Genomic DNA, 261471 nt, shown 5'->3' with positions numbered 1-261471 from the left:
TATTCAAAATCTCCAGTCCCTTTTCATCATAATGACCATGAAGGATAATGCTTGAGGAATACAGCTGTTCTGTGGAGTGCTTTTTCTGTGCCCATACCCCCATTGAAAAACGTTCTTTTCACAATGCTGTTGTTGAACCCAGACATCTGTCTTTCATCATAAACAATGTAGCCTTATTTTTTTTTTTACACAGATAGTATGTCATTACAGGATGGAAATTAGGCAGCTGTAGCATTTTTATTGTCTTTCCTGTAATCTTTCTATTGTAATTTGAAACATTTTTGTCACAAACCTCAGTGAGTGTGAATTAATTTTTTTTTTTTGCATAAAATGTGATTTTTGACACCACTCCAGTTAAGCTGAATTTCAAATCTCCTCGGTGGAGAAACATCTCTTTTGATTCCACAGAGCTCCACTTCACTTCACTTTCAGTTGTGCAGATGTTTTAGTTGACAATAAGGTTCTTGAGGAGTGCTGTTTTTTTTTTCTTCTCTTCAGACTACAGTACTAAAACATTCATGGATGTTGTTCTGGGACTTCTGAACTGAACTTGCCAAAATATTCAAGTTTTAAAAAACACTTCATAATTACTGTGTAGAAAGGTACATTGCCGTTTTGTAACTACCCACTAATATTCCTTGACCTGTGTACAGTTCCCTACTGCAGTATTCCACTATTTCATCTCCTGTCAAGAAGCCATCATTCTGTCAGTTAGGACTGCCTTAAATGTTGAGTAACCATGTGTATAATAGGTATATTCAGTTTAGTCTTGCAAGCTTCTACAAAATCTGTTTAAATTTACCAAGATTAGGTAAAGTTCCTGAGGGGGAAAACGGGGGAGTGTCTCTTTTATATTTGTAAACCTAAAATGAGTAAAAGCCAAATAGCTTGTTTCATGAGTTTCCTTTCCCCCCACCATTGTGCATTGCCCTTTTCTAGTGTGCATTGTTTACTACAGAATTCATAATATGTAAATTTTGATGTTTTAATTACAAGAAGTGTAAAAATAGCCTGTTCATTGATGTTGTTTTGATGCAATTATCTTTACCTCAACTGATTTAAAATATTGGACCAATAAAAAAGAATGGATTTCACTCATGTCAGGCCTTTGCAGATGTTTTCTTTTGTTACATTTTTTTATTTTTGTTTCAGCAATTTATGGGGTCTGTTTAACAATCTTGCTTTACAAGCTGTCCATAACTTTGACCAATTAACTTCTGAAAGCACTTTCTTGCTTTTTCCATTCAGTGTTTACTGGTGAAAGTGATAATTTCATGTTGTGAATGGTGAAAGCCAGGAAAAGAATTGGTACTGTTCAAGTTCTGCAACTAAACTGGTGAATCCCATGGTATGTGGGTTCCTTGTAGTCACAGACCTTGCAGAGCTTCAGTTCTTTTCCCTCAGCTTCAGGTTTGATTGACTCTTGTAATTATACATTTCATTATACATATGTATTATAGTCTTACTGAGGGGAAAAAATGGCATATCAGTGAGACCAAAAAATGTGCTACAACACTTAAATATTGTATATTCATTTATTTTTCTGTAAGAATTTAGTGGTCCAAAAAAGTGTGACATACAAAGGTACAATGTATCCAAATCTAGTTCACTTTATTTCAAACCAGTACAAAAACAGAGTCCCATACGAAAATAGACAATTCTCTGAAAGATAATTTTCATAGACAAAATGCCACCCAGAATATACTGTACATGTACCATAAAACGTACATGTCCGCAAGCCAAGCACATGTATTTGATTCTTTTCTGTTAAATGTCTGCCCAGCACCTTTAAAAAATGCGTGTAACTCCTGTGTAGCATGCTACAGGGATCAATCAATGCCCATTTCAGACAGAATATATATTAAATACCATCTGCCAGCAAACATACAGGTCTGTATGTACTCATATACATATCACAGGTTAAATCTGTGTGGATCCCCTAATTGTTTATGCATTTAATGATTATACAGGACTTGGTCATTTAGTTTGGTCCTGTAGAAAAATTCACCAGCACATTTTTGATACACAAAACATTTGATTTTACCTGTTAAAATCTCCAACTGAAAATGTGGGTGATACTGCATACATTGTGCTGTTTTGTTTAAAAAGAAATCTTGGTCTTTTGTGGCATCGTCATTTAAAAAAAAAAAAAAAAAAACATTTGTCTTGTTTGTCTTGGCTTGTTTGGCAATATTCATATATTGTTGCTTTTTTGGTAGCATTCACATGTATAGGGTGAATATACATTCACAAAAATACTGGATGCATCATACAGAGTAAAATTATTTTAGGCGTGTATGCATGTCTGAATGTCATGCTACCCATAAGAAACAGCGTGGAGGGATAATGAGTTAACTTTATAACAAGGTATTGATCTCAGCTATACTCCACTGCTTAGGAATTGTCCATAAACATTAAATGAAAGTAAACAATACATATTTATACATCAAACATCTCTGTCAGACATGTTATTCATTTACCCTTCAATAATATTACATGAAAAAAAAATCAATATTGTCAGGGTTTTCCCTACCATAGAAACGCTTAGGCGCTGCGCCTAAGTGTTTTTGCGGAGCGCCTTAAGCCGAATGAAAACGTAAAAATGCAGTTAGGCGACATACCGGAATGAAGATATAATGTAGCCTATTTACTAAAGAAAGTGCTAACCTAGCCAACTTGCATAGATATTCATGTATTGTTACTGAAGTACGTTAGTTAGCGAAGCTAGTTAGTTGGCGTTACATAAAGATACCTCGACTAAACATTAGTATCTAACGTGGCTTGGTAGCTAAACAAAGTTAGGCTGTTTTCACACGTAACGTCTTTGTCTGATGAAAACCGCTGGTCAAAGCGTTTTTTCATATAAATAAAAACGCTGTTTTTTTTTAAAATAACTTAAAATTTCCTTTGAATAATTTCAAACCCCCCAACCACCACCAACCCAAAACCCAGACAGCACCTAAGCCCTCTGAAAACCTAGAGAAAACCCTGATTGTACCTGACCACATTTCATAATCTTGATATCTGTAGATTAAAAATGTTTTTAAATTACAGTGAGTGAACATATATATAAAATAATATAGAGAAGTAAAATATAGAGGTAAAACAACATTACAAATGGCCCTGTTCTCTCATTTACAAATATACAATAAAACCAAAACCCTGCATTTCAGAATGTAAATATTCAAGTACGGTATAGCGATTATTTTACTGGAAAAATAAATCTACCAGAAAGTGAGGTTCCTGGAGGAAATGCTTCACTGTGAGATTCTTCACCAGCCTGTACTCACACATCTGTTTGACACTCACAGAGATGGAGCTAGCGAAACATGGTATAGATTCAGGATCAGCAATGATGTCAGATGTCAGTTGCCCTGAATCCTCTCGTAGCCCTCCTGTCTGGCAGTCCTACAGCCCACAATGCTTTGCAAAAAAAAAGACACACAACAAATTTTAAGGACCTTTAGAGCTTTATATGGACTGAGTGTATTGAATACAAACCGCATCAGTAGGCTTTTAAATTAGGTTTCACCATTATTAGTAAGTCTGAAAAGGGCTTGTGGTGTTTAGATATTGCTATATGATAAATAATACTGTGAAAGAAACATAACTCAAACAACTGGTATCCATAACTCAATCTTCACTACTCACTGTCTAATGGTACTGTAAGTACCATTACTGATGGTAAGTGAAACAAAACACGAAAGTACTGTCCAAATTGCAATAACCGCAAAAAAAAAAAGGTTCAAACATCAATAGGATATGAGCCATTTTTTATCTGTAACAGTGTAACTACTTTAATGAGAATTAGACTCCCATTTACCTTATTGGTATGATAGCGAGGACTGTGACGATGCTGGACACCTGAAAAACAAATCCTGGGAACCAGTTGAGAGTGGCCTGGTAAATCTGTGTGTATATGGGGGAATAAACCACACTTGCAATGGTCAGGGAGAGCTGCAGTGAAATCAGGATTTTCCCTGTGGAGGAAAAAAAAACAGATGTGTGTAATTAATAAGCTCCGTTATTATACTTATAGACTGTCTCACTTTATACACTGAATCCAAGATTTCTAAATACTGTGCCACTATTTATTTGTTCAATGTCAGTGTTTGTCAGCAGGGGGAGCAATTCAAATGATTATGGTGTCATGGTATTACATCTATCTGTTGTGTAATTTTTGTCCATACAGCTAATTCTTATGGAATAATAAACACAATTGTCACAATTATCTTTATTATACTATATATAAGACAATCGTCTTTATTATTCCATAAGAATTATCTATATGGACAAAAATTACACAACAGATAGATGTAATACCATGACACCATGGTATATGGTACATATATATCATGGTTCCATAATGATACCATAATGGTACTGTATAGTTTGAATACTGAAAATCACATCTGAAAGTAGCCATGGATATTAGTTAAACTATGTAGTTTTTAATGTTTAATGTTTTAAATGATTGCTTTAGGCCTATGCCCTTTCCTTTTTCCTTACTCATACTATTTTTCACCCTGTCTTTGTACTTTTTTATGTTCTCTTTTTATGTTTGTTATTGCAAAATAAAAGGGGATCTACAAGACTGAAGTCTCATGAAGGAGGAAGCTGAAGACTACCAGTTCCTGTGGGTGAGCCTTGAGAGTGAAGGGAAGTGGGAACCCAAACACAGATGGATGTGTAAAGGCTGCCACCTGAATTTCAACAAAGAATCCATTTGATGGTATGGGGTATTGGTATGGGGTCAAGCCAAATCACTATCACTTCCACTTCATTACATCACACCAGGTTTCTATTGAAAGAGCAAAGATAGAGCAGGTCCACTAGCCTTTAAATGTCTTCTAATTGAAGTATACTACCTGTAATACAATGCTACAGTAATGGCAGGAAGAGAAAACACTGAATCTGAGATCATAAAATAATACTTTCTTGTATAGCCAAAATTGCATTTTTGATTGTATTAGCTGTAAGGTGACATGTTATAAAGGCTAGTCTAGTCTTAGTCTAGCCAGCAACAGGCGGCCAGGCAGTGAACCCATAAAACATTTACATTTGTTAGTGAAATGTCCTCAAATGAAATATGCTGGAGCCTTCTCCCACAATTAAAATGTAGCTGCTGAACCAAGAGAGCAGGAGGGTAAGACCAAAGGACCATCTGAATGGAAAACACTGTTAAAATCCGTGTCACTATAAACATCGTTGCAGAAAAGGCAGCACCTCCAGCATTCACGATTCCAGAATAGAGGACAGCAGCTGTGAACAGCTCTAAAAGTTAACCAAAGCAGCCAGACATTTGCAGGGTACATACATGCTTAACCACAAACCAAAGCAGATGGTTAAGTATTTTTTTAAATAATACAAGTAAAGGAACCTCTATAAGATCTGAATTCCAATAAGACCTCTTGAACCATTTTGTATTCCCTTGGATCATTATTATATCAGTTGTTCGAATGTCAAGCATGTACAAGATATGACCCCAAGGTTATATACCCTAGATTGTAAAGATCAGAGCAGAAAGGCTGTTTCACTGCCACTGCCAAAGTACTTATGTTTTTCTTCCTGTGCATATGGAAGATGAACTCATGAAAGGAGATGCTGGTAATGCCTGCTCTGACATGTCATACTGTGAAAGGTTGGTAACTGCCCCAACGAATCACCAATGAAACAGGATGATTGTTCTTTATGTTATTGTACCAGAACACTACATTGACATTCTCCATGTGTTGCCAATTCAGAACTTTTGATACTAAATCTCGAGACGACTTGTTCCCAATTTGTGCCATTTTCCAGAACGCACCTGGCAACAAGATAAGCTTAGCTTTTTGCAAAGCCAATTAATTAAACTAGCTTGTGTATTTCCCACCACTCCGTTATATATTTTTGATTGTGTTGCTTGCAAAACCAAACATCAATGCATGCTATGCCCCCCTCTGCTACTACAGGGCTGGACCTTGTCACTGCTTTATGTTAGATAGGAGATAAACAGAAACAAAATTACCATACAAATTACATAATTGTAAAACAGGAGCTCCCATGTGGCTCAGCTGAAAAAACACTTGGTGTTCAAGTGCAAGGCTGAGTCCTACAGCCTAGGATCAACCCCAGCCATATTATTAGCTGATGATGACTAGGGTCCAATTCCAGGGGAACAAAATTGGCTTCATTCACTGTGGGGGATATAGGACAGGGTAGGTTGGCAACGGACTTTTCTGTCCTGTAGCTCATTAGCTATCTCCTCCAGTGAGTCGGGGACCCACAGTCTGCCTGCACAAAGCTACATTTGAAGTGTCCTCGTCTGACTCATGTCTGCACATGCTTGGCATAGGGACTGTGGTGTGTAAAGAAGTAGTTGCTGACATCACAAGTTTCGAAGGAAGGCACGTGGTAGGCTCACCCTCCCAGAATGTCAGTGTGGGTTGCAGCAATAGGGCAGCTTCTCTGACACAACTGGGCAATCCAATTTAATTTGGGAGAAATAGGGAAAAAACATTGGGCACTCCAATTAAAAAAATGTAAAATAACACTCCCCTTACAACATTGTGTGCCCTATTCCTTTTGTCTTGAGGCCTGAATTGCCAATTGAGGCAAGTTCATTCCCACACCAAGTTCATTTATGATCCACATTGTTAAATCATAAATACTATGCTGTGTGTATACATAGATCAGAATCAAATTTGTGTGTGCATACAGTTGATCAATGAGATAAAAATATTTCAAGATCACTGTGTACATATCTTCCCCTAACAAATATCCATTTTTGATAACAATATCTATTGTTCTTATGACTGGTGCCAAGAGTCTGACAAAGTATGAATTACTTCACAAATGACAAGGCTGTGCCCTGTCACTGACCTTGCATTTTAAACAATGACCATTCTCTGTTTTCATTATTTTTTTAGTAATTAAAGGAAAGCAATTAGTAGTTTGGCAGAATTAGTTAAAAACAGCAAAGAGGCTGGACCTTCAAAAGCAAAAAAAAGAATTTCCCAAGGAAATGTTCTCCTGGTGGAATAGGGAATTACATACATCAAATCGTTGACATGATCCAGTACAATGAATGAATGCAGTAACAGACATTTCCCAGCCAATACTTCACATGGCTGATAACAGACTGATTAAGTGTGATGTGTGATTTAATTTCAATGTCTAGAGCAGCGTTTCTCAAACCTCTCCTGGAGTACCACTTGTCCTGCATGTTTTAGATCTCTCCGTGCTCCAACACAGCTGATTCAAATCAACTCATTATGAACTCCTGAAGCTGCCTAATAACAAACTGATCATTTGAATCAGCTGTGTTGGAGCAGGGAGAGATCTAAAACATGCAGGACAAGTGGTACTCCAGGAGAGGTTTGAGAAACGCTGGTCTAGAGCCTTGATTATAAAACAGCAAAACAACAGGGGAACATTTTGTGCCTGATTTTCTGGTGTGTGCTTCTGATTTTTCTGGTGTGATAACTTGTCAATTTAATAAAGGTCACATGAGTCCACTGTTGGATTTCACTGAGGTGTAGGATTTCATTAACAGTGAGAACCTCAGACGTCCTCTTTGTTGTTATGCGTCTGTCGACTGATGTGTGGTAACATATTGTGTAGTGCTCAAATAATAGTCAGATGCTGCTCAGTTGAAATAGCCTGAATAATAATTTAGAAATTAATAAATTAAATGTAACATTTAGATTTCCACTTGATGAAAGGCAAAGGCTACCATACATTCAGCACCAGGCAGTGTGGCTGATGCCTTAAACAGACTCATACAATATGGAGAAAATATCTCACTAAATGTGCTGTTGATACTACAGGATTGACATACAAAAAACTGAGTTTATTCAACATATTAAATCATTTTGCTTGCATAAATGATATATTTTGACAGAAGACACTGACATTTTTACTTCATGGTCAATCCTCAAATTGTAAGAAGCATAAAGAATGGTAAGAAACCCTGTAAAGACAGACCCAAAACTTATAATTGTTCAGGCCAATTTTTGCTGCCATTAGTTGACCTCAAATATCACTGGTTCTACAGGGGTTGAATTAATGCCAATAAATAGGCTTTTTATATTGCAAAATGTTCAAAGAGCTAGGGAAAATGAATGAAGTTTCACAAATCGAGTAATGTGCAAGTGGAGGGCCGGAAATCACAGGGATGGGCCCATCCCCTGCAGGTTTCGCTATTAGTCCTCCCCCAAAGCCACACAGACCTGAACAAAGGCCCTGTTTTCCCTCCCTGCCAGCCCTCTGTTATGTACTTATTGAGACAGACACAGTGATGCAACTCAGGAAACTTTCTCTGACTCTCACTGGAAAAAGAAATGTGGACATACCCGTTAAACTGTGACTTTTCCCATCAGCCCAGTGACTGATGTATGGCTCATTACCTTTCTGGTGGCAATGTTAAGATTTAACCACTTCCAACTGGACTCACTAGTAGTGAGCTGAACTGTATTTGATTAATTGCCTGTGGTTATTGCATTGTGTTTGTGTAGTGAGTGTAGACTTAAAATTCCTTACAGGCCTGTCTGTCTTGTTGTGCTGTAACATACTGTACTCCATTTTAAAACTTCCCCTGAGTGTTGTGTACCAAAAAAAAAAAACACACCAGTTGTCAGGTGAGTGATGTTCTGTACGTCTGGTGCCAGGCAAAGGACTTACCATACGAGGTGTCTTGGACTTGCTTGGACAGCAGAGATCGAATGGTGGGCATTGGGATTAGCGCAAACAAAGTTAAAGCTCGAGCTGGAATAGAGCAGAGCAAAAAAATTGTGATGGTTTTGAAACTCTCTATACAGCACTACCTCTGAAATAGAGCATACACAATACTGTCAGGCAGCTAACTGTCTTTCACATGCACACAACCACTGTTTTAATTTCAAGCTCTGAGTTTCAGTTCAGATATTGCCACCCAACAGGGAACTGTAAATTTCATTATACCCACAGATTAATTTACAGGACTTGTATTGAAACAATAAACCCAAATCGGTAAGATGCTTTGATATATGCATATTTTTTACAAGCATCAATTCAATTTTTGAATGTTCTCCAGCGAAAAACTCTGCAAACCTGAGGTTTCTGACAGTGAATACTAACACAATAAACACCTGGTGAGCACCCTGAGTCTTAACACGAGCTTGAGTGAAGACAATTAAAACACAATAAATACATTAAAATGTACCCCCAAAACAAAATTCTTACCTAGGTAGAACATGTACGTTGCTGTCACAAAAGCCATGAAATAAATTCCGGCTGCAAAGGAGACCATCCCAATGATGATCATGGTGGCATCGCTTGCACATCTGGAGAAAACCAGGACTCCGAGGAAACTTGTGAAAAAGATGACGAAGCCTGCTGCGTTGCCATATCCCATGTACTCGGCATCCCAATTTAATGGCTTTTTCGTTACAAAAGACATCAAAATCTCCATACCACCCCCAACAGCAATATCATACAGGATGGCACTGACAAAAAGTAAGATGATATTAATCTTGTCACGGGAGTGTAGGTTAAGTATTCCAAAGCCATCCTGCCGTGGCTCTTTGTGAACCCTTGACTTTAGCCCATCGTTAATTTTAAGTACGAACAGTACGTATAAAAAGCAAAACAGATACAGCAACACACACAATCCCACAAGCACTGCTCCTTGTTTGTGCTCGAACGCATACAGCTGGAAAAGGTGGCCAGATGCGATACTACCGACAAATCCCGCTATTCCGTATATCAGTTCTGTCCTGCTCATGTGAACAGATCTTTTTTCTTCGCTTGAGGTTAAGGATACAAGAGCCATAACACCTGCCCAATAGGAGGAAAATCCCCCACACAGCCCGTACACCGCTGCCCCTCCAAAAATCACCTCAACAGGCAAATCCAGCAAGATAACCAGCAGCAGGAGGGCTCTGGAGATAAAGTACCCCAACAAAGGGACAGCCAGGGGTACCTTCCTGTGACCCCTATCCCCAAACCTTGCCAGGAAATACGCTGGCACAAATGGGAGGAAATTCGACAGCATAGTGTAAGTCATGTAAAAATTTGATATGTTTTTCTGCTGTTCGTCGTCGGTGACGGTGTGATTTATGGACTTGGTGGAATTGGTGTATCTCTCTTTCACCACCATCTGCAAGCCGGTGTCGTAGAATGCACTCGCTAGTTGGGCACAAAGAACGACAGGTGCGATACGTTCCCGAATCGGCGTCCATCGCTGCATTTTCCACAAGGCGACACGGCAATTGAAGAATGAGCGCAGGTACTTGAAGAACAGCAATAAACAGGCTCTAACGTTAGCACTCTCTCACCCGGTCACCAAATGCTTTCCAAATTGAAATCCCTAGTAGAATATTCTCCTGGTACTTGAGGTTTGTAAGATGGTCTACTTACTGATCTTGGTTCACTAAGCTTCAAACGTCATCTACGTAGCATGATAAATCTCTGGGTTTGACACCGCGCTGCTTTAGGCTAATTAGATGCAGAAATGTTTAGAACTGGTTATCTCAAGTCAGTAAACGGTAAAGAGCAACCCTACCACAAGCAGAACTTTACAACACCTTTCCGCTCCGTGTTGCTTCAGTTGCCAACCTTAAATGAAAGCAGGCCAGTTCCTGTCTGTTATGAGAGAGAAAATGGGCGAGCTCAGTGTCAGGTTGCGATGGGGAAGTTGGGTTGGAAAATACAGACTACTTATTCAGTGCGTCAACAACCCCAACATTGCAGAACATTAAAATAAGTGAAAAATCAACCACCAGTGCATGTTAGTGTGGTAATAATGTACTTTTTAATTCTGAAAACGTATACAGAGCATCACAATGATTTTCCAATAGTAACGCCTTATTTTGGTGCAGCTGAACATGAGTCAGTGCTTCTCAATGTGATCAAACAGGCTTTTATGGCAACCGGTTTACTGCGCATGCGCGACTATGTACTTGTAAGTATACAAATCACGACATGCTTGGTTTGACATAACCTATTTATAGGCTACCTACCCCCTAAAGGAAAGTGAGTGAATTTTTCTAATCACCAAAGTCATACTGTGTTAGTGCACTGTATATTTATCCTGGGGCGTGAAATAATGTAAATAACATGCAGAATGTGCAAGCTGTAAAACAGCAATTTTGAATCTGATATTGCCTATTCTAGGATACATTTAAATTTACATTTATTTATTTAGCAGACGCTTTTATCCAAAGCGACGTACAAAAGTGCATACAGTAAGTATAGCGACAGTACGGGGACAGGATGTGTACAGTTCCACAATGAGACAGTTCTCAGCTGAGAGCAAGGTCTGTTTGAGGACACAGTACGATCAGATTTGTACAACTACAGCGTAGTGATACTGCAGTATAGCAGACATCAGTATTTATTGGTAAATTCATGGTCACATGCATATGTTTATAGGACCAAACAAGGAAACTGGAAGTGCGTGCTTATGTTTTCTATCCTTGAGATATGACTTCCCGTTAGAAAAACGCCATAAAGTAACTAATGATAACACAGCTAATTAAAAAATAATTCTAGTGATTTGCAAATGTTTGTCTGCACTACTTGTTTTAGAATTTCGCTAACACTTTTACGTATATTTACCTGGCTGGGTAAATAAGAATATCCGTTTTTAGGTGTTTGTAAGATTGTAAAACGTCGTTCCAAAACCAGTAAATTCTTTTACAAAAATGGACTGATTAGAAATATACTCACATACTGAATGGGTTTAGCTGAATAAAAGTTTAGCTTTTTAGCGAGCCTAAACCTTTTACACCAAGCTCCAACACCTTATGCTTTTGTAGGGCCTTAAAGCCTATATCTCACATACAAATTTTGAAAATCAGTAGGAGATGTGACCTGAGTGTATCTGGCATGCTATGTGAATGTGGACTCATGTGAGTCTGGTAGGGGTGCGCCCAGTACCTGGATCATCAAATGTTCTAGTATTTTATGACTGAACCAGACTGACTGAAACACTGAATATTTATTGGTTCTAAAAAGTCAAAACATGCCTTATATTAAAAGTAATGAATTGTTACCATAAATTATTTACAAAGAGTTCAACGTCCTGAGTGATTCATTTGTTTGAGTTCTGTGTTTAGTAACAGGAAAAAGACCAACCAGGAAGTATAGCCTACAGTACTTCAAACCACTTCTTCTGACTTTCAGTTTCATTGCCCTCCAAACAATTTAGTAGAGCTGTAACAATTCCAAATGTTGCTGTACAATTAATTGTCTCAGAAATAATTGCGATTAACAATATAACTGTCTCTTTTGGTCAATTAAAAATGTTTTTTATTTATTTATTTATTATTTTTCAGCCAAGTTCAAGGTTTGAATGAATCCCATGATACAACTTTTGGTTATTTCACTGTTATGTGACCCAGATAATGTAATAACACAAATACACAGCCTATGAAGTAAACCACGTCTCTTTATTATCATAAACATTGTAATTTTTTGCTTAAATGAATATATATATATATATTTTTAACACTAAATGAAAACTCTAGTGAAAACCAAACGTGTGTCAGTTTAAAGGTACAACACCGTTTCTCACGAAACTGCCCAATTCTGTTTGGATTTTTAACGTTCGAAAGCCGACTTGACTTCGCAACTGTCAATCAATGCGGGCAGGGCGTCCTCTGATAGGATAGCTACTGTTCTGTCGCGCTACAGGGTGCACGCGGGCATTGGAAACGTGTTTGATGGATGCAAACAAAAGTGTCACCATGCTTCGACCCATTTCATTAAAAAAATAATTAAAAAAATGCTGTAACCGCGGCTCAAGAAAGAAACCGCATTCACGTCAAAAAAAAAAAAAAAAAAAAAAAAAAATCGCGGTTAGACAATTATGGAATAATTGTTACAGACCTACAATTTAGCAATTTCAAGATTGACACCCTACACAGATGATGCTAATGAGGGTACTCCCAGTACTCATAATTAAATACTAGAATCCAATTCATAGTGACAATAAAACAACACCTGTTTTTTTATATCTGGACAATAACATGGAGAATAAAATGAACAAAGTAGATAGCTTGCTAGACAGATTTCAAAATGTCAGCTAGTTAAATATTTCACCATAAAATGCATCACTTTATTAAGCTCTGTTGTATTTAGTAGTTGAAGGATTTAAATGAACATTTTACAGAAAGTATGTTGTAAGATTGCATCTTTGTCTGCAATGCTGCAGTCATATTTTGATGGTAGTGATAACATTTAATTTGGTGAACATTTTATTCCTAATAAAAAGCTGGCTAGATAGTTTAACAGTTGCTAGGAACACTCATTAAAGCAGGCATTGACTGTTCTTTGGTACTGAAACACTACAAAAAAACTGTATTCTTTTTGGAATGTGTTGAATTATTAGATAAGAAACAAATAGCCTTATTCATCATGCTCAGTGAATGCTAATCTGTATTGACAAATAAAACTGTTGAAAAAGTACAAGGTTTTCTCTGATGTACTTTTGGTTGTAACTGTATTAATCTGTAACCTCTTTGTCTCTCAAGGCACAAAGTGTATAAAAATAAGTTTGCTGGGACCTTACCTTGACTTAGAATCCAGCCTGTCAAGGATGCAGTACATCAGTGCAGCCATAGAACAGTTTTGAGAGACCTTCCAATAGACTCTGGAGCTCCAGGGACAAAGGGAATGCAAACAGATATATCTCTTTTCACTGGAACAGGGGATGCACACATTGGCTGGTATATAGCCTATTGTGATAAGATAACTGATGTGTGGTCATATCGATGACCTTTGAGGAGAATGGCAGTTTGCTGACTAAACTGACTAAACTAAATCCTAACTGTAAAGGAGTATGAAGAAATGAGGCGAACTTTAATGGTGCAGATGCATATATGCAGGTTATGTTAAAAGTAAGAAAAAAAAATAACATAACTTGTTGTAATTAGATCAAAAGAGAGAAACTGGGTGTAATAAGTAAGGATTTTGTGTAAATTATTCAAGGCAGAACAACAGGATCTCAGGGTGGCAGGTGAGATGGCTTGGATGATGCTATTAATAGTTAAAGTTAGGTTGAAATGTGAAAGGAGTGAGCAAGTGAGTTTTTGGGCCTGGAGATGCATGTACTATGTAAAATTAACTGGTTCCCTGAAACAAATTAAAATGAGGCTGTGAAAAATAGCAAAATGTGAAGGAACTGTAAGTGACACCTACTGATAATGTTGGTAGTTGCAGTGATATCTGTGTGAATGGAGACCAATTTGGATTGCCACTCAGCCTCCCAAAGCGATGAGACTATGACCATTGAGGAGCTCAAGAGGCCACGAAAGGTGATCTGGGTCAGGAAAGGGTTAAAATGGGGCTGAAAGTTGGAAGCAAACATGGGGACATTAGCTGGGCAGGAGATGTGGCAGGTTGTCAGTAGTAGCTGGTTCACGAATGTACAGGACATGTGAAATGAGCGTGTATTCTGCCGCAGTGGAAGCAGACATGGAGGAAGTGGCAACTGCTATAATTTCATGTGAGCTCATTGAAATTATTACAGATTTGTTTACCTCCTGTGAAAACCATGTGATGGTTATGTAAGTCTGCAGCGGGGTTCAGTGGGTCTGCTACATGGGCAGCAACTTTGTGGGCAGGAGAAGGAATAGAAAATGCTGATTTTTGGGCAGAAGGGAAGGATGAGGACGGTTAGATACTTTTCTTCCTCTTTTAATATTTCCAACTCTGTAGGAATTTTTCCTTAGCTTGCTATTTGTTTGCTTGTTCACCAGCCATGCATGTATTTGTTGTGAGTTCAAAAACAGACCATAATTTACTGAAGCAAGTGCCTAATTGAAATGTAGTGCAGAGCGTGGTTTGCGTTTACAAGCTCAATCTATTTAAATACCCTGCAAATATGAAGTTATGTACATACACACATGTGCATATGGGCCTGTAATGTGTAGCCTTCACCAGGCCATTGAGATGACGAGAAGTGAATTATCTGCAATTTGTTTTTCTACCCAATTTCACGATTTACATATCTGCACAGTTCTCATCTTCAAAAAAGCCTCATGTTATTTTTTTGAAGGGTTACTAGAAATAACACATTAAAAGAAGGAAATATTTCATATTACATATTTCATATTTGATAACTACTCTTAGCATAGTGATGCACTTATTTGGAAGCCACTCTGGGTAAGAGTGTCCACTAAATGATGTCATGTAATGAAAAAGTGGGTGTCTGACTGACTTTTAATTAGTTTGGAAGATTTTGGCAGAAGTTCTTTTGGTCCTTCTTTTACTCTCCAATGAAATAAAACAGGTGGTTCTTGATATTTCTTTCATTAAATTGAAAATACCGTATTATGAAGTATGCTTCTGCATTTATTCAAATGAAAAGATTTCACTCCAGGAGAGCAGACCTTCTTGCATTCATCCAAACATGTATTTATACCGCCAAACTTATGACTGCTCATTTTAGCTATTTATGACTCAGTCGGTTAAGGCTGAGTCCTCCAGCCCAGACCCCGGTTTGAGTCTGAGCCATGTCATTCAGTGAGAATGACTGGGAGTCCACAATAGTGGAACACAGTTGGTTTTGTGCTGCGTTGTTTGAAGGGATTTCATCGGCCATGGTCACTTCTTTCAGCTGCTATGGTACTGCTAGCAGCTCGTGAAGTGCTCGTGAGTCATTTGGGTGACAGCAGTAGTGGTATGGTAAAGTATCTATCCTCCAATTGGAGTTTGCTCTGCTGTGGGGCACTGCAGGACCTCCAGCATTTGAGTGTATCAGAGGATGCCATTCATCACGCTGCAGCACTCCTGCATGAGGGTGGATATTCTGTCACTTAGCAGCTTCATGTCATTTCAAAAGAGTGAAACAAGAGAAAAGCATAATAAATACCAAGAAAACATCAGAACACTCCAGGTCTAAGTAATAATGACAATATGAAGCTTTGAGAAAGAGCTTGTGTACCACTCAGGCTGTACCTGACTGTCATGCTGTACTATGAAACATGCAGCTTGAGTGTCTCAGCCTGTTTCAGTCTTTATTTAATGAGAACAAGAATGTAAATTGTACATTTTCCGTTACAATGAAGATTTTTTGCATGGCCCATGCATAGTGGCCGGATTGTTATGTTCAGTGCTTGAATGGCTTTGTGTAAAGGTGAAAATGATCTCAAAATCACTTGATTCATTGTTACATTAATATATTTTTGTAGAAGAGCAATTTTTTAATTTCAGAATTCACAGTTGCTCACATAAGACAAAATTGTGATTGCACTGTATGAAAATTTGAGTTTGGTTTTCTATCTGTTCTGTATTATTGCACACTGAAGAGTTGAAAAGCTGTAGATAACTAAGCCGGGGTCTGTGAAGGAATTTGTATTCCATAATCACTATGCTGTACTCTCTGGAGTACTACCAAATAAAACATTTATTCAGATCTTTATTTATCTTTAAAGTCTCTCTTTCAATTAAAATGATGCTCTGGTGCTGTTTAAAAAAGTGATTAAAACTGCAATTAGTTGCAATTATATTGACAGCCTTAGTCAATTCAAAAAATGTACGTGTATGGGTGTATGATGTAGTAATAGTACTAACTGTTGTGATTTACATGAGAAAAGAAAATCTCAATAAAAAATTATGTGGCACAGGTGGTTAGGTGATGAGGGAGTAATAAACTTGACAATTAATACATTGGAATATGCATACTTTTTTCCACCAAAAACTGCATACAAATGTTAGAGGAGGATCCATGGGAAAAAGAAAGAAATGACACTTTCCCTTTAATGAGAAAATAATTATATACTTGTATAATTGTGAGCCTTACAATATCTATAAAACAACAGAAGCAGAATATGGACATACAATAAGTGGTTAACATATTAACAGGATGTTTGTAGAACATGATTGCTTCACATTCACCTCAAAGTTGATTCTCCCATAATTCTCATTTGGTATCGCAAAGTGTCACAAACAACCTCTGAATTCCTCTTGCTCACCACATTAGATGGTGGCATTCAAAACAACTTATGTCATTCCCCTTACAATGGTTAATATTATCATCAGTATTATTTCAAATAACAACAATAAAAATAACAATATTTCACAAAATAGCATTTGTGTATGTTAGTTTAAGTTTACAATTCATACAGTAAATTCAGTCATAGGACACAAGGAATAGTTCATTTCACTCCATGGGAGACAAAAATTGCAGGAGCAACAATTGTTTTAAATTAGCTGCAGGTCTAATACTGATTATGTATGAGTTTTGTTTTGTACATTAGCTATGATGCTACAGCATGCAAGTGAGGTACTGAAAGGCGAGTATCTGCCATAGCACAAAGTTGACAAAACTTGTGCGCGGGAAAAGCCTCACTGCAATGTTTTCTTTCTTAAACGCCATGGCACAAAACTCATTTTCTCAAGATATCAAACTATACCCTTGGAGTTTATTTTTAAAACCATGGCCTGTGTTTTTTTTCATCAAGGGACAGCCTTGCATTACATTGACCCAATGAACTATGTCATAAAATTTCTGGATTAGAATGGAGAGTGGACAAAATTACAGAATTTACATTTTTTGGTACTGTGGGTTGTTAACCGACAGCTTCCAAGTAACACTGATGTTAAAGCTGCTGCTGTTCTGTATTGTTAGCAATAACAATGTAAACATATTTTACATACACTTTTACCTTAAATGAACTTTGTTGATATTACAACCCACCTAAGTTGGTCATACCAGCAAAGTAACACAGTCAGTGTTTTTACTGTTACTACATGCCTTTTGAAACAACTGGATACTTCATTAAAAATACAGGTCTGCTCTGCCTACAAACAATGGGCAAGACAGCAAGCTAAACCCAGCATTTAAATAAAACCCTTGAAGTAAATAATGTTGCTTCCTGCTGTGCTATTATTATATTATACATCCTTAAAAGCAACACTTTTTAATAGAAACCACTCCAATGCTTTTCAAAGACATATGGAATTTCATATGCACACAAACTAGCAACACTTCATCTCTGCCTTTTGAATCCAGAATTCTGGTCAGAGATGCTTGTGTGACCAAGCACAGAAGCATGCAGAATGTTATTGCTACAGCCAAACGAGCTTTGCATATTATTTTCTGAGACACCTTTTCAGGAGATTTATCTGACTGTCTTTAGTAACCCAAACACAAAATAATATATAACTTGCATACATGGCATTAAAATTCAGGACCTTTCAAAACTATTTTCCAGAGGTTAGGGTAAATATCATACTGCACCAATATAAACAGAATTCTCTTCATTAACAACAAAAATATTTGTTTGCCATCCTCGCATTATATTTCAAAACCAAAGAATCCAAGATGAAACATTGCATTACGCCTCTTAAGTAAATAATTCTTAAATGAACAACTTTCCACATCTCTCTATCCAACATATCATAAATAGTAGTTTTTTCCATTGTCCAGACACATAATCAATGCACCTTCCCCTCTAAATAATCAGTCAACAGTAACAGTCTTTCTGTATTATTTCAGCACTATCCTACGCTACCCAAGTCCCAGACCTTTCCATCAATTGCATGCTATTTTGCAAGAAATACAGACCTTTGCATACATCTGCAACATTATCGCAACTCAACTGGCACATTAAATAAAAACATTCTATTACTTTGCAGCATATAACACAATTCCTCAAATCAAAATACAGATCAAACATGGGCTTCTATGTGCCATTCTAATCCAGAAATAACAAATGATGAGGGTTTCTTTTACTCAGAAAGGGACAAATGCACAATACCTTTTGTTATATGGATCCTAAAAAAGCACAGTAACCGCAGCAGTACCACAAGTACCCCTTTACTGTCACCACAGAAAGCTACCTCCAAGGTTCTTTGGGTATCATACAGGAAACCCAGTTTCTTTGCTCTATGTGCAGGACACAAAATCAATTTTCCTGTAAGTGCTAATGCCTTTGTAGGCTCGTGACACTCATTCAAGAGAGCAGGAGTCCAAAGGGGAAAAATACAAGGAAGTCAGAATTCAATTTTCCTGGAACAAATCAGCAAAATTGTGTGATTGAAAGCTGTGATTGACAGGCATACTGCTTCCTTGGTATGATATGAGTCAACCCACAAATGTCATTAAATAGCTGTTTTTTACAGTTTTGATCAGGGCCTTTTGCATTATTGCCAGTTGGTGTCACAATTAGAATGTGCAAGTTGAACAGCCATCTCTTCTGTCTTTTTAAAGTTATTTAATGTAGGAAGCTTCAACTTGCAAAATAAGTGAAGCCTAGACCTGCTGTCAACAATGAAGAAATTGTCTTTTTTGAATTCTACAAAAGATCACATCCATCAGAACAACACTTTGAGAGTATGCCTTTTTAAAACTTTTCAGATCAAAATTAAGTACTGAGGGCAGAGTATAAGTTACTCAGTTAAATATATTATTGCAATTTCTGAAAGAATTCAGTACACCCAAAAGCTTTTACATCTTAAACAAAACATGCTACTGAGCAAGTTAGAGGGGTCTAACTATCAGAAACAATGTTGTATATGTTGAATCGTCTTCTAAGCAAGTGTGGGAGTATTAAGTTGAAAAGCTTTTGATGAACAGTTGTAATTGCTTTCAATTTATTGCCATTATAGTTTCTGCTAGTATTACCAGTTAGGAAAAATGCATTCCCAGCATATAGTAGCAAGACAATAATTTATAGCTTAATTATACTATTTAAAATGTCTTTGATAGTCCTCCCATCAGGGGAATAAGGCATTGATACAGCTCATAAGGAAGGAACACTATGGATGGAAGGTGGCAATACATATCCATGATCAAAACTTTCTTTGATACATTTGGCTTTGGTTTCTCATTATGTGATGTGGTTTTCAGAACCACAATCTATTTGATTGTAATTATCACCACAGCTTCTGTAAGTATAACTCACTGTACACTATCTATACTGTTCTATTCTTCTCCCTAATATTGGACGTTTTCTGGATCAAACAGGCTGATCTCATTGATTGGTTGAATGATGAGAGATTGAGGATAACCACTTGCTGATGCCTCCCTGCACATGACTGCACTTCCTCGTATATGTGCGCTTGAAGGTACAACAAAACTTTCAGTTACACTCCACCATCTGCAGTAGTAGGTGCAGTTTGCTGGTATTTTGCATTTTGCATGGTAGCCTTATGATAACGACCCTCCTGCCACCCATTATAACTACGTATGACTAAGTTTAGCATTTCTCTTCCTTTTTCCTCCCAGGTGTTAAGAGAATGGAACAGCTGCAAAGAGGTTTCCGTGAGAACAGTACTTGCAGACCCTCTGTCCCACTGTTTCTGACACCTGCAGAAGTAACTGCATACACTAGAGTCTAATGAAAAAGACCTGATGTGTCCAGTGTTCTTTTAGAAGGAAAAATGTTTCACTCCCTTCTATTCTTCTGTTCTCACAACACAGCCCCCCCACAACAGGGGACCCACTCTGCATGCTTGTTTTCAATCCAGCTGAGCGCTCGTTTGATTGACTGAGTACTGATCTGTACTTCAAATCTGTATATTTAGTCTGAATTCTGTTAAAGAAATGTGGTTATTAATACTAACTGGGATCACTATCGATAAAAGAGAGAACATCCACATTTTGCAGTTAGGTGTAAACTGTAAAAAAGGTGAAATAGAGGGAAGAGGAACTGATCAAACACCCAGAGATGCCTTTACAAAACTTATGCTAAGTGCCAATACGCTGTTGGCCCTTGCCTCCATGCTCAAGTAAATAATTAAACATGCGGAGTGTGTTGAATCCGCCATCGGTTCTTTTTCCTAAATCAAGGTCAGCATTTACTTAACTGCTACGTAAAAACTAAGTTAATTTAAATCTCAGAAAGAAAGAAAACCAATATACCCAGTGGGTCCCCACGACCAGGGTTGACGCATGACCCTACACTACTAGGAAAACCTCCTTGAGGCACCTCCCCAAAATAAAATGTAATGGAAACCCTGATCCATCTTTCAAAATGAGTCTTTAAAGTGTTTATGTCACATGTTCGGTCATGCTAAACCAAACTGCCTTATAACTGAACGTTAAGCAAAGTGGACCAGTAAAAAGAAGCTCAGAGCTGAAACATTGAGCTGTTTCTAAAGAGTAACATCAGAACAAGTTATCATTCCAGCAAAAATAAAACAAAGTAGTAGAGAACATAGATCTTTTAAAAGCCAATATAATTTAATCAAGCATTGCACACAGGAAATCTACAACAGCCCCTAATGACCCACAGATGTTTAAAATTGGATGCTCGGTTTTAATGAAGTTTTCCTTCCAGCGTAAGTATGATTTGTGACCTAGGTGCTGTGGTAAAATGACATTTCTTTTTGAAGTTAACCTTGCCTCCCTTCCAGCCTCGAAAAGCACATGGAGCTATATACTTGAAGTAGGCAAATAACATCTCCAACAAAAGCTGAATAAAAACTCCCGACCCTGAAGTAGATTCTCTGCAAAAAATCACCCGACAGGTTCTGATTATCTTACTTCGGTAAATCCTCACCTGAAATCCATCCCAAGAACATGCATGTCACCCTCCTCAAAGTTGCACATTCCCCAGCACTTCTGCACACTAAAAACTTAATAAGTAGAAAAACACAAATGGAAAAAAACCTGAAGCAGAAAAAAACTACCCATGAACCCCCTCCCCCCAACATTATATATATATATATATATATATATATATATATATATATATATATATATATATATATATATATATATATATATATGGTTTCCTCCCAGAGCTTATTGCTTATAACCCAATGTGTCTAACACAAGCCTGCGTTTTCTTTGTGTGTCAGAGGATCCTGCTCAGTTCAGCAGGGTAATGAAGTGCTCACGTGACATGAGGCTTTGCTGAAATAAATACTGAGGGGGGTGGGGGGTAGGGGGGTAGGGGGGTCAGAGTTGTCCTGATTGGGGTTCCTCAACCCTCCGTCTTCCTGATTGTCACAGGAGAAAGCGGGAGATGGCCTACTCCTCTTCCTCCTCTTCATCTTGGTTGGCGTATATCCCCGCCTCCCACCTCAGGGCCATGTTGCTTTTTCGGCGGGTCACTCGTGTCGCTTCCAGCACCTGCCCGAGTCCACAGAGTCAGAGTCAGTCCCCAGAACACTTCACTCGAGTCACAGCCTCTATCTAATGTACCGGGTTTACAGCAAATCAGATTTGCACGACTGAGCTCTTGTGTTTTAATTCAATCATTTAGCATTGACTTGACAGCTATCTATCTTCCTAGTGGAATAATTTTACCACAGATTTAAGTCACATTTCCAGCAATGGTATGTGCAGAACACGAAATCAGTTATTTTGAATAAAATACACTCATATCAGGAACCATTTGATAACAATGGAAATTTTGATATTATAGGGATCTGTGTCTTCTTTTTGCATAATTTAGTAGCATGAAATAGAAAAAGTCAATTGGTTGTATTTCTTGTTCACACATACGCATGCATGCATAAACACAAATAAATTCAGCACATCCTTTGATACCGTCACACTCTCTACACTTTCCATACATGCTGTGTGCCAGCAGCTGGCTGCTGGTACTGCTACACAAGCGAGGAACACCATGTTGTCCACACAGCAAAAATGGTCAAAGCTTGATTACAAACAGGGGGTATAAAGGAAGAGAACAGGGTAATCATAAGAAGGGAAAAGGGCCTTCATGCCACATCTCAGAGCCAGGTGTGCAGTCACTGGTGATTGAAGCCATGTGTCAAGCTTTACTTCCTGAAGGGCAATTCTGTATTGTCGTTATGAACCACAGATTGTCCATTCAGTTCTCCAAGGGCTGCTTACAAATGCTGCCAAACTGGAACAACAGGAAATTCTCCTCTTTTTTTCTTTGCTTTTTCATTAAATCTGCATATAGTAGTGCACTAGTTATATTCCATTGCTAATACATTCTGCTAATTCTTAAAGCTATTCATCTTACAGGACAACTGACTTTAAGTTTCTGGAACAATTCCTTGATTACAGAATGACAGATACTAGTTAAACAAGACCCAGTACAATTTAAACCTATTAATATATACTACTACTATAACATATAATTACAATTACAGGTATTAAATTGTATGTTCAAGCTGAATATATTGTACACAAGTTAAATACATTTTACAGTATATATCCCAAATACATTGAAGATCACAACTCTTCTAACCTAAGGAGTTTGTTTCCCAGTTTCAAAAGTGGACATTCTATGTTCATAATTCAAGGACAGAGTCAGAGGTCAGGCAATGACCAGCTGGTTAAAGTAGGTTGAGCTGAATAAGGGAAAGTGGATTGACTGTCACACTTTAATGGGTCAAAACCACAAGAAACAAACACTTGTGGACAAACTGTCTGTACACAGGGACAGCAAGTTATAACAAATGCCAAGTGGTAAAATCAAAGGGCACACACTGAAATCACATAGAAGCGAAACTCCTTCCACTATTTGTCTTTGTGCATCGGCAATACCAAACGAAGAGGTGAGTTTTCCGCTGACTCATGCAATACCCATTGACAAAACATGCAACAGCAGCAAACAAGAAAGCATATTGAGCCTGTAAGCAAGCATTGAACAGGTACCTCGGAAGTAACATCACTAGAGAGCAATAAACGGGCATACTGATGGGAAGGAAAGAAGTAATATTAGTCATCAGTGTGAAACATTAAAAATGGAAGATACTGTAAAGAACAACAGTGAAAATTCAGTCTCCCCTTTGAAATGGATATGTAGCGTCTCCCCTCAGTCCTGTCACACTTACAGTATAGTATGTATGTTCTGATTCTCACTGCCAGATTTACTAAAACACTGCATGTGCATTTGCAATAAAGGCCTACCAAAAAGTGTATGAGATTCACTAACCATTTGTAATGCATGAAATTCCCAAATTATAAACATTACATATCACATTTAATATTAATTTGTCTAAATATTCTGTTTTAGTGGTATTTCTAACTCTGGATAACACACAATGTGACAAAAATTATAGGCTGCTATATATTATATAGAACAATTTTCCTGTTGATGCTCTATTGAGTTTCAAATGATGTATATGTAATACAAATGCAATACAATTACTTCATTCTTTTTTGTATTTCTTACATTTTTCTCCCAATTACTCATTTAAGCTCATCACCACTATAACGACAATCACTGAACCCATGTGGAAGTGGGCAGGCAAGGTGCCTGCAATCCTCTGAGAAACATGCATGCCTTCTGTTCACACCACAGGCCCCACAGTGCATCAGGCCACAAATGCCATAAGAAATGTGTATATTGTGTATATCAGGTTAATCAGGTTAATCAAGGTCATCAAATTCATGTAGGTCTATTTGACTGATCAGTAGGGTCACAAAGTGCTCCTACAGGGAGAGTAACTACAGGCATTGGTATACATTCAAAATAGATTTTTGTTTATTTTGGATTAATATACTGAGATATGGTTCAACCTTTATTTTAATGTGCTGATTGGATATTTTCATTGGATATAGTTGACAGGCTGTGAAGTACATTCAGAGACTACTCTATACAAACAGGAATGAAAGAGCTGGCTACACATCCATAAAAAGGAGAGATCATCAGACATAATTTTTCATACAATACATGGCATTAATGTCAAGAGAAGTCAGCACTCAGGTGCACTGAAGGTAATCTGCTCACCAACACCATTTTTAAAAGCCCTCACGGTTTGAGCTAATGAACCTTAAAATATGAGAAAACCAAAAGTTAGCTAAATTGGCCAAACTGAGGGTTAATGTACAATTGTAAAAAAATTAGGCTGCCACTCACCATTAAGTCAAAACGGTGTTCATCTAAATGGTGAAAAGTGCTAAATGTGATGGAAAAACAGGTCACAATACAGGGCACCTGAAGTTCTTCTCTTAACAGTAATCAATACTTTACCTTATGACGAACAGTTAAAATATCTGGGCAAATCATTACATTATTTTGAAACAAGCAGAGAAGGCACACAGCAAGCCAATGACTCTTACTAGAATGATTGAACAACAACAACAAAAAAAAAACCCTGAATGCTTGCTAGGATTGGTTTGTCAAAACAAATAAAATACACAAGTTCTATTTTCAAGAAAATGACCCTCGGAGCCCTTGAATATCACAGTGCAACAGAGCAAGTAACACTTGTTTGTTTAAAACCACTGTTACACTGCAGTCCCTGTCCTCTGTGATGACAAAGCATTTTTTCAGAGACACATGAGCAGAAGACATTACCAATTCAAATGACTTTGAAATGATTGCATCACTTCTCATGTGATGAAATAAATTACTAATGTTACAAAAAGTCTCCTACTAGTATGTGTGTGCCTTAAAGGGTCACTCTTCAAATGCCCCACTGTGAAATTATGTTCTAACAGATATTATTTTTAAAAGCTTACTTGGTGTCTCTGTAGCACAATTAGCCAATGCCAATCCTTAAGGGCCAAGCTGCTATGCTAAGAATAGTCTGCTATTCTTACTGGTATCAACTGAGTAAATATTGACTGACCCTTGGAAAAGTAAGTGAATTCAATGAAGTAGCTATAACTACAAAGCTACTGATGTGGAAGGGACACTAGGGAGAATAGTGACTGGCTTTAGACCCCTCATCCCCTGATCTATAGCCTGTCTGCCACTTGCACAGGGCTTGTGGGTGACACTGAGTGCACAGCAACAGGTGATATGGGGACTTACTCTGTTGTCCTCAATCTTCTCCCGACGCTTCACTTTGTGTGTCTCGTAATCTTCCATCAGGGTCTGCATGAAATTTTTGGGACGTTGACTGGCCCCTGAGTCATCACTGCCCGTATCTGAGAGGGGTGAGGGCAGGGGACCCTCTGAGGCGGGGGAGGTGACAGGGACAGTGCGAATCTTCTCAATCTTGCCTGCATGGAAAAAAAAAATATGTAAGACCTCTAGAGGTGATAAACAGGTAATATGCACTCAAAAGGTTGAGAAGAGGTTTACTTATGAAATTATATTATTCAGGCTCATTAGTTGGTATTGTAAGAGACACAATGAATCTAGTTTTGATGTACATAAGAAAAAAATGATGTAAAATGATGGATTTTAAATGTTTTGCCTGTCACTGCTTATCCCAAAAGTTCACGAATGACCAAAATGATCCTGAAGCACAATGCAACTTTATTTTTGTGAAATAACTTGAATATTTTCCTGTTGCATTGTCTGTGATACACTGTTCAGGATATGGCAATGCCCAGTCACATTATTCACAGTGTCTCTTGCGAGTGAAGTCAGTGAGTGTGAACCTTGGTTCAGTTCTTCATAAATTTCAGTTCCCCTCACATCAATAGTAAGTTCAGGGGAAGGGGAACAAGGAATCTGGCAGACATGGTGTGTGTCCACAATGAAGAGCTGAGCAGAAACTGGCCTTGTTACTAAAGACTGGCCTGAGGGCTTCACACGAGACAACAAGGAATCTTCTGAAGGACAAAAGATTAGCTAGACTATGGAAAAAGATGTGTGTGAATGGTGTGATCTTCACCAGGTCATTGGCTAGAAGTCCTTTTATTACTTTAATACTATGACAGCCAGTGGATTACACATACGTTTCAGCACAATGTCTTGTATGCAAAAAATGTACATGACAGCACATGATTGATGGAAGTATAGTTTAACAAGTCCAAGAAGTTAAAGTATTCTAAAATATAAAAAGAAGAGCAATGTTTGCAGTTTCACTGAAATGGGAAAACGTCTCAGTTGCTCATTGCAGTACTGCTTAAGACCACCAGATGTCAGAGAATCTCCACTTGAAATTAAGTGTATTCTATAGTAGGCATGCCTTCATAACACTACCCCCGATCTTTGCCTGTCTCACTATTTTTCTGTTTGTCCTTCTTTATAAGCTCATGATTACCTCTATAAATAATAAATGTGATCAAATTTCACAAATTTCAAACTGCCTTAATAAGGCAAGATTCGAGATAGTTCATCTTATTTCCAAATGTAAGTTTTCAAATGCCTACTAGCCTGAACTCTCAACTATGAGCAACACCTAGCCAGCATGAATTTTGGAGACATCAATCCTAATTTTATACTGACCCATGCTTGTGTGACAAGGTAAATGATTTATTCAGTTGACAATTAACTCCCAACCAACAATTTTTTACACTCCCCACAACGCTTGGAGAAGTAGGTCAGCTTTGACCGTAGGACAGTGCATGCAAAGGTGAATAACTGAAAGCAACTCTGATTAAATCTGCCAGACATCAGTTACGTGGAAGCTAATCAGCAACTAATGAATGTCAGAGGTACAGAGTTACGATGTAATTATGGAGCTAGTTAACTCAAAGTATACAGTTCGGGTTTTAGTGTGTTGCTTGTGTTGTGTGAATCAAAATTCTTTAAAAATGTAAAATGTTTAAAATGCCATCCGAGGACCGCTGCAGTAATTATACATGGCAGGGGTGACTAGTGTCCTAAAGCTAAGCTTAGACAAGAGACAAGTTTTAATTTACAAAATGTAATTATGTAAACATAGTCAATATCCTCCCAACATGTTTGTCCTCTGAGTGTAATTACTTGGCCTGGAGCCAGCCTAGTCTGCTGACTATCTCTTTGGGTTTGGAACTGCCATTTAATAACCCTCTCTGACCATGACTTAATACAAATGTGTTACATTTATTTGTTCATAATGACAATAACTGGAGAGACTGCAGAAAGCAGTTCTGCAAAGAACTCAGTAATATATGTGGTTGTCAACTAAATGTGAAGGAATGTTAAAAGTAAATGTAAGCAAACATGCTAAAAACAGTAAAATTCAGATTTTGTGACTGGCTCACCTGGCACTGTCTTCCCTGTGACAGACTGTCTGGCAGGCAGGCTGTTGGTCTTTGACTTGTGGCTGGTGTTCACCTGCATGGCCTGTGTTTGCCGCTGCCTTTTCAGCTCCTCTTCTCGCTCCTGAGCCGCCCGGATCTCCTCCTCGATCATAGACAGGGTCCTCTGCTTGCGGGAGCGTAGCCTGAAGGGTCCTGAGCTGACCTCCATCTCCTGAGCCCGGTTCACAGAGGCCGTGCTCCGGAGCTCAGCTGCCTCCGAGTACTTGCTGAAGTAGCTGAACTCCTGCTTCTCGCTGGGCGGGGGGGACTGGCTCCGGCCTGTTGCCTGCGGCTGAGCCATGCTTGCAGAGACCGCAGGGGCCTGCACGGTGATTTCCGGGGTGACCTCTCGCCACTCGTGGACTGGGGACGATGCCTGTGAAGGCTCGAATTTGGCTTTTGCTTCTGAAGGGGGAGGTGGCTGCTCGGCCACCCTCACGTGCCTCTCAGGGATGGGGGAGGGATGTTCTGGGGCCTGAAATGACCGCCACTCGTCGCTCTGTTGGGCGATGGCCTGCTGGATGGCGTTCTGGACCAGGATGCCAGCATGGTACTCCAGCTGCTCCTCAGTCAGAGAGGCCCCGCGGAAGGACGGGCACACACCGTACTCAGTCGGGGACTTGGTGCCTCCGTCCATCTTTCCGTTGATGGGTGTGGTGGCCTGCGGGGTGGTGGGGAAGGAGTAGTCTCCGAGAGAGTTCTCCAGGAAGGCATTCATGGTCTCATTTGAGGCCCCGCTGTCGCTCACGTTGTCCATGCTAAAGTCGTTGGACAGGGTCTCCAGCACAGTGGTGTCCTGAGAGCGGAGAGACAGGTCATCTAGTCCAGAGTCTATCTCCTCTGGGTGACTGGAGCTGTGGACTGTTTGCTGTAAAGGGTATATGTCAGAATCCTCCTCTTTGAGAATAGTCATCACAGCTCGGGCGCAGGTGAAGTCCCCGTCATCTGTCCAAGCCTTGCTGCTGTCTTTTACCACGCTCTCTGGCACACTGTCTGTCACCTGCGGTATGGGGGAGTCCCCTGGGCTGCAATGGATTCTCTCAGTTCTGATGGTGGTCACTTCACCGATGTTGTTCTCAGCATTGTAGCTATTGCTGGCCACTGTCACAGAGCTGCTTGGCTTCTCCACGTGTGTGACCTCTGAGGCTCTGGAGAAGGGTTTGGCGGAGTAAAGCTGAGGAGCCACGCCTCTCTTTGGACCTCCAGGCTGCTTAGCGGGCTCCATTTGTAGGAACTGCTTGCGTGCTGCAGAAAAGTCAATCTGCTCCATGACAACATCTTCCCTCTGGCCAGGCTCTGGTGGCACAATGGAGACAGCTGTCTGTTTGGAGGATATCTCTGGCATGCTGGCAGTTTCAGGCTTCCTCTGCTTCCTCTCCTCATACCTCTTGAGTGACTCCAGCTGCTCTGGATCCAGCTCCTCTTCCAGCATCTTCTCCTGAGGAGGGTTCCACCACTTGGCGGCGATCCCGGGGTTCTTCTTGACCGCCTGACCCCGGATCAGCTCTCGACGCTCCCTCTCCAGCTCCGCGATCTCCTCGGACTGCCGGACCTTCTTCATCCGGACCGGCTCCTTCTCCGAACTGCTCTCGAAGAGCTTTGACGGCTTCTTGTCCTCCTGAAAAGCGCGGAGCTCAAAACGGGCCTCTTTCTTGATGGTGGTCACAGAGGGCTCCACAGACAGCCTCTTAAAACCCTGGTCTTCCATCCCTGAATGACCGTTGGGTTTTCCGTCATTAGAGTCCGGATGGCCTATGAATGTGGTTTGTTTCTTCCCTTCAACAATAACCTCGTCGCTTTGTGGTGACAGCATACCAGAAACCTGAACAGATGGCCCAGTACCATCAACATTGATTGTGGTCAGGTCAGGGGAGGATGTTCCGTTCGTGGTCGCGTCGGCCAAAGGGTCACAGCAGTTGGCCTCCAAAACCTCGTCGAGGTAGCGAATTTCCTTGGCAACATCACTGTCCAGTGATTCGTGTCTGTTTTTCATACCGTTCTGGCCGCTGGTGGGGTAGCAAGCATGCTGGACGTCTGGCTGAGCCTCAGGGAAAGAAGCGTCCAGGTCCATGTCGCTCTTGCCTCCAGATATCACGCTGACAGAGTCTAGGAAACTGACGCTCTTCGGGAACTTCTCTCCCTTCAGCTCACTGTCATCCTCCGCCACTTTAGAGGGTTTCTGAAAGACACAAAAGATAGAAAGACAAAAAGATGAACTCATTTAAATAAATGTCCGCATTTACTGCTTTTCTGAAAGCAAACAAAACACACAAGGACATCGGTGACACAAGCATTGCGTGAGAATATTTATATGTGTCAAGGCTGCGCTAATTATAGGATCACCAGAAATCCTCTAAATAGCTTTGCCTTTCTCTGTTGTCGACAGAGGTCAAACCATGGATTCTTCCTCTGTCAGAGATGAACACAGTAGAAAGTCAAAGCAGGCAATATACCATTGCACCAATGCAAGAAACTTTAGACCAGAACAGATGTGTCAATAAATGTCTGTTAACAGAATCTCGTTGTCAAAGGACATACAGTACTGTCAAAATGTCCAAGTATTAAGCAGAATTGTTTTCTTTGACTGCAGTTGATATTATAAAGCATCTTTAGTGTTTGGTACATTATTTTGTTATTTCATAACAATACGTTCTACATTATTTGTGCTTTGTGAAGAATTTATGGCATAACATGTTCTACCTGTGCTTTGTGATGAATTATTTAAGCATTGACCTTCAACATTTTTACACTTTTACTACTTATATATGATATTTGTTCTCTGAAATGACAGGCATCCATTGTGCAACTGCTTTCACTCATGCTGGTAAAATATATTGTAAACTGTATGTCCTTACTACATTACTACATACACAGCAGTGAGCACTACCAAAGGGCTTCATAACATCATTGTAGGGGACGATCATAAATAATAGAGGCGGGGACCATGGTAAATGCAGAAGATAATGTGTATATTGACCTCTGACCTAGGCAATCTGATTCCAGACATCAATAATAGATGAGGGGATCTTTCAGGATCCAGCCTGACAATGTGATAAAAGCACTCTGTACTGGACCTGGGAGAAAACATCCATCTAAACACATACACTATAACTTAAACTGGTCACTGGGTGCATACATGTGAGACCAGGTCGTTTGTGCTTCTCATGGGTAACAATTTATACTCACTACCTGCAGGCATAAGATTTTTAATCTGAAATATCTCAAGTGGACACCAACACCTGCACCTCTGATTAAACAAATGAATAAGCAGTGGTGTTGTCCTTAAAGGCAAATAGACTATGCAAAGTTCTAGCTGCTCCCTCTCATGACAGTGAAGTTTTAATGCAAAATTTAGTCATTTCCAAGTCCTTAATTGCACATACTAAAAAAAGTGAAGTAAAAGTACTGAAAAGAGACAAAGGCAGGCAGTCAGAGGAGGAAAAGACCTATCTTTTGGCATTTAGGGGGCCCATTACAAACAGGTAATCAACAGCACAAATCTCCAGTGCACACAGGGGGAACAGCAAATGGCTAATTGTCCTCTAAGTCTTTCTGTATCTTCAATTGACCAAGGAGGCAATAAAACAAGAATAACAATTTAAGGATTTAGCCATTACAGAGGCAGAAATTCTAAATAAATTCAAAGAGCTATTCAAAACAATGTATTCTCATCTTTTAACTGATGGCATTGATATAAATTACCATGTGTCATGTTTCCAGGTTTCATTGCCAAGACAAAGCCAGTAAAATGAGAAAAAAAGAGAAATATTATGTGTCCTAAATTTCTGCTACTTTTCACAAATATATTATGGGGCATGTGTGTGATGCATTATTAATTAAGAGAAGAACTGTGGTTATAGTTATGGCTGTTGGCTAGATACTTCCTTTAAGGGGCTGGTACTTCATGGGTTCGAATTTCACAGTGAGCTGCTGAGACTCATTAGTCTGTGTCAGGCTTATCTGCTGCTGGGGAGACCCTCTGCAGACTCCCTGTATATTTTGTAGAGGAAAAAGCCACTGATTGAACAGGGGAACCAAAAATTACTGTACCTCGACTGAATGAAACCACATCATTATATTGCTCCTGTTTAAGGTAAACAACCTAGTGTAGAGCCTTTTGTTTTGTTGTTAATATAAAATATGCATTAAGGTGGAGAGAGTATCTCATGAATAGTTTAGACTACAAAAAATGACAAAAAACGTTATAGTGGGCCCCTGCTGTTTCGCATGATGAATGAGATACACAAAACAGTGCTTCTGTGTAACTGTTGAAGCTGTTGCATTAAAATATTAGACATTTGGCTTTTTAATCCCTCCTTGCTTTTTCAGAAAGTGCCTGCTGTTGATTACTGTTGACTGCAGTGTGACAACAACATCTGTCAAGGGAATGATATATGACATATAAAAGTGTTCACAAAACGTAGAATTTGCATTTACAATATCAACGGCTGCTGTACACTTACAGAACAGACACAAAGCAAAGGAAAACAAAACAGGAAGACATTAGTACATCAGAAATAGTATGAATAATGGTACGATAAGCACTGTCAATAAAATGATTGATTCAGTGTGGATATCTTTATGCACTAGCTGGTTTAATGACGTTTATATCAAGCATTCCACACTACAAGCTGCCGAGACTGAACCAATGGATGGCAGATGTGAAAAGATTCCTTAAGTGTTTATGAGTCACCCACATTGAAGCACTAGCCTAATATACTTTGTTGGAGTTGGAGTTTTCAATTTTATCAGATATATTATCAGATTTTAATAGCCTCTGCAAACAGTTACCATTCACAAACACTCAATTCTTTGTTAATTGATTAAGCTTCAGTTGTATATGCACAGCAGGGGCTACTTAATTATTTCCGTCTGTTGTAACTAATGAGGTATTACTCAAAAACCCACCCAAAACTCAAGTAAACAACTCTTGAGGGAAAGGCTGGAAAATAAACAGGCTGGAATTAGAAGCCTAACAAAACAGCAAATTGAGACCAGAGACATCAGGATCTGATTGAGTTAGGCCTTGACTATAGCGCTAGCTGCAGAAACAATTGGATTTTGTCAAACTGAGTATCACAGGAGGGGGTGAGTCATTACAGAACACATGGCCATACTTCTAGGTCGTTCCCACCACACAAGGCCCTCTGCCCACAAATGACCCATTGACCTTCAGGGAACAGATTGATTGAATGAACTTAATAAATAAATAATTTATTATAATACAAGATATAATACAAGATAAAGCTAAGACTTTTATCCAGATATTTTAAGTGTCAAAAACGTATTTATTTTGATGATGAACCATTAAAATAATGTGCCAAAATATATACAGTTGTCAAGTGCTGGGAAAGTAGACTGAATGAAGCCCACAATGCAAGTAGCTTCCATGTTTCATTGCCTTATTTCAGTCAATAAAAAACTCTCCTCTCCACAGCACAAAATGAAAAAGATGCTGAAATCAACAATGAAACATGGCAGTTCCACCCATTTTATGGTTCACTCTGCCATTACAAAATACAGCAATGCAAAAACACTGTAAATGCAGAAATAGCCCAGCAATGTGTTAATTATACATACTTTATCCTTTTGGTTCTGAATTTCTTGATTCTGAGTCTGGTACTATTGTTTAAACAACTCCATTGCATGGATCTCCTTCAACATTCAATATTTTATGTCTTTGATGTTTTAACTCAAATGAGAAATAATCTTAATTTAGCTCTACATGCACTCATGTACACACACACGCACACACGCACACACACACACACACATTTTCTCATTACACTCTACACTCTCCATACATACTACCAGTACCAGTTACACAGTCACAGGAGTTACAACTTAAACAAAATATATTTAGCTACGATTTATAGACATTACTGTATATCCCACATAGAGGCAATGAAATGGGTTTGTTGTTTAAAGTTATCGTACAGCATATCCTCAACTTTATGTGTCCTAAAAATGTTCTGCTGGCTGAAGAAAAGTTCATATGAAGTGATACAGAGTGACATAAAGGCTAAGATAGGACATATGGAAAATAAAGCCATTTTTCAGTCACTAGACAGTTGTGTGGAGTCATGCAGAGCCTGTTCCCTGGGGCTCTGCAGCAGCATCAGCCTTCAGAAAATGGAACCTTTAACTCTGAATCCCTTATGACATTATCAGTCATGTGAGGCTTGCTGGTCAAAGCCAGTGCCAAGGAGAGTAAACACCAGGAAAAAAAGAAGAAATCTGTTAATTCTAATCAGTTATTAGCTCAATCACTGCGACAGACTGACTTTGGTTCACAGATTGGAGGCATGTCAACATTAATCAAGAATTGTTGATTCCTTTTTTGGAAAAGGATTTTCAATGATGTTTTGGGAAGAAGAAATGCATGCATTCAAATTTTGTGCATTTTATGGTAAATACCTGGATCCCTCCCCTTTCTGTCCCTGCAGAGGTCAGTTTTAAAGCTGAAAAAGAGCTGTTTTTCTCTTACTGCAGCAGAAGAGCTCCTGACAGCTATGTTGAGCTGTGTTGTATGATCTCACTTATATTTCTGGCGGCTGGAAACAATGCTTTTTTTTCCCTCAGTGAAGGACTTGTCTTCTTATTGTCTTTGAGAGGTTTTATTTTAGAAACTTCATAAAGCTGGTATTTTCACCTCTCATTATCAGGATGGGAAGGCGCCTCTCTTTCTTCACCAGCTCTAGCCGCGAGAATGTCTCTTCAGGATAGAATTGTGAGTTCAATTATCAGATATCAAGCAGAGATGCTAGAGACATACAGACATGTCAGAAGGCTATCAGCTCCATTACTATTCAAAATGCATTCCCACATTGTTTGTTCGTCACAGTTTTGGATAGTTTTTTTGGAGGGTTTAAGATTCGGTGGTGTCAGTCAGCTTGACACGTTTCACAGATTTTCGCAAAGAAAGGAAGACTCTTCTGTCCAAACTCTTGAATGATGCATCACAGACTCCCCAGGGAACTAAAAGCATGATGGACAGGTTCTAGACAAAAAAGGTTCTGTCTGTTGCAACATTTTTTGAATCCATTGTCTCATACAATTTATGTATCTGAAAACTGAGGCAGGCGTGCTATAAGTCCACGTGTGCTGTAGGTCCTGCTGTACGATATGCTGTAAAATATGACCTTTGGCCTCTGACTTTCTAAGGGCTGCACAAAAAGGCATGTACACTCCTTCCAGTCCAATTTTTCTTGACCTTAAAGTGGCCTACTCAAGCACCTGTGTGTGTGTGTGTGCGTATGTGTGTGTGCGCGCACTCACATGCACAAGTGTGTGTGTGTGTCTGCGTGTAAGGAAGCACACTGTCTCTGCTCAGCCTATGCTAAGTCCATTTCCCCTAATCTTACTTTCGCTTTGCTCCCTGTGATAATATCTGAGAGAAGTCAAATTGCACAATACTCCTGGCATGGCATAGCCATTCCTCTAACATCTGGAAGCAGTTACCTGGACATACAACATTAACTGCTTCAGACCTCCCAGTGCATGCTGGTCTTGACAGAGCCCTCTGAACACGTTTGCAAAGAGAGCTATTCCACAGCACACTTTAACAACAGAACACCCCTCTCATACAGACTGCAGCCTCCTCTGTCACAACCTGTCCTTCCTGAAAGTAATACTTTCTCCGGACACACACAAAGCCAGTGACAAGCATGCAGTCTCGACATCTGCTTTTAACGAGTGGACTGCACCCATCACCACTGCGGATACAGCACAGAGGAGACGGTCCCCAGAGAATACACACAGCTTTTTTGAAGGATACTCAGGAAATTTCATTTCACTTACAAATTATTCAGCCTTTATTTTAAAGTAGAGCAGTGCCAACAAAATCAAAGCATATAGTGCTATAAATAACCACAGGGATTAAATCTGCAATTATTATCAGCGCACCTTTCAGAGGAGATTGTTGTCTCTAAACAAGAAATAAAATCAGATATTTCTCATTAATACCAATGGACATTTCAGTATGTTTGACAAGATACTGTAAGCAGTATTTGCAATGTGAACAACATCACACATTTTTAAAATGTCTCCTCTTAAAAGACCATAATACTTAGCCATAACCTAATCACAAAGATCTGAAAGATGAAGTGAGAGTCTAGTGATGCTAGTCTCATCTTTTACCATAAAACTGGCACGCCCATCCACAATATATAAAATCACGGACTTCCCTAAACCCTGTCAGTGGCTAATGCTGCCAGACAGAAACACTCTTACTGCTTTACCAAACGTCTCTCTTTAAATTAATACAGTCAGACTAACCCTTACTGTTCATATGCTAAAAGGAGACAACATTAGTCAATTTCCACCTCACCCAAACAGGGAATAACACACAAACCCCGTTCTGCAGATCCTTCTCACCGGCACGCTGAAGTTCTATGGCTAGTCCCTGCTATGCTTTCCCGGCATGTGAAAGAGCTGCCCTCACCCCCACATTGCTGCTGTCCCACTTCCGCTCCGACCGCCTTTTTTTCCTCCCTCTCCACAATACCCCTCTTCTCTTTGGTTCTTCAAGGCATACTCCTTCCCCTGCGTCTTTTGCAGACTATGATGTCATAGGCTGGGGGGGCTGGTTAAAAGAAGGAAGAGTGGTTCCCTCTCTCAAGCCTGTTCACACAAAGAGGCTCTGTAACAAGCCAGCCCCCTGGAGCTCAAACCGGCCCCTACCCCCCACCCCGCCCCCGCCCCAGGGAGGGACAGGCTGGGCTGGGCAAAACTGTCACTGTCGCAGGTCCTCACACGTGGGGGGCAGCAGCAGTGACCAGCCACACGCCCAGGAATAAAGCCTGTGTTTTACCTCTTGTGTGTGTATGTAGGCTGGATGCACCATTATTTCTGCCTTTCTTACAACTCCTTGTTTCCACAGACCTGTGGTTGACAAGGCTTAACTGAGGAAAGTATACTTGTAAACTGTGGGTCACTGTATCGCTGCCCTGTAACCAAACACCAGAGCATTATCTGTATCACTGTTATCCCTGTGATTTGATGTCCAACACACTAGCTCTGACTAATTACTCTGCAGTCACTTTCTCTTCTGCAGCTACATGCTTCACAGGGAATATATTTCTTGACATCCTCCCAATCCTATTTGTCCTTGCACTCATCAATGACACATACTGTATTTACTTGCTAACCTATGCCTCAATGTAAAGGCACAACCAAGTGGTTTCTAGAATATCTTAAGCCACAAATAGTTGTGTTGGCCTATATCAGAGATCAAAACAAAACAAAATTATATGAAAAAGTCAAGTGAAAACTTCATGCCACCTCCAAACAAGGTGCACACAGCTAACTGTTATTTCTGCGATAACTAATGTCTGCCATCAGGATCATTTCTTTGGCATTTGTTTCTTAGTTGAAGAGCACAGGTTACAGCTGACCTCACGGAGGCAAAAAGATTCTTCATTTTTTTATTTTGATTTAAAAATGATCCTGTGGCTCAATTTACTATAGTACAATCAGGCTGTTGTATCAATTGCAATAGCAATTTTGAAAGGAAATGGCACCAGGCTGAGTGCCAGCAATAGCAGATACAGGAAAAAAGTGGAGTGGCAGCAGTGGGGGCTGAGCAGAAGACACCACTGACTACAATGAGCATTACAAAAACATGTATGCAAGGATACTACATTCAATCTACATTTTAGGACATGTTCACATAAACACGGTTGCCTTGAGGGTCATATTATTGATTGGGGTCTTGTTGTCAGTCTCTGTGGTGTATGCAAACAACAACAGACATTGGCTTTGAAGACGCAGTGGGTCACTTTGCTTTCACGCAAAGAAGGTTACAGTTTGAATGCAATTGTGTTAAGTCCCCCCCCCCCCCACTTCCTAACCTCCCTTATCATCTGCATAAGATGGAATTGGAGATCAAAATCTCCTGCAACAAATACAACAGAATAAATAGTCTCATGCATGTCCAAGAAAAACAGAAAAAAGTGAAATCTATCCGCACACTACTCTAATGCTCCTAAGTGGTAACACGTTTCTGTCCCTGAGGATCTGTGTCAGATCTTCACATGTCAGGGCAGTGCTACTGTAAATTCCTGAATTTATCTGATAATTTAATTTCAGTGAATAGAACACAAATTACATTTGGCACATGGGACATTTTATACAATTTGTTACATCTCATTCTGCATTGGCTTCAACATTTTTTATTGGATCAATTCAGCATTTAATATCTTTTCAAGTTATTCAAGTTAGTGTGGGTCAAGACATGCATATCCCCTTGCTTCTTCTCAATATAAAATAGGCTGTTGAAGAAAGTAAAGGAAGGATCTTTCCATACAGCATGTTTTTTCCTCAATGAAAAGTTGTCCATACCACTGAAAATACAATTGTTTTGTTTGCCCAGTATTCTGCAACCATAGATGTGAATGGATGGGATTAAAGAGTATGACAAAATCCAGCAACATTTCCTCTGGAAAAAAAATCAAGAGAGGCTTTAGGTTCTACACCCCGCTGTTGTGTACACTGTATAGGTGTGCCTCTGCAGCTTGTGGAAATGGTTATTTTCACTGAGGATGTTGTTTCTGAGAGCTAGGGTGTGGCTTTTCCCCATGTCTCATGCATTCCAGAAAATCAAGACCATCCAGTGGCTTATTATCCAATACTTTAATGAAAGTACTCTGATGAATTACTGTTATTGGCATTTTAATTTTTTAAATTGCTTTGATGCCCAGTATTTGAAGATTACCAAATGTGAGTAATTGGACATAAGAGGACAGTGCATGAAATCTGCCCGACAACAAATTCCATGAATACATTGCAGAGGCATTTCTCAGAGCTTTGCAAATAAAAGAAATGTTCTGAGCTATTTTCATTGGCTGGACATGTTATACCAGGGGTATAAACCTCTCTCTTAACAACGAAATGATAAAATACCCATACCTAAGCCTTATATTACTGGCATTTAGCAGATGCTGTTATCCAACTTACCTAGGTTACAATTATTACGTTATCCATTTATACAGCTGGGTATTTACGGAGGCAGTCCTGGGTTAAGTACCTTGGCCAAGAGTACAACAGCAGTGCCCGGGAAGGGAATCAAGCCGGCAACCTTTTGATTACGACTCCTCATGCTTACCACTATGCTACACTGCCATAATGATGATATATCAAAATATATGTAAGTCTTCACTTCCATGAGATACGATTTGATATGATACAATACCATGTCAACCCAATACGATGTAACATGCACAGTACTCAGAATGTAAAATGATCTGGACAATTGCTGTAAAACAAATAAATGCTGTCATCTCACTGCATTTCAGCATAGCAAAGGAACAGTTTTTTAGTTTTCTAGAAAATTCTGTTTATGCTTGGTTAAACAGGCTACAACCATGACTAAGCAATGCCTATTTCGTGGTGAAAGAAGCCAGGCAAAAGTAACAACTGTCAGAGAGAGCGTTATAATGGCTTGTTGCTCCCATGAGAGACTGGTCGCCAGAAGCTGCAGCTGTAGTGATAGATCAATATGAGAGGAGAGGGCCTGTAGGGCAATGCACACAGCCTACACATACTGTTTAGAACAAAGATAGTCTAGTGAGCTTTATAATGCCCAGCTGTGATTGAGGTGAATACGGTCACACGCAAATTAATGTCCTGAGAGCGTTCGGTCTACCAAACAAATGCCACGTATGTTCAAAAACTACCTTAAATTAATGGTTTCATTCTGTCCCTTTTCCCATGCACCTACATCTTTAACTTTCAGAAACAAATTGAAGCAAGAGTTACATTTTTCAACCTCTTCCACAGCACTTTAAACACCTAACAAACATGTATTTAACAACTTCTAGACTTCAGTCTCCCAAACCTTCCATTATCTAGTTTATCGAGTCATCTAAGACTTTACAGTGTCTAAGAGCGGAACACAGTCATTAGCCTTGTGAATGTGTGAACAGGAAGGAATGCGATGGAATGTAGATTATTTCATTTCCAGAGAGTATAATGGATTAGTCAGACTGGAAGATGGGATTCTGCTCACAGACCATGTTAGGGGAAAGGGACCCTGTGTACTGGACTCTGTGATCCTCTGAGACATATAAATACTGAGCACTGTCTGGGGCGTGACAGGCCTGCTCCAGGTGTAATTAATCTCCCTGGCAGGTGAAGCTAAATAAACCAGAAGCTTTAATTCTGGTATAGCAGAAGTAGCATTGGGAATTTTGGCAGGAGTGCAACTTTATGCATTCTTCAGAAACTAAAAGATCAGAACAGAGATACAAACAACAGATCTGTACCTCTAACAACTTATTGAAATGTATTAACTAACTGTAAAAAACTAACAGTATTATTTAAAAAAAAAATAACATAAATCATTTGCCACACAAGTAAAACAATGTTTAATATGCATGTCCATTATTATTAATATGTCTGCCATCTTTAGTAGTTAACTGTTTAATATATAAACTGTAGGTATGTTAAACTAAAACTAAAATTAAACTGTTTAAGACAGAAACATGAAATTATGAATGCCAATGTTAACTACACATTCTTTGAAACCAATACAAGTATAATGCAAATCTTTGCTGTATTTTTACATAATGTTCTTTGTATGTGCATTTTGGACTGAGGGTATATAATTGTCTGTGTATATAAATTCCAGGTTTCTATGAGCTCATTAGTGAGAGAAGCCCCAAAGTCTCTACTCTTCGACATTTATTGTATCTAACAGACATTTACTGTAGATGAGTAGTGTGTCACACCTTACAAAAAGCCTTTATGTTTTGTTTTATTAAGCTGCATTATTTTTTCACTTTAATAATGTGCTGGGGGCAGAGGGTTGCCTTAAAATCAGGACTGCATCATATTTGCACTAATGCACCACAACATCATTTTCATAAAAACACTGTCATTGTTATAATAAAACAAAACTGACTTGAGAGTGGACACAGATTCAGATCTCCATTGTACTGCTCTGCTAATTTGTGTAATCATCAGGTCACCCAATGCAAAAAGTGCAAGGATTCATCTGTCGCAACAAATCAAAGGGCTTTTCAAAGAGAATACACGAGGCAAACATTCACACAGATGACGCACCAAAATATTTTAAGCAAATGCCCTGTGAAGATTAAAATCAGACTGGCAAAATGATTGCAAGTGCAGACAAATGGGAAAGCAATTGCTTCAAATATAGCCTCTAATCTGGGAGAAGGGCATGGCTCAAAAGAAGGGGATGGAGTGGGTCAGCTAGTGCCTGTCAGCAGCTCTTGAGAGCACTAAATTAAATGAGAACAGGCTATCTAGAAATCCTACGTACAGTAACTGCAGATGACAACTGCACTGTCCTCTCTGTAGTTCTCAGAAGATGGGGTCACTGTGTTGAATTTCAGACCAATTGCTTTTGTAAACTGAACAGTTCGGGAAGATCTGTGGGAGTTCAGTAGCGAACAGCTGAGTGTGGAGGTATAGTTTTGAGAAATGAGGCTCAATTCCAGCTCTTTGACTTTGTCCTTGCGGCAGATGGGTACCAAAAACATACCAATTCTGATTCTTGAGGCTAAACCCAAGAATTTGGAAAACAAAGCACACGTTTTACTGATATCAGAACTACTCACAATGCAATGCCTGCTCTGCCGGACCATAAATACCAGTAAAGTGGCTTAAAGAGGTCTTTGAGGCTGGCATCTTCTTTCATCAATGAAGGCCGAATTACGGAGGATTAAAGAGATCGTGGCCTGCAGCACCGAGGACGTCAGAGTCACCGCCAGTTTCAGGAACAGGGCTAATCGGGGTTACAGGGTCATTCGCTGACTGTCTGCCTCAGGCTAGGGGAGGCATCATGGATGCTCAGCACTAAACTGTCCTATGTTTCACACAAGCCAGTGCTCTGTAGAGACAATTGCCACTTCCTGGGTGGAAGCACTACGCCTTCCTTCAAGGCCTGTGGAGAAGCTGACCAACACTGCCGACAAAAATGAGCAGAACAGAAGAGCAAACATAAAAAAACAAATATAATTTATTTTAAAAACCAACAAACAAAAGAACCAGCTTGTGCAAACTGTCAACAGAAACCAAGCCCCCTGTTCCCCTGCCACACACTTACATTTAATAGGCCTTTAATTAGGCAGGTGTGGCTCATTATTCAATGGGCTGATTCCTAAAGACAAAGACAATTCTCACTTGACAGTTAAACAATTAAGCTATACAGAATGGAATTGATCAGTGAGCTCAGTTATTTACAACGTTGGAAATGGAAGACAGCAATCCTTGGACATTCAACAAGTGACAATTTAACAAACACTTTTGGGGGAAAGGCAAAGGTTCTCCATCATAAGGCTAGTGGGGACGGTCATTGTTTATCACTTCCTTGTCTACCCAGTGAAAGCAGATACAGGAGGGTAATCGCCTCCTACCTTCACTTTTACTTTTTCATAATACTGGCCCCAAATCTGTATGCGTTTTTTAAAAGTCTCCCTGCAAATCAAGGCTGACATGTATTTTCCTGAGGTTACAAGATTTACCAACATGAAAGCTGGCTTATTTTTCTAATGAGGAAACGTACGACTCCTGATGGAGAAATTAATATCTACACTTACATTATGTCTGTGTAAAATATTCAATGAGAGTTTTAAGATAATCTAATATTTTGTTTTATGATCTAATATTTTCTAATAGTTTTACTGAACAGTCTCTGACACACGCCCCTGCATATAATGTCGATCCTGTAACTGTATTTGGAGTCTGTGTTTTTAAGCAGAAAAGATGGACAGCACCCAAAAAAGGAAGGAGACATTCCACATGAATAAATCACTGTGCTTTTCATGCATGGCTGAAATGCAGGTGCTGTCCTCAGTGGTTTCCTTATGAGAGCTGATTTTTACAGGCACCTTGTGTGGTTCATAGCTAGCCTGCTTTCTCGTCCCACCGGGAAACAGAAAATAGGGCACATCTTGACAAATCTAAAACTGGAAAGCTGCCTGATGGCACTGCTATTTTGCAGAGCACAGTCAAGGAGGATATCCCTAAGATCTGATTCCACCAAGTCTCTGTACTGTAAGACTCCAAGTTCCCTGTCATTGTCTGTTCTGTTAAATGTTACAGTATGAACAGATCTGTTTAGTTAAGTCATCCAGACTGTGAGACTGGCTATGTAGGTATTAACAATTTGTATCACCACTCACAAGTGATTAGCAAGTTGGGTACCTTTAGAAATATCAGAGATGGAGTTGATGTCATTTGTAAGCAACTGAATAATGATTGTGTGAGAAGCTGCAATTAAAGTACAGTACATTTTCATTTCCTATAGCAATATCTCATTACATTTACTTAATTGTCATTTAGCAGATGTTCTTCAGGGTGACTTACTTAGGTTGGGCATTTATACAGCTGGATTCTTACTGGGGCAGTTCTGGGTTAAGTACATTGCCCAAGGGTATAACAGCAGTGCCCCTGCGGGGAATCAAGCCTGCAAACTTTCAGTTATGTGCCCTGCTCCTTAACACTAGGTCGCACATACTTATATGTAGTTTGATATTATCTCAAATAAACAATATGTACTGTTACATTTTCTATGTTGAGATTTAAAATTGTGTTACTTTTTTAATTAGAATAAGCTATGAAAAAGGTCTGGTTTTCACTACAGATTTTATTACTTGTCTGTAATAGCAACCTCACAATATCTTGTCATTCTATCTGTTTATGCAAAACTCTGGGACTGTTCTGGGTCTCAGGGTCAAAGCCACTGGTAGTTGTGACAGTGGTTCTGGTAAAACTGTCAACTGTGTAATTAATAATGAGGCTGCCCTCTAGAAAGTGCATGGGGTGATGTTCTAGTTTATACAAAGACTATATATCAGGGGACTCTCAGGGATGCAGTTGCAATTAAAAGTTTATGTTAGAGAGCGACTTAAAATCTACTACAGCTGTGAACAATAAATAGTGAGTCTACAATACTTCCCCTATTAGTACATTAGTATTACCAGTCTCAATGCTGGCAGGAAGGTTGAGGATATATAATGCTATTGATCATGTTATGTGAATGACCAGAGTCCAGTACTTTTCTTTCAGTTCAGTTCACATTGAACATAATTTCTATGTATGCCTCACTTTTTCACTCTAAACCTTTCTGTGTTGGTCATTGCTCATGTATCTGTATTTTTTTAGTTAAGTATTTGTTTATGAGCTGTGAGGCAAGTATCTTCTTGGAAGGACATACAGTATATGAATTACGATGCTTTTAGAAGTAGCATAAAATGCTTTTTATTTAACCCAATTTGGACAATTTCTCCATTGCTCACTTTACAAAACTGGGAAATGATCTGTGCTGGGAGGAAACCAAATGACAGCATTTTTGACATCTACAACTACTGCAAATAATCTCACTGAATGTTGGAAGTCAAAATCTCTAGCACACAATCTACCACAAGCCCGCTGCTTAATTTAAATAATGACATGAGAAAAAGTGTAGAGGGAGTAGAATAAAAGCTAGTCTTACCCTAAAGCCTTTCTCCATGGAGTGACAAAGAGCCTGCCAAGGTGCTGTGTACCTTAACATCTTGAGCTACTCCAAAGCGGCACTGAAGTGACTGAAGTTTCCCACATCTATCAGCTTGCCAAAGTCCTTTCATTAAGGTCCTTGAAGTAGCACCCGTCTCCCAAAGACACTCTACCCTCCACCCTCACCCCTTACTTCAGAGTGGAATTGGAACATTGGAGTTACCCTGGCATGGACAGCGCTCTTCAGCAACCAAGATCTAAGTAAAGTTACTACCGAGAGCTTTTTTTATCTGAAAATGAGCTTAACCTCAATTATGTCGGTAACCTTTCCCCTCCCACAGGGGTGTGGCCAAGCTTGAGTGACATTGTCTCCTCCTTCTCTAATCCTTGGGTTCTGTGATAGCCACTTAAAGGGAACACCCACTTCAGAGTGGGGGGAAGGAGCTTTGATGAGAGAGTCTTTAGACACAGTCCCCCTCTCCAGCTGTATCTGGAATGTTAAAGTGCTACTGGAATGACTTAGCAAGATGTGTCATGTTCAAAAGCCTTATAAGGACTGGATTATACCAAACAGAGACACTAGAATCTTCCAAATTGTTACTCTTGCTAAAGCCTTGAAACTACACCTTTAATAAGAACATCAATAGGAACCAGAAGAAAGCCGTACACGTACATGACACCATAATTTATTTTTCTGTCAATTTATAAAGTTAAATACATTATATTTTATAACCCAGCCAGTTTCCAATGAATTAAAAATGAGATATATATAGAAAAAAACAAACATTATAACAAACTCTGTAATTGGACCATTTGCACAAATCTATCAGTGATGTTGCTAAATGCATTTACTTGTCCTCAGAAACTGAAATTGAGTATTAGACGTTATTTATCAAATGCCACCATATAATGCTATCTTTGCAAGCCATAATCTTATGCAACTATTCACACATTCAAATATTGCTCCAAAACCAAAATCTTCACAAACCCATCGAAAACTGCTGATGTGCCTGTAAAACACACACAAGCCACCTGAATGTTAAAACATTTATTCAACAGGAACACCTGTGTCCACTACATAGAAAAAAATCCTGTCAAATGTTGTCAATGGGATTGCTAAATGCTATTACATTAACAGCTTGTGCTGTAGTGAGACCGGGTGCTGAATTTGTGTCTGGATCCAGGGGATTCAGCTTTAACAGAATGAACAACGTAAGTATGGCCAATGTTAACCAGACATTGTCAGTACTCAGAATATCTAGTGCGAACTGAGAATATGGTGCTCGTGTAAATATCCTGCAGATTTTCCATTTGAACATCCCTTTTCCAGATGCCTAAACCAAACATCATGGTTTCTCTCATCAGCACAGCCACAAATCACGTAATACCAGAGCTACTCAACACGACCAAACAAGGCCTGGGATAGCGTACCCAGAGCAGCTCTGCCCTTCCTGCAGCAGTGAAGAATCAGTTCACGCTGCATTGCCTTGCTTCTGGCTCAGTGCACAGTGCCCAGTGTACAGTGGCATCTGCAGCTGGAGTCTGACATGTGCCTATCACCCTTCCCTGCAGCAAGACCAAAATAAATTCATTCTCTCAACGCTGCAGAGGGACTACATGGTTACAGCAATTTAATGGAAAGTGCACCATGGAATTTACTCCTATGCTGGCTTTCCATACATAATAGGTGCAAGTGAGTGAACCCACAGTCCACTCATTCTGCCATCACTCATGAGAATATGAGCACTGTGTGAATACATAGGCTGTGTGTGACTACAAAAGAATCATAACATCATGTATGGAGGAGCACCTGGGATCCATACATGACTCTTAAATCAACGCAGTTGATTTGTAGTGATGACACAGGACTGTGGAGAAAGCTGTATGCAGAAGCTATGACAATGCTCACTTGCATAAGCAACACTTAACAATACAAGCAGAATAACAAATTCTGCAATCACCACTAGTCATTAACAAACTCTCCTACAAATATTTTTGCTGTCTGATATTAGAATATTCCCAAAATACTGATACTGTATATTAAGGCTAACCAGTAAGAAAACAGCTACATCCACGTTTCTTGAAATGGTGGGCTGGGACAAACCCATCATACCCTTAGCATTCTCTGAAGTTACCCTGTGGTGAAGACAGAAAGTGTACGTATGACAGTTATCAGCACAGGGAGTGTATGCTACTGGTTCATTTGCCTATCATGGTCTTCTGCTAGTAGCTAAGATGTAGCAGCTTCATTGAGACAAAAGCACTTTCTGTTCTCAATATCCTTTATCCCCATCACATCCAAGAGAGTCTGATGCATTTGTTAATTTCTCTTTCATTTCCTTCTTATATCATGTTTCCAATGATTCTTCAATTGATTGGGGAAAACAGTATTTATTGTGCTGGACAATCACTGCATTTCTTCTTTTGGGTGTAGAACATTTGGTCGGAGCCCTTGAAGGGATTCTGATTCTGTATATGCAAGTGGTGCCCGTTTCATTTTTCATTTTGCTTATGATGATCCACCTTCATCACTATTGATAAAACAACACTGTTATTTGTTTTTTACGACATAATATCCTTTTTTAAGAATGCATTCCTATGATTTTTTCCTTATTTCTGCACCTGTTTAGGAATTGCCAATTGTATAGTAGGTATGTCTCAACCTGGCACCCTCTGCCCTCAGGAGCACTGAGGCGAGAGGAATGTAGTGCTCTGACACACTCACATGAAGCCAACGGCTGTTTTCTGCACTGCCAGTTGCTCAGTGCACTACAGTGGAGCGGGCACTCATTGGAGCAGAGGGGGTATTCCACTGATGTTATCAGAGCAACTCACAGGCACCTGGGCCACACCACTCAGCTTGTGCTAAGGTTAAGCTCCTTAACCACTGAGAGACACAAGAGCCCCAAAAATGAGTTTATGCCAAATTCAGAGCAAACTTGGTATCATTCAGTTGAATTTGAAGTTACTGTCTTGTAGGTTGATTTTTAAAAGTTCTATTTGAAGCCCCCCCCCCCCCCCCCCCCAAAAAAAAAAAACCAAAACAAAACAAAACAAAAAAAAACAGCAAACTGACAGAAAAAAGGAAGGACATGTCATTTTTTCTTTTGTGTGTCTGCTGCCTCATTTGGTTTATAAATAAATGCTGGTCCAGAGACACCAGTTTGATGTTCTCTGTGTCCTGTCATTCCAGAATGCAGTGTGTATTGCAATGCTGAATATTCATAGGCCTCCTGTGCTTTTTATGCACACAAATATATTCAAATATGCACATATATATACAGTATTAACATCTTCTGGATACTTGACTTAATCCCATTTTTATCCAGCCCATAAATTTCTGTCTTGTGTACATAACCCCTGCTTATAATTTTGTATCTATGGGAAAATACGATAAAATTCCCAACATGGGTTTCCAGGAATGCACAGTGTCAAGTGGGGACTGCAATACTTTGTTACTTCGCAATAGATATATTCCTGCATCCATCAGTTAAGTACAAATCATTCTACAAATACTTCAGACAGTTCTACTGTATGTGATGAAACCCAAGTCTAGACAGAGCCCTAAATCATTAGCTAGTACAGTACACAGCTGATCAGTCTTCAAACTAATAGTACACCATCCTTGTGACTTCTGTGTGACACTAAACAGAAAATCTACTATTGCTGAGAGACTCCCATCTCACTAATACTGAGAGACTACCATTGTATCTACCTGACTGGTAGATCTTCCCAGATCTACTGGAAAGGCTCCACCTCTGCACCCACCCCCCTCACTACAGGAGTTCCACAGGGTTCAGTACTGGGACCCCTACTCTTCTCAATTTATATTAACTCTCTTGGCTCAGTTATCAAATCGCATGGTTTCTCCTATCACTGCTATGCTGACGACATCCAACTCTTTTTCTCTTTCCCTCCCTCTACCCCCCAGGTCAACGAAAGAATCTCTGCATGCCTGGCTGACATCTCCAAATGGATGACATCCCACCACCTGAAGCTGAACCTCAGTAAAACGGATCTCCTCTTCATCCCAGCCGGCCCTTCCCCCCCTGCATGACCTTTCCATCACCTTCGATGGCACCACAATACCATCCTCTCGGACAGCAAAGAGCTTGGGCATCACCCTCGACAGTAACCTGGACTTCAAGGAGTACATTGCTCACACGTCACGGACCTGCCGATTCTTCCTCCACAACATCAGGAGGATTCGCCCGTTCCTAACCACATACGCGACGCAGCTCCTTATCCAGGCCACAGTTCTCCCTCGACTGGACTACTGCAACGCTCTCCTTGCAGGCCTCCCAGCATGCACCACCCACCCTCTCCAGCTCATCCAGAATGCAGCTGCCCGACTGATCTTCAACCTCCCCAAATTCTCCCATGTTACTCCCCTGCTGAAATCCCTCCACTGGCTTCCTGTCGCTGCCAGGATCAGATTCAAGACCCTGACCCTCGCCTTCTCTGCAGTCAACAGGACAGCCCCTGCCTACCTCCAAGAACTCATCCAGCCCTACACACCAGCCCGACCCCTACGCTCAGCAGCAACTGGACGCCTTGCTCCCTGCATGGCCAAGGCAGGAGGTGCTCGTTCTGCCAGACATCGGCGTTTCGCCTACATCGCTCCCCAGTGGTGGAACGAACTCCCGGTCTCACTACGGACAGCTTCTTCACCCCAGTCCTTCAGACGGGGCCTGAAGACGCACCTCTTCAGACTCTACCTGGACTGACCCAGCACACAATTGCTGCCCCCCCCCCCCCCTGCCCATCAGTGCTGTCGTAAATTGCTGTGCTTTTTAAATTGTGCTTTTAAATTTTGTCTCTTGTTGCCGCCTTTACCCTGACGCTCATTGTGCCGTTTGAAGTTGTTGAAGTTTGCTGTTCGAAAGTGTATCGTACTAGTTGCCCTTTAGGCTGTAATTGTAAAAATCTGATAGTACTGCGTCCTCAAACAGACCTTGCTCTCAGCTGAGAACTGTCTCATTGTGGAACTGTACACATCCTGTCCCCGTACTGTCGCTGTACCTACTGTATGCACTTTTGTAAGTCGCTTTGGATAAAAGCGTCTGCTAAATAAATAAATGTAAATGTATCCTGTGCTTGGCATTTGACAAATCATATGAAAGGCAAAGTCCAGGCAAATTAGTGTCGACATTTATTCTGTGAGCTGCTCTGAAGAGCACCATCTACAAAATGTTTAAATATTAAATTTATCTACGATGACATGATACTATTAAAAATAATCAAATATCTGAAGTGTTTTTCATACTGCATGTGCTGCACCATCTTGACTGGGCTCATAAATGCCTTAGACTTCCTGTTCATTGTTTTTGAGGATATGTGGTATGCCAAGGTCTTTATCATGACCTTAGAGACAGAAGTGGGTTGTGTTCACCAACCTTTTGCCTCCATTCACAACTTTTACTGTTTTGAAGTTTAACAGACACATCCCACACATTCGTTGTCATATTGTGCATTCCATCGGACCCAGGAGCATGAAAAGTAAAGGTAAGTCGCTTTGGATAAAAGCGTCTGCTAAATAAATAAATGTAAATGTAAATGTAATGAGAATAACAACACCAAAAACTGTTACACCATGGGTAATCTTATTCAATTTGGGCCTGTTTGAAGTGGACACTAAACTTGAATCAAACTGAATTACTCACTTACTTGATAATTTTGCACATGTTGCATCTGTAACAACCAACTACCACCAACCTCGCAAACAAAAATTTTACATAAACAATCCCCATATAAAGAGAGTAAATGATGTTTGGACTCTGTGGCTCTGTCCCATTATCTGCCATGACCTCCAAGGTGGAGAATGAAAGCGTGAAGTGACTAATGTGACTTTCTAATCAGGCATCCCCGCAGCGCTTAGCGTCTAGGTCAGCCAGGAGCGCTAGCGAAACCGAGGCTCATCGTCCTAAGAAATTGGCCAGCACCTACAGCGTATCCAGGCAGCTGTAATGGATCACAGTGGTTGTCCTTGTAGCACATGTCCCAGATTCACAGCGCGGGGCCGTGACACACTTTCCTCTTGGCTCTATCCTCGTTTCTACCTGAGCAGAAGCGGAGTGCGTATGCTACATTTGCCTGTCATCTCACAGATGTACAAATGTGTGGGATGGAAACAAAGTCTATTTCCATTCACAGTTGTTGTCTGTGAGGTTATATACATATCTATACTTCTGAACTTTGTGAATCTGTAGATTCACAAATTTTCCTTTAAATAATCAATGTCGGGTACATCACATTAGCATTCTAGAGATAAGACAGGGTTCTGCAATTCATACAGTTTCAATTTTTAGTCTGAAATGTAAGAATTCTGTCATAACTCATCCCATAGTGGATGAGTTAAATTAACTGACTTCTATAAAATAATGTTTATCTTCCTGTCTACATGTGCAATATTCATTTGTCCCTAAAACAGATTAATATATTTTACCTGACTTCCTGGTTGACGCCGTAGACTTCCTTCACTCAGTGGGTGCTGAAAACCTTAATTTTACTGCTTCCTCATAACTTAACATTAATTGTGAAGCAGATGGAGGAAGCAGGTGATTTATTTACCCTTCCAGCACAATAAGTAGGATGAAGCCAGAAAGGAAGCACTTCTCTCTGTATCCAAGGGCCGGCCCTCAACAAACACCAAACAAAAGTAAGAGAGGATATGGACATACTACCTCTATGTGCGCGAGCAAAGCTTGATTACGCTGAATTGTCCCTCTTCCCTTATTGTCAAGACACAGGCAGGATTAGCTCATATGACAAAAACAGTGTTTCAGTGCCAAAATCTTCCAGATCACATCAACTTCCTGTGATGAATTTCCTCTTGAACTCTAATGTTGCAGATCATAAAACTCCATATAAGCAATACAAACAACACAAACCAAATAAAACAATCATTAACCAATCACACCAAAAAATATATATATATTTATAGTTATTGGGAGTTTTTTTAAAGCCTTACAGGGAAGTTAAAATGTAAACATGTGGCAAATAGATGTACATCTGTTTTTAGTGTTGCCTGCATTATCTGTAAAGTCGTTCTTTTAATTTTATGCATTGAGACCTATATAAGATTTTTCTTATGTAATCTAACATGGCTAATGTCTGAACACAATTCAGTCCATAGCAACAAAGTCCCATCAAAGTAATACTGCAGCTCAAACTTGTCAAGCAGTGAAAAGATTCTAAAAAGAGACACAAAATAGTGCCTTGGGGTGCATTTACTTAAAATGCCCGCTTTGTGCTCAGTGCTTTTGAGTGAGCAGATACAGTCCTATTACACTGCATGGCAGCAATCATGGTGTACAGATGAAAACTGCATTCCCTATTTTCTGCTTTAAAAATGTTCCAATGACATGTATAAAATTCCTGGCAATGTAAAAAAAAAATCTTAATAATATCATTAAAAAGTTCTTCCAAAGCTTTCCATTTTGAATGAACTTAACATTAAACAATATTTGCCCATTGATATTTTTATGCAAATGACAGTAAGGGCCTTGCCCAATGTGACAAGTTTATCTTTAGCAATGAACAATGCAGGTTTCCAATGGCTGATATTAACCATTATTTGCAATACATGTAAACTATTTCCAAGACATTCAAAATATGTGTGTACGTAAATTACAGAAAAAAACCCCCAAAAACTAATCATTGATAATGGGATAGAAAATGAATTTTTAAATGAATGCTGAAAATAAGGAATGCGATCTGATCCTAAGATATACTGTTCAGTATTGTGCTGTGCATGTTTTAGCAACATGACAACTCAGTAACAGCAACAGAAATGTTCACATGCATCTAAAAGATATTGCTGCTTATTCTGTGAAATTCAGCAAAAAGGAAAATGAACCTTTTCTAAAAGACAAGAAGAATCTAATCAAGAATGACTTTAGAACAGAACAACATTTAGAACAAATCAAACTACTGCTATAGTTTCCTCAAAGCAGATTTCCTCCCTGATTGAATGCCTTTATGTGCAAACCACTTTTAAAAATAGATCAGCTTCAATCCAGTACAAAGACATCATTTGTCTACTATCATTTAGACACGGTAATATCAGGATTCCAACTGTTCACTGGTTGTAAACGTAAAACCAAGCAATCAAAAACATCAATTTATGTTATACTTGCTTGAGTGTGCATTGCACCAGCAATACAAAGTCAGTTGTATATTTTCAAGGAAATGAAAAATCAAAGTTAATTTTCCTTTTACAGCACAAACAAGATTATCTTTACCTACAGGATTTGAGGTATGCAATCCACCTACCAAGAGAGCAGAAAATATCATCCATACGGATATCATGGCCGTGTTTCGGTCCGGGTCTTTAGTCGTGTGAGAAAAATACACTGCGTGCCTGGACGCTGGCAACACACATGGCAACACAGGTCTTTCCCCTTCACTCACTCCTCTTTACAAACAAGCAGCCAACAAAAGGCTCAGAGCCACAGAGAAAAGAAAAGAGGCTCTGAGACTGAATTCTAATGACACAGCTTGCTGTCCTAAAGTTACAGTCAGCATGCATTCGCGATGTTGTCACACTGTGTCTGTTAGTGCCAACAATGTCCAAACATAAAGACACATAAAAGGAAAATACGGTACTTTTTAAATTGTAATTCCATCACGATTTTCAAAGACTGAGTAGAAGGAGCATTGAGATTATCTTCGGTAGCAAGACAGAATAAATGTAAAACTACCTAAATGTTAACTGTAAAAGCAAGGTCATAAACAGAAATATGAAAACACCAATCCATGTCAAGCAGACAGTAATCACACAGCTTATTCCAATCAACATCTGAAGTACAGTTTTGAAAAAGCATATCAGTATGTGAGCTGTACTTCCACAATTATGAAAATAAAAGTTTTAGTTAAATCAGGCATAATATACTGAAACTATGACTAGTAACCCTTGGTTCACTGAAAGAAACAGGGCCAGCATGGATGTTCCTAGCTGCAGACATTACTGCAGTAGACAAATCTTCTGTTACTCTTCATCTCAGAGAAGGATATGTTACAAAGTGTTTAGTGTGATAACTGAAACTAGGAAATATACAGATAGACTGACCCAAATAACAGGAAAAAGACACAGTGCTATTTCTGCTATAGAAGAATTTCATAAACAATGATATTTCAGATGTAGCAGTCTGTATTGTACAGTATTGTACCCCTATACTCACCCCCTCACATTATAACAAGTAATAAAAAAAACCTCATCTTTACACTGCTCACCAAAATCAAACTGTCATGTGTGATATGAGATAATTATTCTAACATATCTAACTTCAACCAAATCTTTGCCTGAGTAAACCTGTGCCCAGCTGAAACACAATCAAGGGCCTCAAAGCAGTTTGTCTTTAACTTTCAGAAACAATGAGTGAAAAGTACTACTTTTTTGCCCATATAAAGATTATGAGTTCAGTGTCAAATGAAACTAACAGGGTAACACTTTATATTCAAAGGAAAACTGGGATTGTTGTATCAGATCAGATATACACAAGGTCTTTATGCACTCTAACCACAAAGCATCTGGTGTTCAACTGTAAGTAAAGACATTTTAGCAAAGGCTCTCCTTTCAGTCAGATTACACAGCATTCTGAGCCTATTTGCAAATGAAATTGACAAATATTATGTAGGGAATGAAAATGCACTTAAATTAAAAGCACCTCAATCTTTCCACTCAAAACGAAGTACAAATCACACTGTGGGATGAATGAATGACTAAAGGCCTGCTGATTAGACTTTGCCAGGTACAGTTTGTCATGTAGGATTGTGGTCCAGTCACAATTTGTCACTAATCCTTCATAATAAAACACTGGAAAATCTAACAAAGGACTTTCTTTAAGAAAGACCTGAAAAACATAGCAGGGGCCCTACAAGAAGTTTACTGAAGTGTGAAAGTATCCTTGGCTTTCGTTTTTAGGTGATTAAGACATGCTTGTCCTTTAGCGAAGCACAGACCCATTAATTAAGACAGAGAGAGGGGCTGCTGGATTTCAACTGCATCTCCCGCACCCTTTTCAACAACAAACTATTCATCGCAGCTGAATACGTGTTTTTATTCCTCTAAATGTCTCATTGTTTTATATAATCACTATTTAGCCGTCTACATGTACGCAACTAACTGCTAATATCAGTCCATTTTCATCTAAGAGACATCCTTGAGACGAGACTAGACTAGTGGAGTGAAAGAAACTCAATTATTCATTGCAGTTGAGTAAGTTATAACAAGGATAAAATGTCAAAATGTCTTACACGCAGGGTGAACCTATAGCAAAACCTTTGCAACAGGGCTATAGCAGAATTTTTTGCCTGAGTCATTCTCTCACAGTTACATTTAAACTGAAAGGTTTAAATGTACTCATGACATACAAAAAGGTTTCCTTTTTGAGTATTATTATGTACGCAAAATAATTACATAATCAGATCATTCTGGTTCAGATTTAATCCTGCAGGAAATGACAGACAGCAGTGGTTGTCCCTACTAGTTATCTACTAGTAGTTTGAAGGTATTTTATAAAACAACAAAAAGATATTTACCACACCCTTACCTGGTGTGACGGCATTTTCCAGCTTCAAGCATCTTTTGGTGTAACTAGTAGAGGACCAGATGTAATCCTCACTGCTTGGATGCCACGGCGTAGTGATCTCTGAACACAATTCAGTGACCCTGGATTTCACCTCCATCACGCAGAGTCTGATGCTAAAGCTGAGACAACCCACCTGAACTGTCTCCCTAAAGCAATTTAGTTTAAAAAGTAACGTCAACAACCTTCGCAGAGCACATTAAATACACAGCAACACCAAAAAAAAAAACAACGAAAAAAACACCTCAGCTGTTAACGACACCTCACACAATGCCGTGAGATCACATAAGAGACAGTTTCCTACTAATCACCACATACACAATCCTATTTTCAGAGCAAGATTACACCGCTTTATTTAGACAGTGTGAACAGCTTTGTAGGTTGTTAATCTTGAATTTGGTACTAATCACAATTTCCAGTTTGTGACCAAACTCAACTACAGCAGATGCGCCAATCTGTTCCAGTCAATCAAAGTGACATACAAGATTTCCTTTCGGAAGGAACAGTACAGTTTTGGCAAACTGTTAAAAACATATAGTGAGATGTAAGAGATATAAATTCTTGGAACATTACAAAACATAAATAAATAAATAAATCATAGAACTGCCTCAATGCAACACAGATCCAGAACAGGAGTAACATCTTTTCAGTGAGAGTACAAACAGCAGATTTATTGGCACAAACTTCCATACTACTCGGTTTCATTTAAAAAAGATACAGATGCAGAATACATCACTTATATACAGTTTCAATTCAATTCAATTTTCTTTATTACTCCCTATTGAGTCTTTATTCATAGCTCAACTCTCTTCCTCTAGCTCCTTGGCTTGATGAACTGATTCCATCTCTTCATTTGGAAAGAAAGATCTGAGGTAACTTTTCTTAATATGACCTTGACAGCTACATAGGTGATCTGTATATAGTGCACAACCATATTTGGAGCACACATTGTTCTCCGCCATCAGATGATTTTTGTTTTTTCAGATTGAATTATCTGATTTGTCATTGTAGTTTCATTTATTTTCTCTTGGAGCACAGGTATTCTTGTAGAAAACTACCATTCACGAATCCTAGGCATATTAAAAAGAAAATTAAACACTTTTATGTGCAGGATGTATTTGTCATAGCAAAACATTTGTGAAGGTGTTAATCCTGGAGTTAATCCACAAGAAAAGACATTAGCTAAATCTTGATAAAATGCTTCAGTTGTATAATGTAACTCAGAACCTTTGGCAAAAGCTGCAACTAACATTTCCTCAATTGTTCTTCTCTCACTAGCTAGAACTTCATGTCTTGTGAGAGAAATCCCAACTAGCTTCTGATTGGTTAATGAGAAGCGACAGACTGAAACGTTGAGCAAAGTGCAAACCCTTCACAGTCTGCAGAGCGCAGTCCCCAGAATGGCGCTTCACTGCCACAAGCACCGCCTACACCACCCCTCTCCCACTAAAAGTCAACAAGCCCTTTGCAGTAACTGCTTGCTGTCTGTCTGGACTCACAGTTATAGTGTATGATGACTCAAGTAACGTTTACATTACCTACCGATCTTAATGCATTTGTTCCATAAACACGTTTTATTCCAGTTGTGTGGTTTCTAAAGGAACCTAACACACGTTAGCCTCACAGAACAGAGGTTGTTTGATGATTTGCCAACTAACAGCCACACCAAAAAGATATGCCTCGGAAACAAGCTTCACCACCGAAGCCCTACAATTAAAGCATTAAAAGGAAGCCACTACAGAATGACATAGGATTTCAGTGTACATTGTGATTCCAATTGTGTCATACACCCACAACAGTCTTAACATAATTTAATATGGATCCATAGACTAGGCACCTTTCTCTTACAGTATATATGACTGAAAAAACATTTGAATCCTCAGACTATGAAAGCATCATAGACCAACAGCAGCTGCAGTACTACTGCAGAAAATCAAATCACTGTGTGCTGGAAAGCCAGGCTGCATGTCAATTTAAGAGACAAGGTGCTCATATCAACTTACTTTTCTGGCTTTTGTCAAGTCTTTCCTTTGACTTATGTTTTTTTTTTTGGTTTGGAATTAAGCACAACTCAGAGTCAGAAGTTATGTATAAGAAACATTTAGGCGTATACCCCAATGAGTCAAACACTGTATGTGTAATCACACCTTGATAGTTGCCTAATTACTGTTATCCAATTTGATAACCTGATCACAGAGTTCGTAAAGTAAGTTGCCAGTAATTACCTAACTATCAAGGTACGATTTCTGATTTGTTTGTGTTCCTCCAAATGCATCTAGCAAACAAGTTAGATGGTCAACCACTAACTCACTGCATGAAAGTTTCAGCCAATATGAATCAACACCAGGCAGCAAGCTCAGTCTTTTTTCCAAGTGAATTAACTTTATCAAGCACCATTTCTCAATAATGTTCCCAAAGAAACACTTACAAATTTCCATCAACTTTTTGCACATTATAGGATAACTTATCAATCAACAAAATCCCACCTTTGATATGCATGGATTTTTTACGTACCTATTTTGCGAGTAACTGCAAACTGGTGAACATGCATGTTTTATCAGCCATGAATTATTATTTAAATTGGCTGCAGCGTATTTACATCTATATTGTCACCCCTCTCCATCATTGAAATGTGCAAAAATAGCACCAGTAATTCTTTTAAGTACCCTAGTTATGACCTTGTACAATAACCCACCCTACTGTAAGGACTGAGACCATTAAGGGGCCCTTCCACTTTTATCTGATGGCTGATTGTGGCTAAAAATAAAACCCACAGCATCCTACTAGCAATCAACATTAGTGACGACAATCTATGAGTCTGTCAAGTAAATTACTGGGCCTGATGGGAATGACAGATGGATCAGAAATGTCTGACATGATGACAGAGGTACCAATCTCTCTCTACCAACACTTCACCAGCACCAATGACAGGGCTCAGGAGCTCCCCTACTGGGAAACGCTGATGAAGGGAAACAAATGACAAATGGCAGGATACAGCAGGGAGCCTGCAGCACAGGGCTCGGGCAGCACTGATCATCTCTCTCTTAACCCCAGGAACAATCAGGGACAACCAGGGACAGGCCTGTTAGCTGTGACATGCTTTGTAGCTCCTCATATTTTACTTGTTTAAATGATCCCTAAAACACCTTATTGGTTACCATAGATGGTTCTTAAAAATACCTGACACACAAGGAATATCCTGTTTTATACTCCCTGTCCTGCACTCTGTGTTTGTTCCTGCATGTGTATGTGTTCAGATGCATACTGATTTACATGTTGGTTTGATTTTTTTTCATAAATGCATCCCCAAGTAGCAAAAAATACGTGGGCCGAATGCAGCTTGACTGCGGCCATCCAACTCGGCCGAGCTCTGGCTTTGAATCTAGGTCCAGATCTGGCCCGAACACTCGGCTTGAATGCGGCCCGAGTGTGGTATACCACATGCTTACGAATCGGGCCGCTTCCGGTGCAGTAAAATACCCTTCGCCACACACTCAGCCTGATAGAACCCCGAGTGAGCAGATGCTGCTTTGGTTTCGTCCAAAAACTTGCCGCTGCGTACAACTCGGCTATATAGGTTTACTGCTTAGCTATTTAAGTTATTTCACATATGAATTAAGCCCCTAAATGCTTCAGATGCTAAAGAGAGTGTTGTGCTTTTAAAAAACTACTGTTCATAATGTAAACTATATAATAATACCTCTAAATGTCTACATAATAATTAAAATTATAATTGCTCTTTGAATCAGCTGTGTTGGAGCAGGGAGAGATCTAAAACATGCTTGGCAGGGGGTACTCTTAGATAATACTACCAAATAATTCTAAATGTAAATTTCAAATAATTGAAACAAACGCGATAGGTCTGACATTGGGCTACATACCTAGCAAGTATTTATTATTCTTTCAACAAAAATGTTTTTTGCTAGCCAGTTAACCCAAAAGCCCGCCAAATGGTTAGCAGGTAGCTAGCTGGTCAAAATGGTTGCTAATGAGTGTGAGCCTTTGCCAGAGGAGTTTCATACTTTTTTCAGCTAGATAACCTTATCATTATCGCGTGACAAAGAATTTTCTACATCAATAACTTGATCGTACTGGTAACTGCTTGGTCAGCTCGAAGCTCTTGGCGCTTCATATTAGCTAGCTAGCAGGTAGCTAGCTCAAAGCAGCATCTGCTCACTCGGGGTTCTGGTATTGGGCTGAGTGTATCTGCGCCAGAAGTGGCCCGATTCGTAAGCATGTGGTATACCACACTCGGGCTGCATTCAAGCCGAGTGTTCGGGCCGGACCTGGACCTAGATTCAAAGCCAGAGTTCAGCTGAGTCGGGTGGCCGTAATCGAGCCGCTATTTGGATACGGATGTGGAAATAACGTTAACAAGCCTGACTTGAATTTTAACTGTTCGCTACTGCTCAAAACATATTTAGCCAGTGGCGTAGTTTGGAGTATGTAAGAGGTAATATATCAAATTTACATATTTATATGCTAAAATATTTTCCAAAATGTTGATTTTGGTCAGCTAATTAAGAGCTAATTTGGCTAATATATTTCAATGTCACAGTGTAATACAAACGAAAGAAATCACAAGTAGCCTAGGAGTTTGTTTTACTGAAGGTAATTTCGAGTTATGGCTGTGGTGATCAGTTATCCTTCGCGGTTTCCTGTGGCACTTATAGGTTAATGTGCATCTGGGCCGAGTAAACACGCACAGCATTGGCGCTACTGCATTTTGCCGACGCCCTAGCTGTCAGGTGGCAAGCGGCACTCGGCCAGATAGCCGGCTGAGTGATGCCGAGTCTTAACCGAAGGCGCCGAACAGTTCCCGGGCTCGGCCCTAGTCTTCTTGCTAACTGGGTCAGCATTTATTAAGTGATTTTTAATTATTTTGACTTTTGTTTTTGAAATTGCTAGTAGTATAAATTATATGAGAAGTATGATCAAGATACTTCTCAAAACAATCAAAATGTTCCCAGGCCAGGCAAATTATACATTGTAAATCAAGGCAATAACCCCATGAGTTTTCTTGTGCACTATCCAAACAGCTGTCCTCGCCTCCTTCTCTGCCTCCTGTTTGGTTTAATTTTGGATACACTCATTTTCATATTACTCTTTCTTAGTCAGACCTGCAATGGCAAAGGAACGTCCTTTGAAATTTTTTTCTGGATACTGCAGAATGGAGGAATGTGGTTCATGAATGCAGAGCACGTCATTTGAGAACCCTAGTGCATAACATTATGTACTGTACTATACAGAGAGCACAGAGAGCAGTGGCAGTGTTAATGTTATCTGCTGCAATTAATTAGCACAACGTCATTACATTAAAATGCCTCAAATCAATACAGGTCTACTTCAAGGTCCATCAGAATACTAGTTGTGTGGTCTTTAAGGTGAAGTACCATCTAGAACAACAGAAATCTGAGCAGTCAACTTCCAGCCATACAAAAAGAAAATGGCACATACTGCCTCTCCATTTGACACTCAGCACTCAACAGAAAGGGAATTACAATTTCTTTGTGAGAGTCCTTCATAGAGTACTGCTCCAAAGACAGCAAAACAGGCCTTGACTTAAGGAGACACAGAGGCTTGTAAATTGCAGGAGTTAGGCTAAATGTCAGAATATACTTTACTTAATCCTCAGATGCATAGTTTTCAAAATACCGTCATGAGAATCATATATTTGACAGACCATGTAAACATATCATGAATCATATAACTGATATCTTTCAAAATGGGAAATGACAGGTAAGTGCATATGTCTGGCAGTGAGGAAATACTATATTCAATTCAATTGTCATAGGATAAAAAATAACATAGAATAAAACGATGGGAAAGTACCTTGCTAACCAAGAGCAATTTTGACATGATGCCAAAAGCGCATGCTCTGAACAGGGTCGGCCATACAGCTAAGGTTTATCTGATGATTTGTGCTAATATATATGCTGTAGATGGCCACCAAGCTACTTTGACCTGCAAGTGGGGAAACTAATACTTGGGGTTACCTTTGATTCTGATCTGTACAATTGTTTAGCTGACTAGTTACATTGATGCAGTAAAAGATATAGCCCACTACAAGACATTTGTAGGACTGAAAGTGAATCCTATTGACTGTCCTTATGCTGTTTTAAATGCAAGTATAGAATTGATGTTGAACTGATATTAAGACAGGTAGCTAAGGATTTAGTGATATGGAGACTCTTACTAAACATAGGACGCCCAGATACTTAGCTAACTAGCTGTATTAAGCTATAACAAATGTTATTAGCTATGTAGCTAACCATGACATAGCCATATATCAGTTTAGATGTAAACAGTCCATGCACATTACAGCTAACTGTCTATACTCTATTTATACTTATAAACATACTTATTCATACCAAAGACATGAGTAACACAACAGCTCCCCTCACACTGTCCTTTACCTTAACTAGTAAAAATGTCTGTGGGAAACACTGCGTTAGTACTCTCACTGTCATATGAAACGAGGGTAAGTTCTATTCCTTGTACACACAGGGAGTGTCTTTGCTCCAGACAATTGTATGAAAGTACACAGTAGAGCTCCAAGTGTGGTTACCCTAGCTGTCAAGCAAAAAAAAAGACGTGTGAATGAATCCATAATTAATTTCCCCAGCTTAATTTCCTGAAATGTCAAGGTACATGAATTAACTTGCCAATACACTAAACACTCACATCGAGTGTTACACAGCTTCTCTTAGTGGGAGAACAAGGAAGTGACCAGGAAACAATAAATGAGAAAATTGTTTTCGTCCGCTGGTCTCTCTGACCCGTTGTCTGTCGCCCACCTGAGAGGCAGTGACTAAAGGGCCATTAAGCTTAATGAGAGTGATGCACACTGAGGAGAGGAGATGGACACTAGAGAACCCTGCAGGGCTGACTGCCCCTGTTTCTCAGAACAGTATACTTGATACCCAGGGCTTAAAGCAATCTCTCTCCTCCTTCTATTTCTGTGAGGAAATAGCAGCGCGTCAAACATGTTTCTTCCCCTTGAGGTATAACGTCAGAAAGGAACACCTGTTCACCTGATAACAATTATGCAGTTGTGAGACTGTGTTTAATTTAAAAGCTACAAAGAGCACATTAATAATTAGAAGGAATCATACACAACTGAGATTGGAACACATGTATTTTTGGCAGATTGAGCTATTTGGTATTTCAAAAGTTATTATTATCTGAATATTCCTCAAATTTACAAACCAACAACATCAATTATATCCCCATTACACTGATCTTATGATCTCCTCAGGAAAGAAAAAAAGGAAATGGTATTGTGGTAGCGCTGTGCCAAAACATTCCTTCTGACAGTACTGTGGAATGGGAAAGAGCTGTTGCTTCCTGTTTTTACACACTAAGTTCCCATGCACACCGAAAATGTTTCAGTCCGCTTAGCAGGAGTTACTTATCATTTAACCCTCAACAGCCACTCATATGGAACAGGGAATAGTTACTCATTTACTTACCAAATTCTGCATAAGAAAATGCTCATGTATGCAGGTGGTTGTAACTAAAAATGTTTTGTTTTGGGCAGATGTCTTTGCATTCACGGTCTTTGAAATACACTTTGATATATGAACACTTGTTTGCTTCTGCTGAATTTGTAATACTACTGTTATATAAAAAAATCTTATGCTCTGGAACAAAAGGATTTTTAGTAGTCCTGTGTAACACCATGGAAAAGACTATCCACCATTAGATAGTATATGAAACAGTTCAGTACCTATTTTATTGTCCTGCCCTAATGACTTTCCATAATGACATAAAGTTGATCTGGGAGTGTCTGCCAAATAAACCAATAACTACAAATCACTATGGTATTTATGTTTTGTTCTTAAATTCTGTGCTTTAACATATTTAATTTGGCATGACATGAAATGTCTTTGTCACTGATTTTGTGTTAAGCTAAATGGCATTGGAAACTGATGACAATGACATTGCTTGTATTGCTTCATTGCAGTTAGAGGCAATGGTGCCCCCCTATCAGAGAGTAGCAATAGCATTGCACTATACCCCTTGGTGTTAAACTAAATATTGTCCATCTATATTTTTATTTGAAATTAAATTTTTAGATTGGATCAGGGAATATGGGAATATTCAACTGTCCCTTTCAACATGTCCTTTATAGAACAAATTGTTTTATTATTAAAAAACACAAAACATTTATTTTGGTAAAATGAATGCAAAATGTGTGAACACAATGACAAAAGAAATGATAAAACTTGATGAAACTCTTCTCTGTCTTAATGACAAAGCACAGGGAGAGTACAGAACTGTCTCACACATTTTGCATTTGCATTACTTCATGATGTAGTCTGGGTACGAGAATCAGTTATCAACATGAGACAAAGGCCAATTGCTCTTCTATCTTTCAGAAACAATATTAATAATTGTTTTTATGCTGGAGGACATTCTAAGAGTAAGATATTTCAAAGACATTTGTCCCAGTTTCATTTTTTTCATCATTATGTCCACAGTGATTTATGGATAAAAATGAAATAAGATGGGACTTCTGGGAAAAGAACATTGTTCATACTTAAATAAAGGCACACTGTGGGACATACATAATTTACCTCTGTGCTGCTCACTGAAAATTGAAGTAGTCCATAAAACAAAGCTCATGATTCTTCCACCTTCCGGGAGTGGCCACAAGTGGATCAAACTGAATGTATGGTTTGGGGAGTTAATATTCAGAGCTATATACCAAAACAGCACCATTTTGTTTACAGGATGTGGAAAGAACTGCAAGCGATCTCAGACTGGAGAGTGCTGTACAGCAACTTCACATTAGCAAACGTAGGTTTAATTTAAAAAGCATTTTTAGTAATCAAAAGGAAGGTACTACCTTAAATGAAATGGTAACTTCTGTTTAACTATTCATGTTATCACAACCTTGATTTTTTCTCAGCTCTCTTGTATGCTTTCCTTAAGAAAAATTAAGAAAAATAAAACATATTATTTAATTAAGTCTAAAGACACAAATACAAACTTCTCATGCATAAACTTTTGCAGAGGCTATGTATTATAGTGCGCTACTGAATTTTTTTCCGATATGAACTTTATTGTGACTCAGAGAATATAATCCACACAGACAAAATAAATAAATGAATAAATAAAAATCATGCAAACACCTGTACTTCAGTTTCACATTCCATACTTTATACAGTACCTTTCAAAAAACAACAAAATTTCTTACTGTTACATCAGCTTACAGCTGTGGGTTCAGAACTGATCCAAAAAGTGTATGAAAAGGCAACATTTCAACCAAATATTGACTATAGTCTTTGTATTATGGAGATGCAAACAAGGACAATTTTTAACCAACAAGAAAAAAATTTGTGCGGAAAAAATTTTCATGGCAAATGATGCAGACTTCCGCTCAGTATGAGGTACTGTGTGCATAAACATCATTAGTTTGCATTCACAGTTAATGCCCCTGTCACTGCAGACATGACATTCCATTACCACCTAACCCAAAGGGGAATATCAATACATCAGCACTTTAATTCCCAGTGCCTCCTGCACCCTACAGTACGAGGCAGAGAGAAAATCACTCCCTGGTCCTTGATCGCAGTCCTGTCAGCAAGCACTGAACCTTAGTCTGCATCCTGTTGGGACATGTTAGCAGTAGGGCAGATGGTACTTGATGGTACAGTAGTTCACAGGCATATTAAATTAAATCCAATTTCAGACCCTTTGGACCACCACATGAAGCTAAACAAATTTCAAATTCAAATAATAAATGGAGATGCTTACCCTGTTGAGACTGTCACTCACAGTGTGCATTAATTTAAAGTAATTTGCTCCAATCCATCATATTCAGCTGCTGTCTCTGTCTGCATCACACTGTTACTTCAGACAAATTATACAACTGCCTACCACTTCCTCTGAAATCTAAAGTCAAGTTGCTTTGTGTCCCAAATGTACATCGGACTCCCTCGATAGCTGTTGAACTGCAGATCCAAGCACAGCAATCAGGTCAGAAATTGCACTTGCATACCTGGTACACGTCACTGACAAAATGTCCAAATCAGATAAACCTTGCTTAGTACAAAAGGGGTAGAATTTAATATTAGTTTTGTATTTCAGTGCATACAGTGACCTGACATAATGCTTGACTGATCAAATGTGTAGATTATCAACACAATAAATAAAACAGGGGCTTTCAGAGCAATCAAGGAAAAGATATATGGAGCTACACAATAAAAAGCAGATAATACAAAAGTTAAAGAGCTGTCCAAAAATTATATTACATATGTAAAATATGTTCTGACAAACTGAAAACCATTTCCCAAATCCTGGGATAACTCAGATTCTGCTCTTCAAAACTATAACACGTTTGCCTGACACACCCATTCTGACACTTGGTTATGATTTCTATAGGAAGACACTTCTATCTTTACAATTTAGATTGAGGTCATTGATACAGATAATGCTGCAAGAACAAAAACCTCTGCAGTATGCTAGCTTCAGTGACCTCTTTTGGTCTCCTCTCCCTGTACCACTCCCACAGTATTACATTTAATCAAATTAATATAAAGGCTATGTGTTATTAACTAAGCCACGAAAAGCCAATGAAGTTCACTCCAGTACATTTTCTCTTCATCTGTAAAACACACACGTTTGATAGCTAGCTAGCTGTAAAACTACTAAGTCTATGCATGTAACCCAGCAATGTACCGTACCTCATCACTGAACGAGAGATCCAGCGAGGGACTGCGTGCGCCTCACCGTGCCTTCCCTTCCCAGTCCGCAGAATAAACAATATTTTAATCGTAGAAAAAGGTAAAAACTGCGTTGAAAAGTCTGATAAAGTGTTTGAAAAGAGCCTGCACAAGCCGAGTCACACACACTGTCCGTTTCTCTCCCCGATGCCAGAGTGCGACGGTGCTGTTTGCGGCAGGTTTGACTTGGATGACATTGAGCGTTCCGCTGCCTCTCCTGCGCTCGCTATTCCCTCCTCTCTCTGTGTGTGAGCGCGTCTGCTGAATAATGAATGGATAATGTAGTCCTGGAGGTTTCTCTCTCATTCCAGGGCAATCAGGCACCGATCACAACGAGGCCACACAATGAGACCTGCGCGTTAGCTCGGGTTACAGTTCCCTATTCAGCTGCGCAACAATCTGGCCCTCATCCTGCCTTTGTTTTTCCAAACCAAATAGGAACCCAGCGAAACACGGACCTGGAGGTCAAAAGCTGCCGGTAAAGGCATTTTTGTGAAAGACAATAAACACAAACAGTGCACGCTCCAGAACAATTAAACCCCGCAACAATGTGCTATTGCCAGTCATCTGATTAGAGGAAATGTGCTAAGTCAAAGGCATTTAAAATATGCACCAATACCTCTCTTAGGTAATGTAGTTTCCACATATATATAGCATGCGCAACATGTTTCTTTACCATTAGAATATTGCTATAATGTGATAATACGATTGTGTGACTGCTGACTGCAGAGGATTTAGGTTGTTGTTGTCAGCGAACACTTTTTTTCATATTGTTATTAATTTATATCACTATTTTCTGCACACTACTGATAATACCATTTATATGCTATGTGCTGGATTTTTTCCACAGTGTTTCTGAAGATGGTGATGCAGTCTGAGCGTACTCCTTGTGTAGATTAGTGGTCTAGATATTTTTAATATGTACTTGACAGTCATATTTTCTCATAGTGAATGTTTCCTATAATTCCTACAGAATTGTGACAATGTGATACATTATTAGAACACAATCAGTAATGCGTGCCTCAGCTACATAGCCTTAAATGTAATCTGGATGCAACTGTAGATTGAAAATGCTTAAATTCTTTTTAGACTTCCCAAACTAAGAAAAAGACATTATAACATCCTGCACGACGAATGGCTGTGCTTCATACATGCGATGAATTTCCAGTCTTTGTGAGCACACTGAGTTGTTTTATTTTCAGAGATCAAAGATAATTTTGTTTCAGATAAGTTTATAAAGACAAAGCCTGAATATAAACAGCCATTAGGGCCATCTGGATAACCAGCACATAAACAGAAGCATAAAAACCACAGGCACAGTGTTCTAATTGCACCTTCCAGCATATTGTATATCTTTCATCATCATGCTGAATAATCAGTTTGCCTGACTGAATTACTGTTTCTATCATGCGTCAAAAGAATAGTGTGTTTTGCTGCATTGTTATAGCAATGTAACATCCCATATGCATGCTTGCATATTTACATTTGACATATAATTACATAATTACATACATGGAGTAGATCACCATGACTCACAGTGGACAGAAAGACCATTGGTTTGTTCATGACCAGGCTTGATACAGTGGGAGAAGCACTCAGCACTAAAATGGCAGGCCTACAGCAGATGACAGACTGGGCTGTTCTTGGCATTCAGTGCTCTTATTTTCTTATATATTTAAGGTGACAGCAAATATTCTTAGGCTGCAAAACCAGTTCTGAGATGTGCAGTTAACATTAATGACTTACCAATGCAGTGTGAGGAGTCTTTGATGGAACACCAGCCACCAATTCAAGCTCTTCAGCCACTGGCCCTGAACATGCTGGCTCTGAACCTAGGAGATAACACCAGTACACACTGATGAGTAAAGGACGGGTGTTACCATGTTAAAGTATTGCAGACACTGTACTCAGTTTCAACTCACTGTTCTCAGTTTCAGGCTTTTTAAACCATTCGACATATTGTAACCCATTCAACATGCCAATCAATGTGAGAGAGACACAAGGGAATATAAAAGATTAACAACACACAATTAATTAAATAATAATCACATTCTTCATAGCATCCTTTGACAGCAGATGTCAAATACTGCTAAGCGTTAAAATAATAATAAAAAAAAACTATTAACATTTCATTTTGGTTCATTTATATTATGTATTATGGCTTTATACTCGTAATAACCTCGTACCAGGCTATTGACTCCAACCCTTAATTGTTCTGACTGTACCTTCAAAAGCTGTTCTTTGATGAAGCAGATGCATACAATTCAATGGTGTATTGTACCATTGATTGACACATTTATCTAATTAGAGCTTGAAAATAATTTAACCATTCTGGAAAAATGCATTTCGAAATGAAACTCAGGGAAGGTAATTAATTGGATCAATACACTATGGCAATGCTCAGATTTAGAATGCTTGGTACATTCAACCAATGTAGTATTACATCAAGTACTTTAAAATGGACCAATGAACATACTGCCTTTATTTACCCAGCTGAATATCCATTAAGTGCACAAGGATTTGTGATTTTGAGATATAATAAATATATAGGATTACAGCATTGTCAAATGACAGTGCTCTCTCCAACCCTGACTTGCTAGGTGAATTTGACTGTTGTATGCTTTCCTAGATGAAGGAAATATGGCATTGTTTTTTTTTCAGCGTGACTGAAAAGCCAGAAAGCCCATAGGCAAGCATTGTTTCAGGACCAGCTGTGATTGTTCCTCCCCAATACCCACATAAAATTAGGCCATCCTGACCAGCTTAAAGGAAGCACAGATCTTGATATTTGCATAGCTGTGATGGTTAGTCTTCCAGAGTTTATGAATCTAGAGTTTATGAATTCCATGTTGTGTGTGTAAGTGAACGTATACAACACAGTGGAAAAATTATTTGGGGTGTTAGTGAAAACCATGACAGCAAGCGTAATTTAAATCTGCAAATAATCTTTTCCCTACAGTGTTGTTTCACTGTATGTAAGTCTGTTTTCCTCATTTGATGATGATGGTAGTAATATAATTATCATCACGTTAAAATTGTTTTTCCCCACACACAACTGCTCAAACCCAAACTGCATCATACTGAGGAGTAATCAGATGATTTGATTTGGCTGCAATGTGTTTGAATATTCACTAGTGGTCTTTAATGAACACCTGCCAAAGCAGCAAGTAAAAAGGCCTCATGTCAGCATTCCCTCCCTATTTGCTTTCCAGGGTTTTCTCGCGCTCTGGGTTTGCAATTAGATCAGAACGACTATTGGCAGCATCCATATAGTCAATGATTATAACCACAATGCAATTCAGAAACACTGCGCAGTCTGCAATTTTGTCTTTATATTATATCATCAAATCTTGTGGCAACAGGGTCATCTGTGTATTGTAGTCATATAAGACATCATATGGCTCGAAATCATAAGCTCATTGGATCAACAATTAAATGCATTCACAGTACAGCAATGCATAATCTGTCCACTAAGGAGGTCATATCGCTTTGTGCGTGTTGAACGAAAAAGGATGACTTTATTTATTGTCTTTATACTTTATCCTGTATTGATTTTGTTCTGCGGAAACAGTTGGTATTTTCAGTTTTTTTTTGATTGTCCCCAATCAGGTCCTCTTATCCATAATGTCAGCACATCCTCAAAATACCAATTTCAGCACTCAGGTAAACTGATACATTCATTATCTGTATGGGCTAAGGACAGGCGTAGAGCAGAAGATGAGCCTTCCTGAGCAGCCACTCCACTGTAGAGTGCTTGTAGTGCAAAAAATAGCCAGTGGCTGTGTGTGAGTATCAAGGGATTGCCTTCATCTTGCCTCAGTGCTCCTGCACGAGTGCAAAAGTTGTCATGGTGAGATAAACCCTGTATATACAATTGGCGGTTCCAAAATAGGGTTGCATTAAAGGGGGAAAAATGTATAAAAAGTGACATGAATGTGAGATGATGCATGTTGTTGGAATACCATAGCTCCACATACATGTACTGTACAACAGTACATTCCTCATGCTAATTTGGCCACGCTTCCTGACTTCACAGGTAGCTCATCTTGAATATGGAAGCCTGGAGAACAATTTCCTATTACCACAAAAAACACTTTCAGTGCGCAAAACTGCAAGTTCTCACACATGCTAAGTACTTTTTTATATAAATCAGACTTGCACAACTAGGTCTAACACAGTCAGAGTATATGTTGTAACTGTATGGTCAGAACACTGGTACTGTTGTAGAATATACAAAGAAACTGGCACTGTGAACTACACTCATTGACACAACATGTGTATGTAAGAGGATGTTTGACAGGAGTCACAGCACAAAATGGACCCGTCATATAACTGACAACCGAATGTTGCAACTGAAAGTTCATGTTTTGTATTTTGTGGCTCTGCAGTTGAATATATTGCTAAACTGGTGCCATGGCATTCATTTTTGAAGCAGATTGACATGATGACATGGCATAAACTCATGTTATACTTGGAGACTGAAATCATTATCCTTTTATCAGCCCTCATTACATCGTAAGTTTGTGCAGTATGGGCAGCACTATATTGTGGCAAATGGGGGGCTTCCATTGGAGTTGATGATCTTATTGCCTAGAGCTGAGAGCTGAACCCAGGTCTCCCACTATACAGCGCAGGTACATAACCACAAAGGCTGATAGGCTGAAAAATATCCTGCTGCAAGCTGTGACCAGGGACGTCACCCTGTTTAAAGGCATAAGCGCTATAAGGCACCCTGCTTAGATCGAGCGCGTCATTGCCGTTGACGCATATATGCTAGTGATTCAGAGTGCCAGGCCACTCAGACATAGCTCCTCTTCTGCCTAGCATGACACAGATAGAACATAGATCTCAGCAGACTGTATCCCTCAAGACTACTGCTTTGTTCTTCAGTGCAGCAGGGCGAAAAACCAAGATCCCATGCAGGCTACTTTGTCAATCAAAATGAACAAGCTGTCTGACCTAGACATATTCAATGCAGTCATAATTAATAATGGATTGCATTTATATAGTGCCTTTCAAGATTCTCAAAGCGCTTTGCAGAGAAATGGGTTACTCACCTCAGCCACCACTAATGTGTAGCACGCATCTGAGCGATGCAAAGCAGCCACTCACCAGTTTATTTTGGAATTAAGGCAGTTAACCTGCGAGGTTATTAGATGGCCAGATTGATAGAGCTATTGGAAATTTAGCCAGGATACTATGGAACCCCTACTCTTTGTGAGACGTGCCAAGGAATCTCTAATGTTCAGAGTGTCAGGATCTCTGTTTAATATCACATCTGAATAGTTGTGGCTAATAGTGAAATATAGAGAGAGACTATGGGTGAGAAGCATTACTCAGGGCCTGGAACATTTATTGTTGACATTACAGGAAGGAAGTTAAAAAAATCCAAGTCTGGGCATTTATTATGTGGCCATATGGGACTGTATTCAAATCCTGTAAGTTCAGATGAGGTTACATGGCACACACATTAATGTTTGTAGCGAGTCAGACCCCAGGGTCACCATAATTTCATTACTATCGTTTAGCAGACACTCTTATCCAGAGTGATTTACACAATGTATCTGATAAGGTGGCATGAAAAGTTGCAAAAATAGAGCACCACTAACCACACATGAACAATGACAGTGTCAGACATGGTACTGAGATCACAAATGTGTGCCTACATTGACATGAAAGTGCAAAGCATGGTGTAAGGACTGTGCCATTTCAAGTATAATTCTAACACGTACCACATTGTATGCAAGTAATCCTCCACATACCCAAATTACATAAAAATCATAAGCATAAGTCCACATATGTAATTGCACATAATAGCGACAAAAAAATCACTGGGTAGGGGTGTTGAGGTGTAGCCTGAGAAGGTGGGTCTTCTGTCTTTAATGAAAGATGGTCATTGTTTCAGGTGTTCTGACCGAAAAGGGGTCAAGTTTGATGCTGTATGGGTATGGGTATGCTTCACTAACCCATAAACTGGTGAGTGACACACCTGCCATCTCAGTTACATATTTCATTTCCTGGGGTCAGGGAATAAAATGATTGTTTCCACAGCATGATCAGTGGCCCCTTTGAATGGTAGGTCCCTCAACTCTATCAAGTAATATTTATTTAATGTATCTGCAATAAGAAGAAAGTAGGGGGCGTCTTTGGTAAAGATTAGCATGATAGAGCTTTTATGTTCATTATCATTGATTTCAACAGAGATAATGACTAATTATTCAATACATGTCTTGTTATGTAACTCACAGCATCGTATTTAGTCTGTATATTCATTGAAATATGAATGTAGAAACCATGACGTGAAATTAGTAAGCATTCTCATTCAGTTCTCCAAAAAAATGATTTATGAATCCTTTTTTATCTAGGCTTTATTTAATGTATAATGAGTTGAATCAAAATGATTATCTTCTGAACATGATGTGTCAATACTGCAAAGCTTTTTGCACAGACTGTGCAACTGATATTGCTCAAGCCACTTTGTACGATTTTTTAGGTACTTGACATAATAACATTTGCTATGTTTGTATGGAGATTTCTTACCTTACAGTCTATGTGAATCCTCTCACCAGGCTAATGACCACCTAAGAGACTTTCCATTTGGGTGCTGTCCTCTTATAGCAACACTGGAGCAATACACTGAAGCAGACCCGTATTTGCACTAGAGGTCATTGGTGTTTATTAAGGCTTACTGCTGCAATGTGATCCTTCATGGTAAAAGCAGCATTTTGTGTTACTGGCCTGATTTTTGATATTTAACTCGGAAACCATATTGTAGAGCCCAGCTAATGTCCCAGACAAGCTGGTATCCATGTTTATTGACTTTTGTGAAGTAATTGCTTTTACAGATGCCCTTTTTACACGTTTAACAATGTGTTAAAAATGTTGCAGAAAAATCGTTCCTCTTTTTAACAGAGGAACCATCTATTTTCTTGGGTGGTAAATGTGGGGCTTGAATTTATATTCATTTTAGATTTATTCAATGATTATTTATATCTAGATTTATGCAATGTGCTAATAAAGAGAAGCTTTGAAGAGCTGGACTCTGTGTCATTTGATCTCTAACCATCTACTATTTGTTATTTAAATCTAATGTCCCCTTTAATCCTAATCCTTGCACTAGATTTTATTATGATTAAATTACTGTCAGATTTCTTTACTGATGTCATTATGCACCCTAAATTTGTCCATAGTGCAAGGAACCCTCAAAGCTCATTGGTATAGCTTTGAGTCTGCAGATTTTTAAGAACTGTAAAAAAATCATTTTTATCACCTTTTCATAATGGATAATACCTGTACTCATGGATATATTAGTTGGAGCACAAAGAAATATGCACTCTATTCACCCCTGAAACTCAATCCTATGAAAGACCAAGAACAATCAAGCAAAAAAAAAAAAAAAGTAAGCATCAAAAAAGTGTTCTATCAGTCTGTTGTTATTAGAGATCTGATGAAATGCTATTTTTGCTATTTAAGGTAATTATGGTTATTTCTGTAAATTTCCCCATAGGTTTTATACATATTAGGCCTGTTATTACTTTATTGTGAATAAGAAAGGCTATGTATATACCTATGGCTTATGTTTAATATCATATTTAGCATCAGTATTCACTACAGTTAGCACATAGCATGTATTTGGAGTACTGGATTTGCTATTTGTGTTAAGCCATACCCATCCATATGCCAACTCCCCTCCATGCAGTTTGAAAAAATGAAGATCGACAATTTAATTTACACTTTATTATGCTCATTAACTTTTAACAAGGGTAACATATCAACCAATTAATAGTCGAGACTATTAATAGAGGTTGTTCATGTTTTTTTTCCACAATTGGAAAGTAGGTGTATGCCTTGCAAAACAAATGTCACTGTGATCAAATGAAGACCGAAGAAAGAACTTTACAGTGATCTAATATTCATAATGGTAACACTATGCTGGAAATGCAGGCCTTTAACCTTGTTCTTTAATGTTTAAATATGTTATCATAACAGGTTTCATTCAATGACAAATGATTTAAACCTGTTCAGTTTTATAGTGCCTGCACCAACCATTTTCGAATGTTGAAAATGGTATGTTTTCACTGGGAGTTTTTTTTGCTAAACTCTTAGTTGTTAAGTCTTCGAGCCATACTTTAGAAATTACATTATATTTTACAATCTAATAAGTTTAGTAGATGAATAATCTAATAAGTTTAGTAGATGAATACAAAGTGCTCTGTTGTCTGATTGAGTGTGCTCCATCGCAACAAAATATGCTGGAGAAAGCAGGAACTACATTTTGAAAAGGTATGTGGGAAAATTACAGACATTGAATATGTATGACGCAGAGTGACGTACACAGCCTATGAAGCCCTGATATTACACTGTCTTTAGGGAATGGATGGAAAGCAGCCCTGGTAGTGGCAGGCAGTGAAAGTGCAAGACAGGCTGCCGTGGAGTTAGTTGTGCTGAAGAGGTGACAGGGATGCAAGTGCGGCTCGGCCCCCGGAGTGGAAGGCAGGAGTACTCAGACACCGGCAAGAGTGTGTTAGAGAAAGAACCATAGCATAGACACAGAGTGTAGGCGCAGTGAAAAAAATGCTGTTTATTTGACTAGGAATATACCATACAAAGGAGTAGCCATAGTTACAGCATGGCTGGTGGCAGTTTGCATTAGAGTGAGAATGTGTGAGAGAGAGAAAGAGATACAGACAGATAGTATTATTATAATAAAAAGAAAAAACAGGGTGGAACATTAAAAAATTTACACTTCAGGTTACAAAAATACAGCAGATCTCAATTAAAAAGCACAGCGGTCTCATGGCAAGTTTGTTCTCATTAAGCTCAGACAGAGAAACACTTTTGCAACTAAATCCCACATCTCAAACTTCTACTTGGCAGTGTGTCTGATGCTGGAAACTGCGCTTGACGACATTCATGTTCCTGTTCAATATGACTGTGCTCTTGTGCTGAGGAGACCATTACTGCCCCTGCTTGTGTACCACTGATATGGTTAAACCAACATGTTTTTCATGGTTCATATTAAACACAACAACTGCATATAAATAAATATTGAAGGAAGGACTGAGACTGAATTATGGCTCACTTCTAGATGAACACTCTTGGGTAACTGTACTGATACACATAACTCAATTGCACAGTTAGTGAATGTCCTCCTATTGGTCAAATTAATCTAGCTGTTCCACACTGTTCACACATCGCAACAAACTGGTGTACTGAATGTATTTCAAGATGATATAATTCCCAAAAAAAATGAAGAATGTACATATTTGCTTGCAATCCCATGTGGACATCCCATGTATAACAGGTGGGCCTTTTACTATGGGCTTATTGTGAAGGGGTTTGATGAATTTGGATACTCTCAAAGTTTATATTTCTCATTATGGGGCTAGGTATAAATAATATAAATAATAGAAAACAGTTGACATTTAATCTTTTGTCTAATTTCTATATAACAAACACCATACCTGGTAAAGGAAATATTTTGGTTGATTTAGTTTTTTGTAGTATAGATTCCATTGTTAGTTAGACAGAAGGAAGACATTACATTATTATTGGCATTTAGCAGACACTCTTATCCAGAGCAACTTACAATTTTATCCATTTATACAGCTGGATATTTTACTGAGGCAATTCAGGGTTAAGTACCTTGCTAAAGGGTACAGCAGCAGTGCCCCAACAGGGAACTGAACCAGCAACCTTTTGGTCACAAGTCCTGCTCCTTAACCACTATGCTACACTGCCACCATTATAGACTATATAGTCGTAACTCTAAATCGATAAATGGATTTTTAAAAAGTTAATCAGGTTAGTTTTTGCTGTAGCAATGTATGATATCACTACATAGATGAAAAAAACTCTTGGAACTATCATTTAATTGAGTTTTCTCTGATGTCTCTGTTGATTTCAGCAGTCTGATCTGGGTGTTTCCATTATTGTACCAAGGAAGAATTTATGAATTACAGAAAATAATCTTGTGTGGACATAGTTGTCCAAAACATCTAGAGCTAAAAAACAAAAATGTACTTTCACACCTTATATGTATATATGGGTACCTTTAGGGACACTAGTTATTTGTTAAACTGTCAATTCTTCCAATTGGAACTGTGTCCTTTCTTCATGTTGCTTTTTGTAGTCTAGTGGTATCTGCACTAACATTATGTTAATAGATAACTGAAGAATATATTCCAACCATGTTTGGCTGGATTTTCTTAGCACTGTGTTGTCAGTAGAATATTAACTCAAACAAACAAATGACTGGAAGAGCATGCTTTACAAATTATGTTTTGTAAATCTTGGTTTAACGTCTAAAAAGCTAGATAATATTAACATTTCTGTGTTACAGTTAATGAAATGGCTAAATAGAAACTAAAGTTTTGTGCATATCAAAATGAAAATATGCCTTAGTAATGACTGACTTTCTAATTTGCTTGAATATGATAAAATTTTGCTATGATTTATAAATGAAAGGATTTAGGGCTTTACCTACACAAACTATATTTTACTGGATGTATAAGACCACCGTAAATAAAATAAAGACCTATTTCATGTATTTCTGCGACAGAATGCATTCCTTCTGAGTGGTTGAAATATATAATATATCTTGGTACAATCAGGGAGAAAACCTGAATATAATATTTGTTAAAACAAGACTTTTAAGCTTTTAACAAATTTCAAAAATTAATTGAAGAGTTTCACCACTTTGCAATATGCATGAAGTGCTAAACACAACGTTCAGCTCACATTGCCTCCAGAGAAAGATGCAGGAAGGAGAAAGAGAAATTTCATTATGGAGTATGGAAACACAACAAAGCAATTAGTATCAGAGGAAGATAATTAAAATAAAATGCATCTGATATACTTTAAGAATATGAACATAAAAATATTAAACTTGATAAGGATTTTTCAGATGTGTGCATATAAATTATGTGTATTAATATATTATTTTTAAATTAGTATTCTCTATATAAACACATGTGGAAGGTCTAAATAAAATTAGCATTCATATAGAGCATATATACATACTTTATCTACACATACACTGTATACAATTTTTACCTTTCCTTCAGTGAACTACTAACCTTTGTGACCAACTCAATTTCCTTTGAAAGGTGAGGCATGAAGTGTGATCCACCCCTGCTGTTGAGAACATCTCAATCGTTTATACTTGACTGAATTACTTTCACATTACTGAGGCTGCGTAAGAAGGCCAGGGAGAACTTTGAAACAAGTTGCACAGAAACACCAGGCATTGCCACTTCCTCTGAGCTTGAAAGAACCACAATCACTGTCTCTTTCACAGATTGCACTAAATAGTTAGCCTTCAAGCTTTTCCATTAACTGTAAGGACCAATGACCACAGTAAATTAGGACTGTGGTTTAACATCTCATTCAAGACGGTACTTCCTACAGCACACTGTCACCATCAGTACACTTGAGCATTGGTTTTCAATTGTTGCAGAGGGACAAATGCCTTCTACTGGCTTGTGAAAATTACTTCCAGGTGCAACCTAGTTGTCCCAGGTGGTCTACCACTCATGTTCTAACCAAGTCCATCCCTGCTAAGCAACAGCCACTGGCCGCTATGTTATAGGATGGTACAACTGCTGGCCATTACTCATAGAAGTTACCTGACATACTTCATTCTGAAATTTTGCTTCTGGAATTGGGACAACATTCATAATTTGTACTGTCCATCTCAGTGGCAAACCATAAAATACATCTTTTAATAGATTAAGGCAGAAGATCCACTGAACCTTCTTTTGTGTTCTCTGGTATGAGTTTGATATGGCATCAATAGTTTTGTTCTTGGCTGGTATTTTATCATTTTGACTACTGATATGCATGATGTCCAGTTATTAGTATGTTGCCATCCAGATGGTATTCTCATGATTACTATGATGATGGAACTGATTTTAATATAACTAGGAAACAGAAAACTGAACAGAAAACTGTTGTGAAATAATCAGGAGAAGAGCAGAACATTAAAAAACTGGACTAGAGAGAACGTTCATTAATGTGCTTATATTTAACCCTTCAAGAGCAACAGTCCATAACACAGGTCCCACAGTAGTTAGCACCATGTTAACATGTAAACTAGGACCTAGTTGTACCGTATTATGGCTTGTGTGAATTCCACACACCTCACACCCACTGGTTCTCTCAGAGAAAGGTCAGTGCCTAATACTTCTGTTAACTAATTATTTCAAAGATTCATCCAAGCATTTCGGTATTTCATAGGCAGAACATTAGAGTTAGAGACCCTGGAAAGTTCAGCAGGAAAGATTTGATTGGCAGTTGTGGTACCATAAATCCTACCCAAACAAAATGTCAAATGATAAAAAAGACATCAAATTGTTTTCTGTTTGTTAAATATCCCGGGAAACTATTTTAAACACTGGAAGAAAAGGGGTATAGTATAATTTCAGTGGACAATCTTCCAGTTACACAAAGCCAACAGCATCTTTGTCAACACAAAGGTACCATATTAAAAAATAGTCTTAGAAACCTGAAAGCCAGCTGTTGAATATTTAGAAAGTCATGGCACTTAAGACATGCCATGAAGATTTCTTCTCTGTAGACCAGGAAGTCCATTCAATGGCCTTTTTTTTAAAAAAAAAAAAAAAAAAGCAAAAACATTCAAATACAACAGCAAAATTGAAATAAGCCTCTACTAGTCCTAAATTAGAATAAATAGGCACAGATACCAAGGCAAGGATACCAAGTTCTTCCAAAAAAGGTCTGCACATATTAAATAAGTGTAGCATATGTACATTGCACGTTTGCTATTTTAATATTTCACTATCATTGGACAACAGCTGTTGGTACTTTCAACTCTGTAAACAAGAAAATGACAAACACCTCCACACTGACAAATATGCTCAAATGTACGTTTGAGTTTTATGCTTCAGTAAGGCCACTGGACAAATGCTGGGTATGGATATTGAAATAAATTATATTTCTGTATGAGTGTTTAACAGTGTAAAGTACCAAAGAGTAGTTACAATATTGACACCCCACCTACATGTATCTGTGAGACTCTATGCTACATTGTCATATAAAGCTCAGTGAATGGAAGAATTGGTATTTCAATACAGTTTGATTTAGGGCAAGGATTTAGACTTGAGTGTCTTTGAAAGGTCTGCCCTACTTGCATTCAACTGCTGCTGATGTGGATTGTTCTTGTTCTCATTCTTCTAAGCCCCCAAGTCCCAAAAATGTGAAATTACAGGACAGCTTACAAGTTATTGCCACCCCATATATCATTGGTTTGAACAACAACCTCTTTAGATTCGTCTTCCTTCACCATGCAGTTACAGCTGCTTCTATGCTACAGCAATTCAGGCAGTTGTGTTTCAAAGTAGGACACAGGAGACAAGAAAGCGAGAGAGAGAAAGAGAGACACAGAGACAGAGTGTGCATGTGTGTGTGCTCGTGTGTGAGTGTGTGTGTGTGTGTGTGTGTGTGCACGCTTTCTCAGATCACAGAAGAGGAGGTGCTGTTAGTAACAAGGTGAGGATTTTACAGAGGAAGAGCCTTGGTAGATGTGCTCCAGGGAAGGGAGAGCTGGGAAAAAGGTCACATGATAGTACAGCAGCGGCAGCGCTTTTTCTTGTCAGTACCTGCAGGTGGGAGTTCCTTGGCCGAGCTCTCATCCTTGCCCTCTGAGGACAGTTCGGTGGTGTCAGACAGAGGCCGGCCGGAGACCAGGTCAGCGGCATTGCCATCCATGGTGGAGATGTCAGTGACCGTCTTCTCCCGGAGGGACTTCTCGTCATCCTCATCGATCAGTACAATCTCAGCCTTGATGGTTCCGTCGAACCCCAGCAGCTTCTTGGTCTCCTCCTCGTCGTCCACGCTGTGGTAGCCCATGAAGATCATAGTGACGGGCTTCTCCGACGAGGCTTCGGGCACCTCCGTCACCTCACCCTCGTACCCGTACTTGGGTTGGTCGCCTGTCCCCTTGCCCTGCGGCCCGCGGATCATCTCCAGCTTGGCCTCCTTGTGCACGGTCTGCTCCTTCGTCCCCGCAGGTCCGCTGCCAGCGGGGGTGACCGTTACTCCCCCGCTGTCTCCCCGGCCACGACTCTGGCCCACCCGCTGCATCAGTTCATCCACCTCTACAGAGTTCCAGGGGTGGAGCCCGTTCTCCAGGGTGGTGGACCCCCCAGAGCGTACCTCGTACACCACTTTACGTCCGTCATCATAGACCTTCACACCCCGCTGGTGGACCTCCTCTGGACTCACAGGGGAGGCAGAAAGAATCTTAGTTCCCCCTGTCTTCTTATCTTTTTCTACGCTTATCTCCACAGCATACATTGCTTCAGATGGGGAGATGGAAAAGATGGGGAAGACCGATCATTAATTAAGCAACATATATCACTCTTTGAAATAAAATTAAAACATAAAAAGTTTTTACATAGATACATTAATTATTCTGATTTTACATTATCTACATAAAACAGTATAACAATTATGATTATGATGATTGATTATTATTGTTGTTGTCATCAGAATCATCATAATCATCTGCATGTATATGACTTATTTTTAAATGAACAATTCAAGTGAAATACCTTTCTATTGAGTACAACATTGGTCACACACTGGACACAATCCTCGGTTAAACGTCAGTTTCCCTTACCCCTACTTCATACTTCTCCAAGTGACAACACAAGTGCCTGCCAAATGATGATAATCCGCTTTGCCCTGCTGTGTGTTTTGGCATCTTAGATCACAATTGGCCCAAAACACAAACATTCTGACCCCCTGTCCTCACCCCTGTCAACATGATCATTTCAGAGCCATGTGTGACCCTGCTGACCCATCTTACCTTTGAAAATTGTGTGTGTCACTAATACAGGAACAATTTTGGATTAACTGACACTAATATAGGAAATAACAAGGTGGTATTCATAGATAGTTTTTCCAAAATAACCACTGGGACACTTGCTAGTCCATTTAGTTGATCTTAGCTGTGATGCATTTGAAGGATCAGTAGTTCTCTCATTTTTAAATTCATTGTACAAGGTGGATTATATGTCTAACGCAGAAATGTCATGAATAGAACAGCAACACAGTGTTTAGATCAGACACACACAGCAATAACTGCTGCAAAATTGCCATTTAAAAGAGGCAATACCAAAACAATAACAATATTAAAATCTGAACGTAAAAATGAGCTTGGTGTACTTAATTCAGTGCTCTGTAGAAAAGAATCACAATGTTGACAAATATACCAGTTTGGGCTCCATAACTATTTACCCCCAAATATTTACTAGGGAATTTTTTTAGAATAAATGATCATGACACTTCCTAACAATATGTAAAATGCATTTTTGACCTTAATATAAAGAGCGAGGATCATAAGTACTCCTACACATTTCAGCATATTATTGAAATATCATTTCACTTTGTTTAACCAACTTATTTTGTTGTATTATCATTCCCAACTCCCTGTAATTATTCATTAATTAATTTATTAATTATTTTTCAAAATTAATTTATTTCTATGATGAAGAATCCAGTTTCCATTGCAATTTCACAGATTCAAGTGTGAATTTTGTGAACATTGTAATCATATGAGTTTGATATGCACAAATGTTTTAGAACATATGACAACAGCTATCCAGCACGTATCCTTTAATGCACCTGTCATTTGGTTAACAAGTACTACATGCTCCAGGTTAATGAACATAAAATTTGGGCATAAATATAGATCCTGCTGTTTGTGCCAGTGTGTGCAGTCTAATTGGGGCACCGTGTTGTGCCCCCCTCAGTAATCTCCCCAAACTATCCCTGGCCCAGGCCAAAACCGGTGGCAACGTAGTACCTCCCACTCCCCTCAACACGTACCAGCTTTTCTTGGGAGTTGCTCGTCCCCAGAAGTCTTGGCCACTGTTTGGGAGTACAGCTCTGGGAGGTCGGGGTTGTGGGTAGAGACGTAATTCACTGCATCTGTCAGGCGGACAGTAGAAGAGGAAGTAACACTGCACCCCTCAGATGCAAAGCCCCCTGCTGCCCCCATTCCAGCCCCCTCTCTCTCTGTGTTTCTTTCTCTGGAGCAGCTCCACGCTTAGGCAGCAAAAGCAGTGAGAGTGTATTAGAGAGAACAATGCTACCCCTCGGTTCAGGGGGACTCCCTTTGAAAGAGAGGATCAGTGTAAACAAAGTGGAGTCATTGCCTTGTGACTATTGTTTGATAATCTAGTTCAATAGTCTAGCTGAGGCAAGAGGGAAACGATCCAAGGGTCTAATGTACCATAGACTGTTACGTGTATGTGTATGTAGACGTGTGTCTGTGTGCATGTATCACAAAGGAGCACTAAGTCATTGGTACAGACCGAAAGAATCATTCCAAACCAAAAGCTATTCTTTAAGTCAAAGTTAAGAGTTTAGCAAACAGAAAAAAGAAAGGAAATTCACATAAGCACCTCAGCTCTTAACATGTCCTGTACACTGAATTTCACCACTAAACTGATTTTTGGCCAGGTTATTTATTTACAGTGAGAACCTTTTTATACCGTAAAACTTCCAATAATAACCGAGTCTCCAATAAACGCCGGTAAAGTTAAGAAACTAAAGCAAATAAATGCCTCTGCATTCACTGGAAGTTTTACGGTATACATTTTTTATATCAACAATGTAGCTTTTTTTTGCACTTCTATCTTTCCTATTTACAAGCTAGATGCAGAATATACATTATTATTGCTCTTTGTACTGCCATGAAGTTCCACGGTGGTGACTTTATCCCACTATAGAAATAAAAGGGTAAAGACCAAATATAAACTCTAGGCTATGAAAAGTATGTAGGAGGTAAAGTAACATACTGATAACATACTAATAATAGCTATAACTAGCTAGTTAACAAACCAGCTCTCTAGTCCTCTAACTTTCTCTAAGATATGCTTCACGACAAATTTACATTGATTAACCTAATCATATTTTAAAAGCAAAACTGATTGTCTGTTAGATGATTTGTAACTGGTGATTGACATTGGGCAATAGGCGACCAGACAAAATGAAATGCCCAAAACCTCTCAATCTGTGAGATTCCTTGGCTCCCTAAGGAAACTGGGAGACCGGTAATGAGGAGCCCTGCAGGATCTTGTGAAAAGCATACAGCTCTGATGCTTTTTTTTGCGGATTTTTCATTCCATGTATAATTTGTTTAATCTTAATTCTGAGGCAATGTTTACCTTAATCTTTTTTTGACATCTTCAGAGGCTCAGTATAGCTAGCTACTACCAGCTAATAGCTACATGATGAATACAAGCTGTAGCGAGTCAGCGTCACACCAGTCCTGATAAGTTTCTATTGGTGCTGGAAACTACCAGCTTTGTAACTGTGAATAATGGTCCAACTTTTGGTAGTTTGAAGCAGTTTATATGCTTTTCAACAATTGTTTTTCATGAGAATCAGTGTCCCCAAACCACATGTTGATATTAGTTTGACGAATGAAATGTCCCTCGTCAACTGAGCCAGTACACGAAATTCTGGAGACATTACACTTCGGATTTTCCAAGTTTACTTGGAACCTAATACACACACCTCTCCCCAGCTTCCCCTGGTTATTGCTACAACAGCCATATAACTATTTTGTAAGTGCCCAACTATAAATAATGTATCTGAGATGACTATTCATGAGAAGAACAGTTAACCTTAAAGCACCGACAACTGAGTTAATGAAAGGTGTATCACTGCAACATTGTTATTACAATAACAATTAGTAATAATTAGTAATAATCATTAACATCACCAACACTGTCAGCACCACCACAACACAGAAATCCTAGAAATCAGAGTTGACTAGTTAGCTGGTGTTTTTCATTGATGAACTGTGCCCCACTACTTACCTCCATCTTGCTGTTGAAGACTCTATAAAAAATTTGACAAGACATAAAATATTTTCAGTGAACATGAATAATATTGATAGCAAAACAGCACAAACAAACATTGATTACAGAAATAGTTGGTTACATATACAGTACATATTTATCACATCATGAATTGCTGTACACAGCAGCAGCATTTATTTGATAAAACTTTAGAACCATGCACATTCATCCATAGATACCTACAGCATGTTGTTTATGATGAAGGTGTGGAGAGCACTGATGAAATGAACTTAGTGAGCTTCAGTGAACAGTTTTGCTTTACTCACTTTCTGCAAATCCTCAATTGATCTCTCCGTCTCCTTCAGCCTCTCTCTGAGAACTTGTTCTTTGGCAGAAATCTGTGATTCTTCACTCTCCAAAAGACCAATCTCCCCTTCCAATCTACAGAAAAAAACAACATTGAACAGGGCTTCACACTTATTTTTTTGGCATTTTTTTCTATTTTAAAAGTAGATTAGACAAAAATCACAAAATTAACATATTAAAGTACATACCTGAAGACATGCAATTTATGACCCTTTAATTACTATTCTTGCAAAAATGCAAATATTTGCTGTTTTAAGAAATGCTTGTTGATTTCTGTTATTTTTAAGTATATTCTTTTAAATGTTCCTTGATTTGCTGCCTTACTGGAGGTAAGACTGATTCTTTCCCTGGCTCCAGTGAATCCTCTGTTTTTTTAGAAATTTTACACATGGAGCTGACTACAACTAAGATTAATGGTAACAGGGAGGATGGTGCCAGTCTCTAGAGGTCCAGTATCTCATTCAGTGGGATATGTGGCAGGATACGTGACAGTCTCTGTGGTCCTCAATGCTGGGGGAGTGGATTTGTATTTTGTTTTTGGTATTGTAAATATATAGTATATAATGATGTGAGTAAAAATGTCTGGTCACAAAAATCAATGCACACAAAAACCTCTTTTCCAGTACATTGATCTACATAGTAAAGCAGTAAAGCTTGAAAACAAAGATGAAAATAAGGCAACAGCTGAGGCTGACTGAATATGAAACATCCAGATTACTGGTCTTGCATTGCACAAATTGCTTCCACTCCATGGTCATAAAGCTGAAAATACATATGTATTTGGCTTTCTAATTTTTAAACAATCCAACAATCATTGCTTTCAATGCAATTCCCATAGCCTTACAATACAAATTATACAAAATTATACAAATTATACAAAATTAAGTATGTGTTGGGAATTGTACACTGGGATACAAGTTAATGTTCTTGAAAGGAACTTTGATTGTTCTGTTTAAAGTCTAAGGATAGTGTTTGGTTGGGTATGTGGAAACAACCATTTATAATCTGTGCTCTGGTGTATGATTATGGCTCTTTTATACCCTTATACCATAAGGGAGAGCATCTTATAAAAATCACATACATGCCAAATAATTTAATTCCTTCTTTGTTTGGAAAAATTAATCAGTATTACTCTATAATGAGCTGTCAGTGTAATAAAATATGTTTTTTAATTTAAAATAAGATTATCCCTGAGGCATAGACAGGGGCATACTTTCCTTCCCAAAGGATCGCTGTCTTGGCCAATTTGGAAGCTCTCAGACAAGGAACTGACTCTGCCACCTCCCTTGTAAATTTCCTGCCATTGTTTAGATCACTGAGGTCACATTGTCAGTATTAACAATGGCCTGTATGAAAGGAGCCTTCCTATAACTGTTGCATTTAATCTGAGAGTAGCTAGGAGTGCTGGACAATAAACTGTCATTGCAGTTGAGAAAACAGCACAATACACCTGTAAAAGTAAACCATTTGCCTTATTTGTTTTCACAGCCATGTGAAATAAATCTTTTGTTCTACATGAATATTTTTTATTTGAATCAGTGTATTTTTTCCCTGCTGTAACAGAGTAGTGGTATAGTGCATGGGAGGGCAAAGTTGTCTCGCTTTGCAAGTGCCATGCTGCATAGCTTTACTATTTAAATGAGGAAACAATGCCACGTAAGAACAGCAGAATGGAGCGAGGGCTCACTCAAGTTGCTCAAAGGGGGCGGGGGAGAGTTTGCCGGCAGGGCACCAGACGATAAAACTCACTCTATCAATAGTATGAAGAGAAAGTGATGTCATGACGTCCCGCCATGTGAGTGGGAACATAGTGCTATCTGTGCTTCCGTCCTCTCCAAACACACCCCAGGGCATTCACCTCTCACATGCACGCCTCCAGCACAGATTTTCCTATGGCGGGAATGTCACTGATCTAATAATATAATCTAAGTTAACAGCTCTGTTCAAATATACGTCCAAATTTTAATTAGTTCATTGTATGGTATTACTGTTTAAACATAAATCCCTCCATTTTAACAGGTGAGTTCCAGAGGGAATGTGTTGATGGATTTACTTTCAATTCTTTAAATGCTGCTTGTCTGTACATTCACTAGACAAGCTCTCCATCCAAAGGACTACCATGTCCATAAACTGTACAGACTTATTTCAATTTGAAGATGCATGTGGTTGACTATTCCTATAGATCAAAGTAAACAAAGTCACTACCCGAGTTCTCTCGGGTCTTGCAAGGGGAAATTTGTCTGTTCATACATGTGAGAAACAACCAGGTATTTGTTATTCAAATTCAGTAATTCCTTCATGTTTTAAGAGTAAATCAATGCTATTCAAAAAGTAATACATGGGTCATAAACTGTCAATGTCAGTTATTCTGGGCCATCTAGTGGCAGAAAAGATAACGACAGTCAAAGACAAACCCACTGGCGGGACCATTAATCATTCTGTTCTGCACCGGCTGGTGGAGGGAGTCAATGAGAAAGCTGCACTGGCCTGGACGCTAGGCAGTCAAACAACAGAATAGCACTGCCCTCTAACGCAGAGTCCCACGGAGAGCTCAGCTGCTATTGATAACTCTACACAACAATATATTATGTGGGTAATTCCCAAAAGAGGAGAGAGGAAAAGAAGTCTACAGAGTGCACAAAAAAGGAGAGATCCTAAATAGGAACTGAAAATACATGTGACCTCATTTTCAGTGTTAACACAGACTGTTGTTGAATGTACAATACAACCTTAATGCACAGGTATATATATATAGCACTTGCTTTCAGTATTATGACACAGGCCATTGAAACTAAATATAAGTATCTAACATATGTTGAAATGTCAAGTATCCTGGCTACAAAATGGAATTCACTTCTGCATGGAAGACTTATTGTGCATGATTCCAATGTTGTTTATGCAATTTCCTAATGCAGGAGGTGTGGCCAGGGCAATGTGATTTATTGGGTTTGGAAAAATACCTTAAGCACAATTTTCAGGTGGGCCAAGGAACATTGTTTAATGGCCATTCCGGATTTAGGCACAGTATCTTTAAGTATGCATTTGCCCTTGTGCATTAGAGAAGTGCTACTCTTGTAACAATTTAAGACAGCAACAAGACTGGAGAAAGACAGTAGCATACAAAACACATGAAGGAGACAATTGTTGAACTGACTTGTTGTTAAACACATAAGCAGGTATATTACAAGATTATTTTAGGTATATCTGGATATATAGGAATGCAAAATGAAAAAGAGCAATGCTCCATCAAAAAGTTGAGTAGCAGAGTGTATTTTGAATGAAAATCTGAAATTTATTACATACTGTCTATTACCTTATCTAGTCTGTAATGAATACATAACAGCTTAAAGACACCTATTGTGTCTAACATGGCAGTAAAAACCTGAACATTGATCAGAAAGTGTGCTGAAAGCAATGTACAAAGATCATCTGATTATCATTTCTGTCTGTCAGACGTATTGTTAATCATCTTCTCTTTCATTAAAAGTCAAAACACTGCAGTCATCCGCCTTTGTGTTATGGAATAAACCCTACTGGAGTGGCAGTAACATTTTTTGGGTAGGGATGCTACACAGCCACATCCCAACACATGGAATAATTGCTCTGACATGTTATGCAACTAAAATAAGGCTGTAACTGGAAAACCAGAGGGGTATATAAATTACATTGTTGGCAGGGAAAGAGTCACAGACACATGCTTATTATCTTCAAAAACTGCTCGAGTCCTGCATCCAGCGTCAGAGCTACAACTTCAGAGAATTATGTGAGGGGTGTTCTAGGTCCAATATACACATCATGAATATATTTAGTTATAAATACAATAATAAATACTGAAACCCCAGCATATTTTTTCCTCAGAGATATGACCAACAGAAAATACTTTTTGTGGATCTGAGATTTAAGTGGAGTTGGTAGCATTAAGCAATGCCATTCCTGCAAGAAAGAGCCTTGGCAGGATTGCTTCCAGGAAGGAATGCTGCCCTCCATGCAGACCAACCACAACATGCTTTTGTTTGTCCTTATAACACAAGTTAAACAGTTTAGTAAAATTTTATTCATTAATTTCAGTACCCAATAAACTTTGAAAGTTCTGTATGAAACCAAAAATATAATTTATTTAGTTATTCAAAATTAAGGACATGGCACATTGCAGTTAATCCAAGAAAACATGTAATGAGGTGCTGTAGCTCTCACGTGACTCATACAGTTAACTCAAGATTCTTTGATCACCCTGGCGGTTTTTCCAGAACAGAGTAACTTCATGAGAAAGCCTCTGGATAGTATTTCCAGGCACGTCTGAGTGCGGTGGGCCAATGACCTCATGCAGACTCTCCCAGCTACCCTCCCACTCCCAGCTTCCTGTTCTCTTCTTCCACTTCCTGGCTGGATGTGTCATTATCTCCAGCTGCCGTTGATTAGTGGGAACAGGAATGTGCTCTGGGTTATTATATCATCACATGCCCTCTTCAGCTCAGGAGAGCCTTTGCCATTCCATAGTTCGGTGACTTTGGGGGGTGCTGGAGTTTCTCCCATTCAGCCTACAGCAGTGGGCTTATGTCTTTGAAAATGAACATGTGGGCAGCATGTTTCCACCCGAATCATCAGGAGAGGCAGACAAATTTCTCTCAGGGCAATTTCATGACTTGCATTGACAGAGAAGATGATGTTAAATAGGAGCTGTGTTTCCAGAGCACCACAAAAATTTCCCATCACTGCTACCCACAACTTTTTAAGCCCTAATATGTGGATATGCAGAAACGTCATTCAGCATGACTCTAGTGACGGGCTGGTTGGCTGTAGCATTCCCAAAATGCATACAGATGTGCACAGTAACAACAGCGATTTTCTAAATTGGCACATCACAGAAATGCAACCTTCAAATCATTTTTTGATATGGGTCTTTAATACAGCCAATAGATGCTTTTGTGTCACAAGAGTAAATAATGATTAAGAGTATTTTCAGAGGTATCCTTTTTAGATATCACAACCTAAAATTCAAGCTCCACAGACTTCAAACTCCTGTGCTATGGCATTAAATATATTTAGAATAAAGCTTTCCTTTTACAAATAGGTGAAATATCTATAAATGAATAAAAACTTAATTTAATGGGGAATTATTTAATGCCCTCTGACTATTCACTTATTTACTCAATATAATCTCAATGTGGTCAGCTCTCAACTCTTAATGAAGTGTCTTAGAGATGCTTTTAATTGTTTACCTATGAATGTGTATATTCTTTATTCAGACTTATTAACTTGTATAGTTTATGCAATGTGATGCTATGAATGAAAACAGTAATGCCACTCCAAACTAAATAAAAAACCACAATGAGGGAGTAATGATTGTAGGCCTTGGGAAAACTTCGTAAGCCCTCTTAGTAAGTCTTTTATTCATAATTAACAAATGATTAAACTGAAGGAATAGAGGTAAAAAATAGCACGTACACTTCCTCAGGCAGTGCTGAAGCCAAACGTTGTTTGGAAAATACCTGTAGATGACTATTACATTTGGGGATGAAATGTGTTAAGCTGTTTTAATGGTAGGAATTACCGTTCATACCAATGAACTAGTAAATATAATGTCAAACACAGTAGCTATGCTCAGATATACACTGACAAGCCAAAGTCAACAGAAGGGTGACACTGCTTATCTTAAAACCTTATAAAACACTTTCAAGTATTTTCAAACACTCCTTCCTTTCCTTCCTATGAAAACAGAGCCCAGCAGATTTCATTCGCTTTGTCCACCACGTTCACCATATTAGGCTGTACTTTCATCCACTAATATATACAGAGGTATACAGAAATGAACAAAGAGTAAAAACATTTCATATAAGTTATAACTTCTAACAGAGAGTGAGTGCCGGACACTGTTTTATTTAAATTAGATTACATTCAGTGTCTTCTGGTGGATCGTCTGCATTTCATCCGTGTCATTTACATTTACATTTTCATTTATTTATTTAGCAGACGTTTTTACCCAAAGCAACGTGTCAACCATTACACTTTCCCAAAGGGAAAGACAAGGATGTTTAGAGAAGCTTTGACAAAGGAATTTCCTTCTTTTGCTTCTTTTTTTCAAAGCAGCACTTGCTATTTAAACACAACCAATTTCATTTTCACATCTCTAACCAGAAGTATCAACAACAGAACATCCATATCATGTCACCATTAATTTTTTTAGCCATTCATCATCCAGTATGTTTATAAACTTGTCAACTGCTCACCGTCCACTATGCATCTCTATGCACCTAACTATGTATCTTCTAAATTGAACTTTGATTAAGGCTTCAATAATTACAGAAGAAAATTCAAATTTGGAGGGAAAAATTATTGGGTTATACATCAAATGAAGATAAAATGTCACACTGTGGGTGCATGTACCTCCTGTGAAGTCTTTATTGGATGGATAAGAACAAATTAAAGTGCAAAATTGCACTTGCCCTATTTGCTGCAGCTGCTGAACCCAATATTGGATTCTGATATTGGATACAAAGTACCGAACATGAAACATACGTAGCTACAGGATCCAATTGAAAGTACATGTTATCATCACAATAGATATTTCCTGAAGTGGAAGCGAATCACATATTACATCCACTATTTATCATCCATATATTATTTTACCCCAGGTAAAATCTGATACAATTTCACTTAGTAACAACACTGGCTGGTGGATTGAATGATAATACTGTATATATATATATATATATATATATATATATATATATATATATACACACACACAGAAAAATTGTACAGGCAAGGAACAAGGCAATGAGGGGCACCCTATGGTACAAATATTGTGTCCTCCAGATGTTCCCATATTCTAAAAACATAACACCCCCATACACACTGCTAAATGGTTTCATGAACACCAAGATGACGTTATACTTTCTAGTACCTATGTTGCTGCAATTCCACTTAACTATGTTGCATTATTCTAAATTCTAAGTTACATTACACATCATGTTACAGTAACATCCTTTACATTTTTTAGCACTCATTACAGCCATTGGGTTAGAAAATAAATAAGTTTAAGGAGTGTCCTGTCTGGCTTTCATCTATTTTTGGGACACTGTTCAGGGTGCAAATATAGCGTATGACACTCCCTTGACCTTGCCCCATGCCAAAGAAACAGCCATTCCCTACACTTGCAAAGGCAACATAGGCTTCTTGCACTAATGTGCTTTGGTTTTTCATTTTGTTGACAAAGTCAAGTGTATTTGTACATTTTCTTATATATACATTGCTAAAAAAATATTGGTGTTAATTTTGCAGGTAATTAGAATACAAAAAGTACAAAGTGCTTATGAGTGTCATCAGACTTAATATAATCCAGAGAAAACATGGCTGGCGCTTCATTAGAGCATCAAATATAACCAACTGCACCTCATTCTTACTCAGAGGCCAGGCTAGAATAAAGCCACATTCCGCATTATTAAATATCCATCCCAATTATCCAAATATCCATCCAATAATAATTCTACATTGAGCAAAAGATATGTGTTGGACTAAAGGTATTAATTTCATTTTGGCACAAGTGAACACTGCTGTAATGTGTTAGTGAGTTGCTAAATCCCCTCTATAAAAAAAACAGCACTGAGATATGCCTTACCTGGAACAAGTTGGTAATTTTTTATCAAAACATCACAGCACTTGTCTTACGTGGGAGGAGAGGGGATATCCTGCACACAAGAGGGTGTGGTTCTGTGGAAAGTGACATTTTTGTGCCAGCTTTGTGCTTAGGGTATAACGCCCTCAACGGCCACCTCTTAGGGCAAGCGCAAGACATGTCAATGTAAAAATGATGCCCTGCAGAAGATTTGTGACATTAATACTGAACACATTGTAATGCCATTCACAGAACCAATTTTCTGTCAATGATCATGTGTTTTGTATTCCATTTCTCATTCGACTTACGCAGTGAATAATGTCATCAATTACATACTGCTATCAGTATTTACATGGTGTGACCACATATCAGGACACATTATCCTGAATGAGAATGCAGTGATATTTCTAAAATGTCTTTTAAAATAACTGTTCAATATCTTTTTTTATGTGTTGTATGTATTTTACTAATAGCTTGTACTGTAAACCCTTACATCATTCTGCAGTTTCATAAAGAGCAACATGAAATACATCATGATGTAACTGGCGGGTGCGAGTGTAACTAGATCTTCTTTCCTTGATCTACCGCTCTGAACTGCATCTGTCCCGACAGGTTGTGGCTGACATCTGTCGTCTGATCGCAGTATATTTTGAGGCTGGTACAGAAGGTCCCTCTGCTCTCCCTGTTGCTGTAAAATTGACACCTGTCCTTCTCACTGGTTCTGTCCTTCTCTCTCTCTCTCTCTCTCTCTCTCTCTCTCTCCATGCACTTCTACCCACCCAGCAAACTTTTATCCATGTACCCATGTACTCCAGCTGACGTGCTTGAAAGGGGCAAGCAGCACGTTAATTCAGTTGCAGTCACAATGGTTACATTTGAAAGGATAGCGAGTTAGCTAGCTAGCCAACAAGGGTACATTGAGTACTATACATAAACAATTGATCATAACAGGAGCATTGTAAAAATGCTGTTGAACACACACAAAAAAATGCCTGATAGACAGCAACATTACGAAAAAAACACTGACTCAATTCCCAGAATGGTCAGGAAGTATGTAAGGCCACACTGCATTCTAGCTAGCTAAGTGATCTGAACCACAAACTAACTAGTTCAGACGATGGACAACCTCCTCTCCATCAATTTCTGGCTTCTTCAACCAGTTCCTCTGGGGAATGCTATGGCACATAGATGACTTAACAAAATTCTTTCACGCTCAATTATAAACTGTTTTTTTAATACAGAATTCAACACTACCGAATATTGTATTTCATATGGGTGGTATGAAAAAAAAACACTTACATATTGCCTGTTGCTTTTTCTGTGTGATAAATCTACTTGATGACTGATGTGAGAGAATGTTTTGAACAAGTACACTGATACGTTTTTCCTCATTTAAAATAAAATATTTCATACTAACTTGTACTTTTTTTGCAGAAACATTACAAAGGCTCATCTCAGTTCCAGATGTGTTTTATTTGTTTTATTCAGAAGTATCTGCTCAGATTTTGTAATTACAGTGAATGTCTTGCAAATGTGTTCTGCAATGAGGACTAACAATCCAGTGAGAAAATTCATTGGCCACCAGGCTCTGGGCAGGTAGGTGTGGTTTTCTAGGGCAATTTACACTTATTTACAGCGTTCATCACCCACTCTAAGAGATATGCAGGTCCTTAATTTAAGTCTGAATCCCAAGAATGTAAAAAAAAAAAAAAACCCTCAGCACCCTTAAGTCTAAATCGGTTCCTTCAAAGGTTATCTGTCAATATAATCTGATCATCATCTCAGATTATGAGATGGCATGTAAATATAGGTCATGCTTCAAAATCATCAGTTTTATTAGACACACGGGGTAGTGAAATTTTCTGAGTGGGTTCAATTACAAAATTCGTTTTCAACCTCAAATTCAAAGATGTAGTGTGTATAGAACCACATGGTGAAAATGACTAAGTCTAACACAATAATTACCACAGTACAAAATTATACAATTACATCTCCAGACTAATGTACTTAAGATTGTGTTAGGCATCATTCCCAGTGTCTGCCTTAGTTGGAATAAGTTTCAAAATACTTTGCACAAACACAAGCTGGAACGAACACTTACATTGTACTTTCGAAAGGCAAGCAAAAATCTTTTGAACTGCAACTTATCAGTCACCAAATGCATTATTATCAGGCTATCAGTAAAGTCAATAAAATGACTGAAGTTGAGGTTGGCTGTCAGAGGAAATGTTTACTTCCTCCTCCCTTGTTTGTGTATTCTTTAAAAGAAAACCATGCATGACACTGTATAGTTCAGAAATGTAGGTTCTGAAATCCCTGATTTGGATTTCTTTGTAAAGCAGTATGAACACACTAATTTGAAAGTTCTCTCTTATATAACTGACCCTACTTTAAACTACTGATAACAGTGTCAATGAAGATACTCAATATTACAGTTTTAAAATGAAATATTCAACTGACATTCATGTTGTACTTGAGTCCTTCTGGACTTAACAATTGTCAACTTGGAAACATTCTTGCTGTTATTTGTTGGTGTTAGAAAACATCCTGTCCTTAGTTGTTCCAGGGAAAAAGAAACAGGCACCAAAAATATGGGGAAGATCTATTCCCTGATTCACTAATATATAAAATAAGAAAAGTGAGCACCTTATTCGAAGTGGGCTGAAGATAGAGATAAAGAGTCAAGGATTCAAAAAAGTTTATTACTGGATTAAACAATAAGAAACAGATAAGGTCAAGCTGACACAAAAAACACACAGGTTTTTTTGAAATACAGTGTCTGATGATTTCATCTTCCTTTACCTAGACATCATCATTTTCACTGAGTTTATAGTTATGTCTTTTAATGTTTTTGTCAATATGCTGGACCTTGTGCTTTTTACTTTACTTTTACCATTTACTTACCACTATGCTAGGCTGCCTTTATCCTTTCCAAAATCATGCCTAAATGCGAAATCATGCCAAGGGTAATAAAACCATGGCTTCGCCAAATTGAGCAAAAGGTAGCAAACTGTGCAGATAGCTACCCACATTCAGCTGCACATCACCTAGAGCTGGCTGCAAGTGGAAACAGCCTTTTTAATGTGGCCATGTTCATGTCCACCTGGGAAATGAGGCAAAAATCTTGAAATAAAAACAAAAAGTGTTGACTGATGGTTAACCTGCAACTGCTTTAAACTGGTTGCACATAGAAAAAACTGTGTCCTTGAAAGAATACGATTTCACTACTAAAAAACCCAGCGGAAGCTTTCTAAGGTCATACTGTGAGAAAATGAAAGTAAAAACACACAATGATGAATAACTTCTGCTGGCCATTTCTAGAATGAAATTCTACTATTGAAAATTTGTCTTGTATGTACGATGACCATTAGATCTCACAGTGAACTGATACTGGGGACTAGATACTTGCGATTAGAGGTCGGACTTAACTGAAAAGCTGAGTCATCTATTTATTTTGGAAATAATCTTGTAACAATGCATCCATCTTGGGAAAATATCCATACCCTTGGCTCTACCCATACAAACCCTCCTTAACTGTCAACAGATGTATCCGGTGAATAGGGAAAGCAACTTTCATTGCATCAAAAAAAATGCTCATGTTTTAAATGAGGATTAATTAGTCACCTCTTCCCTATTCTTCCCTTTTACCTTCCCTTCACCGCCCATTTACCCGACTCAACAGTTCCAGTGACACCTAACAAATCACAACAGATTTTCAAATGAAACATGTTTTTTATTGCATTAAATGTGACTGTCTTTCTATGTTACAAAAAGCACATAAGCAATCACATTTGGTGTAGCAGAAACATCTGTTTCAGGATGGAAAGGATTTCCAACAAAGAACATTTCAGATAACTGATTTTCCTCACAATAATATACAAATACCAGACATTTTCCTCACATCCAGTATGCTAAGCCTGAAGATACACATTTGAAGATGAAGGCCTCAAATTACTACCATGACATTAAACTAGGCATGGATGTCCATGGTGATAGATTGCAAAATAAAGGCTTCATCCTTCATATTTACTTGATATTGCCATACAAGTAATACCAAACCAACACTTTGGCTGTTCCAATGGAAGATTCAGGAGACATTGTTCAATCAATATCATGCAGCTGCATGTCCAAACTCTATTCCTGCAAATATATAATCTGTATTCAATCTGATTTTCTTTCTTTGATCCTCTGCCTGGGAATTATTGTTATTGTTCACAGCTACACAACTCATGATCAAAAAAAAGTTTCATGGCCTTATGCTGACTCTGTTTGTCCTCACAGATACACTTTGGAGAAGGCAGTAAAATATTACAGTGCTGTATTGTTGAAGACAATTAAATCTTTGAAAACTATTTTATTAAAACAAATAAGTGAAAAAATACATTATAAGCCAGAATTTATGTAACTTTTAAAGAGGCCATTTTCACAATCAACAGCCATTGGTTTAGTGTATTGCAGTATGTAGCTTGAGTTCTTTTGGGTTTTATTTGGGCCTATATTTGATTATAATATTTTCTGTGCACCAAAAAGGAGTCTGGGACTTAATGAAAATTGAATTGAAAATTTCACTGAACAAACAGTACGGCATAGTGACACATTCTGTAAGTGTTATTGTGCATGTGTGTGCATGTGTGCATGCTTTCACTGAGCTTTACATCAGCTCCTCATAATTTTAGAGCAGAAGTTAGCTATGCTTTATTGTTATGTTTACCAGAGCAGGGAGTCACTATAAAAGCATAAATCCAGCATCCAGCCTGTTTCCGAGTCCCCTTTAACATCCCACTCTCATTTTAGCAGGATGTCATGCAGTTGCTATTTGGCTGCGCCTCTGCCAGCACTATTTTGGATCCTGTGGTCTCTCATGCAAATATGATGGCTGACATACTGCCATTGTCAGTGGCCTTTCACTTCTCCTACTCTTAAAGTGCCCCTCAAAAGCACTTCATTGACAGAACAAAGAAAGAAGAGGCATCTGCGTTTACATATCTCTGTCAAACACATGGAGATTATTTGATTTGCATGCTCTCAGAAACATCTGTTTTGCCCTAGCGCTTCTTTGCCACATTTGTACAGCTCACATCTGGAATAACCAAAATGAAATTAGATTACCAGATGCAGTGAAAGACTGAAAGACTTTGATGTATACTTAATTAAAGGATAATGTGGCTGTACTCGGAAATAATTTATGTTTTGAAAGTAATTGGCAAATGTATATAATTATATTTCTGACAGGGTTGTCTGAATGTCTAAGTACAAACTTATTTTGCTTTTTCAAATCAATGAGCCATCGATGCGCAGTAAATGTAAATCTTCATTCACTGTGAGCTGAGCATCTGCACTTACGTCTAAAGTTTCGCTACACGGTGTGAGCAGAGGGAGGGCAGGGGCACCTGTACCTGTGAATGGAGTCCTCCAGCTTCTTCACCTGCATTTCGTCCTCCTCCGCCTGCCTCCTACGCACCTCCTCTTCCTCCTGTGTCCCTGCTGGAGCCCCCTGGAGGAGCCATCGTTCCCTCATTGCTTTAGACTGCGGAAAGATGACAGAGATTTTAGGACACTATGGGACACCTATAGGCTAGGAAAAGGTGGAACTCAAAAACAACTTCTTTACCTCAAGTGGTACCAAGACCAGAGGGTGTCCGGTTTTCACTCTACCTCACCTATCCTATAGAAGTCATTTGTTTGATTGGAAAGGCCTACTATTTTCAGCCTTCAAAGGAAGAGATTAGAATAGGGTTATAAATTCTGCTACATTTCCTGTCCACCCTACTGCCTTCATGTTCTTACTCATAGCAGCATAACAGATAATCTCTACTGTAAAATAAGTACATAAATAAGTGTACACTTCAATACTGCCAGGAAGTTCTCTTTATCTGTGAAAATTTGTCCCTTAAAGAGAGCTGACAAACCATCAACTTCAAGGACCCTAACATTCCTTTCTCCCAGAAGCTCCTCCCCTTTCTCCCTACCCCTTTGCAGAGTGTTGACAGAGCTGCCACAACACCCTTCACTATGGGAGGAATGTGGCAGACTATTTCACAAGCTGCTGTAAATATGTGAGGGCAAACAGTCCAATGACAGCATTAGATTTTGGGAATGCCAGCTCACATTATGAAAATACACCCAATATCACACCTTTTGAAACTGTCCTTGAAATCCATATATTGTCTCTTGCTACACTTCCGTGATGACCAAAGATTAAATGCAATTGTGAAATGACACATCTGGCTCTTTGGAAAGCTTTCTTACTTGCCAAGGAGTCAAAACACCAGATGGAGTAGTTTGTTTTTGAAGGGTTAGTCAATATTATAATTTAATCTCACCTAGGTTTGAAATGTGAGCAAGTGTGAGAATTGTTTTCCTACACGCCTTTGTGTCTACGTGAAAACAGGAATGAGATATTACTCACAGGAGGAATACTGTAATTATGCCAGAGTAAGTTGAAATACTTGCTTATTTATGCTGTGTTGTATTGTCCATATTAGGACATCCCTGGTCTCATGCCTTTGTCTTGGCTCTGTAAAAAAGTAAATCTCTCTGACTCAGTACTGGCATCCTCTTCCAGAATAATACTTTCAGGCCCAGCACATTAAAAGTCAGACTCTGATTCAACATCTGCTTCTGACTAGAGTCACAAGGACCTGCCTCGGGTATACCAGTGAAGGCTGTGTCCCAAATGCCATTTTCAACCACTTTTTGGCCCCTTTGGTGAGTGAAAATGCACATATGACACTTCTCTTTGTCACATTTCTAAGTGTTCCAGTAAGCCGAAATTGCAGCAACTGCTGCACTGCAAATGGAGGATGTAAAAGTGAGTGGGAGTTTTTCATTAAATTCATTTGTACTCCTTTAAAAGTGTTGAGATGTATTTGGTTCGCATTTGAAAGCTACAATCTGCAGACTGTTACATCTGGGCAGTTCCCTAGTTTCCAAAACACTGCTTGTCAATAAGAGGACAGATCTGTGCAGGAGAGGATACTCTTTAAAATAAGCTTAGTTAGCTCCAATAGCTAGCATTGGTTAGACTTACATTATAAAAGGGATATTTATACACACATTACATACATTGCATTAACATACACAATGTAAAACAATGATTAATATTGGCTACAAATTATTAGTTTGCAACTTTATTTATAGAATTAAAACCAAGTTGTCTAAATATCTGTTTTTTTAATAGTTTCTTGAAATGACATTATATTCCCAGTAGATATGCAAGCTCTTTCTACTGATCATAGTTCAGATTTAAGGGAACATGTGAATCATTTAAGTCTATGACATTACCAATTCAACAGGTACTGAAAAATTCAACACACAATGGTTCAAATCAGGATTGTTACAAACGTTACCACAATGCTTTGTTAACATCCTGTGATGGTTCTGACAACTTTGCCACATAGTTATGTTGGCACTGTCCAAACTCAAACATTATCACTACATTGTGACAATGTTGTGTGTTGTCTGAGGAACTGAGATAGTCACAAGATCAAAAATGTTCTAAGATGGACCCCATATTAAGCCTTATGTTTGTCTGACAGTCATCATTACAATAACATTTCTCTTATGCAGCCTTCCCTTATATGAACTGTGCTTAAAAAGTGGTTTGATGATCGTAACCATTGTTGCAGAATGTTTTTTAATGTTTTCCTTCCCCCTTGAATGCTACTAAGGCCAACTGAAAACTATACTTGTCTCACTGCGACAACCTCTGCCAGACCTTAGGAAAGGTGCTACCCCTTGCAACGGGACAATGAGCAACCCATGCTGACGTACCCACCCCTATTCCTACTCAAAGCAAGTCCCTTATACACTGTGCTATTCAGGAGCCCTCACAGAATGTTTTTGACTGCTGCTCCCAAGCAATTTCAGTTAAAAATAATTTATTGATTTTTATGAATATTTTATAAAGTTGTATACATTTTATTTATTTGTCACACATTTCAGATGAGGGATACACAAATGACAATATTCTTCTTTATTTTTATTATAGTAGTATGGCTATATTTGCATTAGTTTGAGGCATCCAACCTCTGCTGTACAATCCTGTACTGAAAGGACAGTGGTGTATATATGATATAAATAATGTAATATAAATATAATTAAAGGACTTAAAGGCATGTTCTGTTCTTAATAGTTTACCAGCGTAATTATCACATAAAATGACAATCTATTAGATACTTGAAATATAAGGTTTCTGGATAAAGTCATTAAGTATTTCAGTTTGAACCCTCATAAAAATGTTTAGTTTGTCTCAGCAAAGACTTAGGTCAATGACCCATACAAATGATCAGAGTTTTATATAAAACATCAAAACTTTAATCCAACATCCTTCCTGCATCCATCATTCACATACACTGAATTTTATTTGCCTGCACAGTCATCTTTGGTAAATGCTGGGAAAATGAACTGCTTTGTCAGAGGACAGAAATCGTGAGTCTCATGTGTATTGCAGAAATAAAGCTAAAGACAAAATAGCCACCAATATTTTACGAGTGATTAAAAAAAGGCCCGGATGTTGCACACACACAAGGTTAGTAGATCACGGAGATCTCATAACCAAACAACATTTCCGATGAGAACTGGCTCTGAACTCAGTTTACACCACCCACTGTTGAACAAACATTACATATCCTGGTAAAATGCTTTTTCTAAGCTCCAGTGGGACATCATGTAGCTTATGTAGGACTTAATGTATTTTCCTCCAGCTAGCGAGTTTGTTAATTTGAAGAACAAAATAACACCTAATACTTTTGAATATTCCAGAAAGCTACAAGCAGAGCTGACTTTCATTCACCACTGTTTTCCTTGTGTTCAGCCCACTGGGATCTTGTCTTTCAAATGGTCTCACGGGTCATTGTTTTATCAAATCACTGCGGTCACTGGGAATCACTACCATTTCCTCAAAAGCAAACTTTTCCCTAGAGGACAGAGGAATAAAGCCTATTTCAAGAAAACATTCTTGTGTAAATGTGTTTTTGTGAAGTGTAATTGGCATAAAATGCATACAATTCAAAGCAGGACACAAATGAGGCAGGCTCTGAGTGTTAAATTTAAGCAATTCCCATATCTCTTTGTTGTTTGTTTATGTGGCGATTCTCCCCCAGACTGCTTAATTTTTTCTAAGATAAGTTATCCGGCTTTGATTTCTGGCTGCAGTCTATGGGAACTTTTAATTTTGTCCATATATTTCCTGTGTCTAAACACACAGAATTCTTACAACATATTATACCAATCATCTAAAAACATGTGGCAAGAACAAAGCTGTAGAAAAAGCGACTTTCCAACTCCACTATTCCTGGTTTAAGGGCCTATTGACCATAACACAAAGGGTTCAGCCATAACAGAAATAAGTATTGTATTTGGTAACAACATTTATATTCAGTCTAACTTCACAGATCATAGCACATTGTTAAAGCTCTTTAACATGTTTGACATAGCACTTTAAAGTTCTGTTATGACACACACTAGAAGATACATCCACAAATGCATCACACATGATTCAGTATAGCTTCCTAAGAACAAATGTTATCAATTGTTTTAAAACCAGACAAGAAAAGATCATCATTACTAGCAATGCTATCCTTTCTTCCCTCACAATGGTTAGCATATTGTTGGGTTCCAAAACAATCAATAAAGATTTTTGAGGAACAATTGCACATTGTTTATGTCACAAGGACTCTGAGGAACCACAAACTTAAAGCTTTACATCTTGTTGTCTATCGTTGTTATGAATCTGTGTTGAGTGCCTTCTGATGCATTTATGCAGTGTCATTTACAGTGCCATTTCCAGACATCTGAAGTAAAGTTTCAGACGCATATAGTAAGACATAATGCTACGTGTGGCTGCTATGTCATGTTTTGCTTTACATAGGCAGGCTTCATATAAATCATTACCACATATTTACGGCAACATGAATTTTTATGGGCACCCTTTTCAGTTCAGCATACAATTTATTTCAGAATTTTAATTGTTTTTCATCCCAATTAATAATTCTTTTTCTATTCCAGTAACATAGGGGCAGATTGAATTGACACATACAGTAGATTTTCTTCTAAGGCAAATGCACTCTGGAGGACAGTTACCTTGAGGTGCTGTAGCTGCAATATGAGGTCTTCCAACTGTCTTCTTTTGTCTTCAATCTCTGCTTGTCTTTTTCTTTTTTCCTGAAAAATACAATAGGGATTTCCAATTTATAAGATAGAAAAAAATAACCATTTGACATTCAATGTTGAATGATCTCACCTTTTGATACCGCATTGTATAATGTGACTTGTACTGCACATACATATTTTTATACAAGGGGTGGTGTTGCTGGGAGAGCCATGCAGAGGCGGTGGAAATTTGATGAAAACGTTGGTGCACCGTACTGACCGAGACGTTAAGAATATTCTCATTGGCAGGATACACTCTTTTCCTATTCTCTACCTCTGTTCCACATTCAATGTGGGATAGAAACTCCCACATACCCCTACTGGCAAACTGGCAAAAAGCAAACGATTACCTAACACTGATTTGCCTATATAAAATATAAAATATATATGAAATCATGTTAAATACAAGAAATATTTCTATATTTGCATTACACTGCACTTTTATCTATTTTTTCCTTTTTCTAGTTTTCTAACTCACAACTCACAAGTATCAATGCAACAATTTCCAACTATATACCGTGATCTGGATTTTAGGAACCTTATATGTCAATTTATGCAAGATAAATACTTTGATAAATAATTTGTTCTTTTTCACAGAAAAAGTAAATATATTCTACTAAACACCAGTACCAACTGTCAAATACCCAATACATGTTGCCTTGGTATGTTTTGTATGTTTTAGTAATCCGAACAATTGTCATATTTATTATTTTTTGTACGAGTACAGGAAGTTAAGGCCTGTATACACAATGATGATACTGCCTCAATGACTGTAGGTTTGGACTGGAATGTGCTGCTGAAGATATCAAATATTCATATATGTAGAAGACAGGAAATAAGGTTTCATAATAAAATTTCATCCTATAATCCACAACAGCAAACAATTGTCTTACTTGCTCTGTTTAAGAATATTCCCCTGTACAATGCAGTATTGATTCATAATTCTTAACAGGGTACATGAAGACACTGTGGACTGTAGAGGCTGGGAGTATAAGAGGTTAAGCTATTAATGGATCCATAATGTTAAACAGATGTATTATTATATAATTTAGTCATGAAAAACACATGCAGATGTTAAACTTCCTCCGCTCTATTTTTACCATGAGCAAGTGCCAATAAAGAAAAATGCTGCTGTTTTGGCCATCCAGGTTCTGTCTACGGTATTCAAATATGATGAGTCATTGGTTATATTGAAACAAAGCATATACTGTACTGAAAAGCAAACTGATACATTTCTCTGCTTGATTTTTCTCAGTGGATGTGGGTGTGGAGTCTGAAGATATTAGCAATATGATCATAAAAACAATATGACCCTTACAAAAGCTTCTTGAATAGTCATTGTCCATTGTACATGTATGTGCATGTGCAAGGATGTACTGCTACTATAAAATACACGTCAGTTATTTTACTAGTGTACATTTGTCGTTAATTTATGCCAAAATATTAAATAAATCTTACAGAATCCTCATCTCACTCTGGAGCAAAGAATGGCATTTGCTCTTCATGAAGTTAATCATAACCAAAGCACACATAAGTTGTTTATCCTTTTTCTAATAAAACAGAATGTGGTCCTTCCAGAAAACAGATCATGTTGCCTGCTCTGCTTGAAAATAAGGGTTGCAGCTGCAACAGCAATGCTGTACTCATCTTTGTCCGACACTGTGGGCTCTGCGGTTCACAGACGATCAAAGCTCGAGTGCATTAACAGGAGCTAATGAATTCAAATTTGGCAGGAATTAATTATGCAAGTGGGTGCAAATTTGAATTCCTTTTGAAAAAAATGTTATGGGAAAATCCCATCATTCTATTTGCAAAAAATATTAAGAAGTAGGGATTTGTGAAAACAGACAGTTCTCAACAGTTACCACTGTATGACACCACTGTCACTGACCGAGTCACCATGACTCATGCTCTGTGGGATGTTCATGTGTTCCCCAGATAATCGCACCCCTTTCCAAGTCTGGCAGCCCTCGAGCAGACCTGTCCCATCAAGGTCTTACCCCCTGCTGGCACACACGCCTGCCCACATTACAGCATATAATCCTCACGTCTTATAAAACGCCTGTCCTCCTGCTCCCAGAGCTGGTCAGAAGTCTTGGCAGCAATGACGCTTGTAAACACCATTAGGGGTATAACAGTGTTGAACAAGGAGAAAAACTGATAATGGTCTGCCTTGGGTTCAGTTTGCTTGTATTTATTTCTGCTAATTAGCTTTTGCATCAAGGTTAATAAGGGTCTATCATCCCCCAACAACCATAGAGGCGTGCAGCGCAAGCTTACAGCATGTAATTCCATTTGCAATTATGACCATTTAAATTAATTGTTTGTGAAGCTATTTATGACCTTAAAGGACATGATGGAATATTATAGTTTACTAAAATATTCTGGATCAACAGTTACACTGGCAAATAGGACACATTTATTTAGTAAAGGCACCTTTAATTTACTTTTTTATGCAACCAGTTTCTTCATACAAAGTGGGGCTGATATAGGTGCTTGGTAGACAAATAAAAACCCAACCACAATAAAACCAAATAGTATTTTCAGTGTTCTAGTAATGGCATCTAATTCTACCCATAACACAGAGCAGTACACCTGTTAAGTTAAAACAGCATTCAACATAGTAACATGTTGATATAGGCGATATACTATATGCAATGTCTTCATATACATAGCAGTATCTTGCACAATACATTACTGAATAACCCTCACAGAACAAATAACATGTTGGTATGATTCAAAAAAATTTTAAAACAAAAATGGATTTCAGTTTTGTCACTCTACTCAAAATGCCAATGTCCTCAGCTCTTATAAAACAAATACCCCAATCAGCAATCTTTACAACTCCCTAAAACATTACCCCCCCCCCCCCCCCAAATTCAATAGCAACCATTATTAATGGCTTTGAAGGAATTTAATTTTGTGATATAAGCTTATGGTAATACTCAGAGTTAAGCTGAAAATCAGGGAAAGTCAGGTGAACGACTGCATTACTTTCCTAATAAATCTTTGAAAACAGAATGAAATTCAATGTAAAACTCTGTATGATAACAGATGTTTTTGTATGTTTTTATTTGAGCTCTCTTGAAAACATATTAAGGATGTGGATTGTGACAAGTTAAGTCTAAACACTGTTTTTGCTGCAGCCAAAATTAAAATGGCTGTGAACTGCACTTCAATCATAGATAAAGTCAAACATGGTTTTCATGATCTAACTAGCTTGTTTCTATACTGTAGACCAATCGAAGAGTTGTAAGTACTTTGACAGGATTTATAATAGATGACTAAATCATAAAAAATGCTTTATGGAATGGCACACATTACTCTACGGGCAGTATATTCGGAGGGAATAGTGCTTGCATATCTATTCCTTGCCAAGTACGCTAACACATGCCGGCTTGCGGATTAAAATACACACTAGACTGAGGCCCTCTCTGCCTGTTAGGCACGCAACACACATTCTCCACTACTGGACACATGGGCTATGACTAAAGGCCATGAAATGGATTCCTCGCTGTGATGTGACAGAGAATTTAACCATGGTATTTTGCAGTCATAACACTGTATTTGTTGCAAATAGCTAACAATAAAGGACACAAGTGTAATTAGGGGAGCATGTTACGATACATCAATATCAGTTGTATTAGTTTTGCAATTCAAAAAGTTATAATAAGTAAAACATAAAGTATCCCTATCTGTAATCTCAAATGGAAAACAACTGTTTTGCTCCAGTAGGACCCAATCTCCTCTCCTTTTCACCTTTCCCACATTATGACAAAGAAGCAGAGAATTTGAGTCTCCTTTGAGTAGCATTACCATACAGTGCTACAGAATGTAAGCATTACCATACATTTTTAGTCCTTATACAACTTGAAATCTGTAAGCCCCAGTGGTGTATGTGAAGCTCTCATCATTATGCCATGTTGCTGCTGCTACCCGTGCCACTCTGAATGCCATAGGTCACCGCCTTGGAACGCACTGGCTGGGAGAGGCCCGGGCCTACTGAGCATGCTCAGGTAGCAGGGCCACGGAGACTGCTGGATGGCACCTCAGTCAACTGCAGGCTGTGATCACTGCGACTAATTCTTACTCATCTTCTTCCAAAACCCCACTAACCCATAATATCATTTCCCCGTCCTCCCACGGATACTATATTTTTCCATGTCACTCCTGAATACTGATTCACACGTATTTTTCCCTATGGCTGTACTTTCAGCCCTGGTTCCATATCCAATACTATAATTAATGATTCCCTTAAATCTGCATTATGGTATGACTGGCATTGCACTAAGTCAAATAAATAAATATAGAGATATATGAATCATTAAATAAAAGCCTCGTTCACTTTGTTAATACAACCATCTTCAACCTGTTACTCAATAGCACTATTGAAGCAAAGTATTGTTTCCACTCCAGTAAGCTCAAGGCTACCTTCTGTCTAACAAATTATTAGAAAAATATAGGGGTGGGAGTGTAGCATAGTGTAAAGCATAAATAGATAACATGTAAAAATCGTATCCTATGTAAGTCTCTGGACAAGACCGTCTGCTAAATGACAATAATGTAACGTAACAGTATCAATCAAGATACCGTAATGGAATGCCTGGTATTATCATCCTGGGTGCAATTTTTCAGTCTATGGAACCTGCTGAGATAAAGGGTTTCACAGATCCACTCAGGGAATGATGCAAAGTAAAGACGACCTGACCTGTTGATATTCATAAGATATACAGATAGGGTAAAAATGAGGAAAGGAAAACGCATTGTATGTAATGCAACTTTGAGTGATGTCCATCATATTATTATTATATTGTTTTTTCACAGACTCCAGCCTCAGTCATAACAGTAAAATATTTGTATTGAGGAAATACAGATTATTGTGGCTTGTAATAACAGCATTACATTTAAGAAATGAATATTAAGAGCTGTATGATGACAAAGCAGTTGAACATCTGCTCACAATGCAATTAGGCAACCATTCAGGCCATAATTGCATATTGTATTTTATTTTGCCAGGAATTCAGCTAAATTTTAGTGATTTTTTTTCATCCACAGCCAGGGGATGGAGAGGCAAATTCAGAGATCTCAATTAAAGTGGTATTTTGGATGGGTTGTAACACATTGTGGTTTGTGGTCTGAACTAGTTAGTTAGTGGTTCAGACCACTAGCAATCTCACTAGTAAAGTGGTCCAACCCTGTCTGGCATGCACTTTATCATTTGTAACAATATTTACATATTGGGTCTATTATGATCTCCAATGCACATGGGCCTATGAAATGTATTCAGTGTAGCCTTGCAAACTAACTAGCTACCATTTCAATTATACTGAAAATTACTGTGAACAAACTGACATGTTGCTCAGCCGTTTTAAAAATGATAGTATTAAGATGTGTTACCATAAAATAAATGCCATTTGTGTATGTTGCTTAACTGGGAATTACATTTTCCATATTTTCCGTACTATTAGGTAAATGCATTTCATGTTTCATTTCCACGTTCATACTGTTTCATATTCATTAATATCGTTCAGTTTTATTTAGCCTAAAGTATATAACGTTTTACCAGCTAGGTGACCTATTGAAAATTAGGAATAATGTTAAACTATGCACTTAAGGACAATGAAAAACAAACGAGTAAAATATTCTTAAATGAATAGTAGGCAGTCCACTTAAGCTTGAATATAAAATGTAGTACTGTCACTGATCCAAAGAAATCAACATTCTGACTTTCCACTTCGTAGAAATTCATAATACTGTACATACGAAATCAGTAACATTCTTACAATACTTATTCCACATGAGTTCAACTCAAGAAATACATGTTTACACTTCACTTCACTCAACAGTACAGCAAAAACCTACCTCTGAGGATACATGAAAACACGGCTTTCAGTCATGCATTAAACATTTTCACACTACTGTATATTACTCTAGGATAGTCCCCACCATGACCTGAAAAATCAAAACTGTCTTTGGAAAAATATATGTCTACAAATATGGTGTGAGTATTTCAGATATGTTAAGGTTAACTGTTCTGAATAGTTAGGTTTAAAAGAGCCTCTGTACAGTGGACAAAGCATTCAATAATGTCAGCTGACATGACATACAACAGAGAACAGGTACAAGGTCCATGCATGAATCGCTGTTCTCTGTGCCCAAAGATATCTGAAAGCTTGTGATAAACATTTGCTTTCATGACTTCAATTCTGACTCAGGAAATAAGGAGAAAATAAATGCACAAAATAATGACGTTAAGCAGACATTTAAGACTAAGATTGATATCACACATTCCACTGATCTTATGGTCAATTCAACCTCTGGAGTGATATGATCGCAGGATTACTAAAAATTAACATGTCATAGTCGCAGTGGCATATGTATTTAGAATTAATTATGAGAATTAAATGAACTATTACCCACTAAAGCTGCACTACATTTCACCAGTATAAATACACTGAAAACACGATACATTTCAGAATTATAACACTGAAAACACACTTTGCAGGGACTGTATCAGTGGTTCACAAACTCCTGTTCCACATCACTGAAAAGACATAAGTAACAATCCACATTAAGATACATATTAAAGGTGATTAATTTCTAACAGTGTTACCTCATGAAAACACAATACTAAAATATAACAGAAGGCACAAACTATAGGACCACCAGAAATCTCAATTAACTTCAATGAAGAAGAACTGAGCTGTTTTTCTTGTGCCTGTATAGTTATTCCCTCCAAAGACATCATGTTTAGATGAATAAATACATCAAATGAAAATGCTGCCACTGTCACGCAGTGCATGTCAAAATACTGACTACACATACTGTACTCTTTTATGAGAAAAATATATTTCCAGTCTGTGTTCTGAGGAGTGTGACCCCTGCTTTTATCATTGTGTTTCTTACTGCCATGGGAAAAAAGGATTCAATTCATAATGATGTTAGTGGGTTTCCAGACATGTGCTGTGTCATGAAAGTGAGAACAGCCTGTTCAGTATATGGGTAATATATGGTACTTTTCACACAATTCAAGCAAAGCAAAACAATGAAAAAAGTTAACATGAATATACTACATTCTATATATTACTGTGGGATGCTAAGCATATATCATTTACATAAGTGCAGCTAGAATTTGGGGGCTACCTGGAATCAACCAAGTAGTGATAAACCTCAGAAGATAACATTTAGGCCTTTTGTCACCCATAATGGGTGTGAAGCTTATATTAATGATTCTTTAAAAATGCTTTTTGGTATCCCTTGACTCTTATACCAAAGGTCTTCCAAATGCTGTTGAACTTTTTTCTTTCTAGTCATACAAATGTAGTCCATTTTGAAATAAAGCATTGCAAGACAGATTTATTGAGGTTGCATGATTACAATTTGAACCAAATGTAACAGAATTATTGGTAAAGTTTGTTGCCAAATTATCCATTGAAAATATCTTATAATAATACTTTTCTTGGACATAAAAAAAATGGCAAAAAGTACACTCTTGGTTACCCCTTAATCCTACTGATAGTTAGCAGATTAAGTATGACAACAAAATAATGCAACCATGTCCAAACTGGATTATTACTTGAATTAACACTTTATATAGAAATGTCTGTAGAATATTTAAAAAACATAGAATATTTAAAAAGCCATGTTGCTTAAACTGCAAGAAACTAAACATTAATGTTTAGGTATACAGTCCTTTGACAAGAACTCAATGAAAATTAACGTCTGCAAACTATTATGCACATGTGGCAAACATTTTCTTTCTTATCCTGAATGGCGGACTGAAAACAAAGGAGACAAAGGAGACTCAGCATTCATGGGAAATGTAGCATTCTCCTTGGACCCATACACAACTGTTTACTCTACAGTTCAGCACTGGATCTTTTTCCAACAAGGGTCAAAGAACATGGGCAATGTTTAAAAATACTGTGGACACAAACTCGCTCATACATTCCATGCATGCACACTCTCTGAGAGGCAGTTTAAATTAGACCCATAAAAATCATCTTAGGCCTAACAGTAAATACATTTCATGTGTTAAAATCAGGCAAATGTACAATGCTGTGCCAAAATAATACTGTATAAATATTAACAACTGAGCTGGTGCCTTGTTTGTGTAATACCAGTTTCAGTATGTTTCCTTGTTAGGACAAGAAACCGGAAACGTGGACATATTTATTACCATCTTGTGTTAGTTTGATACAACAATTCTCCATTAAACTAGGTCCACTTAACTTTAATAACTGTCATTCTTCTACCAAATGTAACATGAAAGAAATACCACTGGGATGAAACTTTCAGAACAATAATAAATTAATAATTCAAGGAAAAGAATTTAAATGGATGGACCAGTTATTTGTTAATCATCCTTAACAAGATTTTTAACTTGGGAGTTTGCTTGGTATGGCCATATAAACATATTCCCTTGGGATTATTTTGAAATAATTCCAGATTACCTACCATTTACTAAAGAACCCATTCTATCCAATTATGTATACACATTAAACAGTAACTAATGCAATCCTCCAATTTTTTTAAGGAACACCTCTAGTGCATATATTCTTCTCGAGGAAGTCCCTTGTGAAAATTGTTGAAAAGTGAAATGGAAGGTTATGTTTTTCTGTCTTTTGATGTTGAGCTTTAATTGTAGAATATTCATTCTACAATTAAGAAATTAGTTACTACTGATTATTACTGAATCATTTGTGCCATTCTTAAAAGGTAGCATCATTGTGGGAAACATGCCACAGTGGGAATAAGTGTTGTCAATAGGGTGTAACAACCTGAATCTATTAACGCCAGTTTCCAGTCACCAGGTATGCAGCGCCACAAGACTGTATTGCTGACCGCGTTAACCACTGAGCTTTAATCACCTGTAACAGCTTTAAGTACCGCAGGCTTGTATTAGCTATGCTTAAATCCTGATCCCTTGTATAACTACTAGCTTTTGATACAAGGAGGGGGAAGGGTCAGAGTTCAGAGAGCCCAGGTGTATCTTCAATAAATGGTTTTTGAGTCAGTGCTGGCAAATGGACAGTGATTGTGGGGGGCTCAATCCACCATTTAGGGACAAGCGTTGAAACGAGACATAAACAAGATCAGCAACTCTTCCACAAAGGGACTCCCAGGGACTTCCAACAAGCAACATAATGATTCCCCTTCGTTATGTACTTCAAGGGGACAATTTACCAACATGTGCTCATCTGCATGTTGCACCTTGAATCACATTTGCAAGTAATTTCACATTTGGAGGGTATTTACTAAGAGTGCTCACGTAAAACACCCCCCCCCCAACCCCCATCCCCACACTAGCCTTCAGTTAGACACTTCCCACATTAAATTATTGCCTCTTTCAACTCACAACAAGTATCGCTGGTGAGCAAGGAAACACATATCAAAGGAAAGATAAATTCCGTGCAATAGAGCTGGAACTATTAATAGCTGAAGCAAAGTGTCTAAGACATGTGAGCATCTTATGAATGTAGCTGTAACTGGAAACATACGAAAAAAGCAGAGGCGTTTGAATCATTTTGAATTTTTGTGGACTCTGAAACTCCCTTAATTGGAGTTACCTGTCGGCTCCCAGCCTGACAACATCAGATGTGAATTTGGCATTTATTTTACAGGGCTCACACACTTGGCATTAATGATTGTAGGCTTTCTTACTACATTAGTTTTGAACAAACTAAGGTTATGTCTAAAACCAAAGACTGTGAAAGTGCTTCTGTTTCTTAATAAAAATAGCAATGCTTAAGCTTGTCTTTGAAGTGAGCATTGGATTCTGTTAAACATAGCTTGTTTGATTATGTCTCATTTTCACCATTATTTTTTTCCATAAACACAGAAAAAGCCTGCAACTGATTTGGGTGCATGAATTGTTTGATTAGTATTATAAATGATTTAATTAGTGTGTTACTATCAATTATTCATTATTCATGTATGCATTTACTTATTCATAATGGACTTCAGCATATTCATCTAAGATGTGGCATTTGTTCATAGGAGTGTAGCACTGTACAAGTGCCTGGACTAGGACTTCCTGAGTGTGAGATGAATGCATTCCTCAGATACACTTGCATGCAGTGCGCTATAGCAATCACTGGAGGATATGTGCTACTCCTGAGCCCTTTGCAGGTTATTTGGTTATTTTTTATTATTTGCATACAGTAAGATAACAAAACTGTTTAGATTCTTCCTGTCACAGTCTTCCTGTCACTGATTCAGGCATTCACATGTGAAAAGCATTATGGATACCAGCTACTCATCCAAAGACCTAGTCCAGGTGGTTGTACACTGCTGTCCAGATGAATGCAACTTCCTGTTGGCCAGCTTCCCTTTATATGCCACCAGACCACTTCACCTCATTCAGAACGCTTCTGCTCAACTGGCTTTCAACCACACCCCCCCCCCCCCCCCCCTCCTAAAATTTTTCCATGATGCCTAGTTCACATCAAATTCAAAACATTAGAGCTAGCCTACCAGGCAATCAAGGGCATGGCTCCTTCCTAGGTTCAATCCATCATCTGACTGTTCACCCTGCAAAAGCGCTCTGCTTAGCAACCACTGTTCATCTGGCAGTTCCTTCAGGGGCATTCAACCTAAACTCACCTCCTTTCCTCACCTAATGCTGATGTTATAGAATGCTGTTAGACTGTACACTTTAGAGTATGCTGTTGGTATGCTGCTTTTAAAGGTTCAATCTACAGTAAAAGAGTTACTGTTGCATGGTTATATTCAAGTACTCTGTTACTTGCTTGTTCTTGTTACTCTGGTAGTATTCATTTAATATATCTGGACATGACACCACACTTTCCTCCTAATAAATAAAATACAATAAATAATAATACAGAAACAGACTCAGGAGCGATACTGCCACAGAATGTTCATTTGTAGAACACTGCTCTTTCCCTGTTAAATCCAGAGATCCAAAGAGTTCTTAGGAAGTTGTTGAGTTGGTGGAGTTCAGCCAAAAAAACAGCTTTGTGGTTTTTTTGTACAAAGTAATACCACGGCATTCTAAAAATCATGACGTTATAGCTTGAAAGCTAAGCTGACCAGGTCTTCTGATATCAAGTTCGACTGAATGATATCTATCTGGAGAATTGTATATTTACTGAGGCAATTCAGTAAACTCAGTCCTTTGGGCAAAATGTGTCTACTTTCCTGAAATGTACAATGGCAGTAACCCGCTCAAGACCCATCCTGCAGGTATCCAGGTAAAAATGAAACTATGCTAAACAGCTACATTCATACTCCAGGTATTATATGTTTGAATCGGCTGTTTGCTACTAGACATAAAGGACTACAGAAATCAATCATGAGGAAATACTTTTGCTACCTTTGTGGATAAGCATGTTTCAATTATGTGTTCTTGTGTCAGATTTTAATATTTTAAGAATTCTCAATTACTGTTTTATTCCTTGTATAATAAATGTAATTGAGATATGAAAATTGTGTATTTTCTGTATGAGCATATTTCCATATTTTATGGTTTTCATTTTGGAATGCTTAAACTCTTTCACAGAAATCTTAAAATGTATTTCAATAGTACTACATTGGTAGTTACCCTCCAACACTACCCTCTATCATGTTTCATAAATTAACACACTATGTGCATGTCAGTAAACTGAACGATATGCTATATTTGATAAGAACATCATCAGACTACTGAAGTACATAAATATACCACTTAAATAGCTCCACTGGTTCAGAGCTATTGTTGGGTCAGAATTTATTCCAGTGTCAGTCATCCCATCTGCTTACAAATAAAAACGCTTTGATATGAATATGAGCTGTTACTAGTTCCTTGCTGATCCTATATAGTTTCTTCAGATATCTTAAAAGCCAAAAGTGTGTGCTACAATGATATTTGATTCTGAAGGACAGTTCTTACTATGTAACACTAATGTAATTCTATTGATACTGTTACATTACATACACAGACAATGCGTTGAGTGGTATCCTGTTAATCCATTTTGTTTTTATGTGTAAAACTCACTTAACACGTACTCCATTTATTTTATTTATATTTATTTTTGTTGAGAAAATTAATTGATTGATTCTATCATTCATTTAATTGCTACCTTTTTAAATCTTGTTTTCTTGTAATTACTACTGTACCAATCTCTTCAGCCTGAGATAGTCATCCCTAATAGCATCATGTTTGCAATATTTTGTCAAATCAAAACCTATTGTAATAACAGTTTCTACAAAAGTATTAGATATTTTGTCCATAGTATTGCTGTAGAATAGTACAGTTCAGCAGAATAGAGGAGACTAAAAAAAGAAAAGCTAACCTGCATCAAAAAGAACTGCACTGATTACTTCAACAGTAATTAGACAAATCAAAATATGTCTACAGAGACAGACAGCCAACTTCCATTTAACTCTTATGTAACTGTTACACTGTCACTAGAGGGGACACCTGACACTCCTTGCCAAGATCCCGCCCTCTGGCCCCACCCCTAAAATGGGCCAAGCCCCAGCAGAGAAAACCAAGACAGCTGTTGCTAAAATTAGAAACCCCATAAATGCTAGCGCCCTGGACTAGGACAAATGGATGGGTGGGTTGGGGTGGGGAGTGGGGGGTTGAATGGGAAGATGGGAGCCGAGACCAGTGACCAGTGTCAGAACCTCCAGGGTTCCAAGAGCAGGTGAGCAGCTGGGGACACTTTTGATTTGATCTACAATGTTGTTCCATTCATTGGATGAAGTGAACAGACAGGCAGATCTTGGCTGATCATACAGGATAAAGACCAAGTACCAATACACATCCCAGCAAGGGAGCCGAGGAAATCAATAGAATAATATTCTCGTTTGTGTAACATGCATCTTTTGGTCGCATCTTTGTTCATTATGTGGGCAATAAATACACAGCAATGAAGCTACATATGGACTGTAGCACTACAAGTTGTGTAACCATGTAACAGGTTAAGTGCACACTCGTAAGTATTAGACATAAAGGTTTAAGGTAAGGGTACGGGCTAGGGTATGGGCTTGGGGAAGGGGTTGGTGTAGTCTGATGAGACAAGACATCACTATGTAAAACATAGTTAACCCTCCAACACTGCATAAAAACATACAGATTTGTATTGTATTGCTGTACAACTGAGTAAGTATAATGCCTATGTAGTACAAACTGGGACCCAGCTTTTTATGACATGCATTACCACTCTGTATCCACTTTGTTACTGCTGTTACTTTCACTGAAAGTCCTTTTGAGTCCTTCATTCAGTTTCACCAGTACTCAAGGTATTACAATGTATTAACTGAAAGTAGATTTTCTGTGAAAACATGTAACTTCTTCAATAGAGAAAAACGTATTGAATGTAAATGGGAAATCCCACAGCTAATAGCAACAGCAGTGATACTGTGCAGGCCCTCTTCTTGTTTACTAGAACGGCATACTGATTGCTTCCGTGCCAAGATGAGTATTAATAAACCTTTTAAACATAACCTTCTACCAAAGTGCTAATGGCTGCAGCAGTCGTTGTTACTTATAATAATTTATAAACAGACTAGTATTTGCATGGCATTTATTAAACTCACATGGTACACTGCATTATTCAAAGACTGTCCACTATTTACTTAAAACATAAAATTCATTTTTGTTTGAATTGTGCTTATGGGTTTCAGGGCAAATCATCCTTTATAATGTAATCAATGTGAACAACAACCTTCCCAAAAAATACAGCCTTTTGGTAATCTTAAAAGGCCTGACCACTTGTGGACTCGTTGGTCAGCTTCAAGAAAGCCACGGGTTTTACTTTTCTGCAAAGCCTGGGAACTCAGCACAGTGAAGTTTAAGTATATGGTTGGAATAAAACAGATGTTGGATGGGGAGCAATAGACACAACAGACGCTCCACTTACAGGCCTGTAAGGAAGCAAGGGGAAAGGAATTCAAAATCAAACATCCTGTCTGGGTGATCATCCCGCTATAAATCCAAAAGCAGAATGTCGCATGACCATTTTATGGCCAGAATTACGAATACGGCATGGTTCACATGCCCTTTCTGCAAAGGGGTGACTACAGCACACTGTTAACAGAGGTTTTTACACATGGTTGACACCTCTGAATGTGAGAATGTTAGGGGTGCCCCCTAAACATCTTTTCTTGTGCAGAAATCTTCAACTGCAAATTGGGGTGAAAAATTGGAGGTGTTCAGACACTGGTGGCTGAGTTCAGCTGCAGTGGTATGGACACTGTCACCTTCTTGCTCTTTGACAAACAGCGTAAACATCCATGGCCACAACAAAATAAAACAAACTGAAGTGAGGACAAGTCAACACCTAGCGAGACTCCAACTCAGATTCCACAGAAAATTTAACTTGGCTCAAAATATCTGCTCCCTTCTGTACAGAAGAAAAAGGGAATTCACACCAACTTCTCTCAGGCTTTTTCCTTACATATGCTGATACAACTGTAATCATAGCACTTTTAACAGACACGGCTCCCTCTGTTTTATGTTTGCTGACTGCAGACACTATTTGATGCTGATGTTTAGAGAAGTATGACATATGCTTAAACTTTGAAGAAGCACTGTTAATAAGTCACAAAAACATAACAACACAACAAAAATGTGAAATACTTCAAGTACAAACTTCATACTCTTTCACATCCATTGTCTCAAGAAAAACAATATGCTCTCTATCTTACATACTCAAAATCTAATATTTGTTAACTGCTTATTAAATACATGTATGAGCAAACTAATCGTATGTGTTATGTATTGCCAAACTGGTAATGACATAGTCAGCCATTACTGAGTGTTAAATTGACATGATATGCATTTGTTCCTGGTAGAATGACGTAAAACACTGCTACTCTTCATGCCAAAAACTGTAATGTGCTGATGTGCAGTCTCCCTCTCCTTTTAAAAAGAGCTCAAAGCAGAAAGTATTGAGTATTGACCCCCGCATCTGTCAGCACCACATAAACTGCTCTATGCTTCACAGTAAACCCTTAAAGTCATGCCACATCAGTAGGCTACATTCAGTCCAGTTCATTTATACAGCTAATGACATTCCTCTCTTCAACAGTAGCAGTCTGGCAGACACCTCTGAACTTCAATTATGTTTGAGTGTTAGACCATTAAGGGAGGCATTCTGATCTTACACTTAACCTTTAACATTAAACTTTTCATCTTAAAGTCGTTACTCTCTCCAGGAGCCACACTTCACTTCTAAAATGGCAGTGGAGTATGCAGAACTTTTTTGTGATCTGGGAAACAAACAAACAAAAAAAAGCAACTCTTACTTTAACAAAAAGTTTGTCAAATGTCAGTTTATTCCATGTCAACAGTCACTGGCCCGTGAACCTTTATTTGAGTCAAATATACCTTGGAATTGCAGGGATGCACTGATGTAGCCAAAATAGTTTTTCCATCTGTTGCTCCACAGTTATGTGCGCACTGTTGCTCCTGCAGATGCCAAATTTAGCTCCACTCACAACTGTTACTCTCTAGCTTTCCCATTTTGTTCTGTTTTTAGAGAACTATGCTTGTGTTTATAAAGACTAACATTTTTGTACTTTCTCACCCATGTTGAGATAGAAAGAGATTGCACTTTTTGCATCTGTTTTCCTTCACCCCAACGCTTTCCACAAACTTCAGTCACTAAAATGAAACCACAGAGAGCACCACACACTGTCCTAAAATGAAAGTCAATCCTAGTCACATTCAGCAAGAGCATCACGGAATAGTCTCTGCCAAAAAAAGAGAAGCAGGCAAAGAAAGACAAAGAAAACGACCCATGGACTTACTGCAAGAGCTTGGAGCCTCTCTTTATGAAGTTCGGCTTCGGCCATCCTGGAAAGACAAGGGTAGATGCGTTAAGTGACAGCAGGGAGAGAAGGCGTAGCTGCCCCGGTGCGTCTGGATGAGCTGTAGGTGAGTGAGCCAGCAGGAGAATGAGGACCCGCGCGGCGGAATGCTGGTCCTGTGCGATAATCCAGCCAGTGTGAGGCACCGCGTGCTGAGGGAAGGATTTTCTCATTCACTGGCCCTCTGCCTGCCTCTCTGCCTACGAGGCTGCCGCTCGAATTCTCTCTCTCTCTCTCTGTCTCTCTCTCTCCCTCTCACTCACTCTCTCCCGCCCGCACTAGCCCTCCCTTCCTCTGTCCCTGCCTCCCTCCCTACCTCCCTCCCTCTGTCTCAGTCACTGGCCATGTATGTGCAGGGAGAAGCAGCTGAGTCGAGGGATAGCTGGCGAGGCTGTCATTTTTCTCCCTGATGGCTGGAAACCCTGGGTGCATGGGCTCACGGAAGGAGAGCAAGGCCGGGATCTGCAAGCAGACGAATAAGAGCCTAGCACTTCTGGGGTGGCTGGGCTGAATTTGAATGCACACAGAGGAGGGAAGGAAGGAGAACGCCATCCGAAGCACCTGGTTGTGATTCCCATGTGTGGCTACCATTAACAAAAAAAGAAACAGGGATGTGCTTCTCACATAGGAGGTGAATAGCGAATATACTATTGTGTTTTAATACAAAACCTACATTAATCTATCTTTCCTTATCATGGATGCTTAATATTCATAAATATTGTGTAATATTCCTTGCTAAAAACATTGAGAGTGTTTAAAAATGTTATTCTTCTGTCAAATGAGAATTAAGCATTGTAACTTATGGAATGAAATGTTTACATTAGTTTTTCCTTAAGAAAATTATCCTAGTCATATCTAGTAAACATATCTAGTATTTTACTTTCAAGAGTAGGGGTTAAAAGAACTGAATGCTAAAGGTATCGATACTCATGTTATGTACACAGAACAAAATCAGAGCCCTCATAACCTCACCCTTATTACTTGAAGAATGCATTAATGTTATTTCCATTTAATGCCTATGTATGTATCACACAATGCATCAATACTTTCAACGCCAAGGAGGAATGTCCTTGAACACAATGTCACAGTCTGGCCTGCATACAGAATGTCAGCAGAAAAATGTTCACCGGCACTTGCTGCATCTACACACAGACTTTCTTAACCTAAGACCACAACTTCAGCAGCCTGAGCCAGACACCTTGAATTCCTTTTTTTCATGAACCGGCCAGGGAGGATGGGGGTGGAGAAGGAGGAGGAGGAGGGCGTGAGTCTTGCTGCCCCTCTGTTCTCCACTCTCATGTGCCTGGATTCAAAAACTCCTTATATGGTGAAAAGGCTGCATGAACTGCGAATCAGACTAGAATGCTCCGTGCAGAAAAGGCTCAAGGGAATGCATAAAAATGCATTGGATAAGTTTATAACATAACATTAAGGCAGCGATACACATACAATATGAGTATTGTGCACCGCTGCTATATTTAAGAAAGAGGGTGGGGGGAGAACACAGGGAATGTATTGTTTACTCTGAGACCCTATACCATTTCCCTCCTTAAAACTGAAATATACTGAAGTGCACAAGACTGAGTGTCAGAATTTAATATCTAAGGACACCATGCAATATTTTGCTAAAAGATAACATCACTATAATTTCAGCAAATGTTTGAGAAAACAACACTGGAGAAAGCACCTATATCCAAATAAGGGTTACATCACACCTAATTCTAGTCAAAGGTCAGGAAGATAGGGTACACATATGGACATTGTGGCTGCATTTTTCTGATATTTAAAAAATATTATGATGATGCAGCAAAACCAGATATAATCCAAAACAAAAGTTGAGTAAAAAGAAGACACTATACCATTGTCCTATGAGAGTTTCACGTTTGTTACAAGTTTTTGGGGAAACTAGACCCTTTCCCATTGCCATTTGTAATGTTCCATTTCACCTCTCAACAATAAAACATCAAATCAAACTTTTCAGAATTTACCAGAACTGGTCAAGAAATGCCACCATACATCCCAGACCCATAGTTCCCTCTTCACTCACCCCTTATAAAAAGAATTATATCTTGGTGATTGAAACCTTTCTAAAATATAGCTCTGATTTCATAATTTTCTGGAACAATGTAAACAAACCCCCAACCCCAGGAAAAAAAAAAAAACATACAATGATAAAAAACAGAGAACATTACTAACTTTTTGTAATAAAAATTTCAAAATCGTATTACCTATAATCACACTTCTGAAATCAACACCATCTACAACATAAACCATCTAAATGTAAATTCTCCCCAATCTGGCAAAATCTAGATTTCACAGATCCCTAGATTTCCCTGATCCCTTTCTGATTCCTCCCTAGAAACAAGACAGAATTGTCTATTTATCGCACTTATTTACTAACAACCAATTTTTAAAATTTGAAAATCTACAATTTTCTACTACTACTACTATTTTCTAATCTACTATTTTCTATGAACAATTTCTATAAAAAGGTAAACAATCATTTCACTCAAGAGCCCTCACCAGTCATCCAAGAATCAAAAGTAAGAAATCTATCTAAAACATACAGGTTAATATCCATTCATAATAACAACCCAGCAATCCATATTGAGAAAACTCAACATCACATCTGACTCTTCATATAATGCATATTTCAAATCACAATTTATATTTGATGGGTTTCTCAGATTCTGATTTATATACATAATTCTACAGACCTTTTCATAGACAACCACCTCCACCTTGCCATTTCAGAATGTCCACCAGTGTAACAATTCTGGAATGAGGTTTTCAATCAAAAAATGAGATTCTTCACTTCATCACCCCTCCCTCTGTCACTGCACTTGTTAACAGATCTCATAACATTCACAACATCTAACTACACTTCTTCAAGCTCCAAATTTATTCTCTTTTGCAGCAGCCTAGAAAATAACCTTTCTCAAATGGAGAGATGGACAAAGCCTACGCTTACCCAACTGGATAAACCTCGTGTTAATCAGATCCCTTGAAAAACTCAAAGCCTCCACACACATCTGCTCCAATACACAAAACAAGACGTGGATCCCATTTATATGTATTCATATGTACATGTGAGATAAGTAATGCCTCTCTGATTTCCTCATAAGTTTATCGTCACTACCCTGATATCCTGTCATTCCAACCACAAATATGAAACAGACTTTTATCATCAGATCGATATTGGTTGTTTTGGTTTTTTAGTTTGTGTATGCTTGATTTTTGTACTACTTTAAAATCTGCAAGCGTTCAGTGCCTGTCTGCCCAGTTTGATGGCCAAAACTCTGCATCATATGCATCATATGATACATATGCATCACATTTCCTTCTGATATATATTTCTCTGAAACATCACTCTGTTGTATAATTGCAAAGCAAAATATCATAACCGCACAATTTCTCAACAGACAGGATTAAGCTTGTCCGTATTTCCTTGGTGTGTTTTATGATACAGCATTAAATCCCTTCAACATAAAAAATATACAGTCCCCATCATTCCACTGATGTTTAATATTTACCCTTATAGGGACCTCTCAGTGTGTCCAGTAAACCCTGTGAACAATAAACCTTCAGAATCAAACAGAAGTGGGATTATGTATTTTGATCTTTGAAAAAATATACAATACAGTCCATTATAGACAAACTAAAGTCAAAGTGAAATATAAACAGAGAGAAACTGCAAGCTTATTGTGTGTTCATATGGAAAAAATGATGGCAAAAATGAATCACTAGCAAACAAGACTAGTTAACAATATCCAGAGTTACCTTCAAAGACAAGCTTAAGTGCTACTATTTCTGTTCAGGAATGGCAGTGCATCCACATTCTTTGGTTTTACGCTTGCCTACCCAAACACCATTCTGCTTGGGACAGATGTCATTGGAATGTCTAGAACTTTTCTGGCAAGTGAATGAAACGTGCAAAATGCCTTGAACTGAGTTTCCAGCATATGATTAGATCCTCTTGCTTAGCAAGGTAACTGTCGACTGCATGGTAATTTCACATGAAATTCAATCAGCATGGGAGCTAACAGCTGTGTCCAGGGCAGGGGTAATTCAAAGGCCTTGTCCTGTACTATTTTTCCACATGACTCAATTCAGCAAGAGAATTAGCACCAAAAACCTTAAACACATTTACTAAAAATTTGTATGACGCCCTCAGTAAACCAAATCATTTGTATTTTGTGTTTCATCTTACACCAGCTCATTCAATTTTTTCTGTCTTTTAACATTACATGATATTTTCTGTGTTTGAAATCATAAGTCATGACATCAAACTGTATCTAAGCTATTTATCTCTCCAAACATTTCATTGAAGCTGGTGGTTCCCACTTTTAGGTTTTAACCACAAAGAAGCATATTGGATACATGTATTATTCTGGTTAAGGTCAGAGATTTCTAAGACTGCAAACTTTTACCTCCACAAGTTGGGAAATGGCTAAAATCACAAAAGACTGAATAAACCACTCTCCAGTGCAGTGTTCATTATTAACAAATGTAAAGCTGCTGGTACAGTGGCGACATGCGCAGACACAGCACCAAAATGTATCTTACTACCATGGCTGGTAAACAACTGTATCTCCTAAGACAACAGTTGCAGATCTCCAAAACAGTCTGGCATCTTCAGGATACAAAGTAACATTCAAAGTCACTTGCGTGAATGTAGCATTCTTGGCTCTTCTGTATGAAAAACAGTTTCCTTTAATTTGGCAAACTACATCCAAATAGCAATTTTAAGCACGTCTCCTCATTTTTGGTGTAAAAATTGTGAAGCTTCAGTTGAGAAAAACCCACGGCCACTCTGATGCATTGCAGGGGGTTATGTTTTGAGGTTGTTTTGAACCTTTAGTCCTGGAACCCTTGTTAAAATAGAAGGAGCCATAACTTCAATGCATGTCAGGACATTTAGTTGTCTCTGCCAAGAAGCTCAAAGTTGGCCAAAAATGGACATTCAAGCATGACAATGATCCAAGGCACTTATACAAAGAGTCGGCTAACTGAGCACAAAATAAATGTGTGTCCTGTGCACTTGGCTGAAGACCAAGCGCATAAGACAAACCTGTAAAACATGAAAGTAGTAGGTTTTTTAGCATAACAGTGGCACTGGGTAACCAAAGTTTGCCTTTCTTCAGGTGCCTTTATGGGTGTTAAAGAAACTAACACTAACTATTCTTCCAAATGACTTGTTTTGTATATTCATGGGATTTCATAGACCATCCATTGTGATAGGAATGTCATTTGCACAGTAGAAAAGTTTAACAATTACATTAATTGAGAACATAGGGTACTTTATATCACAGCCCAGTTACTATGAAGGTGAACAGAAAATAAACAAGTTATTAAATGATAATATCCATATAAAAGGTGTCACTAATGTATGGTGTCACTATGTCATCTTAAATAAAACAGTAATTGTCAAGACAAATTTCCAGTATTGAGTATGTAAACCACTGCACAATCATTAATGACCTAATTGTAGTTTTTTTTTTTAATTAGTAAGTTAACTATAAGTACGGGATTGTTTCATGGAATTTAATTTTATGGAAATAATCGTAACTACCTGATAATACAGAGTCAACAACATTATGTTTTGGTATAGTTACATTGTATTTTGTGGAAGTAATAAGTAATTATTGCTAACAGAAATACTGTTATTATTTAGGTACATATTAGTTGCTTAGGCCTACTTGCTGAATTAAGGGTGATTATGTGGTAAGAATGCAGAACAAGTTAAAAAATGACCACTAACAGTAATGCTCTTACAATATAGTTACTCATTACGGACATTACACCACCAATTCTAACCATGTAGTTTTGTGGTAAATACAGTATATTAGTTCAAATTGTTAACAAGTACTACTGCAGTAACTACCAGGTAAACAGAGTACCATAAATTAAACTACTGTTTCTATTTACCATGCCTTTATTTTTTGATGCATTTTGCACTAAAATGTTCCAAGAAAAATTCATTGTCTTCTTTAATACTTTAATAATCATGATTTTTCTTGTTTCATGTTTTATGATGCAATCTGGATAGTGAATCTGCATGTAACTGGCCTCCTTTCTGATAATGAGTAGATGCTGACTGGGTTCTGAAATAATGGAAAAAGGTGATATGCGTAATATGTTAGTTCACGACAGTGATCATAAAATTTTTTTTGGGTGATGAGCCACACTGGTGAAAAATGTTTCAGTCACACATATTGTTAATGATTTCATTTTCAATTCAGTACATTTCTGCTGTCTGACTGCTGCATGCTATCAATAGTGCACTAGCCATTATTATAGGAATATAATATACTACTACAGTAATGTTACAGTGTGCTCCACAAACATAGCAGTCAAGCCAAAAGTAACTTATTTTTGTTACTGTAATGTTTCATGTAGTCTATACTGAAGCAATTTGGATTTGAATTAATCAAAGTATGAATATGAGGGACAGACTAACACATTACTTTGGCAAACAATCATCAATTAATGTAAGATACAGAGCTGCAGACCTGAAGGTGACATCAATCCTAATTTGTAGTTGGACCACACAGGCAGATCAGACAAATCCAGACAGTCACATTGGGGAGTGACACCAGTTCTGGCATTAGGTGCCTCAGAGAGAAGTGACTATAAGCCCAGGAACCCTGGCTGTACATTAATCCAAGTCAAATATATGACTCTTGCTGAAAGCCATCTTCAGAGGTATGTTAGCTGTCTGCTTAAAATAACTTGCTAGCTAACATTAATCCACAGCTAGCTAGCTTGCTGGCAGTTTATCCATCTGCCTCATGATATAACAAACAGCTAGCTTGCTGTAATAATCTGTTAGCTAACTTATAATAAGCAGATAACTGTACAACTAATCAGATGGCTGCTAATAACTGTAACATTTCATAAGTTACATACTTCACCATTTAATTTGACTATCTTGCAAGCTAAATTCAGGCTGTTGTCTTTTAGTTCACATGCAACTTGTCATTAACCATTTGTTTGATATCTGCTGTGATTTTACTTCAAGGTTGCTAATGATATGTAGCATAATATAGATCCATTTGTTCTAGTGCTTGCTCTGCTTCCTCAGTAAGTGACAAACTTGGAAACTTTGATTTTTAGGGATAGATGACTTGTATGATAAAAAAAAAAACAAAAAACAAAACAAAAAAAAAACAAAACAAAACAACACAAAAACACACACACACACACACACGCACACACACGCACACATACACACACACACACAAACAAAAAAAAATCAGCGTATGCATTTCTTCCCCTTGTAAGGAAGTGTGCTGTTTATGCTGCTCTGATAAAAAAAAAAAAAAAAAAAAAAACAGTCAGGTTTCAAAAAGTAAACATGAATGACTATAAAATGACTCACATACTGTATGTACTTTGACTTGTATGACATCTACACATAATTTAATTCATACATGAATTTTGAATTTAAAATCTATATCAGCAAGCAGCCTACTTGAAAACCAAATGGTCCACGGAACACACTTTGCCAGCCACTGGTCAAAGGTAATAACCAAGAAGAATATTCTATTCAATTTCCAGTTCCTATTGAACTGCCAACATATGCACACCAGCAAAACAAACAGTACCTTCCCATAGCCCATCACCACCTCCTAAACCTAACCAGAAAGGATGGAAAACTTCATAGAGCCAACATCTGAGTTATGGACTCTGGCTCACTCACACTGACTGACACTCACAAGCAGGTTTTGAAGTTAGATGTTGAAGCACAGGGTGAACACAATAATCTCAACAACTGATTTTCAATGCTATAAACTGGATTTCATTAGTTTGTTGTGTACATTTGTAAAGGGTTGAGACAGATTGGCATAAACTTAAACAAATGTGTGCTAAACACCTCTCGACGTTGGATTCAGATATCAGCTCAGTTCTGTCTGGACTGAAAATCGTAAATTGTAGTGTTGGTCGATCTCAGTGCACAGAGGAAATGCCTGGTTGTTCACGTAACAACTGGAAATAGGCTATAAGCCACAGAACACACAGTATTGCTGACCACAGTTCCAGACTTCTGAGGCCTTACAAGTCAATGTTTTTTCTGCAGCTGACTTTAGATTGGCGGGCTCTCCTGTTCACAGGGAAGACTTTTGCATAAATCTGCAAATTTGCATCAATTCTGCAAATTTGTTGTAAGGTTTGACTGTTTTATTTTGGTTGAAACTTTTCTCTTATTGACATAAACTCTGAGCAAACACAGTAAGTTGTAATAAAAGACAATTTCAAAGTTTCAGCCAAAATACAGACTGATAAAAATGTGCTCTATGCACCAGTTATTTGTGCTACAATTTAAATTGAACAATACAACCCCATGAAATTTGAAAAGGGTAAGAGAGAAAGGGGGTTCAGCAAAAATAAAAATAGGTTTCAAGCCACCACTTAAATTTGAAATGAACTTGAAAACTGCATTATAATTGGAGTAACCATTTTATCTGCATAAAGACACTTAAGCTCAGGTCTGCACTGCTTTGCCTTAAAATCCCTCCTGCCCCATCTGCCACCCAACGAGCCCGGTCACACGAGAGAAAAAAAAACATGCAGTCTTTGCATATGAGGACAAAACAAAACAAATATCAAATTTCCTGTTAGACCATCCTCACAGTAGCTAAGTAGTCCAGCCCTCGGATCTGAAGGAAACCGTTTGTCCCCACCCCAACCCCCCCGCCCTCCCATTTTTTCCCCTTCAAATTAACGATCTGTACGTCATCAGTCACCATAACACACAAAAGCAACATTGTTAGTCTTGCGCAGTGACCTCACCATTGAGCCGCGCTGCAAAATAACACCTTCCAGATGTGCCCCAGCCGAAAGCATTTGGAGACCAAGATCAAATAAACACAGAGCGGGTTTGATTTTACCCTTTTAAGTAAAACTAGTCATCATAAAGATGCTGGCTGCCCCTCTTTATGTTTATTTCCTAAGGAAGTTCTTTTGTAGGCTCCAGGATCACTTTTAATTTTCAAAGAATGCAGGCACATACTCTCATTCAAAGAATGAACCTTGCAACTGCATCTTAACTATCACAGAATATCATAAAAGACAAATATGCTATATCCATGCACTGTTTAGTATTAAGTATATTTCTACTCATCTCTACATTTAACATTCAGATAAAAACAAGCACACAAAGCAACAAGCAAAGCCTTTAATAGTAGCTGTATTAAAGCAGATTTTAGATGTTTTAATTAGCATATAAACTTGCTATGGCTTCCATAAATATTTCACATTGACCTGTTTGAATCTGAATATTCACATTGTTTTGCATAGTTCATTGAACCAGCATTAATCAAACGTTTATGCTCAAAATAACCCTTCCTCTACCAATATGGGAAATGTGACTTGTTCCTTGACCATGACCCCAGGATGGATATTTCCAGTAGACCAGAAGTCAGACAGTATCTACTGTTTCAGTGCATCTATGGCCAGCAAATATTTGTGTTTCCACATGAAACATCTGCAGCCTTTTCAGAGATGCACCATAGAATATGATGATTAATTCATACATGCAAATCAATAAATATCCAAGAGTACTTCATTTACATTATATCAATTAGCAGAAGCTCTTACCCAGAGGGATTTATGCGGCAAGGATACACAAGTGCATCTAACACAGTCACAAGAACAACTGCGCATACAGAACATGACACACCACATCTGAACATGTGTAAATCAACAACTTAATGCTTTTAATACTAATGACCATCATCATGCAACAGACTCAAAGCAGCTCTTATTTGTTTAACACTAGTAAAAATGACTAAATATTTTTGCATGGAAATACATTTGTATGTTTACTGTGGATTAACAACAAACACACACTACCTTGTCTGAATGTATGATTTAGGGGATTACATGCAATCAGTGAAATGCTCCTAGAAAGTGCCACTGAACTGAACAGAGCTTTTGTTTGAACATTTTTTGACATATAAAACATACACATTTAATCAATTACTATTCTGAGAAATACAGGTAAAAGGAAACATAATATGCAACAGAGTGCACATTTCTTCAAAATTCTGTGCATGGTACAAGCTGGATCTCTACTAAATCTAATCTGACAGAATTTACCCAACAAATATAATTTGGAGGTAGGGACATTCTTTGGGCATTTGAATTCCAAAAAATTAGCCCGACTTTTTGCATGTGATCTGAAAATTGCTGGCAATGTTTAAATAACCTTTCTGAATGTGAGCAAATAAGTCTTAATTGCTATTCCCATTTCTTCACCAGCATGACTCTGTACACAATTTGCAATGTCACAACATCCCTGACTGCCTGTGGAAAACTAATTGAAATGTCCATTCTGGACAGAAAAAAAATAGTTTAACTTAGCATGGAGGTTAAGTTACAATCCCACATCTGCCACAGCTGAAATTTCCCTGAATGTTAAAACAAGACCACTCCTCTTTGTTAGACTCTTTACTATTATTCTTTAGATTAAAATGAAATGAAAGTAATGTGGTCCAGCCTGTTAATTGCTTCATCATTATATCAGTCATTTTAATAGAAGATGTTTTTTATACACTGATTTGTATGGACGTTTATGTACCTATGAATAACATGGCATTTTTCTACAATGAAAATGAGTTTGTTGATATCATTTCCTTTTGTACTGTACAGGTTTCCATGGATGGGTTACAATACAGTATGATTAAGATGTTTCTGCCTATAATGAAGAGTTGTCATCAGCTATGCCCCCTAGCTGTGAAGCTGGCAATTTCATTGACTTGCTCGCAGGGGGCAGTTGAGGACACAACAAGCCCTTTTCCCATGCCCAAATTTGCGTTCAAGGGTGCTAGAACAGCAAGCTTCCAGGCAATGGGAGTTAGTGAAAACAGGAGAAAGCAGGTGGTTTGGGATGCAGCCAGAGTCTACAGAAGTGCCAACTGATTGGCCCACATGGTGATGTCAGAACATATTCATGTTAAGGGGTCTCCTGTGAATACGATGGGTGAGGGGGCATTTTGGGATGCAACCTAACTTGTCACAGACCTTTGTATGCTAATGCTTTGTGAATCCAATGTCTTTCTACTCATGTCTACTCATCACTCAGCAATACATTAATACAGGAACACACTAATACACTACTTTAAGGACATACCATATATATACATATTACACCTTACTGTAAGCACCGGTGAAATAATCCCTCTGAAATGCCAATCCCATGTGTTATACTCACAGGCTGTCTCCCAATGGGACAATACCTGAAAAGAATTGTATTCAGTGATGAAAAACAATTTCATCAGAATATATAAAGTGCAATGGAATGGTTCTTCCACATAACCAGGTCATTGATTATAAGTTCACAACAAGGCTGTGAGAATTACTTCAACAAAGGAAGAGTTTGTTGTCAAAATGTTGATTTAGTCAATGACTCATTCAAGAATATTCAATCATGTTTGATGTTTGCATTCTTTTTGAATATTTTTGAATTTTTTATTGGAAAAGTTCCTCCACAATATGTGCCAAAGACAGCAAAGGATGGGTTACTACTACAGATGCAGCTCAAAACAGATGTTTCTTTAAAAGAGGAAACCATGAATGAATTTATTAATATCCTTGGGGAGAGACCTTGGAGAAACCTTTTGGACAAGATGGATGTTGCAATTCTGCATGATTTGAAACCATTCCCATCAGACAAAGTTGAGTCTGAAATATGGGATTTAGAACAATATGAAAGACCCTGTGGATTGGCTTTCATCTTGAACCTAATAGTTTGTTAAAAGCTATACATTACACCCATACATTTTTGCAGTGGAGAGAAAAGATAGCGATTGTATTTAAAATGTCTGAAATTTGAATCTCCACCTGTTTGAATTATTTAGGAGGTGTGTATGGTCATTTTTCAATACCCATTGTGTCTTGACTGACAAGCCATGCATTCAGACAACCCTACATCACACACCTGAGCCACCCCTGCTTAAATCTTTATAAGGAAAAGAAACAACCTTTTTTGATAGTGTGTATAGATAAGTTTTGATGAAGTGAATTGCAGGACTCAATACACTGAGCTGCGACAAAGATAAAGTTTTTGAAGTTTTGAATTTAATGTTCCTGGTATCACTATCAAGATATTTTGTGTTGCCTGAATAACTGAATAACTTTTTGTTGACAGTAATAGCTTACACCTGTTGCCGAAGTCCATGTACTCAAAAGGGCTGTGCATATCTGAAAAGACACGAGCACTTTGCAAAACCAGGAGATATGTGCACAAGTAGTCATCTGTAAAATGGGCACAGGCTTCAAGCTTGAATATAATGAATATTAAGGGAAAAAAAGACTGAACTGCCCAAACAATGTACAAATATTTATGAATTACAAATTATTTTGGGTCACCCTTTGCCTTCATAACAGCTTCAGCTCTTCCTGGAATGCTTTTTATAGAACATTTAAACTGTAGAGGGATATTGGACTATTCTTCAAAAAGAAAAGCCTCCATTTCTTTGAAAGATGAAGGTTGAAATCTGCTCCTCTGGAACATGGGAACATCTTGAGGAAACAATATTTGCACCATAGGGTGCCCCTGGTTGTCTAAAATGGTTTTGTATTCCTTGGCAATAATTCTACTGAGAAGAGCAGAGTAATGACTGGACTCCCACAAGATGGCTTCCCGTACCATAACAGATCCACCACAATATTTAACAGCTGAGAACAGGCAATGTGGGGTGAAGGCTTCTTTTGGTTTTCTCCAAACGTAAACCTGTCCAGCTGTAGGAAAAATAGTAAAAGATGACTCATCTGATCATATTGCTTACCTTCTACTGCACAAAAGTCTAGGTTTTGTGCTCATTATACTAGGCTGTGCTTTATTGTGCACTAGCCTTGGTTATCAGCAGTTTCCGAATGGCAGCCCTACTTTAAATATCAGCTGTCATAAATACTAGTGAACCCCAAATGTACAGTTTTTGTCACAAAGCTGTATATTCAGTTCTGTGGACATTTTTTGGCCATTGTTTATTGGGTTTTAGCAATTAACCTCTTAAGTGTCCCTGTATTCCCGATGGTAAGCATTGTCTTGTATGCTGTCATCATTTTCTACACTGTTTCCCTTGACACATTAAATAATTTTTCTATGTCTGGGACTGCAGCTCAGATACCAACTTTTTCAAAATCTGTTATATCTCTCATGTTGCTTTAGAAACTTTTGTTTCAAACATTTGTTGAGTGTAAAATGGCTTTTATAGCAGAAACATTTGGGTAATTAGCACTGAAGTTAATATGAAACACATGCAGACTCCTTTTTAATTGCAATTTAGTTACTTCAAAATATTTTGAAGAGTCCTTTTTCATGTGGTGTTTCTGTTATTTGGTCTACTCCCTGTTTCGATGATCAACTGATCAGAAGTGCTTACTGATACAATTTGTCAACTTGACCTTCATTCACAAAAGTTTAAGGATATAATCACAACATCAACTCATACACTTGTTTTATAATGTACTAATATTTTGTATTATACATCTTATATTTTCCATTTGCATAACAATACACAACAGTAAACCTATCATGAGATTAGTTTACTTAAAAGCCTATATGTGCATATCCACATAAAATGCATAATAACAGAATACAAGCTGGATGAGTTTCTTAGAGACTCCTAGCTATGATGGTGCAATATTAAGTCATATTGGAACATACCAAGAGACACGAGCCAGATTAAACTGAACAAATTCATTCATTGCAACACACACATTCAGCTACATGGATCCTGTGTAGACTCATTTTTTGTATTGTATATAATAAAGTAGCCCTTATGCTAAACATTCATTACATTACATTGCAATTGCTATTTAACAGATGTTCTTATCCAGGGTGACTTGGATAGGTTACAATTTTTACATTTTATCCATGTATACTGCTGGATATTTACAGAGGCGATTCTGGGTTCTGTACCTTGCCAAAGGGTACAGCAGCAGTACTCCAGTGGGGACTCTCCTCCTTATGCTACACTGACTCCCTCATTCTCCTGCCTATGGAATTAAATGAACAGAAAACACCTACATAAAAATACAGTTTTAAGTCCAAAACTTTACCCATCACTCAAACAGATATAATGGCTAATAACTCAACACCCAGATAGGTATCTTGTGGTAGAATCCTAGTAGGACATTTTGTAAGATCTTCGTAATATCATCAGTTAGGATTTAAGTAGATCCTGAAAGGATCTGTGAGGATCCTGCAGGATCTTAACAAAGATGGTATAAGATCTTTAAAGATCCTATAGGATCCTGACAAGCTTAGATAGGTCTCTGATAAAATCCTGTCAGACTCTACACTATATCCTCTGGATCATTCAATATCTTAATATAATTTTAAAGGATCCTCCTCAGATCCTTCACTGACATACTCACAATGCAGCTACATTCAAGTGACAAGACTACAGTTTAATTTTCACAGTGTATTCACTTTTCATAATTTGATTTTGCCTAGGTTTAATGTAGCTACTTTATGATTGCAAGTGCAGTAATTAAACCGCTATGCCACACTCTTACATTACAGAGATGCTTTCACCACTAAACCCTGACAATACTGAGAAATTTCCAGGTTTTAAAGCTTGACAATACCAGGAAGCATGAGTTCATTTTATGACCACATACTGTAAGATACTGGCAGTACCTTAGATCAGATCTTGACAAGATCCTGATGATTGTTACAGGGTGGAAAATACCCTGACTTTCCAGAGACAGAATTTTACATTATTCCTAAGTGCAGTGGAAATAACAGTAGAAAGCTTTATCTTCCAAGAGAGGGAAAATGGTATGTGGCAGCATTTGCTAATTAGCATTGACAAAATTCAATTGACTGTAACAACAAGGACGTGATATCACAATAAATAGATCTGATCCCAATAAAGGACTTATAAAAAGTGGTAAAATGCTGTGTCAACCAGAAAACCAAATGTTTTTGGTTCTCTCAAATAGATAAGATACTACTGCCTTTTTCTGTGAATTTTGTAAGTATATTCCTCTCAGGTTCTGGTTCTGGTCTATCATTAATGCATACATGTAGCATTATTTAGAAACTCATTGGATGCGAATGGTCCATTAGCTATTGACCTTAGCTGTTGCAAAAGGACCCTTGGCTAACTTTAAGCTCCTCAGTGGAAAATTTGGTTAACATTTGTGTCCCCAGCCAAGAACAGTTGGAAGGACATGGAAACAAATGGGTATATTTGTGCTCTGCCACTGGTTCCCCAAAGACATATCATGCATACACACTTCTTTGTGTGTAACTGGCGTCAATAACTATGAACAACCATTATCTATGTTTGGGGACACTCTTTTTTCCAATCCATCCTGGACATACCAAGGATGATCATGCTAAATTATAAGCACAAGATACATGAGGAGGAATATAAAAGGCACATGGGAAAATTCAAGTAACATTACAATGGGGAACAAAAATGACATCCTAGAAATGAAACTGAATGATATAATCTGAACCCATGCTTTAAAAAACTATACTAATTTAAGGTTTTCCAGAAATGGAAGGTTTCATCAAAGCAGCCTCTTTTTCTTCATGTTGGAGTACCTATTTTAAGAGAGGTGCCCACGGGCTTCTGAGTAGCTCAGTGGTTCAAGGCATTTGCTTGAATGCAAGCTGAGCTGTGTGGCACAGGTTTGATCCCATCTGTGCCATCCGCCAGTGATGACCAAGAACCCGCAGCACTGGATCAAACTGGCTTTGTTCTCCCAAGGATAAGAGTGGGCATATCGGTCAGTGAATGTCCGTCTCATTACACACCAGCAACCACCTGCTGTTCAGCTGGGTGCCCCCAGTCTGCCTGTATAAAGCTACACATTACAGGTCCTCTTCTGACTCATGTCTGTACTTGCATGGTAGGGGACCGCAGTGTGAAGCAGCATTTGTCATCATGTGTTTCTGAGGAAAGCATGTGATTGCCTGTGTTCTCCTGGATTGTTAGAGATTGTAGAGATAAGTAGCATCTCTATGATAAAACTGGGTACTCCAAATTTGGAACAAAATCATTGGGTATTCAAATAAAAATATGCTGATACATGAGTCTGAGTATTTTTACAATCATATTCTTCTCATCATAGTTTGGTCATTCTGCAAAATCAAATACAGGAGTCTGAAACCACAGTGGCCAGTGGCAATGTTGCAAAAAACTGATCGCTTTTGAATCCCTACTGGGCCATCTCAAGTCTTTGTTTCATGGTGCTTTGCATGACAGTGCAGATCCTGAGGATGTCTGCCATAGCAGAGAATGCAGGAAACCATGCAATATCTATTCCTAAGCAGAATGGAGAGGTTGGAACTCAGTGAATTTCATTGATTTAGATGATGGAATCCTATTTTTTCTGCCATTGACCCCAAATACTGATGTAACAAATCGTCATACTCAAAGGATTTTCTCCAGAAATTGCAATGATTGCGAAAGGATGATGAAGAATCTCTGAAACGACACATGGCTCTTCAATTAAATTGGTGAGATATGAAGAGGAGATGGGGGTGATAAGTTTTGAATAGTCGGAGTTTCTTAGTTTAATATCTGGGGTGGTATTTTTTATCACATGAAAGCCAGCTAACAAGCTAACAAAACCATGGACTTGGACTCAATTTGTGCTGTCTACAAATAATAAAGGATAAATATTTTAGTGCATTGTGTTATTTATAATCCCCATTGTATGATAAACACTCTAGATAAAGGAAAAATAGGAAGGAAAGGGAGAGTTTTTGTCTAAATTTTGGCAACTTCAAGACCTTTGTCTGGACTTTTGCCAAAACATAAAAGCCCTTCTTAGTCCTCATTCTCTCCTGCCTGTACTGTTAAAGGAATTCTTTTCTTTATTTGGCCAGGCTTCACCTGCCTGCCCCCCATTCATCAAAACTTTCACAATACAAATCATGTACAATAACACTATCATTTATGTTTACATATTGTCAGTTAGCAGACACTTGTATCTACAGCGACATACATTTTACATTTTTGACAACCAGCAGATCCTATCCTATCTTATCTTAAGTGACTCCCAAAATGAAACACAGCATGCATTCAACAGAATGACCTGAAATGTCACACGAACAAGGACACCATCCACACACAAACAAGAGCCAGTATCAAAAACAAGGTTGAAACCACAAATATGCACCTGCTGAACACATAAATTCAATACAATATACCTGACAGGTGTGCACCATTCCAGCACATACCCTGAAGTAAAACCTCCACATGTAATTGATGGGATGAGATGCACATATGGGATAATGATGTAACAGTGTCTCCCCTGCTGGCCTTCCTTGATGGACATCCATAAACGCAGCTGAAAAATTAGGCTTTTGCCTCAGCACAGAGACACCCAGTAAATGCCTTGTCCAGTTGCGAGTGGATGAGCAACCAGTTTAAAGAGGGAAGCCTAAACTACTGACTAACTGAACTAGCTAATTCCCGTGGAGATAACAAAGTTCACAACATCGAAACTACATGCCCACTGAACTAATTTCCCTCATTCATGGATTCATGGACAGCTGGGAGGAGGATGTGTAAACTACTGAGTTAAAACTGACAAAAATAACCAAGGCAAAAAACAAAACAAAAACAGAAAATTATCATCATGATGTACATTAATACAGTTATAAGAATAGCATAGCTACAGTACACCTAATTTGTTAAGTATCTGTTCCTCGTATACCATTAGGTATCCAAGTACCTGCAGAGTCTAACTGTTTAAGTTATTTCTTATGACTCAAATGATTCTTTTTCATATTATTATTATTATTATTATTATTATTATTATTTTAGTAGTAGCAGTAGAAGTAGTAGTAGTAGAAGTAATGGTAGTAAATTAAAAAAAATCCTGTTTGATAATGTTAACAGAATCCTGGTTAAAATCCTGCTTAGGACCAGAATCCGGGTAAGGGTCTCCCACAGAATTCAATTACTAAAGAGGATCTTTACCAGGTTCCTGTTTCCTCGGAAGATTTCACAAGAATCCTGAACCTCCACAGAAGATACCCTACTACAACCCTGAGTCTTCCTGCTAACACTTACTTCCTTGCTTCTTACTACCGTAAAGAGATCTGTAAAGAGCTTACAGCATGGCCAAGATTTGTACCAAGCAATGCAAAATGATGTAATGAAGTACTTGCTGAGTATAAACCCAGCTTTATTTTCAGTGAAATATGTCTGTCAGTGTGAATACTCGATAAGCCGACTAATGCCGGTACCTTGGCACAATATTTACTCACAATATTTGTTTGTATTATTTTGATATTAAGTGGCTATCTGAGACTTTGCAAGAATTTTGATTTCCCAACACATAATTCCACTATAAAAACCATGCTTCAAATTTATAAGACCATGGCAGCCATGTTGTAGGACATATCAATTTTTCCTCTGCTTTGACAAGTTGCCAAGCAAAAGCAACACACCACTCGACAATGTTTCTTTTACATTTTAGTAGAGCATACCTCAAAGGTCATACTGTGTTTGAATTCAGAGGGCACACATTACCTAAGCTGTCAGGCCTATGCTGCTGTGTATGACCACTATTACAATTCCAGAGAGAGAGAAACTTCACTGAACTATATAATGTTACACACAGATGACTGTCCATGGTTGTATTCTAAAAGACCAATGTAGATTCACAGTAGAAGTGGGATTAATTTTCATTCAGCAGAGTGAATGCATACTGCCTAATATTCTTTCCACCTTCTGAACTATAGTGGTCTTAGTGCAGCTCTCTCTGAACAAAACACATTCTAAAATGGATGTCTACTAAGAGCCAAGCCAGAAAAGACATATTGCGTGGTGCCATGCTAAAGATACACAAGCCGCAGAGCATGTCAAGGGAGTCATTTTGGATAATTGCACTTTATCCAAACTTTCCAGCTACAGAGCTGTAAACATAACAACATGAAGTTTAAAGTTTTATGCATATGGTTACTAGAATATTAATCATGCACGATCAAACGTACTCTCCATGCACAGTGACTATTTGTCATTGCAAGACCTTTGCTCTAAATATGTATTTTTCATATTTTTAAATGCACTATTTATAGTTTTTCTCAGAGGAGGAAGCCACAAGGATAAGAAACAGATGCTTTCATCAGCAATGGAGGCCTTACAGTGGTTTTGACAGTAAAATTATGCTTTACTTGTACACATATTTAATTACACAGGTCAGTTTGGCTTAGTGTACAGTTGCATATCTGAGCAAGGTAAGTTTTCTCTAAACATTTAATTGACTTCAGTTTTTGTTTATTAGGTGTTAGTTTTCCATAAATACTATGAGTAGAGTTTTAAATTTAAGGATACATGGAAAATATGAATAAATTATGAATTTAACTCTTTTGGATGAGAATTAATAATAAAAAAAAACAGTTGGGCAACATCAACTTCTATTTCACTTCTTTTTGGGTCAAAATGATGCATCATAGTGGAATTCTGTTGCCACTGTATGGTTAATGAATCACCCATCTGTACACAACTGTGTGCATGATGAAGGAATAGAAACCATGGGAGACTATGTCATGGGTAAATGAAATAGACAACAAGTCTGTCACAGACTATTCTTGCTCAATATGCTTCTTGCTATTTTAGAATAATTACTGCAAACTAGCGAGTTATTAGTATAGTCACATATTTCCTATTTGAAGATAGTCATATACAATCATAACCTTGATATTAATGTAGCAAGCATTACCATCCCTCTATTTTTAAGCCATATGCTATCATGAAAACTGATGCAGAACAGGACAAACAGAGAAAGTGTATCACCTGAAGCAATAATGAGAGTATATAGTCTGAAACATCTAAAACAAACTACAGGTTTTAAGGTGGGACAGTATGGATCAGGTGGCATGTACAGTAGCTAGTCACTCTTTGACTAATAGAATACACAAGGTAAAATTCAGAAATACTACTTAGTATAAAAATGTTGCACTACCCATTCATAGTTGATTCACCTACATTGCGGTAATCATCTGAGGACAGCTCAGGGCTTGAACAATTGTGTCCTAGTTTTTGCTGACCTTACCTATGAAAGAGTATAACCGTGCAAGAACCTTCGAGAGGTCACGTGTTTCCCATGTATATGGACACTGTCCTTCGTCACTCATATTTGCATAATGGTTGTAGACTGTGCTCCAATGAGTTTAATGCCAGGGGACTCAGGGTATGTTGTAAAGGTGGTCATGGTCATTTGTGACTTATGTATCTCCATGTAAGAACTGCATGAATCTGAACTGAAATCAATTTTCAAACTGGCAATGTTTAATTTAAATACTGGTGTTATGCTGATTTTCCTGTTTACTTGCAAGGTATGGGGGAGCACTTATTTAACAATGCCAATCAAAACAGTGCATGCCAAAATGTCCCCAAATGCCTCAATAAGTCATACGGTAGTCACAGCTAAAGCACTTACATTAGAAGGGCCTAGTCAAAGCTCTCAGAGCTGAAACAATAAATTGCTGGTTCAACTGAGTTGTTTGCCTTCATGGGAAGAAGTTAAAATTACCTTTAATATGGCTAGCCATTTGTCTGATATGCTGATCTATATCTAGGTTTACTAAAGAGTTTGACGGGTCTAAAATAAAATAAATGTCTTAATGTCTCAGTCATGTAAAAGAATCCTCAAAAGGTACAAAACAAGCGCTAATATGTTCTGAAATTCTGTAAGTGTACTATAATAATTTTTAAAAAAATCAATGTTCACAATGTTTTTACAGCCCTATAGGCTGAATCAACAATGTTCTGTCCACAGTGTTATGTTCACTGAATTAAACATAGAACAAAGGTTTGTATCCACATAGTTAACTATAGCACACAGTGCTGTAAGTGTTGTATTGTAATTACATAGTTAACTATATCACACAGCACTGTAAGTGTTGTATTGTAATCACATAGTTAACCATATCACACAGAGCTGTATTCACGTAGGCGTTGACTTGAGAAACGCATATGTAACCCTAATTAGCACTTCCCAGAAGATCTGCACACATCTGTTATCACTAACTTGAGTTCCCTTGTGGGAGATGCTGTTTGCTGTGGGGTTTCCCCAAAATGAGGGTGATGAGGGTGTTTTTCCTGATATGAGTGTGTTTCATTTATGTCCAAGATGTACACATTCTGACTTGACACTTAAGTCGGTTATCTCTCTATAAGCTATGCACGCAGAAAAAGGTGGAATAGTGTGCCATAGTGGTAATCATTTGTAACAACAATACACCTGCAAGCAGCCAATGGATATTTCTCACGCAAATCACACCGTGCATTTCAATGGAGTGGGCCTGCACTCATTGGAGGATACTCCACTACTCCACTGATGTCATCCAAGCCACTTCTAGGTGCCTGATGAATCACAGAGAGTGGTGTGACAAGCAACCCTTGTTGACATACCTGCCCCTACCCCCAGCAAAACATTGTGAATTTGTTCTGTCACAGTGGACTCCAGGTCTGATGATACAGCTGGGATTCAATTAGAAACATTGCATTTTAATCGTCTGAAAGTGAAGATTGACATAACAATTCAGTCACCCATTTGACAACATTCCCTAAAATTTAAATGGTAGCTAGCTTGCTCCAGACAGGGTACAGTACTGTGAAACAGCTGTTATAGTACCATGAACACAGTTACCCCAGAACAGTAATGTCATTCTACAAAATAGTACTGTACTGTAACAGTACTGCAATCAGTACAGAAATGGTCTCTGAATACTTTGCCAGCTATCTACCGAACTAGAGATCAAACTAGGAAAATGTTACAACCTGCACTCTGAGATGATGGAAAATATGGTAGAGACAAGAAGCAGCTCAAAGAGGGTGAGGCATGAGTGACCCCAGGCCTCACTTAGATAGTATGGCTTTGACAGTGTATCCAGCGCTTACAGCTGGACAAAGTGGCAACTTATGATGTACGCCTCTCCCCGGAAGACCTGGAAGCTGCATACCTCCGCACTGCAATCCCAGTTATGCTAAAAATAATTTCAACTTCAAATTTATTTTGTAGGTCTTTAAACTACATGCACTGGAAGTCTTAGTAAAAGCTGCCAACAAACAAAAGAATGCAACATGAAATACACACACAATACAATCAATAAATGATCACTGCAGACAGACAGTTTTGCAATTAATAGATAAGACTAGTTAAAGTGCTGACAGAGTGGTATCAGTAGTAATTGAAATAGATACATTGGATTTCTTTGTAAAAGCTCCGAAAGAGCATAGGAACATAGCACATGCTACACACAACAAAATAATCAGTGCAAATAGTGAGTACCATAATTAATGGGTGGGACTGTATAATGCGCTGGTAGAGTGCCAATGCCAGGATAAATAGGGTAAAAGGGTCCGTAAGACACTCAAGTGGCTCAATTTAAAAAACTCACTCTGGGATAAAAGCTATTTCAGAACTGAGTGGTGGAGGTCTGGATGCTGCTGTTTGACCACCCAAACAGTAGCAGACAGGACAGTACGCTGGCAGGATAACTGGGGTACTGTAAAATATTGTGGACCCTATTGTGGACTCACTGCTAGTAGTCATTAGGAGAGGTTGGAACCAGTGAGTAAAGTCTGAATCCTGAAATCTGAAAGTGAGGCGTGCAAAAAAGTTAACTCATATGTAACTAATATGCCGTGTTGAATTCACATACAATGGACAAGTAGGATTTCAATGCAGATATTGTCGTTCAACAGAACTGTGACAGTGCTATGCACTGCTAATGCAGAGACATTAAGAGAGGCAGAATCATGTCTGTATGTTAACATTATCTAGCTGAAAATATTACTCTGCCATCCAACTGTATGTTTTTCCTTAATATATTTTCTACAACAGGAACATTTGCATTATTTGTTTTTAAAATCATGAGTAGCTCCTAGTTAGCAGAATACAGGACAAAATGATTCAATCTGTGCCATTATCCATGTAAAAATCCTCACAAATCAAAATTATAGAACTAGAATATTGTCACACACTACCTACACTACAGTACCCTTTTTACCATTTACCCTGGCAAAGTTAAAAGGTAATGCTAAATTCTCTTTATTTAAGCATTTAACCATGAATAAAGAGAAGGTGCACAACACAATTAATTTTAGGCTATGAAATAATTCCCAAAGGACTAGAGGTAATACGTCAAGGTCAGTATATCAGTATTGCCCATTAACAGCTGGGTGAATTCAAAAGAAACAAAATACTTATTTGCAGTTATTGGAATCGATGGCATTAAGGTTGACAGGATAAAATTCTATTTGTACAAATGTCAAGCATTTGCAATACATTAAACGTTGGAATAGGGTTAAAGAAAGGGATAAACATGTGGTAAACAGCACTGACATATTACAATTTACATGTAGTGGCCTACTGCGGTCTGTTTTGGTCTCAGCAAGGGTGTTACCTGTGTCTAATTTTTCACTTTACACAAAGACAATAAAATGTTGAGTTAAATTATATTTCCAGCTGTAATAAATTGCCTAACTGAAATCATAACACATTAATAAACCTAAGGATGAACTCTGCGCAGACACATATTCATCAACAAAATTCCATATAAAATCTTATATTTTGTGAACTGTATGAAAAGAAGATACTTAGCTAAGACTTGGTTTCCTTGCCTCCTGAGTAAAATAAACAGTTAAAATGAAGAATGAAATTCTCTCTGTTCTCTCTATTTATGAATGACTTAACTATAGTGTTCCTGAAGCATAGTGGCCCTGCACACAGTCAAATGATATGCTAACTGCAAGCCTTATTAGTTGAAGAGTTGACACAGATTGATGATTTTGCATTTCAAAAATGATTCATCTTTATTCTTTGAACACATCTCTCATAGTTAACCTATCTTTATTCTATACACAGGAACATATGTAACAGCTGTTAGAGTATGCATTCAAGCATGACAAACATGATAGGTATTAACCCACTCCAATTAGGGGAAGAAAGCGGCATACTACCCTAGGCCCACATTGCAATATGAATTGCCCTCTTCTAAAGTGCATGCACCCTGAATCATCACAGACTACAATGAAGAAATACTTGACAGTATCCAACACACTTATAACCTTGTGGAATCTGCAGGGCACACAGTAAAGTGTAATGTTGCCCACACAGTCCCTTAAAGGAATACTGAGCAATGTCCCCAATTGTTTTAGCATGTGTGTTTAGTGTTTAGCATGTGTGTGTGTGTATGTGTGTGTGTGTGTGTGTGTGCGTGCGTGTGTGTGTGTGTGAGTGAGCGTGTCCTTGTGTGTCCACACGCACATACATGCATGTGTGTTGGCGCATCAAAGGTGTGGCATACTCTACTTGAGTCACTGACCCAATAAAACACAGCACACCTGCTAATAAAGAATGTCTCATTTTTGTATAAGAAATTCACAATCTGAAAAATGGCTACAGCATGTTCTGCTGAATCAGTAGACAACACCCTACTGTAGCATCTTTTCCTCCTGTCTGAACAGCTGAAAGCATGTGAAGCATGAAGCAGTCTGTGTCCCAGTGCTAGCAAAGCTAGCACAGAAATGCATTTGCAGAAATCTTGATTATACATTGATGGTAACTGAATAATGTTCTCATTAATAAAAAATATGAGAAGAGTACCCATATATATGTAATTGGTGCCAAATACTACTGAAGAGCTGAAATATTCAGCAGCATCTCTGCTCCCTGCAGGAGCCATCACTATGGCAGCCAAAGCCTCTGCTAGGCTACCATCACCATGGCAACCTTAGGACGATACGCAATGTACGAGGAAAAATAGACATACTTACTCTGAAGCTGGGGGTTTCCTCCTTAGAGGTGTACCCATGATGGCAACCTCTGCTCCCACTTCCTTCCCTCCTCAGATGATGCCTTTTTCACCTCCTGAAAGATCTTCACTCCTTCCACCAATATCAATCCAACACACAGCGTCTTCTAGGAGCTTGCATCTCTCAGCATCGCCTACAGGAGGGAGAGTGGAAATGGTGGTGGTGGTGGGGGGGGGTGTTGCAGTTGGTTAATGTCTTCCTTTATTGGTTACGACAATATCCTAACCTTGACTGCTCTCTTCCCTGTGTTGTATCAGGCAGGGAGAAAAATATTGCATCAACCAAAGCACCACGTTTAGACTTTCTAGTAATTATAAATAATAAGCACATAGGATTTGTACATTTAAAAATTCATGAATCATACAGTTTTATGAAAGATACAGATTTATGAAAGATTAACATATGAGTGTACATTAATAAGTACATACAGTTCAAAGGCTTATTTGGGAAATTCCCACAAACCTAAGATCAAGCTGCAATGAGAATTTAATTAGCCTCTCTCTCATTAAACAAACGATATAATACATATAAAAATAAAACACATTACAATAAAAAAAATCTGTACTTTAATCTTCAGAAGCAAGCAATATTGTTAATAAGTAATGCCTTTTGTTCAAGAAAAGAATGACATGTATTAACATCCCTGTACTTAATATTTTGTTAATATTCTGTAAAGGGCACTGAGGCATGATTGCTCTGATTGATTGAATATTATTTAAAAAATATTCCAGTTGGGGCAAACTAGAGTAATTAATGTAATTGGTTGTAATAAATGTAATCAGCAATGGCAGGAAAGTATGACCAGCATATACAGTGAAGCATTTGATTTAAATAAATTACTTGCTTAAGAGATTTTTGCTGTGCTGGTGAATTATGGAGCAGACCCCATGGTAGAATGTTTTTTTTTTTCTTGTAGTCCTTTGTCAGTGTATGGATTTAAAGACCACAACATCAAACACAGATTTCAAAAAGCTTACCATTTGTTTTGGGAACAGCTGAAGAGAGTGTCAAAAGGTGTTCCTATTAAAGACTATAAAATTTCATATCACAGTCAATAATGAGGACAATGACACTATTAACACCATTTTAATAATGCCACTGTAATGAATTGCTTCAAAGTTAATAAGGGTAGGGATGATGTAATTGATTTATATAATCAAATGTTGACACCACCTACTTGCAAAGTGGATTTCAATAATATATATATTTTGAATAAAATGTACAGCGATACATGCAAGATTTTGTTGTTGTTTGTTTTACCTAACTAAATGTGACAATTAGCAAACTACCTTGCTAGTGTAACAATACTGCTGATCATACAAAAAAACAACCTCACAAATAACTTCATAAAATCATCAGACCTTGTTTCTTAAAAACGGAGTGATGTATTTTTATATATCTAGCCAGATGCTTAAAACTTCTTCAGTGTCCCTCTTTATGTTGCTGTAAGGAAAATCCGTCTTGATTATAAAAAGATTGTAATTCTCTTTTGCTAAAAGTGTGAGTGTGTGTGTGTTTGTGTGTGCGTGAGTGTGTGTGTGGCAGGGGGTGGGGGTGGGGGGGGGGGGTTACAAATGACAAAGTGCTCTCCATCCCTCCCTTTTCTATGCCCCTGAGATTGTGTGCATTAAAAGAACTGATTGTTTCAAAACTGTCTTTTCTAAGAAGAACGAACAAGGATACTTCAGATCTTACAACTGTCCTCAAATAGTCCATCTGTGTTTAAATAAATGAATAAATCATGTTTCCACAAATCAGGTTTATCAAAAGATACAACATAAATTACCCATATTAATGGTATCAAATTAAATGTAAATAAGGGTAATTAACAGCTATGTTAAAGCAAGAGATTAAACAGCCAAAATTCACCCTGTTGACTGCAGTTGTAGTGGTAGCTCCCCAATGCCCCCCTCTTGAAATAGAAAAATGGTTACGACTTTCAATCTTTGGCCCGTGCCAGCAGGAAATACAGTGGTAGGGGTAATGAAAACGTTCAATATTACGGTTCCGGTTAATAAAATTCAGGTGTAAAATTAACCTGATGTTTGGCTTTTTATTTGGAAAATGGTGCTTTGAATATTATTCGCGCATGAACTTGATCAACTGGCATCACATAAGTAACGTAATTCATAAACTGTAGACAAGCTCATTCACCTTAGCGTATGAACCCGTAGAGCTCTACGGTGTTTACGTTTTGTACAAGGTGTTTGTTGTAAATATTACCGCGTCTGCCTGTGACATTTAACTGAGCGTCTGGTTGTGCGGTTATGTCTAAATGTCTGCTTGCATGGATATACTGAACCGCTGGCGCTGTGACCAGTCTCAAGTGCTGCTTCAAGAGAACCCATGGCTGACAGCTCATTGCCACATATACAAAAGCAGTTTTACTTTTATAAATATTGATATACTGTGCATTAATAGAAATGCCCTTAATGACGTGTAATGTTCCCTAAAATAGATTTGAACTGTCACAGGCTATTTGCTAATTTTGCAGTGTTTACTTAATCATTGAATATTTAGCAATTCTCAGAAACTTACACTTCTATCTGTCTTCACATCTGGCAATTACTCAAGAAAAATCAATCCCATTTATTGGAATATGCTGAAATACTGAAATTCTGGAAATGTGTATGTCATGTCAATCTTTTTGGATCATAAGTATTTTGTGATGAAATAAGGTAACCTATTAGTAACTTGAAACTTGGCATGTATGATCAAATTAATGGCTTGTTAAAAAGTATGTCATATTATGCATGTAAACACCCCAAAAATACATGCTTATGGGCTGTAACACTCACCAAGCACTAAAGAATATATTTAAAAAAAAAAACAAACAAACAAAAAAAAACTACTTGTCACTATTACATGAAATCACTAACAAATACTTACAAATACAGATACAACATAAGGATATGCCCCTTTTTTGTTAAAATAAATAAATAAATACTTAAGGCTATTTTTGTAGTTGTGAGTGTAACTCTAAAACTGTTTGTAATATGTGTTCTTTTTAAACACGTTAAAAGTCCTGAAGGGACATTGTTGATTCGTTTTGCTTTGACGTTGATATTCTGGGAGAGCTGAATGCTGTCTAAAGAGTATACAAGAAAGGGGGTTCAAAAATGGCTGCTCTGCATGTTCTATGCTCTTAAGGCAAGTAAACAACTGAAAAGAATCTGTGATTTCCCTGAAGGCTTATTTGGTGTAGCACACAGTTTCACCTGCAACATTACCTAACAACAAATATTATATTGACAAAGATAGAGACCTGGGTGAGCACCAGTACAGTTACTTAAATGCTCCTCTTCCAATAGCTGGCAACACTCCAATGCTAGTTCATTGCATTAATGACACATTACATTACAAAAGAAATAATAAAAAAAACTGCTTCATCACTATAATATAATGTCGGGTGTGTCACAATTGTCTCCGATGAGATGAGTTCATCCAGAGGCCTGGTGCCTGGCAGCTGCAGCACAGTTTGTGGCCGGCTGTGGTAGGCCTATATCACTCTGGCTGAAAGGAATCCCTGACAGATCTTCCTAATAAGGCAGTCCCAGTACAGGAGCGGATGTCCTTTATATGCCCCTCTCTTCTGATATCCAGTCCAGGACACTCTATTACACTTGTCCTGCGACCTCCTCCAGACAGAGGTTGATAAGCTGTATATTTTACAACAGCCCAGCCCTCCTTTTGAAACATCCAACATTAATATTCAATCCTGGCATAATTATTTTGCCCTTTAAATGTACTGGATATATTTAAGTACATGTATATCAGTTATTTTAGGTTGTTGCTGTTTTAAATCCCATTTGCACAGTTTTTCTTTAATCCATTTTAGCTAAATGTCAGAACTATGCTTATCATCTTAAGACAAGCCATAGTTTGACTTACAGTAGCGAATTCCCCAGTCTAATCTCCCTGGATCATTGGACATACTCTTAGCCAATATATTTCTTTAAAATTTCCCTTTTCATTTTGCTGTTTTATTTTCTATTACCTTATTTTTCATTGCTCCATTTTGTATGTTTTTTGTTTACCTTGTTCATTCTAATTTATGTTTGTTTCTCTTTTTGTTTATTATTCAAAGTCACTTTTAACTGTATTTAATTTATTTTTACTAATTAAGTTGTCTGATCTGTCATTTATATTGAAAAAACTAGCCGTGCCAGCCTAAACAATTTCATCATGTTAAATATATTTATCTGATTTACGCCAACCAGAGAAGGTAATGTGTTGGTATTACTGTTAAAGGCATATTTAAGATAGTATTACTATTAAAGACTGACTTCAACTTGCTGCAAGGATGTCAGTTTCTAAACCAAGACAATGAAATCCTTGCATTGAAACTTAACATGACAAAGTCATCATATGTCAATTCAGTGAACATGTAGATAGCAATGTTGTTGTTCAGTTCTTTGAACTTCTGTTAGGTTAGGGCAATGCTAGAACACCACCTAGTTATCTAAAATGAGATTGACTTGGCATTGGAAGACATTGGAAGCCATGTTGATCTCAAAACCTCACAAAATCGATGAAAACTTCAAGTCTAAATTCCCAGGGTCCCTCAAAATCATCTGTTATTGATGTGATATTATAGGGATAAATACATGGATATTGTATATGTCATTTATCCTTAAAAGCATGTGTTCCAAGTATGTTTGTCACTTATATTTGGTAAGTGAATTAAGCACAAGAGCAGATTGAAATATATTACCTATTATGAGCAATTGTGAAGTTCAGATTACTCCAAAGGTAAAGCAAGCAGTCATGTCATAAGTTACAAGTGAACTAAACAGACAGTCAATTTGGCTCACAGGATAGCAACCAGTGAAGTATGGCAATACATTATTCCCCACATTAGCAGTGAGGCAAACAACCTCAGGTGAATGCTGTGTGATGACCTAATTGGCTTCATTAAGCATAAAGGGCAGTGTGCCACTCTTTGAAAACATCAAATATCATCAGACCTCTGCATTCAAGATATTTTCAAATATATATATTTTTTTCTGAAGCGAGTTGTCTTCTGGCCTTTCAGGTTATCATCTGAGCTCTGCAGAGTATACAAAGCCTAATGTGCAGCATACATTCTGCAATTGACTTAATCAGACCTTGATTAACATTTGTTGAAAGAGATGCCTAATCAAGCATTAACCATGAAACGACTTGAAGGAATTCAGCTACAGATCACATGATAATGATTAGAATGTGTGTGCAAATGTTTGTGATTCAGGATCAGGATCCTTACAGTGGACACGGTGTTGTTGCTGTACAGACTGCCTTCCCAAAAACTGCTGAAATTTAACAGGGGTATATGAGCAGTACGTAAATGAGAGAATATGGGGAGCATTTAATCAAACGACTAGTAATGTGACATTTAGTATTAAATTTTTAAAATATTACACAATGATCTCATTCATTGATTAAAAAAAAACTCTTGTTTCATGTCTTTTCTCAAAGTTAATAAGGAATGAGGTAAGCCTACAGTATGGCACTTTGAGCTGCGTTATGACAAAGAGCTTTGTGCTGTTTTGAATATGTATTTAAAGAAAAAACATTAAGTAAAATAACACACTTGTATATTGGCTAGTAGGTCAGTTATAGTTCATATGGTATTAAACCTTGCAGATGTCAAAGGCCATCACATGTATGTGCCTGTGTTTGCACTGACATTAAACTGCAGGTTTAAAGGTCCCTGTATAGAATAATTGTGCTTTAAATAAATATCACTGTAGATCTTTACACTGTCATTCATGTTAGTTACTCAATCTAATCCACTGAATTGACCTTACAGTATCTTATTGCAAATAACAATTAAGGAATGCAACAGATAAATTAGTCCCTCAACAAATGCATGTCTGAGATAAAATTTAAGCCAGAGAGCAACATAAGAAAGTCAGAATCTTATCAGCTGAAGCAGACAGTACTTACAAGTCTCCAATAAAGCAGCTGTTGAAGTGTTACATGACCCCAGGCATTCTGACAGAGGCTGGCATTTTCCTGCTGTCCATTTTGCATATCTCTCAGCACAAAAGCACGGTACTGGCAGGTCAAGTCTCAGTTTACTGCCAAATCTGGAAGATCTGAATCTCTTCGCACATGCAATCAGGACATGACTCACTAGCTGGTAAAGATGTTGCTCCAAAACACCACTGTTGGTTCATTGGTTATTATCATTGGCTCAGCCATACCATTACACTGAACACCCTTATAATGGCATTATGACGCATGCTTGGTTGGCAGCTTCATTCAACAGCGTACCCTCTGTGTAGGGGAAAAAACAGAGCAATGTGAAGGAGGGGTCGAAAGTGACAAGGCCATACACAGAGCACCACTGATATCACAGACTGACACAATGTTAGCTTTGTTGGCTCCCCCAGTGCCTTGCTCTTTCAGGAATTCTCTGACAACACAGACAAGAGGGTTTACTGTAGAAAAGGAGGGCTTTCACTGCCACAGAACTTTGTGCTTCAGGAATACACTTTCGCTTGCAGTCCTCAAACAACTCTGTGCCTCCATAGACTGCTTCTACTGTTCAGGCTTTCCTCAACTATTCCAAAGTACAAAGATGGGCTGTTTCATCCCACTGCGACCACCTGTTACTGTGCATGTGTCAGCAACTCTGTCTTTCTGAGAGGTTTTAATCACATCTGAGAGATGTCACATGTGAACATCAATATAATTTGCAAACCCATTCCATCCGTAGGTGTGTAAAAAGATTTTATAGTTTATAACAGATTATAGATTTTTTAGTTTTTGATAAAATGTATTAAACAAGAAAAACACCTCAAGCCTGGAACCCATCAAATCTCAAACAATGGTAACACACCTTGCAAATATATTCAATAAAACCACGTATAGGCGGTATGTAAAATATGTCAGAGAAAAATGCAAGACAAAGGCATTGGTTACACCTACTCTCAGCTCTCTTTTTCCCTATGACAACATTTTTAGTTGTGTAAATGCAATACACTACTTCCACCTTGTGGAAAAATTTTGCTCCTGCATGGACTGTTACACTTCTGCACTTGATATGCATTTGCTCACAAAGGGCACATTGTGTGCCCATATTTTATCTTGTGCCAGGTTCCATGGCCCTACTTGTACCCTTCTATGATTTATTTATAATTGGTGAGTGGGTCATTATTGATGAGTGAGTCATTGCTTTCACTTTTGGCCTTTGTAATAGAAAAATAATAAATAAAAATAATGCACAAAATACATAAAACATAATTCAAAGGTCAGTGCCAACCTTTCATTAAAACCTTGTGGACACTGCAACAGATTGGACACTAATGGCACTTTTCAGGGCAGCAGTGTGGTGTAGTAGTGAGGAGTAGGAATCATAACTGAAATTCAGTTCTCTGCTGGGGCACTGCTGTTGTACCCTTGGACACGGCACTTAACTCACAACAGCCTCAGTATGTACTAGGCTGTATAAACTGATAAAATTTTAACCTATGTAAGTTGATCTGGATCAGAGCATCTGCTAAATGACAATAAAGTAATGATGTAAAAAATGTTGGCTGACATTTTGGTTCAAGGCCTGCCAGTATACCCCGAGCTTGCCCACATGGTTTTGAAGCACCTGTTGTGTTTTCCTGCAACTCTCTGGCAAGCGCCTCTGTTTTGCATTCTGTCTCACACTTGGTGAATTCTTCTGTATGAAGTTTCATCCATGATCCAATTACCAGCCTACCATTGATTGAATGCAATGGCTTTTTACAGAGTAAAATTGATTGAGACAATTGGTAATCATGAAATTCAGCCCTCGTCACACCGCAGGTAATTATTTCCTGCTTGTGAGCAGAGCTTAGTCATTGAGATAAGTTAGTCTAATTAGGGCCCAGATTCTCAGATAAGTGTTTAATGCAAATGTGGGTTGTACTGTAATGGGTTTTAATGGATGTTTTCATTATATAATGTTGTGTGGGCATGGGGGCTGTTTAAGACGTATATTGACCTGTGTCAGGAAAAACTAGTTTCATTTTATTAAACGCTATCTCTGCAATTTTAAAATTTAATTATGATTCAGTCCAATCATGCATTATATAGTTTTTTAAAATGTATCCATGAATTAACGAGCAGCCAACTTCAATCAATTTTTAAATAAAGTACACTTGTAATATTTAACATGACATCAAATTCTCCTTCTGAAAGAAAAAAAATCTGTATTTGTACATTTAATTTCTATGCTATAATAAAATGAATATTTTGGGGCTAGTAGAATGGCCAGCCATCTGAACAGTCGCATCTACCATCAGAAGTAACATAGGCAAATACAAATAGTGAGTAGTGTACTGAAGATGTATGTCAATGATTTTTTTTTATTTTTCAGATAGATAACCAATATTTCATTTTACATAATGTAGAAAAGTATGGGTACATCATGAGGAACCAGGAATTTTTTTCAGTTTTAAATGAGTAAGATTCAGATAACATAAACATCAAATACTGAGATAATGTGAGATTATGTGAATATATTTTTCAAGGATTTTTTTTTTTTTTTACCTAAATTTGACTTTACTTTTACGTATAATAATGATTCCTTTCTAACATACATGAAGTACCCCTTTATTCAAAGCACTGTAGAGAAATTCCATTACAGAGGTTTCCAGGCTACGCATCCAAACGAACATCAATATGTGAGGATATCAAAGAAAAGCATATTTTGCTGCAATAGAGTTTGGGATGGATTTTGATGATCCAAAAGCATAGCCTGGTCAGGAACACAGTTGTTAACCTCACATTAGTGCAGTCAGAAAACATGACTTGCAACTAAAACATTGAAATTTTCATTCCTATAGTGCACATGCACAGCAAGATTGCATTTTTTCATTCCCATAGTGCTAGCACTTCGCCCAGCGAAGAAGGGTGATGGGCAGTGGCCAAGCAATTTACAGTGCGGGTGTGAATATACAGTGTATTTTGTGTACTATGCAATGCATTTTTGCACAAGCACTAAACCAGCTGAGAGCTGTCAGAAAGTCCAGAGCCATATCTTCCCTGTGCTTGGGACAGGGGGCACTTAATCAAAAGTAATGGTAAATTGAGAGACATAGGAAAGATATCTAAAGATGGAGTTTCAACAACCAGTCCCAACAACCGATCCTTACCTCCTTTTCTTGTCAGCTGTTCACAGCATCCATTCCCCACCCCATATCCACCTCCTTGTTTATGATGTCATAATGCGGGGGCGGGGGAGATCACTAGCGACCGACCTGTTTCTGAGTAGCTCGCCAAAAATATTTTGAGAAATGAGCAAATTATTAAAAGGTGTAAATGTCTTGTTAATATTTTGATTGTAAAAGCTTCCACATCTGTAGTTTGCACATTTCTGGTCACTTCCCACTATCCAACAATGACACTTTAATTTCACCTTTTTATTCCTCCTCCCTCATATAATTGGCGTACAGCAGTTAACATGTCGTACTGTTGGCCAACCAACTTTCCATCAAGCGTTATGAATGTCGTGTTCAGCTGTCACATGAAGGAAATGCTGAATTTGTTAACAGTGAGCAACAGACAGCTAATGTGTTCTTAATACGAGCACGACTAAATCATGACTGATAACTATAATACCTAATGTCTATCAAAGAAAAAAGAAAAGAAGACACCCACGAGGAACGGGAGCATGATTTCTATTTCACAAATGTCAGAGACAAGTGTGTATCCCCCATCTGTAGTTTTCCCATGTCTGTTGGCAAAAAAGACAACATTGGAGAAACTGAAAGAACTGAAGGCAGTATTGAAAAAATGGCAATCATTTTTCACTGCACCAGTCAAGAAGGCCAATGCTGCGACTGCAGCCTCTTTCAAAGTGGCACACTATCTGACAAAGCACAAGAAAGCGTTTACTGACGGTGGAGTTGTGAAGGCAGCACTGACTCTGATGGCTGAATTTTTATTCAGAGACCACAAATTTAAATGACATCAAATGACATCAGCGGTGCAGTGAAGTCTCTCAAAGCAAAACTGAGTCTGTATCACCAGCAACTCCAGAAAAATAAAATGCAGCATTTCCCTTCATGTCATAAAATGCTGACAGAGAACATGGCAGTGGCTGGTGTTATGGACATACAGAAGTACTATGACTTCCTGACCAGGCTCAAACAGGACTTTGATGACTGGATTATTGATTTTGAACAGTGGAAGCCCTGTGTGGCTTTTATCTTGAACCTGTTCAAGGAGGTGGATGTTTCTGAAATTCTGCTGTGTTCACTCTCAGTGTTGAGTAGACAGAAAATAAAGTGATTTCTCTCCAAAATGACATTCAACTCAATTCACCACAAAATGCTCCAAATTTTTGGAGACTTTTGGACACTGAGAACTACAAAAATGTTCATACATTTTCCATGACAGTCAGCTCACTGTTTGGTTCAACTTATGTGAGTCTTCTTTGACATGAACTTCAACAAATCACAGTTTAAAGCATGGCTCTCAGATGTGCTTCTGAATGACTCTATCAGAAAGAATCTCTGGATATACACCAAATTACAATACTCTTGTGGACAGTATGCAGTGTCAGCCATCTCATTAATAGTAAGAATGCACTTTGGTCTCAAACCCAATGTTGGCTATGTTGCTGCAAAACAAAAAATGTATCCTGTCCCCCAAATATGATGTAGGTAAAATAAAATTGGCAGCTTATTATTCGTAAAAATGTATGAACTGAAGTCAAATAACAATGTATTGTAGGATTGTTAGCTGTAAAAGATTATAGTGCAATTTCATCAGTAGGAAACCAGAAACAGGCTTTAACAGTGCTGTATATTGATGTTTTAAGAAGTGCACTATTATTGTAAGAAACATAAAAAGTGGCATAATGATGTTTAATATTTATGTTTTCCATTAAGAAATGCTATTAGGGCTGAAAGGCTATTAGGCTATTGTTAAAAACATATCATAAAATGTGACATACTGTGAAAAAATAACATAATATCCCCAAAATATTAGTACAGTAAATGCAACATTAAAGTAATTTGTGTGACTTTTAGCAAATCCCTTTTCCTACAATAGGAGCACAAGCTGTTGTTGCTCTCTCTGGCAACATTTTGCAGGTGTAATTGGTGTGTATAACTTGTTTACAAGTGGTTTGTTAGCATATTAAGCCTCGGAGATGTCCATTTACAGATGTGTGGATGCAACCAATGATCAGAATTGATCTGACATTGCTTTTTCAATAAGAATAAATATTTAACAATTCAGCCTATTATTAACGTGGATGCATTGTTATTCTTCTGTCGCCTGACCGAAAATGACTAAGTTGACCATAATTTGACATTGATTCAACATTGATTCAATTGCTATCTAATCAACTTCTAGTCCTGAGTGCTGACATGCACAGTCGATACAAAAATGCAATAAATATGAAGGGCTCTTCAGCTCACAAAGGGTAGTTTCACACTGGCATTTGTGTCAGTACACAAATTTGAAACATAAATCCACCATGAGCCGTAAGGCCCGGAATGGAAACCGACTGACAATAACTGGAATCATTAGCATGTTGGCTAATGAGTGGAACTGTAGCATGTCGACCTTGTCTGGGTATTAGGTGGTCGAGAGTTTATTTCCATCTCATTTGACATCAGTTGTCTGATGAAATATTCAAAAGGAAGTTCTCATTTTTATTCAATTTATCATTACCTGATCTATGAATAAGAAATTAAGATCATTTGATATAAATAACACTTAGACAAAATTTATGTCATTTAGCAAGTGCTCTTATGCAGAGTGACTTACCATAGGTTACACTTTTATTAGTGGGTATGCATGTATGATTCCCAGCAGGGAATCAAACCAACAATTCATCAAACCAACAACCTTTTGGTTACGAGCCCTGCTCCTTACCATGACACCACACTGCTGCCTATTGTGGCTGTGTACTTTTTTTTTTTTCAAATGCAATGTATTATTTTGGCATGTTAAAAGTCCAACTGACTGAATTTTTTCAGCTGCCCTGGCTGGTGTACAAAAGTCAATTTCGAAATTTCGTGCTGTTTGCACGACAGCTGCTGTTGCATGTGTGTATTGTTGCCCATTCCCTCAGTAGGTCCATAGTCATTTCTCTTTGGGTCCAGGCTCAGTTCAGGCAGGGTGAAATTACGTACCTGTATGTGCAGATCAAGGGTCAGATTTCCCAACCCCCTTAATCATTACAAGGTGAAAATCAGAACTGATCCTGGTTTAGTGGAGGTAAAGGCTTGTGACCTCTGGGGTGAGTGGGTTTTTTGTCTCACTCATTTAACTTTTCTGTGAGGGCAGTTTCTCCACACACACACACACACACACACACACACACACACACCCCCATTCACACACGGGGCACAGAGGAGTTAAGTTGGGCAGAGTGGAATTTCCTAACAAAACACACACACACACACACACACACACACACACACACACACACGGCACTCTGGTGATGAACAGAATCCCTAGTTTACAAAGGACTGGCCATGGAGATGATCTTAATTTATAATTGATAATTGCGAACAGAGATGCATAAAGGGCCGTATTCTCCCATTCGCGCGTAAGTCCTTTTTTGCGTGCATTACGTACATGTCAGTTACACATATTCTCCCCTACGCGCTCTGATCACACCCACAGCGCTCAACTTCAGAATGAAGGCGGGCTCACGAAAGAGGCGTGATTTATTTAAAATAGAAGTAAACTGAGTCACAGCCTTGTTTATTTTGGCTGTCGGGAAAACGTGGAACATTCACCATCTGAATGTCATTGAAATCCATTCAAACCATAAGCAAGACTCTGATTTTGAAAATAAATGCAAAGGGGAGCTAACTAACTAGCTAAAACATTTGTTTCTATGTATGACATAAACCCAAAAATAAAGTAAAGATACCAAACGAAACATGTGCTGGACCTATGTATGAAGACATGTTTGAATCACACCTGTGTGATTAGCCGTTGAGCCACGTATGCTAAAACCGGTGCGATTAGAACACGAGATTGGAAAAATTCTAGCAAATTCTATCTTTGAGGAAACAGCGATTAAACATTAAAAAACATAGCAAATGCGGCGGTGAAAACTATGAGGAGCTTAATAACGCTAATAAAAACATAACGAACCATCTAACGTAACACGCGCGCTAGATAGCATAAAAGAAGTTATCTGCGAAAGGGTTAATAAAAACGCACTATTGAGGAAGAGGTGCAAGTGCAACAAAATGCATGTTCCAATGTCCACGCTTGAACTCATGCTGAGTGGACTATTATTAAAAATTCATTAGTAATCACTCTTCATGACTCTTCCAAAGTAGGCTACTCTCTGTTAGCTAAATTGATTAATGAATGGGTAACGCTCTGCTATTTATACTCATCTTAACTGATATTTCTGTTTTATTCTAATTGAACTAATTGTTCACCAGGACAATATAGTCAATTATTGTTAGTTAACAATGTAATATAGGGTTACAAGAAATGTTATTGTAGTTTAAAAATAATGACACACAAATATCGTAAATTTTGAACTTTATTTGTACATGTATAATAATGTTAAAAGTAGGCCTACCGCCGACCTAAAAAGCAATATGGTGTTTCGCCATATAGTGGCGCTTGACTTACTACAGCCCTCAGGAGCGCGTAGCTGAAAAGCGCGTAAGTCAAGGGCAGAATACGCGTAACTGGTGTTTACATAAGAAACGTTGCTCCGTCCGAGGCGAGTAACTGCCTCCATGGTGCGCAAATCATAGACTTAAGTCAAGGGGAGAATACGCATAGGCTGAAAGGTGCGTAGCTGCGCGCATGGGAGAATACGGCCCAAAGGGAATAAAATATATTAACAACTATCGTGTTTGCAGGAGGTTGCAGGATTTATTTCCTATTATACAAGAATATTTCCCCCTTTGTAGGTATAGGAATAGGAATGCATTGTAGGAATGCATTAATTTATGTATAAGATAATGTTATTATGTATTTAGAAACTGGAAACAGGAAACAGGAATACCTTCACAATGTAGAAAGAATGCCCACACCTACCATGTGAAGTAGCCTACTGTAAATAATAAGTGATACAAGAAATCTGAAAACAAAATACAGATGTGTAAATTTTTGCACATTTTTCATCTTAATACTGTAAATTTTATAGCAATTTGCAATCATGATGCCCACAAATGGGATTCATAATTATGTGTTTTGTTATTTCAAGTTTATCATTTTGACATTTTATTGTATTCCTTAACATTAATGTGCAGCATATCTGTCCTCCAAGCATCAGCTTGAGTGAATTGGTTTTCCATGATATCCAGTAGGGGGAGCTGCTCCAGGAGAGTAAGGGGGGGGGGGGGGGGGGGGGGGCATTAGTCTGTTGGTGGTCTTTCTTCATGATATCCTTTCTGAAGAAGACTTTATGGTGGAGAAAAAGGAAAGTCATATGTATTAATACCAGCCTGTAATACTGTAAATGTACTATTTCATGCTGAGATTCTCAGAAAAAAAAGAAGGAAAGCGTTACTTTCTCAGAATTTGATGGGATTTTATCATGAGTCATTTTTAGATTTATGGATTACCCCCTTCAGCTCCAGATGGTAACCCTCCTAATTTCTATATCAGAGAGAATGCCTTGGTCACTGCCACTACAAAGTTTGCACTTTTATCCACCATCCACACAATTTCATCAGTTTTTTTTAAATAACTGATTATGGGTTTCTCTATAACACTTGATGGTGCATGCAGCATGTGCACTATGCTAGAAAATACATACAGAGGTAAGGTAAGCACCTGATGTTCTTACATAAAATGAATATAATCAAGAGGGGAAATTTCCATGATGGTATAAATTTACATTATTACTATAATACCAGTCAGCATTATTTACTGAATACTATTTAATTTTGTTGATTATTCTGATTATTCTCAGATTTGATATTTTTCTTCTATCATCTGAAAAGAAGTACCCCCTGTTTTAGGAAGCTTTAGTGAATTAGACAGTGAGGTCCTACACACATCTCAAAGCCTTGAGAATGTGCAGTGAATGATTTCATATTAGAATTTAATTGACTCCAGCCATACTCTCATCCACAGTGGCTGGTTTTGTATAGGGACAGACACAGAGCCTCTGTCAGATCACTGCAGAGGAGCACACGAGTCATTGATTCATGGACCTGGCAGGATCGAGATGCCAGAGCTACAGCACATTATGGCACAAATCAAATCACATTCTAATGAATCACTCTGATGGATGTCCTCGCTGTTACATCACGCTTTATTCCCCAGACCCTGGTGATATGTAGGCTAAGCCCTCCCAACATAGCCATACTAATATAAACAGGGTAACTAGTGGCAAAATCTCTATAACCATAGTCATTTATCCTTTCATCATATTTCATCACTGATCAACATTCAGTCCTCTAAAGCCAGATGATAATTTCCCAAAATGGTGGGACACATTAAAATTACGCTTAATAACAATTAAAGCATTAAAAGATGACAGATACTACAGTCACTTGGCTGTTGTAACTGAGAAAGGTGATGGAAAAAGTATGGCTCAGGGATGTAACACATTCACATGTTTTTACAGTTCACATGTTATGAAAAAACACAGCCTGTTAAAAGAACATAATAAAACAACTAACAATAACTCAACTGTTAACAGTTAAAAGTTCTCTATGGTGTGTAGTAAGTATAACTAAAACAAAACAAAAACTGTAAAAGAGTATTGCTTAAAATTAAACAAAGCTTGAATCAAATATATGAAATATTCAAATATGTATGAGATATTCAAATATGATTGCTACATAAAGACTCAATTAGATGATATCAGCTTAGGTTCCACTCAAGCCTCTATGGAATCTTTTCCTCACTATGCACTGTAATTTGAAACCATTCCAACTCAATGTCAGTTGAACAAAATGTGTCGGTCGCCTCGGTACCCCTATTGTGTATGGCCTGATTTAAAAGTGTTGGTAGAGTGTAGAAATGGACCCAGCCACAGCTCCTGGTTTGAAAGAAACAATACCTGGTGAACTGTGAAGATGGTGTATAATGCTGGATGGTGTCATACCAGGGAGTGTAAGTGTGGCAGAGCTGAAGTTAATAGCTTGTGTCATCAAGCCTTGGTAGCGGGTAGCAGGTAGGCGAGCGATTGCAGCGGCTACGTCACTCCCTGAGACCTGGTTAAGTAGCGTTTTTGCCGGCAGGCTAAGGGCAATTTGCCTTTAGCTCAACTGACAACGATGTTGGCCGTAAGGGGTTGGCAGCGAGCAGTGAGAACCTCGGTTCAAAACTCGCTCGCTCACTGACCCAAGTAACATCGAATTAAGCACAACGCAAGATCCCACCCGTTACATAAGGAAGGCTCCTAGGGTTCTTGATCCATGATGTCACAAACTTTTTTGGACATTCATCAAAAAACAATCATTTACCTAATGCTCTTGACTTCTCTCACCACTGGCATGACTGTCCAACATCTCACAGATCCATCCCTCTATAGGTGAACATCCATCTTACTGGTGCCAAGTACACATCTAATAGCTATTACTCTGGTGCACTCCCATCTGGTTAAGGTATTACACACTACAAATATGGCTGCACTGTACACAGCAGGAGCAGGATACTTCTCCCACTATTAAGTATAACTGAGACTCTACTCCTAGCCCACACAGAGATCCAACCTCTACGACTCTGCCCAGGGAGCAGAAGCTATTGGGAGCAATTTCCTGTACATACCGCACACACGCACACACACACACACACACACACACACACACACAACAAGACATGAAGATGGCATCTCTGTATTCCTAACAACGCTAGGTTAAAATCGCTATGTAATGATAAAAAACCCTGAGTCCCAGTGTCTGGAAATGGCCCCCTTGTCTGCTTCTTCCTGGGATTACCATGCCACTATGCTGCCTGGTCATTTGACTCTGGGATTTCTGCCAAAAGTCATTAAGATTCACAATACAGCATTCTACCCACTCAGACACACATAGATGCTTCTGTTGATGGTACAGGGAAACCACCCTAGGCACACACTGTACTCATCTGCTGGTCTGGCTCTTCTCTCTGCAGAATAATCTCAAATAAGCCCTTTCCCTGCCTCATACAGCCATCTACATGAGGTACAGCTGCACCTTGTTAGCAGTCAGTACACCCACAGCCCTGCTCCCTGTCTAACCCACCCAGGTAAGCTCCCAGCAGCTGACATCCAAAGTTTTTCTGTTTTTGATGCCTGCTGTTAGACACAGTTGTCTATGGCAAAATTAATCAGTTAGCTAACCCAGTTTGTGTCTCTTCACAAAAGGCATCTATCAGAGCACAATAAATGCCAGAGATTATCAGAAGCATCTACGTTTCCTTCAGTGCTGTCTTGGAGGTAGCATAGAGGTATTCATAATTTGCATAATGGATACTGCTATATTAAAAAATCTGCATTTTAAAATTAAATCTGAGAGGTCCACAACTTAGTCAATTACTGCACAATTAAAATCAGATTAGCCAGTATTTCCAACCACTTAAAATATACCTGATGCTCAGTACAATTGACAAACAAGTGTTGGTAAAGGTCAGTAACAGTTCTCTGATGAATGCCCTGAGCTTTAATTAAATCAGGAACACGAGCTATTATATATCTGCTATTCAACAATAGGAGGCATTTCCTTAGGACAACTGTCACATTTACTTCAAGCTATATTACTGAAGTACACAGCTAATGTTTCCACGTGAATGAGTAAGGGTCATTCAGTTTCATTTGAAGGCATTTATGCAATGAAGCTGCAGATGTACTATATAACTGTCACATCCTTATTCTTCTGTCTGCACTCTTATTAAGCATGCAGTGATTTGCAATGACCCATTTCTGTGCACACTCTGAAATAGTGAAGTGCAATCAGACAGCAACTGGCCATTTGCTGTGATAGGGAAAGTATTCCCACATGGTTTGTTATTAAATCTGCTTTTCACATATTTGCAATATTGTTGAAAGAATGACACCCATGTTGTTGTGTTTTCACTTATTAATGGTGATGTGTACTTAGGATAATATAAAAGTGAATAGAATATACTACCTTTTAACTTTATTTCTTTGTTTAAACTAATGTAGTTAGTGCATGTGCAAAATTATCATGAGAATTCATGTTACCTATATGTAGCTTATTACAATGCCTATTAAGTATACAGCACTGTTGTATGCTTTATCAAAGTACTGCACTTTGCCCAAAGTATTGTGGTCATGGGAGGGAGTGCTGGCTATTGTAATGCTCTCTGTCTTATTTTCTTGTTACCTTTTCTGTCTGTGTGTCTGTAATAATCAGTAGTGTCCCAGGGACCTGTAGTTATATCCCTCCCTACTGCAATTGTGGAAACTGTGGAAAGTTGCACCAATTTTTAAAGCAGTTTCAAGAGGCACACCTGAAATTTCCTTGATGCCAACATATGGCTGCCTGTTTTTTCAATGAAAACAACAGCGATGTTTCAAAAGACGCCAATATATGGCTGCCTGTTTTTTCAATGTAAAGCAACAGCGATGTTTCAGAAGAAAACTATGTTATCTGTCAAGAATGCTGGTCTCAGGAGTAAGGAGGACAATTGCCAAGTTGTTTGGATTTTAACAGAAAGCTAAAAGGCAATTGTGGACACAGATGGATGGTGGGAGGAAAATTACTCCTAGCTGAAGAATGGATTGTTTTAAATAAACTGCTGGTCTTTAATAATGCATGTGTGAGTTTCAGGAGAAAAGTCTTAGATCCTTGTTCATGCTGATATGCAAAACCACTCATTGTACAGGGTACCTCATCACCAATGTTATCAATGTTATAAATACAATATGGCTGAGCGGTTTCAGTTTGGCTTTAAATAAAAGACAATGCAGAAGTGTGTATTCTGCTCTATGGTTGGTTGTCAGGTTCTTAATTCAGCTAGCTCAGTTGGGTAAAATTTTCAGGGACCTTTCAGTGGCAGATGTCCAGCAATTTCAACATTGGTACATCATGGTATGTTATACCATAATTGCTGGATATCTAGGCAGGTCCTACAATATGGAATGGTCTGCTTGCATTTGACCACACTGCCTCTAATATGGTTGTTGTGTACTTAAATGTAAATGTTTTAAGATTGAGCAAGGCCTTCCCCAAGACAACTGCCTTCGTATTAGTTGCACTATGCACTATGCTTTGTTTTCCTGTCTTTCATCCGAAATTTTAGACCTATACTTAATACTTAGACTTGATGTTATTGTACACTCACATGGAAGTTTTTCTTTAGCTTCACGGCAAAAAATATCAACAACATTAGATAAGAAAGATAGCACGAAACAACATATTGATTAAAATTGTTGTATAAGGCAGAATATTCTCTCTAACCATTACCAGGATACCATTCTGTCAACAAAGCAAATATGTAAAATGGTAGACAGAACACAGTGTGAGGCCATCAAAATCATAACATGCACCAGAACATACCCTGACTGATCTTGGTTTCATGCTTTGGGCCCTGCAAGAGGAACAATAACAATGTGTTTTTAGAAATTAATATTCCAGTCCAAGCGTCACATGTTAATAGCTTTGTTGCATGTGAACACAAGAACAAGGCCAAGCCCCTGGAGACAATGGCGTAAGGTTTACAGAAATGGTTGCCATGGTGACAGATGGAGCAAGTGCTGATGGATTTGACATTAAAATGAGCTCCACGTTGCTCCACTCCGGACAGGGAAGTACCTACAGTGTACAGTACATGCACACTCATGTGTGGTCATACCAACATTATTACACCACAGACAGAGTTGGTCTTTGATCAGTGTGCATCAGTATCTATTATACAAGGTGTTTCTTTTTCATTAACCTTAATAGCCTAATTTATATTTGACAGCATTGTTATGTAAGGCATATGTGAAGCAGTGAAGGTACCTACCCATGAGACCAGTGAAAATAATTATCCTGTATCCTATACATGGCACTATCCACCTAACTTTGAACTAGATGGCAGTGAGGTGTTGTCTCGCATGGTCTCTCTTCCTCTAGCAAAAGGCAACAGCTAACCCTGCCACTCATTCTCCAGTCTGGAGTGATGGAAGGATCCCAGATAGCAGGTGCTACAAAGCCCCCAAGCCACGTCCCCTGGGGAATGTAACCACAAAGTTCAGAGCGATTGCTATGTGCCATCTTGTTGCAGTCAGGCAGTCTTATTCCAGTGGGACAGATGACCCATCTGTGCAGAGTGTTGGCAAATGGCGCATGTCCAGTGGTGATGGGGAGTCCTTGATCGTGGCAGTGTGCACACCTGGGATGTCACAAGAACTTCCTCCTCAGAACCCTAATTGTCATGCTGTTCTGGGAGCCTGCCCACAGCTTGCAGAGGAGGTTGAAGGGGTCAAGGTACTGTGTATTGGTTCTCTAACCACACTTCTTAAAAAAGAAAGCAAGAAGAGGGCCAGACTTCACAAGAGAACCAGCAACTATGGGCCTTCTTGCAGTGCTAGGGAGGGATAATAAAACAATACCATACTGAATTCCCACAGTTATGCAGGCTCCACTGTTATGTTAAATTCTAAATAATAATAGGGTGTTTGCTTTCGAAGACAGTCTCATTGCTAAGTTTTTGCAATGTGAGTGAACAAAAAAATTCACTCTGATTTTCTAATTACTGTTAAGATAGTTTGGGCTTAAAAGTGTGCAAAAAAATTCAAATTAGCTGTGATAGACAGATGCATGTAACATATAGGCAGGTGTAATTCCAATAGGTATCAACCTCTAACTCTGCCACCCTGGAGAGAAGTCAGATCAGAGACAAAGTTAAGTTTTATTTATGTGCATATAACTTGGTTTATCAACCTTGGAAAACTATGCAAGGCTTTACTCTACTGTTGTGCTTTGAAAAACATTTAACATTGCTCTGACTGCTGTGTCAGTTTTGCCTCTTATGAACAAGAACAAAATTGCTCAAGAAGTCTGGCAGGGTTCAACTCTAATTATATTCCAGTCTATGGCATCACAACATCTCAGTAAAGGTCACAAGAAATGACTCTGATGACTTTGTTCATATTGATATTACCAACCCTACCCATTACTACAAGCATATTTTGTTATACCATATGCCATTAATGCAAGCTTGTTTTTTTTTTCCTTGGAGGCTGTGATTGTGGATACAGTTAAGATAGAAAATCAATCATTCCTTAGTCGACCAGCTAATTCCTCAGTTGTCCAAATTTTGCAAAAGAATTCATAGATTACCTCCTCAAAGAAAACATGATTAGCAGCCCTGCCTCTCATGAGCATGAAGAAAATGCTCTAGACAACACCCTGTGTATACACACTTGACATTGTTGCACCACTTCAAAGAAGTATTTTTTTAATTAAGTGGGAATACTTATATATGATATAAAATATTCTACATTAAATATTGTGTGAAAAGATTGTTGTGAAAAGATTGTACCAGCCCAAAGAAGATAAGGACATCTTAATTCATTTGAAAGCCTGGGAACTTGTGTTCTTTTCATTAACTTTTCCAGCCGTTTCCAAAGAGCACCAGTTGTTATCAATCTTCACACCCCTGAAGTGCACTAAGTTCCTTTTTTTAATTCAGATTTTAATAGTATATTTGTATTTTAATCACGTTTGCACTTTAGGCCAATAAATACAGATTTAGCAATTAATACAGATTCCGACAATTAAACAGCTGCCTCGAAATATCACGTCATTTCTGTCTCATGTGTCCGCTGACGTATTGTTTTTTCAAGCTTGTAATGGCTGACTTTTCAAATCTCATCCATTTCCCAGCACCACATTATGCGCAAATCAGTGCAAAACGAATTGCTTGAATTTTGGCAAAGCAGGTTTTTCTTTAGTTTTGATTAGATTGCGTTTCCACAGTTATGGCTGTTTTACACCCGACAATACAACCGTGAAATATGAAGTCAGGCGAAAGGAGTCAGAAGGTCCCCAGGGTGGTAACGCCGTGCCATCCGTGATTTCTTTGGATTACATCTTGCAAACGTTATGATGCGCCCTATTTGTATCCCTTCCTTCACGCCTGACTGCATACTGTGACAGCGTATTCACGCTCCTCCCTAATTACAGGCACCATAGTCATCCTCTTAAATATACACATATCCCCTAATCTGTACTCACAGCCCAAACGCAGATAAGGGGATACAGACACAGTGGAGTATCGTGTGCTCCGTGCGGTTCTTTAGATGGACTTTCATTCCATGTATGAGTACAGTTCAACCGCAAGGTAAGTTGCGAGGATCGGTGACTGTTATCGTATAGATCGTGCAGAGGGTTACTCTCTTCGCGTTGCATGATGCCTCTTAGTGTTGTATCCTGCGATGTAGCAAACGTGTGGTTCCTTAGAAAGTGCCACTGGATTGGCTAGAAGAAAGTTACAGCATGACGGGGGGATGACTTTGTGTGCCAACACCAAGGTTCACTCAGGGGCCGTCGTCAACGCTCTACTTGTTCAAGCATGAGTCGTTTACAGTGGGTCAAAATAGAAATGTCTGTCTCTTTCTGCATTCCTATCTGGTGGGAAAACGAAAAGCAATTCGTCATTTTTACGCACATATGCCCGCCTATTTTCCAAATTGGTATTTTGACACCATCATCGAATCTGAAACTGAAGGAAACGGATAAGGGCTATTACATTTTGTGGGTTTACATCTAAAAACAGTTCTCGAGCTGGTCGGTATATTCGTGCATGCCTGGCTTATTCATGCGTTTTAGTTGTATCTTCTTTGGGAATGGCATTACTCCATGCAGTTTACACCTAGCTAACTATTAAAATTTTAATATATACGTATATATACGTTTCAAAGCACTAAATATTTTCATTGGGAAAGATCTGGGGCTTAAACAGTTCATTGAAATATTGATTTTTGACATAAATGTTTGATTTTGTGGACGCACAGCAACAATGGAGGAATATGTGATAATATTCATTTACGATATCAGGTCCAATCGCACAATGAGCACGGGCGCAAGGGAATGGTGATATTTAAATATAATGGAATTAATAATCTGAGATCAACGAACAGGGGAATGCTTTTGTCAGATTTTTAGAAATGATTTATACGAAGTAATCATAAAAGAAAAAGAACTGATATGGCGAACTTTATGCGCTGTCTTTGTCCTCAAAAATTGGTATGTAAATAATATGCAAGTACTGTATTACATTGACATTTCTGTGGTGTTGGGATCCCTTACAAATCTAGAATACAAGAACGTCTATTTTGTTCCTTCGTGAGATAAAATCAGGACAACTACAGAAGAATATTTAAGCGAAAACTGTCTTTAACAAAATACAAACCATTTGGCATCATCATAGTAGGGGAAAAATAAGGGTGCAGTATATGTATGCGCTGCTCTTCCCAGAAATCAATTCTCAAAACACATAATTAAACTGTGCTGTGAAATTAAATCTGATGAAAATACACATTTGCATACACCTTTATTCAGTAATGTGTAAAATGGTGGAATTTTTGCATTATTTATTTATTAAGCAATGGAGTAAATATGCCCTCATCCAATACATTTGACATTTGCCCTGAAAGATGGTAACAATGACTAGCACACTTCATTCCCAGGTTGCAAGTAATCTGAGTGATGCAGAAAGGACATTACCACTATTACCATTAAAATCTTATACCTGGTGAAGCTAGGTCATAAGGTAGAGATTGTATAACAACAACAACATGAGAAAACATCTGTTGCATATATCATGGGGATTTTTCATACAATTGATGATGCAAAATAACATCTATGTATTGCTGTTGGTGTTATATTTACCATTTATATTTAACAGTGTTCCATCACAGTCAGCTATGCAATTTCCATACCCAGTTTCACTGGATCATTTACTGAGATCAGCAGTGTCCAAATCATGTCAGTTGCCCTTCTTCCCTTTACATAGGGATTTATTTTTTTATTAATTTGCTAATGGAAAATAATGATTCAGATGGGTAGATACCAGTCAGTTTTTGCTGATATCTTTTTAGAAAGGGCCCATAAACTTTTATCCTACCCACCTCCTATCCTAACTTTAACCTTTGTACTAGGCACACAGTACTGGTGCAAACCTATTCACAAGGGCACATTTAAGTCAGTGACATTTCATTTCTTACATGAAATTTACATCTTTTACAAATGTAGCTTTGTTTGGGGAGGGAGGGTCTGTGGGCTCCTTAGCCTACCCCTTAGTGTAGATGCTCTGTGTTGGATCTCCACCTCTTATTTGCTGGGTAGAACAAAAGGCACATTGGACTGGATTCAGTGCAATAAAAAGCAACGTCTTGTAGCTTTTATGCATTTTAATTTCGCTGATGGTGGGCTTATATTTGAATGCAAACCACCCATTATTGACCTTTCAGCTATTCAGTGCTTGGAAGAAAATGAACTTGAATCTTGACCCCTTGAGTTTACCAGCAATATTTCATTTAGGGACTGAAAATATGACTGCAGCTCAAAACCACATTCACTAGAAGGAAATGACTGAGATGTACAATGCCAGCATACTTTATGAGAATTAAAGGAAGTGCAATCCTTTGCAGCCTTTGATTCTTGGGAAGGAGTCATTAGCAAGCTCTTGTATTGTTCTTATATGAAAATTTCTTCCAAAAATAATTTCTTCACTACAGTGTGGCCAGCATATGAAGGTAGCACAGCTAGATTCTACTCATCAAAACCTTTTACATCAATTGCTGCACTTATTTGAATAATTGAAAAGTTTCCTCTTGATGAAGAAAATGCCAAAATCTTCTGGATGTGACATACGTGTCAATTTTCTGTCCTTCAAGTTTGTGTTCAGCAGAGATGTGGACACAAACTTAATGAAGGACTGAACACCAGACAGTGGTCCAGTTCATATTTATTTGAACTGGACCACTGTCTGGTGTTCAGTATATACATTTGAAAATTTTAGACAGGCAGTCCACAAAATAATGCTGTTTAATAATTACTATTTCTCACTCACAGGGCTGCAATAAAGAGGGATAGACTTTGATTCCCCTTTAAAAATGAAACTCTCAAATTCTGCTATTTTGTCAGGACTGAAACAGCAGAAAGCTAGTTTTCATGCAATGCTTAAAAACACTGAACTACACACTTTTATGCTTAGTTTAAACAGCTCTGATTCAATCAGTAAGATGACCCATCTATCATGCAAATAATAGAAGAATTTTCCAAACAAACAGTGGAAGTGGGTGACAAGGCACCACCCAAGAGCATACTAAAGCAGGGCTAGAACACAAGGAACACAAAAGCACATGGACAGGAAAAACAAAAACACCACAGCTAGGGGGCGGGAGCACTGACATAGTCATCCTGTACATCGCCCTGGGTAAGAGCATCTGCTTAGCAACAAAATGTAATGTAATCCCTGTGCAATGGTAAAATCTTTGAATTTTCTCAATTTAAATAGCTTTATCTCTTGGAGCTATTTTTAAAATAATTCTAAGATTGTACTTTTCATAGAGCTTGCTTATATATCAATTTTATGTATACAGCCAATGATGTTCTGAGTTTAAGCTCCCTATCTTCCATTTTAACAAATAATTACTCACCATTTCACTGTCTGGTGTCATATCCCAGTTTTCTCCTTATATTCTACTATCTTGTTGTCCCCTTCATTTTCAATGTTTTAATCTAACAATGTATTTGTTTCACAGAACTGTACACCCTTTTATGATATTCAGCCTTTCTCAGTGAAAAGTATGTGACCCTTGAAGAACCTCTCATTGGACTTCCAGTTTGAACTCTTGATGCTTATTTATTTTTTTAGATTGTGACAGTGTTGGGACAGTCTGAGAGAATGGCTTCAGAAAACACAATGCACAGCTGCTCCATCTTACCATGCTTCATGTTTGTGGAGGTAAGGGCTATGCTAACAGAAATCAAAAGTAATATGTCATCTTTTCATTGTGTTCGCATGATACGTTTCCATTACTGTTAACGGCCAATGCATTAAAGTATTAATCTTTTTTCTTCATCCTTTTCCTTGCAAATTTCAGTAAGGCAGTACGATTACGCATTTACACCAAACATGCTGGTACAGAGATGTCAGCTTCCAGGCAAACACACATTTTCACACTCTTGCTCTCTTTCTTTCCCTCTCTCATTTGATAAAAATGCTTGCTAGTGTCCTGAAATCCCTTTTAATCATGGGTAAAATGATTTTCAGGGGTTTACTTCAAAGACTTCAGTTTTGTGTGGCAATGACTGCTTCACATACGTATCACAGTGCAGCAGTGCATATTTGCAGAGTGACAACTCTAATGGGTGTTTATGTGCTGTAAACAGATTAACAGCTAATTAGTAAACTGTAGGCTATATTTAACAGCATTAACAACTTGCTTAAAGATGCAAACAACCTAAGTGTGACCTTTAAATTTTTTTTGTATTCTAGTGCAAAACATTTTAGAATACTTTGTGAATCACAATGGACATTTGCTCTAAGTCTGCATTCCTTTTGATGGATACCTTCATTTTCAGCTACACATTAGAATGTTAGCCTTCCTGTTTCAGTCATTATTATTACTTCAGAAGTGGCACGCTTATTGAATTAGTATCAGAAATATATCTAATTATCCAATTATCAATTCCACAATGCCACCTATAAACTACAAGTAGAACATCACATTCTTGCCAATGAGTTCAAAAAATATAGGATGTGTTTTAAGTTGTAGGGTTGTTTTATGTACTTTTCCCCTATTTGGAATTGCTAGGCTCTTATCATCCAAAGCCCACCTCTGTGCTTGTGTAGGAGTGCTGAGGCAACATAAATGCAATCCTCCAATACACTTGCACACAGGCCATGGCTATTTTACACAAGTCACACAGTGCACTACAGCTGAGTGGGCACTCATTGAATGATAGGTGCTACTTTGCTGACATCATTCTAAGGGTGTCTGAGAGTGATGAGAGGAGGGGACCCCTGGCTGACCTAGCCACCCTTATCCCCAGCAGGGCAAAACCAAATTGTTCCGTTGCTGCTGGGATTGTGCCTGGACTGTAGAGCTCAGCTAGTGCCTTAATCAATGAGCCACTCAGGAGCCCAGGCTATGTTGTTTCAAAGGTGTTTGCCTAACATTATAAATTACCAAGGTGCTTTTCTACTTTATGAATTTATTCAGTGTCTCCTGAAGGTGTGATGCCTGCAGTGTGGAATAGGGGTAGGCAGCATGGCTCGAAACCCAAAGGGGCCACTGCTGTTGTACCCTTGGGCTCACTTACCTTAGTGTTTATCCAGCTGTATAAGTGGTTTACATGGAGAACTTGTAAGATATTCAAGTGGGCCTGGATAAAATTGTCTGCTAGGCAAATGTAATTAAATTCTGTTATTTATTCCGGCATTAGCGTCAAGATTAACATTAAATCCAGTTCATAGTTTTAATCATCCATGCTGCTACAAGATGGTGTTGGTGACACCATGTGAATGATAATTACTGTTAACATCTACGTGATGTGCACATTTCCCTGTTTTGCTCTGGCTAAGGTCACTGACTGAAACATCAGCAAACAAAGTTTCTGTGTTGCAAAACTGCAGGGATGGAGTGAATTCCTTGTCCCATATCCCACACTTTTTGAAACCAGTATTTCTCGATGGCTGTGTTCCTATGCAGCACCACAGTGGAAAATGTTCTTATGTTCCACACCTTCTTAAACATCAAGAAAAAAAAAAAACAAGGGCTATTCAGGCCCAATTCCCTCACATTCAGGTACCCAACACAGTTTAGTTTGTGACATGAATCAAGGGTCATTACAGTTTTACAGCAGGTTTTACAGTAGCTCATAGACAGCATTCACTTCAATTGTTCAATAAAACTGAGCTTAGTACATTGGGATAGTTTCACTTATAATTCATCAACAAAATACATTATTCTATCAACCTGCTAAAACTGGCAGTGTGGTGTAGTGGCAAGGAGCAGGGCTTGTAAGCTAAAGGTCATTGGTTTGATTCCTTGCTGGGGCACTGCTGTTGTACTTAACCTATAATTGTCGCTCTGGATAAGTGTCTGCTAAATGAATGTAATGTAAATGTAAAAACAATAGTCCTGGCTCCATCTCTAAGTCTAAAATCTGTTAACAGAAACTTTAAACAACAGTGCATGGATGAACCTTGAATAAACAGCTTTGTGTGTTGACCTGTCCTGTATGGACAGACACAGACAAAATGACCTTAATATGTTGGTGGGTAATGCCTTTCACTATTATGTGCTGTTATAGTAATGGCAAACTACTTGATCTTTAGTATACTCTTGTGAAAATGGATTAAATGGGATCAAAATAATCAAAATAGTGCCTAACCAATGTTTTCTGGGTTGTTTCGACGGTAAGAATTGGCAGTAAAGAGCTGACAGCAAAGTTATATATTGTCCTTTGATATTCATACAAAAATGTGTCAGACAGGATCAAAGTTTGAAAACTCTTGAATGGTGAGTCTGGACAAAGTCATCAATAAACTGCACAGACTGTATTGTTTACAAACAGAATTACTGCACATTGCTATAGTCTGGTGGCCAAAGCAGGTGAATCAGTCGTTTATTTTAGTATACAATTATTTATTTTAGCGACAATCTGTTTCCTGTTTTCTTTGCTGTCATGTATTTTTGCATTTTGAAATTAGGTGAGATGTAGAAGATCCTTAATGAACTTGGATCAGCGAGGATTAGCATCATCACCACAAAACCATTTTGAGAAGCTGTGCAATATTTTTTTATTTACATGCCAGGCATATGAAGATTTCATCCCAGGAATTCAAGAAGGGGAATATGCAATTCTTTGGTAGATACACACTGACCCCTGCTGGAAATGAGAAAGTTTAATGCCCCGTAATTCCAGTTCCATAAAGGGCTTTTTGCGCCACATATTCATTTTTGAAAAATATGCCAGTTGAGTCAGTTTTTCAATGCATGCATTGGTCAGTCATTGACACTTATTTTATTCACTTCAGTTCATTTACACTTATTTTATTCACTAATCAATTCAAGTATATCTGCTGCAATGTGAAACAAATCATGATGGCAACAGCTAATGTGTATTCCCTTTGTTTAAACTTAAATTAAAACAAGTTGGCAACATTATTATTATTCTAACTATGATTACTATAGTAAACAGTCAAATGAAACATCACCAATATTATAGCTATTGTCAGGTGCCCAGTAAGGCTTATAGTTAAGCATAGGAGACAGATGGGTGATGGTGTAGCATAGTGGTAAGGAGCAGGGCTTGTAACCAAAAGGTTGTTGGTTCAGTTCCCTGCTGGGCTCTACTGTTGTACCTTTGGGCAAGGTACTGAACCCACCAATGCCTCTGTAAATGTTCAGCTGTTTAAATGGATATTGTAAAAACAAGAAAACAACTGTAATTCATGTAAATTGCTCTGCTAAATGACTGTAACGTAAACTGGCTCTCTTCTTCAGCAGAGATGTTGCCATTTGTATTCACATACAGACCCATCATTGTTGGGGTAGGAAGTATGGCCTTCGTCTTGAGGAAATCCAGAGGAATGAATCGATCATCATGTGCCAATTTGTGAAAAAAGAATCTTGATCCCTGTCACACTTGGATCTGAGCCATATCTGCCATTTTTGGGACAGATGGCCTCTTAAGGTTTGTCTGGAAATGACCGTCTCTCCAGGCAAGAAGGTTCTCATTCTTCAGCTGAATCATCTCCACCTTGCCAGAGCTGGAGCATACAATGACTTTGTCTTAATTTCTCTTCATTTCTTGTTCAACACCATGGTGGAAACAATCAAAGTGTAGCCTGACTCAAAGCACTTGGGGGTGATGTCGTCAGAAGTTGTTGAAGCTGTATAGAACATTCACTGAGCATCTTACTCCTTCTGCAAAGCTGTAACAAAATCATTTCCTCTACCTTCCTTCCAGCTACTGTTTCATGCAGCTGGTATTGTCCTCTTCTTTTTTGATTTTTTTTTTGCCATTGTAACAAAAGTTTTGAGGTAATTGACAATTCTCTCTGTTGAAAAGAACTGTTTTTATGCCAGAGATGTGAGGCAGCATGATCACCTTCTGAGATATCCACACTGCTGACTGACTAGTCCTAGGGCCAGTCAAGCTCTGCACCCTCTTTGTATTTGCCTCTGCTTGTCTCAGCTTATGTGTCTGTCATTGTAAGCATACTTGACAGTCAGAGTTTCCTGTTTACTCTGTCATTACCCTGATGATCACCAGTAAGGTGGACCTTGTGTTTCAGACACTGCTCACATTCGTCTTGCCTTAGCTTTGTGAAGCTGATGTTCTTGTCATGACTCTGACATGCACATCACTTGGAAGGTAACATCTGTGAGGAGCATGTTCTCTTCCATAGTGGCTTAAAGAGGGGTTAAAGGATTCAATGTGCTCATTGATGGGTTCGGTGTCATATTTGTAAAACAGGGCATGCTTCCCACTCTGGTTGTTTGTGGCTCTTAATGATCAAGGTGAGCATGCTCTCATGACACTGGTGATGAGCTTTTCATTCTTGAGATGATATCAAAGAGTGGTGAGGAAAAATCTTTTGCAAATGCTTTGGGGTTTGCATTTTAATTGTAATTGTAGCAGTATATTTTACACCTCCATCTTCTGGTTTTATCTTCAGTGGTTTCATTTCATTGTATGCAACCTCCCAGTAAGACATCCAAATATGATTCTTCCTCCTACAGAGTGGACAACAAGGCAGGTCAATGGGTGGAATCCTTTGTTCAGTGCCTCTCTCAACTTCCTCCACTATTTTCTACTTAGCATTAGTGTCAACCCAACTAGCTATCACCTAGTGTTTTAGGGAGCAGGTCTTTCCAGGTCTTCATTTTTCTTCAAATACATCTGACCTTTCTCACCTACTGTATATATGGGTATACTGACATTTCACAGCAGGTTGTACAAGTATTTTCAGTCTTGAAAGGTATGTCATGTTGATTAGTTTAAAGTTTATTTCAACCATATAGCTGGGGAAAGTTAGTGAGCTGGCTAGCTACCTAAATTCATCAAGCTTGTGAGTAGTGGAACGCAATAGAATAGCCAGATGAACATCAGTAAATAACAGAAAAGTGATTTACAGAAAAGGAAAAGTGGTCCTACAAAGGCAGACAACAGTAACTGAAGATACTGCCTTTTCCCTTGGTTCTCAGTTGTGTTTTTGTACATATAGCTGAAGTGATTCACCTGTTTTTTGGTAAAGGGGTGAAACTGGGTCAGAAAACTCATACAGAACATTGATCAGATACCACAGAGGCCATTCCAACTGATAGCTGCAATTTTTGTGAAAATTGAGTTATTGCCCTTTGCTTTTGAACAGCAGCATTCTCTTTTCCCTTTTTTACTGGGTGAATGTGTCTTGTCTACTGTTTTTGGTCCTCCTGTTTGACTAATTTGTCCCACTGTCTGTTACAAATGACATGCAGTTTACTCTGATTCATCTGCCCAGTGCTAATCCTGCGATGTGGCTGGAGGTTGCTTGTCAAGATTGCTTGTCAAGGCTAACTACAAATTTAGGATCAGTTTCATGGAGTATCACAGCTAAGATAAGATAAGGAATGAGAAAGCAGAAAGTGATTCTAGCTAGATCAGTAATGTTACACCATTGAACATCTGAGAAGAAATGTTGTGATAGATCGCCAGACATGGATATAGAAATGGAGAGGCAGGGGAACATGTACCCTGCAATGTCCCTCTGATAATACCTGACCACATACCCATATAATGTTTCCTTACAGCAAAGGCTACTGTTAGAAACAGCTTTGCAGTTATGCACAGAGGAAAAAAAACACACATGTAAAACCTGAAAACATGCTGATGTTGATGTAGACTTTATACTTAAAACCTTCCCTACCAATGCTCTCCCCAAGGCCTTCCAAGGAGAATGGCTTATAAAACATCACAGTTTACCCCTGACTGGTACATAACATCTTGCAGACAGGTAAATTGCTGTCTGGATATCACACATTTAAAACCAAGCCATTCACTGAACACATAAAAAAGACAGTCTCATTTAAATCTGAGCAGATGATACACAGACTAAAATCTGATCATCAGTGTGATAAGCACTCCCTTTAAGGTGCGCTGGTTGTCTCATCCAATGTCTATAACAGGGCGTACCTTTTCCCTGGGGCCACACACTCTACCCTACTATATACACTGTGAGATGAGTTACCTGCTTCCACTGTTAATGTTTAAAAACAGTTTACCTAACCCAGATACACAAAATGTGCAGAGTAAAAAGTCATTATGAAGTCTGGATTCACTTTCCTAATGACAGTTTGCACAGACCAACACGCTGCAAAAGGACGTTCGCTTTTCCCATTACACGCGCGAAAGTCAGCAATTCACGGGCATATTGGAAATGTCCACACTGATTCGACAACCGTCACCTACAATGAACAATAGCGGTGTTAACGGAACACAACATAACAAAAATAAAATGTGGCACCAAAGTGCGATACCAGTGCTAAGCTGCATCGTCACACCTGGGGAAAAAGGTCATTTACATTTTTTCTTAATTGAATGAACAACTTGTTTTTCAGCGTATTCACAAACTATTGTAATGTTTGCATTGAGATCTGTTCATCTGGCCTATTTCGATTACATAAAAAAAAATTAGCATCAAAATTTTGGTACGTAGGCTGGGCATAGGGGATTATATAGTACCTTGTCCAAGGTTTTGCACCACTGTGAGTTTTGGCTCGTGGCCACCAATGTACTGCTCCTTGTGGAAACAAGAGAATGCAGAATTCACAAATGGCCTGTACCTCATGCATATACCATTGAAACAGCAATAAGAGAGGAGGTGACCTATTCAAGTGACTTCTGCACGTCACTTTTTGGAACCTAGCCAAAGATCTACTTCAAAAGAGCGCACCACCGAGAACAGATGCGGTATACTGTGCATTTCTCTATGTTTGCAATTTGGGACCTAATTCATTTCTTACCCATTTGATTTACATTTATATTTACATTAATCCTCTGGGGCAGACACTCCAGAGCAACTTAAAGAAGTGCATTCAGTTGGGTCTGACAAATAGCTGTACAGATACTGAGTCATTAGTCAATATTCTCTAAAGAGTCACTGTGGGAAACATTGCTATAATGAGAGTAAGGGCTATCATAAGACAAACAACCTTCGAATATTACCACCATTTTCCAGCTGGAAGTTTGAATTGCCGCAGGTTTGTTGACACAACTAGTTTACCACGGAGTTAATGCTGCTGCAAAAGCTTGATCTGTTGCCAGACTTTTATCCTCTATTTTTAAATCGCAGTCCATTTTGTAAGTACTCGCTTTTCGGAGGGGGATGAGTTAGAGTTTACAGAGCCCAATTCTAATTTGAACAGGTGGGTTTTAAATCTGTTGAATGTGCCTGATTATGATGCATGGAGTCTGAACCAACCTAAAACACAGGCCATTTGCAATATTTGTATCTTCACAAATATCATTTTGGAATAGCATGTACATGTCAGTCTTTTATGTCCATGAAGCAATTAAGTTTTCCAGCAGCAAACTGTTTGTCAGTTTGAACTTTTTCTTCCCAGAACTCTTGTTTGTACTCTTTTCCCTTGAAGTAACGTTATTGGGGTGACAGAGCAGTCTGTCTTAAAGATAAGGGCAGCGTAAACAGCTTTTGGCTATTTGGCTTGCTTTTCCAGGAATTGATCTACCAGTACTCGGCATATTGTCAGTCTACATTACTTTCAGGGCCATAGAACTTGTTTCTATTTTTGCTTTGAGATTATGCTTAATGAATCTCTTCTTTTATTCTGCCTTGGAAGGCTCATTGTTTCTTTTCCCTCCGGGGATCCTTCTCGGGTGGTTCATGCATAATATGACAGTTCTACGAGTTCCTAAAACATCTAAAAGTAATGCACTTACTTTGCAGGTTTGCTCTGCAAGTTCGTTTCTGCACGTCACTCAATGCACTTCATCGGATTTAAAACACAGAGAATATTTACACTTTACTTCATCTGCAACCACAGACAAACAGAATGTGGAACAGAATGTGCAAAACAATCACATAGTGAGTAAAGAAGAAATCGTAACCAGCACTAATCTGAAGATTAGTATGAAGATAAAAACACACTGAAATGTTGTTTTGTGGCAGAAGAATGTCCTACTTATGAAATTAGGTGAGAGCTGTTTAATGATCAGCAGTATTTCAGACTTGACTCTCATCCATGACCAATTTATTGGCCATAATAACTAAATACCATCACAAAACACTGAGTTTAGGGGAGCTCCCCAAAGGTACCACCAGCAATATTATAACACAATTCCAATTACAAAATTACAAATTCACCACAAAAAGTATGAGTCTTTAATTTACAGGTGCGTACTAATACAATTGCTATGATGATAAACTATAAATAGAGCTAAATTATAAATCCAATTCAAATTATTAAATGTCAGTGCTTATTGAATACATTAGATTATCAGCAACATTCCTGGCTACTTTTATCCTCTACAGTATGATTCCATTTGGAGAAGTAACTTATCACTCCTAATGTTCAATGCTTGAGTTAAACAAATTAATGTAAGTAGCTGTAAGATGCTGTCATTGATTATGACAGGATGACAGGATGAAACTCATTTAAATTACACAAGCATACTTGAACTACACAATATAAAGTATATGTGGAATATGTAAATAGCTAATGTGTTTTATTAATTTTACTGTAAACCAATAATTTGCCTCCAGCATCCATGAAGGACAAAACAGAAAATTGTTTTATTTTCTTATTGAAGCAATCATGGAATGATTGTTTAGTCCTGAATAGGCTACATTATGATTTATCATTTTCTTTATACATTTTTTCTTTTTCAACTTTTTTGGACAGTTGCACTACATTAAGCTTGCCTCTCCACAACACCCTCTGCTCTCAAGCAGAAGAGCTGAACCGACAGAGTGATGAAGTCAAATGTAATTCTCAGATACAGTCACACGCAGCCAACAGCTACTTTCACACAAGTCCCACAATTCACCACAGCAAGCAAACAGCAGCTTATATAGTCTGCATGGCTCGCAGGCATTTCATGAGCCACTAGAGGATGCCAAAGCAGCAGGATGAAGGGACCATGACTGATGAAACCCACCCTACCCCCTCTAGAACAAGCCCAAATGTGTTGCTGCTGCTATGGACTCCCGCTGATTGTGGTTGATAGATACAGCTCAGATGTGAACCAGATTGTGAGCTGTAGGACTAAATCTGGGCTTGGACCAAGTGCCTTAAGAGGCTGAGCTACTCAGGAGCCAGCCTGAAAATGATTTAATTAAAAGTATAAGGGTTATGGATGTGGTGAGTGGTGCTTTAAACATTACTTTAGACAATTATTCAGTTCTGACAAAGCAAAGTTGTGCTGGACAAATGTGCAGTGTGGTAACATTTTTGCTTACCTACAAAAAACCAAGAGGCAGGAATTGATCATTTAATGTCAGATATAACTGTGATTAACTGTGGTTGAATATTATGTAAGTGTGCGTGTGAATGAGTGACTGTGAGTGCAATGGGTGCTGTTGGGACTTGAGGATAGTGTGTGAATGAAGGGTAAAGTTGTAAAGTACACCTCCTGAGGAGACCTGGATATCTGATCCAAAGGAAGGATTTCTTTTAAGATCTTTAAATTTAAAATTCTGAGGGTACAAGCGATACCCACCACTATGCTACAGTAATGTGCTGTAGTCTCACAACAGTTTCTCTTCCTTCAAAGCAGTTGCCTTTTGCTGGTCCACCTCTAGAAGGACTAGTGTGTACTATCGCTAAAAGCAATGGAAACCACTCTTGTGTGTAGAAATAAGCAAATGTGTTCTGCTGAAATAACACTGAGTTTTCCTAATTTCTGTCAGTACTGAACTTCTCTCCCACAAATAGCAAATGGGGCTACAGTGACACAACACACATCCGTGTGTATTTTCAATACAATACTTAGTAAACAAATTACATTTTAATTTGAGAAGATGCTTGATTTTGTATACAAGTGTATGCAGTTTTCATAAGAATATTACATAAGACATAAGACTTAAGAGAGCTTTATTGTCATTGTTCAGGACAACAAAATTACAGTCGCTCCCCAGTGTCAGTGCTGTGACAACATACTGTATAATAACAATTAAAAAACAACAAAAATAGATACAAAAAATACAAGATGTGTGATGTATAGAATATGAAGAGTAGTATGGAACATAAATAAATAGTAATAGCAGTAAAGTGTCTGTGCAGTGACAGGAAAAGTACTCCTAGCTGTTACATGTGAAACAGAGATTTACAGTCTCTTGTTATTGCACATGCCCGTGTTATTGTATAGCATTGTACTGTATTAAAGTGTGGTGTGCATGACCATATTATCCATATATTGTACATATTATTGCACAAGAGGAAGATTTGCATTGCATCGCATATAATTCTGACATTATTGCACACGTCCATCGTTGCTTTCACTTCTATGGGGGGTGGAGTGGGGCGGGGTGTGTTGAGCTGCATTACAGCTCTGGGGAAAAACCTGTTCTTCAGCCTGGTTGTGCGATGTAATGTGTAAGTGGTTGTTCCGTTCACTTGCATGTAGTAGAATGGCATATTGTTGTATCTCTTCAATGTGCAGTATTAGCATTATTTGTACTTCCAGAATAGATGACGGTAGAGACCTGAATGGGTCATATATGGTTATGGTTAGTGACTGTCAGTAAAGGCCTCACTGTTTATTTTATTCAAAGCAGGCGGTGGAAAACAGCACCGGAGTGGCATAGCAGTTGCAAAGTGCGGTGCAGACCGCATGACCTTGTGCTGTCATATCTGTCTCAGTTCATGCAGTGGGAGCTCTGTCAATGCAGAGTGAGTTTCGCTGTGTGCAGCGTAATTCCAATGAGGCGCCTCAGTGTGTAACGTGCTCACTGTTTGATCACAATTGCTGTCCAGTGTGACAACCACCGTAATCAATCATTGGCGCTTTGCTGCTTTGCTTTTGTTTTCTGTCTCCCTCTCTGTCTCGCTTCACTTTTTTCAGTGAAGACTACGGAATGCCAATTTTTTTTCAGCAGAATCTCCTTAGTTAATCTTAAAAGACCTTCATAAGGTTCAAGAAGGTGTTTCTTATCTGCAGAATGCATTTTTCTTTTCCCTGCCATGTCAGCTGGCATCCAGACAGACACAACTGCATAGCTTTGTTTATTATTAGATATTTTGCGCATAATGTGCTACGTGCTATGGTAATATAATGTGCCATAGAAGTTTTTCTGCAACTTTTTCCACGCACTTTTCTACTTACATGCCTTTGCACTTAACGTAGTGTATTACATGTTGTGAGGACCCAAACTGATTTGGGGTTATGATTTCAGTACTTGTGAAATTGTACTTTATTACTGCACCATTTTGCACTTTTTGCACACAAATTTCCAATTGTACTATATAGTCCTGTACAATCAACTGATGGTCTCTACATTGCCTTGGATAAAGGTGTACGGAGGATTGTGTAAAGGATGGCTATATACAAATATGTCCATTTTGACTGTATCAAATACCTGAACTATTTACCAGCAGTCTGACTTTTTGTATGACTTCATAATTTATCTCCAAGCAGAATTTGAATCTTCATTTTGTTTGCATGTCAAGGTATAGAGGAATACAGTGTAATATTTGTACCATGATCAACCCAAAACTACTTCGCAATGTGGCAAAACATTCTGAATATTTAATTGAACTGAGAATCATGTTCCTATTTATAGAGACAGCCATTTGCCACAAGATACGTAGTTAAATAGAATTGTTAAACTCTGTTTGAGATAGTGAATGAGAGAGGGGAGAGGGGAGAGGGGATGGGGGCAGGTATGAGTCAGATAAAGAGATGTTAAAAAAGAAATCTGACAGAGGTGTCAGCAGGTGAACAGCAGAGCTCTGAAAGCAGCATGTCCTGTGGGTGGGATGACAGAGACTGACATGTTAATATGCTGTCCTTTCAGTTGGTTATCATGGCTGGGACAGTGCTGCTGGCATATCACTTTGAATGCACCGACACCTTTGGGGTTCACATCCAGGGCTTCTTCTGCAACGACGCCAGCCTGATGAAACCCTACCCTGGAGTGGAGGAAAGGAGCTTCGTTCCCCCCTTCATCTTGTACTGTGTGGTGGCAGCAGCACCGATGGCCATTGTGAGTATAGGCTGCCTGTGCTATCTATGCCTTTCCTGCTGCCAGGAAACATGCATTCACTGACCACACTGTACCCCTATAGCTTTCATTTGCAGCAGTGAAGAGTAGGGGTTTTACCATTTTCCTGTTTTTGCTTGCATATCCAAATAATTACAACAAGTAAAATTATGGGTAAAAAATATGGGTATTATTAATATTATTATTATTGTGTAATAATTTATCAGAACTCCTCTTTAGGTAAGGAAAGTAAAAGGTGTAAAAGATGTATGCCTGAATATGATTTTTTTATGAATCAGTTTATGAATTTGAATTTACAATGTTTTATTCATCTATTTATTAAGTAAAATAAAAATACAACTAATAATAGTAAGACAAGCAATAACCAGACTGAATTATTTTTGAGTTTCTCCATGATATTTGGTGCTGTGTAGACAAAAATGCAGCACAGTCACTGTTTCATCACAGTTATAGGCCCCTTGCCAGTTTGCATAATGTTTCTGTCTTTGTTTGTTCTTCTTGCTCTCCCTATTTTAAGATTCAAAAAGGTTGCATTTCCGTTGAAAGAAAGTGATGTCTTTGTTTTTCTGCCATGGTGACAGGCTTCCAAGCACTTAGCTAAACGTAAACTATCCAACCTTTTCAAAAAGTATTTTATGCACTGGGGGGAATTGGCATTTTATGCCAAATGTAAGTTTAAAATTCACAATTCAAATCTGTAAACTGCTCTTTTTACCTTTTGTGTGCCATTGCACATAATTGAGTATCATAATATGTGTGAATCAGCACAAAATGGTTCTCATAAGCAGTGTGGGAAGCTCAGCAGTGGTGGAGATGTCAATGAGGGTCATGAGTGGAGATTTTCCTAAAAAAACACCCATTGTTTATTTACAGCATCTGCAGAATACCAAATCCCATGCAAAACCTAATGATCAAACTATGTACAACTGATGGTCCCAACTGATGATCTCAGGCTATGCCCTTACTGGCCCTGCTAATGCTTGGCCCACACAAGCTCTAAGAGCTTGTAAGTACCCACAGAAAGGAGAAGAAGTATGTCTGCTTCAATATGGCATTAGCCATAGGTAAACAGTTACAGCTGCTATGGTCCCCCAGTTTTCCTTGCTTTGTTGATACATTGTAGCCCATTCACAGAGAAGGGTCATTTATCAAAATAAGTTGGCTAATTGTTTAGAAGCAAAAACCTTTGCTGAAATTACTCCCAGCCTCAGTTAATGTCTTTTTAAATGCATTTTACTGTAGACTGAATGTAGTTTCATGAGTGTGCCCCAAGACTTGCATACACACAGTGATATTCAGGATTAAGCAATTATTTTCTGTGTTTAAACAGTGAAATATATGTATATATGTTGTACATGTGACTTCCATGGACCCTTTGAAAGACCATTGAAAAAGTACATTGTCATATCTCCCACTGAATACCCACAATGGGATATAGTTTGTAACAGTACTATCAGGTGATACAATTCCCTAAAAGCATTGTGACCCCTCTCCTTGGCACACATCCACCAAAACAACAGACAGATAAGAAGCAGCTTGCAGGCCTCCAAGCATTTACCTTATCCATCCAACAATGTTTGCACAGTTCACAGTTCTTGGCTACAAGTCATTAAAATATGTTAACACCAGCTAAAATTACATTTTAACCACTACACTGAATACATTGCTCCATTTGTGGCAGGATGCAGGAAAACATGAAGTTTGGAATAACTTACCAACAGGTATTAGTGTATTTACATGGATTTTATGGAGGGAAAATGACAAAGCAGGACATTTGGTTATTCGCTGGTGTTTATTTCATTCACTTTAACCATGCCATTGTACCTTTCTTCCAGATGTCATGGTTCTTCCGTGTCATTGTCATACTGTGTTTCCCTCACTTGTGGAATAGTGTTCCCCACTGTCCTGGCCAGTTGCCATTCTGATTTGCTGCATTTTTTGAGACATCAATACTGTGGTAATTTTTTTCTTTCATTTTCTATCTTGTCACTATGTGGACACTAGCAGTGGATTGTTGTATTGGAAGTAAAAGACTACTACGTTTAAACAGCAAAATTACATATCAAGCTAAATTTCATTTGTAGGCTTTAAGGACAAAACTTGTTATGGTTAGTTTAATATTCATAACATTTAATAATAATGTTTAATATTTAACAAATCAAAGAAAGCACCTAATCATCTCCTGTCTGAATCAGAGAATGCAAGGCATCTCTTCAGATTTCCTGGTTTTAGTTTGACTGTTACAATTACCAGAAACCATAAACTGAAAACAGCTCTTTCCTCTTGTTTGTAGGTTTGTTTTTATTTATCTTCCAAACAGCAACTATGACAAAATGAAGACCATTGAGCAAGATGCTTTCCCATAAGTTATAGGAAAACTTTGGTGTCTCAAGTCTATCCACACATTTGCACATGTTGCAAAAGGACAAAACATTTAATTAGTAGTTACTTAGTAGTTACTACAGCAATGTGTACATTTGTCACCTGGAGTATAGTCATACCAGACATCTGCCTGACAAGCAAGTATACGCTTAGACTGAATCTGAGCTGCAAGAATCAGTCACAAAGTCTGAATCATCATATCCAAAAATAGTATGCAAAATTGTTGATAAACTACACTGCCATTTTCAAAGCAGGGGCAAACTGTTACTTAGGAAACAACCTCTTAAAAAGGTTAAGTTTGTTTCATGCCACTAAACAGAAAAATACATTAGGGTCACAAAGAACTGGTAAAAGCTCATAGCCAGAGATTTCCCAGAACAAATGATGTTTCATGTAAATTTTCCTCAGGGGGAAAACGCACTTCACAGTGGCCTTTCTGCCTTTCCCATGCAAGTTTTACAGAGCCTTTCATATGAAATTTGAGTGTTCTGATTTCTGTCAAACCAATGAAAAAAAAAAAACTCCTTACACTTAACATAGTCCCTTATAACTCCTATAATGAATACAACCAAATTTATGGTCTAAAATATTGAATATGCTTTCATGAGATGTCATGTTTTTATTTTCAATCACTGGATATAAAAGCGCTGTTTTGTTCAACTTTTATATCTCTGGAGATCAGATGCAACCTAATCACTGCTTTAGTCTGGGGGAAACTGAATATTTTAAATGCTGTGCATTTAAATGCTTCCTCTCATTGAACCAATTAATTCATATAAATAAGCAATAATAAAGGAAATCCTAAATATTATTAGTTTGAGTTCATTTAAATTAGTGGACCCCAACTTACAAGACTGATGAGACCACACCATTAATATTCAATAAAACATTCATGGGAAAACAAATATGTACAGAACATACAGTGGTTAGGAGTGTTGGTGGAAAGGGGAGCTGGAATGATATCTGAGCAAACCAGGTTACAGACAAATTGTTTTAGAATTCCCTGCTCACTGCCCTCCCTACATGTGTGTGATCAAACCCCTGCAGCTCATTCAGAATGCTGCTGCTTAGCTGGTCCACAGTGGCCTCAGATACTCCCCTGTCTCACCTAACCTGATCTCTCTTCGCTGGCTAGCAGTGATGGCTTGAGTGTGCTTCAAAACGCTGGTGTCAGCCTACTGGGCAGTGCAGGGTATGGCTCTCTCTTACCTTCCATTGATCGCCTGACCCTACACACAAGCCAGGCCAGCAAGCGGTCAGAACAGCAGAGACACTGGCCATCTTTCCTTATAGACTGAAGACCTGCCTCTTCAAATTACCCCTCAGCCCCCCTACCACAGTGTAACATTCCCAATGTGTAATTGTATATGTGGAAGTGTACTTCAAGGTTTAATATAATTATTTATGTGGTGGTTAACTTCATGGTATGTGTTAGCATTGTATCTTGAATAGCAGCTTCTAGGGGGTGTTTGTGGCCCTCTGGGGGGCAAAAATTGTCAGAAGGGGGGCCTTCAGTCTAGAAGCAGTGGTGTGGCATTCTGAATATTTAACACATATAAAACATGTGTAGTTATGTTGGGAGAAGAAAAATGGCAATAGTATTCATATTAAAATCAATAATGTGGGTAAAGTAAAGGGTGCAAGTGTGAACACTCACTAGTTTCTGCCTTAGATCAGGGCTAACATCTCAATACCCCTGATTTTTCCAATGAGAACTAAGTTCCTAACAGTCACACAATGAAGTTTTTTGTACAAAGCTAATCGGTCACCTTCTATCCTTATACTGATAAATAATTGATTTGTTTGAGTGATTATTGTACCTATACATCAAGTCAATGCATGGTAGGATTGTACATAGTAGAGTAGCCAATAGGCTGACGTTAACAGAACTCAGGCTTAGTGTACGTTAGCTAGAAAGCACAGACTACCATTAAGCAGCTAGTCAGCAAATGTTGAAAATATTATTCGAACTAGCTATAGGTATAAGTAATGTCAGTTATCTATAACAGCATTGTTCACCATAGAAATTAGCAAGGCTATACAGAGTATATATGTTTCAGGTCTGATAACTATGCCATATTATTATAAACTGTAGAATAGCTTGCCACCTAGCTAAGGAGCTGATACTAAACGGCAAAACACTCCAGGCTTGTTGACTACTGCAGTTAATGCAGCAAGCATATGTGACCAATCAACAGCTAACCAACCAACTTGCTGGCTGTAGCTACCTAAGTACCAAGTTCAAAATGGCTTACAGTATGTAGCTAGCTGGCAGCTTTGCTCATAGTAGAAAGTAGAGAGGCTGCAGGGTTAAGGCATGTCTCACAATGTACTGTATGTTCACACTGATGTGAACATGCAGTACATTGTGAAGAAATAGCTGTGCTATAAATAGCTGTGTCTATAAACCACTCACTGATAGTCATTAAGGTAGAAAAACACAAAGTATGATTGTTTACTGGTGCCAGTTGTGCAGTTGTTTGGAACTGCCAAGAACTGCTGAGATAACGTGCAGTTAAAATGCATAATGTAAGTACAAGCTATAATGTGCAACGATGAGCCAGGTCAAATTGTAAAAGCTATTTGAGAACTGTGAGGAAAACCACTCTCACATTTAGTTCAGATGCTAATGTACACAGAAACGTTTTATGCTTTTTTCTTGTGTGGTTGGTTTTCAGATTTTCATTGGTGAGATCTCAATGTACTGCATGAAATCTACAAGAGAAACCCTAAGAGCCCAGGAGAAAACCATTGTGACGGCACAGTGCTGCTACCTGAGTCCTCTTCTTCGCAGAGTTACAAGGTTTATTGGTGAGTTCTGAGAATGCAGCATGAAATCTATTGAAAAAAGTCTTCTCTTTATAGGCAATGTACTTGTAGTTGTTGGAGTTAGAGGGGGAGAGGTTACACCACTGTAGCTTTGAGCATCAGCCCCTCATTTTGTAGGTACATTTCATCTATCTGTGTATGCTCTTTGCATACACACATGGCATTTGTGGTCTAAAATATATACTTCTACCCTAATTAAAACAACGAAAACAACAATAATAATAATAATAAATGCCATCCCCTTCATATGTATTCATGCCTGGAAAACAGAATCAAGGTTTGAATTGCATTTTAATTGCAGTTTTATATTGATAGCACTGCATGGAGCAAAGCCACATTGTTCACAAATAAAGATAGCGATCACAATTATTTACTATTTTAAATGGCCTTCCAAGTGTCTCAGACTGTTTAAATGCTTGTTGCAAACACAGGCTGAGCCCTAATTGCCTTGGATCAAAACTGGCCATGTCATTTGCCAACAAATACCAGCAGCCCACATCAGAGGAACAGCCTGGCTTTGTTTCGATAGGGATGGACAGGTCAGCCAGGGTCCCCTCATCAGTCTGCTCTGGACACCCTGGGACTCGCCTGGGTGCCTGTGAGTTACTCAGATAGCCTCTGGATCCTCCAACAGTGTTAGCCTCCTGGTACACTGTGGGACTTGTGTATTGTGGAAAAAAAAGCTGCGGCAGGCCAGTCTCTGCATTGGAGGATAACACATGCCTCGCCCCACATTCCTGTGTGGTTTCAGCAGTTGCTGTGGTTGTCGTGATGAGCATAAATGCATAATTAGTGATAAGTATAGAATTCATAAAATGTAAGATGGCCAAATAATCCAGTATGAAGATTTATTCAGTTAGCTTTGTTGTTAAGTGGGGTTATAAATAAATATGAAGAATACTGTGCATGTGTCTGCTCAAGCTGAACATCTTTTGCAATTGACATTCATGACTTTCACTATGTTTGGTTTTCCATCATTTTGAATTTTTCATTAAAGGCTTGTAAGACATTTTCTCTGGGAATGTTTATTGTATCGACATGCAGGTTTTGCAGATTTGTTCTGTGGATATTAGTCTTGAAAGTTTATCCGCAGATTTTTGCTGTAGCTACAGGGATGTGAATAAACCGACCCTTGTGGTTTCTGGAGTGAAATTTATCATAGATAAAAAGTATGACTTTGCTGTTAAGATTTAACAGTGTCATTCAAAAAATAATCAGAAAAAATGTTGAATATTTATGTTTTTCATACAATTTTGTTCCTTCATGACTAAATATGGAGGGCACTATACTTTATGTGTAAAATAAGATCCAAAGAGGGCAAGACTGGTTTGACACCATTTCACAGATCAATGCAGAAATAAAATAAGGAAAGGTCATGCATAGAATTCTAAGTATCAGTGAGTCTCCAGTCCTGTCTGATCACTGTCTTTACTGCTTGTATACCTCTCTGGTCTTAATATTTAAAATGCATTATTATGATCACTTCACATTCTGTGTTTCTTAAGTCAACAAAATATTCTAAGCAGCTTGTCAAGAGAATCAAATCAAATCAAATCAAATCAAAGTGATCCCCATCCTATTCATTTTACATGAGATGCTTCTAGACAGTAATAACAATTAGCAATATCATTCAGGATCTAATTTCTGTGTGAATCCAAAGAAAACAGCAGTGCATGGGAATACCATACATGGCTCAGAATTAGGGCCCAGAGTTGTCTTTCAGTTTTCGATCATTATACTTGGGACATCCCTGTAGACCTCAGGCATATGAATAATTATACTTTTATCAGCTGTATACTGTAACAATTAAAAGTTAATCAGTGAAAAAGAACAAATCGATGCAGTTGTGGGTAAGGCAGGAGGAAACCAGACATGGTTGCACAGACAACATAAAGAAGCATTTCTCTGAGTGTCTTACTGCAACAGTATCTGCCTGATACACTGCACACAGGCAGATACAGTTTAGGGGGAAAGACGGCTGTCCTTCCTGATTTGAAAGCTGCATTTGTCAGGGCAAATATGTTCCTTAAAAAGGGGGATCTGCCAGAATTACATGCAATTTTAAACAATCATCTAATAAATGGCAGAACAATTCCATCAGCCAGTGAACTTCACAAGATGTATCTACCCTGGACTGCTGACTTGCATGAAATGCATGAAACATCTGACAGTGTATCTGTATTCATTGATAAATGGGCAGATGCAAAAGATCATTATGTTTTGCAAGTACAGTTAAGTACAGGTGATCTGAAAGTATCCTGACTGATACAAAGTATCTAATTCAGTGAATCACTCCACAGTGTCAGACGGCATACTGGAGTGTTTAAATGAATTTGGAGTTGGTTTTATACACATGACCACATTTGTTTTGGGCAATGCAAACTACATGTTTATGGCTTACAATGACATCCTTCAAGGCCTGTTGCCAGAATGATGTCACAATGCTTGAGACATACAGTAAACTTCACAAGTAAATACTGAATACTGGCAGAGCCAATGCACTGCATAGACAAAACAAAAAACTGCCAATATGTTAAAACATTCTCCAAGGCTGCCGCATACTACAGCCTAGATTGATTGAAGGAAATGTTTCAGTCAGCCTGCCCATAAAGTTCTTGAGGCTGTTGAGTTTTACCCCATAACAAAGTATGGTTTTGTTGTGGGAACCCTACCGTTAAAGTCTATCCCCAGTTATGATGAGGATTGTAAATCTGAACTGGGATAAAGTCTGGGTTAAATCTGAAAAAAAAAAAGAAATGAGCAGTGTAACATAGATAGCTAAATAATACATGTCAGTTGAAGTCAGTCAAGACAAAGTCAGAGGAGACAAATGCTTTCAGTCCATGAAAGAGGAGACCATAAGTCTACAAAAATTAAATTTTGTACTGTACTGTCTTTGACTAAACTGTGTGTGTGCCATTCACACTTTTCCATTTATTTGTTGATTTCTTGTGCTCATGCTTCAGACAACCCGTCTATGTTGTGCTTTACACTAATTTTATATGTTACCTTTATAGCCCAGGTTAAAATGTTACCGCATCGATTTTTTAAAAGTCAACATTTTCTCACCATTCAAACAAAGAAAATGTACGCATTGTATAGTCTGTGTTTTAACTGATCACGACATTATCTGTTTCTAAAGAATAAGACGAAATCTTACATGTGATAGGGGCACAAAATTTCTGTCTATTTAATTTATGGAAAGTAAATGAGTGACTGAGAAGATGAAGGGTACCAAAATTGCACAATTTTTTATCAAGTGGTTTGAAAATGAATATCAACCTTTTGGTGCTGAAGGAATGAAATATGTACAAAAATAGAAGAGGAGAAAAACTCACCTGCCCTATTTGTAATACAGCACAACCAGAATCATTACGTATCTCCAATTCCCCCTTACCCAGCACTACTCCCCACTGTTTGATTTTTTGCATTTGGGGCATGTGTGCTGTCTAAAAACCAAGCTATTTACTGCAATGAACTGTTTAGTTTTACATAATTGTAAATTATTTAGGTCAAACAGGAAGATTGACAGGACGCCTCAAGAGAACAGTAGGGGTGAAGGTCTTTTTAGTGTACAGAGAAGGCACATGTTTTGTGCTCTGTGAGAATGCCTTTTGTATCTGCCCCCACCCTTCAGTTTTCTTTTTTTTCCCCAGACTTTTTCCCCCACAAACAGTCCTTTAAGTCTCTCTTACCATCTAAATGCTGTACTGCTTTAAATGAAATTAGATGGTTGGGATGGTTGATTATATTTAGTGCTTTGCTGTATGTTCTTACTATATGCAGATGGCCCTGCTTAATATAATGCACTTAGCATCCTATGACTTTTTTGAGATTACTTGTCATTCATCATGACGTTCATTGCAAAACCGACTCTTTAAATATCACTGAGAAACCATCAAACAACCCAGTTATATCCTTCTCTTTAGGATATATAGCTATAAAATAATGGATTTAACCAGTAATGTTATATTTACCTGTGTTGTGAAGCACCATAGATATTATCAGCTAAACTAACGCTTGTTTGGAATATAGCAATATCAGTCCCCAAACAAACTGAATTTCACAGGCTGATTTCCTGGGTAAATTGAGGGTATGACCTTGATCTGAAATTGATCAAACTCAGTTTCAGAATGTTAAATATCAATTTCAGCGTGTGTAATTCAAGTTTACAAACCTTGGATTGAAGTTAAAAGGATAGGTTATATATTTGAATTTTAAGATGTGCGTAGATTCAATTTTCAAAAGCAGCTCTTGAAATTGAATTTTTCAAGTTGCAAAATACCACATCTTATATGGCCACTTCCTTTAATAGCATAGACCATATAATAATTACTGAAAATATGGCCCCTCAATCCAGCCCAGCGCCTGGCACTAGATTATACAGTACCAGTCAAAGTTTGGATACATCTGACTAAGATAATGGGAAACAAAGACATTTTGAACTAAAGACTCATGCTTAAATTGTTGAAATTTGTTTCTTAGACAAATATAAATAGTTAAGTTGATGCCTATGTATGAATTTCTTTCCAAACAAAACAATTAATTAAAAAAAATATTTTTGGCTCCTTTTAAGAATCTAAAATATAAGAGTTATGATGTGTTTAACATTGTTGGTCACTGCATAATTCCATTTGCGTAATTTCATAGCTTTGATGTCTTTACAATTATTCTAAAATATGGAAAATAAAGATAATAATAAATGCAAATGTGTTGTTAATTGCAACGAGCGCTCCTAGCCATAGCTGGCTACTGCTGATGTTTGACAATTTTGACAATGACAAATGAGCTATACTTGCTTGGAGGGAGGAACCTGACATTCTCTTAATGAATCAGGACTGAGTGTGAGGATACCTAAATTCACAAAAAAAGTGAATGTTTACGCTGATTGGAACCAACTGTTAGTATATAAGCATGAGGTAGAACGCAAATACTGGTCACAGTGCAACCATATAATACCTGCACAGATGGATTAGATAGAGAAAATAAATTTGTAATTTGTTATTGAAAATAACTTTTTACATTGCATTAGTGGACAAAGAACACAGTTTAATACATTTTACATTTACATTTACATTTATTTATTTAGCAGACGCTTTTATCCAAAGCGACTTACAAAAGTGCATACAGTAGGTACAGTGACAGTACGGGGACAGGATGTGTACAGTTCCACAATGAGACAGTTCTCAGCTGAGAGCAAGGTCTGTTTGAGGACGCAGTACTATCAGATTTGTACAATTACAGCCTAAAGGGCAACTAGTACGATACACTTTCGAACGGCAAACTTCAACAACTTCAAACGGCACAATGAGCGTCAGGGTAAAGGCGGCAACAAGAGACAAATTTAAAAGCACAATTTAAAAAGCACAGCAATTTACGACAGCACTGATGGGCGGGGGGGGGGGGGGCAGCAATTGTGTGCTGGGTCAGTCCAGGTACAGTCTGAAGAGGTGCGTCTTCAGGCCCCGTCCGAAGGACTGGGGTGAAGAAGCTGTCCGTAGCGAGACCGGGAGTTCGTTCCACCACTGGGGAGCGATGTAGGCGAAACGCCGATGTCTGGCAGAACGAGCACCTCCTGCCTTGACCATGCAGGGAGCAAGGCGTCCAGTTGCTGCTGAGCGCAGGGGTCGGGCTGGTGTGTAGGGCTGGATGAGTTCTTGGAGGTAGGCAGGGGCTGTTCTGTTGACTGCAGAGAAGGCGAGGGTCAGGGTCTTGAATCTGATCCTGGCAGCGACAGGAAGCCAGTGGAGGGATTTCAGCAGGGGAGTAACATGGGAGAATTTGGGGAGGTTGAAGATCAGTCGGGCAGCTGCATTCTGGATGAGCTGGAGAGGGTGGGTGGTGCATGCTGGGAGGCCTGCAAGGAGAGCGTTGCAGTAGTCCAGTCGAGGGAGAACTGTGGCCTGGATAAGGAGCTGCGTCGCGTATGTGGTTAGGAACGGGCGAATCCTCCTGATGTTGTGGAGGAGGAATCGGCAGGTCCGTGACGTGCGAGCAATGTACTCCTTGAGGTCCAGGTTACTGTCGAGGGTGATGCCCAAGCTCTTTGCTGTCTGAGAGGATGGTATTGTGGTGCCATCGAAGGTGATGGAAAGGTCATGCAGGGGGGAAGGGCCGGCTGGGATGAAGAGGAGATCCGTTTTACTGAGGTTCAGCTTCAGGTGGTGGGTCATTGTAAGAAAAACAACACAAGCCATGCACAGCATCCTAGTGTTTATAGGAATTGGTGTTCATTCATAAGCCTCATTTGAAAACCATACAGAAAATTTCAGAAAACTGTATAGCTTATATAAACAATCTCGTTTTTGCTGTTCGTAGACAGGAGTATAATTACTGGCTGTTGTTACTTATGACCTTAGAAGAAAATGAAAAAAGTGCATTCATGACAAGCTTGGGTAAGAAATATGTTATACACAGGATGCAACAGAGCACATGTGGTCTTCAGGCAGCCCTTATGATAATGCTGAGTATACCTAGAGACAGAAGATAGCCAGGGACTCCACTCCTCTGGTGGCTACAGGAGGCTCTTTCCACCACATTGAGGCCAGAATTAGATAGAGGATGCAACAACCAGGATATACAGCTGTGAAGGGGAAGGACAGCCAGGTGCCCTCCAGTTGCAGAATGGAGTAACCTGGCTGGTGTGTATGGCCTGTTGATGTAAATAGAACACAATAGGCTCCATAATTCTACTTGTATTTCATTTCATTTCATTACATATGCATATTTTTAAAAAAATGAATCCTGAACTTGGTGAATGGTGTTAAGAAGTATTTTATTGTTATTTCTTAATTTACTTTGACATTATTAAATTAAAACAAAAGCAAACATGAGTATTTATTTAGCCTTTTTCCGTTTCTTTTTACCAGTCAAGAGGCCTTGAAATTGGCTTTCACCTCCCACACGATATTCTTTCCACCATTGGTATTTGTTCTTTCTTCTGTTTTGCAAACTGCACTTCCTCCATAACAGGGAAATTGGCAACAGATCAATAGTTGGTGCAGGGCATTTTAAAGGGTATGATTTGGGTAGAATTGATTGGCTGTCATGGCGTCACACCTCCACCGCACCCACAGGAAATTTATTCATTGAATTCTTGCTACCTCCGTGACAGCGCCTCGTGCTAGTATCTCGAAATGGCCAAATTCAGCTCAGGCACACCCACATAATCGATTGCAACAGGTTTGTTCTGCAGCGGCGTCCAGTGCTTTAATCTTGAATTTTATGTCGCTTTAAAAGCAGGCGCACGGTAGCAAGGAGCACAGGCACCAAATTCTATGATGAAAGTGCCCTTTTCTCCCACTTCATCAATTTTTTTTTCTCTTGAAATTCTCTCAGTTACTGAAACTCTAATTTCAGCAATTCTGAAGGATTTTTTTTCAGTGTATGTCCCATATATTGTTTTCTTTTCTGAAGTACATGTTTATAGCTTTAACCTCACTGGGTTGTGTCTTCAGATGTTTTAATACAAAGCAATTATAATAATTGTAAATGAGACGACATCCACTACAAATATCTGAAAAATATTTTCATATATATATATGAGGGCTTGATTTCTGATAACATAGTCCTGACGGCTATCATTGTAAGCCACTTTTTGGCTGACGCTGTTGTTATTTATAGCAAAGCACCAATATATTGATTCAAAGTAAGCTACCAGTGTAAAATTTGAGCCTGTCTTTAAATAACATATTTGAAGTAAAGAGTTTCAATATCCCCTTGTATTAACTGCATAGGTGATTTTCTGCCTAGGCAGGTTACATTTAACCTGCCAAAAAGTAACGATTTTGTGTTATGTAACTATTTGTGTAATTGTACTGTAACACTGTTTCATGTCGTAACAGTTGTTGCACAAACACCAGGAGTGGTATTAGTCAGAAGAGTACCTGGAATAACTTACAGAACAAATACTAAAACTCTTCCAGAAAGTAATATTTTCAAACTGTCACAATGATGTCTTTTTTGATGGAACACACTGGCTTGAAACTGCATAATCTCAAGTGCTGTACAGTATGTGATGACAATCATGTTTACAGTCCTGTAGACAGGCTTTAGGATCTTGAATAGCTGCCCCATCACTGCCTTGGCTCCCTCACAGTAAGAATAATAAGATAAAATGGAGTCTGCATGATGTCTCACAACATGGAAAGAACTTAACACAAATAATTTAGTATTTATTTTTTGGTAAGTGCACCTCTGTAGCCTTTCTGATTTTCTTTATTTTGCTCAATGTTAACAAAAGGAGTTGTCCATGCACCTTACACAACATGCTCCAAAAGCATTCAGAGAAAGGTCATTCCTGTCATACACTATTTTGGAGAAAGTCATTCATGCCTTCAATTTTTCATAACTACTCTGCTGCAGTTCACTGTGTACATGTTTTAGCTGTCAGGCACTTTCATGTTTTTGGTTCGTTCAGAATGTTGCAGCTACAATAGGCTTCTAAGTCAAATCACATAACACTTGTCCTAGCCTGTTGCACTGGCATCTGGTTAGTTTTAAAGTTGATTTCGAGATTCAATAATTAAATTAAGAATTTGATTGACTCCTGCTTATATTAGTCATCTTTTAACCCCTTATACAGCCATTCAGCCAGTTAGTTCACCAGATAAAGTCCTTATGACTGCTGTAGAGTCCAGACTGAAAACCAAAGGGGAATCTGCCTTTCTCTGCAAAAGTCCCAGACTCTGGAAAAGTCCTCTCAAATTGATCAGACTAGTTGAATCCATGTTTTCCTTTGAATCCCTTTTAAGAACCTACTTTTATAATCTAGCTTTTCATTGAGTGATTATTTGTTCGTGCAAAGAATGTGAAAGAGGTCTGCAACTCCACAGGGGGCGTGAACCCCTGTTCTCATTGTACAACTAAATTCTAAACACTAACATCATTACCAGTTGAACTAAAGACATTTTTTCCCAAAGTCCATAGGCAATGACACTAGCTAACAAAGTCTCAGGAGTAATGTCACTGCTGAGGCTGCTCTGCTACCTGCTACCCTAATGGCTTTATGCAGGACTCAAGCTACTGCTCTCGGCTCTGGTACACTCATTGCCCTTTCGACCTCCTACTCTGCAGCAACCTCTGACAGCCAAACTAAGCTTTAGCCAGTTATCCGAGTCATGACACCAATGTAATCAGCAAGACAGGGGTCCGAAACCTTGCAAGTGACCCTTAACCCTTGTTCTTGTAGCAAAAGTAAACTCTAATCATCATTGTCATTACTAGTTGAGCTGAAGGAAATGTGCGCTGGAAGCACTCTGCTAGCTGCTACGTGACTGGCTTTACAAAGGACACACACAAGTTACTACTTTCAGCTCTGCTACATTTGGATGTATTTATTCTTTTTGAGTTTTCATTCACATCTTATTAAATAAATATTTTAGTCCATATTTTTGAACTCGTAAAAATGTAACTCATTTTTGGTTTATAATTACCTATTTTATACAAATTTTAATTAATGTACTTGCATTTTTGTGCATGTCCACCTGTTTCTCTGATGAATGTAATTTCCTATTTTTATAGTTTTTTAAATAATTTTTATCCTTCTATATACTGTATAAGGAAATGTAAAAAAAGTTAAACAAAGCTATTATTATTATAAACCCAGTCTGAAAGCTTGACAAAAGTGCTGTATTAATGTCAGGCCAGGTGGTGTGCCTTCCCAAATGTAAGTACATTCTCTTGCAATAAAAACAGTGAGATTAAGCCAGCCTGAAATGCATTATTCATGAGAGATACGGCTCACAGCTCCATAGATCCTGATTAATTTCAGTGTTTACATTTGCACTTCAGTCTACGGGGCAGAATGGAAGCCATGACTGTTAACTGGATATTGATTGTCAAGCTCATTGCCGTAAGTAATTATTATTTGGCATTATCTCTGAGTAGTGGCCATTCATCATAATTTGTGTTGGGGAGTGAACACCCCATACAGAAATTTAATCTTAACGGAAACCTTTATCCAGCAACACAAGGTAGAACTGACATACAGTACCCTGAAATCACAAGCTGTGAAAATCTTCACCTCAGTCATATGCCCTAGCGTCTTATACATTATTCAGTAGAGAATCAGGTAATCATGTCTTCTGACCCTTGGTATTGCAATGATATGGATCATTGTATCAAGTCATCTTCAAACAGCCACTAGAGCTCTCTGATAATATTCCACACTAGTGACCAGAGTATTCTTTTCTTTTGTCTCTACTGTCAGTGCACTGTTCTTATTTGTCTCATGTTTAGCTCAGTTGAATCATTTTAATTGATTGCTTACCATTTGTAATGCCTGTCATTTTATGTGCAGTCAGGTTTACAGTTTCAGTTTAGAGTCAGGTTGGACATTCTAACTCAAGTTACTTCATGATCATGCAAAAATGAACACAGCTATGTGATATATGTGCATTTTATACAGAGGTCTGGTTGCTGCATATTCATAGACAAGGGTAACCTTTTCATAGGAGGATAGGGGCTTCGGAGATGATTATAGACAATTATAATGGGTGTCATGAGCCTGAATACATTATGGAGTTTAATATGTGATTACCAATTAACTTCTCCAGTGATTTCATATTCAAATGGTTGATTCAACCTGAAGTTCTCTAACCAATGAACACAGCTTTTTGCATCTAATACCTGCAACGGGTATAAGCTATGAATGTAATTTGAATTTACAGTCATATTTTTATGATATCTCTGTTTTTTCCTCCTCCAGGTGTCTTTGCTTTCGGTCTCTTTGCCACGGACATCTGTGTGAACACTGGGCAGGTGGTAACTGGGAATCTGGCGCCTTACTTTCTGAGTGTCTGCAAACCGAATTACACGGGGGTGCAGTGCCACTTCAGCCCCCACCAGTTCATCCCCAATGGAAACATCTGCACAGGCGACCAGCTGGTTGTGGAGAAGGCCAGGAGGTCTTTCCCATCCAAAGATGCATCTCTCAGTCTCTACTCAGCTGTTTACATGACTGTGAGTCCAGTGTCTCTTACTCCTTTCTTATCTTTTATTTATATTTGATTATACTTTTATTGTTGTTATTGTCATTAATATTAATTGTATAATTTCTTGTAATTCCACTAGCTTCCTATAATTTGTATTAAACCCAGACCATTGATTATGACAGATCAGACTGTAGGAGCAGAGTACCAGTGATTACATGATATGGTTGCCATTTTAAATTCCTCCAAAAACCGTCAATGTTCTGTTGAAATAGTTATAAAATTTATATTGTTCATATCATAAGGAACATTTTTGCAACAATGGGTCATGTTGTACATTAAGTGGCTCTAAATAAAGCCTACATAAGCACGGTATAAAGGCTGCATTAAAAATTCATAATACATTGTACATGATTAATGGCACACCTTATCACATTTACATTTTACCTTCATTCATTTGGCAGACACTCTTATTCACATCAACTTAGAGAAAGTTTGTCAGTGTAAGCAGCATTTTTCAGAAGTTGTAAAAAAGTTTTATGAAAATCACTAGCTTTTTTGCATTGCAGTCAGATTTGCAAGTAACTTCACAGCAGTGTGGCTAGCTCAATGACTGCAACTACAAACAATGTTACATTTAAGTTTTGCATGGATAAAAGTAAAAGTCTAATGTGAGAGGGATTAATGGGCACCTTGCTTTAGTAGTTTTGCTCATGATGCCCTTACTTCCACCAAATTGAATTTTATCTCCATCCTGTCCCTCAATTTTCTAATAGTGGTTGTCTATAACTGTACAGAGCAGTGCAGGACACATTTTTTATTTATTTAATAAATCAGTTTTTGAGACTCAGACTTAACTTTGGTGATACAAAGATGCACACGGTGAAAGAATGTAAATTTCCCTGGAACCCACACCTCGCTGCCAGGAGCCTGTTTGTGGTTTTGTCGTGATTTATTAGTCCTTATTGCACAACAGTCGCAAGATAGTGAGTTCTTAAGTATGAGAGCTGAGTAGATTTTCAGAGAAAATAAAACGCTTACACTTAATAGAAACAAGGTGAGCCATTTCAGTACTTCTGCATTAAAGAAAATTTTTAAAGAAAATAAAAAAGCAAAACATTTTGACTCGCAAAACTTTTTGACCTGCAAGCAAAACTTTTTGACTCGCGACCAAAGAGGACTGATTCACAATAAAAACTTGATTTTTGATTGCAGTGCAAGAAATTTGCTCTCAAAACTGTCTTTTATGCTTGTGTTAAAAAGACACAAAAATAACTTCATACGCAGAGTTTATGCAGCCCATTTCTGAATGGACTTCATGGTAACAGGTGTGCAACTTTCCATGGAAACACTGAAGTGCAGTTTACATGCATACATCTCAAGTAATGAATCAGCCCCTATTACAGTGTGACATGTCAAAAGGGAGCTAAGCTAACCTAAGCTCAGGCAACCATACCTCATTAAAAGCATCCTCAATCAAGCTGGTTACATTTAAATGAAATGAGACATTCTACATAAGACAGAAGTGATAATAGGTAATACTATTATCATTCCTTGTATTAATATCAGCTAAAATAAGCTAAAATCAGTATCTTACCTGTGGCCCTGAAACGTGATATGCAGACACAAAAAGCAAAAAGAACCATTAAACCCACAATAACATGCTTGGTCAACAGAAGATGTTTATTAAAATGTAACTATAATTGAAGCATGCTCTGAGTTACTTGAAAAATAATGCAATCCCAAAAGTCACTGCAGCTGAGCTGAGCTCTGTACCTTTCTCAGATAAACAGCTCACCTGTGAATGTGTAAAATGTTTGACGACATTTGAGAGAATGTCACTGACAGAGTTTTATGAAGTAATTTTAGGACGTAGCGGAGGACATATGCACATTCTGTTGAATTTCCCATTTGCTGCATGTTCTCTTCCCTCTCCTCATCATTGGATGCCCTTTTTATTTCCCTGGTGACAAAGCTATCCATTGTAGCAAACTATTCTTAAAATTGCCAGCTGACTTGCTAGATTGCTTGCTAGCTTTTTGTGTCTGCCCTCTAGCAATGCTTATGCTTGTGTCAGCAAAAATGACGACAGTTTTGTTTATTAAAGTGTTATACTCAACCAGAAATGCCACAATTCCATTATCAGTTCCTTTAAAAGGCTTTCCTCTGGCTGGAAAAAAAACTTAATCCCTGCCTCCTTACCTGGGAAAGGCAAACAAAACCTATTGTGTATGCCATGAGGCTTGTTGAAAGCATTATAAATGTGAGAGAGGTTTTGGAGGGTTCTTTTTACAGTAGATACATTATCTACACAGTTGGTACACACTTTGCGGAAGTACTATGTAGGTAAAATACTCTTTTGCTGATCTGAAATGTGATTAACATGTTATTACATTGCAGGATAACAATACAGCGTGAAGTATGTAAAGTTTTTACTGTGTACATATCTGAACATTATGAATGCCAGGGCATGTTTGTGTAGGTTCTGACCCTTCAATTTTGATGTGCCAATGATATACTTCACACTTAGCTTTGAACCATATCTTTCCAATGTGTACTTTCGATGTCATTACAGTAAGCCTAGTAAAAAAAAAAATAGGTGAAGATGGCCTTTACCTCAATGCCAGGATGCATTATTGCAAATATAATAATAGACTTCACTGATTAAAGAGGAAGGGAATAGGAGAAACAAGACTGGCAAGAGTGCTTCAGGAAGGACGAAACGGACACCCTTGCATGAGGTGGGAGCTCATCATAATTCAGTATATAAACCCTCCAGCAAGCCCCCTCATACCGCAGCACAGTGTGAAGGCAGTGTGGGAGGTCAGCACAGAGCGTGTCAGTGCTTCTCCGTCTGGGATTCAGAGGGCTGCTTCTCAGTGCAGAAAGCGGTTCACCTATCTCAGGCAGGGAGGCAAAATCATTGGAGGAAGGGCACAGCACCAAGGGGGTGGGCAGTGTTTTGATGAGGTGACAGATGATTTCATCTGACCTGGCATGGAGACCGCCCCTCACGGGAAGAGCTCCAGTCCTTCCTGGAAGTCTGGCGAGCCAGGTTCGACATGCTGGAAAGGCAGCTCGCGTACCTGAGGGAAAGCCTGTATCCGCTGCTGTCTTCCATCAGTAGGAGTCTCCAAACACCTACTGAGGCAGTGGATCAGTAAGACTGTCCAAGACTGTGTCCCCTTGGCAGTGCAAAACCCCCCTCCCCAACCTGATGTAGCTGCTTCCTTGAACACATGCAGATCCCTGCAGGAATACCCCCCTTCCAGTCTCCCTCCTCACTGTAGCACACTCTGTTCCCAACCTAAGATCCACGAGGGATGAATAAGGCAAATTTTGTGTTATTTCAGAGATAAATGTCTTCACTTGTACCATAGTCATTTGCTCTTTTTCCTTCATTCGGCAGAAACTGTTATTCATAGTCATGCACAAAGCAAGGTGCATACAATGTTATATGAACTTGTGCGGTTACTTACTATGCAGGAAAGAGCTCCTCAGCCAGCCGGTCCCTTGTCTCCAGTGCTGTTGGTGCAACCTCAATATTCTACATGCAGTCCTGCAGCACGTTGCCTAAAGGCCCTGCAGTGTGACCTCTGTGAGATTGACGGAACATCCAAGTATGGCAATATTGTGTAAAGCACAACATGCCACTATCGCTGGGCTGTGCTGTAGCAGTACTTACCCAAACACCTGAAGCTCAAATTTAAATATTCCAAATGTACACTCAACCACACAACCGCTGCGACTGACACCTGGTGATTAAAAGCACATTGTCTTGCAGTTTTGGGCACAATGTATGGCATCATCAGCCATGCCATTAATGGGTAGCCATTATCCCCTAACAACCACCCATTCACATGGTCATCAACATATCATCATATCATATCATCTTGCAGTTTACATAAACAACACTAATACATGTTGGAACATGCAGATGGATGTGAGTGCAGTCAATGGCATCAGGGAGTTCTGCACCAGTGGAGAAGAACAGTAGGGTGGCTGTCACCTTTAGTGTAACATGTATTGCAAAAGGACACAGCAAATGGCTGGAAATCTGCAGCAAGCATGTCACAAATGTCCGCAACCACCTGCCATGGGAGATACAGCTTGTTCCTGCATTCATGTTTAAGAATGAGGGCCTTGTGTTAAGGGGTGGCAGCATAGCATAGTGGTTAAGGAGCAGGACTTGTAACCGAAAGATTGCTGGTTCAGTTCAGTACTGGGGCTCTGGATAAGAGTGTCTGCTAAATAATGTAATGTAATGTGAAAGTACCCACCCTCTCTGGGATCTCTTGTGACATTGTAACAAAATGCCTTATTGCCAGCATGTATTACACAGCAGTTGTGAAAAGGTGAAGGGTTTAGAATATAAAAAATGGAAGTGTTGTATCACCATATGCATGAAATAACAATATAATGTTGTCTCAGGTACAATTCAACATATATCTATATTTGTATGGTAAGGTTAGTTCAACTGGGATATACTTTTAAGAGGTTACATTGATATGATTGCATGATTAATTCCTGAGGGATGGGGAATGTAGCAGTTACTGGTTTTGTTACTGAGTTTTCCAAGCTGTACACATGCTGTGTTTGGAATTGTATGATTACTGAAATAGAGTGTATTTTCATATTGATTATGTAATCACAATGCTAAATAGTTGAATGTTGCTGTGACAGATTTATCCATAATATTGTTACTGTGGCAGCAGTGTGTTAAAGTCGCAACTATACATTCAATAAATCTATGTATTTCTGATAATGTTTTATGAATGCTTAATGCAGCTGTTATGGCATACTGATGTAGACTTTATGTATGCTTTACACAGGTGCAGTTAATGTACAGTGTGTTCTGTGGTTAAAAGCACGGCTTTTAAATATTTTTTAAATTTGCTTTAAAATCTGTTTAAAGGCAGATACAGGGTTAAGACAGAACTTTCCTATACCCTTTTCATTCCAGCCATTACAATCATTTATTACTTTATTACTTTGTGAGGAAAAAAATACCCAAATCATTAATTTAATGTTAATGCACTTTTAACAATTCATGACAAAAGCACTTTCAGTCTGAAAATTGATCATAAAAAAACAAAAACATGAAACAAATACAACCCATTGAAATGCAATACAGCATAATAATAAAAACCATGTTTGTCCTGTTATTTATTCAATTACATCTGCAAATATGCTTCATAATTAGTTAGTCTCACTTGCTGTTTAGACTAGATAATTATATTGACTTTTGTTTGCCACTTGAATAAATTGGGACGAAGCCAATGCATTCTTTCACTGTCACCCTCTACATTTCAGAAAAAAAGCCTTGCCATTTCTATGCATGTCACCTGGTTTTGTCCTGTCATTGCAGATGTACATCACAAGCACAATAAAGACAAAGAGCAGCAGACTTACTAAACCACTCATCTGTCTGGGGACCCTGTGTGCGGCTTTTCTCATGGGCCTGAGTCGCGTCTCAGAACATCGCAACCACAGTTCAGATGTCATTGCAGGATTTATTTTAGGAAGTTCACTTGCTCTCTTTTTGGTAAGTTGGTATTATGCATATGTGAACAGCATGAATTTAATAGAATATGTGAACATTACTAATGCCAGTCACAGACAATGTTAATAGATTATTTCAAATACTGGGTTTTGCTGTATGTAGATTATCCATGCCAAAGGTTAAAAACATACGCATGTATGTTTCCCATTCATTAAAAAGTATTTCATGCTGCAGTTGAAATAGTGATTTTCACACTTAATGTTCACCAAAGCTTGCTAGGTAGGTAAATAAATATGCAGTACATGGCAGCATTAGTTGTTTTTCCTTGTATCATGTATCTTCATACATGGGTCTTTGTTGGATGCAAATATATTACTGTATGTAGTATTCAGAGAAACACTATTCAGCTCCGGGTATCCTACTGACATTGAAATATATGTAGGCCTATTTGAGTATTTGGTAATGCAAGAATAGTCCTCTTCAATTATCCATCAAGAATATTGGTTGAATATAAAATGTCACATATCATACCTTACACTGATATTGAACACACAGACAGTAATGAACTGTGGATTTACATTGTAGGACACACAGAAAGTCTTAACCCACATTGAATTTGAAGGGTTCCAACTGGCTAAACTGGACAAGCATTTGCCTTGAGCCTTGAGAACTCCATGGCCCAAGTTTGAACCCAGGTGTTTCAGTGGCTGACATTGAATGGGTCCTGCAGCTGCAGAAAAAACTACCTTCTTTCCACCAGGGACAGGGTCAGCCACCCTCCAATTTGCCAGATGTTGATTGGATGATGAAACTGGCACAGGGTGTATCTTCCATTGACAATTTACTCCACTATAGTATGCTTTATGACTTGTGCATGGCCATTGGCTATGTCTAAGTGTTTCAGAGTGTTGCATTTGTCATACTTTGTATGAGTACATCTCTGAGTACAGACATTGTCAAGATTTGGCAATCCTGATGTGTCATTGTCAATTTCAAAACTATGTAGTGCCTTCAGACTGATAGTCAACCTTTCCTTCTCCTTAAATACTTTAACCTTTATAACATCAACTATAGCAATATAAACTGAACTAGCCACACTTATTTTCATTGAGTAGCTATTTAAAAGCATTACATTAGCTAAATTTGTTAGCTGGCAAGCTATATGCAGTTGAAATTAGATTATTTAGCGAGAACATACCTAACTCAGGATAATGTTTTCCAACAGTCTCTTGGAAAGTTAGCCATGATAAATTCCTACCATCAAAATGATCTTTCTATAACTAACATAAAGATCATGAATTGATGTCTACCTACCTTACCTGATTTGTTTCTGTGCTCTGATTAATATTCTAACAATAAATATTAACAATCAATTAAATGTGCTGCCAGTGATATCCGGAGTTGGCATGAGGTATTGTAGAGCTTACTTCCTTGCAGGGAATCTGTGTAGTGCATAACTTCAAAGGAGCCCTTACAGAGCCTGCCAAGCGAAAAACAGAAGATTACCATGGACTCTCACTGATAACATGCCCACAGGTCGAGAGCACACTGGAAACCCTTAGTGCACAGGTAATGTATCCTGATAGTTCCTTACAGTCTTCTCAGCACAGGGTAATGTGATATGAATAACAGTGATGCTGTGAAGATGTTTGAACGAGCTATTAGTCTGTCCATGTTTTCGGTGTGCTGTGTTTCATTTTTAACAATTAAAATACAGTTCAACTGTAGTTGTAAAGGCAAGTACAATGTTTATCACAAAACAGTCTTATAATAAATCATTGTAATTATTTTTTGTTCAGTTTACTAAAAACAGTGGTGTCTGTGCATGGAGAGATCCCTCCCCAGCAAAAGGCCTGCCAGAATTTTGCCTGCACCACTAGGAGGTGGTGACCAGTGTTGTCCCATTACAAAGTTAAAAGAAGTCACAGCCCTAGGCGTCTGAACCCCCAGATAAGAGTTCTGAACATGCTCTGCATGAGCTGTTCCCTGGCAGTGGTGGTGTTATGGTTGGAGATTGCACATAAATCTGGTAATGTAGTGGTGTAATCCCTAGCCAAGGTGTCACAGATGGTTATAAGAGAGGGGAAGGGGGCCGGGAAGGTGCCAGTCATATAAAAGGTGAGGGAATGGGATCACGTCACTGTTTAAAGACACTACTAACAATGATTTCCCCAAAAGTGTTTTATATTTTTCACGTTTTAGTTTTTAGTTTGCATCTAGTTTCGAATTGTATTGAATCATAACTGTCATAAGCTTTTGATAGTTTATGTAATGCTGTTGGTTTACTGCTCAATCCTGTGCCCTCCTGAAAAAACTCTATCATTTTGACAATCTTTTTTTGTTTATTATAATAATATTCCTCAAAAATGGGCTGGACTCTGTGTTATTCTTCATTATGTTGATGAGCTTCATCATGAAAATGGTAACATTCCTTACACTTTGTCCTACAGAACCATTTGGTTGATGGAGGTCACAGGAGTCATGGACCAGCATAGAGTTACTTTCGCTTCACGTCAGTAGTTCTAGGCAAATATGTTTTGTACTGTGTCATGCTGTAAAAAGGATGGTATTATGTTGTACCAAATTACAGGTAGATGTTTTTTGTACATTTTGCATAAGAGAGTGTTGTTGCTTACTCTTACTGTGCCATCTTGGAACTGTTCCACATCATGCTTCAGATTATAGAGTATCGTATCTTAAATATATACATCTACAGCATGGTATTGTAATATTGATGCTGTTTGTGTGTATTTGTATAAGGAAAACCTTTAATATCCTGTATGCAAGTCATAGTTTGCAACCTTTTCAGTATTACTGTATAAAACTAACTGCTACCAATATTCAAGGATGTTTTGGTATTGATATACTAGTGTAAGGGAAAAATAGCACATTGTCAAACATTGTTTTTTTTCTTAGCAATTTTAATTTGTCCTTAATGTGGCATGAAAGTAAGCATCACTGTTTGAATAGCAAAGAAATCCATATTTGTATTTTTTGTTAAGCTGGCATTCCCCCTGGAGTGCTATAATTTTTTTCTTAATTTTTAAATTTATCCAAAAAATAAATGGTCTCTAGCACAATTTATAATACACGTGTTTTGTTTTTCAAGCTTCAAGAGTTTTCTGTTTGTATTTAAGCCTGTTCCTTTGATTTGCTGTGCCTGTGTTTACTATGGAGGTTACTAACAGATGACCCTATTCCACATTGCCCTGGATAAGCCTTTAAAATTATTTACTCTATGGTGGCTAATACTTTTTTCTATTAAGTGTATAAAATCAACACAATAAAAGCATTCAGTCTACAGTGCCAACTTGCTTAAACATATATACTGTAGAAGTTGCAAAAAATTAAATCAATTAAAATTACTGATATTAAAAGGAAGCCAAGTTATCATAAACAATCTCAACTGTTTCACACAACCTGAAAACCACTACACTAAAGCAGATCTGCCCAATATGTCTGAAATTCTTTAGTGTAATTTATCTTTCAAGCAAATCATGGAGTGTAGAAAAGGGGCATACATATGTCAAGTACTTTCTACAATGTCAGCCCAGGCCTCTCTTGTATATTATGATCCAAGCTGGGACTTAAAAGGAGAATGTCAATAAGGGATGTTAATTTAGTATATTATACTTCACATTGGCCGGGCACTCTCACAGATTTGGACAGTAATGAAATACACATCTGTTTGCCTTCAGTATACATATTAGGATGAACCCAGTTATTATCATGTTGCTTAAACGGGCTCTTTAATATCCTCCTTCAAGTGTATATTTTAAAAATGTTTGATTTAACCAGTAATAATGTTCTTAGCTTTAGAAACATTAGGAACAGTCAGTGGGAGAGAGTTGCAAAGAGATACCTAAAGCTAAAATAATACTGGAGATGAAAAGAAATAATATAAATAACAGAGAGCTAAAACTGCATCAAAAAAGTTGGCACATCAAAGCAACAGTCAACAGCGCACATCTTTTTATGATAAGGTCAATTTTCAGTTTTTTTGTCTATCAATATATCTGAAATTAGATCTACAATCGGCACATTCTTGCTTGCTTAAGATACTAATAATGGAAAATTCAGTTTAATTGAAATATGTTTCTTTGAACTCCTCCCAACCTTCTTCTTTTCAGCCTCTTGCTTTTTTTCATCATGTATATCTGCTTGTTTTCAGTCTGAGATGTTGGACCATTATAACCACCTTTGCAATGAATATACAGTGCTTCTATTTGAATATACAGTGCAGCTTTTCAGATTGCACAGTGGTTAATATGCTCTGAAAGTACTGTGTCATATGTTAATAATCAATGATGACATGGAGATTAAGCACACCAGGTAAAGAAATGGGAATTAAGCAGTAAATTAGAATGTAATACCATAATTCAGTGCACACAAAGAATTACATTTATATGAATTGACTGAATATAGTGATCTAAAACACTAGGATGGAATAATTTCAATATGTGAGCTGTTTAAAAAAGGCACATTAGAAGGTCACAAGACAGCATTGTAATGCCAGGTAGGCAAGTACCCTTAGAAAAAGTATATCAATAAATTAGGAGGGGTGTGAGCTTCCGTGAAACGTCTTTGAATGCCTGTGAAATGCTGCTGTAATTTCCCCAAATGTCTCCATGCGCCTCGGTTCCTCGAACCACTTCATGTTTGCAAGAAATTAGTTTGACAAGTTGATGGAAACATGCTAATCAACATCTTAGCTTTGTGGTCAGAATGATGTCAGAATCCATGAAACTGGAGGAGCTGACAAAATATTAACATATGCACTGCACAGAAAATAAACAATAAGCCTTCAATATTTTAAAACATTGTAACATGAGGTTACAGCATATTACAATTCTGAGCAGCTCAAGAAAAGGTGTTTGGGTCAACCAGCTGACACATGTGTTTAGGCTGTCAGGATTGTTACCCTTTACCAAATTTGCAGTTTGTTAACCATCCTTTTAGATTTAATCTGGAAAAAAAAAGTTTCATAAATCTAACATGGAGGACTTAAATATACTTCTCTGTTACCAATTCTGTTGATACTAGGAGAAGTGTATCTTTATACAGGCAATGTATCAATGTGTCATGACTACAAATCACATGACAACAAATAAATATAACCAAAACAGCTGGAAGACCGGACTTTCATAAAACTGAACACATGACATTTACCTGCCCCTTTTATTTGTTTATTTCATGTGCTTCTGCTAAAAACAGCTTATTTTTGCTTTTCAGTACTTTATACACGGTAGTGCAGACAGATGTGTAACTTAGCTAATTTTCTAAAGTCAACATTTTCCCACCCCTTGAAATAAACATAAACTATACATGGTACACGGTTCTGGTGAGCACTTAAATTTGTTGCCACATTGTCTGCTTTTACTAAAGAGTATGTTGATGGATATAAACATTTCTGTCAATCTTCATGCCTATTTGCGTAATTTGTAGTAAATAAATAATTAATTGATAAGATAAAGTAATGGGATAACTGTTTGTCTAATTTGGATAATTGAGCATAATTGGGATAATTATGTCTTGATAATATGGCTATACCACTCTGTTTGTGTTAGAGGATTGAACTGTATGCAATAAAACAAGTAGAACAAAACCTCAGGCCACAGAACTATAAAAGGCTATAAACAATTTTCAAATATTAAAAAGAACCATAGAAAGCTTTAATAATGCTCTGTGTGGCTGCTCTGTAGTGCTTATGACTTTTTATTAAATGGTTTATGTAGATATCCCTTATTAAAATGGTTAAACCAGTAATTCATGTCAGTTCTTATTTTAGCCTTATTCTTATTCTTATTATTACCTCAAAGAATACTAACGCATCCTGTTTTTGTATACAATATTATTAAACAAGATATCCCTGTCTACACAATAGCTCTTCCTTCACTACTCCAAGGGATATATTCCCTGTGCAGTTTATGTTCTTCTGACTGACATTCACTACAACAAAGACGTCCCCACATTATGACACAATATTACATCACATGTTAAAGATTTTAAATTGATTTTATGACAGACACTATGATCTATGGCATTCCATCTCAGTGGCAAAATATACAGGCATTATGAAATAAATTTGTATTGGATTGTCCTATGTACAAATGCAGTTCCTCTATCTGCATTATGTGCAGTAACATCTACTGCACACCATCTACACAGTATGAGAAAATCGTAATAAAAAACAATGCAGTTTGACCACTTCTTTAAACATTTATGTCACATTATGGTTGTTTAACTTCACACAGGACAAAGACATGGGACAGACTTGCAGTGAATTAATTCAGAAATGAAAACAAATGTGTTGCAGGTCTATTTTGGCTTTATAAACCAAAGAATTTTAAAAAAGGGTGCAGAAGTTGAATAATACTGTACTTTGTGCATGAAATCACACTGATAGAAATGATCAAATTCACACTTTGTTTTTCTCCCACTACACCAACCCATGTTAAAATAATCTCGAGGATAAAATGCAGACAGTGGATTCAGTTAACCACAAGCAATTGACTAATGCTACAAAAGTAGCAGCTCTTCAGAAGGATGGGCAGAAATACACTGCTTCAGTAGAGTACAGGTTTGTACGAGTAAGTTACAAGACTCAACATGCAGTTTAGACCAGTTCTGTGAATTTCAGTACAAGCCATCACTACCTGTGTGATTATGAGATATGGTAAAAATACAGTAAAACCTCATAACTACTGCCTTCCCTTAGTACTCTCTACTACAGTGATGCATTAAGACATATTAAGTGCACATTATATGAAGCAGGCCTGATTTCATATATCCAAATGCAGATGCTGGGTACCAATTCACTCCCATTGCACAAAACATCAAAACTCTCATTCACAATACCACATGGGACAGTGGCACCTGGAGTCTTACATTGTAAAAATGATTTAGCACTTTTTATCATTACAATAACAGTGGCATATCCACTACAAAGACTGTACATCAAAGTTTGACATCTTAAATGCTGGCCTCCTGTGTTGACCAAAAAAATCCTCTGTTGTACAATCGCTCTGTCTCCAATTAGAGGCCCAATCCCATCCAAACACTTCAGATATCCCTTTTAATGGAATCCATCCAATCCACATAGCATTCATATTTCCATGAATTAACCAAATCTTTTACAAGTTCCTTTACAAGTCACATTTTCAAAATATCTGCATGTTTTAAAAAGGTGTGCCTAAACTGTGTTGTAAAATTTTCTCAATGTCATCAGGTCCCATAGCAGATACTTCTTAAAGCTTTTTTTAAATCCACCATGAAGCCCGGCACTCCGAATTCAAAGTTTCATACGATTTGCTCCTACAATTAAAATTTAACCACATGCATTATTCTGGGATTATGTTTTCTTGTTGGTTTGCTGGTACTGCTCCAGTTGTTTTTTCTTCTTCATGGCCAGCTGCAGCTCCTGCTTAATGACCTGTATTTGAGTCTCCAGATCCGTGAGCTCTTCCACAATAGGATTCGGAGCCAAGCTAAGTAAGTCTGTCTTGCCGTTGGAGGTGGCCTGTAGGGGGAGCACCCTTTTAACCTGAGGAGGTATGAGGAGGTTTTTGCATTGCGTGAAGTCCAGGTCATTCTGGCCCTCTGGAACTGGAAGGTTTTGTCTGCTGCAGTTTGAGTTGTCGGAGGTGTTCCATGGCACTTGTTTGTTTTTTCCAACATTGCACCTTTAGTTGGAAAATAGACCAGAAGATGACTCTGTGTTAATAATATATCTGTCTAGTTTTGCTTCGGCAAATTTTCTGGATTTCTAACCTTTCTGGATAAATTTAAACCTAAACATGTTGTGATTTCTTTAGCATATTTTTAAATTATTTTATAGCCACTATAAACATTGTGACTTCTGATAAATCTGCTGGTGCATAAATCATTTCCATGGAGGTATTTTATTTTCTGTGATGCACCCAGGGAATGTTGAAAACTGTGTTTAAATATAAATATATAAATTTACTGTTTAACATGTGTTTCCAATTACACCACAGCCCTGTTCTCTGGATTCCAGGGAAAAATATGACAGCACCAGTGTTGTTCCTGTCAGTCTTTTTCACAGATTTTTTAAGTGACTTGCATCTTTCACTCAGCAAATAATAAAATGACATTACATACATTAAAATGTGTACTGCTTGTAAATTGCTTTGTACAGAAATTATGTCACGTTAAATTATGAAATTAACGTGTGTGTGGGTGTGAGTGTGTGTGTCTTTGTGTGTAAAATGTCTTCCAGTTACCATTAGTCATATCGATTCTATCATTTGACCCAAGCGATTTCCCAAAAACATACTTTCAGAATTTCAAAGTTATGGTAGTGGATCCAAAAAAAAAGAGAGATTAAACACAGACATAATATTAACTGTCTATCTCGCTGTGCAAATCATTTCACAACATCTATTAAAACTGCACATGTACACAGTGTTGCTGGATCAAAAATCATAGAGTACCTTTTCTCTGTTTTGGCCACTGTCTGTAGTTTTTCTTCACTGAAGGATGAGTTAAGTGCCCGATGTAATCTCTGTGAAACAGAACAATTTTTTAAATGCCACTGAAATCAAAAAATTATGTCACAATTTTGTACAATATATACCATGTCCACACTCATGAATTCAATGTGTATAGAATTGTTGGTAGCACTTTATTTTACGGTACACTATGTACATAGTATTCACTAGGAAAATGCAATTTAACAATTTGAATCGTGAATAACATTGACATATTGGATAATAACTAGGCTAAAGACTTACTTTACTTTACAGTCCAGTTCCTGTGAACATATTTCATAATTGCCAACATACATAAACAGTAATTGTGTGGAAAATGCTATGATGTTATTAAATAGTAAAATGTATCTTTTGGAAATGTGTATGTTACCATAAATATATTTTAGTTTTGCAATCACTCATAATTACCTGATAATATGGCATTAGCAACATTTGGTTGTGATAACTACAAGATATTTTGTGAAAACTGTAAGCAATTACTGTAAGCAATCACATCAGAATTTGATTTGAGACAAATACCAATTGTTACCAAATAGTTTCCTAGTAAACACACTAGTAACTGCATTGCTGTTACTAGTAATCATTAATAATCCATCATCATAGTTTTAGAGTTAGAGTTAAAGTTCCTTAAATATTTATGAGTCAGTTCAGATGTTACCATATACTTTCCTGGTAAATACCAGGTAAATAGCATGTAACCAATGCAGCAAAATGGTGTTAATTACTTACATACATTTTAGAATTTACTAATTATATTTTGCTTAATAAGTGGCACATATGTCTGCATATGTCAGAAGTTTGCTGTCATCCTATTAAGAATAATCACACTCATGAATGTAATACATCAATTACTAATGTTGTTGAGTTGAATACGAAAGTAATACATGTTTAGAAATATGGACCATACCTGACTTGTGTGAAGCCAGTACTTGAAGTGTGGCTTTTTTTTAATTCTGGGAATCACCAGCCGGTAGACAATGTGCTCAGCTAATGTGGTCAGAAGGGACAAAGCAACCCCTACACACAGCATGACAAATAACCCTGAGAAGTGTTTGATTCCCATCTGCAATGTCTGGAGAATTCAAGACACAATGATTAGCACATTTATGCTGACACAAACACCTCTGTAATGTAGCCAGTAGCCAAAAGACATATTTTATTAGTGTTGAATGTCCTTAACACCTATAAAGTACGCTGACAGCAGGTCAAAACCTGAGAAATTCAATTTCTGTTTGTAATTCCAGTTCAGTTCAATTTTTCAATGCTACACCTATGTTTTTATACACTTGGAGTCATGTCTAGGTCATTGAAGACTAGGTTTATTGAAATATGTATGGCTGCCTTGAAGAATTTTCATGCAGTGAAAAACATTAATTGGCAGATATTCTCTTGGACACAGTGGGATCAAAAACATTTATACTACATTTATTTGAGGGTATCATGTACATTAAGGAATCATGTCAGAATAGACAACGTAATGAATACATTATTAGAAAGTTTATGGCACTCTCATTTTTTATATTATTATATATTTTTTGTTATATTGTTTTACCTCTGTCACAGCGAAACTTCTTTTCCCGCATGGTACCACTTTGTACCACTTGTCATGCAGCATGTCCATGAATCCGTCCGACTTGTACTGACTGACCAACTCAGAAATATTTGAGGTAAGTGGGGAGTTCTGCGGAAGGCCGATGCCATAGCCTGTGAGCAAAGATGATCATTTAAGTGGAGTGATTGAAATGAATTGAGCAGGCAGTCCATTTATAAAACATGCCATCCCGAGTACACTAAAGGGCACAAAAACCAATGAATAAAACCGGTCTTACATTACCTCAATCTTTCATACACCCACTGTCAAAGCAGTTACATTTCTAACTTTGAGGCATTGCTGTTGAGCTCTGTCTTCCTTTGATGCTAGCATAAACGTGAAAACACTTTCTTATTTTAGGAAACTTTTTCATCCTGTTTTAATTTTAGTTTTTTATTGGTGTCTAGAACCATCAGATCTCAAGATGACAAAAGATTATTGTGTGCTTAACAAAAAGCATCCATGTACTGACCTTCAATTGCAAATGGTTTCCCCACTGTGAGAGTCTTGCAGTCAGCATCTATGGAAACTTCATAGTCTAAGAGCGCTTTGTCCATAATGAAGGCATCGAGTTTCTGGGGATCATCCCTACAATGACATTGAAGGTGTTATTTAACATGATGAAGACATTACAGATCCTTTGAGCCCATTCATCTTGATCAAAACATACTTCACAATTATCTACTGTAACAACTCAGGGCAAAACTGGAGTCCTAATAAACATTTGAGAAGTCAGAAAATTATTAAAAATTATAAAAGAATCTCCTAGATCAGTGGTTCTCAAGGTGTGGTCTGTAGACCACTAGCAGGCCAACAGCTGATATGGGTTTATTAAAAAAAACAATAATAATCAGATATGAATGAATATATTTACATGCAGATATTATACTATATTATATAGTAAACTATATATTATACTACTTATACTTTAACTACACTGTTAAAACAAAAATGCACATTTCCTTTTAAATTCTTTTTTTTTCTGAGCAGGGCTGTAGAACAGCTGCAACAGCACACTTAGCTGGGAGGGGAAAAATACATAAGCATTATGCGTGTTGTTTATCCTTAAAAATCACGTCTTCTAAGTACGTCTGTCAGCACAAGCACAGATGGATATATACTACCTATCATTAGCAACCATGAAGTACAAATTAAAGCAGACATAAAGCACACACTAAGTCATAAGTTACAGATGAGTTAACAGACCGTTAAGTTTTCTCAAAGGACTGTGGAATTAAACAATGCAAGTTCATGATGAAGTATATAACCCACAGAAAACACATAAAAGACCAATTAATTGCTGATTTTATGGTGTCTGGGGCAATTCTGTTGCCAGTGCCATTTGCCTGCTTGCTGATTTTAAGTGCTGGTTCATACAGCTTCATGATTTATGTCCCAGCCTACCTCCTCCTCCAGTGCATTTTTATTGTGTTCAAAACTGCCCTCACACCCCCCCTTCACCGGAGGCCCCCTCAATCTGCTATGCTATAATGCCATATGAGATAATGAAATGGCTAGAAAGCCACTGGTGAATATTAATGCACTTGAGGGAAGCTTATGCTACTATTGGAAAAACAAAATGATATAAGATGTTTTTTGTGTCTGACCAGGATAACAAAAGTGAGCTTAAGTTATCTGACATGAGATAATAGAAGGCATAACTTCAAGGTACTGCTACAGGTTTATGACCTCCGATGTTGCTGGATGTTTATGATTTTTCCCCCAAAACTGTTTCTTAAACTCCTGCCAACTCTGGTGTATACTTGAACTGCGCCATGTCCAGTTAGCAACGAATTACTTCTATAGTCAATTTTAAGTTAACTGGGTATCTGTGCATATTGGTACTTACAAACAAAGAGGTTATATAAGAAAATGAAAAGATACATGATTCCTTTTAATAAAGGAGTCCCATTCATTCACCATGATTATCACACATTTCCAGCAAATACCAGAGCACTTACAGAAGCATTTTTTTCATCAATGTTCTGGAACCTTACACACCACATAGCACATGTTTTTTCTTTATTTTTTTTCATATTTTCATGTGCTCAAGCATGTGTGATTACAATGGTGTGCGGTAAGTTGCTGCAGCTGGTGGGGGAGGGGTGGAGTTATGAAGTATGAGTTAAAACAGTATGTGTATACTGATGGCGTAAAGCTCTCAGCTAGATGTGAAAAGGGGGCACTAAACCTCAAATAATATTTTCTGTATTGTTCCAAAACATAAAGGCTCTTCATGTTTTCAAATGATTTAGAGTTATATAATACATATTTTGAGTTATAACTCACTTCAGATGACCTATGCCATCAGGTGTTGTTGGCACATTGTAGCGTCTCATGTACTCATGCATCTCTGGGAAGCTTTTCTTCACGTAATCCTCTGCGCTGCTCTCCCGAACAGTTCCAAACCGGAAACCCTGGGATGGATGATGGAGCTTGAAAAAAAAGCAAACATATATTTAAATGTGTTCCACATATCTTGCACAAAATGAGTTGCCTCCACATTAAAAGCCTTATAATTGATAACACATAATATTTTATCCCAGAATTGTGAATTTGGTGGAATGTACATGAGATCTTCCTACCTTGGGATCATGTATTCCTGAGAGTTGTTCATACGTTTTTTCCCCAACCATCACAGCAGCCAAATTAGCTGTGTATGTGGATAGACAAAACAAGCAAAATATGGCCCAAAGGTTCATGAGGAATCTGCCTGTCCAACACTTTGGTGGCTTTATGGCGGCTGTCCTCCCAAACAAGATGGCATAACAGACATTAAGGGCCGACGAGAAAGAGAAGACCTTCTTTCTGTTCCTGCCTTTCGGGGTCATTCCAAAAGGGCTCTTCCATTCGTAAAGAGTGAGGAACATGGCGGTGACGTGCAAAGACACAAATATCCCAAGCCACATGCTCCAGTGCAAGGGCCACATGAAGGCCCCGATGGGTGCCGCTGTGTCTCTGGTCCTGACCAGTATGCCCAGGCTGGTGGAGAAGAACGGGCTGGTAAAGTCAATCACCTGGCTGCGGGCAGAGTTGATGCTGAAAGAGGTGACGGCCATGTGGGCCGCCCCGCTCAAGAGGTCTCCCACCAACCCTGTCCAGCGGCCGTTCTTGTAGGCACCATACTTACCGTCGCCAACTATGTAGAGGTCAAAGTCAAAGCCCATGTCCTCGGCCAGCTTCTCCAGAAGATCAATGCAGTAGCCATAGCAGCACTTCTTGAGCTCGATAGGAACGGTGTCATTGAGCTCCCGGAGGCTGAAGAAGAGCTTCTCCAGCACGGCGGTGTCATTGGTGAGCGGGTCCAAACATAGCTGTCCTGCCGGGCACAGGCCCTCCTCATCCACCTCCCGGGTGAAGACAAAGGGGTGCTCCACCAGGGTGACCACTCGTAGGTGCAGGCGAGAGGACTGCCTCCAGTCACCGCCCTGATGGTGCTGTCTCTTATTCGGCCACACCCCGTAGTCCATCACCACTCTGCCTTGCTTCCACCTGCCCAAACGCGTCCACATAGGGTTCCCTATGGGGTCATGCTGCAGGTTCCAGATGAAGTAGTGGCTCTCTGAGGTGATTACAGACTCCTCCTGTAACTGGATATAGCCGCTCAGACCATCAAATGATGTGTTGGCCAGAAATCTGGAAAGGAAAAAGATACAGGTGTGTTATCTGATGCATTTGATGTCTTATTTCACTGATGCTTTCTGCCTCTGTTAGAAGTGTGTGCCTCCTGGATCTGACAATAATGGGAAGAGGGCACCTGGGTTTGCTCTGTCATCCTTCAGCCAAAGTAAACTGGGAACAAAAGACAGTGGTACATCCTAAAGGTCATTTCCATCAGCATGGTATAGAATATTCATAGTTCATTTCACATGCATCATCTTTGTTTAAGCACACTTTTCACATAATTTCATAAAACATTCATTGTTTGATACAACCTTGTAGGATTTAAGTCCTGATTACAAAAAATGTGGTCTGCTGTACTCAAAGGTCCACATGTCTGACACAGAACACAGTACAGATTTTAACTAATCAACTGTAGAGTGTAACCTCACCGTTTGTAAAGTGTTCTTGGTCCACTTACATTTCAGTATATAGCAGGTTTTCCAGCTTCCACCTTTCAATTTAAATTGGTTTTATCAAGATAATGGCTAAAGAAGCAGGTCATTAAGTGCCTGGCTACAATAAAAGCCTGCAGACTCTGCGGTCACCAGTGCCAGGGTTAAGTAGTCTTGCTTTTTCCCCAACATTTTCTCATCAGCTTTCCTCCATCTTGAGCATTAACAAAACCCCCAACCCAGCCCCTTTTCTTTAGATCTTGTAACAGTTGATATGTTTCAACTTAAAGTGCAAACAATCAAAGCTAACTGAAACTGGAAGACTGGGCTGACCGCATACACCCAATATTCACCTATTACCTACCACATAAACATAGCACAGAAAAAAATGTTGGGAAAAGCAATGACAGCTAATTAAATTAAGAGTTAAAAGGTTGCCATCTAGAATAGCATTGTCATCCAATGGCCCATGTATTTTATTTATCATATATACAGCTGTAAACACAGGTATTCAGAGACATCCCTTTCAATTCATAGGCCGCACAACCAATTCTCTGTCAGTTTCACAATCAGTACAACTGTACATTTAACAACTGTGATAAATTTACATTGCAGGGCTATCATGAAAAGCAAGTAGATCCTTCATATTTTTAGAAAACAATCTAAAAAAGGCCAGCTGACACTCTTCTATCATTCAGCATTTTAAATAAAAGAGCATTTTTTCAATATTGCATATATACAGTATATAGCAAGAACAGAAAAGAACATTCCCAATAACAACATGGGACATAAAAAGAGAATCAATTTAAGGATTGTTTTATGGGTAAAAGTAATCACTGAATGGAAGATCCCCATTTCATTGTCAGCGACTCTAAATATATTTCATTTCAACTGCCTCATCTGTCACACAAAATGATCTTGGTAAAAGCTAAATCAACAATCCTGGTTTAATGGACTCTTGTTTTCTGGAAAAAAAAAATCAGGGTGGGAAACCACAAAAATATCTTAGTGTTTCTTCACCATTATTGACAAATATTTTTAACTATATTGTAATATCACTCCTGACATTTTGTCCCTACGTTGAACACTTGTGTCACCAGCTAGCAACACCTCAGCGGGAGATATTTGCGCTTTTACTCATAATTGCAAAATATCTGCATCATTTTAGAGGAAATCTACATTTAGTTGTTTTTCATAATTGTTTAAACACACATTTAAAAATGTGTTTACCCAGAGCATATGATCTCTCTGTTTTCTCTTTCAACTCTTGACAAAAAGAAATCACCATAAGGAAACACGCATGGGACAGTTTCTCATACTTCTTAAGTATTTTTCTTGAGAAATATCCAACTGAAATTTCTATTTAGACTCAGTGTCTCTCAAACAAATTCACTCACTTCCATGCTTAATATCAGGATTGTCTCAAACTATGACAAAGAGGAAGTCTCAAATGATATTTCCTACAACCTAAATTCATACTCATTCATGTTATTTGTGATGAATAAACATCCCAACAATCCCCTGTAAGGACATTCTGACCTCTGAGTTAGAAATGTACTAATGATATTCAATTTCTATTTACATTTCAGATTCTTTGAGATTATAAATATGTGCATTGTGAAGTCTCAGCACATTCATTCCTGGAAGATAACATGTTTGACTCAATGGTTTTAAACAATGGGTTATATATTGTTTCAAACAAAAACAAAATAGAGCATGACAGGATTTAAATAAAAACACCTGTGTTGTGTATGCATCAATCAGGAACCATTCTGAACAAAGTAAGTGTGTGGTATACATATACTGTATGTGGTGTGTATTAATTACTTATATTACAATGTTTTAAATACAATTAATGTTTTCAAAATGCCCATTGGCATGACACATTCTTATGATGGGACTGAATTCAAAAGCATTATTTGTGATTAAATGTGTGGATTATTTACACTGTTGTATATGTAAACAAAATTTTGTTGTGTGCACAATGTTGAAGTCATGCTAAGTGCATTCAGAAACCACGAGAATAAGCAGACCTCAGAATGGTTCAGGTCAGCCCTAATAGTTGGCGTATCTCACTAATTCATACAACTGCCTGGTTTTATGGAACATTAATATCTATCACACCTTTAATTGCATTCTTAATTTACCCCACCAATCATCTGCTGAGACCACCTTATTCCTACAACTTAGACAGCTCCTTTGCTGCTATGAATGTGAAATGAAGCATTCCTCACAGGTAGATCCCTCTGCACTTGCTTGTCACATCAGGAATTGTATACATCTCACATCTTAGATTTGGAGGGACACCATGTGTGAGTAAATGTTCAAACTACTCAGAATTATTTGTGTGTTGGCAACATAAATTAATTTAAGCAAAGCAGGCAACATTTATCATTCAGTAGCATTAATGATTTATCATGGATGGAGGACATGGTGAAGCTCTCCTTTTTGTGATATTTAACCCCAAACTCCATTTTAGCCAGTTTTTCTACTAGAATGTATACCTCCTTAATTGCTCTGAATCGCTGCCAGTGTTATCAGTAGCCACATGGGAAATGTATTCCAAGGTTAAGCTCTGGGCTGAGGAGCCCTTTTTTCTGATAAATGCTGAGAAAGTACCACACCTGCTCATTAGTTGTAAAGCATGCCCAAAAGCCTGGCTACAGAGATAAGGTATTAAATATGTGGGTTAAGTTGAGTGTGCTGGGCTGCTGTGGAAATGGCCGCGTGCATCTGTAATGTGTGTGTGCGTGTTCAGCATTTTTTTTTTTTTTACATGATTGCAAGCACATTTTGTCTGTCAGCATTGCACTGTATTGCATTAATTTACTGTCTCTCTCTCCTTTCCTCCAGATGAACAGAGTTACACGCAGTCAGAACTGTATTTCTCTAAAGGAGACTGATTGGCTGAGTTTGGCTAATGTGTAGCTCCACCACCAAACCCCCACAAATGATGCTACAGCCGACTGTCATGGAGGTATTTTTTTGATGTGCAAGCAAGTTTGAGTTAGAAGATGCTGCTACATTTCAGTCCATCTGGTACCATCTGTCATGCAGTGAAGTAATAATTTAAACCTGCATTTTTTTAGGGAACTTAATCCATGTAAGCAAACTGCTACATCTGTTAATTCATGTGACATTTTAAATCCAAATTGATGAGTGTGTCCTAATTCACACGTTTCCTAGAATGCACATCCTTCTTGCAAAGGAATTACAAATAAATAAAGCTTTGCATGATCATGTTATAGTGGTGTCCTCATTTGAGATTTTAATGACTGTTCCTTCTTACTGTGCTTAACTATCTGAGTAATTAAATTTGCCTCCACTTAGAACTATATTTTTATTGTTATCATTGTATCATAATCTTCTCTTTATGGTAGGCTGGCAGGACTGAACTGAGGGTTAATGTAGGCACAGGAGTTAACAGTATGTAGGGATTTACAATGTTGACTAGCTATGCTTTAACACCCCTCCTATTGTGCGCTGTGCATATTTTCACATATGTAGTGTAGAAGTAATTCTATTCTTGCCTAGGATTACCAGAAAAAAAAATCAATAAGACTTTGGGTTTTTAAACGAATATTTGTGTCTGCATACACCATTGCTACTGAGGGACCATTTTAAGTCCCTCTAATTTAAAGGATGGTGGTGTAATCTATAGAACCTCTCTCATTTACACCCCATTTACACCTGTTAAACAAGCCCCTGACTGGATGTTTGGCAAGATCGGATGTTGATGGGCAGGTGTAAACACTCAAAATTGTGATTGGATTTGTTGAAACACCTCCTGAAGTAGGCGGGGATGCATTGTGGCCGTGCTGAGGACGTGTAAAAGTGCTTTGAACACAAAACTGTGTCACCCTACAAGCCTGCACCTTTGAGAATCTCTCTTGTTTACGAGCACCACATACAATAAGCACCATATTTAGCTAGTGCATTAAAATGGAGGACACGCATCCCTGTGGCACTGAGGAAACGAAATACCTAGCACAAAAATTGGCCAGCAAATGCTTGTCATTAAATGTATTGAGGACGTTGTGCTCCCACCAGTCCTGGCTCCTAGCATGTACTCATAAGCTTCTCTGCACTGTTTTGGTATTAACAAAGGCTGGCACCATAAGTGCTCTATATCTGCGTGCTCACGTCTTTGTTCCATGTATATAGGCTAATATGGCTAGCAACAATTTTGCATCTTTATGAAATCTGTCTGTCCATTTTTTGCATTAATTCATACATTAACATGCATACTTAATATCATCCTTACCTGTACCATTCGGAAAGAAAAGCAATGAAATCTAAACAAAACACATTTTCAACAAAACAACAAGTTACTGATATGCACAAAAACTAGGTCTGTCATTAAAAGTATTGTTACCAAAATGAGACCAAGTTTCAAATCCAGTTTGGAACACATCATCTCACACAAACTGAATAAGCACTATTCAAAGCAATGCTTTGGCGTTTACATAAATCTGGCATAATATTTTCAAAAAACCTCTTTTTCAAAGGGGTTTTTCTAAAGCATAAGCCTCCTGGGAGGAATGAATCTGAGGCTTGAAATGTAAACTCCAAACACATAATTCTTAGGAGAACTTTTTTGAAGGGTTTTTAAACATAACATATGGTTAAAATTTAGACATAGCCAAATGCCTCTTTTATTCATATTGCAGAGCTGTTATGGATATGGCCTTTGGTGTGGGGGTGATGGGATTCAAAATTTATGTTAAATATCATCCGTTAATATGCAAACATTCTACTGTCATATGTGGTGTTCATTTGCAAACTGGTGTTAAAAGTGAGACATTTTCTTTGTTCTGTTAAAACCTAAAACTTATTAAAAGTAGTATTGATGCACTGGTGGTGAGAAGAATATCATTTTACAACAATATAATTAAATTTTAGTGTTTCCTTTGAATTCTAAGGGAGGCAAGGGTCAACAGATGTGACATTTTGTCCATATTTACAAGAAATTCTACTGAAACGTCAGTATGTAAATGTACGGCAGCAGTATCAACATAAGATGTCAGTAGGTGTGACATCAGGATAAGAAGTTTGGTCTCAAACTGTGAGATGAGCTTGTGTTGTGTTTTGGGCACTGTCCATCACTGTCATCCATGACTGTATTATTCTATTGAATACACACATAGCCACATAGCTAGTTTGTTGGTGACACAACAGAATCAGTCCTCTGACCTGAGTAGCTAGCTACCTAGCTAACAAATACAGTTGGAAAAGGATTACTATTAATAATTTGTAATGATATTACAATGACAACCTATTTTATTTGCAAGGCATCTGCTAGTTGTATTTTCAGAGCAAGTAGGCAAGGTGAATTCAAGGGTAAATCCTATCCTCGCTTCCTAGTCATGTGTCAATCCTGAAGATTCAATTATAAGTTCAAAGAAGAAATGTTAAATGCTTGCAGGTGACAAGGGAGACAAATACATAATAAAATAGTGCAAGAGAACTATTTCACAATAAGTGTGGTAAAGCACTTAGCTTGTGTCAACCACCGACAATTGGTCTGAACCACCAACTACCTACTCTAGCTAATTGGTCAGGACGAGTAGCTATGTAGCTGACCATAAAATGCACAGAAAATGAATAAAGAGGCAGTTCATCTTATTGAACTCTGTTCCAATTTTTGATAGTCTAGTTTCAAATTTCATGATAATCAGGAATGTCCAGTCAAATTTCAACAAATACATGTAAGTGTAAAGAGTCAGTGTTTCAAATTGGAACTAGCTAATCCCTCAGATGTGTAAACCAATAAATGTGTCTTTTTTCCAGAAAAACATAAATCTCTTCAGTTAACTTGTGTATTTTTATTCTAATGATAGGCAATATGGTATAAGCAGAATAACTAACTACAGCATGTCTTGTTGTATTAAACAATGTCTTGTATTAAACTTTGAGATTTTTAATAGCTCTTTGTCACCACCCCATCATGCCTTATTTTAATACAGCTGCATATCTTGTTGTGGGTTATTCCTTAGTTAGGTGATACCTTTTGTGTGATGAAAACAAAAAATGAACAAAGTGCCACATGTATCAATGGTGCGTACGCACTAAAATCGTGCTGAGCACTTTTCTACACTAATTCTTTTAATGGTATTTATGAAAAGATACTTCCCGGGAAAACATGCGTACCTGTGAGCATGGTCTTGAGGTAGCGTACACATAAAACTTGTAATTTGCAGATTGGCGACACCAAGAGGAACTAACGGTGATGCAAGTAAATGGGTCCTGTGTCAATCATTGATGAGTGTTATTGTGCATGCATTGGTCCATGCAAAATACTGGTTTAACCATAAACTGTGAACAATGTCAGACATTATGTGATTGTCAGTTTGGCATTATTCTATTAACATTGTAATTGGGCACCGTAGTCAAAAAATAAAACGTCACAGATCACCATGTGTAATTAAACATTTCTAATGAGTACTATTGTATAACAGGCTCATTTACAATGTATAAGCTTAAAGCATTCACAGTATGGCTGTGCTAGCACTTTTAGAGGATATAGAGAGTAACCTAATCAGGCATGAATGTGTGTTCAGGGACCAGGCAGACTTCTTCGCCAATGATGATGCATGGCTAATAAGTCGCTTTAGATTGCCAAGGGCCATTCTCCTCAGCCTCTGTGAGGAACTGGAGCCTCTTTTCCTCAGAGAAACGCGGAGAACCCATGCAATACCGGTTCATCTCCAAGTTCTAACTACCTTGGGTTTTCTCACCACCGGGACATTCCAAGTAGATCTTGCAGACAGGTCGGGAATATCATAATCCTCTCTGAGCTGTATCATGCCCATAGTATGGGAAGGGATCACCCGAATGACTCCAAGGTATATAAAGTTTCCTTACACTGTGGAGGAACAGGCCAATATCAAAATGCAATTTGCAGCGATGTCTGGTTTTCCTAATGTAATCGGTGCAATCGACTACACTCACATTGCAATACAGGCGCCAAGTGAGGATGAAGTTGTTTTTGTAAATCGAAAACACTTTCATTCAATCAATGACCAAATTATTTGCGACTCCACTATGTCACTTACAAATGTCGTTGCGCAATGGCCTGGATCCAGCCATGATTCTTTCATTCCTTCACAAAGATCTATAGTCAACAGAAGTTTTACAACAGAGAAAAACTCTTTTTCCTGAGTGAATGAACTGCTTTCTTGTGTAATTCTATTAAAACAGTGCAGTGCAGACTGTCTGTGTCAGCACTCCAGCCTGAGCTGCTTGTCTCTCCCTGTCTGTCAGCGTGGGTGTGTCTTTTGTTTGTTTTTTCCGTGCACATGCTTTTGTTTGTTTGCACCCATCACCCCACCTCCTGTCCCGCCTAGCTGCCCTGCTACCACAGCCACCACCTGAGGCCCATCATGCGCACCTGTTCCCTATGATTTTTCCCTGTGCATTTGGACCTGTAATTAAAGGATCTCCTTGCACTGCATGTTTCTGTCTGCGCCTGAGTCCTTTCCCTGCAATCCCTAACAGTTTTTGTTAATTTATTATTTAATTATCATATATTTTATTTTTGCTTGTCTAGGACAAGCTTCCTCTTGTTTTTTGGGAGACACCTCCACATTTTGTGAGATTCGTGAGATGAGAAATGCAAATTTAAAAATTTGCCTTCCAAAGCATTTATTTGATTGATGGTACAGAAACTGATAAAACACCACTGGTCCACAACTGTAAAATAGCATTTCACATGGGGCAAAAAGCTGTAAGGAAAGAACATGAAATTAAATGGAAATGAAAAAAGAGTAAAAGAGAATGGGAGGATGAAATTATGTTTTGTCATTTCAACATGCCTTGATTTTGAGGACAACCTAAGTAGGATAAATGGAGTGTGCACCAGCTATGTTTTATTCAGCAGCACAAAGGCAAGAGAAAGCCAAAGGAGGTCTGTCTTTTGGAACAAACTGATGAAGAGCTTTATTTTATGCCCCCACTGCTTATTTTTTTTCTTTCCACCCCCAAAAGGAAAAGAGGAAAAGAAAGAAAAGGTCCTGATGGCATTTCTCTTGAAAAGTTTTATTTCAGCATGGCTGAATTTTGAGGACATCGTCAGTAATATTAACTGGCTCCAAGGCAATGTATTGAGCAACACAAAAGGAAGAGAATGAAGGGTACTTATTTCTGCCCCTATTTTTTCAGCCACCATACCTGAACATTTTTTTAATAATATTTCAAATTATATCTAAACCTACAGGTGTCCCCACTCTGATTCATTAAGTCAAACTGGGTCAGCTGCTGCACAATAGCTTCGTAAGTCAGAGCAGATCAGGCTCTCCAAGAGTGTAATACTGGTGTAAGTGGTGTAATACCTTTTACACTAATAAAAGGCACAGATAATCCATCCTCTGCAAAGCCACATAGGGTTTTTTTTTTACCAATTTAACAAGGGGGTATTTCCTAACCTTAATTTTTAAATTAATTTACTTTTAACTTTAAGTTCATCTAAACTTTAATTTTAATAGCTGACCCATTTTTCCAAGTGTTTCTACTGACTAAAAAAATCAGTCTATTTCAGGTGTCTGATCATGACAAACATTAATGCAGATGATCTGATTAGAGAAACGTTTGCTCCAAAACATTGTGTCTGTGCTTAGAAGAACCAAAGCCCATAAAGGGTGCTAAAAGCCATCACAGTATCCAAAGAGATCTAAAGCCTCTGACAAACACAAAGCAGTTTGTAAAAATAGGAAGGATTGACCAGCAGTCTGTCGTACTACCTTTAGTCACACTACTAAGGGTTTCAAGGATGTCAACAAGAAACACTAACATGGCTTGGCTGACATGTAATAGGAAAAGTTGTATTCATAACTTACTGCTGTTTATTCATTCCAGGACTAGAAACCTCAAAGACATGCTGGGGCACTATGAGGCAGGTGGACACTATGAATCCTGTTAATTTGTATCCTACCCTAAATATTCGCCTAGTCTTTTTCCCATACCATCACTGCACAGCATGCCAGAAAGATAAAAAGTGAACACATTCACAAGCTTTTCAACTAAACAAATTATTAAAAATGAGGCAATTCAATATTTGTTATTTTGATGAAAATCATTTATCTCCTTTTACATGTAGACTACTATATATTGGCAAAACAAATTGGCCATTTAGACTCTGCATTGACAAATATACAAGTGTTATCTGAAGAAAGGATCTAAAATCCTCAGTGGCAAAGATGCACTACACTTGCATTGTATATCTTTGTATCACTTTCTGCAGTATTGATAAAATACCTCCCCATCAGTGTTATACTGTTGTAGAGCAAGAACTACTACAATTTGAAATCAGGTGGATTGCTTCAATTTATCCATGGCTTGAGTCTTAGTTAAATGCATTGTCTTTGTTGTGTGCAGCTGTATATGTGTGTGCTTGTTTATGTGTGTATTGTGTGTGGGTTCACTTAAAAGATTACTTGATGTGCATGGTTATGTCTGAGTTGACATTGTGGATGTGCAGTACTAAATGAGTGCACAGACTTTGAATGATAGAATGTTTGTTGGAATGATGTATGTCTTCATCCATCCATGTCTCTCCGTCTTTTATAGACTGGGTTCACAAGCACTAGTGGGGCCAAGGCACAGTTATCATTTAAGCAATTTAATCAGCATGTACTTGTATTTTTTCAATATTGTTGCTGCATTCAAAATTAAGATTTATCCCTGAATTGACAGAAAAAGATTGATATAGTTTTTTACAATACAGTCAATGGATCCCATACCTGCTGACAACAGCCTTGTGACAATCCTCTTGTGTGAATTGACACAAGTGGTCTTTATCAGAAACTGGTCTCCTTGCTTTCAATGTGCATTTAATTAGTGTTATTCTGAAAAGCACTGATGACAATTACCTGGCCAAAACATTTTCTAATTTAAACTTCACCCTCTGCACGAGGACAGAACACAGAACAACATATCTAATTGGTAATTCTAAAACAGGGCAGCATTATCATAGTACAAACACTCCTGCAACACAAACCAACAAGGTTAAGAAAACTGGAGGACAATCATGTTATTGTCTTACTACTCCCTTGAGTGATTCTATGTGAAAGAGACATTTGATAAGGTACGTAACAGCACAAATGTTGTTGAACATGCTGTCTGTTCATTCAGCTTTAACATTACTACAGACTAGTTGTTTTACCTAATAACATGCAATGTTGCAACCATATAGATGTATATTTTGCAGGATCCTGTAATGCAGCTTAATCAACAATAGGTGTAAATTGGTGTAAGGTCATAGGTGTAAAAATCCAACTGGCTGGTAGACCAAAAGTTAATTTCAGACCCTGGGTCTACTTATATATTATTATATTATTAATATAATATATTATTAGATTACTACTTATACAATATTTATATAATGCTGGTTATCTGTTACAATATTTTACTAGTACCAGTACCTGGTTTGATTTTTGCAGCTCATCCAGGACCCAGAATGAATCAATATGTATGACAAGCCAGGTAAGCTGGTTGATCTCTGTATTTTCTTTTTGCATAACATTGCATGTCATGTCAATGCTGCCATTGAAATTATTAACTTTGATAATTAAATGATGGTGTTCATCAGCAGATGCCTTGGCCACACTCTTTTCGCCATCTCTCATAGTTTACTATAATTCTGTAATTAAATGCTCTCTGTCAACTGTTTTGGGCAGACATTGCACCGGGCTTTCTGCCAGGTCTCTTAGGCAGAAGTGCAAAAAATGCTTACTGCCTTTTGCACAAAATACCACAGCACCATGAATATTCACAAACACACCCTACATTGCCTGACCCTCACCCATCACCCTTTCATACTTGGCAAAGTTCTAGCACACTGCGTGCATCTGCCAAGTGCACTACATTTCTGTTAAATGTACATACATATATATATATATACACACACACATTCATATGTCCTGTATATGTATTTAATTTATTTCTGTAATTAATTCTGTCTTCATAATTGGCAGATACTGTGGTCTCATTGATCAGCTTTAGTATGCAAAATTTTTCATCCTGCACTGTGCATAGTATCCTTTTTCATGCATAGGAAAATATTTTTAAAAGTCAGCCTTCTGGCTGAATCCCACTATCTCGGGGGACACATGCAACTTGTCATACTATAGATGTTCCATTTAGCAATTTACTGCCAAGTAACATTTCTGCAGTCTCACATGGTGAACATTTTACTTTCCAGCTCAACAAAACCCAATATTAGGATCTCTATCTCATCCTAATTGTTGCTGTGAGGACATTAAATAACACAATGATGAAGTGTTTCTACCATATTCTTAAAGGGATACAATCATTATACATGGCAATGTGGGGAAAATTTTGTATGCTACATCAAACACTCACGCAGATATGGCAGAATCTTGGATACTTGATTTATCAACAGTATTACATAAACTGATAAATCAGGTGTACAAACATTCTGCATTTTGTGTGTGAGATTAAAATGAATAATACTTCTATGCACATGTTGAAAAAAGATGTTCTTGGTTTTGAAATTTCAGCCTGATCCAGATGGTATGGTGCAGTGCCTAGAACAGCAGTGTTATATTTACTAAATGCTGTGGCAAGTAAATAAAACTCTGCAATGTATAATATCACATATGGTGGAGAAATTTAATTCCATTATACACTGTATTAAATTAAATTAAAGCAGCTATTAATCCAGTGGTCTCTCCTCCTGCAACTCACCACAGCTGATGCACTGAATGTTGGGTATTAGAATGCAAATGCATTGCTTGAGTATGTGGTGCAATGGCAACAGAGAGTTCAAACAAAGAGCATGGATGCCAAATATGCAAATTGCTCATTCTTCACTTTATTGGCTTTACACCCCATGGTTTTCTTTGATGTATGGCTGATCAGGTTTAGAGGGTTTTCATAAACTGCACATTCCTGTAACAATATATGACAAATTGTCATGTAGTTGATCATTACTGCTAGGCGTGATTAGAAAACCACACTCTTGTCTGAGAGCCTGGTCATCAATTGGAGTACATTGACGGTTGTGTACAAGAGTTTCTGGACCTCACCTTTTAAGGAATTGCTGATACAAAAGAATACAAAAAGATTTGATGTGTAAATCTAGGGGAAGCCAAGTGACACCATCTTGAAGCCAATGTAAATCTTTTTTTCCCAGGAGTACGGTGCAAATTCAAACATACAGAGATAAGTGTAAGGTACTGCACTATCTATCCAAAGACAATTGCTGGCCAATACATATTCTCTGCTGTTCTAAAGTTGTATTTAAGCCCTTTGTCTTCATTATAGAACCAAACTTCAAGACAACTTTGATTATGGAATCTGAACTGACACTTCTGAGAAATGAAAGCACTTCTGGAACCAAGATGTGCCTTTTTAATATTTCTGCATAACATTTTATGTTCCACCAGCTAGATACTACATTACTGTCATTTAGAAGATGCTGTTACCCAGAGCAACTTGGGTTACAGTTTTTACATGGTACTCATTTAGACAGCTGGATATTTATTGAGGGAATTGTGGGTTAAGTTACATGTCCAAGGGTATAGCAGTGGGGAATCAAACCAGCAACCTTTCGGTTATGAGTCCTGCTCTTCACCAATATGCCATATTGCCACCCTGTCATTACTTCTATGAAATACTAGTCTGGACAACTGGCTGAGTGGTCTAGACCACAGAGCACAAAATGTTACACTTCAGTATTGATGTCTGTGCGATGCAAAGGACACCCAGTTACACTTACTGGAACTGCCCTGTAAGGCGTGATTTTTTTTTTCTTTTAGCATATATTATATAGGGGAACATTACTTCAGTCTATTTATATATGTGTTGTAGCACTTGTGACAATAAAGCACGTGTTATGGGAGTCAGTTCCATGGGGTGTGTGTCATTGATGCATTTCATCTGCTGTCTGTGCCCTCGGACCTCAGAAAGAATACAATATCATATTCAAAGAAAGTAAATATCCAAAATGCTGCTGACAATTGTGTGGGGCTATCAAAAATGATAAAATGCAGTATTTATCAAATGGTCATTTTATTTTAACTGCCTAAGGAACCTGTCTAATTACAAGGTTGATACACCACTATGATACTTTTTGTCCCATTGTTTTGTGCAGGAGTGGGCTGTTAGCAGGAAACTAAGTGTAAGGTCAGATATACATAGAGAGAGAGAGAGAGAGAGAGAGAGAGAGAGAGAGAGAGATTTACAAGACTGAAGGAAATAGATTACCTGGACAGATATTTTCCTGAGGTCAGGGTCCTGTCCTCCATAACCATACAGTTTGTGGTGCTTGAAAGCAGTGCAAGTTCTGGGGTTATGTATGCTGCTGTCCCCACTGCCCTGGCCACCAGCTCCAGTGCATCCTGGACGTAATGATCCAAAGCTGGTTCTGACATCTTCCCATGTGCCAAAATACCCATAGGCAGTCCATCTATCCTCAGTTCTTCAACGTTCTGTGAATCTCCCAAAATCCAGTGGTATTCCGGCAGCATCAGCCCAAGCTTTGTTAAAGCACTGAATATCTTTCTAATGTCCCTTATGTTACATCCAAAAGTTACAACAGTTGATGTAGAATCCTTTAAGGACTCCAGGTAACCTTGCAGAGAAGACTGAACGTCACTTTTTGAGCTGCTGTTTATAGAGATGTTAACAATGGGTCCAAGGTGAAATCTGGAGTTATTACGCAGCAGAAAGACAAATTCTGAGATGTTCCGTTCTGCGCACAACAAAACGCTGACATCATACCAATTATTCATGGACAGAAGAGAGAAAAGTATGTTCACTTGAGGCGTTGGAGGATTCTGCATGGTCATCTGGAAATGCAGTGGATTCTGTTGGAAAAGAATGACAAGGGGTCATGGAGAAAAATGGCTCTGTAGCAAACAATTAGCATTGCTTGGAAAACAACTTAATATGACATCAATCATTTAATCTAAACTAGACTCTCCTGTGGTCCATATCTAATCAAACAAACTTGTCCTGTGGGATCAGAAAGAGAGTGCACATTCTATGCAAATGAAAAAATATCTAATTAACCACAATATACAGGCCCAGTACAAGATATGTCGCTGTTTGTGTAGCACCTACATATGAATGTTTACAGACACACACAGTGCTGCATAAGTAGGATAATTATTTTGATTTATTTTATGCTAGCTAGTAGGTGACCCAGTCCCACAGGCACAAGTGAAAAAGTCTTCCATTAAAAAGGCTTAACGAGTACTTTGGGGTAAACATGTACATGTTAAAAGGTTTACATCAGCACGATACAAAGTAAGAGCCATGAAAGTTAACAAATTATACATTTTTGCCAGGAAACTGATTCTTTTGGTAATCAGCTTTGGATGGGCGGGTTTATATGCCATGAAGCAAAAAGTTTAAATGGTGAAAAAATAATTCCTTCCTTTGATTCTCAAAAATAATACTTTCCTTTGATGCTCAAAACACTTTCATTTGTATATTTGTACTAATAGTTTTCCAGCTTGCACTTGCTTGAACAATTTCCATTATCACAATGTAAATGTCCAGCACAGTCAAAAGGTGACACAAATAAATCTGCCATTTTTACACTCTCACAGTGCAGATGGAGAGTGCATTGCCACAATGTACAATGTGTGGCATGTCCAAACTGCAATATTCAACACTGTGCAAAATGTTGAAAAACTGGAGGGTTCTGAGCTTGAAATGGTGTAAGATAAAATGCAGTTTTAAAATATGGCCTGTCCTTTAAATAGAGAACACCAATTTTCAATAAATATACATTAGTGAACAATCTCTAACAATCTGTAATTTTTCCGGTTGACCAAAACCTGGATATTTTTACACACATAATATGATAAGCTGCTTATTGACTGCTAGTTGTTTAGGCTAGGTCATAAAAACCATCCCTCTTCTCCCTCAATTGGCTGTGAATAGATAGATGTGTCCTTTAGTAAATCATGTCTATGAATCATAAGAAAATTCAAAAATACCTCTCTACATCAATATTTTGCCATTTCCATCAAGTACAAATTACAAAATACACAAAAGTAGTTAAATTTCGTATTTCAAATATGTATTTCAAATACACATCCCTGCTCAAGGGTACAGTAACAGTGTCCCACTTGGCAATCAAACTGGCAACCTTTAGTTAAAGTGATACACCTTATCACTACACCTACAAATAGAATTATTAATTCATAAATCTGGTAATATTTTTCTCAGTTTAGTCAAATCCCTTCAACCCATGAAAATCTGCACAATTTATCATGTCATACAATACAATTTATCATCTCTTTAATTCAACACATTTTTTCTTGTGAATTTTCTTACACACATAATCATGTGTACTTCAATGTTTCTACTTCTCTCACCAGCTGATAAACCCACTACCCTTACCCTGCCTCTGTGCATTTACTGTAAATAACCCTTCCTCTGTAACCCCATAATAATTCATTGTATTCAGTTGTGATGTTTCATAATGTCTGCTGTGTTTGGTATTTAATTTAATTTAATTTATTTATTCATCTTGTGGAGGTGAGCTGTTGTAAGCCAAAGGCAAATTTCCATTTTTAACCATATCAACAAAGAAGATCAATCTTGAATCTTTAATGTTTGTATGAGTGAGAATAACAAAAAGGTGTGTTGTCTAAACTCTGCTAATTTCAATTTTTTGAAAGTGAGAAAAACATATCAAATGCAAATACATTTAATAAAGAAATGAGTGATGTAAGAGACAAACATGGCTCAATGGAAACATGTTTATGAAAACCAATGAAAACATAAAACAACTACACCATAAGGTGGGTTAAATTTACAGACCACAATTCACATTTATTAAGGTGTTCTACAAATGGCAGTCAAACATGACATTGTATCAACATAGAACAAAGCCAAAAATTGAAATGGTTCACAAGTAAAATACAAGTAAGCCGGTGCTGTTGCAAATAACAACAGAAAGCTCGCTAGCTTTGCTGGAAGTGAGATCGCAAAAAGAGTATGAGGTAATGAAAGTTTCTAAAATAATTTCTGTGAATCTGAGTGACTTAAATGTATTGATTTTACACAAATTCAAAGAAAAAAAGTGTTGTTATGGCTTGTTGAGCTTACATATTACAATAAACATCCTGGGCAAGTAAAATTTTTACCAGGCTGTAGAAATTTCAGTCTATTAGCTGGCTAGTGCCCCAAGTTCTATCCCTGCCAACAGACAAAAGTTAGCCTAGCTAATAGAATTTGTATAAAACCTTCAATCGTGGCTGATATAGTTATGAGGTGGAGATGGATGGGCATGGACAAGATCTGTGCAGTGTGTTTGCTTTACTAACTAAACTAGCCTGCCTGCTTGCCTACCTTCTCACCTTACTCTCTCTCAACTATGTTGCCTATATGTGCTCCTTCGACCACTGCTTCATTTCTCTTGGCAAAATTTGGCCATTGCTTCCCTTGCACTGTCATTTCTCTCTTTGCATTTTATCCTTTCATTTTTGGGCACCTGACTTTTTACATCCACAGTTTGGCATTTGGCAGTTTCAGCATCATCAAAGGAAATGGGTATATGTGGGCGCTTTGTTCATGTGGACATCTGACTGGCCTTGAATTGATCACACCATTTTTCACAACAAAAATGGGAGAATTTCAGTCAAACAATTCAGTACAATGTGCTTTAATGCTCACAAGAAATTGCCATAGACATAAATGTAGACTGTGACTGAATGTGTCAGTATGATAAATCATTAGAAAAACTGTCTTCTGTTTGAGCCTGCCATAGCGCTTCCCCCTGTGCCCTTCACCTTGTCTCAAGGACTGGGACAATGTTCCTGGTTGTCATCTCCCCTCCCCCGACGATGAGCCTGGGGGATGTCACGTTCTTTGGTATATCTTCATATACTTGCTCAAACTACTGAACTCCACAACATAAGCTTCAAGGGTTTTTTGAGCCAATTTGGAAACAGTATTTCATTTCATGGGCAGTTGATCCATGTAAGTACAAAAATGAATCCTGCCCAAGTTTCTGCCTCCCTGGCTATGTGCTGAATTAGTCATCTTTCCTACATAATTTCCTAATAATTTGGGAAAAAATGAAGAACAAACAAGACCTACATATAAACATGTTCAGAGGTCTCACTGATGGTCACAGTGATCAATATTAATTTGAGCATTATATGGAATGTCCCATGGATAAGCTTCATAATTCCTGTCCTGATTCCCCATCTCCTCTCTTGGAGGAGCAAGTTCTCAAGTGAAACACTTAGCAAGGCTGTTTAATTTCCCCAGTGGCCAGCTCTTTTTAAGTGACAAGAAAAAAGCAGGCTAATCTATACTGATTAAGTGAAAGCTTTTCAGGGATTACTTTCAAAACGTCAAAGGAGAGCAGGACTTGTGTTCTCTTTAACAAATGACAAATCTCCAGTGATCAAGTCTGCAGCTGAGCTATGAATCCAGATAACACGACAATCTGTTTGTGGACTAAATTCAGAATTTACTAAATGCTGAAACCAAAAGACAAATATTTATCCCACTGATATGTTATCAAAATGGTTTAATTCCAAAAAACATTAATAAATATAAATGTTATATAACCAGGCCATCATTTACTAACCAGCTTCTGAAAGTTTAGAATCAGTGTAACGATTCTATGATTCGCTACAATACTAAAAATGTAGCAAACTGAAGTTAACATAACTTGAGGGAAAGCACACTTGACAGCAATAACTAACTACAAAACTAGACTCCACAAATCAAAGCATGACAGTTTTAAAAAATTACTCGGTTTCTGGCTGGCACAAAATACAATAGTAGAGTGGCAATTAAGAAATTCTGAACTTAACATGCATATGCTCCTTCAATAAATCACTTGATTGAATGAGTGCTTGTGAATTATTCAATGGTGCCCCTGAAAAGACACAGGCCATCAAATGCAAGATTGAGTGCAGCAGAAGCACAGAAAATAATAGACTATGGTTTGTATTCACTGTATTATGCAAGGATCAAACTGAGATATGTATCAAGGTAAGATAGTGTGAGGTGGAGGTTGAGGAGAGCCAAAATGAAGGTTGTGAGAATATTGTTTTTATGGTACTTTGATCTATTTCACATCTCCATTACATTCTGAGTAGCATTAAAACACAACACCATATTGGCTCATGTTTTTAATAAACAAGGACACATTACAGTGTATTTTGTATCTTAGACAGAAGTGGATGGCATCTGATGATGGTGCACATATTATTTTTTATTCCATATTAACATCAATGGAGATGAACTGCCATGGAAGTCCCCTTTGCAATGAATGGGTTCAGTATCTTGTGTTTCCTTCATTTTCTGCTTGAAAAGATCCCATCTGACAAGAAATCAGCATTACAAGAGAACTTATTTCTCTGTGAATCATATTCTATTAGGAATGGAAAGGATTTTTTTTTTGACCTATCAGTTTGTTCGGAACTGAAGCTCAAATTTTTTGTTCCTGTCCATTGATGTTCTCAATACTAAAGGGCGCTACAATTACTAACCAATTAGAAAAAAAATATTTTTATAAAAACATATATATATTTATATTTATATTAACATATTTATATTGTTGCAATGTTTATTAATGTAAAAGTTGTTTTCCTATTCTCAAAAGTTATTTTTAGTTATTTTCATATTAGTGTGTGGACTATCATTAGGCAGCTAGCTAACAAATCTTACAAACAAAGCTTACAAATCTAGATATCTAACTAATTAACTCCTGCTACCTAGATGCAAATAGTACCTAAGTCAGTCACTCTATATATGAAGCAATTGCAAATTTATCTTGCCAATGGTGGAATTTATTATTTCTAGTCCATATGTAGGGACATACCCTCCAATTATTTCATTGCATCTATGGAAAAACCAGTAAAAATTGAAAACCACTTTAGCAAATGTCAAACGGATAGACCATAAATGCTTCTGACAAACTCACAAAGATGGCAAAAATCCCAGAAACATTCAAGTTAACAAATAACATTCCTTTTTATCTCCCGTTTCTTTTCTACAAAGAATTACCATTGACCCACAGCACAAACAGATTGTTTCTGTTTGACAGAGAACACCACTTTCATTCAAATCCAACAAAGCATGCAGTAAGTTAAATGATTGAGTTATTCAGTTGATATTGACGCCCAATAAATAGTAAATTTACTCAAAAGTATTCATTAAAATCTACACTCACTCACACAATAGATGTTTTTGAGGACAAACAGCTCCTATCGTCTGACCAGGAAATGGTGCTGGGTGCCAAATCTTTTATGCTAAGGATTTTAAAATGCTTTTTAAAAACAAAGCACATCTTAACATACATTATACATTAGACTGCTTAATTTCAAAATTTTATGCTTATTTTGAAAGGTATGTGTCCGGTATAAACTCATCTCAGAGTAAATTAATTTACCTTAAACATGAAAAGTATAGTTGATGATAGTTACATTTTATGTAACACAATTTATTTCACAAAATTGTCAAAACTGTCTAATAACAAATGATAGTCCTGGAATATAAACACAGACACACTGTACAAAATAATTCTATTGGAAATGTAATTTTATTATTTGTAACAAGAAGCTTTGTTCTAATCAAAGTTGAGTTGGCGAGAGTTAAAAAAAAAAAGGTAGGACAGTTCTTAACTTGCACCTTTGACACCTGCCTCTATACAGTAGCTGCGCTGATCTGCTGTACTTCAAACTACTCAGCACTGGGCAGGTCGCTGAGGATTCAAACTTTCTCTCAAATAGCCATACAGATACTCTAAGAGAAAGTTTCTTGGCTATAAAATTATTGAGAACAGTTGTTAGGTCTTGTGAAAGAAATGATCTGGGATGCAGCTAGGAAATGGACTTCATCCCCAGGATGAAAGCTGATCTCCAGGAGATAATTCACCTGTTCCCCAACAGCAAATTGATTTACTCAGACATTCCTCAGCACAGAGTCTGAAGGGAGGGTGGGAAGATGGGCTGTCGAGGGAAGACCAGACGTTCAGTCTAGCTTCTCTTCACTGCATTTCCCTCTGATAGCACCATGGGCAAAATCAATCACCGTAAGTAATTGACTTTATTGGCAAGATGGCGTGCACTTAAATAAAAATATTAAAGAGGGACTTCTTTCCTCCTTATCATAAAAAAACATGCAATCAGCTAAGCAGCTAAATAAATCAGCAGATATGAAAACATGGTGGATACTAGATCAGATGAATGTGAAGAGCAGTACATGGGTAGCATTTTCTTTTTAAATAATATTTTCTTTTAAAGCATCCTTTGAAACCTCTCATCTCCTCCCCTCGCCTTACTTTTTGCTATCTCAGTGGTTCACTGATGCAAGAAAACATTCACAGCAAACAGCCCACACCTGTAGACCATATGTGAGATTCATGTTAACAGCCTCTGACTTGGCAGGTCCCTAATGGCTCATTTGACAAGTTGTTTACTCTGAGTGCAGGCTGAGCCCTATGGCCTGGGTTAAAAAATTAACCAACAATGGCTGGGAGGGGTAGGTCGTCCAGGGATTCATCATCCCACTGCTCTCATTCACCCTGCAGTTTGTCAGATGCCTGTGAGTTGCTCAGATGATTTCAGTGTAGTAGCGCCCATCCTCCATTGAGAGCCCACTTTTTGTGGTGCTCTGTGTCTTATAGTATGGAAACAGCCATTAGCTGCATGCAACTGTATTGAAGGACTGCATTCAGCTTACATTAGGGATCCTGTGCAAATGTTGAGATTTTTGCAGTGAGACAAGTGTAATGTACAACTGGTGATGAAAATAGGGTTACATAAAGGGGAAAAAACTATTAAACTATCAACTCTGGTGGTTTTATGGATCTGCCCTCCAATCTAGATATTTCTTTTCATTTTGAGCCAATTTTTACATTCGTCTTTAATGTATGCAGGCCCTGCATTTCCCAGAGACTTGGTGTGGCAAGCTACTAGTAGCTTATAGATATATGATGAAGACAAGCTTTGGCTACGCTAAGCCAAGGGAGACAGTGCCCCACTGGTCTTGTTAAGTTATTATTAATGGTGGACTCTTATCCTTAGAAAATACAGTTAATTAGATACCTGAAACATTGTTCATATTAGCTTGCTAGCTTATTTTAGCTATAGCCCTTGTTACTGTTAGCTAGCTAATTAGTAATCTAGCTACCTTAACATTACTTGTGCAAACTTAATTTTGACGCCAGCTACCTAATTTAACCTGCTGTTTTAATTTAGCTAGCTATGCACTTACTTGCATGATTAATTAGCTGGCTAGATACCACTTTTGTGTGAGGTTCTTCTGGGAATCACCAACTTCAAAAAAATCTGCTTACGGAACAAAAACATTTACCTGAAAAGCTAAAAGTTACTTGTGTCAGTATGTGTTTCATTTCCTCCTGTGTGCCAGCAAAGTAACTCACTGTCACTGTGTAATGGGTCTGGGTCAACTCTGGCAAAGTGATGCGGTTACTATATGAGGGAACTGTTGCTGTCATGTCAATGCCTTCAATTCTTCCATCGTATCAGCCAGTATAGTTAGCGTGTTTTGTAGCTAAAAACCATTTCATGTCTATCAGGACATGCTGGTACCTACTGGTGCTATATAGTTTTAAAATCTACTACCTCTACTAGCCTATTATGCGAAAAAGGCAAAACTCTATGTCTAACTTTTGCTAGTTTGATGTCAGATGATTCAGTAAATAAAAACGAAGATACAAGGGTGCAAAATTTGCACATTTTTGAATAACTGTCTATCGAATGAATGAAACATGGTATACACACTAATGCTGAAATGTTGGAAATAGTAAACTTCTGATGGAACAGAAGTTCCAATCCATGTTAAGTGGCAGCTGCATTGTTATTCAATGTTTCATAGTTTGTATTAACATAATATGTGCAGTATATAATGAAGGCATATCTATTATGTGGCTGATGTGCTGTGAACGCTTGCCAAGAAAATGCAGCATACATCCAGTTTTGTCTTGGACTTCAAGACAAATAAAGGTTTAGCATTCCCAGAGTTAATCTATCTTAATGTATTAAGAACAACACACACACACACACTTAGCATGTATTTTGTTCCAAAGAGTAGTCCTATTTAGTCAGGAAGGCTTTTAACTACCTAAGATACTTCATCACAGTAATGATGTATTTTCTGGGCCATTAGCTGAAACAACGAGAAGTCACATTGGAACTTTTCTCTAAAACAAGAACTTTATTCTAAAATGAGCATATTCTCCACTGCAGCAAAACAGTAAAGACCATTTCCAGTTACTCGGTGTTTGTTTGACAGTCTCCCTGTGCAATATTGGATAGTGTCGATGTGCATAGGGGAAAAAACAAGTATAGGGTGTTCCCCTTTAAGAGTCTGGACAGATAAAAGTATACAAAATGCTGCATAATCAAAACACTGATCCGCATAGTTTGCATTAAAAACATAATTTTAATTTAGATTACAATCTTTGCGTTTTACTAATTCCATGCTTTTTTCATATAATCATTCCGAGATACATTGATACACTGATATTAATTTGTGAGTGGAATGATAGCATTTGTTGATTTGTGCAAGTGGACGCGTGACACACATACAATATTAACAACTGTCGTTTAGGGGCATACAGAGACACGCATTTTCATTACGACCGAGTAGCCGCTCACTCCCGATACACAAACATGCACGCACACGCGCAGCGCGCGCACAAAGCCACTAGTTATATATCCTCATGTCTTTTCACACACGTTTAAGGTGCCGCATATCATATTGATCCCTGCTATAGTTTACAGCCAATGATTATGGTTATGGCTGGGAGAGGGAGGGGGAGAGCAAGGGCAGCAGGTTGCTATACGACAGATCAGTTTAGGTAACGCAGCCATGTGGTTGCGTACAACACATGCATAATGTTGACGTGTTGAGCTATGTGAAATTAACGCTCATTAGCGCTAACTGCACTGCCGAAATGAAAGCCACTTATAAACACACCTGTTGACTGAATTCAGAATGAAAACGTTTGTATGACTTTAAAAAGGGGGAGAATGGCAAACAGCAGTATGCATAATTCTTAGTCGTGTATGTTTCCTGATATTCCCAGAGAAGTCCATAAGTGCTGTACACACGCTGAGCATAGAAAAAACATTGACACATTGACAAAATTGATCATTTATAGGACAACACGACAACACGAAAGGGCATACGTATTTACGATACAGTATCAACTCATTGCGGTCAACAAACCGATCCATCATCTTACTAACATTACTGATGAGCTCATATTGATTTCATTATGATATTGCTAAACCATGTCAGGTATCGTGTACTTTAGCCATATATAATTAACGAAATACATAAACTGTGGTAGGCCTGTAGGTGGAAAATGAGCTTGGGGAAACACAAAAGAAAAACACTCTTGGTTCGTGTTCTCCTCAAAAATTCCACATTGGTGGTTAAATGTGCACTTCTAGGTATCATTCTGTTTACGACTGAATATTATTTTCGCAAAAAAGTCTCTACAATTTCCCTTATCCCTAATTAGTTTTAAAGCCGCAACAAAAGAAGCGCTGGAGTTCCTGCGAAGTTCTGGACTTCGTGCCCTCACACATTAATACATCAGCACATTAATACGAAACACTAAGAAAATGCAGTACATGAGAACCAATGTATACAGCACATAAGAACCAACATTTGCTTACCTTACTTTGTCGTTTGAACATGTTTTGAACAATACTGATTACAGGTATTTGAAGGGCAGAAGATATGAATTCCAACTCTAATAGCTCGTCCCTGTTTTGTGGAAAAGCTAAGATAGCAGATACTCCTTGAACAACCACAGTGTTGCAGACACTTTGCAGAAAAGACAGGGGATCCGAATAGACTGTTGAAGGCGAGGAGGAAAACGAAAATGCAGGCAACTCCCCAAGTCGCGCTTCAACGGCCATCACCACCTCCAGAGATAAGTTGTAAGGTAAAAGACCTGCCATGCGGTTGAGTATGTCTGTGGCCAGCAGAATAGATTCTCTGGGTAAAAACAAACTCGTTTCCGTTTCCACAGTTTTCTTTCCAAATTTACTTTTTGCGCCCATGTGCTGGTTGTTTATCGAGCTTTTAGTCCTATTACTCCTCGGAACGTACTCATTTCCACTTTTCGTGCTTATTTCAAACTCTTCCTCCTCTGCACTGCGCGTCAGTCCTTCTGTATCTACATCCCCTGTGAAATCCTCAACCCCGGCGTCGTTTTTACGGTAGCCACGGGGCTGCAGGTGCACGGCTCCAACTCTCACGGTGTGCCCAATCCTTTTTAAAATCTGACATGGCTGTGGATGAGAGAGAGACTCTGGCGCACAAACTAGCATCAGGGTGCATGGCGCAAGCAAAGGAAGCAGTATAAACCTGCCAAACGCACCCCAGCTCCACAACCCCGTCATTACTAAAAAGATACTCCCGATTCACATGAAAAACGAAGCTTTCACCTTCCACCTGCACCCGTTGTGATCCCCACAAAGCAGCAGCGAGATCTGTTTTCTGTATTCCAGATACAGTGAAGTTACGCGCTCCTGTGTCCTCAGGTTGGACCGTGACAATAGGCATTACAGGGAGACATTAACAATGTTAATCTAAAAAAGATAATCTAAAATATCATCTTTACACCCCCCATTGCCAGAAATACCCATTGTAGGTGCAATGCCCCGTTGATTTAACATTTTCTTCTGCTAATTATTCGGAATTATATAAAAAATTATATGAATAATTCAAAAGAGCAAATATTAAAAAGTAACTCCAATTTCTAGCCATGGAAATAAATGAAACAAATGTTAAATATTGCGCAGGCGACCAGTTTTATCATTTGCATCCAGTAGTTTTATTTTCATTTTTGGAATTGTTATTTGTATGTAGGAACGCGTGTGGTTCCAGAGTATTTGAAGCGCTTTTTTTATATACCACTGTACACAAGGATACATAAATGAAAAATAAAAAAAAATGTTGCTGTTTGCGATTAAATAAATCTAAAAAGCAGCCCGATTCTCCTTAGTAAAAACCGCGCAGTCGCTTGGTTGCGCTGAAATCCCACAGAGGAGCATGGACCGAGAAAACCCCTGGCACAAGACTGCAAGTGTTGAGGTTTCTTGTTGTTAACCCCGTCATCACCTTCTCTGTTTCGAAAAGGATTTCATCGTTGAATAAGGTCCGTTAGAAAGATACAGCTTTAGTAAATGTCAAGAAATCTTGTGGGTGCAGTTTAGATGCGATGCCAATTGCATGCTAGATTGGGATAAAATAGGCTTAAACAACGATGTCAGAAATATTTGCAATATAGAGTGGGTGCATATTTTCTATTGACACACTTTTAAAATACACGTTCAGAATACAAGTCTGCAATTTCAGGTTTTAAAAATTTGAAGGCTACTAAGATGCTCAGCTGACTCACTGGGTACTACTACATTCTGTTAGGAATCACAGTAGTAATCTTCAACCTTCTTAATGTAACTTGGACAAACCAAAGGAATATGACACATATTTCCATTTTATCCCCCAAATTTTGCCACATTTTTGCTCATGTAGATCTTATTAACCAACAAAAAGCAATTTTCAGGGTCATACTTCAATATGAACAAGTGCCTTGACAGTGTGGGAAAATGCTTATAGAAATGGCATGCAGCCAGCTGATATCTAAAAAAATGAACTCTGACAGAAACATGTCTAAGGGATTTTCCAAGCATGAAATTCTGTATTGCTCCAGACAATATCTATCTGCAACTATTGGAAGGCTCTCGTGAGCGACCTGCTGACCTTAGTGACAGGCCTCAGCCATTAATCTTCTGACCTCATTTCTAATCTTTCAGCACTCCTTAAAGTGAAGAGGGATGATTTGCCTCATCTGCAACACTGCATCTCTATAACCTCACTAACCTATTTGTCTGTGTTATTTTGTATGTAGCATGGTGACCTTTCAGGGGAAATAATATACAATATCACACTGTACACTATGTTCTGTTTCTACAAATTGTATGTGTGCTCTGTGCTATCAACAGTTACACTGCTCATCCATACATAAGAGATTGACTGATATATACTTGGGAAATGTGTTATTCTGAATGGACATTTGCACGTGTAATGCATAGACAGCGTCCTGATAATACTCTGTACCTCAGTGCAGGCAGTGTAGTTTGTTTCAATGTGTTTCTCTGCAGCAGTAAATGACTATGCAACAGAAATCAAGTGTTCAGAATGTACAGCCTCATACAGGAGTCTGGTATGCCTCATTTATTTCTGTGTATAGCTTTTACTACTGCTGATTCATACAGCAGGCTTCTCCTTAAAAGAAACTGGTCCAGTTTGCTTGGATTAGCAATCCCATGTAAGTAACTGCAGTGCCAGCATGCAAAGTGATCTTGGATTATATGCAGCATCACTGTTAGATACTGAGTCAGCAAGACATAGAGTCAATGAGACTAGCTGAGCACAAATGGAGCAAAAAAGTCAAAAGTACAGAACAGCACCTTCAGATTACAAAGGGGAGGAATTCACTGAACTTCTGAGTGTCGCTGACTTTGTACAACATTGTATAGCACCCAGAAAGCAAGCAGTAAAGCAGGAATAAGTGGCCTCTGTCTGTCTGCCAAGATTGCCTTTCTCAAGCATCTTGGGAACAGTGTCCACAAAGTGGGGATCTTATTTATTTTTCTTAACTTCTTAATTACTTATTTTATATATGTACTTATTTTATATTATTTAGTTACTTTTTTATACTATTTACACACACACACACACACACACACATATATATATATATACATATATATATATATATATATATATATATATATATATATATATATATATATATATATATCACCCTGTGTGTGATTGGAACCCTTACTACATTGTGCCACAGTACTGAGCAATACATAAAGTGGTAGGGGAGTTTAAAAGTGCACAACATATCCTATACAATGACGCACTATCAGCCAACATGGATGAAGCTTTACAGATATTAACTACAGATAAATGTTAGGGAAAATATCAGAACATCAGAAGACCAAAAGTTAACAGAATGGAATATTGTTTCAAGAAGTAATATTAGTATTGAGGAATTGCCTTATTTAGTGTAAGGCAGCATGCCTCCTTACCAAATTGGTGAGTTCCACAATTATTTTACTCTAACTAAAATCAAAATTTCCATTTCATTTGAGATTTTATTGTATCTAACATGTCATTTTGGATCTAGATCAAAAGGTTTGTGAAAAAGAAAATATAAATGAATTAAAGTCTAATGTTCCATTTCTACAAATTGCACACATTCTCTGTACTATAAACACTTACACTGCTCATCCATACATAAATACCTTTGTGATTATAATGAGAGTAATGGGCAAAAAATGTTGAACTTATCAAGTATTACTTGTGGATATGTGTCCATATGTTATACAGCTATAAAGTAATTAAATCAAATATGTGCAATTAAGCAGTATTATCTGATATTTTTGAAATATACAAAAGGAAAGAAATAGAATAAGTAGTTGTACAGTTGTTATAACCTTTATCCAGAATGTGAACCAATAAATATGGCAATAAATCAGATCTTCCTAATTGCAATATATTTGTACAGGTGAACCAACGAGCATATATATTTACCATGTCATGAACAGAAGATAATATTCTCAAAGATTACATTTTTGACATTTAGCAGATGCTCTTATCCAGAGCAACTTTTGTTTGTTACAATTTTTTACATGTTACCCATTTACACAGGTGAATATTTACTGAGACAATTCTAGGTTAAGTACCTTGCCCAAGGGTTCAACAGCAGTGCCTGCAACCTTTCAGTTACAAGTCCTGCACCTTGCAAAAATGTCACCGTTTTACACTGTAAGACATCCCATTTTCAAAGAATAATGTTATGTTACTACATTACATGATAAACAGTATGATATGACTTGCACAGTACCTTAAGAGTAACCCAACCCTTTAAACAAGTGAGAAAGAATAGTAATATTAATATTAAAAATAATAATAACAACAACAACAACAACAAAACAACAATACTACTACTACTACTACAACTACTACTACTAATAATAATAATAATAATAATAATAATAATAATAATTGCAAGTAATTGTAAATCACAAGGCCACGGTCCTAAACAGACCAGTATCTTCAGGTTGCATGGTGTAAAACAGAACCACAGCTTCATGCATGAATGTTCCATTCATGGTCAGGTTGCAAGGAAGAAGCCTCTTTTATAGGCAAATCACAAAAACTGGGCAATTTGAATTTGCCAAACTACATCTGAATGGCAACAGGAAGCACTGCGATGACCAGATGAAATGAAAACTGGGCTTTTTGGACATTTTTATGTTTGGCATAAAAAGTAAAAGCATATGCTGAGAAAGACAGAGGGAACTGCAAACATCAACTCATACCAGGACTTTTGGCCATAATTCTTGTTCTCTCTTCTTGGAGGCTCAAATATGGCTGAAAATTACAGTTATAGCATGACAATTATCCAGAGTATTCATCTGAATGTACAAAGAATAATTTCACCGTCCAGATCTCAATCACATCAAATTTGTGTAGTCTGGACCCAAGAAAGCAGTTCACAAATGAATACCAAAAGATCTGAAGGACATAGATCAATTCTTCTTGGGGGAATGGTGAAAAATCCCTCTCAGAAGTGTCAGTTACTCATAAAACATTACAAGGATCATTTTGTCAGAGTCATCTCTGCCAAAAGAGGATTTACAAAATACTAATGAAAGGGATGTGAATGTGACCCTTGTGTTTAATGGAATAAAATCAATTATTTATGAACTAAATTTGGTCTGTTCAATACTATTAAGACCAAAGAATGATATTTTAACACAATTGTAAGCAGAAAAGCAATTCAATATGAACATTTTTTCTTTCATAAAGTTTTTGTTCCTATTTAGTTAAGGGTATGAATAAATATTTTGCTGCACAATGCAGCATCTGATAAATACGAGAAGAAAAAGTTTAATGTGCAGTGACACACTGTTTTGGATTCTGGGCAAGAGTCCTCTGGTGTGGTAATGCAAAATGGAAATTCCATGCTGAGACAGGAGAAAAGTTTCATTGATGAGTGAACAGAAGCGCAACAACTTCCGTCACTCATAACTACACGATGACATAAATGCTGCAACGTTTCTTTTTCTGTTATTTTGATTTATTGTCGTTTTCGGTATGCACAGTTGTGTATGACTACATTTGTCAGGTGTGATACATTTCATTTTATGGTGCAGATACTTTGGTTACAAATTGCCCTGAGTGCAGCCTGAGTATTGCAACTCAGAATCAGGTTCAAGTCTGAGTCATGTTATTTGCTAAGAAGTCTGCACCAGCAAATACAATTGGCTTCCGCCTGGGTAGGGTGGGATTTGTGGGGCAGCTGTGAGTTGCTCATATGATATCAGTGAAGATGCTCCTGTGCACCAAGTGGTGTTCACTCTGCTGTGGTGCATTGTGGGACTTATAGTGTAAAACAAGCTGTTGATGGGAGTGTATATATAGCTTTCATCTTGCTTTAGCAAGTACAGAAGGTATTGTGGAGTGGCCAACTTGTAGAACCAACCAAATGTAGAATTGGTAATTCCAAAAATGGTTGAAAATGGAGAAAAGGGGAACAATAAAGAAAATACAAAAAGTAACAGAATTTACTGTTTTATAGAGAAGATTAAAAATATGTGTATGATATAATGTGTATAATATAATAATATATATGTAGGGAAACCTTGAAAGTTTTCTAAGATTGTTAAAAAAACAAGATTTTGACAAAAAAGTAATACAGGCTTAAATTTTCTTGGCAGCAATACTTTTTAGTTGGCAGTGATACTTAATAGACCTTTGTCAAAAATGTTGAATTAATGTTACAAAAATTGATACAAGGTCTAACGGATGGTGTAGCCACTGAATAGAGAGGGCTCATTCCATGTGTGATACTTTTCTGCTCTATATTGTCAAAAGGATCTGTTGCATTACTGACACTTTGAAGTGAAAATTTGTACCATTCTATATTTTTTTTAATCTACAACAAGCCTCCAAGTAAAAAAAAAAAGAAAACACAAAGTGGAATGGGGAGAAAATCAATATAGTGTGGTAGCCAAGAATCCTACATAAATACAAAAACTTTCAACAGCAAACTCAGCAGCACATCTGAGGAGAATATTGCTTGCCTAAGCTGAGTCTGCATGGTACTGTATATCTGCAGATATTCAATGGTCTGTAAACCAGATCAACAAAAATGTAGAATAGAATATTAAAAATTGCCACCATGGCAATTTAGTGAATGTGCACCACAAAGCACAAATCAAAAAAAAAAAAATGTGCTACATTTTCAGTACTAAAATTTTAAACTTTGCTTAGTATAAAGTGTGCAGTATAATGGATATGCTTAAAATTTTAGTACTGAAAATGTAGCACATTTTTTTGATTTGTGCTTTGTGGTGCACATTCACTAAGTCATACACCATTATGCTACACTACATCAAAAGAGTGCCTACACAATACTTCACCCAGTGTTGCCAAGGACTCTGGCCTGGGTGAACTCAGAACCCCTTAATCACAAGTAATTCATCTTTGTACATGGTAATTGTTGCTGAATTCCAGGGTAAATCTAATAACCTTCAATATAAGGGGAAAGCTTTTACCTATTTACATCCACACATTGCCTGAGGCTGTTTCCGAGGCAAAACAAGGCCAAACTTCTGAATCCTGTGGCGCTCAACAGTTGAGCTGTCATGGGGAGTTTGAATCACGTAGAACGTGTGTCTTACAATCTGAAATCAATACATGCTCACATTTTGCAATATAATTGTACAGGAAATAACTGTTTACAAAAGGGCAAGTGTAGCCCTTTCTGTGCCCAACATAAATATCCCTGTAATATGTACTCCTTGTTTTTACAAGATTTATAGATCACTGCTCAGATTTTTATGTGATATTTGGAGACATTCATGTTGAATGGATTTTAATTACATCGATGCCAATTGCAGATGGAGCAATCATCTTTAGCTCACCATGACTGGATTGAGCAAATCTAAAAACATAAACCATGGCACAGGAATAATGTGGACACATTTTTTTCTTTACATCATGCACATCTAAACCATTCATAATGAAAAATAACAATGAGCACCATGTTCAGGGAAAAGAGACTCCAGTGCCCTTTTTTTGTACAACATTCAGCACAAAATATGTATTTCCTGCCAGTTGTTATGGAATTTGTTTTTTCTTCTTAGAGTGAAATTCATTCCTTTGTATGACTTTAGCTGTGATTTGAATTGACATCTGGTCATATTCCTAGTTCTCTTAGAACCAACCCTGAATGTTGTTTTTTTTTAAAAATAATTGAGCTCTTATGAATGAAAACCTCAAGGTTAAAAAAATACACAAAACAAAGAGATCTGGGCATTAGTTCTAACCCAGAGCAAACTTTTCATTAAAAATGACAGAATTGGACCTCCTGAGTAGCTCAGTGGTCATGCTGCTCACCTTAAGTGCAAGCTGAGCTGTGTGGTGCAGGTTTGCTCCCAGCTGTGTCATTTGGTGCTAATGGCAGAGAGCCTGCAGCACCAGGACAAATTGTCTTTGTTCCACTGGGGATAGGGGTGATTAGGTCGGCCAGGGTGCTATCGTTATACCAGGGACCCTCTCATTCATTAGATGCCTGCAATTTGCACTGATGCCATCAGCAGAGTAGCGCTTTTCCTCCAGTGAGCACCCATTGTATTGCGCAGTGTGACTCTCTGTGTAGGGAATAGCCATTGGCCACATGTGAGTGTATCGGAGAACTGCATTTGTTTTGCCTCGGTGAGCGCAGAGGTTCATTGCAGTGAGACAAGCCTAGGGTACAATTGGTGATTCCAAAACAGGGTTGCCTCAAGGAGAAAAAAAGGCTAAAACAGAATTATAAATCATTTCACATCTTCACAGAAATCAGGCTTGCATAATTATTTTCCTCTGAACTGTACTTGTGCTGAGCTCTCCTGCCATGGTTTCAATTCTGCTCTGCTATTCTTTGAAGTAGCTCCATCTGGTTGTGGATATAAACCACAAAACCTTCTGATCTTCCCTCCTTTGCTATGAACCTGCTGAACAGCTTTTAGAGGTGATAAAATTATATGTTCTGCCTCGGCCAGCTGGGATGCAACCACACATATCCCCGTGCCACTGCTGCTCTCATTTATTACCCCCTGGGATCTGGCAATGTAGCCAGTAGTGAGCAAACATTTACAATCAGCTTAATTCTCATAGTGTTCTGCCTCAAGACAAGCCCGGGAGGAGGTTGAGAATCTAGTTAGTATTCAGCAACCTTCACAAGGTTTTTATATTTCATAAGGGAAGCAGTACAAAAAATAAAAAAGGAACAACAGCATTTGTTAAGCAGTCATGATGAATGATAATGTATTCAAAACTGCAGCAAAAATATAGACAGGCATTATTAGTACAAGCAGTTGCATATACCAGTCCCCAAAACATATCTATGAAATGCCTTTTTCAGGTTGTTGTAATATGGCAATGGTAGAGCAGCTTAACTCCTCCCCTGTGCCCCTTTTAGGAGAGCACTTTTCAGAAGTGCTGTTGAAAACAGATACATCTGTAATGGAAGTATATTCTTCTTTGTGCCTCATGCAGATCTCTGTTTTAAAAAAGTGTGCATGGAAAATAATATCTGCTTCAGGCTCACATATTTCTTAAATGACAGCCCCAAGGCATAATTTGTGGTGTTTTTTACTTTAAACTTTTGAATCACTCTTTATACATGAAAAATATGCAAGTGTCCATATATGGTTTTCTAAAAATATTACACTTACAATATTATTGATGATGAGGTGGCCATTATCTCTGTGTGAGAGGGTGGATGATGGGATGGGGGTGTTGGATATTTTATTATTTTATTATGGACATGTTATTTTTGGAAACCTCCAAATTCATATGTGGACACTTCTGATTTTGCAATAAGGGGTGTCAAAAGTCAAGCTACAGTATAAAATGTAGTTTAAAGAGTGAGTGTTCGGGACTCTGAAAAGTACGGTGGCTTTGAAGTGCAAAACGCAAAAACAAAAACCTTTGGCCCTGAGGTGCAGATGCAGCATACAAAAACAAAAAGAAGTGGTCCTTAGGTGCAGATGAAACATTTTGGTATGAAGTCATCAAACATGCTTTGGTGTCTTTACTAAACAATCCTAGCGGGTAGGCCACTGGATAAGAGCACGAACTGCCAATAAGCATATAACTTTGCTGAAATATAGCCCCCACTGTGTTAGACAGTTGTGTTGAGGAAATAATAAATATTTCAGCTTTTGTAATGGTGATATTGTTATTAGAAGTGTATGTCCCTATGCAACATTTGATACATTGTACTTATGTAACCAACATATCATGTATGGATATAGATCAAGCACATGGGTAGGTGGTTAAAAGTTTGCTGGGTGGATAGAGCAATAAGGAGAGAAAGACAGAACCAGGGAGAGGAACAGTTGTGAATTTCACCATGACAAAGCTCAGAGCTCAGAAATCGTGTGTACTTTGTGTCAGCCACGACCTGTTGAGACTAATGCAATTCCCACCAGCTGGCAATATCATAACCCTGATCAGAGTCAGCATATTTAGTAGTTTACGAAAAGAAGTCCAGAGGAAGTCCATGCGGACTATCATTTATGATACTATTTTTCCCAGGGATAATTCTTATGATTTTTATGATGGATTCTAAAATCTTACACAAGTTAAACTATGTGGCCTGTAGTTTGCTGGATCAGAACAATCCCATTTCTTCAGCAATTCAGCAATTTCATCAAATGATTGTCTCTGCTAGTTCTTTAATTACCTCTGGGTATATACCATTGGGGATTTGTTAGTTACTCATCTTTAGTTTTTGTAAGTTTTCCATTACATCAGTCTTTTCAATGTGATCCTTGATTATGGCATCCTGACCAGTGGTTATTGGTGGAACAAATTTGGGGGGGGGGGGGGGGGGGGGTTGGTGAGTATGTTGGCAGGCTTTGTACGCCTCTCTGTTCTCTGACACTCTGACTCGCCCTGCGCAGGCCAGCCTGCAGTGTGGAAAACAGTCCCCCTGGCATGTGAGAGTATCAGAGGACTGTAGTCATCACCCTCATTGTTCCTGAATGCATGCCCATGTTCCACAATTTTAGCCTCTTTCAGCACAAAAAGGAATATAAAATGTATTTGATTGAGTTCAGGATTAAATATTTCCTGATTCATCATATCCCCTAAATATAAACCTAAGGCCTAATGGAGTCCAGTTTTATTCCCTAGTACAGGAAACACCTCAAGTAAAAAGCTGGGGATATTTTTACAGATCACTTAAGAGATGTCCTTCACTATACAAACTGACGTCCTACACTGTAAAATATAGGAGATATGTTTTCCTTTCATCACATTTACCAAATAATGTGTAAATATAAACTTTTATGCCCACATATTCTTATTTTCAGTATACAGCCAGTCTATTCTCAGAAGCTGAGGAGTTAGGAGTTTTTGAGCTTCTGTGTGGTAAGAGTTATCTAAGTTTGTGTTTGCTAATCCATGCATGTACTTTCTGTTAAGTCAACACTGTTTAAGATTTTCAAAACACTGGGTAATTTTTAGTCAATGTGAATGATCTCTGTGGATTTCAGTAAAATATAAAATGCAATGGAGAGTTTAAACGTGTATATATTTACAATTATCCTGTTAATTTAACATAAAGATCGATAATAATGTGGATTTAGGCTAACTAGGCTTTGTTTGCAGGGAAATATTTTAGCGCCATGTAATGTGACGAGGCTGTATTGTTCTGCCCTTCATCTCTTCAGTCAGGCAGCATTTTGGCCGCAAAAACAGTTATTCAATGCAAATTGGTTGTACACAAGGTATACCCTACAAGTGGTGAGGCATGATAACATTACAGTTTCACAGTAATGAGCTGTGGGAGATGCTTGCAGACCCATTCAGAAAGCACTGCATTACTTTGTGTTAATAAAAACATCAAAATCATTAGTTGTATTTTATGAAATTACTGAAATCCAGTTATGTCTGTTGCACATATCAAATGTTAAAAGTAAATCAAGTGAATGTCAAAAAAATGTCTATAAACAAATGTAAACTAAAACACAAACACAAAAACTAGGGATGCACCAATATACTGTATATCGGCCGAACATCATTCACCTTGTCCACTGCCATCGGCCTATCGGCAAATAAGATGACATTCACCAATGGCAGCGGCCGATGTTTATCTGTTGTGTCGCATCAATTTTGCACGGGCTAAATGTTGTGTTGGTTATTTGCGGTCTGACTCGGACAACAGTAGCCTGCCCAGCTGCAGATTCGGAGAACATAGGTACATCCGTACTAGCTTATAATGTTAATTTGGTACCCTGGTGAAAAAAAAATAAAATCTATTGTATTTCAAATATATTCACATGTTCAATAGTACACTAGTATACTAACATCATGCTTTTACCAATTTTCACAATAAAACTTTTTACACTTTAAAATAATTGTAATATAGTACACTTTCTGTAAATATATTATATGAAAATATACTTTAAGTGAATGTTCTGTGTAATTTCTAAAGTGCACTTATTTGAGATTTGTTTTTCAATAAATTTTTTGTATATTTTAAAATATATGCTCAAAATGCACTGAATGCATATTTTAAAAATACATATTTTAATATCCTGAAGTATATTTTAAGTTAAAATTGAGTGTAATTTTTAAGTTCACTATTCCTGCTTATATTTCAGTACATTACTTGTACATTTCTTTTGGAAAGTGTTAAAATGTATTACTGAGATAATGCGCTGAAAGCCCATGTATAACATATTTTTCAATAAGGTGTATAAAGTGTACAAATATATACTCTTGCAATTGTGATGTAATGTTTAATAAGTTTGTATTGGCAGAGAAGTATTATGTTACAAAACATCTTTCACACAAAACCATGTTAAACAAAACACTAAAAGCACACTTCAAAACTCCAGGTGCACACAAGAAAATGTAAGTGTTATGCTAAACAGTAAGTGGTTTACAGTTGGCGCAGCCGCTAGATTGTGATTTTGCAGGTGGCAGCAGTGGCGTTTTCTGGCCAGGCTTCCACTGTTTTTTCCAGATGGTATCGTCATTTTAATAAAAACACTTCATTTAAATGTTTTGGTAATTCTTCTGCGCTGTTGCTGCCATCTCTTCCCCATTTCTCATTGAGTATTTTACAAGGAGTGAAACAGCACCCTCTAAATGTTATGTGGTGAATGTGTGGTGAAAAACTATATTGCACTATTACTGTAGTCTGTCATGTCCGTGAGTATAGGGGAGGCTAGGCCGAGTTGGCATCCCTTGGTGAACAAAAATTGAATTATTAACCAATCACATGAGGCTACCGTCATGCCACTGCCGAATTTTGATTAGACAGGACTATATCAAGGGAAGCTAGCTGCCCCTTGGCCTCACACCAATCAAATCGTTGCATGTTATTAACAGCCGTTAGCCATTTTGTATTGACATCATCGTTCGTTAACAACATTAGCAAGTACACTTATGGAGGGTCGAGATTTGGAGTTTTTAATAAAAAAACAACTTTACTAAACTGCCACTACAGCAGCAACTTAAAATCAAATCAGATGGCAGGCCAACACCAAAACTAGAGATACATATGGAGAGGAAAAAAGGGTTCCGAACATTCAATATAGAAAATTATAACCGCACGGAGTGGCTAGCTGGTAACGCTAAACTTAAGTGGCTATTTTGCTGGCTGTGTCTTCTTTTTATCAAGGATTCGTGCTCACTGAACAATCCTTGGGTCACTACAGGATTCATCGACCTTGCCAACCTGTCACGGGAAATTGAGAGGCACAGTAAATCAAAAAGTCACATAGACTGTGCTGAGAAATTGAAGCTTTTTGGACGCGTCAGGAATGACAAGGCTCTGGACTTCGCAAGTAATGTTATCGTAAAGAAGCACAATGAACAGGTGAAGAAGAACAGGGATATCCTGATGAGACTCATCGTTGTAGCCTTGTACCTTGCGCGCCAAGAAAAAGCATTCAGGGGACACAATGAGGCTGCTGGCAGCTCAACTTTTTAATTTGTAAAAAGCTGGTACGTGCATTTGCGGAGTTTGACACTACACTTACAGCGCACTTGGGATCGTCAACAGTCTTCACCGGTATGTCAAACACCATACAGAATGACATTATTGAAAGCATAGCTCGTGTTATCCAGGCTGAGACTGATAAAGAAATAAATATGTCTCCTTTCATTGCTGTAGAAGTGGATGACACATCAGACATTTCCAACAAGTACCAACTCACTGTCATCATCAGATATGTTAATGAAAAAGGCAGTGTGTGTGTGTGAACGTTTTCTCGGCTTTTTTGATGGCAGCTCAGAATGAGATGGAAAAGCTATAACATCAGTTGTGATGAGAGCCATCGTGAACTACGGTCCAACAAATAAGCTAATTTGTCAGACTTATGACGGAGCAAGCTGCATGAGTGGACAGCACAGTGGAGTGCAGGCTTTAGTGAAATCCCACTGCCCCGATGCGCTATTCATCCACTGTTATGCTCACAAGTTAAATTTGGTTTTAGTACAAGGCACAAATGACGTTCAAGCAGCCAAACTGTTTTTTGCCAGTCTTGATGCCTTTCACAATTTTTTCTCATGTTCAAGTAAGAGATCGGCATTACTGTGTGAAGTTGATCGTGCTGTGTGTGTACCAGGGGGTTCTGCTGTGAGATGGAACTTCAAAAGCCGCATGGTACATGCCATCCATGAAGGACACAGGTCGCTCTGTATTGCTTTCGGTAGGATGCTGACAGAGCTGGGATAGGACAAAGAGACCATTTCACAGAGTATGTCCTTGAAGCAAAAACTTGAGGATTTTGACATTATCTTCCTGCTCGGGGTCTTTCAGTCCATCTTCGGCCTCACGGAACCACTCTTCCAAGTTCTGAAAAGTAAGACGGTGGACATCAAAAAATGCCAGGATCGGATCAAGAGCACTCTCAGTGCTATCAAATCCACAAGAACAGATGAGACGTTCAATGGCATTTATGATGAAACAGTCTAGGCAGTCGAGAGACCTGGGTCCCGACGTAAATGTTGTCGCTGCTGCTGGGAGGACCTGGAGCATGGGGTTAACCAGCACCAAGAAGGAGATGAGGAAACTGTTGTATCTTTCCGACATCTTAACTTCCAGATCGTTGACAGTATAGCGTTGTACGTGACCCAAAGATTTGCAGATATGGAGTACCTGAGCTTTTTTCGGGTACTGGATCACACATCATTTGCATCTTTTTGCAAGCCTGCTGCATTTCCCAGCAGTGAGTTGGCTCAGCTGATCAAGACGTATCCATTCTTTGATGAGCAGAAGTTAAAGAATGAGCTGCACACACTGTACAACAACAAGTTGTTTCACAAGCCACCATGAGAGCTGGTACAGCTTCTTATGAGGATGACCTACAGGCCACACTCTCCGAGGTCTACAAGCTGCTTCAGCTTATGCTCACGATACCAGCCACCACCACATCAGCGGAGCACTCCTTTTCCTGTCTAAAAAAGATAAAAACTTAACTGAGGAACACATGTGGACAGGACAGACTTGTCAACCTAGCCAAAATACCCATTGACTCTGTTGTTGTGGAGGACCTAAAGGCCAGTGGGAAATTCTACATTGTTTTTGACCGCTTCGCCACCATGAAAGACAGGAGAATGGCCTTCCTCCTCAAGTAGATTGAGTAAAACGCACCCTTTTCTCTCTGTAGCTTTACTGTTGACTGAACCGGCCATGTAGCTGTGTGAGCTATTGCTTGCTTGGATTTAGCTGCATGTGTTACAGTCAGTCCACTGAGTTGTTTACACACAGAAAATAGCACCACGGACAGTTACACAAGATTATTGTTTAGTACTCTGCAGGTCTGGTACTGGGTTGTTAGACTGTTGTGTTGTAAAATGAACATTTGGCCTAGTTTTAAATGATAAGAAAGTATGGAAAGTATTTGTGTATGTCAAGCACATACAACGGATGTAGCCTAGCCTACTGATATTTTATGATGTGAACGTAAAACTTTAAACGTCTCCTGATTGAGTTTGTGAATGAATGCATCTTTTATTCATTATCGAAGCTGTATTGTGCATTAAGTGGCCGGTTATGCATTTGGATGGGGGGCATACATAAATTAATAAGAAAATGCATAAATTAATAACATGTTTAGGAGGACTGTGTGTGTGTGTGTCGGTGTCGTAGGCTATTGGTAACAGGCGCGTGGAAGTCCTGCATCTGTATGATACAGTTTTGTGTAAAATTATACTGGGCACTCTAATAGCTCATCTGGTTACATTACATTGGCTGTTAAAGCAGCAACCCCCCCCCCCCCCCCCAAACCATATTGCAAATATACTAACAGTTGTAGGACTCCCTATTGCCTCTCTTACCTATATTTGTCCTGACGCAGTTGCACTCACTCTGGATTCCTTTGTCTGCTGCTGTCCCTGTCTACATGAAATAGATTTTTTACTTTAACGTGTAAACATATACTGGGTAATTATAATCTACTCTAAAATCTAATCATATGTCCAAAGGTGTACGTCCTTTAGAAATGAAAACATGATTAGATGTATTATAATAGATTATAAACAACTTAATGACTTAATTTAATGAATTTGGGCAACCTAACACTGACATTTCTCACCTCTTTTTCACACTTACTTTATTGCCACAATCCGTATCAGGGCTCCAGACTAACTTTTTTTTTTACCAGGAGCACTGTAGCCCCTAACTGAAATTTTTAGGAGTGCAAGCAGAAAAGTTAGGGGCGCACATCATAAATCGATTTGCAACATAATTATTCACATTTCCCCCCATTTTAACTGTAATAAATACAAAAACTACAATGTGCTGTTACCAGTGTCACATTTTAATTGAAATGGTGCTTTTTCAATCATGTTTGCAGAATGTAGTCAGAATGAGGTATGTGGTCAGACATACCTATGTGCACTTACGGTTGATTAGCTGTTTAGCGCGTATGCTAAAACCGGTGCGATTAGAACACGAGACTGGAAAATTTCTAGCTAATTCTAGCTTTGAGGAAACATAGATTTCACATTAAAAATTATAGCAAATGCGGCGGTGAAAACTATGAGAAGCTTAATAACGCTAATGAAAACATAACGAACCATGTACGGTTACGCGTGCTACATAGCATAAAATAAGATACGTGCGAAAGGATTGAAATAATCAGCTATAGACCGCTTCATCTTTGCAACAGGATAACAGCTAAATGGATCGTTTCGCACGTTTCATCATCAGGGAGGAGACCGACTAAGCCAGTGAAGAAAAAGTATTACTTTCAACCACAATGGCTAACGCAGTACCCGTACGGGAAGGGCACCAAAATTATCATCATGCACTCGCACGAATGCGACCACGTGAAATTTTAACTTGCACACTCTCAAAAAATGTTCGCATATGCGGGCATATTTGCAAGTCGCACTGGTGCGCCTAGTTATAAAATCTAGTCGCAGTCTCCAAAAATGGTCGCAGTCTGGTATATATGTAGCTGCTAAGCTCCACTATTGCTATCCTGTCTTTCTTTGGTGAACCTTTATTTGTCATAAAAGTTAAAATGACTAGTTTTTTTGCGTTTGCTTACTACACAACTCTGGTGTTTCTTTGTTATTGCATGATTTCCAGCACTGTTTTCCTTCATATTTAACTGAAATTTTGGCTGGACACAAAACACAGGTGGCGGAGAACGGGTCTCCTTGGGTGGGCCTTACCCATTCAGAAAAGTTTTCTCTTTTCGACCAGTCTGAGTTGTACGTTGTAAATCGTTTTTTTTTTTTTACGCTGGTGGCTCGTCCGATTTTGTTTTGTCGTCCTCCTCGTCCGTCAACCCCCCCCCCCCCCCCCATTTCACAAGATGACAAAATAAATAGAAAGTTTAAAAAAAAAGAATAACGTTACCTCTAGCTACCAACTGAACTCACAGTGGGGTCGTGAATGTGGATGCGCGCGGCAATAAGGTAAGCTTTCGTATTTACCAATCAAATAAAAGTATAGACATGGCCAATCGTCGCTGGGTTTTACCCGTTTTTACCCGTTTATGGGCACAGGATTGAATGTATAAACATAACCAGGAAGAAAACAGAATACCAGTAGAAGGAAACCAAATGAGGTTTTATTTGAAACTATGAAATTCTAAATTAGAAGTACATTTTCGCAAAAAACGGTACAATTTGTTTCCCGGGAAAGATTATTCATTTTCCGGGACAGTCGCTCAAAAAAAGGACAATACCTGCAAAACCGGGGCAGGTTGCAACCCTAGATATAGATAATCTTGAAAAAGTCATGTTTCGATGTGACAGCCAAATTTTTATTTGCGTTTTATATGCATAGCCTACATGCTTACATGCTAGCTCAAAACTCAGGTAGCTAGCTAAACGTCCAGCTGTTTTTTATAGGCTATGCCAGAGCACTTAACATTATGTAGATGCATTCGAAGCTTAGTTGCATGGTAGTTGCAAGCAGCCAAGGTTGTGTATATGTCGCACTGTTTCCGTAGTAGGCGGAAAGATTTATAAGATTTATAACGATTAGAATCGTACAACTTCGTTACTCGCAGCTGCATGTAGGCTCTGTCTTTCGTCACTGCGATGTGCTGCCGCACCCCTACTTCCATCGTCTGTAGTCTGTGAGGATGCTCATGAAAATAGTGGTTCCTCTAGTAAAAACTTATCCTGGATTTAATAAAGCCAATGCCAATAAGAATTTGACATTGTGAGGATTTTGTTATAAATCTATCTTTTTTTTCACCTTATACACATTTTTGTCAGGCAAAGCAAACCAAGATTAAAGAGGCAGCCAGGGACCAGATGTTACAAAACCTAAAGACTTGCCTTTCTCAGAAGACGGCCCTAGCCACACAAGATCACCACACCAGTTCTGAGGATGAATGTCCACAATGTGTTCATGGTGTGAGGCATACTCTTTTCCTGAGCAGTTGGCTACATTGTTGTTGTAGTGTGGTTGAAACACTACAAACTGCTTTATAAACAGGGCTTGAGTTGGACAGAATCAGTTCCCCTTCCTCTACCATCCTCTCTTATGCATGTTAGTTATTGCCTAATCGTGAACAGACTAGGTAGTTCATCCCCCTTAATATTTTTAAACAAGTCGACCACAGTTTACAATAGTTAATGCAAACATCAACTGGTGTGGTATGTAATTGTTTATATTAAATAGTGTTGTCACTAGTACAATGAGAATTTCACATTTTTAGATTAGTGCTAACCATTTTCCTCCTTTTACCTTCTAAACGTTTTTGTCCAGGCAAAGCAAGCAAAGATTAAGAAGGCAGCCAGAGAAGTGATGTTACCCCTGGTATCCACTCCCGATCATCACACCAGTTCTGATGACGCCACTAACATAGGAAGTACACAACGTCCTGACATTGTATGTCATACTTTTTTCTCTTTTCTTTTCTTTGTTTGCTGTGTACTCTCTCAGACACAAATTCTTTCTCTGTTTTATTGCTTTTCACAGCTCTATTTCTCTTTTCATTTTTTCAAAATTTCAGGACAATGACTGGGATGAAGAGTTAGATTTATCCTCAACCCAGAGAGCAGCAAGTACATTTACAATGGAGCTTTGAATGATAGGTCAGATAAAGGTCTTAGATCTATATTACACCCAACTGTGTGGAAAACTTTATCACATAATCACAAAAGTGCTTCACTCAACCCATAATTCAACCTCACCTGTTGTCTCCAATCTAATGTTGTCACTCATACAGATTTTAGATTTCTAACGATATGTGTCACTTTTACAATGCATACAGACCCAAAGATGTTAAGTCGAAAAACATTCTATCTTATAAAATATCAGTCCAATGGTAGGATAACATGTCACTTTTCTATAAATGTCTCTTACAACAGACAAGTTAATGTGGTTTAATGTGAGTCTAAATTTTCAAAATGCCACGTATTCCAATGTTCCTTATGTTGCAGCTGATGCATGATAATACTGGTCACGGCATGGCACCCTGAATGGATGAAATCATGGCATCCCTTCGTGGTAGGTGTTCAGATTGGGATCGGAGGGGTTGACATTTCAGAGCACAGTATGTTTATTAAAGTATCATTCAGGGTGTTTCCACATTAGGCACGATTGCCCTGTACTGAACTTAAGTACCATTATCCCTCTACCACTGGCCATCTTTCACATTTAATCCATCTGTCCTGTGCCACGGACACAGAGTTCACACTGATCAAACAAACCAAACTTTGTTTTTCCCCTTATTGTTACATACACCTAGAACTCCCGGAAATGATTAAATTAATGAAGGAGTGTGTGGAGTGTGTCCGGGCATTGATGCCCTCGCCCATGGAGACCCCCTCATCTGCAGTGTCATTGTCATCTTTTTCGGTAGACAGTGAAATTGAAATGGTCTGTTACAATTAAGGGGTGGATGTGTTTCTATTTATTACTTAACAGCCATAGCTAATTCATGGATGTTTAGAATGCTGAATTTGCACCATGTACCTTTTATCTTTGCCAACATCATCTGGTGTTCATGGTAAAATGGGTCAGTAGTAAAGTCCTTGCACAGTCCACCCTGACTGGGAAGCCAAAGTGCTGGCCATAACAGGTATGTAATTGTCTTGAGTTATATTTTGTCTACTTACAAAGCTTCTGTGATTTTTATAGCAGCAGGATCTCATGACCATGGGAAACAAACCACCAGTAGCTGTTAAATATGTTTGACTATGTACTGGTAGCAATATTGGCATACCATACTGATACAATTCCTTACTGCTAATCCTGATTTACTGTTCAAAAAAATAGTATTGGTTCAATACAGGATTTTCCAGAGAGTCTAATGTAGTCAAAATAGAAGAAAATGATGTATGAATATGCTGCTCTTGTCTATTCTGTTAACAGATGCTGTTCTCCAGGAGTTTCCGCAAACAAGTGCCTCTGCGTGTGAGCAGCCATCAGACGCAAGTGTAATAATGAGCAGTTCAGCCAGAAAAAAAAAGGAACATAATGTCTAGTGTGTGTGTTTGTGTAGGGGGTGGGAGTGGGCGGTGGTGCAATAAACAGGAATATGTTGGTTTTTTTATTCTTCAGTGTGTTCTTCAGTGAGAAACTTGATCAGTTTGTTTTGTAATACCGAAACTATGTGAAGTTTAATTAAAAAACGTTGAATTCATCAATGAAATCTGTCTCTTCATTAGTGATGGTGTTAATGTAATTTATTTTAATGGCCTTGAAAACAAGTGCATTCAGCATTGGGAAAAAGTCCCATAAGTAATTCAGCCTTTAGTGTACTGGTAACACATTTGCAATACTGTAGTGTGTAAGAGTATGTAATGTACTAAGTAGTATAGCAAAGTAATAAAGTATATTGGTTATTAACTACAAAGTGTGTAATTTAGTACATACACAGCCATATACTTAAAGTGTACAAAGTATACTTTAAGTTGTTCCACTTTAGCACATAAAAGTACACTAAATACACTTCAAATTGTGCTTTTCTACAATTTAATTACAACTAAAATATACTTAGTACAAAATTAGTTGTTCCAAAATAGCAAATTTCAAGTTAACTAATCAGTCTGGCTGCAAGTACACTTAAGTATGCTAAGATTTAATATACTTAGCATATTTTTTTTTCACCAGGGTAGCTAGCTGGCTAACAGTACTAAAGTTATCAGAACAGGTTATTTGCAGTGTCTGTGGTTAACTATTTTGTCAGAAGAGACGTGATGAGGCTTTATTAGTTTGATAGCTAGCTCTTAGTAATATGACAACTGAACAAAGTGCGTGAAAGGCAAATTAGCTAGCAAACTATCTAGCTTTTTATTGTAGCTATGGCTAGCTATGTGTTTGTTTGCAAGGTGATATTTGTATTTTTCAGCGGAATGTGATAGTAACTAGCTAGTTACGTTTATTGTTTTGTTTGTATTGTAGCTAGCTAGCTAGATTTGTCTTTATAAGATGGTATTTGTAATTTTCAGCTGAATGTGCAAGTAGCTAGCTAGCTAATTTGGCTAATTTTCTAGCTATCAGACCAGTACAGCTTCATCATTTCTTATGAACAAATAGTTAACTTTAACATTCATACTGCAAGCCAAGGTATTGACTTCTGACCTTAAGTACCGTTTGCTAGCTAGCTTGCAACTTAACGTTAGTTAGCTAACTAGCTAGTTTCCCTGGCACAAAAGGGGGAATAAATAACAACAAAAACAAAATAAACAAACAAAAAACATCGGCATTGGCTAGTGGCCAAATTGTCATTTCAAACATCAGTATTGGTATCGGCACAGAATTTCACAATTGGTGCATCCCTAATAAGAACAAATCTACCAAATGTAGTAAGGATTTGTGTGGGGAAAATCAGGAATTTCTAGCACAGCACTGTTTTGTCACAGCAA

General features: G+C 38.1%; 4 protein-coding genes across 7 annotated transcripts; 1 reads left to right on the top strand and 3 right to left on the bottom strand.

Annotated features, from left to right (window-relative positions):
• Positions 1–1643: 1643 nt before the first annotated feature.
• LOC118777885 (thymic stromal cotransporter homolog) lies at positions 1644–10587 on the bottom strand. The gene is made up of 4 exons (XM_036529124.1): positions 9202–10587; positions 8662–8745; positions 3824–3980; positions 1644–3423 (listed from the first exon to the last, which is right to left on the bottom strand). Exons 1-4 carry the CDS (start codon positions 10205–10207, stop codon positions 3366–3368), a joined length of 1305 nt encoding a protein of 434 aa, XP_036385017.1. The 5' UTR covers positions 10208–10587; the 3' UTR covers positions 1644–3365.
• An 11264-nt stretch (positions 10588–21851) lies between these two features.
• LOC118777402 (A-kinase anchor protein 2) lies at positions 21852–142286 on the bottom strand. 3 transcript variants are annotated; one of them, XM_036528248.1, is made up of 13 exons: positions 142133–142286; positions 117309–117354; positions 101481–101561; positions 96794–96924; positions 83743–83857; positions 83435–83456; positions 81435–81536; positions 79202–79900; positions 67329–67414; positions 27764–29981; positions 25656–25846; positions 23549–23587; positions 21852–22045 (listed from the first exon to the last, which is right to left on the bottom strand). In XM_036528248.1, exons 1-13 carry the CDS (start codon positions 142168–142170, stop codon positions 21944–21946), a joined length of 3870 nt encoding a protein of 1289 aa, XP_036384141.1. In that variant the 5' UTR covers positions 142171–142286; the 3' UTR covers positions 21852–21943. The 3 variants fall into 3 exon arrangements, with proteins under 3 accessions (XP_036384141.1, XP_036384142.1, XP_036384143.1); XM_036528249.1 differs by lacking the exon at positions 23549–23587; XM_036528250.1 differs by lacking the exons at positions 67329–67414; positions 79202–79900; positions 81435–81536; ... (4 more) ...; positions 117309–117354; positions 142133–142286 and adding an exon at positions 52538–52569.
• Positions 142287–163839: 21553 nt separating this feature from the next.
• On the top strand, positions 163840–203826 carry plppr1 (phospholipid phosphatase related 1). Of its 2 annotated transcripts, none has more exons than XM_036529578.1 (8): positions 163840–164353; positions 167894–167983; positions 180125–180238; positions 185317–185449; positions 196176–196429; positions 201767–201943; positions 203339–203470; positions 203701–203826. In XM_036529578.1, exons 2-8 carry the CDS (start codon positions 167924–167926, stop codon positions 203779–203781), a joined length of 951 nt encoding a protein of 316 aa, XP_036385471.1. In that variant the 5' UTR covers positions 163840–164353; positions 167894–167923; the 3' UTR covers positions 203782–203826. The 2 variants fall into 2 exon arrangements, with proteins under 2 accessions (XP_036385471.1, XP_036385470.1); XM_036529577.1 differs by having other exon boundaries at positions 180050–180238.
• Positions 203827–209185: 5359 nt separating this feature from the next.
• On the bottom strand, positions 209186–240437 carry grin3a (glutamate receptor, ionotropic, N-methyl-D-aspartate 3A). The gene is made up of 9 exons (XM_036528721.1): positions 239706–240437; positions 229282–229883; positions 214588–215638; positions 214292–214437; positions 212475–212590; positions 211964–212115; positions 211319–211483; positions 210355–210425; positions 209186–209583 (listed from the first exon to the last, which is right to left on the bottom strand). Exons 1-9 carry the CDS (start codon positions 240435–240437, stop codon positions 209253–209255), a joined length of 3366 nt encoding a protein of 1121 aa, XP_036384614.1. The 3' UTR covers positions 209186–209252.
• Between the last annotated feature and the right edge of the window lie 21034 nt (positions 240438–261471).

The sequence above is a fragment of the Megalops cyprinoides genome, chromosome 5 (assembly GCF_013368585.1).
Source record: "Megalops cyprinoides isolate fMegCyp1 chromosome 5, fMegCyp1.pri, whole genome shotgun sequence".
NCBI classification, from domain to species: Eukaryota; Metazoa; Chordata; class Actinopteri; order Elopiformes; family Megalopidae; genus Megalops; species Megalops cyprinoides.
This window is presented reverse-complemented; position numbering and strand designations above follow the sequence as displayed.

Excerpts from the sequence above, each read along its gene's own strand:
- LOC118777885 (XM_036529124.1), bottom strand. The coding sequence starts at position 10,207 with ATGCAGCGATGGACGCCGATTCGGGAACGTATCGCACCTGTCGTTCTT. Across the intron at positions 3,981-8,661 it reads AGTCCAAGACACCTCGTATG|GGAAAATCCTGATTTCACTG; the intron begins GTAAGTCCTTTG and ends TTTCCTCCACAG. Across the intron at positions 3,424-3,823 it reads CTCGCTATCATACCAATAAG|CATTGTGGGCTGTAGGACTG; the intron begins GTAAATGGGAGT and ends TTTTTTGCAAAG.
- grin3a (XM_036528721.1), bottom strand. The coding sequence starts at position 240,437 with ATGACGGGGTTGTGGAGCTGGGGTGCGTTTGGCAGGTTTATACTGCTT. Across the intron at positions 229,884-239,705 it reads TGTTCAAACGACAAAGTAAG|AATCCACTGCATTTCCAGAT; the intron begins GTAAGCAAATGT and ends CTTTTCCAACAG. Across the intron at positions 211,484-211,963 it reads GAAGTTTCGCTGTGACAGAG|ACATTGCAGATGGGAATCAA; the intron begins GTAAAACAATAT and ends TGAATTCTCCAG.
- LOC118777402 (XM_036528248.1), bottom strand. The coding sequence starts at position 142,170 with ATGGGTACACCTCTAAGGAGGAAACCCCCAGCTTCAGA. Across the intron at positions 79,901-81,434 it reads GCAACTCCCAAGAAAAGCTG|CAATGTATGCTGTGGAGATA; the intron begins GTACGTGTTGAG and ends CCCCATCTGAAG. Across the intron at positions 29,982-67,328 it reads AGACTCCTCACACTGCATTG|AAACCCTCTAAAGTGGCGGA; the intron begins GTAAGTCATTAA and ends TGTGTCTTTCAG.
- plppr1 (XM_036529577.1), top strand. The coding sequence starts at position 167,924 with ATGGCTTCAGAAAACACAATGCACAGCTGCTCCATCTTACCATGCTTC. Across the intron at positions 180,239-185,316 it reads CAGCAGCACCGATGGCCATT|ATTTTCATTGGTGAGATCTC; the intron begins GTGAGTATAGGC and ends GTTGGTTTTCAG. Across the intron at positions 203,471-203,700 it reads TGGAAACCCTTAGTGCACAG|TTTACTAAAAACAGTGGTGT; the intron begins GTAATGTATCCT and ends TTTTTTGTTCAG.